The sequence below is a fragment of the Schistocerca piceifrons genome, chromosome 4 (assembly GCF_021461385.2).
Source record: "Schistocerca piceifrons isolate TAMUIC-IGC-003096 chromosome 4, iqSchPice1.1, whole genome shotgun sequence".
In the NCBI taxonomy this organism is placed as follows: domain Eukaryota; kingdom Metazoa; phylum Arthropoda; class Insecta; order Orthoptera; family Acrididae; genus Schistocerca; species Schistocerca piceifrons.
Genome location: NC_060141.1, coordinates 392,719,529 through 393,007,886, shown reverse-complemented (window position 1 = coordinate 393,007,886; position 288,358 = coordinate 392,719,529).

The window sequence follows — 288,358 nt, the reverse complement described above, 5'->3', positions numbered from 1 at the left end:
TGTTACGCCTGATATGCTACAGAGAGTGTGGAACGAGTTGGAGTATCGGGTTGATATTGCTCGTGTATCTGGAGGGGGCCATATTGAACATCTCTGAACTTGTTTTTGAGTGAAAAAAACCTTTTTAAATACTCTTTGTAATGATGTATAACAGAAGGTTATATTATGTTTCTTTCATTAAATACACATTTTTAAATTTGTGGTATTCTTTTTGAATCACACTGTATATATATATATATATATATATATATATATATCAGCGTTGACACCATGAATCCCACTATGGCACTTACATAAACCCATCGTGTAAATGTAACCACCAAAACTGTGAAGGAACACTTTACATTAACAGGGGGCCCACAAAATATATGTTTTTCAAAACAAGGGCCTTAAAACCAGTAAATAGTTATTACAGACAGTCTTGTATTATATAAAACACTTAGTTGACAAACTGCACACAGTTGATAACATCCATGCATGTCGGTGTGGAGTAAGACAGCCCCAAGTTTGCCGCCCTGCACTGTGCCACATGTGGAGTGTACAAAGCTGCAGTGTTCACGTAGAGGCGGTAGATCGTCGTTGGATGGCAGAAGTACTACGTGTCAAATGATCACTTGCTGTGGTTATAAGCAATGAGTAGCGGTGCACCAGAAACAAAGGTGAAATTTTTTTATACACTGCGGTCACGGTATACAACGCTTATTCTTGATTTCCAGCTATACAGACCGCCCCACACCATAATATATGTGTCTCATAATTGTTTTAATTCATGGTGGCACTTGCATAAACCCGTCGTCTAAACGTAACCACCAAAATTGTGAATGAACGCTTTACTTTAACTGAGGGTCCACAAAATACATCTTATACAATGTTACTTATAATCCGTCTTGATTGCAAAAATGTTTATTCACATGACCGGTTTCGGTTCCTCTAGAACCATCTTCAGATCTGCAATTCCGGTTACAGGAGTAACCCGTCCACACACAGCAACCTTCACATGCTGCATGTGAAGGCTGCTGTGTGTGGACGGGTTACTCCTGTAACCGAAATTGCAGATCTGAAGATGGTTCTAGACGAACCGAAACCGGTCATGTGAATAAAAATTTTTTCAATCAAGACGGATTATATGTAACATTGTATAACCAGTATTTTTGTAAAATACATGTTAGTCAAAACAAGGCCATAAAACCAGCAAACGATTATTACAGTCAGTCTTGCAAGATCTCATAATAATGACCATTCAGTTGACCACGCAGTTTAACGCAGAATCTCTCACTATCAATTAATAATCAATAGGAAACGTTTGTAGCAAACACAGTCAACTTTTAACTTGACTGAAGAAAAAAACCACCGAAAGTACGTAATCCAAGGTACCTTGGCACGCCACTGGTTTCTAGCGAGAAAAATCCAGTACACTTGAAAGTGAAACGGATCCGACCACGCCTCAAAACTGTATGCCGGCTGGAGCATCCGTTGTCGAGTCCCACTCCTCGTCAGGGCGAGCCACGTAGCGAACATGGTCCGCACGGCATAGGTTGTCCACCTGATGTATGCATGTTGGCCTCTCCACAGGAACTCAGACAGGACCGGAAAGCAGCACCGCCGAAGTGCTCCTCGCAGTTGCTGCCAACGTCAAAATTAATTAAATGGTGGATCACGCAGGACGTGCAGCAGCCGTTGCGTCGGTGTTCAGAGCGGCTCGCCGGCGGAAGTTGAAATGTCGCACGTTTCATAAATTAACGTCTACCGTCCCGTTTATCAGTCTCCAGCGTAGTATAATTTCTGGAAATGCTGTAGGGATTTTGATACAGTTTTCACTAATGGGTAGATTTACTCCTAATGAAGTTTTGAGCATACAATTTGTTACCCCTGCTCCATTTTATGAGATGCTTATCATTTTAATTAGTGTCTGTTGTGAGCACATACACATACAAATGTACATATACACTACATATACATACATATACACATATACAGCCAGCCGCTGTGGCCGAGCGGTTCAGTCCGAAACCACGCGGCTGCTACGGTCGCAGGTTCGAATCCTGCCTCGGGCATGGATGTGTGTGATGTCCTTGGGTTAATTAGGTTTAAGTAGTTCTAAGTTCTAGGGGACTGATGACCTCAGATGTTAAGTCCCATAGCTCTCGGAGCCATTTGAACCATTTTTGAACATGCGTACATATATAGCAGTGGTTATAATTAAAGTGCAGATACTCACAGAAATCCAGTGTGGGCTGTAATTATCATGTGGCAGCGAATCTTGGTAGATATTCTAATATGTTAATGTGGAACAGATTTACAAGATTAGTTCAATTTTGGCACTGCGAATCCAAGAATGAGCTATAAAATGTTTACAAATGCAATCAGCGGGAATATCTCTGTTACATTAATAGGATAACGAGAAACGGTTTTCACAGGTATGTGTGTAAGGGAAGGGGCTCATGAAAGTAAATATTGTGAGATATTCTGAAACGTAATAAAATATTATTTTCAATGCAAACTAATGTTTTTTACATGGACATCCCATATTATTTCTTACACAATCAGTAACATGAAATATCACAAAAAGAACGGTGCTTGTAGCATGACAATACGTCATTTCATCACAAGAAATTGCAGAGTGAAGTCGATACTTGAAATAAACAAAACGCGCAGCTGTTGCACATCCCGCGATGTAAGCGTAAATCCCACGTAATCGCCATGTGATTTACGTACTACGATGCAACAAACGCTGTACTTACTGTCATTTAGACTGTTATTAAGACATCCAGTCACACAGTTATGTACAACTACCATTTACCCTCTGGTAGATCCTTGGTCAGCCGTTCATACGTTCACCCTGTCCAGTGATATTCTGGAAAGTAAAAGTAACCGATATTGTGACATTTACGAGTTCCTAACCAGGAGCGAATTTTATTGCATCATCTATGTGCTTTAATAGTTTAGTGTCTTGAGTTTCTGCCTGTAAATTTAACATCTAATATCCACAGTTCTCACGTATTCGTTTGCGTCAGAAAGTAAACCGATTTTGTGACATATTAAAAGTTCCTAATCAGGGACAAATTATTTAGTTTCACATGAGTGCTTCGTTAGTAAGGTTTTTGAAGTTCTGCGTATTACTATACACAGTTCGTGCGTTTTAGTCAGCGTCTACAGTAGAGTTGCGCAGCACGCGCCAATAGTCCGTTTATCTGAATAGTTTAGTTTTCCACGTTCTTTAGTATGGACAGGGACTGCGATTGTTGTGTGCAGATGCGAGCCGAGTTGGTGACACTTTGCTCTTAGCTTCAGGCTATGATGGCTTCGGTCACACAGCTTGAGGCTGCAATGGATGGACGCCACTGTTGTGGGCCGGCCGTCGAGATCCAACGGATGTCCAGCACGTCAGAGTCCTCGGATCGGTCCCCATCGGTGGCAAACCCAGTTACTACTCGCACTGAGGCTGACCCCTCACCTGTGGTCGAGTGGGAGGTCGCCCCAGGGCGAAGCAGGCGGCGAAAGACTTCCCAGGCGGCCGCACGTAAGGCCTCCCCACTTTGCCTGACAAACAAGTTCCAGATGCTGTGTGTGGCTGACACCGTCGCTGAGCCAGATGCTGTCACCTGTCCTGTTTCAGAGGAAACCACTCAGACTGCAGGATCTAGGTAATCGCAGAGGGTGGGATTATTGGTAGTTGGGAGCTCCAAAGTTAGGCGCGTTATGGGGCCGCTTAGGGGACTTGGTTAGCAAGGAAGGTAATAAAACCAATGTGCATTCCGTGTGCATACCGGGTGGAGTCATTCCAGATGTGGAAAGGGTCCTCCCGGATGCCATGAAGAGCACAGGGTGAAGCCAACTGCAGGTGGTTGCTCACATCGGTACCAATGATGTGTGTCACTTTGGATCAGAAGAGATTCTCTCTGGTTTCGAGTGGCTAACAGAAGTGGTAAAGATGAAAGCAGAGATGGCCATTTGCAGCATAGTTGACAGGACCGACTGCTGACCTCTGGTGCAGAGGTAAGTGGAGGGTCTGAATCAGGGGCTCAGACGGTTCTGCGACCGTGTAGACTGCAGATTCCTCGACTTGTCCTAAAGGGTGGTTGGCTTTCGGGTTCCGATGAGTAGGTCAGGTGTCCACTATACGCAGGAGGCGGCTACACGGGTAGCAGGGGCTGTGTGGCGTGGACTGGGCGGTTTTTTAGGTTAGAGGGTCTCGGGGAAACACAAGAAGGGCGTCAGTCACAAAGGGTGCGGGATGAACACAGGAAGAACGTAGATACAGGAACAATTGCTATAACAGTTGTAAATTTTCCTAGCTGTGTTGTGAAAGTACCAGAGCTCCAAGCGCTAATAGAAAGCACCGATGCTCAATTCGTTATAGGCACTGAAAGTTGGCTAAAGCCGGATATAAGCTCAGCCGAAATTTTTTGCGAGGAACCTAACGGTGTTCCGAAAAGATAGGCTAAACACGGTTGGTGGTGGCGTGTTTGTTACCTTCAGAAGAAGTTAAAATTGTCGCGAAATTGAAGTAGATACTTCCTGTTAGTTAGTATGGGCAGAGGTCATTGTTGGCAACCGGAATAAAATATTAATTGGATCCTTTTAGCGACCTCCCAGTTCAGATGATACAGTTGCTGAAAGATTCAAAGAAAACTTGGGTTTGATTTTAAACACATCCCCGACTCATACGATAATAGTTGGTGGTGACTTTAATTTACCCTCGATATGTTGGCGAAAATACAGATAAAAATTCACTTGACGCCTTCCTGAGAGACAATATCCACTCATTCCAAATTAATACGAGGGTCACTCCAAAAGAAATGCACACAAATTTTTAAATCTATCTTTTATTCTACATATTTGAAAGTTTTACAGTGTGTAGATATATCCTTTAGGAACAATATTTTCTTTTCTCCACATAATTTCCATCCCTCTCAACTGCCTTACGCCATCTTGGAACCAGCGCCTGTATACCCGCATGGTAAAATTTTGAACCAACCTGTTGGGGTCATTGTTTGGCAGCGTGCACAAGGGAGTCATCATCTTCAAACCTTGTTCCACGAAGAGAGTCTTTCAGTTTCCCAAAGAGCTGCTAGTCACACGGAGCCACGTCAGAACTGCAAGGCGGGTGTTTCAGCGTTGTCCGTCCGAGTTTTGTGATCGCTTCCATGGTTTTTTGACTGACATGTGGCCGTGCACTGTCGTCCAACCGCAAAACATCCTGCTTTTGCCGATGTGGTTGAACACGACTCAGTCGAGCTTGACGTTTCTTCAGTGTCGTCAGATATGCATCAGAATTTATGGTGGTTCCACTTGGCATAATGTCCACAAGCAAGAGTCCTTCGGAATCGAAAAACACCGTAGCCACAGAAGGTGTGGTTTTGAATTTTTTTCTTGGGTGAACTTGCATGATGCCACTCGATTGATTGCCTCTTCGTCTCTGGTGAAAAATGACGGAGCCATGTTTCGTCACCTGTCACAATTCTTCCAAGAATTTCATCTCCACCATTCTCGTACTGTTCCAAAAGTTCGCTGCATACTGTTTTTCTTGTTTCTTTGTGAGCCACTGTCAACATCGTGGGAACCCACCTAACACAAACCTTTTTTAACGCCAACACGTTCAGCATTCTGCAAACATTTTCTTCCTCTATTCCAACGTAACGTGACAATTCGTACACTGTGATGCTTCTGTCACCTGTCACCAATTCGTTAACTCTGCACATTGTCTGGAGTGTGTGCAGTACGAGGCCTGCGAGGGCAATCCTCAATATTGCCGTGCCCGCTTTCACCATGTAACCTGCTTGCCCACCGACTAACTGTACTGCGACCGACAGCAGCGTCCCCATACATCTTTCTCAACCTCTTGTGGATGTTTCCTACTGTCTCGTTGTCACAGAATAGGAATTCGATGACAGCACGTTGCTTCTGACGAACGTCAAGTGTAGTAGCCATCTTGAAGACATGTTGTGACGGCGCCACTCACGGCAACAGGTTGAACTAAGTTTGAAAACAAGCGGGAAGGATGTATCTACACACTGTAAAACTTTCACACATGCAGACTGAAAACTGTATTTTTACAAAAATAGTGTGCATTTCTTTTGGAGTGACCCTCGTAATATAAGTGTAGACAAGACGTGGCTTAAATTCAAAGAAATAGTATCGGCAGCAATTGAGAAATTTTTGCCAAATAAATTAACAAACGACGGAACTGATCCTCCTTGGTACACAAAACTGGTTAGAACACTGTTGCAGAAATAACGAAGCAAACGAGCCAAATTTAAAAAGATGCAAAATCCCCAAGACTGGCGGTCCTTTACAGAAGCTCGAAATTTAGCCCGGAGTTCAATGCGAGTGGCCTATAACAGTTTCCACAACGAAACTTTGTCTCGAAACCTGGCAGATAATCCAAAGAGATTCTGGTCGTATGTGAAGAATGTTAGCGGCAAGAAACTATCAATGCCTTCTCTGCGCGATAGCAATGGAGATACTATCGAAGTCAGTGCTACCAAAACAGAGATACTAAACACAACCTTCCGAAATGACTTCACAAAAGAAGACGAAATAAATATTCCAGAATTCAAATCGAGGACAGCTTCCAACATGAGTAACGTGGAATATCCTCGGAGTAGTGAAGCAACTCAAATCACTTAACAAAAGCAAGTCTTCTGGTCCAGACTGTATACCAATTAGGTTCCTTTCGGAGTATGCTGATGCATTAGCTCCATACTTAACAATCATATACAACCGCTCGCTCGACGAAAGATCCATACGCAAAAACTGGAGAGTTGCACAGGTCACACCAATATTCAAGAAAGATAGTATGAGTAATTCACTAAATTACAGGCCCACATCGTTAACGTCGATATGCAGCAGGATTTTAGAACATATACTGTCTTCGAAAATTATGAATTACCTCGAAGGAAACGGTCTATTGACACACAGTCAACATGGGTTTAAAAAACATCGTTCCTGTGAAACACAACTAGCTCTTTATTCACATGAAGTGCTGAGTGCTATTGACAAGGGGTTTCAGATCGATTCCGTATTCCTGGATTTCCGGAAGGCTTTTGACGCTGTAGCACACAAACGACTCGTAGTGAAATTGCATGCTTGTGGAACATCGTCTCAGTTATGCGACTGGATTTGAGATTTCCTGTCAGAGAGGTCACAGTTCGTAGTAATTGACGGAAAGTCATCGAGTAAAACAGAAGTGATTTTAGGCGTTCCCCAAGGTAGTGTTATAGGCCCTTTGCTGTTCCTCATCTATATAAACGATTTTGGAGACACTCTGAGCAGCCATCTTCGGTTGTTTGCAGATGACGTTGTCGTTTATCGACTAATAAAGTCATCAGAAGATCAAAACAAACTGCAAAACGATTTAGAAGAAATATCTGAATGGTGCGAAAAGTGGAAGTTGACCCTAAATAACGAAAAGTGTGAGGTCATCCACATGAGTGGTAAAAGGAACTCATTAAACTTCGGTTACACGACAAATCAGTCTAATCTAAAAGCCGTAAATTCAACTAAATATCTAGGTATTACAATTACGAACAACTTAAATTAGAAAGAACACATAGAAAATGTTGTGAGGAAGGCTAACCAAAGGCTGCGTTTTATTGGCAGGACACTTAGAAAATGTAAAAGATCTGCTAAGAAGACTGCCATACACTACGCTTATCCGTCCTGTTTTAGAATACTGCTGCGCGGTGTGGGATCCTTACCGGATAGGACTGACGGAGTACATCGAAAAGTTCAAAGAAAGGCAGCACGTTTTGTATTAATGCGAAATAGGGGAGAGATTGTCACTGAAATGATACAGGATTTGGGGTGCACATCACTAAAGCAAAGGCGTTTTACTCTGCGCCAGAATCTTCTAACGAAATTTTAATCACTAACTTCCTCCTTCGAATGCGAAAATATTTTGTTGACGCCGATCTACATAGGGAGGAACGATCACCACGATAAAATAAGGGCAATCAGAGCTAGTACGGAAAGATATAGGTGTTCATTCTTTCCGCGCGCTATACGAGATTGGAATAATAGAGAATTGTGAAGGTGGTTCGATGAACCATCTGCCAGGCACTTAAATGTGATTCACAGAGTATCCATGCAGATGTAGATATTTCGTTACCATTACGCCCAGTCTAACTCCGCCATTGCTGGCCGCAAGCCCGGGGCGCCATACGAGATTGGAATAATAGAGAATTGTGAAGGTGGTTCGATGAACCATCTGCCAGGCACTTAAATGTGATTCACAGAGTATCCATGCAGATGTAGATATTTCGTTACCATTACGCCCAGTCTAACTCCGCCATTGCTGGCCGCAAGCCCGGGGCGCCATACGAGATTGGAATAATAGAGAATTGTGAAGGTGGTTCGATGAACCATCTGCCAGGCACTTAAATGTGATTCACAGAGTATCCATGCAGATGTAGATATTTCGTTACCATTACGCCCAGTCTAACTCCGCCATTGCTGGCCGCAAGCCCGGGGCGCCATCTCACAAGTGAAGAGGAAGGAGGAGCGGGAGGAGTATCAACTTCGTAAAAAAAGCCAGGGCCCTTCTGGATCCCTGTCATAGAGCCCCTTACCAGGGTAACGGCGAATACCTCAACAGCATCTGCGGCAGAGGAGATGGTCTTCGGAACGACGTCGATGGCGGAAGAGGCAAACCTCTAGCATCTGTACTCCGGAAGAGTGGCTACAGAAGGTTTCTGACTCAATGTTAGGGCGGCCTCATTTAAACAGTGCAAGGCAACGGGAAACCACCACTGTTATTTTCCCAAGACAACCTCATCGCTTTACTGAATCTTCTGTTAGATTCCGGAATAAGTCCCTCAGTCGGATCTCTGGGGGGACAGGGTTGAGAGGATGCTCGGAATACAAAGATCGATCTAAACCATCCTTTGGGAGCGTTAAAATGATAAATAAATGTCGTGGGACTAGGGCCTCCCGTCGGGTAGACCTTTCGCCGGGTGCAAGTCTTTCGATTTGACGCCACTTCGGCGACTTGCGCGTCGATGGGGATGAAATGATGATTATTAGGACAACATAACACCCAGTCGCTGAGCGGAGAAAATCTCCTACCCAGCCGGGAATCGAACCCGGGCCCTTAGGATTGACATTCTGTCGCACAGACCACTTCTTTTTTTTACCGACCCAGCCGGGAATCGAACCCGGGCCCTTAGGATTGACCGTTCGTCGCGCTGACCACTCTTTTTTTGTTTTTGTTTTTTTCGTTTTTTCTTTTTTTTATTCATTTTTTTCAAAGCCCCTTAGGAAAATGTAACTAAAAAAAACCTAAGTGCCACCGCCACTTTTCATCCTATAACAAAAAATCTGATCCACTTCAGGCGTTGGCTCCTGATTAAACCCACCCCAGAGAGCTGCCTATATGCCAGGGGAAATATGGGAAATCAAGGTTAGGGCTATCCTTTGCCACTTTTTTTTTTTTTTTTTTTTACATGATTACATTTAGGGAACGTGTACAAATGAGAATTCTGCTAACCAAGTGTTACAAGTAAGTGTTACACCAACAAAGGTGGCATAAAAGAGTAATCAAAAAATAAAAATATAAATCACTGATGTAATTCCAACTAAAATGTTCTTCAATAATGTAACTGGTTCCACTTGCAGCCTCGCCATCGTTATCTGATATCTCCAATAGCGCCTTTCAAGGGCATCTGCAACGGAGGCATTCTGCTTCGCTAGTGCCTCAAGGAAAACAGCATCCTTGCAGCAGCTTGTCTCTTCCTTCGCTCATGGCTGACAAGGCAGAACGTTCAGCCGTTAGTGTGATGCGGCACAGAACATTAACCGCAGCTTGGCACTCCCCAGCAGAGTGGGGGGTTAACGAAAACGCTGCGTAAGTAATTTGCGAAGAGCGTACAGTATTTCGGTGTGCGTTCGAGGGCATTGTGAGCGTTTTGTAGGAACCACCAGTAATCAAGCTGCTCTTTCTCTTCGTCGCTAACGATGTAGGCGACGGTAAGTCCTTTGAACCATGTAAGCGCATGATATTTTGCAGCCGGAAAGTAAGTTCCATCGGGACAGAGTAGGGTCTGAGGGTCAATCATATCAGGTGTGACCCGGAGGTAACAAGCCAATATCTTCTTTGTTAGTCGCCAAACTCCGGACGATGATGCTCAAGTAAAACGATGTTCATCGGTATCCAAAAGGTGACGATCTGGGCAATAAGGGGAGTCTGCCAGTCCAATAGTGTGAAGTCGCTGTCGTGTGGCATATTTTTTGTTGGCGACCTGATACCACTTCGAACGCACCGTGGATGACAGAAAGTTGTGGTGTATCGTTTTCCACACTCTTGGCCAGTGAACCGTAGAGTACTTGTTTTCCACCACGTTATGGGGAACAGCCCGCAGAAGGTTGGTATAAAAATCTTTCGCCTTTGGTGGACGTGTGGCGGAGAGGTTCGAGCTGACATAGCTGTAATCAAGAATGAAGGTCGACACATGGGAGAGCTGTGGTGCGACGTGCGCAGCCGACACCGGCGGGACGTTAGAGACTGGCATCAGAACCTGTAGTAAACGACCCGTGAGAGAGGTATATTGACTTTTCCATCGTTTCCTGATGTTGCTCATGTAAAGGGCAGCTGCTCTCGCCCTGACGTTGACCAATCCCAGCCCTCCTGTGTGCACTGGGTGGGTAAGAGTGTCGTATCGTACTTTAAAGATATGACCTGCGGAAACGTAGTAACTGAAGGCCGCCTGAAGCCGGCGGCCTATCTGCAGCGGTAGTGGGAGGACCTGTGCCACGTGGTTGAGTTTTGATGCCACGTAGGGGTTCAGGTATTCAACACGTTGTAGCTGATTCAAGTCCGAGAGCAGGTTCTGTGGCACCATTGCGCCTATGATCTGTAATAACCATCGGTAATTTGCTGCAGCTGTTTTACGTACATCTTTCTTGAACGTGATTCCCAAATATCGCAGATCAGAAACTAGTGGGAGGGGGGCGAGGGCTTCCGGTCCGAGACCACGCCCAATATCCAACGCCGCCGACTTGTTGATGTTCAGAAGACTGCCTGCGGCCTGTCCGTATCGCTCAATCCAGGTTAGTACGCTTTGAACTTCGTCATTGGAACGAACCAGCAGTAGCAGGTTGTCAGCGTATGTCCTATAGCGAAAGGTGACGTCCCGCAGCGTGATGCCAGATAGGCGGTGGTTAAGGCCCCCTAGGAGTGGCTCGAGTGCGATTGCATAAAGGTAGGTAGAAAGGGGACAACCCTGTCGTAGAGACCTCTGAATGGGTACTGGTCCTACCGTCCTTCCATTGAACTGGACGTGTGAGCTGGCTGCGGTCCAAAGACGCCGTAAGGTGTCGATGAGGCCCGGGGGGAATCCCCTACAGTCCATCACTCGTAGGAGGAAGTTGTGGTTCCCTCTATCAAAGGCGCGGTTGAAATCGACGGAGACGATCGCCGCTCTCAGACGGCACATAGAAGCGATCGCTATTAAGTCCGTGCAGTCACCGGTGGCCATGTGTATGTTGGCTTCTCCCTCCTGCGACGTCTGTTCTGGAGCGAGGATCATCGGCAAAGTCGTCTTAATACGGCTCGCCATAATCCTGGTGAAAATCTTGTAATCGGCGTTCAGCATTGTAAGCGGCCGATAGTCGTTAATCGACAGCCCTCCACCTGGCTTGTGTACCGGTATGAGAAGACCTTCTACAAACGCTGGCGGCACAACACAGTCTGGAGACATAAGTTCGCGGAACATTATAACCCAGCGAGGCATCATTATGTCACGGAAAGTCCGGTAGAATTCGATGGGCAATCCATCAGGTCCAGGAGACTTATTGGCCGCACCTTCGGCCACGGCGTCTTCGACTTCTTCGAGTGAGATTTCCTCTGTTAGTGCATTCACGGTAGCCTCGTCGATAGTACGTGTTACCTGCTGTAACACTTCAGTGGTGGCCTCGTCATCGACGGTTCTTTCCTTATAAAGATGACGAAAATGATCCTCCACCGCCTTACTCATGGTTGCTTGGGTCGTACATAAGTGACCGTCGTGTGTCCTGAGTTGTGTGATTAAATGTTGGCGTTGTCTGCGCTTATCCGCCACAACGTGGTGCATAGTGGGTTCCTCTGCAACCGTTCGGTCGTGCCGTCACGCGCGGACTACTGCACCTTCTAGTCGGCGCTTCGTCAATGATAGTATGTGAGCCTTGATTCTGCTTTGGTCATGTTGTCTCTCCGGGGAAGGGGGTAAGGCGTCGAGGTCCCTGAGTGCCGCGTAGTAAAAATCGAGGGTCTGTCGATGCCACGCCGTCACGTCCTTGCCATATTGCATAAGTGTCCTACGGATTGCTGGTTTGGCACAGAGGAGCCACCACTCCAGGGTCGAGGTGTATCGTGGGTGGCGGCGTTCACAGTCAGTCCACGTTGCTGCAACTTGCCGACGGCAATCCTGGTCCTGGAGATGAGTTATGTTGAGCTTCAAAAAGCCATTGCTGCGCTAGACTTGTTGGGGGCGTAGGTGTATAGTGCAGATACAGGCACTATGATCGGAATAGGCTTGAGGCCATAGTTCGGCGTCCACCACACCTTGTGTGAGATCTTGTGACACATATATGCGGTCAAGTCGGCTGGCCGAATGACTGGTAAGATGAGTGTGGCCAGAGCGGTTGCCGTGGACTTTTTCCCACGTGCCGCACAAGTGAAGTTCTTGGATCATCGCACCCAGTTCCGGACAAGGCATGTAATGTGGGATTTGGTCCTTGGGGTGAAGTACGCAATTAAAATCGCCGGCGAACACGCTGTGGTCGTATCGTCCAAGGAAAAGGGGAGCGACATCTGAAGAGTAGAATCTGGCGCGGTCGTGACGTCTTGTGGTACCCGACGGCGCGTAAACATTAATGAATCGGGTGTTGAGTGCCGTAAATGCTATTCCTCGCGCGGAGGGAAGAAACGTGACGTCGGTAACTTCAATACCTTCACGCACTAATATTGCCACTCCGCTATCTGCAGGGCTACCGGGCGTCACATGTGTGGCGTAACCGTAAAAGTGCGGGAGTGCAGTCGTTTTCACTTCTTGTAGGAAAGCAAAGTCAACCCCCATGGCTCGTATGGTTTCTTTCAAAAGTTGGATCTTGGCAGGAGAACTGATCATGTTGATATTCATTGTCGCCAGGTGGTAAGCCTGGCAACACGTTGTTTGGGCGAGGTTATCCATGTTGAAGTTGGAGAGAAGCGAACATCGGAAGTGATGTCACCCCCCGCCGAACACGGTCCTCCTTGTGCTGCTTATGCTGCATAATCCGGCGGCGCCTCAGCTGGCCGCGGATCGGGATCTTGTGTCTCGACGTCCTCGGCCCACGAATAGGCGCGGAATGTTTGATAGTAAGGGACCGGGCGACTTCGCTGCCTGCACTGGTACCTTCCCGCTGCTCACTGTTTCTGTCAATGGGCTGATGGTCGAAAGCTGCATGTTTTTCTGTCTGTTCTGCAATGTTGGAGTCAGTGGAAACAGCCTCAGCTTCGCGGCTGGCTTCTTGAGTGTCAGTTGTTCTTCCCCGGCCGAATGCGAACCGCCGTGTTCCGACATGGTCCGACGACGGCGCTTTCGGCGTTTCGGTGATCGCTGTTTCCGTACATGGCCTTCATTGTCAGAAGACGACACTGACTCACGCTCCGCCGGAACAAACGCTTCGGTCGGTACAATAAGGGAATCAATTGCCATCTTGCTGGCGTCAATGTCTGTCGCGTTCGGTAGCTCCAGAGTCGTAGTACTATTTTCCACCACTGGCCAGGTCGGCGGAGCATCCAGGTTTTTGTCCGTGGAAAGTGATTCTTGTACCGCTGAAGCGGTCGGGCGTGTCTGTTGTGTGGAGAACGTCGTGAGCGCCGCCGCGTAAGTCACGGGTAGAATAGTCTTCGCCGCTGGTGGTGCAACGTCCTTTGGTGGGAGTTGTGTGATCCGACGCTGGAGGCACTCGGAACGAAGGTGACCTTCCTTGCCGCATCCGGAACACGTCTTCGGCTGGCCGTCATAAACAACTATGGCCCGGCATCCTCCTATCTGTAGATAGGATGGCACGTGTCGTTGGAGATCTATGTGCACTTGGCGTACTCCATTGAGTACTGGATACGTATTAAACTGGGTCCATTTTTCAGCCACGTGTTCGTGTACCGTGCCGTAGGGGCGGAACGGCGCTACAACTTCTGCCGCCCGGAGTTCAAATGGAAGTTCGAATATGCGTATAGTCCGCAGTCCCATTGCGGCATGGCCGACCTCGACGTTGCCAACATTGCCATCTGCGTGGCAGAAGCGGACTTCTTGTTTCATCTCACGAAGCACCTTGTCGCATGTAGTTTCGTTTATGAGCTCTACATAGACCATGCTACTGACGATCGAAAAGTGAATGCCGACAATGTCGGCAGCCGGGATCTTGGCTTCCTCTTTTAAAAAGCGTTCGACTTCGAGCGCCTTTGGTCGGGTAAAGTCGTTCGGAAATGTGAATTTCAAGTTTGATCTTCTGTATTGGTTTGCCATGGTCTTGTAGCGCTACGGCGTCACGTTAGTGTCGGCCGAAGAAAGTAAACAAGGCGCGCGGGCCCTCTCTGACAGCGGAGAGCACACACCGCACGTCTGCTTCGCTCGGCTGCGAGAGCCGCACTGATGTAAAAATCATTGACCACTCAGCTACCGGGGGCGGCCGTTAAAAGGATAGCAACCTGGAATGTGCGAGGTCTCTTGCAGACAGGAAAGCTTGCTGTCGTGGAGAGAGAAATAGATCTTCATGAGCTAGCCATACTTGGACTCAGCGAGACACACTGGAGATGATGTGGCCACTTCATGACTCAAGCAAAGAATACAGTATATTTTTCCGGATGTGACGATATGAGTAGAAATGGCGTTGCTATAGTGATTCCTAAGAACCTCTGTAACGCTGTCATGGGCTATGAGCCCGTTTGCGACAGAATAATCTCCATTAAAATGAAAGCTACTACGTGCAATATCAACATTATTCAGGTTTATGCTCCCACAGCAGTTTCATCACACATAGAAATAGGTGAATTCTATGAGCTGCTAGAAAATACTGTCAGAAAAATACCCAAAAAGGAAATATTAGTCATCCAAGGTGACTTTAATGCAAAGATGGGTTAGACTGTAGACGATGGACACACGAGATCTGTGATTGGACTTCACAGCTTGGAAGTGAGAAATGAACGTTGGGAGCGGCTAACGGAATTTTGCGTGAATAACAACTTATCCGTCTGTAATACCCTCTTTCAACATCATCCACGGCGTCGATGCACATGGCTTTCTCCAGGGGATAGGGTTAGAAGTCAGACTGATTTCATTCTGGTGAGGCAACGCGGAGTACTTCGGTCCTACGTTGTAAGACCTATCCTGGAGCAGACCGTGGCAGTGACCATATCATGCTGTATATGAAAATGAAGATACACTACTGGCCATTAAAACTGCTACACCAAGAAGAAATCCAGATGATAAACGTGTATTCATTGGACAAATATATTATACTAGAACTGACATTTTCACGCAATAAGGTGCATAGATCCTGAGAAATCAATACCCAGAACAACCACCTCTAGCCATTATAAAGGCCTTGATACGCCTGGGCATTGAGTCAAAGCTTCGATGGCGTATACAGGTACAACTGCCCTTGCAGCTTCAACACGATACCACAGATCATCAAGAGTAGTGACTGGCGTATTGTGACGAGCCAGTTGCTCGGCCACCATTGACCAGACGTTTTCAGCTGCTGAGAGATCTGGAGAATGTGCTGGCCAGGGCAGCAACCGAACATTTTCTGTATCCAGAAAGGCCCGTACAGGACCTGCAACATGTAGTCGTGCATTATCCTGCTGAAATGTAGGGTTTCGCATGGATCGAATGAAAGGTAGAGCCACGGATAGTAACACATCTGAAATGTAACGTCCACTGTTCAAAGTTCTGTTAATGAGGACAAGAGGTGACAGAGACGTGTAACCAATGGCACTCCATACCGTCACACCAGTTGATACGCCAGTATGGCGATGACGAATACACGCTTCCAATGTGCGTTCACCGTGATGTCGCCAAACACGGATGCGAACATCATGATGCTGTACACATAATCTGGATTCACCCGAAAAAAAATGACATTTTGCAATTCGTGCACCCAGGTTGGTCGTTGAGTACACCATCGCAGGCGCTCCTGTCTGTGATGCAGAGTCAAGGGTAACCGCAACCATGGTCTCCGAGCAGATAGTCCATGCTGCTGCAAACGTCGTCGAACTGTTCGTGTAGTTGGTTGTTGTCTTGCAAACGGCCCCATCTGTTGACTCAGGGATCGAGACGTGGCTTAACGATCCGTTACAGCCATGCGGATAAGATGCCTGTCATCTCGACTACTAGTGATACGAGACCGTTGGGATCCAGCACGGCGTTCCGTATTACCCTCCTGAACCCACCGATTCCATATTGTGCTAACAGTCATTAGATATCTACCAAAGCGAGCAGCAACGTCGTGATACGATAAACCGCAATCGCGATAGGCTACAATCCGACCTTTATCAAAGTCGGAATCGTGATGGTACGCATTTCTCCTCCTTACGCGAGGCATCACAACAACGTTTCACCAGGCAAGGCCAGTCAACTGCTGTTTGTGTATGAGAAATCGATTCGAAACTTTCCTCATGTCAGCACGTTGTAGGTCCCGCCACCGGCGCCAACCTTGTGTGAATGCTCTGAAAAGCTAATCATTTTCATATCACAGCATCTTCTTCCTGTCGGTTGAATTTCGCGTCTGTAGCACGTCATCTTCGTGGTGTAGCAATTTTAATGGCCATTAGTGTAAAACTGAAAGTGACCAAAATGCAACGAGTACGGCAGATTCGTCTGGCAGATAGAACTAGTCTCAAAGAATTTGGAGAAGGAATAAGACCCAAACTCAAAAAATTAACGTAGGAAGGAGTAGCTCCCGAAATATGGGACAAACTGAATGAAATCATCAGTTCATCTCTCCCTGAACAGTTTACTAAGACCCCTCAAGCGAAGAACCCCTGGATTATGAATAATACTTTACTACTCATCGAAAGAACGTAGCACACTAAAGAAACGTGGCACACAAACCGCTCAAGATCTAGAAGCATACAAATAACTTTGCCGTAAAATACAGCGCAGCTGCCGAATTGACAAGACACAGTATCTCACCAGTATTTGTGATGACACAGAACAACATCAGAAACTAAATGAAACGCGTGACCGATTCAAGAAGATGAATAGACCACCCGAGAGTTCAATCCGCGCACACGGAACCGGATCACTGCTACCGTGCACTCTGTAACAGCAGATACGAAATGGTTCAAATGGCTCTGAGTACTATGGGACTTAACATCTGAGGTCATCAGCCCCCTAGAACTTAGAACTACTTAAACCTAACTATCCTAAAGACATCACACACATTCATGCCCGAGTCAGGATTCGAACCTGCGGCCGTAGCGGTCGCGCGGTAACAGACTGTAGCGCCTAGAACCGCTCGGTGACCTCGGCCGGCCAATAGCAGATACGCTTTTGCGTGTGTGGGACGAGTTTGGGTAACGCGTCGATGTTTGCCGTGCAGCCAACGGTGGCCACATTGAAAGTTTATAGCATTTATCGTATTTCTAATTATTAAATAATTATTAAAGACTAATTAATTACAAATTATTAAAATTATTAAATTGATATCGTACATTATGAAAAAAACTTTGAAACTTCTTATTATCATTGGTATAAAGCTTGTTCATTTTGCATATGTACTTGAATAAATACGAAGTTTTGAAAATGGGTCCATCATTGCGAATAACCCTGTCTATAAATTTTACATACAACCATATATATATAGTGGGTGGTCCATTGATAGTGACCGGGCCAAATATCTCACGAAATAAGCATAAAACGAAAAAACTACAAAGAACGTAACTCGTCTAGCTTGAAGGGGGAAACCAGATAGCGCTATGGTTGGCCCACTCGATGGCGCTGCCATAGGTCAAACGGATATCAACAGCTTTTTTTTTTTTCAATGGGAACCCCCATTTTTATTACATACTCCTGTAGTGCGTAAAGAAATATGAATGTTTTAGTTGGATCACTTTTTTCACTTTGTGATAGATGGCGCTGTAATAGTCACAAACATAAAAGTACGTGATATCACGAAACATTCCGCCAGTGCGGACGGTATTTGCTTCGTGATACATTACGCTTGTTAAAGTGGACCGATTACCAATTGCGGAAAAGGTCAATATCGTGTTGATGCATGGCTATTTTGATCAAAATGCCCAACTGGCGTGTGCCATGTGTGCTGCTCGGTATCCTGGACGACATCATCCAAGTGTCCGGACCGTTCGCCGGATAGTTACGTTATTTAAGGAAGCAGGAAGTGTTCAGCCACATGTGAAACGTCAACCAAGACCTGCGACAAATGATGATGCCCAAGTAGGTGTTTTAGCTGCTGTCGCGGCTAATCCGCACATCAGTAGCACACAAACTGAGCGGGACTCGGGAATCGCAAAAACGCCGGTGTTGAGAATGCAACATCAACATCGGTTGCACCCGTACCATATTTTTTTCCACCAGGAATGCATGGTGACGACTTTGAATGTCGTGTACAGTTCTGCCACTGGGCACATGAGAAATTACGGGACGATGACAGATTTTTTGCACGCGTTCTATTTAGCGACGAAGGGTCATTTACCAACAGCGGTAACGTAAACCGGCATAATATGCACTATTGGGCAACGGAAAATCCACGATGGCTGCGACAAGTGGAATATCAGCGACCTTGGTGGGTTAATGTATGGTGCAACATTATGGGAGGAAGGATAATTGGCTCCCATTTTATCGATGGCAATCTAAATGGTGCAATGTATGCTGATTTCCTACGTAATGTTCTACCGATGTTACTACGAGATGTTTCACTGCGTGACAGAATGGCGATGTACTTCGAACATGATGGATGTCCGGCACATAGCTCGCGTGCGGTTGAAGCGGTATTGAATAGCAGATTTCATTACCGGTGGATTGGTCGTCGAAACACCATACCATGGCCCGCACGTTCACCGGGTCTGACGTCCCCAGATTTCTTTCTGTGGGGAAAGTTGAAGGATATTTGCTATCGTGATCCACCGGCAACGCCTGACAACATGCATCAGCGCATTGTCAATGCATCTGCGAACATTACGGAAGGCGAACTACTCGCTGTTGAGAGGAATGTCGTTACACGTATTACCAAACGCATGAGGTTCACTGACATCATTTTGAGCATTTATTGCATTAATGTGGTATTTACAGCTAATCACGCTGTAACAGCATGCTTTCTCAAAAATGATAAGTTCACAAAGGTACATGTATCACATTGGAACAACCGAAATAAAATGTTCAAATGTACCTACGTTCTGTACTTTAATTTAAAACACCTACCTTTTACCAACTGTTCGTCTAAAATTGTAAGCCATATGTTTGTGACTATTACAGCGCCATCTATCACAAAGCGAAAAAAGTAGTCCAACTAAAACATTCTTTTTCTTTACGTACTACACGAATACGTAATAAAAAATGAGGGTTCCTATTTAAAGAAACGCAGTTGTTGTCCGTTTGACCTACCGCAGCGCCATCTAGCGGGCCAACCATACTAGTGCTTGTCTCCTCCACTACAAATAACTGCAAGCATCTAAGTACGATTGCATTCCGTGTTACATCCACTTTCAGTCCCTTCTAATAGTCTCATTGGCCATAGAGCACGTGATTAATAGTTCGACTGAGTAAATAAAGTAGGTGAGAGGTGGGTCGAAAGGACCAGTCGTCTTCCGGCTTCAGCTGGTTGTGGCATATCGTCGTTAACGTGAGGCGCTAGAGTCGCGCGGAGTGGCCGCGTGGTTTGAGGCGCCATATCACGGATTGCGCTACCTCTCCCTCCGGAGATTCGGGTCTTCCGTTGGGCTTGGGTGTGTGTGTTGTTCATAGCATAAGCTATTTTAAATAGTGTGAGCCTAGGGACCAATGACCTCAGCAGTTTGGTCCCTCAGGAATTCACTAATTTTTTGAGAAGCTACAGTCGGTGTTACGTGATGTAAAGGGGAGAGGGAGGGGTAGGGAGAGGGGAGAGGGACTAATTTGTCTGGCGTGCTTATTTACAGATGACGCATTTAATGGCGTGCAATTAACCTTTTAAATTATTTTATATAAGTTAATCAGATAGCAATCATGACTTTTTTTTGTAATTGCCTTGCTGTAGGAACATCACAGCCACCCAACGTAAAGGTGTAAGACATCACCCCACACGCAGCACGGCGTAGAATCCCTCGCAGTTTGCACAGATTGCTTCACACAATGCTGCAGGGACGCGAGCATTTAGCATACTACGACAACCTCCCGAGCGCGTTGCCACGTTTACGCGCAAAGGCTCACGCCCGTGTGCGTATTTACGCTGCGCGCTCACGTGTATGCGTGTGGGGCGCGCGTGCGTAGCGCCAGCGGAGCCTCTAACAAAGTTGGGGGCGGCCGGCAGCTGTGTTTGCGGAGCGCTGTAATAATCCCCTCCCCTGTTTCCACGTACACCGGGCCGAGGTCTGGCCTTTGGCTCCCACCTCGCTCTTCTCCCCAGCCACGGCCGACGGTGGAGCTGGAGGCTCGGAATTAATGGCCGGTGCGATACGGCCGCCCTCCGCCCCGCAGTAAGCACGTGTGTGCGTGATGGCCGGCTTCATCACACCCCAGCGTTTTACGTAACTTGCTCTGCGACTTTGTCACAGATGTACCAAGGGCGCTGTGGAGAAGTGTAGTCTGTCTAACATTGAAAAACGGCGCTCTCAGCTACTTATCTTCTAAAGTAGTTTCATTTTGCTCTACCGGCACATTATAATTCCAATTTATTTTATTTATTTATTTTATTTTGCGTATGGCAATACAGCGACAATATTTTATGTAAGTACAACAATATACAGGGTGTTACAAAAAGGTACGGCCAAACTTTCAGTAAACATTCCTCACACACAAATAAAGAAAAGATGTTACGTGGACATGTGTCCGGAAACGCTTAATTTCCATGTTAAAGCTCATTTTAGTTTCGTCAGTATGTACTCCAACGTGAACAAATCGTAGATTTTCACAGTCAACATGTGTGGGCTGACGAGAATCCGCACGCAATTGTGCAATCACGTCATCAACACAGATTTTCTGTGAATGTTTGGGTAGGCATTGTTGGTGATGTCTTGATTGGGCCCCATGTTCTTCCACCTACGCTCAATGGAGCACGTTATAATGATTTCATACGGGATACTCTACATGTGCTGCTAGAACATGTGCCTTTACAAGTACGACACAACATGCACGATGGAGCTCCTGCACATTTCAGTCGAAGTGTTCGTACGCTTGTCAACAACAGATTCGGTGACCGATGGATTGGTAGAGGAGGACCAATCCCATGGCCTCCACGCTCTCCTGACATCAACCCTCCTGACTTTCATTTATGGGGGCATTTGAAAGCTCTTGTCTACGCAACCCCGGCACCAAATGTAGAGACTCTTCGTGCTCGTATTGTGGACGGCTGTGATACAATACGCCATTCTCCAGGGCTGCATCAGCGCATCGGGGATTCCATGCGACTGAGGGTGGATGCATGTATCCTCGCTAACGGAGGACATTTTGAACATTTCCTGTAACAAAGTGTTTGAAGTCACGCTGGTACGTTCTGTTGCTGTGTGTTTCCATTCCATGATCAATGTGATTTGAAGAGAAGTAATAAAATGAGCTCTAACATGGAAAATAAGCGTTTCCGGACACATGTCCACATAACATATTTTCTTTCTTTGTGTGTGTGAGGAATGTTTCCTGAAAGTTTGGCCGTACCTTTATGTAACACCCAGTATAAACGAAATGTATAAAACAAAACAATGTGTAAATAGTACATGTGTAAAAAACAAGCAAGAGCACAAAAGGGTAAAGTACAAACACTCAAGACAAAATAACTACACGTTAAAAGCTTGGCAAGCCTGACTAGAAACTCATTCATATATTTAAAGCTCAATATCTAGATTGCACAGCCAATCCAAAGCACAGGGTTTCACATACATACCTCAGAGACAGGTCTGGCGTATCTTCTTAAGGGGCATTCCTCAATAATATGGCGGACGTTCTGTTCTGGTGCTCCACAGTCACAGGCTGGTGAGTCGCATAGACCCCACTTCTACTTATATGCACTGCATCTTGCATGGCCCGTCCTGATAGGATTTAATTTAGTCCAGGTACATCTCTTCAGGTCAAAGCCCGGTAATTCCTGAGTGGGATCTTGGATACCTTGTTTATTAATTCCAGAATCATTCCAAAAGTGCCGCCATTGCTCCTTCATGTCAGGTTGATGTTCCATATAGGCTTCCGTGACTTCAAGCGGATCGATGGTATTTCGTTCAAAACATCATGGATTGGTAGATTCTGTGGGTAATGAGAGTCATGAATTTTTGACCACTCTTTTGCTGCTTATCAGGAGTTTCCATTGACGGTCGGTGACCAAATACAAGTCGTCCGATGAGACGACCGACCGAACGACAAACCAACGGTCGTCTCCACTCAAGTTATGTCGGCAACGGTCGGGCGAGTCATGGCTGTGCAGAGCTCACTGCAGCTCAATCCCGACTCCCTTGATATCCGTTCGGAACTCTGTGACACGGAGACCCGGGCACACTGGCTCGGACCCAACAATGCAGAGTTAACACTTGCCCATTGGTCACCCGACATCTCTGCACAAGGAAGGAACCGACCTACATCCACAAGATGACAAACTGAAGGGGCCCAGAAACGGTCAAAAGACCAAATAAACGTGGCCCGATGAGACGACCAACCGAACGACCAACCAACGGTCGTCACCGTTTAAGTCTCCTGCCGTCGGACAGTGTATGTGCGTCGCCAGCGGTCGGCGAGTACTGGCTGACCGCGCCTCACTGGAGCTCCATCCCGACCCGACACACAACGACCCCGGAAATGCTAGCGGTCGCTCCAAAGATAGTACGACAGTGCTCTTATCGATAGCGCTGCTGCTGCTACTCGTGGGCAGGCAGGCCAGCAACTTAGTGACGCCAGCACTATGTGCTTCTTAATGAGGCTGTTCACATTGTTGAAGCAAATCTGCAGAAATATAAAATATTGTTGTTGAATTTATTCAACGTTTGGAATTCATTCTCAAACACAACTCTTTTTATTTGAAAAATAACTTTCATATATGGAAAGAGAGACTGGCTGTGGGCTCCAGTAACTCTGGAACCATGACAGACATTTTCCTAAACTGTCCAGACAAAAGAATCCTCATAAACCCCCAACACCCAGTAGATGAAATGTTATACTAATAATGCTATGTAAACGATATGCTGCATTTGCTGACTGGATGGGAAAGGGAAATTACCAAAACTGAACATAAATTTAATGACTTACATTATAAAATCAAATTCACTGTGTAATAGGAGAAAAATTGTGAACTGCGATTTCTCGATCAAAATATTAGGAATCAAGGCGGAGGGCATGCTTTCAAAGTCTTCATGAAACAGCTAAAAACAAATACTTTGATAAACAATAATTCTTGTCATTCTAATAGACCAAAACCTCCTGCGATTTCCTGTCACAGAAAACACATAGAGAATTTGAAGTTCCAATGAATAAACAAGACAGAATGACTGAGATAAGCATAATTAAACAACCAGCCAGGGTTAACCATTATCACGAAAGCACTGTGAGGAAATTAATTTGGAAGAAACAGTCCACAGAGGTAAAGGAGAACGCAGTGCAGAATACTGGGTGAGTTACAATTCCGTACTTCCGTAATAGATCTCAGAAAGTGGCTAACATTTGTCTTTTCATTTCTATGAAGAATTTAAAACCAACAATTAGCTGCAATTTAAGCTAAGGAACAACTTAGAACATGAAATTGATAACCACGAGAGAGATGATATCTACATAATTCAATGTAACCCCTACAATGTGAACTAAATCGGACAAACTGGTAGATCCTTTAAGTTAAGGTGGCAAGAATATAGGACCCTTTTGGGTCTAGCTGTTTCGACAACTCAGCCATAGTCATGTACATTCATAAGGATGGTCGCCTCATCTGGGAACTAAAGAGGAACTCGCAATTTTGCATGCATAAGGAAAAAGCAAGAAACTGGATCTTCCAGAACAACCGGAGACTACTGTACATAGTGAGGCAAATGGTAATTCATTACATAAACAGTTTACAGGTGGTACAAACAACTTCATCAGCTACTTTCCACATCCTTTTTATATCTATAATCATTTAGTAACTTTAATTAGAAAGTACGATTAGAATTTTTTGCTGCTGGGATTTGAATTTCCGGTATACGCGCCATGTTTATGCATCATGTTTATTTCTTCGTTATCTCTTTAATTTCATATTTATCATATTTACGTTCACGAAGTGCTCAGTTGCGTTGTTTCTGTGTTTATCCTTGGGATGTGGCTTTCGGGGATATACGAGTATATGGGACCTGCACGGATGTAGCTGCTATTGTGACGCCGGCAGTACACAGGACAACATATGCGAAAGCATTTTAGTCCGTTTCGTCTGTTGATGGTGATGTGGAGGTACATCTTAAGAAGACATGGCTCCAAGAGAAGTAGTCACGTTATTTTATTTTTATTGTTTACAATAGACATTACTTGGAAGTTGTATAAATAAATTAATGCATATTAGCCTATTATCGGTGCAACTGAAGTTTGTTTTTTCCCATAACCTTCGCCCATCGTACAGAAAGAAGACACATTGCAATTCACAAAACGTTTGTGGAAGAAAGCAAAGGGTACGAATTCCAGTTTTGTCTGAAAAGATCTGGGTTACACAACGTTCGAGGAGGTTTCCATACTAGCTACACTGGGGTGGATGAAGAAGAGAAACTCAAGGAAACTACCTGAACACTTGTGATTTGTGCTGTGTGGTAAAACCTTTGCACTCAGTCACAATTGAAACAGTTTAAGAAAGAGGATGTCTGAATGTGAGATGCAGTACTACCGAAATGAAAAGTATTTAATAGAAACTTATGTCAGTTCTTGGACAGTGATTTTACACTTGTGAACAGAATGAAAAGAGATTTAATTGTTCTGCAGTATTTTATTTTTGTAGTTAACTAGCTTATTACTTGCAATGCCGTAATCAGGCAAACTATGTCGTCCCCAAAGACGATACTGGTGAAAAGCTAGAGGATAGCCGGGAATGGTGTTGCAGAAAATTTGCAAAGATATTATTTTCTATGTGGGTGCAACCATAAAAACCGCAGTGATGATAAAGGGCGTGAAAATGGAGGAGGGATACTCAGGTGAGACACGTAAGATTATAGATTATTGTACTAAAACTATATTGATAACAGATAAATTAAATACTGTTATCAGAAATAATGGTACAGTTTTTTATAATCCTCAGTAGCCGGCCGCTGTGGCCTCGGGCATGGATGTGTGTGATGTCCTTAGGTTAGTTAGGTTTAAGTAGTTCTAAGTTCTAGGGGACTGATGACCTCAGATGTTAAGTCCCATAGTGCTTAGAGCCATTTGAACCATTTGAATCCTCAGTAATAGCATATAAAAGCGGAAGACATACATACGGCCAAAATTCTAGCATGTATGCAATTTAACAGCTATTTCTTAGATGGGGATAGCCAGTAGTTGTCTGATGACTAACTTTTAGAACTAAGAAAATAAAAATTGTAGAAATTCTACAGTCTTCATTTTCATTCATAATGAAAAGAAGAAAAACGTAGGTATTACTAATTAGCTACATGTTACTGAACCCATTATCGAATCCTTACTCTTAGAGTAGCAGAACAAAATGTAAAGATTAGCACCTAAAGAAAGAAGCAGAGAAAAATTAAAATTTACGAATTCTCAATCATAACCTTGCACGTAGTACTCAAAAATAAAGTAGCCTATGGATGCAAAGTTTTCTATCGAGTGAAGCTAGAGGTCGATATCAAATGTGTACTCTATCCAAAAACTGAGATGTCAAACGAGGAATGAATATCAGGGAAATGACAATTTATCGTCTCACAAACAAGGAGCACATTATAGATGGTCTACGTAAGAATTACAGGAACAGGGGAAGGATCAGTCTGCGATTTTACCTAAGGAAGGTTCCCAGTGTTTGCCTCAACTACGTAAACGGAACAACAGCATTGGAAAGAAATAAAGGGAACAATGATACCCGCAGTGCAACGTCCTACCTTTTAGAAATAAGATGAAGACAATGAAATGGATTAGAACAAAATATTTTTAAGAATGTTACTATGGCTGATATGAAATATTTGATTTAGAGACATAGCAAGACAAGCAGGCAGAAGACGGACTAAGAAAATTCTCTGCTAGATTCATTGAGATAAGGAACAATAGGCGACAACGCAACTTAACAAGTCAGTTAACTAGATATACTAACGTTCCATGTTAAAAACCAGAGGATACTAATATGTGGAAAGATTTCTACGAGGTTATTATTCAGCATATGGAGCACCAATTTATCATTATAACGATGGTAATGATTATGATGGACTATTCCTCGAAAATGCTTGAAAAGTCGTAGTATAGTATCAAAGGAGTTTACACAAATTTTCCAACTTTTGCTACCTCTCAATTGTCATGATCTTAATTTATTTACTTATTCACTTTGTCCGGCAAGATTAGTCCCTTCAGGCATTTCTGACACCTAATTACTGGAACTTAGTGAGATATCATTGCGATTTATAAAGTACATTATCAATAAAAATTAATAATAATAGTAACAATAATGATGATAAAAACAGTTTATGTATGTTAATGAATATATGAAACAAAGGAAATGTCAGTATCATAATCATTGTGTTAAGAAATAGTCCATTAATTTCTTATGAATGCGTGTAATGTCATGTAACAGAAACGTGCGGCAGCTGTACTGAAGTAATCAATGTGGAGAAAAAGCTGACTGATCAGAGGAAGAGCGAGAAATAATGGGGTAAGATTAGCAGATGAGATGGAAGAAAGAGAACAGACTACAAACGGATGAGCAAAGTATGAATGTTTTACAGTGTGACAAAGATACTGTTTCCCTGTTAGACAAATAAAAAGTATCTGAGATATACCGAGGAGGGAGTTACGCCGATGATAACAAGTAAAGCTTTCATCTCCTCTTGGAGCAGAGTGCCTTTGCCCATGAAAATAATTTTAATTATTTCTGTTTTATTTTCTTAAATAAATATAACTCGAGGCAGTTTGGTCCAAACACATCATATGACGGCACAGAATAAGTCATTTCAAAACCAGTCCCATATCTTCGGTGGTAAACCTCTTTGTAGTGTGAGGCTGTGAGACACACAAGCGGTAGTAAAATGAAAAAAAGGAAGAAAAGTAAATATACTGCTGACGATTTAAAAATTAACTGCCATCACTGTTAATAAATTTACCCTTCTTATAGCAAGACGCTTAGTGCCTTTATGGAAAAATGTTTAGGGTTTCTTAAAGAATCATGACTGTACCCAGGCGTATACCTCTTCGTTCGAAGTAAATTGACGGCCACGACCGTCTTCCTTCAGCGCTCCAAAAGTGTTGTAATAGCACGGTAAATGTAAATGTCGTGTGACTAGGGCCTGCCGTTGGGTAGACCGTTCGCCGGGTGCAAGTCTTTCGATTTGACGCTACTTTGGCGATTTGTGCGTCGATGGGGATGAAATGATGATGATTAGGACAAGACAACACCCGGTCTCTGAGCGCAGAAAATCTCCGACTCAGATTGGAATCGAACCAGGTCCCTTAGGATTGACGTTATGTCAAGCTGACCACTCAGCTACTGGGGACGGACAATAGCATGGTGAAAGATCGGAACTGCATAGAGGATGTGCTAGAGCTTCGAAACAACCTTTAGACTACGCTGTAGGAGTTTCGCTGGAAAGCCCTTACATGTTCTCCATACTGTCCCGATATCTCCCCACGCGATTTCCATATTTATGCAGACCTGAAGAGAGGCTTTCGTGGTCGTCGATTTGCTCCGGAATAAGAGATGGACGCCTGGGTATAGTCATGGCTCTGTAATCAATCGCAAAGATTTTTCCATGAAGGCACTGACCGTCTTGTTTCAAATTCGGATTTGTATAATAACTTTGGAAGTTGCTTTTGTTATAATGAACAGGTTACTTACTCTTTTTCCATCTGCCTCGTTTTCATTTGACTCTCCATTACAAATAAAATTAAATTCTTTACCACATTTTTGTATCTAGTAGATATCACATAATAAATACGCAGCGTTTATTCTCCTGCCCCTTTGTTGCTTTTGTAACTCCTACGTCGTACATTATTGTTTTCATTCCATGGTTTTGCTTTGTTTCATCCTCACTGTTAGCAGCCTTATTCACAGCAACCTTTTATTATTTGTGCAGTGTCGTTCTTTACATGGTCCTCTTTCACAGTTATATCCACACGTATCTGTATTCGTACAGGGACATATGTTCATACATAGCATTTAAAATATATCATGTGTCTTATTTTATTGCTATAACTGATCGTAAGCATATGCTTTCCAAGCTACAGAGAATAACTTTGTCTCCAGATCCTATTGTGTGACTACCGTTATTCAAATCCCGTATGTGATATCGCTTTCTTAATACGCTGACACATGTCTGTAGGTCATTTTCAGTATTCTTTTCATTTTAGATTTGAAGTGATATGTGTACTGAATATTACATCAAAATCATCCGACACATTCGTATCAATCTGTACGCTGTGAATGACCTCTCGACCGTTGAATATGAGTGATGATGCGAACCCTGTGTCAACGCCAACTCACATACTAGTAGCAGTTCTATACAACGATGGTGAGGTCATAGTAATTAGCCAGCTGCAAGTGAACTGCAGCATCAGAAAGTCACTCGTACTTTATCCACCAGATCTATACAAATCAACACTTATTAGCGTTTTGGTGAAAGTTTGGATTTTGCTGTAATATCTGAAATTTGTAAGCGACAATTAAAATTGATTTCGTTGGATAATCGTCTAATACTATCAGTACACGGTAATATACTGATGTATTCAGCGCTCCCGGAATAGCGATATGTGGCGATGTCGACAAGATGACAATTTATGTACATTTGAGGCTCATTTATTGAGAAGGAGGAGACGACGTTTATGCATGGGCATACGGAGAAATGTATGTTTGAAACTAAATTCAGGTTCTAGTCAACCACACCGGTTGCGCTGTTGCATTCGTCCACGAACGGCACATGCGCAATCTCTTCAATACGTTGAACAGTGTTCTGTGTAGTTTTGAGAGCATGAAGGAGGAGCTAAGTGATTTCTAACGTGGGCAAATTGTATGTGCTCGTATGATGGATACTTCCATAACGAGTAAAGCTGAAATGTTTGGTGTTTCAAGGGATTAAGTGTCGAAGAAACAAGCATACAGGAAAAGTGGAAAAAATCGTTCACTTGGTCACGACGAGGACAAAACTGTCTGTTAAGTGATCTTAACGAACGGTCAATAAGGCCGATTGTGTCCAAAAATAAATGACGACAGCTGCAAAAGTCACTGCAGAACTAAAAGTTTCACGCGAGAACCATGTCAGCTCCAAAACTACACGAAGGGAGCTCCATAAGCAGGGAATTATAGGGCGAGCCTTAATTCCTGTAACAGGAAAACGTGGTGCCGATGTGGACTATGGAGCAATGACAGAATGTCATCTGGAAAGAAGAATGTTATTTCACACTGTTTCCACCTTCTTGTCGAGTATCCGTCCCAAGAGTGAATCATGACGGGGGTTCAGTGGTGATTTGAGCAGATGTATCGTGATATTCCATTGGCCCCATAGTTACTCTGCAGGGTCGCATTACCGCCAACGACTGGGTGATCATGTTGGCTGATCAAGTCCAGCCTATGATACAATGTTTATTCCCAATCGATATTCCGAGATAGCACGGCCCCTGTGGACTCAGCTCCAGGACTGGTTCTGTGAGCACGAGGAAGAATTTTCGCATCTCCCTTGGCCGCTATAGAAACCAGGCCTCAATATTATTGAGCCTCTGATGTCTACTTTGGAGAGAATGGTACGGGATCGCTATCCACCTCCATCACTGTTATCTACAATTGTCACTATTTTGCAGGAAAGGTGGTTTTAGATTCTCTTGAAAACCATACAGGATCTGCATTTATCCATTCCGAGACGACTGAAAGCTGTTTGGAATGCCAATGATTTTCCTACACCGTGTTTAATTTTTGGTGTTTCCACATTTTTCTCCATCCACTGTATGCGTTGATCCACGGATGTATGTATCTGCAAGCGTTTCCAAACACAGGGCAGCGAATTCATCCAACTTTTACGTCTATTTATAGAAAGGTGTTTAGCACCACAGAATGTGGATCGAGGTAATTCGAGATTCTGTCACAATCTTGCCCAATATGCACCCATTCAAAGAAGATAAATGCAGAAGAAAACGTCACGTCGCCATAGCATGTGTCACATCTCATAGAACAATATGGAAGAAATTGGTGGGGAGTTCATGTCTTTGTGTCATTCTGAACAAATGCACTGGCTTTCGTCCACCTATCACCAACACTCACCATGGCAGCCTGCAGTTCAACTAACGGGAAACTAAAATAGAATTTAGAAAATCGATCTTCACTGTCTGGTTCACATCTAAGTATAGAACTCAGTTTGCTATGCTGATGAAATATTAGTTTTTCTAATGTCAGTTGTTTTACATGAATGATGTCTTTAATCAGTTGCGATATCTTCAACGTGGTGAAATTTAGTCATTACTACCTGCGTAATATTTTTAATGACGAGAGTAAGCCATTCTTACGCATGTCAGTGAAAAAGAGGAGGAAGTTGGCGTTATTCAGGAAAAAATGATCAAGGATCTTCAAGAAAACTGTTTGCTAATCTTTTTCACACCAATTAATATTTGCGAAATTATTTTATTCATCTCCCCAACCTCTAGATGAAGTGTCCTGGTGAAAAGTGCAAAACATAACTGCTTGAACATATGAGGCTCCAAAGTTATGGAGGATTGGAAGCTCCTAATGGTGAAGATACTTTCTCAGTTCTCTGGAAAATAGAAATAAAGACTACAGTGCTGGACATTAAAATTGCAGCACCCAAAGATAGCTTGCAGCCGCAAAGAGTACACTACATGCTTGGATATACTAATGATTACAGTTCAGAGCAAACACGCAAACTACACAGCACCAAGCCAATTACATTCTGTATCTAACAAAAGATTACTCAGCAGATTTCTCATTCAGATCTATATCAAATCTAAATTCAGATGTACTGAAACATATTTGATACTATGGTGCCAGTTATCAGCAAAGCTTTACAGGTGTGGTACATTTGTCACCTATGACAAACGATATGTTTTAATCACAATTCTCAGCTTTAAAAAATTGTCACATCATTTAGAAATGATGTTTTGCTCGTATGTGACAAATGTACCGAACACCATGTACTGGCAGTGGCTTTGCGGGCCATAAGAACAACGTTGTCTCTACCAGTCCACTGCTTTATACCGTGAAGAAGCATATAAAATTTTGCTGACATGTTTTATTACAGATACTGTCAGGTACTTTTTGGTGTATTTGATTTTAGGTTTTGTATAATAGTAATGGCGTATATCGCAATGGAGTCTACATGCTCGTTAGTTATTTTATTTGTTTACAGACCTGAGGAAGTTCACGTGAACCGAAACTGGTCATTTTAATAATGTAAATTAAAGCAATCTAGACGGTCAACAAAATCTTTTCTTCGTATATTTTTTTAGTGACAACGATCAAATAATTTTCGCTACAACATATCTAAATTTTTTTAAAACTATGTAGGTGTAATTTGTACCACTACATCATGTGGACTTTTTTTTACATTAGTCGCTTATCTCCTACATGTTCAAGCTGAAGATTGTAAGTAACTTCTAATCGTTTGTGAATTATGTTCGTTATTTCTTGAAGAGGAGTGGACATCTCTAAAAAGGGAAATCACAGATGCTGGATAGTCAAACGCAGATCTGTAACGCCAAAAAAAAACCTTGGGTATCAGAAGAAATACTTCCTTTGACCGACGAGAGGAGAACGTACAATAATTTTCATGGAAAGACGGGAACAGAGCAATAAAAATCACTTAGGAATAAAACAAATAGGAAATGCAGGGCAGCTGAGGCCAAATTGGTGCGGGAAAAATGATAAGAAATCGAAAAAGAATGATCGTCGGAAGGACTGATCGTAAAGAAAATTAAAAACAGAAAGTATACCAACATTAAGTGTGCAGTGCGGATTCCACAGTTGAACATAGCGAATATGTGGGAAGAGTTCACTGAAGGCATGATGGAAATGACTTGGCTGATGACTTGACAGAAGGAAAAACTAGAGTCCACGAGGAAGACATAGGCGATCTAGTATTAGAGTCAGAATTTAAGAGAGCTCTGGAAGACTTAAGACTAAATAATGCAGAAGAGATAGTTCGCATTCCATGAGACTTTCTATATCCGTTGGAGAACTACTATTCAAGGTGGTACATTGAAACTGTGAGACTGGTGAACAACATCAGACTTTCGGAAGAATATCCACAGAATTCTGAAGATAGAGAGGGCAGATACGTGCGAAAGATATTTCACATCAACTCATCATCTGATGCATCCAAGCTAATGACAAGATTAATATACAGAAGAATGGAAAAGAAAATTTAGGATCTGTTAGACGACAATCAGTTTGGCTTTAGCTAAGCTTAAGGCACCAGAGAGGCAAGTCTGACGCGTTTCAAAATTAAAGCAAGACCGAAGGAAAATCAAGAAACGCTCATAGCATTTATTGATGTAAAAAGAAAAATGTTCGACAGTGTGAAATGGTGAAACACGTTCGAAATTCTGACAAAACTGAGAGTAAGCTACAGGGAAAGACGGGTGATATAGAATATATAAAATAACTAAAAGGGGGCAATAAGATTGGAGACCAAGAACTAAGTGCTCGAATTAACAAATTGTAAGCCGTGCAGTCTTTAGCCCGTATTGTTCCATCTATACATCGAAGATGCAATGACTAAAATAAAAGAAAGTTTCAGAAGTGGGTTTAAAAGATAGGGTAAAATAATATCAATAAAAACATTAGCTGATGTCATTGCTGTAATCAGTGAAAGTGAAAAAGAATTCCAGTATCTTTTGAATGGAATGAACAGTCTAATGAGTACAAAGCTAGACTGATAGTAAACCAGAAAAAAGATATAAGTAGTGGGAAGCAACAGAAAAGAAAATAGTGAGAAGCTTAAAGCAAGAAGGACATAAAAAGCAGACAAGCACAGGCAAAGAGCGCTTCCTGTTCAAAATAAGTTACCGGTATCAAACATAGGTCTTAACTGGAGGATGGAATTTCTGAGAATGTACGTTTGGATCACAGAATTGTATGGTAGCGCTTCGTGGACAGAGGGAAAACAGGGACAGAAGAGAATCGAAATATTCTACAGAAGACTATTGAAAATGAGGTGGACGTATAAGGAATGAGGAGGTTTTCAGCTGAATCGACGAATGGAGAATCATACAGAAGGCACTGACAAGAAGAGGGACAGGTTGATAAGACATATGTTAAGGCATCAGGGGTTAGCTTCCATGGTACTAGAGATATTTGTACAGGGTGAAAGCTGTGCAGGAAGACAGAGACTGGAATACACTCAGAAAATAATGGAAGACGCAAGTTCTGGTATGAAACGAAGAGGTTGGCGCAGAAGAGGAATTCGTGGAGGACCGCATCAAATCAGTGAAATGAATGATCACTCAAAAAATGTGTTTATATGACCATATGTAAAATAGCATCAGTTAGACTTTTGCTGCAGTAAACATTTATGTGAATATCCTTTTATGACCATTTTCTCCCGGCTTGGCCCCATAGCCTCATTAAATTTGAAAAAGGACAATATCCCACCAAGTTGTGTTTCAAAATATTTTATTTGCTGTACTAGTTACGGGCACCGTCTACTCACAAGTGCCTCTAAGAACACCGTAATAAAAAGAAGTGAGCAACACCAAGAACGTCATATAACTACATTGGATCTACCATTAATCAAACACAGTGTTTTCCCATAGTTAGAAATGTAGATATATCGTTGTCAGTTCGTTTAAATATTGCTTGGCATGCCTACTTCTGCACAGTGCGTTTGTCAACGGTCACCTTCTGAAGTATAAGGTGCAGGCCATTATAGTGCTTTCGAGAAAAATAACATTACCCTGCTATTAAAATGTCACATCTAGCCAGTAACAACAAGAAAACGGATCTTGTAATGTTTGCTACAAATCTCACTACATACGCTTTTTCACCTAACTGTCACATATGCATGTTTTACGTTACAATTTTAACTTTCAGTTAGAGAATAGGAACACAAGTATCTTACTGTACTAACGATAATTGTCTTGAGAACTGTACTGTAAGTTCCGGTACCAGTGCGTATAAGTGACTCTAATTTTTGTATAAAATATCTATGTCTCTCGCATTACTATTAGTATTAGAGAAAGATATACCGTGGAATCAAGTCGACAGCACAGTAAGAAACTTGTATTTTTATTCTCTGATTGACAGTTAAATGTTTCCATGGAAATCAGGCACAGTTACGTGAACAAGTGTACGTGGTGTGATTATGTAGTAAGCATTACAAGGCTTCTTTGCTTGGCGTTTCTATCTAGATGTGACATTTTTCTAGTGTGGTAATATCATATATTACCGTTGGTGACCGTACTGTGAGCAGATATTCATGACTCGCGATTTATTAACCAATTGACAACGATATATCCCCATTTGACATTTTAGGTAATTACTCTGTTTGTTCAACGCTATATCCAGTGTGGTTATATGACTATCATGTTTGTACTTTCTTCATTTAATATGGTGTGTTGTGTTTTTTAGATGTACTTGAGAATGGGCACTGTCCAAATTTAGTAATTTAACTGAAATATTTAAAACAGAGCCTGTTTGAATGATATCCTTTTTTGATACATTCATATCGTTTGTCTGTCCTTAAAAAACGCAGCGTTATGGAAGTAAAGTTAATGACAACATAATATATATCAATAGTAATAACAGCATCTTTCAGGGATGTGACATTTTTTTTTTATAGGAAACTGCAAAGGCTCAGTTACAGAATGTTGTGGCAACAGCTACAGGTATGTAACGCTCGATACGCCAGATACGCTGTTCTTTTTGGGATTCAGCTAGCAGCCTTTAGAAGTTATTTCAAATGTAAGGCATCCCTTTGGCATATGAATCCACTTTCTTAACCTACTGATGGGTTTTCGCATATTTCCAGTGAAAAATCTAGTCACAGAAGCATCTACAACTATGTGAAACTCTGTGTTGATCTAGTCTAGAATTATATCCGTGACAACTTCTGCATTTACTGATGTTCTGTATTACTATAGTGCCAAAGCAAAACATTTAATTGTGTGTTGATTATTATGAGTGATAATATTACTTTCTATAATAAATCGATATTCTAAGAGCATTCAAAACTTGCAACAAAAGATGAAGAGCATAGATTGTCATTGAGCAATACCAGTGGGCTTAAGAAGTGCAAATGCATTATGAATTCCAGTGTTGGTCTCCTTATTTGTGGCATCTAAGAGACTCACCAAAACATGAAAATAAATTTGCCGAGAAATTTATATAGAAGGCATGTATACAGTCTTTTTCTCAACTTTTGTCTCTGTTACGATAGGCAGTAATCTTAACTACAACAATTTTCACTGAAAAGACTAGTATACTTACGGATCTCTGTTCAATAATGAAACGTATGTATTAAATTTGTTCATATAAACAGGAAACCAACGTATCTTTTATTGTGTTTTCGACAGCAAAATCAAAAAAAGGTGCCTCTCGGAAGCAGTTCACAGCTCTTTATAGTCAAGTTATTACCTTTCTTGCAGAATGGTTTAGAAGCTCTAACCCATATAGACGATTTCGAGAGCAAGTAACTTGTGTGTGATAAAATAGACTATATTCTTCCATGTCGGTAGACGTTGCTTTTAGTTAGTAATGAGACGAATTCGATCCACTTTAAAGGTTTACGACAAATCTAAAGTAAAGTTATGTGCAGCGTTACTGGCAGACATTGAAATAACAAAATATTTTACATATCGTCATATGATACAATGATGCATCTCTGGAGCATACACACGTTGAAGCACACAATATTTCAGAGGATACTGAACTTCCCCTAATTCGTTTATTACTTCTCTTATATTCGGATGAATACACTCAACAGAATAGTTGAACAAACTAAATTAGCTTATGTACTTAAATAACGTCTGTAGGTTCCTAACTTTCTGAAGATTTTATACGGACAGAAGGGTACATGCCAAATGTAAGAAAAATATTAATGCCTACACTTACGAAAACTGAGTTTTTTGTGATTAGTTTCGTAATCAGCTTAGTGCCGGCTTTTCCAACTAGCAAAACGCGTTGTGTTTCTAAACATACAAAGAATTTGGAAAAATATGAAGGCCTTGGAAGAGAGTTTTTAGTGAGTTATTACCATAGGACCCCCTGTAATACCACAGTTTTACTTTCAGGTTTCAAGAGCGCGCTTAAATATGTAGTGATCGTTAAAAGCTACAGCTGTATTACCAACATAATGTTTGGCTGCTTTCCTCTAGGATTAATATTCTTTGCCATATTTATGACAACGACAGTGACTACAACGGACATTGTCATTCATTAACAGAAAACAATCATGAATACGATGTATGAAAACAATATGTAAGCAGCAGCTTTATGCAAATTATTACACATGTCAAGCAAATGTAATCAATCATTAACTGTTAATTTTTATGTTTTCTGTTGTTCCTTAGCTGATTTTATGCTAGTATTGTTATTATTATTATTATTATTGCCTTCTTGGAGGTATGGTCCATCTATGCAACTAAAAATGGAATAATAAGATCAAAAATAGTAAGTAGACTCAAACTGTCATTTAACCTTCCGAAACTCACTGCCTAAATAATTTTTTTCTTAATTAAAAATAAGACAATAATGGAAAAACTGTAATACATTAACATTTCTGAAAATATTTTAGAGCACTGTTACTAGATTCATAAAACAAACATGCCCATTGCGGATGATTCGTAACTAAGGGAAGCGAAACACGTATGGCACAGACAACCATTAATTTTATTGTATACATGAACCACATCTGCAAGAACATAATAACAATGATAATAATAAGAACTTTTCCTCTCCAACAACGTGCCTATTGAATTTTCCTTTTCAAATATCGGAATGAAATAACAAGAGGTATGATACTTTACAAAATCTCTGCACATCAGTTATTTTATGAATGGTGTAGTTCGTATTTCGAGAGAATTTAATGAATTTGTTCGTGTAACTGACTTCGTTATTATTGCTTTTGGAAGAAACTAATCGCAACTGCTATCAATGCTGTAAGTACATCGCAACAGAAAATTAGTGCTTTAAGTATACCATATTACTAACGGAATTTTTGAAAAGTCGTTCTTAGATCCACGTATTGGCCGTAGAGGAAACTTTGCGTGAAGATTTTGAGGTACTGAGAGATATAACCTTCCAGGCAAACAGAAAAACGGCTACCACTGAATTACATTAGTTTCTCAGAAATCATTGATTTTCTACACATCAGTACCTTACATTGACAGTTTTACTCCTATGCTGCCTTTCCTTTTGATTTCGCTGTAAGCAAGAGAGAATGTCATGACACTGAAAATACAGGGACAATGGAAGTCGAGTCGAAATTGCCATTAATTATGGCTCTCTAGTGACATCGACACCATCTCCCGGCAGCTATATGTCCCACCATGATTTATTGGCTGCTGTCTCAAAATAAATGAATCCTGCATCGATAAAACCATAGTCCATTCCAGAGCAGCGTAGAGGCATTGTAGCCATTGGTGCCAGCCTCATGAAGAAATTGCCAGTCTTTTTCGTGCTATGCAACAACACGTTAAAAACAAAAACGCATGGGATACGGGTACTGATGACCTGAAATATCTCGCAGAGTGAATAACAGGGACTATTTTTCATCAAAGTGTGAATTACCTTAACTAAATCAGCCCAATTTTTTTATTTCTAACTTCTTTGAGGCGACCTGTTGCTTATTTGGAGCTCATTAAAAAAACAGCAAATAAATAGCGTGTTACATCATTGTCCCCAAGCTCCACTTTAGATTTCACAATAAAGTGAAATTATGTTTTTTTTTTTTTTTACATTCATACTTTCTATTTTAATGTCGTTGAAAAAACTATTCCTTACAATTTCTTATTCTTTGGCTTGTGAATTGTTCTAACGATGAAAGTATAAAAGCATACTATGTGACAATGAAATAAGCCAGTTGAGATTTATTGAGGAACTACCGGACTGTAACCCATAATTCCATAGGTGTAATTTAGATAACACATGTGTTATGTAGATCACTTTCTTCGAGTACCATGCTCACAATTCTTTCGCCTTTTCCCTTCAAACCCAGCTAATGCCACGTCTCTTGTGACACAGTTGCTTACTAATTACGGAATAGGAAGAGTACAGGTAATTTCTTTATTGCATGCAAGCTAAAAAATTAGTTTGACATTCAGGAACGTAAATATTTTAATTAGCGACATTTTTCCGATGTTAGATCACTTATTCTTAAATACTGCAGTTATTTTTATAAGGTGGTTTCAGATTATACGCAATATGACCAAGCCAACTACAACAAATACAAGTTTATCAGTTGTGTTGTTGTACTGTGTAGTTTTAGAACTGATCTGCGCCCAACATTGGCACTAAGTAATTATATGAATGTATCTTATAATTTATTGAACACAGAGGAACGATAAATACGGACAAATTTGTTAAATGGAAAAATTTTTTCTTTTCGTAGTTTGTAGTTAATTGAAAATTGATGTACTAAAGAAACTTCACAACTAAAGAATTAAAATTTAGTACTGAACTTCATAAACGTTATGACTCAGTTCACAGATGATTTGTGTAAGAAACGTGATAGTGGCCACTTATTCATAAAAGGCATGGCTGCAATTGAACTGTTGTGGCAGGAACCCACCTGTCTAGACGAGAAACGACGAAGCCACGCCTCCTTCTTCCCCACCGGAACAACTCGTCACCAGCCACTTCCGGTAAGATGGCGCCGCCCAGATTTGAGCGCGTTACAGACATGCACATCAATTATTCACTCTCCAGCATTTGTTCCGCCTGCCGTCGGACTCGCAATCACAACGCAAGCACTTCCCAACACACTACATCACAAGTAGACTTCTCATCCTCATAACTACGACGTTTATTATCAGGAAACTTGCACCATTAACAACAACACAGTCTCACGAACTAGAAATCTCTATATCGTCACTGGGTAAAGCACCATTACGTGACACTGAACGATATCCATCAGAGATTGGTTTCCTATACTGTCGCCAACGACAATACACAATGTATTCAGACGGAATATCACTAATCACTGCCTGGTTTAATTAGATGTCCCGTGAAGATTATCGCAATCGCACTGCACGTTTGACACACGCAGACTTGTGAGCATACGAGTGACTTCGCTCTCTTGCTGTTAATCGGCACAATATTTCGCCTGCCGTGTAGAGTAGCCCGCAGTACGGCTGCCACCGCCACAGCACGGCACCACGCCCAGCCGGCAGTGGACGGCGCATGCGCAAATCGCGTGACTTTCCGAAAGCGCGCCTGCTGCTGCTACGTTGGGCCTCACGACACGTCAGCCTACCGGTTCTTACAGCTCTTTCATACACGTTGTATGTTTAAAGCTCAGCTAGCTAAGGTTGTAGTACTCTACAAGCATAAAAAATCGTTGCACATCGTCACATCCCTTTTCTTTTCGTAACCGTAGTTACTTTCCTCAGCAAGCCGAGACTGTGAAAAAATACTGAACAGATTTCGTCTACTGCCTGTACAGCACTTTTTTACAGCAGTGTACTTTTCGAAGTCACACCGTCATCAACAGAGACTTCTGCTGTGTAAGTACATTCACTGAAATGTCAAAAAGTCAAAGGATTCAAAGAACAGTGTGCTGCTGTCCGTCTCAAACAAAATAATAATCCAGGAATTGTTGACCATGTGCTGACGACAAGCCAAAAAACTGTCAACAATAAAACACACTTGAAGGTGCTAAGTGTATAGCGCAAAAGTTTCAAATTGGAATTTCTGAAATCTCTAGAAATTAACAAGCTCCTCACATCACGCACCTAGTATGTTTTGATTGACAAGACAGAAAATGAATTCAAGGGAGCCATAATAAGATAACAACATACTATAAATTCCTCAAGATGTAAACACACATACACGTTATAAATCAGATGCCATTACACTTCATTCAATCCGTATTTCCCTAACCAGGTTCTTGCCTATTGTATTTCTGCGCAGTATACAAGTATTTATTTCTACATTGGGACCGAGAACCGCCACGAAGTAGAAACCGTATGACAGTTCTGTAATGTGGGCTGCATAACATCAGACGAAATCTCTCACCAGGACCTCATACTTGGCGGGAGACACTATTTTCTATGCATCTTTATGTGTTCACCATGCGCTCAGAACTGAAAAGAGCGAAGTGACGCAACCGACAGGTATATTAGAGACGCTGTCGAACACATATGTGAAAGGCTTTTTCAGATTTTCACAATGGTTTCCATTTCTTGACCGATCGGAACTTACTTTCCGAATATCCCTTGTATAATGCCATCTTTCATATTCTGTGAAACGTGCAGTGTCATCTTGCAAAAATACACTGGTGTGCAAAGCACTAGAACGAAATTAACTTTTCATAACTGGGATTCACAGTCATGTGAAATTTTTTGAAAGACATCATGTTTACGTCAGTGACGGTTCAACTTTTTATTTCCACTATAGCAAATTTCGGCCTTAGGCCACTATCAAGTGCAGCTGAAATACAAAATGTTTCGCAAAGATCCTGATTTTGCCCCACACAACCTCAGGCACTTTCTTTATCAGCAGCATGCTCCCACACAACCACCTTCGTTTAATTAAAACACAGTTGGCGTGACACTCTGCCAACTTTACACATATTTGAAACACACAGTTTGATCACCGACATCTAGACGTAAATTCAGGCACAGACATATGTCACTAAGTTCCCAATCTTATGCACCCAATTCAGAATGCAAAAAACTCTATTCTATAGATGAACATAGCCAATATCCACTGCTTAGGCTAACGTAATAAAAACATATAACGATGAAATTTCGTGAAAACGACAATGTGCACTACTTGTACGATTATTTTAGTTATGTATCGACGATTTCCTTTAATACTACATCTTATATGTGCATGAATTTATGCCTACATGTCGATGATCAATCTGAGTGCTTAAAATATGTGTAAAGTTGGCAGTTGATATCCGTTTGATGCAGCGCCATCTAGCGGGCCAACCATAGCGCCATCTGGTTTCCCCCTTCAAGCTAGACGAGTTTCGTTCTTTGTAGTTTTTTCGTTTGATGCTTATTTCGTGAGATATTTGGCCCAGTCACTATGAATGGACCATCCTGTATACACTCTAAGACACACACAAACTGATACACACAAAATGCGCAGGTCCACATCTATCCTTCCAGTCATCTCAGGATTAAGACGCTCTAAGGCTCCAATTGGACAGAATTCTATATGGTATCCTTCAGGGTATCCAGCAACTATCAGTACCAAGCAGAGTAAGTGCTTGCACAACGGCCAAATGTGGACAAACCCGTTATTGACTTGTTCAGTTTGCAAAACTCTTTCTCTTGAATAACTCATCATATGTTTTCTGAATTTGCAATCATCTGTTTGTGTATACATGTACATCACATGTTCATCACATCCCACTAGGATATCAGAGTTACTTCACTGGCATGTTAAACATAAATCGCCTCCCTCAGTTCTTCCCTTGCAAATTTCGTAAACTGCAGTTAAGAATGCACTGCGACCCCCACACATGCGTCTTTCTCATGGGTTGACATCGGAAGAAAAGTCCTTACACAAGAACAGAAAGCCCTTTTGATGAAACGATAACTTTGAAATGGATCTTAGCTTTATAAAAAGCCACATCAAAATGACTGAGTATATGTTTCAGTCCGAAAAGTGAAGTTAAGGTATGAAAACGACGTAGATGATCTGTCCAACCAATACTGTTATGCCAGCTTGGTGCACAATTAGTAATGTAGTAAGATCGTTCTGAACACACTTACAGTAGGGCACTGATTATTCGAAACAAATGGGGATGGTGGGAGGGGAATTTCTGATTTTTCAGGTAGCCGAGCATTTATGAGAAAAAGTATTTTCCTGTGAGATTAGGAAGTTGAAACAAACAGCACTGGATGAACTCCAAAACTGTGTGCATATGTATTTCGTATCTTACACCTTGTAAATAACAGAGGTCTGACTATATAGCTTAGTTTATGGACTTAAAAAACGACCTTTCAATTAGTCACTCAGTCCAGGTAAAGTTCCGAAATTCGTTTACACTTCAGGGCAGAAATGTAATTTTTTTTTTTTTTTTTTTTACTAATTCTCGTATATGTTTCAGAGGTAGCAACTGGACAGTATGACCTTGTAATTCTAACGCCCTCATAGCCGTCTGAAGTTAGTGGATGCTTCCTCACTAGATGGTCCTTTCTCAGCGTGGTCGTTGCAGCTAGGCTATTCCTCGTCGCTAAGGCCTTCACTGCCCATGACACTGCCAATTACTTCACTGCCCTTTAATAGTGGATAATCTTGAATGTTTTCCTGAAAGCAGTCATCAAATCCTGAATTTTCTTTAAATATCCCAATCAGTTAGGATACTGATTAGTTGCTTGGTGACTCGCAGGTACTGTGATACGTTCATCTACAGGAAGGAACTTACTCCGAACCTCGTTGCAGTGTCTCTATTCAGGGTTCCCGCTATTTTCATTCTTTTTCTAGTCACGCTTGGATCTCACTGTCAAGCATACTCGCAAATTTTGTAATGTTATCACAGCTTTTTTTAACACCCTACGTTGTTCCTTTTCAATTACATGTTCCCCAGCTAAGCTAGATCCACCAGTGTCTTTCTTAAAATGGCCTGTTACTTTGTGTTTGCCGGAAACACTGAGAACAACGTGTTTACACCCACTCGCTATTGTGAAAGGCACAGTAACTTCGCGGTCTGTCATTAGAGAATATTGAAGACAGCAGAGAGGGGAAACCGCCAAATTGGTCTGTCCGGTGACAGAGGAACTTCGGATCATATTAATGAGTACAATGGATGGTACTTTGGACACATTCTTTCATTCATTGATTCACTCGTTCATTCATTTTTTCTATACATTCCTTGAAGAAAATGAAGCTGGAAAAAGTTGTCACGACTGAAAATATAAATTAGCGACAGAGACCAATTATTAAAAACGTAAGGTATGCACTGTACTAACGATAAAATTTCATTATACTGCTTCATGCTACTTGTGCGATCTCAGTCTAAATTGAACCTAATATATTAGGGGGAAAGCACTACTTTCAAAAAAAAAGTTGCTGCTTTCTCAGTTACATTAACCAGCCACCCTTTGTCTCGTGGTCATAGCTTAAAAATACATAAAAACACTTGAGTGTTGTTAACGCAAACCGCTACCCAAATCTGTAGCCACAAGGGCATGTTTACAGTGTACTACTACCTTTGACGCAGCTTAAAATAAATTAGAAGGGGAAACGTGGGAACTAAGTTTCCAATTTTCTTTTAACTTGCAGGAATTTCCAATTTCGTATACAATGTTAGGTGGGCGCTTTTTGAAAACCTTTGCAACAAGATTACTTTACTCTTGTGTCAATTCTAGAAAGAAGGAAACTTTACATAAAATTTGAACTGTGATTGTGGTACCAACAGTCCATCTTAATTTTCAGTACCAACAACTAAAACCAGTAAGGATTAAATACCGTCAGAAGTTAGCACAAAGCTCCTAAAAAGTTTAAAAAGACCTCTGCAAGACGCTCGGTTATGTAATTCACGAGAAAGTACTACTGCTCGTTTCTGATGTACAGATATTTCATTCACTTTAGGTAAGGTGCACTGAAAAATAGTTCAATAACACCAGAGGGTGTGACAAAATGTAAATTTTTAACACCCGTGTCTTTAGGACAACTTCCAATTTCAAAGTATGCCGATATCTCCTCGGTTAGTTTATCTACTAACTGACTCAGTTATAACTTTCTATCGAAGTGATTCCGAAGAACACAAATTATTTCACCTGGATAATCGCTATTAAAGGCTACTGCTGCTACCAGCGGATCAGTTTTGCTCTTCTGAAATTCCTCAATGTGAGAATAAAATTTAAACCATCATTTCCATTCTATCCGAAGACGTCAACACGACATGGCCATTTCGAGAGCAGCAGGAAGTAACATGTTGCCTGGCTCTTCCTTGAACGTACACTCTCCGAATTTCGACGTAAAACTGTCCTTAATGTAGACTGCCTCTTCCCAAGTGCCTGCTACTGAAGTACGGTGAGACTGTGTGTATCATTCTCGCACCTACTACATGATCCCACGACGATACGAGTTACTCTCATTCATATTGGATATTTCTTTTCTATTAACTGTTCCTGGTAAGGGACTAGAAGACAGAAGAGCCATACCCAGAAAGTGGTCGATTTTTCCAGCTTCGTCTTTCGTGGATGGACTACGTTTTCTTATGGTTACTCTAATGAATATGAATCTAGAATTATCCTTTCTTCTAACTTGTTTTATGTGTTCGTTCTTCTTTAAATCTTTGCTGTCGCATGGCTTAAATACAGTGCCTGACCAAAAAAGGGAAGCACCCAGAAGGGAAAGAGGAAACGAACTGACATTCACTGGTTGATGTTAGTTGATTGATGGCCAAATGGAGTTAAATATGCGTATATATTGGCAGTATGAGACTACAACACGTCATTAGGACGTTGCACTTCCTCTGGATTGGATGCATGCACTGATACTATTGGGAAGAGTGTCACAAAGCTGTTGCGTCCTCTCCTGGGGCAAACTGTCCCTCAACAGGTGTAACTGATATCCTGGGTACTAGCAATCGGACGAAGTACAAGTCTGAGATGGCTCCACACATGGTATATCGGAGACAGATCTGGCGATCTAGGTGTCCATGGGAATACATCAACATCACGTAAACAGTTTCCTGTTTAAAAATGGCACCACGAAACTGTCACATGATTGGTGTCACATTAGGTCTGGTACCGAGCGCCATGGGTTTCGAATCCGTGCCAGACGGCATGGACCTCGACTACCACTAGAGCTCTCTGCAGCCCTCGAGCTGTAAGCCATGGCTGCGCGCTTTCCTGGCCTGCGTATAACGTGAGGGCGCCATGGTGGAGCACGTGGTCCCAGCAGCCAATTGCGACGTACCCTATACTGTAATTAAGTGCCTGTCTCTCGCTCGCTCCCGATGTCATCCTGGCCTCCCCTAACCTCCTTGGCCGCATAGCGGTGGATGTCCTCAACCCTATTGGCAGTGACCATCTCACTGTCCTCTTGACCGTATCAGACGGTCGTCACCCCCGTCCCAACCCTGGCATTGACCCTCTCCTGAAATCACTATTCCTGTGCCAACTGGAATGCCTACTGGAATACCCTCACCACCCAGATCGATAGCCACCCCCTCGCCTACCACCACCCTCATGAAGTTACCCTTGCCGCCTCCCTTCTCCAGCAGACCTTGTCTGAGGCCATGGAGGCCCATATCCCTATCGTTGCCATCCAACCGCACCGTCCCACTTTACCCCCAAATGCTGTCCTCCTCCGTGAATCCCGCCGTCTACGAGTATACCATGCCTTCGTTCACACGTGACCATGACACACTACAACGGCAACGACACATACAAAACTTGCTCATGGCCAAGAAACCCTGAGACTGGCGGCAGACATGTACCCATCTTAATGCTACCCTACCTATCAACTCGCCTAAGTACTGGTCAGCCTTCCCCCCCTTCTACCCTCTCCGTCATGATGACCACCCCTTTCCTGATAACCTTAGTAAGACCAACCATTTTGCTTCTTACCTCTCGAATATCTTTACCCTTCCTGATGATCCACAGTTCGATTACTCCCTCTTCCCTGATGACCACAATCGAACTGACACTTCTGCCCCTCCACTCGCTCCTGGCTTCCAGAAATTGGACAACATTACACACACCGAACTCAATGCCCTGATCACTACTCAAGATATCATATCTACATTCTGGACGAAACACAATACCACTCCCGGTCATGACCATGTTCCTGTTGTCACCTCCATGAAGCCACCACCTCCTTCCTCTCCACCCTGGCCACTCTCTATAATGTGGTCTTGCCCACTGGCTTCTATCCTGACCCGTGGAACACCTCCCAGATCCTGATGTTCCTCAAATCCGACAAACCACTGTCCGCTGTCTCCTCCTGTTGTCCCATCAGCCTCACTTCAGTCTTCAGCGAGGTCCTTGAATCCATCCTCACCCGACTGACCCACCAGCATCTCCATCAGCACCGTCTCCTTACCACTACCCAATGTGGCTTTCATCCGTCCTTCTCAGCCAATGACCTTCTCCTTCACCTCACTCACCTCTTCTCTGAACAACTCAAGTGCCGTTGCTCCACCATCTTCCTCTCCCTCGAACTTGAACGTGCCTGTGTCAGTGTATTTATTCTGGTTTCCTCTTCAAGCTCCAAACCTTTGACCTTCCTATTAACTACATCCATCTGATTTCCTCCTTTCTTTTCCACCATCCTTCCTACATCACTATCCATAACATGGATTCCAACACCTTCTACCCCTCCAACGGTGTGCCCCAAGCTTCCATCCTCTCCCCTCTTTTCTACCTTCTTTAAACTGTGGACATGCTGCCGCCTTCAACCCCCTTACACCTTCTCCAGTATGTCAACGACACTGCCTTCCTTGCCCTTACTCCCATCCTGCAATGGTCCCAGCACGTTCTCCAATCCCATCTTGTCCAGTTCACTACTGGTGTAACCAGTGGCTGCTCAAGGTCAACATTTTCGAGACCCAGGCGATCATTGTAGGCAAAACCACCCCTTCCTTCCGTCTCCTCGATTTCTATCTGACTATCTACAGTTGTCCTATCAACCTCACCACCACCCTCAAGTACCTTGGTGTCCCCCTTGACCGTCGCCTCTCCTGGACCCCCATCTATGGACAATCCAAGTCAAGGCACACTCCCGACTCCACCTCCTCAAGCTCCTTTCTGGCCGCACATGGGGTCTGGACCCCTCCACCATCCTCCACACCTATAAAATACACCCTATATTCTGTTATGCCCATCCCGCCTGGATTGGTGCCTCTCCTACCTTCTACAAATCCCTTCAAATTCTGGAACGCCATGCGCTTTGCCTCGCCTATCACATCCGCGTCCCCTTCCCCAAGCGGATCCTGTATGACTTAATTCTGTTCCCACAACTCCTCCTTTTCCTCGAACAGATAAGGATCCTTTACATCCACGCAAACTTGATTCTCCTCACCTGTTTGTCTCTCCCATCCTTTCCCACCCTCGTCCACTGCCACACCTGTACTCCCACATCCCACCTGCTCTCCATCTCTCCACACTCCATACCTTGCCCAAGGTGGCTTCCACCAACTCCCCATCCCTGGTGATGCCCTCATCGCCTCCATCTACCCCCCTACCAACTTTGATCCTCCTCTTCCTTCCCCCGCGTTTTTCCTCCAGTTTGTCTCCGGCTTTTGCCCTCCATGTATGTTTGTTTTTCTGTATTCCTGTTGTGCGGTATGTCTTTTCTATGACCGAAGAGCGGCGTAAATAGGCCGCTGCCGGCCTACCTTATTTGTAAGGTATCAAAAAATGACAATAAAGCAAAAAATATCTCAATGAGGCAGTCTGATATTCGGTGGAGTCTATCGACATCGCACCTACAGACAGCGTGTTTACTTTACTTTCTTTCCGTGTACGAGTGGTCTTTGTGGATTCGTTAGATTGTCGCTTGTAACCCCGTTGCTTCTTGCGTATTGTTGTTCGTACGGTCTTGCTCGGTCGTCCGTCGTTGTTCGTGTCCGTCGTGTCCTTTCCGGTTCATTTGTTTGTTCGCTGGCCGCTCCCATTTGGCCCTGCCGCAATTCGTTCTCGGCAACCCCGCGACTGTTCCGATCGCGGTTACATCATTAGGAGGTAGGATGCCTGCTGCTTGCCTTTGTACCATCAGAATTCCCTCAATCAATACCAGCGGTGACCTGAAGTCATATCAATTGGCTCCCCACACCATAACATCAAGGACAACACCGCTGTGTGTCTCCTTAATGACTGAAAGAATAGGACCTCTCCCCAGGTAACACCTATACGCGCCAACAGGGGTTATCCGGAGTACTGCAGAACCCCCTAGCCATAGCTGAACCTTATGCTATGCAATTCATCAGTAGTCTGTGCTTCTCCTTCAGGGCACCACTCCAAACATAGACATAGAAAAAGATACAAAAGAAGATTTTTTTTTAAAAATAAAAGAAAAACAATTCCAGCTAATACGTACCATTGTTTTAAGTAGCTTACTGTAACTACAAACCATGCTTATGTTGTAACAAAGGGTTTCATTAATTTCCCCGTTTACCGTATATCATAGGATTTTTATACTATATAGTAAAAAGCATATTGCTCATAAACTATGGGTGATACAAAAACCTAAGGCTACATTTGGATTCAGCTCATAAAAATCTATAAAGATCAGCTATCAAAGTAAAAAAAAGTTTTTCAAAAAAAGTTTTTCGTTGCCTGTGTAATCAGTGTTTCATTTACATCTGCAGTAGTTCACATTTCTTTATTTTTAAGGATAACGGGAAGTCCCTGCGATAGTAACCTACGTCTACGAGGGCCGTTCAATAAGCGACGCAACATATTTCATTCTGAATGTTTATTTTTATCCTGGATTCCAATACACAAAATACTTCCCGCTCTTTTGACTACGAACAGTTTGCCACGCTCGGGGTGGCATCCTTCATTTGGCCAAACAGATGGAAGTCGGAAGGTGCGAGATCCGGGCTGTAGGATGGACGAATAAGAACAGTTCAATGAAGTTTTGTGAAATCGTATCGGGTGCGCAAACTTGTGTGAGGCCTTTCGTTGTCATGGAGAATGAGAAGATCGTTTGCATTTTTGTGGTGACGAACACACTAAAATCGTTTTTTCAGTTTCTTGACGGTAGCACAATATCATTCACAGTGAAGACATAAAAGAGATAAGCCCTTCGGAGTCCAAGAAGACAGTCACCACGACATAAAAGAGATAACCCCTTCAGAGTCCAAGAAGACAGTCACCACGACATAAAAGAAATAACCCCTTCAGAGTCCAAGAAGACAATCACCACAACTTTAGCGACTGAGGGGTACGGCTTGCACTCCATGGTTTGCTATTTTGTTTCCTGTTCGAAGTGATGAACCTATGTTTCACCGCCTGCGACGATATTCGACAAAAAATTTTCACGGTCAGCCTCGTAACGCGCAAGCAAATCCGCACAGATGGCCCTTCATTGCTCTCTACGGTCTTCCGACAGGCGGCGAGGAACCCGGCGGACTCAGACTTTTGAGTACTCCAACTGGTGGCTGAGTGTGTCACCACTACCAACAGACATTCAGTTCTGCAGCGAGGTGTTTGACTGCAGACGTCGATCACCTCGAATGAGAGTGTCGCACGTTATAACATTGCAAGAGTCACAGCTGCTTGCGGACAGGTTTCCGCGACCTTGCTGCCATGATGACAGATGCCTCTCCCAACTGCTCACCGTGCTTCTGTTCACTGCCAGGTCTCCGTAGACATCCTGCAAGCGTCTATGAATATCCGCGATGCTCTGGTTTGCCAAAATAAACTGAGCGGTTGCTCTCTTCTTGGAACACACTTCCGTTACAGACGCCATTTCGAAGGCTACATATAGCGCCGACACCTATCGGAACTTCATGAAACTATATGTGGCTAAAATGGAAATATTCCCAGATGTCCCACAACAAATTCTACATTTTTAAATTTGGCTGAGATTAAAAATGTATTGCATTACTTGTTGGATGTCCATCGGACATCTTTGTTCCGTTAGTTACTTGACGGCGTGTGGCGGAGAGAGCTTCTGGTTTGACCATCTTTTCCTCTTTGCCGCTTCTACTCTAATTGCTCAGATTTTCTCGTCGTATTCATTTCACGAAGCGTATGTAGGAGGAAGTAAATTATTACCCAATCCACCAGTAAACCATTCCATGATACACAATGTCTCTCCTGCAGCGCGTGCCACCGGAGTTTGTTGAGATTTTCCGTGACACTCTCCTACTGACCAAACGATTCCGTCAAAACCGTACCGCTTTTCATTGGACGTTCCTAATCTCTTGTATTAATGCTATGTGATAAGAATCCCAGAGTGATGAAAAATGCTCAAGAATCGTTCTAACACGTTCTTTGTTAGTCTCTTCCTTCGCAGATTACTTATGTTCCCTTAAGAATATCCAAACGAATCTGCTTATTCTTCTACGAGGGGCGTTTGGAAAGTACGGTACATATCGAGGTCATGTTTAGTTAGTAGCGTCTTTGAAAGGAACGCACACCAAGTTTAAGCCATATTGGTATACTTCTTTGTGTTTGGCATTCGTGTGAATCAAGGAAGTCGAGTGATAGTCAAAAATTGGACGAAAAAGAATTTCGTATGGTGATTAAACATTACATTATGAAAGGCAAAACGCCTCAGGAGACTAAAGAGAAGCTTGATAAACATTACGGTGACTCTGCACCTTCGATTAGAACAGTTTAAAAGCGGTTTCAAAATTTTCGGAGTGGCCATATTGGTACAAGTGATGCTGAACGTTCTGGACGCACTGTGGAGGTTACGACTCCATAAATCATGATAAAACTCATGATACAGTGATGGATGATAGAAGTGTTAAGGTTGTGAGATTGCTAGTGCTGTAGGCATATCTAACGAAAGGGTACATAATATTTCGCATAAACATTTGGACATGAGAAAGCTATCCATAAGATGGGTTCCGCGATTACTCACGCTTGACCAATAACGGAATCGTGTGAAGTGTTGCAAGGATGGTTTGCAGTTGTTTCAGGTAGAATCCGCAGGACTTTAAGCGTCGTTTCGTCACTGTGGATGAAACATGGATACATTACTATACTCCTGAGACCATAGGACAATCTAAACTATGGGTTACGAAGGGAGAATCTGCAGCAAAAAAGGCGAAGGCCATTCCTTCGGCCGGAAAGGTTACGGCGACTGTCTTTTGCTATTCGCAAGGGATAAACCCCATCGACTATCTGGAAAAGGGTAAAGCTATTACAGGTGCATATTATTCATCGTTACTGGACCGTTTGAAAATCGAGCTGCAAGAAAGACGCTGGTGATTGGACTGCAATAAAGTCCTTTTCCTTCACGACAATGCACCAGCACCCACCTCAGCAGTTGTGGTCGCAAAATTAATGCATATAGAATTCCAACTCGTTTCACATCCCCCCTGTTCTCCAGACTTGGCTCCCTCAGAGTACAATTTGTTCCTCAATTTGAAGAAATGGCTGGCGGGACAAAGATTTTATTCAAACGAGGAGGTGATTGCAACAACTAATAGCTATTTGCAGACTTGGACAATTCCTATTATTAGGAAAGCATCGACAAATTAGAACAGCGTTGTTACTCGACACTGTTATAGTACAAAAATATCCTAATGACTGTTTAATCAACGAGAATGAATTTTAAATGTAACTATACCACCTGTGAAAATCATCATCTGTTCTATCAATATTTTTCGTTTACAATATGCCTCTCGGTAGTTAAGATCTTAGGATACGCACGCTGTGCAATATGTCAATGATATGGGTTAGTGATCATAATAAAATTATGAGTTAATTTCACATAATTAATGTCCTGTGGGGCTGTTGACGTGACATATTAGCTCGGTATCAACAGCAATAATAATAATAATAATAGTAATAATGTCCCGTCTTCTAGTTTCTTACGAGCACTTTGACCGAATAGTACCTTTATACTCTAATCCTCTTGAAGACTCATAAATCATGACTGTACTGAATCACTTGGTAACAGTGCTGCCTCTTCCAGCTTCAAGCACTGCTGCACACACAGCCACACTATGCTGGGGCCACAAACTCCTGCGTCCCCTTTCATTCACAGGTTAATCACACCCACTTCTGCTTATTAATGACTCACTACTCTCCACGCTTGTTCCAAAGCGTCTCTTTTACCTTTCGTATAATATCACAGACTTTGTAGAAAACTGCGAAGGTTACCCAGAAACTAATGCACGGCATTTTTTTTTTTTTTTTGTCAGCCGAAAGAAAACAATGCTATGAATGCAAAACGTTACGTATGTATTATTTGTAGTCTTCTGAATGAGCACTCCAAATTTCCGTCACCTCCGACAGATAGCGTAGCTGCAGGACAGTTTCTAAACGGGGTCTGTAGGTAATGTATGTTACAAGCAACGTGCCGTCATTGAATTTATCATCGCCGAGGTAGAAACTGTGGGGGATGTTCACAATCGCTTGTGCAAAGTCTATGGAGCATCTGTTGTCGACATAAGTACAGTTAGTCGCTGGCACTGAGGGTGAAGTCATCATAAGGTGGTTCGGCGGAGGTCCACGATTTGCTGCGGTCGGGGAGACCATCCACGGCTGTCACACCTAATAGTCCTGACCTAGTCCCCTCGGACTTCCACTTGTTTGGGCCATTAAAGGATGCCATTCGTGGAAGACATTTTGAGAACGATGAGGAGGTGAGTTACACAGTGAAGCATTGACTCCGCCACCAGGACAAGGATTGCTACCGACATGGCATACACGCCCTTGTTTCGCGCAGGAGGAACGGGATGGAGATTAAGTGGAAAAATGTAATGTGTAGATAAAACACGATTCTTTCGTGTGTGTAATTGTCATTATGTTCAATAAGAATAGTTGAAGATAAAAACGCCGTGCATTACTTTCTGGGCACCCTCGTATATCCCTGATGTTGCCTCTCTGTCTACCGCACAGAATGATTTATAATAAGCTATTATATCAAGATCGCTGAAAGTCACGATCACTTCTGTTTCCGGATGGCGGCCAATCAACCTTGTACAAACTATGCAGAATCCAATTAATCAGTCAGGGACTAATTGAGGGAGAACAAGCAGGCCGCAAACGATGCAGAAATTTTTTTTTATTTATTGTTCCTTGGGACCAAATTAGGGAGAAGTCTCCATGGTCATGGAACGAGTCAATACATGAAATTATAACACGATAGTAGAAACAGATAAAATGAAATACAAGAAAATCAACAATGTAACAGTGGAATTTGCTTAATTTTTCAGCTCTTCCAGGAGCTCCTCGACAGAATAGAAGGAGTGAGCCATGCGGAAACTCTTCAGTTTAGACTTAAAAGCGTTTGGGCTACTGCTAAGATTTTTGAGTTCTTGTGGTAGCTTATTGAAAATGGATGCAGCAGAATAGTGCACTCCTTTCTGCACAAGAGTCAAGGAAGTGCATTCCACATGCAGATTTGATTTCTGCCTAGTAATAAATGAGTGAAAGCTGCTAACTCTTGGGAATAAGCTAATATTGCTAACAACAAACGACATTAAAGAAAATATATACTGCGATGGCAGTGTCAGAATTCCCAGACTATTGAATAGGGGTCGACAAGAGGTTCTCGAACTTACACCACATATTGCTCGAACAGCCCGTTTTTGAGCCAAAAATACCCTTTTTGAATCAGAAGAAAATAATACCTTATGACATAAGCGTATGAAAATATGCGAAGTAGACTACTTTCCGTGTTGAACTGTCACTTATTTCAGGTACTGTTCTAATGGTAAATAAAGCAGCATTTAGTTTCTGAACAAGATCCTGAACATGGGCTTTTCACAACAGCTTACTATCTATCCGAACGCCTAGGAACTTGAACTGTTCCGTCTCACTTACAATATACCGATTCTGTCTGATCAAAATATCGGTTCTTTTTGAATTGTGAGTTAGAAACTGTAAAAACTGAGTCTTACTGTGATTTAGCATCAAATTATTTTCCACAAGCCACCAACTTATTTCATGAACTACATTATTACACACAAGATCCTTCACTACCAAGCTGGTGTCATCAGCAAACAGAAATATTTTTGAATCACCTGTAATACTAGAAGGCATATCATTTATATAAATAAGAAACAGCAGTGGCCTCAGCACCAACCCTTGGAGAACGCCCCACTTAACAGTGCCCTATTGGGACTGAACATCACTACCACTCTCAATATTGCGAAGAATTACCTTCTGCTTTCTGTTCTTAAAGTAAGAGGCGAACCCTTACTCCCCTTACTTCATAATGGTCCAACTTCTGCAGTAATATTTTGTGGTCAACACAGTCAAAAGCCTTCGTTAAATCAAAGAAAACACCTAGCGTTCGCAATCTTTTATTTAATCCCTCCAAAACCTCACAGAGAAAAGAGAATATAGCATTTTCAGTTGTTAAACCATTTCTAAAACCACACTGCACATTTGACAGCAAATTATGTGAATTTAAATGCTCCAGTAACCTTGTATATACAACCTTCTCGATAACTTTAGCAAACACCGATGACATACAAATAGGTCTATAATTGTCAACATTATCCCTCTCTCCCTTTTTTATAAAGTGGCTTCACTACCGAGTACTTTAATCGGTCAGGAAACCGACCACTCCTAATGGAAAAGTTACAGATATGGCTAAGTACTGGGCTAACATACATAGAACAATACTTCAGTATTCTGCTAGATACCCCATCATATCCATGAGAGTTCTTGGTCTTTAGTGATTTAATTATTAACTCAATCTCCCTCTTGTCAGTATCATGGAGGAGCATTTCAGGTAACAGTCTCGGAACACTTTTTTCTACGAGCGCTATATGATTCCCTGTTGGGACTAGGTTTCTATTTAGTTCACCTGCTATATTCAGAAAGTGATTGTTAAATACTGTACATATATGCGACTTATCAGTAAGACGGACATTCCCACTAAGCACTGATTCTATATCCTCGACCTGTCTCTGCGGACCAGCCACTTCCTTTGCGACTGATAATATGGTTTTAATTTTATCCTGAAATCAAGTAAGTATAGCGACGCAGGCGCTTTACAGTGATGGAAATTTACATTACAGAAGCAATATACTTTATATAACACAAAATAAACAAATTCTTATAATAAAATAAATACTACTACTAACAGATAAAGCCGGCCGCGGTGGCCGTGCGGTTCTAGGCTCCTCAGTCCGGAACCGCGAGACTGCTACGGTCGCAGGTTCGAATCCTGCCTCGTGCATGAATGTGTGTGATGTCTTTAGGTTAGTTAGGTTGAAGTAGTTATAAGTTTTAGGGGACTGATGATCATAGATGTTAAGTCCCATAGTGCCCAAAGCCATTTGAACCACTTTTTTTTTTAACTAACAGATAAATAAACAATATCTGTTGCCTCTCTACTCAGGAGCATATAACAATACCACTACTTTCATGATGTATCAAACTGTACTCTCTCATAACTTTAAAAATAAATTATACCGTGAAGCAGAACGTCACTCATGCAGCGTCTGCCACTGGAGTAGGTTGATCATCTCCGTGACGCTTCCGTGCTTGCTGATTGAACATCTAATTAAACGCGCTGCTCTCCTTTGGATCTTCTCAGTTTTCTCCCTCAATCCCATCTGGTGCATATCCCATATTGAAGAGCAGTATTCAAGTACCAGTCAAAAGAGGATTTTATAAGCTACTTTCTCTGTTGACGGATTGCACTTCCTGAGGACTGTTTCAATGAATCTAAGTCTGGCGTCTGCCTTTCCTGCGATTAGTTTTATGCGGCCGTTCCACTTTAAATCGCTTCGTACCCATACTCCTACATATTTTATGGAGGTAGCTGCTTCCAGCGATTGCCCTGCAATCGTGTAATCATACAATAATGAGCCTTTCCGTCTACGTACAGACGATAAACGACATTTGTTTATATTGAGGACCAATTGCCACTTCGTGCACCAAGGATCTATCCTCTGCAGATCTTCCTGCATTTCGCTACAATTTTCTGATGTCGCGACTTCTCTGTATACGACAGCATCATCCTGAAAAGCCTCATCGAGCTTCTAACGTTACCTACTACATCATTCATACATATTGTGCATACCATTGCCCATATAACACTCCCCTGCAACGCACCAAGTTACTTTTTTTTTTACGTCTGAAGGCTTCTCCCTCCATTCAGAATAACATGCTGTGTTTCGTTTGCCATAAACTCTTCAGTTCATCCACATTCCGCACGCTCGTATTTTGTTTACTAGGCTGCAGTATGGAACGTTATCGTATGCCTTACAGAAGTCAAGGAGAAGCATCAACATTTAATAATACTGCTGCACTGGGGAGGCGCGTCCACTTACATCACTCTGCTAACGTGTCGAAATTAGTCACATTAGTGGGATCTTCATAAGAACGGCAAGACCTGAAGTGACTGAAGTGCCTCAGCTGATAACAGCTGCAAAACAGCTACTTACATCTGTAACGCTATAAAACTGTCTGTTAGTGCATCTTTATACAGATGGTTGCCGGACATCCAACATTCAGTATAAAATGTTGTATCAAAACACCTTCAGACGTCTAAATTTCCAGTTATCTTATTTGAGCAACCAGTTTCGACACTACATTACGCCATCTTCAGGCCCTCTGACCGAGTTGTAGGGAGACTTCCACCTCCGTAGATTTCTTCTTGACACAGCCATCCCTTCGATCATCACCTGCAGACTTTTAGACAAACGTGTTTGTTTAACGTAGCGGTTCGATTGCCTACTGTGTCCTCATGCTGTTCATCTTTGCTGATTCTTTACAAAAGCGAAAAAGGTTGCCCTGAAACTCTGTCCTCCCCTTCACCCTCAGTGCCGTTGCCAGCCTCCCCTAAAGTAGGCAGTAATTGCGTGTTGTGATTTCCTGATGATGCACCGCAAGTTACAGATATCTTTCCAAGATATTTGGGTCGTAATTTCGCTTTCCACACTGTTGCTTTTAAATTATGATCCTATTCCATAGTACTTCGTACTATTACTATTGAATATATAAAAGATGGGACGGGCTGCATATGACATTAGAATGACAGACAGACCGGGATTTGATTTCATATTTTGTGTTTATCTCGAGCCAGTGCTTCAACCGTCAGGATGTCTTACATTTTCTACCTTAATCATCTGTATCCAGGCCCCCCGTCCGCCATTTGAGGTCCATCATAAGCTCACCGAAATCGTCTTCGTGCACGTCGGCACCTTCTGCACAAAATCTATACTTTCGAGTTATTTACTCATGTTCTTTAAGCCTGAAAGCGTTAATGCAACAAATTAGTTACAAAACTGAATCTTCACATACCTAGGAATCAGATGATTCTTCTCGTAAAGGAGCAAGACTATTTATTCTTAGCAACATTAAACTGATTAACTAACACTTCCCCTATTTCATAAAATAAAATTATCCGCTTTTTGTTTAGGAGTAATAAACTTTTTCTATCCTTTTTGCAATAAACGTTGTTTTCTGATATCTAAAGAACTACTTACAATGAATTTTGTTAAGGTTAACTTTTTGGTGCAACCACTCAAAATACAAAGCACTCACTTTTACTCGTTTCAGATGTACTCGTCCTCACCTTCAGAACTGCCTTAACACAAGAATATGCATTGCTTAGCAATCAACGACAAAAGTTCAAGCATGCATGAAAAACAGCACTATGTAAATGGTAAACAAAATTGTAAAAAGACGAGAATACTCAATGTCTCTTCGGTGCAAATGGATCACGCACATTTACAAAGGTAACACCATTAAAAATTTCATTTATTATGTTGAATGAAATTCGAGTTGCTTCAGTTCTAGACCTGTGTTTCTTGCACAACCAAGTCTGTTGCCTCCAACATACAGGTATTGTATACGTTGTATGTAAGTATAAGGGAAATATCTTGATGTAATACTTCTTGCAAATCGACAAATAATTTCATCTGTAACGAAATATTGATTAGATTTCAGTTTTAGCATTTCTGAGCGGACTTCAGTAACATCGTTTCACGTCACTGCATTTCACCGATTTCAGACCACGCGATTTCAATCGATTCTCTTTAGTGAATTTAATGTAACTGATGTGAGGAGTAGCAGATATATACGATTAAAACTCTGCTTGGATACTGTCGACTGCCTTCTCCTTTCAAGGATGTAATTTTTGATTCAGTTACATTAAAAGAGGTGCCACCCATTTCACCAAACAGAAACTCTCTGTTCTTCAAAACAAAGTACTGCCCTTCATTTAATATTCTTCAGTACTATCCAAACGAACACTTGGAATCAGTATCGACAAACAGGCAAGCAACTTTCAATAAGTATTACTGAGAATTTTGTGACAAACTAAAGACCCGTAAGAAACTAACAAAATAATTGTAGGGAAAACACTACGAAAGGGGTGCTAATGAAATTTCGTATATTAATAATTAGGGCTGCTTCGCTATTGTAGCGTTACGTTACTGCGGGGATGCTAATTGGTTTCGTGGTGAGCTAATACACACAGCAACACAGTAATTACAGACCCTCGCCTGGATACCAAATACAACACAAATACTAACAGAAGAGAGCTTGTAGAAAAGTGTCTCGGCAGAATATATTTTACACAAAAATAATTAAAATTTATATAACGAGAACATAACTAAATAGTGAATTTTTCAGGCACATAGTCTGACATCAACTTGACTAGAAGAAGGGATCAGTTGGTAGGACATGTTTTGAGGCATCGAGGGATCACAAATTTAGCATTGGAGGGCAGCATGGAGGGTAAAAATCGTAGAGGGAGACCAAGAGATGAATATACTAAGCAGATTCAGAAGGATGTAGGTTGCAGTAGGTACTGGGAGATGAAGAAGCTTGCACAGGATAGAGTAGCATGGAGAGCTGCATCAAACCAGTCTCAGGACTGAAGACCACAACAACAACAGTCTGACATCAGACTCTGATATCAGGATTTTAGGAGATTAAGCAGAGGTATCCTTTTGGAACACTTTTAATGCTTCCCTGTACTTTTCACTGATATATCTGTTTATTTATTTAGTGTGATTTATTACACTGTCATTTCGTAGTTGTTTAGAGTACTGGCAAATACATTTACAGTGTTTTTGTTTTCTTAATCAGGCAATATCACAACATTACGAAGCGCACCATAGCACATAAAATATACTTTGTTTTATTTTTCGGTATTATGATGTATATTCACTATCAGAAAAATTCCCTTCTAAACTGTTGCCTTTATATGCGATGTGGAAGACGCCTAACAACCAACAGGTTGAATCATCATTCCAAGAGTTCAAAATTTTAAATTCATATCTTTATGTCCAAGAATAGCGAAAAAACAAATGTGTCTAAAAGTTTTGTGTAATGTGAAAGGCAACACTATAATCAACAAATATGTAAAGAAAGAAATTTAATTTCATGTAACTGGATTTTATCTATTTCCAGGACTGATTCTGAAAAAGTAATGTGTACTGTGTTCTGGTCATATCCATTTCGTGAAACTTTTGTAAGGGAACTTAGGGGCTTAATTATTATGGGCTTAATTATGCAGAACCAAGCAGTAACAATCACATTTATATTTTTTTAGAATTGAAAGAATAACTTTGAATAGAATGTTTGCGCGCTATGTTCTAATTGTCCTTAAATTTAAATGTGATCGATGAAATAAACATTATGTTGGACGCACAAACCCAATGCACTTCATGTCGGTCATAAAATGCTCTAAAAATGTCTCGAGTGTATACATAATTTAAATTGCATTGATAATATATTATTTTAAAGTCATTTTACTAGTTTGGTCAGACACAAATAGCCGACGTTTCAAGAGTTTGGCTGTTTGAATGATTTCTAATAGCAAAATTTGTAAGAAGCAACTAAGACCGCACCTCTCTCCCCTTCGACCCCTCCATGAACCATGGACCATGCCGTCGGTGGGGAGGCTTGCGTGCCTCAGTGATACGGATAGCCGTACCGTAGGTACAACCACAACGGAGGGATATTTGCTGAGGGGAAGGACAAACGTGATGTCCTTGAAGAGGGGCAGCAGCCTCTTCAGTAGTTGCTGGGGCAAGTGAGTGACCTGGCCTTGTAACATCAATCAAAACGGCCTAGCTGCGCTGGCACTGCGAACTGCCGAAAGCAAGGGGAAACTACGACCGTAATTTTTCCCGAGGACATGCAGCTCTGCTATATGGTTAAATGATGATGGCGTTCTCTTGGGTAAAATATTCCAGAGGTAAAATAGTTCGCCATTCGGATTTCCAGGCGAGGACTACCCTGGAGGATATCGTCATCATGAGAAACAAAACTGGCATTCTACGGATCGCACCACGGAATGGTAGATCGTTTCATCGGGCATGTACATTAGAAAACTAAAAAATGAAAATGGATAGGTTGAAGTTAGATATAGTGGGAAATTGTGAAATTCAGTGTCAGGAGGAACAGAACTTCTGACCAGATGACTACAGGTATATAAATACAAATTGAAATAGGGGTAACGACGGAGTGGGTTTAATAAAGAATAAGACAATAGAAATGCGGGTAAGCAACTACGAACAGCATAGTGACTCATTATCGTAGCCAAGATAGACACGAAGCCCACCCCTACCACAGTAGTACAAGTTAAATGCCAACTAGCTCCGGAAATGACGAAGAGACTGAAGAAATGTATGATGAGAGAGGAGAAATTATTCAGATAGTGAAGGGAGACAAAAATTTAATAGTCATGGGAGACCGTAATTTGATAGTGGAAAAAGGAAGAGATGGAAAAATAGTAGTGACTATCGACTGGGGTTAAGGAATGAAAGAGGAAGCCGCCTGGTAGAATTTTGCACAGAGCATAACTTAATCATAGCTAGCACTTGGTTCAAGAATCTTGAAAGAAGGTTGTATACGTGGAAGATGCCTGGAGACACTGGAAGGTCTCAGATAGATTATATAATCGTAAAACTGAGATATAGAAACCAGATTTTAAATTGTAAGATATTTCCAGGGGCAGATGTGGACTCTGACCACAATATATTGGTTATAAACTGTAGATTAAAACTGAAGAAACTGAAAAAAGGTGTGAATTTAAGGAAATGGGACCTGTATAAACTGAAAGAAGGAGAGTTTGTAGAGAGTTTCAGACACAGCATTAGGGAACGATTGACAAGAACGGGGGAAAGAAATACAGTAGAAGACGAATGGGTTCTTTGAGAGACGAAATAGTGAAGGCAGCAGAGAATCAAGCTGGTAAAAAGACGAGGGTTTGATGAAATCCTTGGGTAACAGAAGATATATTGAATTTAAATGATGAAAGGAGGAAATATAAAAATGCAGTAAATGAAGCAGGCGAAAGGGAGTATAAACGTCTAAAAATGAGATTGACAGGAAATCCAAATTTGCTAATCTGGCTACAGGACAAATGTCAGGACTTACAAGCATATTTCACTAGGGGAAAGACAGATACCGCCTAGAAAAAATTAAAGAGACCTTGAGGAAAAGAGAAACAGCTGTGTGAATATCAAGCGCACACATGGTAAATCAGTCCTGCGCAAAGAAGGGAAAGCTGGAAGGTGAAAGGAGTATGTAGACGTTCTATACGAGGGAGATGAAATTCAAAGCAATATTATAGAAAGGGAAATGGACGTAGATGAAGATGAGATGGGAGAAATGACACTACGAGAAGAATTTTACAAAATTCTAAAAGATGTAAGATGAAACAAGGCTCTGGGAGTAAATGAAATTGTCAGAACTACTGATAGCCCTGGGAGTGCCAGCCATGACAATATTGTTCCATCTGGTGTGAAAGATGTATGAGACAGGCGAAATACGCTCAGACTTCAAGAGGAACGTGATAATTCCGATTCAAAAGAAAGCAGTTGCTGACATGTGCGAACCTTACCGAAGTATCAGCTTAATATGTCATGGTTGAAAGACACTAACACGAATTCCTTACAGAAGAATGGAAAAACTGGTAGAAGCACACCTCAAGAAAGATCAGCTTGGATTCCAGAGAAATGTAGGGACACGCGAAGCAATACTGACCCTACGACTCATCTTAGAAGATAGATTAAGGAAAGTCAAACCTACATTTATAGCCTTTGTAGACTTAGTGAAAGCTTTTGACAACCTTGACTGGAATACTCTCTTTGAAATCTTGAAGCTAGCAGGGGTAAAATACAGGGAGCGAAAGACTATTTACAACTTGTACAGAGACCAGACTGCTGTAATGAAAGTGAAGGGGCATTTAAGTGTAGCAGTGGCTGAGAAGGGAATGAAACAGAGTTGTACGCTATCCCCGATGTTATTCAATCCACACATTGCACAAACAGTAAAGGAAACAAAACAAATTGAAGCAGGAATTAAAATTCTGGGAGAAGAAATCAAAACTTCCATGTTCGTCAGTGACGTGGTAATTAGACATGGAAAAACTGTTGAACGAAATGGACATTGTCTTGAGTGGAGGGTATAAGGTGGACATCAACAAACGCAAACCAAGGATAATGGAATGTAGTCGAATTAAATCAGGTGATGCCAAGGGAATCGGATTAGTAAACGAGACACTTAAAGTAGTAGATGAGGTTTGCTATTTGTGCAGGAAAATAACTGAGGATGGCCGCACAAGAGAGGATATAAACTGTAGACTGGCAATTGCAAGGAAAGAATTTCTGAAGAAGAGAAATCTGTTAACATCTAATACAGATTTAAATGTTAGGAAGTCTTTTTTGAATGTGTTTCTCAGGGGTGTAACCATGCACGGAAGTGTAACATGGACAATAAACAGTTTAGATAAATAGAGAATAGAAGCGTTCGAAATGTGGTGCTACAGAAGAATGCTGAAGATTAGATGGGTCGATCACTTAACTAATGAGAAAGTAATGAACAGAATTGGGGAGACAAGAGGTATGTGGCACAACTTGACCAAAAGATGGAATCGGTTGGTAGAATACATTGTAAGGCATCAATGGATCACCAAGTCAGTATTTGAGGGAAGCGTGGGGGGAGTGTAAATATCGTAGAGTCAGACGAAGAGATGAATACAGTAAGCAGATTCAGAAAGATGAAGGTTGCAGTAGTTATTCAGGAACGACGATCCTCGCACAGGAGAGAGTAGCGTGGAGAGCTGCACCAACCCAGTCTTCGGATTGATGACCACAACAACATCCAAGACCGAGATTGGGGCGGAACAGTTCTTTCGAGAAAAGTTTCAGTGCTAGATGAAATAGATTCTTTTGCTCTGTTTTGAAAAAAAATCGTAGGATGTACAATTTATTACCAGAATAAGCATTTTTAATTTTCCTGTAGTTATGTCGTTGTGAGTACGTCGTTCAGTTTCTGAAAAACCATCTGAGGCTAAATAAAACAGTCGACATTATGCTTAACCTTTTTTCTTTTTAATTTTTCTTTCCATTACGTTTTGCGTCCAAGATAGTTTCACAGATTCTGACTACTGCAATTAGTTGCTTTTCGGAGTAGAATTGGTACTACGTTACTAACAGACATGTGGATTTTATAATAAGTAACTCAGAATTCTAAGAGCACCAAGAGATTTCGTTTCATAACAACCCGAGAATTTCTTTGTGGAAACAGATAAATGATGGGCGTTTTGCTTCAGAATACATTGTATTTCATTAACATAATACGTGTTAGTGGCTTTGACCAAATCATTTATGCTGGTTTACACCTCGAGCGACCAAAATATGAAACAAGGGTCTATACGATCACTTTGCTTTAAGAAGTGTGGAAGACGATGTAATTTTTATTTCGATTTTTTAAACGTATTACCAGTAAGGTAAACAGTGCTAGGCAAAGACAATAACATTGTGTATTTTTCTTTCAGTCAGTGTCTAGGTTTATTTGATAGCGAAGTCTGCTGCGTTCGGTTTCACTGGAAATTTTCTTGGGAGTGGAACTGGATTAATATACATGTGAGTGAATACTGCTCTGCCTCACATGAATTTGCGTTCGGAATTTGAGCAGAATAGATCACATGCTTGTGGAGCTCATACCTATTGCTCTATACACAAAATGTAGGGCAAGGATGTAATGCCGCGCGGCATTAGCCGAGCGGTCTTGGGCGCTACATTCATGGACTGTGCGGCTGGTCCCGGCGGAGGTTCGAGTCCTCCCTCGGGCATGGGTGTGTGCGTTTGTCCTTAGGATAATTTAGGTTAACTAGTGTCTAAGCTTAGGATTTGGATTGGATTGTTTGGGGGAAGAGACCAAACAGCGAGGTCATCGGTCTCATCGGATTAGGGAAGGACGGGGAAGGAAGTCGGCCGTGCCCTTTCAAAGGAACTATCCCGGCATTTGCCTGGAGCTATTTATGGAGATCACGGAAAACCTAAATCAGGATGGCCGGACGCGGGATTGAACCGTCGTCCTCCCGAATCCGAGTCAAGTGTGCTAACCACTGCGCCACTTCGCTCGGTCTCTAAGCTTAGGGACTGATGACCTTAGCAGTTAAGTCCCATAAGAAGTCACACACATTTGAACATTTGAAGGATGTAATATCGTCACTCTGTGATGGACAATACCTCTCTTGTAGCATCTCTCACTGTTGTTCGCTGAGCATTCCTGTAACTTTCTTGAGCTGACCAGACGGCCCCCTTCTTCATTAAGTCTTTCGTTTCTCTTCAGTAAAAAGTGATAAGGATCACAAACTGATAGGCAGTACTCAAAAATCGATGGAACGATTGTTTTGTAAATGCTAATTTCCAAATATACTCATATCTCGCCATACGTTTACCACATAATATAGCACCTACTGTACATGATATCAGTTACAAAGATTCTGAGAAACTTTACGTCACTTACATTTTTGAACTATTAACATTGCATTTTCCATCCGCGATATTTACAAGAAATTGCAATTCATATTTTTGTTTTCTCTAATACAGTGAACGTAAAGGTCTGAGACACTGAACGGCGGCTTTTTCTTGCGAACAGAGGTGTTACGTAAGTTGTGGCGATGGCAGATTCTGCTTATACGGTGGATATTGGAAAAAATACTGCCTTAGGAATGTTTTGGCACTCGTGTGCTCCCCACCATGAAGGAATGACAAATTGTAAAATATGAGTTACAAACATAGTTAAAATGTAGAGATAAAGTACTCACCAGCATAACGTATTACTATTATTGAAATATCTCACTCTTTGTGATACCAAAGCGTTGTTTTCTTCACATTTCCATTCACTTTGACAGCTCTGCACTGTATAAGCTTGTTTTAACGGTAATGTTTTCACAAAGCAGAGAAAATGTTTCTGGTAGTACGAGTACGCAATCTGTCTGAATTTTTTAACACTTAATGCTGGTACAACTGCTCTACCTGTACCGTTAGTTCGAAATTATTTCCCTCACCTTCTTGGTGTCACAATATTCACACACGTTTGTGTGTATTCATTCTTACCAAATCATCAGACCAAAATTTTCTCACACATATCACGGCATCTATCCTTAATCTGTCACATGCAGATATATAATGTCACTTCCAATCTACCTCTAACGTTTCTCCCCAAGTAATTTCTCTGCTGCCGTATCGAAATTCTCTTTCCACAGCTGTGTTGCAAATTGTTAATTGAGCTTTCCAAATGAACAACAGGTAACACCATAGCAACACAATGTCATTATGTCAGCTTGTAAGTCAGTTATTCTTTTGAGTAATAGAATTACTGGTGCAAGGAGAACAACTAGGCCTTGATTTATTGAAACTATGACATGTTTGTGTTCATCATCATGACACAACTAACCATTTTTGTAACGCTCTCTGATTTCGCTAATGAAAGGAAATTACAATAGTAGCTCACATTTACACAAATCGTGCAACTTGATGAAAGTCACCCGTAGTATGAACAATTGAACTTCAATGAATATATAAATCACTCGTAAGATCCCATCACAGTAATTAAGAGCGGTTGGGACCAACGTGTAGTCGATCACTGTGCGATGGGATTCGAGATCTGTTTCTGTAACTGAAATAGCCGAATATGACGAGTGAATAACTGCTGGTCATATATCTCAAAATCATTTGACTAAAATGTGGTTCAAAGTCATTGAAAATTAATTAATAATCTTTACTTTCTGACAGAACACGGAACAAGGACCCACGCACCTCGTCACCCAGATTTTATAAGAACAAAGTCAAACTAATATCCCTTCGTGAGTCAGAAAGAAATTCAGTTTATTACGGGTTTCCGCAACGCCGTAAATCTTACTCACGCAATTAAATTACACCATATCCTCTACACATATTCTTGATGTAGACTGGTCTATCGATTACGTAAAACTTACATGGGAATCATTATGTTGCTTCAGGTGTCCTTCTCCATTTAAAAATCCAATTTAGCGAAACCGTTTCCGTAAACACGCGAAGAGTTGAAATAGAACACCTTTTTTTTTGCGGGCAACGTGTCGTGTATTTTAGTTTCTCTTGTTTTACCAGAATGATGTAACGGTACCAGCGAAAGCTGTTTCAAATGGCCTGTCCGTAATTGGAACCGTGAAACCAATTTGAGAAGTTCATTAGCCGTGTACGCCGCTTGCTGAAAGCTGGTATTATTGTTGTTCGTTTAATTATAATTAAAGTCCCCGATACCGTCATGCTGAAACGTTATTCGTGATGCGAGGCGTAAAAATAGCAACCTCATTTACCACTTTACAACGCAGAAAGTTCTCGTAGAACCAGAGTTTCATTGATTTTTTAAGATGTTCTTGGATTTGAGGGAAGTTCTTAAGCTTTTAGACGAAATTACTATTTCTCTAAAAACACAGTATCAACATAAAACTAAACGAATATTAGAAGTGCTTTATCTAAAATTACATCATATTAGTAATTTTTATTTTCAGATCTACAACGTAACAAACTGAAAGTGTGAGCTGTTAGACATAGTGTGCATTCTATAAAGCCAAAACTTGTGCGTTTAGCTGCAGCTGTAACGTCTGCCCATCTTAGAAGACCTCTGTCGTGGATTACAACATGCAGTCACGCGATAGATGGAGCATCTACGCTGATAAGTATCTGCTTTGTCAGCATACACTCAAGACGTCGTATTTGAGAAGGTAAACAAGAAACAGGAAGTCAACGTTGAATAATGTCATATGACTGGGGGCACAAATAATGGAAACTGATTAATAATTGATACTTGAATAATGAAAAAAATTAATCGGAAAGAATAAATGAAAGAAGTTGGAAGGTACACATATCTTAGTTGAACTTTAACGGGTACTAATATCAACGCACCTTAAATGTCAATACATTCGTTTGTTTCTTTGTTCGTCTTGTATGCGTTCGTACATCATTCATCTGATTGCAATGAAATATTGGTGACTCGTAGTAGGGGCGCCCGCTATGGTGACTGACAAAGAAATTGTTTGTTTATTCGTCTTCTATCCGTCTGAAGGTATTCCTACACTCAGTGAAACAGGTCCACTCTTACTCCAGCCCATCGTAACACTTTCACTATGTCGAGAATATATGTAGGGTATAATTCGTGGCGCATATAAATAGTCTAGTTTTGTCCTTGGAGACCACGCCACTGTCGGTCATTTATTAGTTTAAAGCTAATAAATATTGCATTAGAAAATGTTAAGTGACATTGTTTGTTTAAAAACTGTTAAAACATGCTCTTCTAAATTCTAAATTAACAAACAATATTGCCACTTTGTTTGCAGTTGTTGTTGCTTCCTCCATTAACATAAACATGCCTCCTAAGAGATGAACATTTGTTAGATTGTATGAAACAAAAAGCGATTACGAGCTTCTTATACAAACGAGAAATAACAAGCCACGAATCAGGCCATTTACGCGCTACTGAATCACGTGCTCTGGAATCAGAAGAGCATCGAACACTAAGAGTAGAAGGAGAACGTTTACAACCTACTCGATCGCAACGAACCGAGCATGTTCATTACAATCTTGATATATTGTAGCACAGTGTCAATTATGACTATAGTTTGCGTTCAAGTGTGGGCACTGCGGTCAACGGAAATTCAACAGTGAAACACCAAGAACGTGCTGTGCAGATGATAAAATTTGAATCCTGTCCTTGTATCCACCACCGAACCTCTTTTGGTTTGATAAATTTTTCAAGGCCATTATATGGTAACTGTGAGCCGATAAATGTTCCAACACACTTATATACTAACATTCAAAATTCAAGGGCAAACGCACCATCGAATAGGATCACTTCTACCAGTTCCCGACACGCAACATAAACTTTTAAAAATCTATTTCACGGACGACGATGATGTACAAGCTGATGAGTGATCCAGGCACCTAACATGATGTTTATTAACTTTCCGAACACTTTTGTACCAACACGACGCCCTGATAAACATGTTGAAATATCAGTTGATGACTTTCTGACGAATAATTACGCAGTCCATCTAAGAGCTGACAGAACACCAGCCGGACAGCAACAGCAAGCCACACGCTACAACGCACCTACCATCAATGATGTGGTGACTGTTTGGAGAAGAATCAGATACTAGTAACATAATTCTTCAGTAACGGAATGACATAATTGCTACTGTCACTAAAAATATCGAATTTACGATGCGTTGCAGTATTGGACACTTTTTTTGAGTGGGGCAGGACGGATTTCACTCCACTGTTATGCAAACTAGTCCACTAGTCATTTACATATATAAAAAAATTTACATTTATCTTACAGCCTCTTTCATTTTGTTTCTTCTTACACGAGAACAACTCAATAAAAGAATATCAGCAATGAATTATTATTCAAACCGATCTCGATACCTCAAACCAGGACGAATAATCTACTATAGCGCCATCAACGGTTTCACCAATACGTGGTAGAAATGTAGGCGAAAATTGAGTCACACCGTCTTCTTTTTATCATACATTTACGATATCTGTATATAAATTATGGGAACGTCTGCAACATTGGCAGAATATTCATAGTATCACCAAGGTTTACAGGCAGACCATAATACATGCATCAATACGCACAAGATACTATGACGTACCCTGAGGAGACAAAAGTCATAGGATACCCCCTAATATTATGTTGGACCTAATTTTGCACAGCATAGTGCAGCAACTCGACGAGGCATCAACTCGACAAGTTGTTGTCTCCTGTACAGTGAGCCACACTGCCTCTATAGAAGTCCATAAAAGCGAAAATGTTGCTGGTGCAGGATGTCGCCAGCGAACTGACCTCCCGGTACGTCCCGTAAATGTTCTGTGGGATTCATGTCGGCTGATCTGGATGTTCAAATCATTCACTCAAACTATCTAGAATGTTCCTCAAACCAAATACTGACAATTGTGGATGCGTGACATGACGTCATCGTTTGGGAACATGACGTCCATGAAAGGCTCAAATGATTTTCCAGTAGCCAAACATAACAATTTTACAATCAATGATCCGTTCAGTTGGACAGTCGGACCCAGTGCATTCCACGCAAACACAGCCCACACTGTTATGGAGTAACCACCAGCTTGCAAAATGCATTGTTGACAACTTGAGTCAACTGCCTCGTAGGGTCTGAGCCACACTGTAACATCACCTTCAGCTCTTACCAACTGAAATCGGTATTGATCTGACCAGACCACGGTTTTCCAGTCTCTAGGATCCAACCGAAAAGGTCTCAAACCGAGGAGAGGCGCTGCAGACGATGCTGTGTTTTTAGCAAAAGCACTGGTTCAGTCATCTGCTGCCATAATCCATTAATGCCAAATTTTCCAGCGGTCATGTTCGTCATATGTCTCACATTGATTTCTACAGTTATTTCACACAGCGTTGCTTGTCTTTTAGCACTGATAACTCTACGCAAACACCACTGCCCTCGGTCATTAAGCGAAGGCATTCGGCCACTGCATTGTCTTTGGTGAGAGGCGATGCCTGAAAATTCTTATTCTCCGTAGCCTGTTGACACTTTGCACATCTGAATACTGCATTTGCTTACGATTTCCGAAATGAAATGTTTCATTCGTCTAGCTCCAAGTACCATTACATGTCGAAAATCTGTTAATTCAAGTCGCACAGCCATTATCACATTGGGAAGCTTTTCACATGTATCGTGAGGATTCTCATGGGCCCAAGCATGACTATGGGTAGTATATATCCTTTCGACTCTGGTGAAACAGGCTTCATGGGCGGAAAGTACATACGCAAGGAAATGGGGATCGACAGTAAGGCACTGTGAGAACCAGTGGCTGAACACGACATGAGGTCGTTCCAAGTCAGAAGGGGTCAAAGCATGCACTTTCTATGGATGGTAGGACTATAGCTGCTTTTCCTGTAATACTTGCCACAGAGTTCTGCGTAAAACATTCATTTCACTTGCAACTGATCGAGTGCTGATTGTAGGCGCCCCATTTACTCGAGAAAGCACTCCTCCTCTAACTCGGCAGTCCGTGTACTTCGTCATCCTCCTTGGACGTTTTATTGTATTACCAATTGCCTTGTTTCACTTAATAGCTGGAATAGTCTTGGTAACATTGTGTGAGTCGGATGTCTTATCCTTCTATATTCCGTCTTGCTGAACTTTTCTGCGTCTTTGCTACTTCCATTTGCTAACCCATATACGAAAATTAAGTCTGCAGGTTCCTTCACCGGGTACACCTCCATTTGGTTACTGTACTACAATATAGATCTGTACTACAGTACAGATCTGTATGCCAGCACTGCTCAGTACACAAAATGCCACCTACATTGAATTAGGTGATTTATTACCCCAACCTCTACATCTAAATGCTCTTCAGCGTTGCCTACTCCACAATCTTAGCAATAACAGTAACAATACATGTTTTCCAGTGTCAGAGGTACCAGAATGATTTTCTCATTTTCCTTTCGACTCGGTCGTTCCCACACCAGTAAGTGTTGTCTCAAATTCAGACATTTACCCTCGTCCATCATCTTGAACGTTTGCAACACCTTCAAGGAATCACCCTATGGTTGAATAGTACTAAACTAATGAAACTAAAGTAATTTGGGTTTTGCGTCCTAAGCTATAAAGGTTTTACGTGCTTATGGTGAAATTATTTACCAAATGACGTCACTTGTAAACTAACCAGACGTTTGAAGCTGTTTTATACACCAGAATGGGATTATTTAAGGAACTGGATTTGGGGGGGGGGGGGGGGGTTTCTTGGAAGATATCTTACGTGTTGTTGGGTTTTCTTATAGGCCTTGTAAGGTGTTTATTAAATGTATTGGGTACCCCTTATCTTCATTACGCTTCCCAAATTTTTCTGTATTCACTTCATCAAAGTCTTTTCTTCAGGTCAACAAACGGTAAGTGGGTCTCCCGACTACATTTTGAGTGTTTTTCAACGATCTGTTTCATCACAAATACTGCATCTGTTATCGATCTTCCCCTATGAAAACCTGTAAGTTCTCCACTTGGTAAGCACTCTAATATTACTTATAATCTGCTGTTCAGCATCCTAGCATAAGCCTCATACGCAGCGTCCAGTAATCTAAAATTCTGGCAGTACTTTCATATATAAAACAACGATATAACTTCTACTTGTGGCCATGCTCTTGGTGTGACATATTAAACAGATTTAGCAGTCTCAGGTGGAGAGATTCCACCGTGTTTCAGGAGTTCATTGTTGATGTTACCCATGCCTGTCGTTATCCTGTTTTTCAAGGCCAGCATCCTCTTCTATGCAGAAATCATCCACACATCGCAAGTCTATACATTCCATTCCCCCATTTCTTATCTTCGGCTGTATAAGTAAGGGATTTGTAGAGTTAGACTCATTTTTGCTGTTCTACGTTACCGTTACCCGTTTGCTTTGTCGAGCAGTTTCATTATGTTACCGTCTAGTGTTTGTCTTCCGTGGACATCATCTTCGGTTATATTTACAAATCGTTCAGGAGGTTCTTGGTGGACACCTTTTCCCGCTTATTTATCATTATTCCTCTTCTGTTCGTAAATCTGTCTTGTTGTTAAGAGCCGGCCGGGGTGGCCGAGCGGTTCTAGGCGCTACAGTCTGGAACCGCGCGACCGCAACGGTCGCAGGTTCGAATCCTGCCTCGGGCATGGATGTTTGTGATGTTCTTAGGTTAGTTAGGTTTATGTAGTTCTAAGTTCTAGGGGACTGATGACCTTAGCAGTCCCATAGTGCTCAAAGCCATTTGAACCATTTTTTTTTTGTTGTTGTTGTTAAGAGAATCGAGATAAGTTTTATGTCTGAGACTTATGGTCCCTTCAAGGTCTGGTGTCCAGAATTTGAAGAACCTTTATCGTGTCATCTCTTTGTCTTCTCACCCAATACTTCATCAGTAGCCTTCATTATTACTTCTCTTGTATTGTTCCATTTTAGCTCAGAGTCCTCTTTTGTTTCTCTCTGTTTCTTGTCATCATGCTTAACAAAGTCAATAGGCAGAAATTCCTCCAAAATAACTTACCTAAGATTCGATATTAGTCCCAGTGCTCTTTACCCTTTACACTGCCGATATACCAGAAATTTGGTTACAATGATGATTGGGCCATTTCAACAAGGCACACTCATTTTGAATCTTTGGAAGAACTCCTGGTGTCTGATTTGTCTATAATGGTAGAATACTTCCCAAAATGGAGACTTAGACCTAATGCTCCTAAGACGGACGTGATTTGCTTCCATCATAACAGCAGACAACTCAACAAAACTCTGGATGTCTATATTGCTGGCACACGCCTTACCACAACATATCTCAGTGTTACGAGAGATAGAACCCTATCTTTTGATTCGCACCTGACGAAACCTCCGGGTAAGCTGAGGAGAATAAACGTTATTGTTCAAAAACTTTGTGAAGCCACATGGGAGTATCAGCAACAACTTTGTGGACTTGTGTACTGAGCTTGATATACTCTGCAGTAGAGTATTGCGCACTGGCATGGCTGAATAGCCCTCATTTAAAGAAGATTGATGTCCAACTTAATAGTAATATATATATCATTTCAGGAACAGTTAAATCTACTCCCCCATCCAGCTGCCTATTCGGAGTTATATATTATATCCAGATCTATGAATGAAAAATGTCTTGATCAGACGATACGATAAGATCTTAGCAAACCCTGGGCTACCAGTCCATTGTGACAGAGTTTGTCAACAGAGTTTGTTCAAGACATCCTCCTATTGCACTTGCAAACAGCCTCACTGGGATTAAGATTATTGGAGGAGAGAACAGCTCAAAAATGCTTCTGCAACATGCCAGTTATTACGTTGTATTACTGAGACAGTCCCTGGGTTTGATCAGCCCTGCAAAATATGGTCAACTCTCAATCGACTGGGAACGGGACATGCTAGATGCACAGATTGGCTTTTTAAATGGCGAATGCTGTCCTCACCAGCCTGCAACTGCCACGCACTGGGATAGGCTACCCAACTCATTAGCGCAACGTAGCAGATAGAGCGGATTATGGGATGGAGCCCCAAATTGCATCCAACATATAGAATGACAAAATGTCTGCTCGTGATTATAATTAATTGATTAGAAGAGATGTAAGGTAATTCATCATCGAAGAGTATTTAAATGCTATATGAAAATAAAAGAATTATCAGTTCCTTTGATTATATTCTACTCTGTCTATACAGGGTGTTCCTGAAATATTTCGACAAACTTTGAGGGCTGTAGAGGGTGTCTTGATGAACAAAACGAGAATGTCCGGAAACGTCATCCAACGACGCTACAGAGAGTCGAATTTATAGGTTCCAGCGCCTACCACTAGGCAATCCCATCGTCAGCAAACGTGACTTCATAAGCCGATGGAGCATAGCCAGAACGTCTTGCAATGTACTTTGTTATACAGTGATCGCGTCTAATTGCCGCAGTTGGCAGTGGAGAAGATGGAGCTAAATGCTACGTGGACAGGTCTTGTCTCCTATGAATGGATGCTCTGTTTCCTTGGTGGATGACGGTTTTGGATATGGGTTTCCATCCACAGTTTATTTTTCTCCTAAAACCCTATAAAATTTACAGTATACAGGAGAAAAATAAACTGTGGTTGCAAACCCATGTCCAAAACCGTCATTCACCATAGCAACAGAACATCGCATTCATAGGAGACTGGGCCTGTCTATGCAGCAGCTAGGTGCATCTTCTCCACTGGTGATCGTGACAGTCAGTCGCGATCATTGAATAAAAAAACAACATTGCGAGACATTCCACCTACGGTCCATCCGTGTATAAGGTTACATTTGCTGCTGAAGGGATGGCCTTGCTGCATTCACCAGCGCCTATAACTTCGACGCTCTGTAGCATCGTTGGATGATGTTTCTGGATAGGGTTTCCTATCGAATTGTTCTTAAGGACGCCCTCCACAACCTCTCGAAGTTTGTAGCGACATTTCTGGGATACCAAGCATACTCGCACCCTTGATCTGTGGATGTGATATCTTCTGTGCCATCTACCCATCTTCTTAACGTTCTGCTTCCGCTCTACATACACACACAACACACACACACACACAAACATACAGATTAATACCAGCTACCAAGATAAATTACGCAAACACCAGATTTGCTATCCTACATAAACAGATCAAAACGAGAAAACACAAATATAGGCCCAAATCAACACAGTCGTGATAAAGTTATACAACACGGCATAAGATAAAAAGATTCATCCAGTTTCATTTTGTACCTGAATGGAAACAAAAACTTACAGTAAATATGAATTTATACGTGGAACACCCGATTTTACAAGGTGTAGCTTAAACAGGCACCGTCAAACAACCATTGGGTAGGCTTTACAAATACGATCTACGTTTTCATTTAACTTCCACAAACGCTCAGGTGTGCCCTCCGCCGAATGCACGATAAACATGTTCAAGATGTCCACACTCATCCAGTAGTTTAGCAGGCATGTCTGGAACTACTGCATTCTCTGCTGTTGCTACGTAGCGTCGTATTTCACCCACAATTGTCGGAAGAGTAGTAGTAAACTTGAATAATGGAGGCATATAGACGCAGTCTTTCAGAATCCTCACAAAAGAATTCGTACACTGTGAGACCAGGCATCCTAGGACTTCAATGCTGCAAATTTATAGCCATCGTCGAATGCTTCGAGCAGTTACAATGTGCAGAAAAATTGCACTGTTGTAACTGAACTTTTTATTGCTATGGTATTGCCATCTCAAAGCGAGGCGCACTGTGTGTGGAATGTGCGAGGGAGCCAGACATTTAGAGATCTAGTTGCACCAATGACACCCCATCAGCAGCTACGTGAACCTGAAACGTTATAACTGGTTCCAAGGTACACTTGCGTTAGTTAAAATTCACCTCAAGTTTCCCACAATTCAGATGGAAATATACACTCCTGGAAATGGAAAAAAGAACACATTGACACCGGTGTGTCAGACCCACCATACTTGCTCCGGACACTGCGAGAGGGCTGTACAAGCAATGATCACACGCACGGCACAGCGGACACACCAGAAACCGCGGTGTTGGCCGTCGAATGGCCCTAGCTGCGCAGCATTTGTGCACCGCCGCCGTCAGTGTCAGCCAGTTTGCCGTGGCATACGGAGCTCCATCGCAGTCGTTAACACTGGTAGCATGCCGCGACAGCGTGGACATGAACCGTATGTGCAGTTGACGGACTTTGAGCGAGGGCGTATAGTGGGCATGCGGGAGGCCGGGTGGACGTACCGCCGAATTGCTCAACACGTGGGGCGTGAGGTCTCCACAGTACATCGATGTTGTCCCCAGTGGTCGGCGGAAGGTGCACGTGCCCGTCGACCTGGGACCGGACCGCAGCGACGCACGGATGCACGCCAAGACCGTAAGATCCTACGCAGTGCCGTAGGGGACCGCACCGCCACTTACCAGCAAATTAGGGACACTGTTGCTCCTGGGGTATCGGCGAGGACCATTCGCACCGTCTCCATGAAGCTGGGCTACGGTCCCGCACACCGTTAGGCCTTCTTCCGCTCACGCCCCAACGTCGTAGAGCCCGCCTCCAGTGGTGTCGCGACAGGCGTGAATGGAGGGACGAATGGAGACGTGTCGTCTTCAGCGATGAGAGTCGCTTCTGCCTTGGTGTCAATGATGGTCGTATGCGTGTTTGGCGCCGCGCAGGTGAGCGCCACAATCAGGACTGCATACGAGCGAGGCACACAGGGCCAACACCCGGCATCATGGTGTGGGGAACGATCTCCTACACTGGCCGTACACCACTGGTGATCGTCGAGGGGACACTGAATAGTGCACGGTACATCCAAACCGTCATCGAACCCATCGTTCTACCATTCCTAGACCGACAAGGGAACTTGCTGTTCCAACAGGACAATGCACGTCCGTATGTATCCCGTGCCACCCAACGTGCTCTAGAAGGTGTAAGTCAACTACCCTGGCCAGCAAGATCTCCGGATCTGTCCCCCATTGAGCATGTTTGGGACTGGATGAAGCGTCGTCTCACGCAGTCTGCACGTCCAGCACGAACGCTGGTCCAACTGAGGCGCCAGGTGGAAATGGCATGGCAAGCCGTTCCACTGGACTACATCCAGCATCTCTACGATCGTCTCCATGGGATAATAGCAGCCTGCATTGCTGCGAAAGGTGGATATACACTGTACTAGTGCCGACATTGTGCATGCTCTGTTGCCTGTGTCTATGTGCCTGTGGTTCTGTCAGTGTGATCATGTGATGTATCTGACCCCACGAATGCGTCAATAAAGTTTCCCCTTCCTGGGACAATGAATTCACGGTGTTCTTATTTCAATTTCCAGGAGTGTAGTCGTAAAATCGGATGAATCTTTTTTAAACTCCCTATATTTTGGCGTAGTGATTTGTGTATTTCTGATAATAAAAAATAGTGAAGAAAAAGTGTACGGAAGTGATCATTCTAGTCAAAAACAATCTCGCTAACAACAAAACGCATGGCAAGACCGTAAATGCATGACTGCACTTCAGTAGTTTGATAAACGTATTGTACAAAGGACGATCAAAAAGTTTCCGTTAGACAGCCGTACAGTCCAGAATCGGTATTCGAATTAGGCAAAATCGCCATGAGCAGTGAGGCAATCATCCCAGCAACGCACCAAGTTCAAGATACTCGTTTAGTAAAACACCGTGTTCTTCTGCGTGAATTCATTCGTAACTGCCTGACTGCACATTCTCGTCCGACAGGAATCATCGATCCTTCAAGGCCTTTCTTAAGGGACCGAAGGCATGATAATCGCATGGGGAGAAATTAGGCCTACAGGACAGGTGCTCGAGTGGCACCCACTTGCGCTGGCGTAACTTCTGCATTATGACATTTGCAGTATGGGAACGTGCATTAACATGAATCAACAGCACAGAGCTTGGTATACCATACCACAGCGACTGTTTTCAAAAGAAGTGCTGCCCCATACACATTCTTCATCCTCTGATGAATGGCTTCCAGTGTTCGTCCTCCGGCATCTAAGGAAAGAATAACAGTACGTTGGTCCTGTTTAGAAGCACTTGGTAATAACGTTGCGCTCGTTCAGTTTCCATAGTTACAGCACTCACGTCGTAAAGACACGAATGCCGCAAAAATCCCTTTTCCATATGTCGGTGCTTGTATACACTCATCGGAATCGCGCTTTGTTGCAAATTCGCTGCAGCAACGCAGTCACTAACATCAAAAGGCTTTCTTCAGGTCATAAGTTTATGATCGCCACTTATATTTTAATCTCCAACAAAACGATATTCTGTAATAAAATAAATTTTATGTTGACACTGCTGACGGTGTTTTAATGCAATAAAAGTAAACTTGTATAGCCACAAATAAGTGCATTTAGTCGCTGCATAGACAGTAAGAGTGTAAATAAAGAATGTAATAATAAAACGGAAATTATTTTCAAGAAAGCATTAACATAAGATTGTGAATGATTCATAATAAATGCACTACTTGTTAAAACCATTAGTTATGTGGTTGACATTGTCACCATAGCAGATGAGCCACCTGTTCTTCAATGCATTACAAGCCACCTAATTCATCGTAGTGAAGAGTTCAACCTTTCTACGAGGGATGGAACTTCAATAATGGTAACTACGAACAGTACAAAATAGATACGTGTTTCAAAGGTTTACTGAACTTCAAAGTAGTCTCCAGCATTGTGTATAACCCGCTGCCAGCGATGTGGGAGTCGTACGATACTCTTAGCTGTGTCAGTTGTGTTAACAGTTCGAGCGGCGCTGTCTATTGCCCAACGAATTTGTAGCAGTTCTGAAGCGAATGCCGTGAAGTGTTTCCTCCAGTTTAGAAATCGAGTTGAACTTACGAGGGCTTAAGTCAGTGGAGTGCAGTAGGTGGTATAGCACTTAGCAGCCCCATCACTCAAACAAATCAGTAACAGCTTGCACTGTACGTGCTTGAGCATTGTCCTGCAAAATAATGGTCAGGTCCTGCAGAAAGTGTCATCACTTCTGTCTCTGAGCTGGTCGTAGGCTGTGCGGTCTTCTAGGGGTGAGAGGGGCAAAGAGGCTAGGCCAAGGTGTTCCTCATTTTTAATTTGAGTAGCGATTGATAGAAATGCGTAGAAATCAGTGATTACACTCTAAAACTAGTGTACTATAATACAGAATAGTTTTCTCACCTTTGTATTTTAAATAATTAGATTTTCACAAAGTGGCAATACGACCACTTTGCCCGACACGAACGGGAAAGTTGGCCACTTATCTTTAAACTCAAAAATAAAGGATACAAAACTATTAACAGAGAATGAATGTTCTTTATTGGGAAGCATTACACTTTTCACATACAGAAGTTAAAATGTGTTCCTTTACCTGCACACAGAGTTTGTAAACCCAGAGGGAGCACAATTGGTACTTAATCCAGTGCTCTTCTGGCCTTGAGTTTGAACATTTTTCTTTGCAGTACATTTACTATCTGTCTTCAACGTTGTCGTCAAAAAGAGTTATTCTAGGATTGGGTTTTCTGCTCTTCACAATTTTCTTTGTAGTACGTTTCTCCTGTTCGGATTCTTACTGTTTTTCCCTCCTTTTATTTTATTTTTCTTCTCTTTCTTTATTTATCTTTCGAGGTCACTCCGTTTCTAATGACCTCGATCTCGACGGGACGTAAAGCTCTAATCTTCCTTCCATTCTCTTTCGAGGTGACTCGTGTAAGGACTTGCTCTAAGTGTCATCTTCTTTCGCCTGATGCCGTTAAGTTCCCTCCTACACAGAGTGGTCAGAAGACAGCGCCGAGACGGCCATTTTGCCCGCATTGACGCCTTTACACAAAAGTTGTATACCGTCCAAAAACATGACTGAACTTCCGAAAACTGAAGTAGGAATATGGAGACATGATATGACACTTTCAACAAATTTTAATCAAAAAGACGCAAGTTGCATTCCCTCCCAATAAAAATACCAATTACCCTAAGTCTGGCTAACCAAAATCCACAAAATTATTGTAACTCCGAGGAGAAGCACAACAGACAGATTAGGCTTCACGGGATGACTAACCAACTCTAGGGACAATAAGTTTAGGCATTTCCCGCGAGATGCTGGCACCTCGTTGCTCTCGGGACTACGATGGCCACTTTGCCCTAATGAACACTTTGCCCTAATGGCTACTTTGCCCGCCTCTCCGCTACTTCTTTCAGCAAAGTTACAAATATACAGGACGTAATTGGTATAAGTGCAGATATTTTTATATGTGGTAGCATAATATGTACACAAATCAGTGTATTGGGATTTTTGCCTGAGTCAAACAGTCTTCCCACGAACACATCACAAATTTTACAACCTGATGTTTCTGCACAGTCATAACCGCATTACTAAGTGGACTACGCCTGTCTGTATGAACCATCAATTTTACGTCCACAGTCAACACCTGACCTTCAGCTGTGGCCGAGCGGTTCTAGGCGTTAGAGTCTGGAACCGCGCGACCGCTACCGTCGCAGGTTCGAATCCTGCCTATGGCATAGGTGTGCGTGATGTCCTTAGGTTAGTTAGGTTTAAGTAGATCTAAGTTCTATGGGACTGATGACCTCAGAAGTTAAGTCCCATAGTGCTCAGAGCCATTTGAGCCATTTGACCTTCAGCTCAGGGAAAAATGAATATTACAGCGTGCTCTTTAGTACATGTGCTTGGCGCTACTAACCAACCTAAAAATATACTACTTTTAATTATAATTATTAGTCCGCAAATGACCTAAATACAGTAGTAATTATTAGTCTGCAGCCGGCCGAAGTGGCCGCGCGGTTAAAGGCGCTGCAGTCTGGAATCGCGAGACCGCTACGGTCGCAGGTTCGAATCCTGCCTCGGGCATGGATGTTTGTGATGTCCTTAGGTTAGTTAGGTTTAACTAGTTCTAAGTTCTAGGGGACTAATGACCTCAGCAGTTGAGTCCCATAGTGCTCAGAGCCATTTGAACCATTTGAACCATTAGTCTGCAGATGATGTAAATACTGATGCAATGTTGTTCAACACACTGTACTCAGTCACCAATAGAGATACCTTCATTTATACCTGTTATACCCTATATATATACTTTACTGCTCAGTAATGCTCTTCTTTCTGCATAGTTTTATTTATTTCAGGATTTTAAAGTAGCAGTGTTAGAGTTTAATCTCCCGTCGACGACAAGATAATTGGAAAAAAAGCATAAGCTCTATGCTATTGATGAACACCACAGAAAACGTAATCTGGATGGCCGGAAGGGGATTTGAACTACCGAATGTGAGTCCTGCGCCGCCTCGCTCGGTTTCAGGTATTGGAAGTGGCAGTTGATTTCTTTTACCTCTCTCTATAATGTGTCTCAAACTGTTATTTTATGTCTATAAAATCAACAGTAGGACAACCTTAAATAGCGCTTTGGCGTATCGTACTAATTGTGCGAGCGAATTGGAAACGACGAATCCACTGCACATAGGTATGCTGCCGAATGGGATCTGGTTCAGTGAAATGGCTGAATCAAGCTTCCCATCTCCTCTCATTCCGCTGGATGTAATGAACTCTCCAGCAATTAAGGAAGCACTTGTTATTTCTGCTCTGCTGTGCGGAAGAGCAGCTGTTTGAATCGATCTCAATTATATACATTCACCTCGTTTCGCGTCCACTCGTGACTCACTTTTAATTTGAAATTAATTAAAAAAGGGGGCAAGAGCACAGCTTGAACCAGTCCGCCGGCGGAACGAGAGGTACCAGCTGTGGCAGCGCCGCTTCTAATGCTGCGCAGTGTTGCATAACGCCTGCCGTCCAGGCGTCGCGCTTGCCCGCCCCAGCCGAAACGAAGTTCTGAATCTCTGCCTACGTCCACGACAAGACTTCCCTCTCACATCTCGTAAGCATCAACACGTACAACACTGTATTTAAGAGAGGTTATAGGACTGTCGACTAAATGTGGATTTCACGTTTAATGTAATGATGTTTTATTATACCCTCTGGTGTGAAATCCGATCTTCGCCGAGGATGTAGAGCATATATTATTACCATCAACTTTCAAGTCGCGCAATTATCACCATTCAAGGATAAGGGAAATTAGAGCTCGTACTGAGGCGTTCAGAAAGTAGTTTTTCCCTCGCACGATCCGCGAGGCGAACAGACGGGGGGAAATATGACTTTGGCACGAACTGTGCCCTCCACCACATACCGCTTGTTGGCTAGCGGAGTATATTTGTAGACGTAGATGTAGATGAAAAGGTACGCTGATGAACCAAAACACAATGACCACCTGCTTAATAGCTCGCTTTTTCGTCTTTGGAATGAAATGCATTCTGATTCTGCGTATCAGGGATCCGACAGTTTGTTGGTAGGTTTATGGAGTTATGTGTCATTAGATGCCTACGCAAATGTCATGTAATTCGTGTAAATAACGGGCCGCTGATTTGCGTACGCGGTGGTGACGCATGATAGCGACCCAGATGGGTTCCATAAGCTTTACGTCAGGCGAATTTGGTCTCCGTGACATCAACATGAGTTTACTATAATGCTCCTCAAATCACCGTAGTGCGGTTCTGGCTCCGAGACACGGACAATTATATTGCTGAAATAGGACATTGCCGTCGGGGAAGATATCAAGCATGAAGAAATGCAGGTGGTTCGCAACTGTTGGTGTTCTTCTATTACTGCCAGAGGTTCCATGCAAGAGCAGGAGAATGTCTCCCAACCTGCGTCCGTAGCGTGCCTGCAAGTTCGAGCCGCTGTTCACTTCGATGACGATGTTTGTGCAGACGACCATCGACCTAGTAAAAATATTATTCACCTGAAGAGCCAACACGTTTCCTTTGATCGATGGTCGAATCCTGATGGTGAACGTGTGAACACGTAGGGGTTGTCGGAAGCGGAGCTACATGTTCAACAATGTACGATGAACGGTGTTTTCCGAAACACTTTTGTTTGAATTACTGTCGGTAGAGATGCCACAGATCACCATCTATTCTATTTTACAGAGCAGACAAGCCTCTGAATCCCACGTTCTGTGACGAGTCGTGGACGTCCAACCATTTAACACCTAGTGGTAGTTTCACAGTCCTTCTACCTCTTTCGCTAGATGCTTACGTCAGTTGCATGTAAACATTCAACCAGCTCCGCCGTTTTCGAGATACTCGTTCACAGTCTCTGCGTAATAATAATGTGCCCTTTGTCAAAGCCGCTTATCTTCATGGATTTTCTCATTTGCAGCCCATATCTTCCCTAGGGTGATCCCCAATCCGTCTGCTCTGCTTACATACATTTATTACCACGTCAGTGCGCACAACGCCATCAGGCGGCATCCAACGTAGCGGTGGGTAGTGGTCATAATATTTCGGCTTATCAGTTTAGATGAGACAGCAGAAAATCATCATCCGTCAAGGAAAACGTAATAGATCCAATTACAAAGAAGACAGGCGCTGGCATGCGTGAACACTGTCGAAATATCAGTTAAATAAATCATGGATACAAAGAACACGAATTATTTGTACTGGTAGAAGAATGGGAAATTTGGATGAAGCCGACCCCGGGGAAGATCAGCTTGGGTTCGGAAGGAATGTAGGAATATATGAGGCAATATTGACGTTACGACTTGCCTTACAAGGATGGTCAAAGAAATGGTTATACCTTTTGTAGATTTACAACAGTCTTTTGGCATTGTTGACCAACTGTTAGGAAATAACAGGGGTAAAAAACAGTGCTTGAAAGATTCTTTACAATTTGTAATCAGACTAAAGCTAAAACAGTCTTTGGACATGAATGGAATGCAGTAGTTAGAAGAGAGTGTACGGTAAGCAAGGAGTTAAGAAACCAAATAGAAATTTGGAGAAAGAATTAAACTACAGGCAGCAGTAATAAAAACATAAAGAATTGTCGATGACGCTGTAATTTTGTCAGTGGTGGTAAAGGACTTGCAGGACCAGTTGAACGGAATGAATAGTGCCTTGAGAATGCATTATAAAGTGAACATCGACAAACATAGAACGAGGGTACTGGAATTAATTCAAAATGTTCAAATGTGTGTGAAATCTTATGGGAATTAACTGCTAAGGTAATCAGTCCCTAAGCTTACACATTACTTAACCTAAATTAACTTAAGGACAAACACGCACACCCATGCCCGAGGGAAGACTCGTACCTCCGTCGGGACCAGCCGCACAGTCTGCAGCGCCTCAAAAATGGCTCTGAGCATTATGGGACTTAACATCTGTGGTCATCAGTCCCCTAGAACTTAGAAATAATTAAACCTAACTAACCTAAGGACATGACACACATCCAGGCCCGAGGCAGGATTCGAACCTGCGACCGTAGCGGTCACGCGGTTCCAGACTGAGCAGCGCCCCAGATCGCTCGGCTAAACCCACGCGGCTGGAATTAATTCGGGGGATGCTGAGGCATTTAGGTTAGTAAATGAGGTAATGAAAGTAGGAGCGGAATTTTGCTCTTTTGGCACCAAAATAGCAAACGGTGGACGAAATAAGTGAATGTAAAATAAAGACTGGCTACAGCAATAAAAGCTTTTATGAAAATTAGTAATTTATTAGTATCTAATACAAACTTAGAGTTAATAAGTACTTCCAATTTAGTGGAGTCTGGTGCATTGCCTTGTACAGAAGTGAAACGTGGCCTATGAACAGTTCAAACAAAAAGAGAACAGATGTTTTCGAAATGTGGCTCTATGAAAGAGCGCAGAAGCTTAGATCGGTAGCTCAAATAATCAACGAATAGGTACTGAATTAAACTGGGGAAAAGCCGGTCTACGATGCTCCTTGCCCATCATGAGGCCTCGCATGAGCTCCATTGGATCCATGGATGCCCACATAAATGTTCAATAGAACATAATGGAGCCGCCACCAGCTTGTCTCCGTCCCGTAGTACAGGTGTCAAGGAACTGTTTCCTGAAAGATGACGAATGCGAACCCTCCCTTCTGACTGAATGTGAAGTCTTTGATGACTGATCAGATATCCAATTCACCCAAAACATCTCGGTGGGCATAAAGAATAGCCAAGTTGTTCAACCGCTTCTGTCCCATTGTTGATTGGAGATATGACTTCAGACGTCTAATGGCGCTAAATGACCGTTCTTCTGTTGCTGTTGTGATTGGAACTACTTGCAGAAGCTTAATGCACTTCACTACTTCACGTAACATTTCTCCAACTGCAGGCTCTTGTGTAATGTACTTTCTTACATCACGCATGTTTTTTTAAGACCAATTGTTTTAATTAGCGATATCGGCTAACATTGAACTGCAAGCGCAGTCTCTCAATGTCTAGGTCATTTTTTAAAAACTCATTTGATTTTTCCAAATTCGTATCACCTTTGATTACTAAAAGCAAGCCCTCTTTTTCAACTGCAATGACTTGTGTGAGTGCAGTTGAAGCAAACCGCTTAGTAATGCAACACTGCACCGCTTCACAAACTTCATTGTAAATAACTGTGTAATAATCCTTTGGGATTTTGAAAGAGTGTGGTGAACTGGCTTCGTTGCTTCCATACTTCTTTCGTATACTTTGATTCCGAGGAAGTGAAGTATCATCAACTTGTGAAATTTTTTCTTTTAAACACAATTCCCAGAAGGGTTAAAAACTATCACCCCTTCCATTCAGTATACAAATGAAGACCTCAGTCCACTAGACACTTAAATCGGAACACTAAACACGTCTGCAGCATGCACTGAAAGAAACTATCCACACTGAATGATTGTGACAGCAGTGTGGGCTTTATATAGCCGCGGTGTCGTAATGTCTCAAAACGTCAAGCCGAAGCGAGGCCGAGGGTTCCAAGCGCTTCTGCTCCAGTCCTTTTGATGTCGCTGCAGCCGCAGCGCTGGCTCGCCAGTGTTAGACTTTAACCGAAGGCTCGTGCATCCGGACAAATTCTAAGCGTGCCAAAACCACTCTAACACTATTGTGATTCACACCACCCGTTTTCAAAATAGATCAAATGTGTGTCAAATCTTATGGGACTTAACTGCTAAGGTCATGAGTCCCTAAGCTTACAAACGACTTAACCTAAACTATCCTAAGAACAAACCAACACACCCACGCCCGAGGGAGGACTCGAACCTCCGCCGGGACCAGCCGCACAGTCCACGACTGCAGCGCCTTAGACCACTCGTTTTCAGTTAACCTGCTTACTACTGTAATAATTATTAGATTTAACTCATTACTGAATGTATTTTGAAAGATAACTATCGTCAAACAAGGAAAATAAAAAAATTCCAACATTCATTTTTGATTCTACAAAGCATAACACAACTAATAATTTTCTTAAATTATTGGAGGGTGGTCTACCCCCCCCCCCTCCAAAGGAATTTTTGAGGGCGCTAACGCCCCCTCAGGCCCCATGGAGTCGACGCCTGTGGTCGCAAGTACCTCACATTGCTGAAAATCGCCGTCACCAGTGGAACATTAGAGGACTACGGTTCAACGTCCCTTTCACGAAATGAATGATAAGCTACATTACTCACTACCAGTCCTTAAACACAAGTTGCGCTGACCAAATGAGAACAGAAATAGTGCGATTTTTTTCTCAGGGATATAACAGTCTGCCTGTCATAACAGTCATGGATGTGTGTGATGTCCATAAGTTAGTTAGGTTTAAGTAGTTCTAAGTCTAAGGGACTGATTACTTCAGATGTTAAGACTCATAGTTCTTAGAACCATTTGAACCATTTGATATAACAGTGATGTAGCTCTGTGCCCTGTTTTCGTTGGGCGGAGCACGTGTGTTTTCTTATGGTGGATGTAGAATAAACAACAACCAAGCATTTACTTTGCACTGGACGAAATTTACATGTTTTTCGTCTGAATTGTGGATGATAGTGTGAAACTTATATCAGAAATCAATCGTCCTCTAATGGAACACATTTACAACTGCATACTTTGCATCAATGAATATTCGTCTTACACTCTCCACAGTCTCACAAAACATAGCTTCATTCCTACTGTGAACTTTGCAACTAGGATCTGTAAATACTCTGAGACTGCTATTGATCTTTGTAGAGAAATCTATGGAAAGAAGCCATATCACAAAACCAATAGGAAATGCGCTATCTGATCACGTCATATAGAATCTTGTGTAAAATGTTGAAACTTATCAGGATTAAAAATCTATTAATCTAAATACAGGAGGGTAATAAATGTCAAAAATTGAGAAATTCAGGAAACTGCCCAAAGACATGAACTGGACAGATGTTTACAGTAAATCTGATTCAAATGGAAAATACAAATCATTCATTAAGAATGTTTCCTCCACTTTTTAAAACTGTTTTCCACTAAACGTAACTCAGATCACACAGAAGTCAAAAAATAAACCGTGGATTATATAAGGAATAAAGATATCATGTGGGACAAAAAGGAGATTGTATCTACTATCTCCGAACAGCTCGGATGTTAGAATCGTAATGCATTACAAAGAATATTGCAAAATATTGAAGCAAGTAATCCAAAAATCGGAGCACCTTTATTATGAGAAAAAGATAATTACATCAGATAACAAAATAAAAACTGTTTGGGATATAGTGAAGACAGTGATAGGTGGCGCGAGAAAGGAAAAGGAACAGATAGCTCTAAAATTAAATGAGACTTTGGTAAAAAGTGCATGCAGTCTTGCAATCTTCTCAAACTTCATTTCTGTTATTTACAGCTTAGGGTTATCAGGTTCGGTGAACAGTGCAATGGAACATCTGACACCAGTCTTCAAAAATAACTTCAGTAGAACGGAAATGACACTCAGGCCTCCAAAGTAGCAGCATCCATCAAAAAATCCTTAAAATCTAAGTATTCCAGTGGGTGTGATAACATATCAACGAAATTAATCAAAGAGTGCTCATGCGAGTTGAGTTCTAACCTGTCAGCAGAACACTTCCATATTGGCTAAAATATGCTCAAGTCAAGCCTCTTTACAAGAAAGGTGATAAAGAGATACCATCAAACTGTCGACCAGTTTCACTTTTGCCAGCTCTCTCAGAAATATTTGAAAAGTTTTTGTTCAAACATCTCCTTAAGCATCTGACTGCAAATAATATATTGTCCAAGTCACAGTTAGGTTTTCTTAAGGGTTCTGATACAGTGAAAGCTACTTACAGTGACAATGTACTTAATTCATTAGAATAATAAATTAGAGGCTACTGGCATTTTTTGCGATCTGTCAAAAGCCTTAGACTGTGTGAACCACACCATTCTCGTAAGTAATTAGAATATTGTGGTGTCGCCGGTAATGCAGCAAAATGGTTTGAGTATTATCTGTCTAAAAGACAACAAAGGGTGTCACTGAAAAATACCTGTGTAGTAAGCAGTCAGTCTTCATCTGATTGCGAATTAATTACACGTGGTGTTCCTCAAGGTTCCATCTTGGGTCCATTGCTTTTTCTTGCTTACATTACTGACTTCTCATCCGTTACATTGCCAGAAACAATGTTCAACCTGGTGGAGGCTCTGTAATGGTGTGGGGTGCGTGCAGTTGCAGTGATATGGGACCCTGATACGTCTAGTACAGCTCTGACACGTGACACATATGTCAGCATCCTGTCTAATCACCTGCATTCATTCATATCCATTGTGCATTACGACGGTCTTTGGCAATTCCAGGAGGGGACTGTGACGCCCCACACGTCTAGAATAGCTACATAGTGGCTCCAGGCACACTCTTCTCAGTTTAAACATTTCTGCAGGCCACCAAATTCCCTAGACATGAACATTATTAAGCATATCCGGGATTCCTTGCTACGTATTGTTCAGAAGAGATCTGCACCCCCTCGTAATCTTACGGATTTATGAACAGGTCTCCAGGATTCATTGTGTCAGTTTCCTCCAGCTCTCCTTCAGACATTAGTCGAGTCATGCGATGTTGTGTTGCTGCACTTCTGCATGTTCATGGGGGCCCTACATAATATTAGGCAGGTGTACCAGTTTCTTTCGCTCTTCAGTGTACATCCGCTTTGCGTACTGCGACCAAGTTACAGTGTTCCACTTTTATTTTTACTCTCCACAGTTCCGCCATCACCATATTAACCACTGCTTGATGTCTCAGTAATCACCTTATCAACTTTGTCCTAATTTTAGTCAAATTATGCCACAAAGCACTTTTCTCTTCAGTTATGCACTATCTCTTCATTAGTCAGCACGTCTACAGATCTGATCTTCACCATTCTTCTGTAAAAACATTTCAAAAGCTCCTCTTGGCTGTACTGATTTTCGTCCACATTTAAATCTCTATAAGGCTTCACTCCAGGCAATAAGTTTTAAGACTTAAATTTGTTTTAGACACTAAAAAATTTCTCTTTTGCAAGAACGAATTTCGTATTATTACCAGTCTGAATTTTACATCCTCATTATTTCTGCCTTCCTCAATTAATTTCTTGTCGGCTACTTTCAGTCTATCATTTTCAGATCTGATTAACTTAGCATAGCTCATTTATTTTGAATATTTTTCACCGTTCTTTTATTCTAGTTCCCTTTGATATTATAAACTCTTTCCAAGGAACTGCCCCTTTCGTTTAACAAATTCCTTGACATTTCTGACAGAATTACAGTGTCATCTACAAAGAGTTTTGTCTCTTCCCAGTAAACTTTTGTTTCCCTCTGAAGCTTCTCCTTAGTTTCCGTTACTGCTAGCTGCAGTATAGAGTGAATAACATGGAGGATAGGCTGTGTGCTGTCTCACTCCTTTCTTAACTATTGCCTCTCTTCTACGTACTTCAACAATTATAACTGCAGCCTCGTGTCTATGTAATTGGTGTATCCCTGACAACTTCAGATTTAAATGGCAATGAACCTATTGCTTTGGTTTACACCGTTCGTTATTTGCATACCAATCAAATATAACGCCTCATCGAACAGAGAAGCAGCTAAATTAACCTTCAGTACCTGTTTGATACTCAATTTCATTTGCATTTCTGTCGCACATAAGCTGCACCTTAGTGTGTTGAGAAGATTAAGCATTTGTGGGATGGAGGATTTTACAAAACTATGTTAAATATCTCAACGGCGTAATTTCTTAGATGCATCGTAATTATGGTTTTGATACAAAAAGCGTCGATCGCTGAGTACATTACTACCGAGGACGAACGGAGAAATGTCTTAATCTGTTATCAGTTCTGTGTTTGATAATAACTCTGTCAGTAAATTACACACATGAACTGCACCAGTTCTTCCAAATAGGTACGAAGTAAGTGAGACGACAATGACACTCAGCTAGTCCTCAACTAGGTTACGTATTTTTCTGTGTAGCCATCACAAGATGCTTTAATGCCCCAGATTTAAGCATTCTGTTGACATAAATTAGGATTACAAATCAAGGTTTACTAAGTAATCATAATTGCTAAATGTTCCTACAACTGCACCTATGTCCTCGGTCTCGTTGTCATAGTTCCCCTAACTCATTCTTGCACAAAATTCGCAGTTAGGAAATTGATGGCAGAAGATATTGCTGTTCATCTAAATACTCCTAGTACACTCCGTTGTGGTTTAAGCGATGCTTAACTTGTAACGTAAATTTACGTCTGGATCCAAGACTCATTAGAAATTTGCGTCCCCCCGGCAACTGCACTAACCCACTGCCGAGTGAACGTGAAATGAATTGCCAAATGCAACAAAATGAGATGAAGTCAATAGATGAATGCAGAGTTCACAATATGAAACGGTTGTTATGAACGTGAACGACGTCTGTCTCTAAAAGAATCAATAAAATAAACAGCAGATACGCCAGGATTATTTAAACAGAAGCTGTCTGAGAAATCTGACGAGGGTTAACAGTGTCACAGACAAACTAATCTTAGACTGTACGGGATTCCAGACGAACACAGATGAATTAGTGACATATCTTGCCAGCTTGGCATGTTGGTGACTGCACAATATCGACATAAGTGCTAGCGTGAAATGTAGGACACTAGGACCTACGAAACAGTAAAAGATTTGAAAGTTTCAGATTGAAGAATACACTCACAAGTAAGGTCTGACTATACTCGAGGATCTCATTCTGAAAGATTAAAAATGTTGAACAGTGCGATTTCTAGATCTGATGCATACAGCTGATGGACAAATAATGGCGCGATAAAAACTCATTAGCATAGCAAACGAAGCTTAACGCTTTTCTTTTACGAGCTAAAGCATATAAACTTGTGCAGCTGCTTTTCCATCTGTATGTCTTTATTTTTACATAGGTAGTATTCATTTATTAACATATCTCCGAGAAACGATTTTTTTTTGTTTATCATTAGCTTTTTTTGCCTTTCTTTACACTGCTAGTTACTGTGATACTTTAGTCTTACTTCCATTTTTATTTAGCAACTCTCCGTTATATAATTGATCTTAGTTACCATTAGGCAACTTTTGTTAATGTTACTCTTGATTGTTATTGTTTTTATCTTGAAACTTCCTCACAGATTAAAACTGTGTGCCTGACCGAGACTCGAACTTGAGACCTTTGCCTTTCGAGGGCTAGTGCTCTACCATCTGAGCAACCCACTCAAGACTCACAACTCGTCCTCACAGCTTCATTTCTGCTAGCTCTCAAGCAAACCTTGCAGAACTAGCTCTCCTGGAAGAAAGGATATTGTGGAGACATGGCTTAGCCACAGCCTGGGGGATGGTTCCAGAATGAGATTTTCACTCAGATGGTAGAGCAGTTGCCCTCGTAAAGAAAAGGTCCCGAGTTCGAGTCTCGGTCCGGCACACACTTTTAATCTGCCAGGAAGTTTCATATCAGCGCACACTCCGCTGCAAAACACTCATTCTGTTTTTATCTTCCTTTTCATACTGTTGTCGGCAATTTACTTTTGTTCTATTTATCGAGAATCGTTTTTCCACTGACCCGTCCTTCCATGACTGCTGTAAACTTAGCTGCCCTTGATATCCTTCTTCCTTCTTATCTGCACCTTTCTGAACAGCTGCCGTCTCCCACACCCCTTGTGGCTTCCCCCCTCAAGCACACTCCTAATGTTATGTGACCCTCTCACATGTTCCACAGTACTGCTACACGCTCCGTGTCGCAAACACAGATGTCCAGTCTCTTCCACTTCATTTCGACAAGTTCCGCTATACGTTTCAAGATAGATACGGGATCACCTTGAAAAGTTATGTCTTCGATTTTTTTTTTTTTTTTTTTGTGTGTGGAAACTCGTAAAGGGCTTTTTAAGAAAAACTTTATTAACATTCTGCATCTTTAATCTTCACGTCTTAATATTTATTCCTCAACATAGTCACCCTTGAAACGAACATATTTCTTCCGAGGAGAGACCAGATAGAGACCCATCACTGTGGAATGTTTAGCTTTGTTGGCAGAGTGAAGTCCTCGAACGTTACGTTTTGGAAACATATGAAAATCGGATGTTGCCAAGTGGGGACTGTGTAGAGGATGATCGACGACAGTGAACCCAGGACAGTTGCAGATATCGAAGCGTTCGTCTGTGCTCTGGCATTGCAATGCTTAAGGAATGGCGCATGAACTCTTCGGATTTGTGCTTTCTGTTTCTCAGCTGATTCCGATGCACCCATGTAGTTACGTTACGCGTCACCATGTTACACGCTACAGATCCCTCTGGCAACAGTTGGTTACAACTTGAGTCAGCTGAGAGGTAAATTCGACCGAGTAATATGCATGACACATGTCGGAATAGTTCACGGGTAAACTACCACATGGCAGTGTCCAATAGGCACAATATTTCGGCAAGTTGCCATCGTCAGGTGCGCTGATGAACTAACTAAAGAGGAGCGAACGCTACGCTTTTATCTCCTCCCCCTCTCCTGGCACCATTCCCCATCAGTCAATTAACCAACTCACCTGATTATGGCAACATCGTAGTATGCCCAAATGTAGTGCCCGTTGGACACTGACACCCGGCAGGTCACCCGTGAGCTATTTCGATATGACGTACGCCACGAGAAGCTAAGGATCTAATGCATGACACGTAGTATATCAACCAATAGTGAGAACAGAATAAAAAATTAGGAGCCCGTTGTCGTACATTCATGTAACACTTTCATCAGACATCTGGTTCAAGTCAAGCATTCCCACCACTTCCATAGATCTAGATGGTTATGAATTTTCACAACATGACAGATGTAAGAAATGTAGAGGGTGGAGTAGCGGTATACATGTGCTCTGCTTTATGATCTACCGTGTTACACACAGGCAACAGTAAAGGAAATAAGTCGAATATACCTTCATAAATACCAAGTCCCTAAACAGACAGTGCTTAATCTGCCTTCTGCAAACCTCTGAAAGTAAGCGGAAGTGCTTGTTTACAAACTGGTGTTTCAAGTCTTAATGCTAATATGAATTTCCTTACAACAATTCCTTCGCTGTTAAATTCGAGCATATCCTTTCCTCTTGAAATGTAAGGCAACTTTAGCTGCACCTTTCTTTCATAGGGTCAGCTGTCACTTTCTCATGGACAGATCTGCAACGATATCACCAAACAGAGTGATTTGTATGTCTTAGACAACTGCACCTAGCGTGTCAGCCCCCGTATATGGTTCAAATAGCCCTGAGCACTATGGGACTTAACATCTGAGGTCATCAGTCCCCTAGAACTTACAACTACCTAAACCTAACTAACCTAAGGACATCACACACATCCATGCCCGAGGCAGGATTAGAACCTTCGACCGTAGCAGCAGCGCGGTTCCGGACTGAAGCGCCTAGAACCGCTCGGCCACACCGACCGGCAGCCCCCGTATAATTTTCATGTGTATTCACTGCAATTTCCAAGCAAGAACCGAAACCAATAGCAAATACACCCTTTAAATGCATTATTGTGTCCGGACTTTCAGCCGAAAACCAATAAATTGCTTGGGAGATGACATTTCATTCCCGCAAATAAATGACAAACTCTGTGAATTTAATAATCAGCTTATTGGAATATGTAACAAGTACTCTCTTCCAAAGACTGTAAAAGCAGGAAGGGAACATTAACTTGGCTGATGGATGCGCTAAGATAGCTCAGGGATCTCACAGACGCAGCACAACAGGCTTACAAACTACGTCCTACTGCTTACCAGCAGACGCGGAACACAGTCAACCTCTAAGAAGAGGCACCAATCAACAACAGACAAGTTGGTCTATAGAGAAACTAGATGGGCCTGGTACAAACGGATTAAAAGCTACAGCTTATCCTACTTTCCCAGTCGAGGAACTAAAAATGTGCTTCAGTTTACTAGCAGCCACAGCTGAACTGCGAACGCAAAATTCTGTCACAGATGTGGAAGCTCGACCTTCACGAGCATAAGATGTATACGGCAGTTTAATAACAACTGACTACAAACGGAGTGTTTCCAATTCATTTATGAAACCTATCTCTTTTCGATAGAGTATAATTTTATTCCTTTGATATCCCTTAAATTAGTTACGCATGATGACATACGTGACAGACGAAGAACGCACGCAATAATTCTGAGATTCAGACTCTAACCTGAAACTACGGTGAAAGTTATTCTAGTTACCGTAAGCAAGTTAGAATGGATCTAGGGTGCAGCAATTACACACAAGTGAAAAAACTTGTATTAGATAGACTAGCAATAGTAGCTATAACATACCATTTTTATACTACGGACCATAACAATAACAACAATATGGCGAAATAAAATTAACCCTGCTATTCTGTTCACTTTGACTATCCAATTGCACTCTTCACTTCTCTACGGCTTCACATCAAAATACTGCAAATAGCTATTACTAACTCACATCTTTCATATCGTTGTTGGCATTTTTATAACCAATATTTTTCAGGAATTATAACGATAGTAATAATTATTATTATTACTAGCTGTTGCCCATGGCTGCACCCTTAGTTTTCTATGATGAGCGATGGTGAGTACGTTAGCTACGTGCAACAACATCAGCTGCCCTCACGTGTCTGCCTGTTTGGGTAAGCATAGCTTATGTTGTGCTCCCTGCTCTCCTCTCTCCCAAGCTGCCCCAATGCACGATGCTTCGGCGTACACAGTATCACTGCCAGGCAGTGGGCAGAGAGGGGATGGGAAGGAAAGCACATCTACGATCATGCTATTGAAGCAGCTGTGTGTTATACAACACGTACACTATGCAACAAATTCTGTCGAAGTATGGGTAAAAAATTGAAGGTTGTATAATCATTAGGTTCATTGTTTTGAATTGTACCATGTACCACATACCAAAGAATAGAAGCATTTTCACAAATGTGATACAGATCAGAAGGCAAACAGTAAATAGCTTTTCCAAAGAATAAATATTTTTTCCTAATTCATATAATATACAAATTTTTAAGCAGCTGATGTTCTTCATCAGGGTTCAAGCTATTTCCACAAATTTCACCGAAGTCAGATCATCAAGTTAGTCGTGATAACGTAACAGACAGAGTTGGTTTCGCATTTATAATATTAATCTCTCATCTTTTTTCAGTGGTCGTATTTTCATGAAATGAAGCCTACATTGTGCCATAATCTATGCTAAAGTTACCCGTGAAAATTCCATGAAATACATTAGTCTGTTCAAACAGACAAACAGATTGATACGGCCTGTTTTAGGTAAAACTTTAAATCTTGATATCATTTTTAGTGATCCAATTATTTACGAAATAAAGCCCATACTGTGCCCCACGTTACCTGTGAATACCCCACAAAAATCCGTCTAGTAGTTTTGGAGAGTAACATGTTCAAACAGACAACAAGATAGATACGACGGTTTTAGGTAAAACTTTAAATCGCGATTTTTTTTCTTTCTGTAATCTTACTCGATAAAACAGACTATTCTGTGTCCCTAGTAACACCCAAGTTACCGGCGAAAACTCTATGAAAACATGTCTCTTTTGGAGAAGAGTGTTTATTATGTCCACAACCCATTTTAATATTCACATAGGATGAATCTGGAACAACAGTTTTCAGTGAAGTATTCTTCTTAAAAACCATTACATTCTCTTTTTCTTCACACTTTTCTGTTACTTTACTGATTGGAGTTTGGACACTTCTATTTGCACATAAATAATGACAAAATCGTAGATATTAAACAATAGTTTTCAATATAAGCAATTGTTCTTGAAAGCGTTAGCACTTATTTTCTTACTTTTATTCCCAATCACTGCAGTTTGGACATAAGGGAGCGTCAGGTTCCTTACATTCTCCACTCAATATGTTTGTTTTATTGTCATTGCTCTTAGGGCACAGCCTACAGCGTATACGTTTAATATGAATCCTTGTTGTCGCTGATTCTGACAGTGTGGTCACACCTTTACCATTTTGGATGCACCTGAGCATGCTCTGAAAATCTGTTCCTGGTGAATGCTTCCTTGATGCAATGTGTTGTCCTACCAGCAGCTTTCCAAGTGTCTCCAAGAATATTCTGCCCCTCTGATATATTGTTTTGAACTGTACAAAATACTACTGCAAATAAACATTTTACGCCACTTATTCTGCTGGTTTCATTAACTCCTGGGTACTTTTGAAGATTTTTTAAAGTAATAGGCAGACATGTTGTGGAATTGCTATCCTGTTTTTTACTGGTTGTGAGCTGTCATCATTGTCATCAGAACACTAGCCTTCAGATGCTTGAGTTCCATGATATTCAAACTTGGAAAATTTTCCTTCATCTGTAGGGGAATTTACTAATTCTTTGCACTCGACATCAGTGAACGAGTTAATTGTCATGTTGGCAAAATTCAAACTGAGCGGAAACAATGAAGATCCTAGTGACTGAGAAGTGCAAAGAAGTTTCTTGGAAAAAGCGTGAGTGGTGAACTTTGTTGTAAATAAAATGGCTTTTTTCATTGTTCAAAATAAACTGGAATGCAAAAAACTGTTATTACCGTAAAGCGTAAGAGAAAACTAAAATACATTTGACGTTAGGACAATAATATTTGTGCCAGATCATTATGACCCAAATGTTACATAATTATCCATTGAAGTTTATGAACAAACTACCTAAAACATTTTAAAATATTTTTTATTCACGTATTGGTTACGCATTTTCAGACTAATTCAACTAATTTCATAAAGTGTCTTGGAATTTAGATAGTAGGAAACGAAATTTATAATCATTTCAGGTCATATAGACCCGAACAAAACTGCAGAGTTTAGTAATACAATAGGAAAAAGTAAATAGTAAAGTGAAGTACTACATTGTTGAATTTTTACTTGGACGTGTTTCTGTGTTAGTGAAAAGCAGAAATGCATTGTCCAATTGATCCACCCTTATAGTATACACACGGATACAGAGCCTTATGAAAAAGGTTACTTTTGGAGACTAGAAGATTGAAATTGTGACAATATTTATGGACAACAAACTTGCTGATTTTAGTTGGTTCCTTTAGAAAGCCTACCACGCGAAACAATCATTTCAAAAAGAAATAGGAACAGCAAGCGATACTGAGAGAGACGTCAGTTAGGCAAATTTGCTGAAACATTGCAGCAGGGTGTGTTAGAGTGTGCGACTATAATCCAACTCAACAGAATGAATTTTTTTTCTTTTTGTTTCATCCGAACGGAGACAACGAAGAGCACCCGTTGGCGCGCTCGCGGCAGTCGTTGGCGCCGCAGGCAGATCCGCAAGACAAAGACTGCGGCCAGTTTTAAGAGCGCCCCGGGGCCGGAGCGAGGCGAGCGCAGTGCTGCCAACGCGGCCACGCGACATTTACCGCCGCAGAGCGTTCATTCGCGCCACGTATTAGCATTTTAATGCGACGCGGCCGGACAGGGCCGTCGCCGCTTCACGCCTGCGCCTCTGCGCTGCGCTGCGCCGCGCCTGCCGCCTCGCCAGGGCCAGCCCGTTCCTCACCGTGGGGAATTTTAATATCAGCCGCGGCGCATTCCAGCCCGCACCGTTTCCCGCTTCCGCCGCCCCCCCCCCCCTTTCCCTCCTCGACTCCTAACCCATCCCAACCGTCTCGCCAAATAGTCTCCTTCGCTCCTCGTCTGTGAGCTCCTGCTGTCCCGCTATTGCCCGCTCCCGAGAGAACTCGCGCGCGCGCGCTTTGAGCTGCAGCCCGTACTCGGTGCCGCCGAGTCTTTGTAGACTGGACGTACTGAAGAGCAGAACTAATTTATTTTCTGCTTGTCTTTCTCAAAGCATTGTCCGCAGTCTCCTGTATTTTCTTCTCTTGCATATACCTCAGACACTACGTAGTTTCAAGCTTTCCGAGTCTCTAGCCCCATTCCGCGATTTCCAATATGCTCCTTTTCTGTACTTCAGTCGATAGGATCACTTTGTTGTTTGTCTGTCTGTCTCACTGCCCCTTTTTCGCAGGTAGAGGTAGACACATCAGGTTGAAAGTTATGTCACATACCAAGGCTCATGGCCAAAAAAATGGTTCAAATGGCTCTGAGCACTATGGGACTTAACATCAGTCCCCTAGAACGTAGAACTATTTAAACCTAACTAACCTAAGGACACCACACATATCCATGCCCGAGGCAGGATTCGAACCTGCGACCGTAGCGGTCGCGCGGATCCAGACGGAAACGCTTATAACCGCTCGGCCACACCGGCCGACGCTCATGGCCACTTAGCAGTGCAAGAAACTGAAGCTTCTAAGTCAATGTAATCAAAAGATATGGCCATTTTTGTTACACATTTTGATACATGCAAACTCATACATGAGAAACTATAGGTACTTCCCGTTGGCCTGCAGTCATGGAATTTCGCAAGTGTGGTGTCACCGCCAGACACCACACTTGCTAGGTGGTAGCCTTTAAATCGGCCGCGGTCCGTTAGTATACGTCGGACCCGCGTGTCGCCACTATCAGTGATTGCAGAGCGAGCGCCGCCACACGGCAGATCTAGAGAGACTCCCTAGCACTCGCCCCAGTTGTACAGCCGACTTTGCTAGCGATGGTTCACTGTCTACATACGCTCGCATTTGCCGAGACGACAGTTTAGCATAGCCTTCAGCTACGTCATTTGCTACGACCTAGCAAGGCGCCATATTGAGTTGCTAACAGAGAATATTGTCAATCATGTACCGTCAAGAGCGACGTTCATCATTAATGGATTAAAGTTAAGTATGAAACTAGTTACGTCCGCTTTCTGAATACTCGTTCCTTGTCATGTTCCAGACCTCACGTCAGTATAGTTCTTCCCTCCTCACGCCAGCCTGCGTGAGCTGAGACGCGTGCATTTCGGCCTCCTCTAGTAACACGGTGTTGGCTCTTCAGCCAACACAACAGCAAGAAGCAAGTTTTCACAATAAGAGTAAAGGAAAAATCCGAAAATTGTTAATCCGTAATAGTATCAAACGAAAAAGATATTGCTTTTGTCAGTTGTTATCCGACTTCAGGCTTAAAACTAAAGCATTCTTGAAAGTCTTGGGATTCTTAGGACCGACATCTTGCCGATATCAGTGTCGGTAACAGGTAGACATAGTCAAGATATTCTATTCCCGGGATGCGTGAGCTGTCTATATACGTAATTAAATTTGAACGGGATCCTCAGAGCTCGAAACTTACTCGCACCTGATTATTCCCCCCCCCCTCCCCCCCCCCGCCCCCAACCATACAGACTTTATAGTAAATGCGGGGTGCGCTTAAATAATACCGTGTTTCCTTTGTCTAGCCGAAAGTTTATTTTTCTGTGTGCGCTTCTTCATTCTCTCTCTCTCTCTCTCTCTCTCTCTCTCTCTCTCTCTCTCTCAGTCTCCCTCCCTCTCTCCCGTTAGCGCGTCGTTCTTCCATCACTCACCGTTCTCCGTCGGATGACGCCACGCAAATTCGCCACCAGAACGTCCTGTCTGGAACCGTGCGACCACTTCGGTCGCAGGTTCGAATCGTGCCTCGGGCATGGATGTGTGAGCTGTTCTTAGGTTAGTTGGGTGTAAGTAGTTCTAAGTTCTAGGGGACTGATGACCTCACCTGTTAAGTCCCATAGTGCTCGGAGCGATTTGAACCAGAACGTCCAAATCCACATGACCTGACTACTCGAGACTTTCATTCACCGGCGCATGTTTTAAGCCGCCGCAGTTCACAACTCTCCCACACATACAGTGCATTTATAGACTTCTCCATATTAGTATGGAAGATTGCAAGTGGTCAATATATCGAACGTAGCTTCACGCTCCTAAGCACTACCTCGTGTCGGAGACTTATGCTGATCAGCCAGAACATTATGGCCACCGAACTGCTATCGATATTAAACCGTCCAGACGGTAGCGGTGTCACTGCCGAGGAAAGGCTGCTAGTCAGGCACGCGGACGGTGCACGCAGTATCAGTGAGCGTGCTGTCCGTGTGTAGAATCTGGAAGGCGTGCGATCCGTCTGAGTTTCACCGAGGGCAGATTCTGAAGGCCCGGAGGCTCCACTCGAGCATTTCGGAAACTGTACAACTTTTCGGGTGTTCGAGGAGGGCCGTGGTGAGTGTCTTCAACACATGGTGAAACCAAGGTGAAACCACGTCCAGAAATCGTTGCGTTGGGCGGCAATTCCTCTCAAATATGTCGCACGTCGTAGGCAGGGGAGACTGGAAAACAGGACAGGTGGCAAACTGTGAAAATCAGACTTTAATTCTGACCAGAATACACTTGTGTCTGAACACACAATGCACCGAACTCTCCTGACAAGGGGCCCCCACTGCCGACGACCATCTACATCTACATCTACATCTACGTGATTACTCTGCTATTCACAATGAAGTATCAGCAGAGAGTTCAGTGAACCACCTTCATGCTGTCTCTCTACCGTTCCACTCTCGAACGGCAATTAGGGAAAAACGAGCACTTAAATTTTTCCGTGCGAGCCCTGATTTCTCTTATTTTATCGTGATGATCATTTTCTAACATTCTGCGTGGTGTCTGCTTGTTCTATATCGTGTTTTCCTTCCACTTTCGCACAACGCCGCTCTGAGCGTGTTTTTTGGGGAATTGGCTAGTTTGAAGCTGGGACCTGTTGCTGGTAAGGAGACGCCAGACCACACATGACATGTAGAAGTCAGAAGAGTTCAGTGAGACTAGCGATGATATAACCAAATACTTAATGATTTGCCGGCCGCGGTGGTCTAGCGGTTCTAGGCGCGCAGTCCGGAACCGCGCGACTGCTACGGTCGCAGGTTCGAATCCTGCCTCGGGCATGGATGTGTGTGATGTCCTTAGATTAGTTAGGTTTAAGTAGTTCTAAGTTCTAGGGGACTGGTGACCTCAGAAGTTAAGTCCCATAGTGCTCAGAGCCATTTGAACCATTTGAACTTAATGATTCCAGCGTCAGCTCCACTGAACTCCCTGTAAAAGAATCTTAATACTAACTAAATTTAGTGGAAGGAGTTCAAGGCTTTCCTATTTTTAGTTAGCTGATAAAATAACGTCGAAAAAGCAGTTAAGTTTAACATTGGAAGTTTTATTCTACTCACAAAACATCGTTTATAAATTGCACTATTGATAAAAGGATATGTTTTAATACAGGATGGAAAAAACCAACCGCGTTCAACAAAAATGTGAGCGAATACTCCCTGAATGGGTTTCCAAGTTGTACAATGGATCGAAGGATGACCTATGCCATATCACATCTATAATCTAGGTTTAAATTAAGTTTCACAAAAGAGAAAATTATCAAAATGGTCTACAGTGACCCTGAATTATCTTTCATTACTTATCTAACTTGTCGTAAATTACAGTGGCTGATGTGGCTTCTCAATAACTATATAACAGAAAAATCATCGCGTTTCAGATTTTTACTTCAAGTGGCAAATGTGAACACCATGAGCTTTAATTGACGATCGACACTAGTATTACACAAAAAGGGGGTGTAACAGATGAGACTTCTGCAGTTCTGAGTGAAGCTTTATGTGCTGTTATGCGGCATCGCGTGCGTTCATTACCTTATCGGTGTTCGTCAAGGGGCGGCAGACAGCACCGCTCCGCTCACCTCGCCGTCTCGCAAGCAACTCTCTCCTAACTTCTCGTTACTACAATTTACTGAAGTTGGTTAAAAAAAACTGGCTGTGTTTTCATCTGACCAATCAGGTTCTCAATGTTAACCTTAAGATCCGCGTACAAAAATTCTGTCTATCCAATGAGAAACGTTATACTATTCGTGGTGGGGCAATGTTTTTAAAGTTTGCAACGTAACAGAGACGCGAAAACGTCTCACGCTAAAACTTGCAGGTGGTGTGCTCCTAGCGGTTAGCTGGCGACGTGGGTGTCCGTCCGTCCCTTATCGTAGGGCCTTCCAGCTTAACACGGTTCTGCTCTCGGCTTCTGTTCTCGTTTCTCCCCTCGGAACTGCGTCTGTCTCACGGCGGGAAGGTATGACATGCATTTAGGCATTCTTGTGTTAGTCTGTGGTATTCCATTTGCTCACTCGTTACTCGTATTACTTTGGTTAATTTAATGTCACGATTTATTCGGAGCTATGTGACATACTACTGGATTTGCTTATCATGTCAGGGTTTTCATGGAAGGTGTTGAATTTGCCTGACACCTTACAATTTCTCCCTATATAGGTGGGAGGAGAAAACTGGCGGTTGAAATTTCATGAGAAGATCCCATCGCAACGAAAAACGCCCTTCTTTTAATGATTGCCACTGCAATTCACGTATCATATCTGTGACACTATCTCCCATATTTCGCGATAGTAAAAACGAGCTGCCCTTCTTTGTACTTTTTCGGTGTCATCTGTCAGTTCAAAATGGTTCAAATGGCTCTGAGCACAATGGGACTTAACATCTGAGGTCATCAGTCACCTAGAACTTAGAACTACTTAAACCTAACTAACCTAAGGACATCACACACATCCATGCCCGAGGCACGATTCGAACCTGCGACCGTAGCAGCAGCGCGGTTCCGGACTTAAGCGCCTAGAACCGCTCGGCCACCGCGGCCAGTCATCCATCAGTCTCACCTGATGCGGATCCCAACCGCACAGCAGTACTCCAGAATAGGGTGCACAAGCATAGTGTAAACAGTCCCTTTGGTAGACCTGTTGCAACTCCTAACTGTTCTGCCAATGAATCACAGGCTTTCGTTTGCTCTACTCACAATATGATCTATGTGATCGTTCCAATTTAGGTTATTTGTAATTGTAATCCCTAAGTATTTAGCTGAATTTACAGCCCTCAGATTTGTGTGACTTGTCGCGTAATCGAAATTTAGCTGATTTCTTTTAGTACTCATGTGAATAACTTCGCACTTTTCTTTATTCACGGTCAATTGCCACTTTTCGCGCCATACAGATGTCTTATCCAAATCATTTTGCAAGTCTTTTGATCATCTGATGACTTTACAAGACGGAAAATGACAGCATCATCTGCGAACAACAAAAGACGCTAATCAAATGGTTTCCTATATCGTTAACATATATCAGGAACAATAGATGGCCTATAACACTTCTTTGGGGAACGCCGGATATTATTTCTGTTTTACTCGATGAACTACGAACTGTGACCTTTCTGACAGGAAATCACGAATCCACTCACACAACTAAGGTGATACTCCGTAGGCACGCAGTTTGATTAGAAGACGCTTGTGAGGAACGGTATCAAAAGCCTTCCGGAAGTCCATAAATACGGAATCGATCTGAAATCCCTTGTCAATAGCACTCAGCACTTTATGTGAATAAAGAGCTAGTTGTGTTTCACAGGAACGATGTTTTCTCGTTCCGTGCTGACTATATGTCAATAAATCGTTTTCTTCGGGGTACTTCATAATGTTCGAATACAGTATATGTTCTAAAACCATACTGCAAATCGACGTTAGTGATATAGGCCTGTAATTCAGCGGATTACTCCTAATTCCCTTCTTGAGTATTCGTGTGACTTGAGCAATTTTCCAGTCTTTAGGTACGTATCTTTCTGTGAGCGAGTGGTTGTATATAATTGCTAAATATGGAGCTATTTTATCAGCATACTCTGAGAGGAACCTGACTGGCGTACAATCTGGACCGGAGGCCTTGCCTTTATTCAGTGATTTAAGGTGCTTTGTTACACCGAGGATATCTACTTCTTTGTTTCTCATCTTGGTAGTTGTTCTTGATTGGAATTCAGCAATATTTACTTCGTCTTCTTTGGTGAAGGAGTTTCGGAAAACCGTGCTTAATAACTCTGCTTTAGTGGCACTGACGTCAGTGACTTCACCGTTGTTATCGCGCAGTGAAGGTATTGATTGTGTCTTGCCAATGTTAACACCACGACGTCAGCAACTGCGACTGAAATGGGCACGTGACCATCTGCACTGGACATTGCATGGTCCAATGAATCCCGATATCTTCTTCATCATGCCGATGGGAGGGCGCGAATCCGTCCTCTTCCAAGGGAACAGCTCCTTTACACCTGTACTGCGGGAGAAGACAAGCTGGCGGCGACTCCATTTTGCTCTGGGGGACATTCAGCTTAGCATCCATCCACGGGTCCATTGACGTTCAGACCACGTACACTCATTCAAGATGATCATTTTTCCCGACGACAGCGGCATTTTTCAACAAGATAATGTTCCATGTCATAAGGCTAGGAGTGTGATGGAGTTCTTCGAGGGACACAATGGCGAGTTCCAGTTGATGTACTGGCCCCGCAATTCGCCAGCAATACACCCATGCACCCAAACGAACACATCCGTGATGTGATTGAACACCCCTCCGCAGAATTTACAGGAATTATGTGAATTGTGTGTGCAGATGTGGTGCCAAATCCCTCCAGCGAACTACCAAGGCCTCATTGTTTCCATACCACGACCCATTTCCGCGGGTATCCGAGCCAAAGGTGGTCACAGCGGGTGTTAGGTAGGTTGTCATAACGTTCTGGCTGAACAGTGTGTGTGTGTGTGTGTGTGTGTGTGTGTGTGTGTGTTTGTGTGTGTCAGCATTACAAATTATTTGTTCCAGTCAAGAACATTTTCCTCATTTGTATATAACTCAGTACCAGAGAAGGATTTAGAACATTCAAAACTGTGTATAACTCAGTTATTAAGGGGAGACAGAAGGCAAGTGGGCTTCAAAAATTCAATTTTTAGATTTTACCATATCTGATATGCCTAGCCTTGCCTGCGTGAAACAGGTTTTGTTTTGTATAAATACGACAATTTTTTCGTGAGATATGTTGGTTTTCCTGACGCTCTGTGGAATCTGGGAACGGTGACAGCAAGGCTTATGACCGAGTATGTGCAGGACAGTCCTATGGTCCTAATATCACAATTTCTAAAGTAGAGTGCATTGGGCATGTTCAGAACGGAATGGGGTCCAGGTTGAGAAGATTGTTGAAAGAGAAGTCAAAACTAGTATTGGAAGATGGTAAGAAGATAGATGATAAAGGTCGCCTGACAAATGTTGAAATAGATTACAGAATTATTGTGCCTTGGCGATAAGAAGAAATATAGGGAATTTAGAAAACATGAAAAAAACTGTACGGGCTATATTCTCCCTTAAGCTTTCGACAAATGAAAATCCAGTGCACGGTCTTTGCCCAAATGATCCTGAGACTTGCTGCACGTACAGGAGAAGTGGCAGATATGACCACAAACATTCTTTACCTGCATCAGTAATGAATGAAATTAAGCCCATATTTAGAGACCTTTGTAAAGATACCTTGTTGAAGAAATGTCATCGGAAAACCCAAAATTTAAATGAAAGCGTGAATTCTGTCATTTGGAACCGGTTACCGAAAACTGTATTTGTTCAGCTTACAACGCTCAGATTTGGTGTTCATGATGCTATTTTATGCTTCAGTGATGGTGTAATTAGAAAACTGGATATTTTGGAATTATTTGTCATAAAATCTAGTAGTCATGTTGCAAAATCCTCTGTGCAAATAGATAAAGAAAGAATCCGCAAAGCAGACATTGTTAATTTAAAATGGCCAAAAGAAGCCAGACAGAAAAGAAGAGGGACCAAGAGAAGAAAAGATCACTGTGTTTCAGATGATGCTCAGTATGATGCAGGAAAATATTAGTGTAAGTAATTCTCATCAACAACTATACTAGAATTGCAATATTAAACTTTAAATGAATTTTCCACTAAACTACTTTTTTTTACTTTCAGGTACCTTTATTTAATAAACTAATGTAGTTAGAAACATGAAATTTGGTCAATTTGTACTACAGATGGTAATACATTATTACAAGTGAATTGAGAACCACCAAACAATCAGAAACTGTTTTATAAAAATTGATGTACAAAAAAATGTTAAATTTTACTAGTGAAGGAATAAATTTTTTTTCTTCAAAACCATAAGAAGTATTATGTTCATTTTAGTTGTAAATTGAGGCATATATGTTATACATATGCAGTAAAAAATTCATTGTTTTATCACTTATAGTCTTTTTGAAAAGTGTACCTATTCAGAGGGTAAAATAGCATTGGCGGAAATGGGATAAAAATTGCCTTCCGCCTCCCCTTAAGTGTACACATGGTAAAAAAAAAATTATTAATGTATTACTTTTTTGTAAATGTCTGATTGTATTTAGGGGCCACTTCAACTCCAATACAACCCTCTCTATCTCTGCTCTGTTTCTCTCCCCCCCCCCTCCCCACCCTCACTCGCCCTCTTTCATTCTCTCTCTCTCGCGACTGCTACGGTCGCAGGTTCGAATCCTGCCTCGGGCATGGATGTGTGTGATGTCCTTAGGTTAGTTAGGTTTAAGTAGTTCTAAGTTCTAGGGGACTGATGACCACAGCTGTTAAGTCCCATAGTGCTCAGAGCCATTTGAACCATTCTCTCTCTCTCTCTCTCTCTCTCTCTCTCTCTCTCTTCACTTCGCGAGGTGATGCAGAGCTTAAGACATCGCACTCGAATTCTACATTTTCTTACGTACTCCGCAAGCCACGGTACAGTGCATGGCGGAGGGTATCTATTACCGCTGCTGCATATTTCCTTTCTCACTGCATTCTTAAATGCAGCATGGGAAACCGAGTGTATATGTGCTTTCATACAAGCGTTCATTTCTCTTACATCTTTTCACGATCGTTACGCAAAATGTGGCAATATCATTCAGCAGTCTATCTCAAGTGGCGGTTCTCTAAGCTTTCTATTAGCGTTCCGTCAAGAGCGTTTTCTTCCTTCAAGAGTTTCCCATTTGAGTTCATCGAACTACCAGTAACAAATCTAGCAGCATGCCCATTCGGGAATCAGAAACATCCGAGGAGTTCTCAAAAATGCGTCGTCCAAATATTCTCGACGTGGTCTCCTTAGCAGACGAGCTTCACTTCCCTAGCATTATTGCAATAAATAGTACTCGACGATTCATCTTCCCTCAAACCGAGCGCATGTGGTATTTCCATTTCATATCGCTTTGCAACGTTACGCGTCAATATCTAACGATCCTGACTGTCCAGCCGCACACCACAGATGCTGTTTTGGTGCATTACAGAATTGTTTCTCCTATCTGTATTAGCTTACATTTTTCTACATTCAGAGCAAACTATCATTCGCCACACAAAATAGACATTCTGTCTAACTCAACCTGTATGCTATTACAGTCACTTAAATACGACGCTTTCCAAACAAAACAGCAGCATCATCACACAGTCGCAAACTGTTAATCACCCTGTTGGACAGATCATTTATGTATATAGAGAAAAAGAGTTGTCCTATAGTACTATTATCGATGTCGCTCTCTGTCATTAACACTCGCTCTCCAGGAGAGCGTATCCCTGGAGCCATTGATATTCCACCTTACATTTATTCGGAATATTTGCTTTCTTCAGTATCATCAACTCACCGCTGCAACAGGTGTCTGTCGAAGAGTCCGTAATTTCCAAATTAAATATCTCGAGAACTGAGATCGATAGACGAGTGCAACAAATGGTGTGTTTACTGTATTTTATGTGAACGTAATACAGAAGTTCCGAAATAGTTCGATAAGCTGCTAACATGTAATGCTGTTCGCTATGCCGCTTGTACAGTATCAGCGAGCATAATTAAACTCGTCTTCTCCATACAGTCTTTGCAATCACATCCCAATCTGTTCGAAATGTCGACCATTAGCATAATGGAGGGGAGCAAATGAACGATGAAATCTGCCATCACAGGCTATAGTGTCTCAACGCACATGGATCCAGATACCACGCAGATCGCCAACTCAAGCTCGACCAAAGGGGTAGGATTATTCCGGTAGACAGCGACTTTGATTGTGGTCTACAAAAAATAGTCTCAAGGAGTCAGATGGAATGAACCATACCTGCCCCAGTAAATTTGCAATAATCCAAAGCAATGTGTCTGTTCCAGAAGCATTCATAGGGAAAGCAGAACGCCTTTTCGTTGCGGTGTCGTCTGGCACCATCTTGTACGAACCACATTCACTACTAATCGTTTCTCACATGGAAAGAACTCTAACAGTTCCTCTGCTGCGCCCCGCAGCTAAAACAATAACTTTAGAAGAATACAGTGGTTTCGTTTCACACAAATGGAGATTTCCGGCGACCCAGAAATTGCCAGTTTTGTTTACTCACGCCTCCATTCACATGTAAGTGTGCTTCATCTGTTAATCAGATGCAGCCAACATGAAATCCTTCATTAGCAATGGTTCGCAAAGTCAGCCCGCTGTTGCACAGCTCGTTCAGGGATGACCTCGGGGATTTGGATATTTAATTGGAATTTCTAAGCTCTGTCTCATTATTTTCTGCTCACTGAAACGCTTTGATTTTGCTGAATAATTGCAGAAACAATGGCGACATTTTCAGGGATAACTACAGTTTGCCTCAGGCCGACATTCCGCGCTAGATCATCAGTCACGCTGCATGTCCGTTGGAAGTTGGCGAAGAACTAGCAAATAGTTTGAAGAGCTAGTGATTGCTTTCCGCATGCCTCCTTTTAGAACATTAAATCGTGTTTGAATAGTGCACCTTGTTGCCGTAGGACTGTCCTCTAACCTAAGATGTTCCGGCACCAGGTCAAAGGGATATATGATTCAACCTCTTCCTAGGGTACACTAACTTTTCGAATTTCAAAGATGAAACTGAACGCTCTGAGCTATGGCGCATTATTTATAGGCACCACGTATTGCGATTACAGCGCCGTCTGTCAGCAACTGTTTAGAAACTTCTGTACAAAATTTTTACAGCCTTCACAGTAAACATTTCATTTGTTGCACTCGGCTGTTCATCTTAGTTTTCAAGATATTTAATTTGTGAATCAGAGACTCCTTCGCTGGACACCCTGTGTAGTAGTTAAACGTATTGTATGTTATTTGACGCCACAGCAAGAACTTTGTCTTATAGGTTGTTATAAATAATTTTTTTGATACCTGAAGACGATCAGACAATGCAAACTAATGATATAATTAAAATTTCCCCGAGACATTTTATGGAAGATAATGATGGAAGCTGAAGAAATAGATTAAATTTAGTGCCACCGTCGTGACGCGAACACGGGTTTCTTGCTTACTAGGCATTTCTGCCTATTAAGCAAGAAGACCTGGGATCGAGTCCCAGCCATGGCACAAATTTTAATTCATTTCTTCAGTTTCCATCATTACCAAACTACACTCATGCTCATAAATTAAGGATAATTGCAGAATGTGGTGCCACACAACGTGGCACTACACAAAACTGGCGCTAATAGCATAGGCACATAGGGAACACACATGACACTGATCTGTAAGTCCACGGTATTGGTGATAAGTTGAGAAAACCGTCCCGAAACACATGTGCTACAAAACGCCACTCTTTCTCGCGCGTGTATCCCGACATCAATATGGGATATGATCACCATGTACACGTACACAAGTCGCACAACGGATTGGCATACTCTGGATCAGGCGGTCTAGCAGCTGCTGGGGTATAGCCCCACATTCTTGCACCAGTGACTGTCGGAGCTCCTGAAGTGTCCAAGGGGTTTGAAGGCGTGCAGCGATACGTCGACCGAGAGCATTCTAGACGTGTTGGGTGGAGTTTAGGTGTGGAGAACAGGCAGGCCATTCCATTCGCCTGATATCTTCTGTTTCAAGGTACTGCTCCACGATGGCAGCTCGGTGGGGCCATGCGTTATCATCCACCAGGACGAAGGTGGGACCCACTGCACCCCTCAAAAGGCGGACATACTTGTGCAAAATGACGTCCCGATACGCCTGACCTGTTACAGTTCCTATGTCAAAGAGATGCAGTGGAGTTCGTGTACCAATCATAACCCCACCCTACACCATCAAACCACGACCTCCATACAGGTCCCTTTCAAGGACATGAAGGGGTTGGTATCTGGTTCCTGGTTCACGCCAGATGAAAACCCTGCGAGAATCACGGTTGCGACTGTACCTGGACTCGTCGGTGAACATAACCTGGGACATCTGTTCCAATGACCACGTACTGTGTTCTTGACACCAGGCTTTACGGGCTCCCCTGTGACCAGGTGTCAGTGGAATGCACCTTGCAGGTGTCCGAGTGAATAAACCATGTCTGTTCAGTCGTCTGTAGACTGTGACTCTGGAGACAACTGTTCCAGTGGCTGCGGTAAGGTCCCGAGCAAGGCCACTTGCAGTACTCCTTGGCCGTCTGCGGGCACTGATAATGAGACACCGGTCTTCTTGTGGTGTTGTACACTGTGGACGTCCCATACTGTAGCGCCTGGACACGTTTCCTATCTGCTGGAATCGTTGCCATAATCTCAAGATCACACTTTGTGGCACACGGAGGGCCCGTGCTACGACCTGTTGTGTTTGGCCAGTCTCTAGTCGCCCTAGTATTCTACCCCTCATAACGTCATCAATATGTGTTTTTTGACCCATTTTCAACACCCAGTCACCAGAGCACGTCTGAAAACAGCTGCACACTTACTCGCTGCACCATACTCTGACATGCACCAACACACCTCTGCGTATGTGGACTGCTGCCAGCGTCACCGTGCGACGACTATAGGTCATATGCACCGCACGGTCATACCACGAGGTGATTTAAACCCGCAAACCATCCACCAGAGCGTTGTTTCACCATGTATCAGCATTATCCTTAATTTATGAGAGTGAGTGTAGTAGTTAATAAACAATTATTTCATCAGTAGCACTTCACGGTTCAGAAATAATTCTCAGATGTAGTTAACTTTATGCAGGAATGAGTAGTGCAGAGGAAGAGTTTAAGACCACAATATGTTGAACCGACTGTAAACAATGCTTGCTGTTAAGATCACTTGGAGTTGGAAAGGTCCACACAAATCACTGAAAATTGTAGAGCAATCTAAAGCCAGATAATATCAAAAATCGACAATATGGATATGATTCTGTAAGTATTTATTGACACTGAATATCCCCACAGAAAATGAGAGAAATACCTCTGAGAGGATTGGCGACGCTGCGTTCCGCGAACTATCCCTGGTGTGGAGGCGTGCCAAGCCGCCAATTGCCCGCCAGATAGCTCCCCAGCCAGCAGCCATCGGCCGTCGGCCGGCGCCAGAATGTGAATGGAGACGAATCGGCGGCCAGAGTGGGCCCGTGTGGCCAGCAGGGCAGAGAATCACCGCGCAGGGAAAAGGACGCGCTCTTACGAGTGGGAAATCACACTGGGACGTGCGATTCGAGTGGTAGTCGAACCGCTAGTGTTGCCGTCTGCTGGGAAAAACAAGCAGTGGGAGTACTTCTCTGGTACAGTTAAAGGAATTAAACATAGCAGCGATATCAATACTCTGGAAGAGTTCGGTCGTAGCCTTGTTGAAATCAGCTTTCCACCATTCTGATAAACTGATAATTTCCTATATATGGATCACAGATGTGACACCTCTGGCTCTTGCAGCCATGCTTAGTTTAATGTTAATCAAAGCATCTTATGTACGTCATTAAAAATTGTTGGTTGGTTTATGCGACCATGAAAACCTAAACGTGTCGTTTTGTTCGTGGAACCATAGTTCGTTGGGATCTGTTATTTAACTGACGCGGTACCGGCGGAGGGATACTGCGTCATGATTTCCTGTCGGGGTGCTGAATGCGTGCCAAAACTCGTAACTTCGTTACTTATTATTTGTTATCAAAGACGTCAGACAAGATTTTCCTAAGTGTAACGGGTCTCTCAGCAATATAGTCAATAGCACTAATGCAAATTATCTGACAATAATATGTGAAACATGGGAAGAGTTACGAATAGCCCGAATTACTTCATGAGTTTTTGTGCTCTCGAGAATGACGCCCCAGGAGACTGATTAGCGGCGTTTCATGACATGAGTCTCCGAGCAACACAAACCATTTACATGTTAGGAAAGTAACATGTATTGTTCATTTATTATGAAAAATAGATTAATTACGTGTGTGGATTATTCTGCTTGCGGATTTGTAAATCATCTATCGATCTGAGCACACAACTTGATGGCAACAGTGGCTTCATTATTTTAACCAACGATAACTGGCATTACTTTTGAAATCTGTCAACAGACACCTTGCAGGAATATCTGAGTCGCATACAGTAGCAACCCACGCTATGTGATCAAAAGTATCCGGACACCTGGCTGAAAATGACTTACAAGGTTCGTGGCGCATTCCTTCGGTAACACTGGAATTCAGTATGTTGCTGGTCCACCCTTAGCCTTGATGACAGCTTCCACTCTCGCAAGTATACGTTCAGAGACGTACTGGAACGTTCTTGGAGCGTGGCAGTCCATTATTCACGGAGTGCTGCACTGAGGAGACGTATCGACGTCGGTCGGTGAGGCCTGTGCACGAAGTCGGCGTTCCAAAACACCCCAAAGGTGTTCTGTAGGATTCTGGTCAGGACACCGTGCAAGCCATTCCATTACAGGGATGTTATTGTCGTGTAACCATTCCGCCACAAACCGTGCATTATGAACAGATGCTCGATCGTGTTGCAAAATGCGATCGCCATCCCCGAATTGCTCTTCAACAGTGGGATGCAAGAAGTTGCTTAAAACATCAATGTGGCCTGTGCTGTAATAGTACCACGCAAAACAGCAAGGGGGGGAAGCCCTCGCCGTGAAAAACACGACCACACCTTAACGCCACCGTCTCCGAATTCTACTGTTGGCACCACACACGCTGACATATGACGTTCACCGGGCATTCGCGATACCCACATCCTGCCATATCGTATCGCCACATTGTGTACGCGTGATTCGTCACTCCACACAACGTTTTTCCACTGTTCAATCGTCCAATGTTTACGCTCCTTACACCAAGTCATGCGTCGTTCGGCATTTACCGGCGTGATGTGTGGCTTACGAGCAGCCGCTCGACCATGAAATCCAAGTTTTCCCACCTCCCACCTGACTGGCTTAGTACTTGAAGTGGATCCTGATGCGGTTTGGAATTCCTGTGTAATGGTCTGGATAGATGTCTGCGTATTACATATTACGACCCTCTTCAACTGTCGACGGTCTCTGTCAGTCAACAGACGACGTCGGCCTGTACGTTTTGCGCTGTACGTGTCCGTTCACGTTTCCACTTTAAAATCACATCGGAAACAGTGGACCTAGGGATGTTTAGAAGTGTGGAAATCTCCCGCACAGACGTATGACAGAAGTGACACCCAATCACCTGACCACGTTCGAAGTCCGTGAGTTCCGCGGAGCGCCCCATTCTTTTCTGTCACGGTGTCTAATGACTACTGAGGTCGCTGATATGGACTACCTGGCAGTAGGTGGCAGCACAATTCACTTAGTATGAAAAATGTATGTTTTTTGGGGTCTCCGGATAATTTTGATTACATAGTGTACTTCAGCCAACAGTACCTGATAAAGACCTATCTACAAATATATCTGTATTATTACAGTGCAATTCACAGTTAAGTGTCTGGCAGAGGGTTCTCAGAACTACCTTCAAGCTACTTCTCTATCGTTCCACTCTCGAATACTGCGCGGGAAAAAGCAACACTTAAACATTTACGTACTAGCTCCTATTTCCCTTATTTTGTTATGATTAATCATTTCTCCCTATATAGATGGGTGTCAGCTAAATACTTTCAAAATCTGTGGAGAATGTTAGTGACTGAAATTTCATGAGATCGTGCCGCAACGAAAAATGTCCCTGTTTTCATGAATGTCATCCCAATCTGCGTATCATATCAGTGACACTCACTCTCTTACTTAGCTTATTTGAACTTTTTCGATGTCCTTCGTCTCTTCCGTCTGATGCAAATTCTACACCGCACAGCAATACTCCAGAAGATGGTGGGCAAGCATAGTGCAAACAGTCTCTTTGGAAGACCCGTTGCATTTTATGTTTACATACAATAAATCTCAGTTTTTGGTTTTCTTTCCGCGTAACACTATCTACATGATTGTTCCAATTCAAGTTATTCGTAATTATAACCCCTAAGTATTAATTTCTTTAGATTTGTGTGATTCATATTTTTGGGAGTCATGTGGATCACATTTTACATTATTTACATTCACTAGCTACAGAAGAGGGACAACTACACTACTGGCCATTAAAATTGCTACACCAAGAAGAAACGCAGACGACAAACGGGTATTCATTGGACAAATATATTATACTAGAACTGACATGTGCTTACGTTTGCACGCAATTTGGGTGCATAGATCCTGAGAAATCGGTACCCAGTAGAACCACCTCTGGCCGTAATAACGGCCTTGATACGCCTGGGCGAGTCAAATAGAGCTTGGATGGTGTGTACAGCTACAGCTGCCCATGCAGCTTCAACACGAAACCACAGTTCATCAAGAGTAGTGACTGGCGAATTGTGACGAGCCAGTTGCTCGGCCACCATTGACCAGACGTTTTGAATTCGTGAGAGATCTGGAGAATGTGCTAGCCAGGGCGGCAGTCGAACATTTTCTGTATCCAGAAAGGCCCGTACAGGACCTGCAACATGCGGTAGTGCATTATCCTGCTGGAATGTAGGGTTTCGCAGGGATCGAATCAAGGGTAGAGCCACGGGTAGCAACACATCTGAAATGTAACGTCCACTGATTCAAAGTGCCGTCAGTGCGAACAAGAGGTGACCGAGACGTGTAACCAATGGCACCCTATACCATCACGCCGGGTGATACGCCAGTATGGCGATGACGAATGCACGCTCCCAATGTGCGTTCACCGCGATGTCGCCAAACACGGATGTTATCATCATGATGCTGTAAACAGAAGCTGGATTCATCCGAAAAAATGACGTTTTGCCATTCTTGCACCCAAGTTCGTCTTTGAGTACACCATCACAGGCGCTCCTGGCTGTGATGCAGCGTCAAGGGTAACCGCAGCCATGGTCTCCGAGCTGATAGTCCATGCTGCTGCAAACGTCGTCGAACTGTTCGTGCAGATGGTTGTTGTCTTGCAAACGTCCCCATCTGTTGACTCAGGGAACGAGACGTGGCTGCACGATCCGTTAGAGCCATGGGGATAAGATGCCTGCCATCTCGACTGCTAGTGATACGAGGCCGTTGGGATCCAGCACGGCGTTCCGTATTACCCTCCTGAACCCACCGATTCCATATTCTGCTAACAGTGATTGGATCTCGACCAACGGGAGCAGCACTGTCGCGATACGATAAACCGCAATCGCGATAGACTACAATCCCACCTTTATCAAAGTCGGAAACGTGACGGTACGCATTTTTCCTCCTTACACGAGGCATCACAACAACGTTTCACCAAGCAACACTGGTCAAATGCTGTTTTTGTATGAGAAATCGGTTGGAATCTTTCCTCGTGTCAGCACGTTGTAGTTGTCGCCACCGGCGCCAACCTTGTGTGAATGCTCTGAAAATCTAATCATTTGCCTATGACAGCATCTTCTTCGTGTCGGTTAAATTTCGCGTCTGTAGCAGGTCATCTTCGTGGTGTAGTAATTTTTAATGTCCAGTAGTGTACTTGTAGTGAATATTTTAGAGAAATTCGCTATCTACTCATGTACCTTAAAAATCAATTATGGACCTCGCACTGATGGCAGTTTGAGTGTAAATGAGGCCAGTACTTTGTTCACAGTGGTAACATTTGCTGAGGGCAGGATATACCCAAAGAAAACAAACTAAGAAATTCGTGCATGGGATCTACCTTAACCGGAAACTGAATCCCCCCTGAAACACATGGTGCTAGGAACACAATACAAAGCAGTCTTGATCTTGTTGAACACAGCAGCCAACTGACAATAATGTCAATGGTTAATGATAACCACCACAGTTGTATTACTGTATTAGGCAACGAGTGATCCCTTCGTCTGGCATCGTGCAGTCTTTTACAACTATCCTCTGCAATGCTCGATGTATACTGACCGTCAGTAGACGGGGCCTACCAGGTTTTGGTTCAGCTGTGTTTCTTACTGCGTGTTTCCGCTTCACACTCACATCAACAGTCGATTGCACTCTACTAACAATAAAACATTCCCTGCCTTCCTTTTATGCAGTCGTGTCCGCCTCTCGTGAGATCTAGTGATCATTTCTGCAATACGTAGAGGTGTCCAGATACTTTTCATCAGGAAGTGTAGTTTCTGAAAAACAGAGTGCTAAAATCAAAAAAATTTCGTCCAGCTCCTATTTCAGATAACTTACCTCGCTTCCACATAAAGTAAGGAAGCTCAGTTCGGGACGAAGGTTCAGGAATAATGCCAACTAAAATCGAAGTTTGAACGTAACGCAGATTCTGATAATAGATTTAGAAAAAGCTTTCCTTCGATTTCATCGATAAACTTGTATCGTACTTATTATTTACTGAAGCTACTGTCCATCAGTTTTCAACGAGAGACATTATTGGAATAATCAACATATTTTCATCTTCATTGAGCCGTGGCGGGACTGGCGCTAGGGATATCTTTGGCTTAGGCACTATCGATTCCCTCTGGCAGAAGTTTGTCTTTGGAGCCTGGGACGGCTCAGGATATAGCGGGCAGTTCCGTGTGGAAGGGGTGGAGGGGGGGGGGGGGAAACAACGTTGGGCACGGCGCGCGAAAGTGCGCGTATTAGCGAGACGTTGGATAGACGACAGAGAGCACGGTGTGCCTGAGTACGGGCGGCAGTCGGCGCTTGATCGTACTGGGGTCAGTAAAAGAGAGTGCCGGCTCTGTGGGTTTCTTGGCAACCTCGTGAAGCTATGCATGTGCTCGCTTCCGTGAAGGAACACGCTGTTACTATCGAACTAAGCAGCGTCTGGTGTCTTCGCCACATCGATCCAGCAGCTGGTATCAAATTAAGTAATTCAAGTCCTACCAACGATTAGTGAAATATAATGATGATTGCTCTTGAGGCAGCAAAGCGTTGCAGGGACTGTGATGTGATATTTCATGCCTCTTATTAAGTATGTGCTTCGCTCCTTAACAGTATTGTTGTTACTTCAGCTTGCAAGTGTCTAAAACATTGATAAGTGTACGCAGCCTTACCGAGAAGTCTATATTCTGTCTAAAGATTGCCGTGTGGTACCTTGCAGGCCCACATAAGGTGCTCCATGTGATGCTTGGGTTTTAATGAGCCAGTTTCGATTGCATCATTAGTGTACGTGGTTCTGGTTAAAGGAATGAAATTAGTTTTATTATTTTCAGTTTTATCGAAGTAGTTTTCTGTATAAGTTTGAGTATTAAGGTGAAGGAAGGTTTGTTTGGTTCCCTGTTGTCGCTTCTGATTTATGTTCCAGAGATCAGAAGCAGTGGGCCACCGAAATGCAGAGCCTCCCCTTTTAAATTACTAGCGGGTCTACGGGCAGTTATTGTACAAGCTGATGTTTTCTAAAACTTGCGGCGGCTCTGCAAGGTTACTCAGGTTAAATGTTTTAAAGATTTGTCTTAAGAATTTTGAGGGATTTCTAGAAGAATGTGTCTTCATTGAAACCGTTTTCTAAAATTGCGGTGCAATTCAGCCTTAGTGGCGTATGTCAGTTTTGATGGGAAAATAACTGGGTTATTATTGATACAACTGTCTATAACCTTGTAAAGTTGTTCGGTTATATCTCGCCCGGGAGGGGCGGTTTTCTATCTACGTGGAAATAATAATTGATTTCCTGGTTATTTGATGTAAAGTTTATTTTAAATGATTTATTTGGCCCGAGTGGCGGTTTTTTAAATGTTTGCAAAGAGATTAATTCGCTTGTGGTTTCATATAACAAGCAGATTGTAAAATTGGCCTGAGTGGCGGTTTTTAAATGTTTTTAAAGAGATTAATTCATTTGTGGTTTTATATAACAAGCTGTTTGTAAAGTTTGCCTGACTGGCGTTTCTTAAAGAAATTATTATCTGATTTATGATTGTAATTCCCTTAATGATTTACCTATGATGCAAATAAATGTGTTGAAATGAAATGCTCACTGTATGGGTCAAGTCCTTCCACTCCCTTTATAGTAAAGGTTAAGGACATTGCAGTTCACAACAGAAATAACGTAACATTCACTTTTTCTTGCAGTCTAGTTTCGAGAAATTTGCTTCACTATTTTCAAGTCGTAAGAGAACGACTAGGGAGCTGTATTTGAGAGAACGTATGTTATTAATACCGTTTTTAATTCCAGAAAGTGTCTGAAAGTAATAACTTCCTGTGAGCTTTACGTTCAGTGACAAACAGAGGGATGTGAAGAGCTACCCATATGACACATCTTAAACAATATAATTAATTCCACTAATCAGTCACAAAACAACTTCACAAAGTGAGTGTAGTTATAGAGGAAAATAATTCGGTTCTAGGGATAAGCTTAACGAACGAAAGGCGTGATTATTTTATATACCAGGATTCTGGTGAGCAAGACGGAGAAAAATTCAAATATCAAAATATTATAATGATGAAATAACGTATTCATTAAAAGCATGCTTATCATACGTGCAGTGATTCACTATCGCACTTCGCCGATCTTTCTTTCGATACAAGCATGTTAGAGTCGTCTCGCTCATGACTCTTGTAGTGGGGCCACGGGTTTCTTGCTATTCTACTCCAGAGTAGTAAAGTCACGTGTAAGAAGCAAGCTTGATGCGCTTTTTGACCGCCTCTCCAGTCCGATCATCATGTTGTCACCTTCGCTTGCGTCAGACAGGGTTCGTAACAAGATGTGAAAGATCGGGGCACTTACAGAGGCTTACAGACACTGATATCTCCCTCTCTCAGTACGTGAATAAAATGGGGCGAAAATCGTTAATATTGGTACGATGTACCCTCCGCAATGCACTGCGCAGTGGCTTGCTGAGTACACTGAGATATGCACACATGCACATGTACGGATGTTAGTAGTATCGCGTACCGACGTGGTTATGGCCGCATGATGTGAATTAACACATTTTGAACGCGGTATTATAGTTGGTGCTGGACGCATGGGACATTCCATACCGGATATCATTAGGAAATTCAATAGCCCGAGATCCACAGTGTCAACAGTGTGCCAAGAGTACCAGATTTCAAGCATTACCTCTCACCACGGACCTCATCGTGGCCGACGGCCTTCACTTAGCGATAGAGAGCAGCGGCGTTTGCGTAGAATTGTCAGCTGCAACAAACAAGCAACACTGAGTGAAACAATGGCAGAAATCAATGTGAGAGGTACGACGAACGTATCCATTAGGACAGTGCGGCGAAATTCGGCTTTAATGGGCTATGGCAGCAGACGACCGCCGCGAGTGCCTTTGCTAACAGCATGACACCACGAAGCCATAGACCCAAGTTTTCAATAAGGCACTGTGCAAGCGGGTGGGGCTCCATAATGGTATGGGCTGTGTTTACATGAAATGGTCTGGGTCCTCTGGCCGAACTGAACGGATCATTGACTGGAAATGGTTTGCGGCCATTTATGGACATGTACCCAAACAACGATGCCACTTTTTGTGGATGACAATGTACCATGTCATCGGGCCACAGTTGCTCGCGATTGGTATGATTTACATTCTGGACAGTTCGAGGGAATGATTTGGCCACATGGATCTCCCGATATGAATCCCATCGAACATTTGTGGGACATTATCGAGAGATAAGTTCGTCCACAAAATCTTGCCCTTGCAACACTTTCGAAACTCTAATCGGTTATTGGGGCAGCATGGCTCATTATTTCCGGGGGGAACTCCCAACGATTTGTTGAGTGCATGCCACGTCGAGTTGCTGCACTAGACTGGGCAAGAGGTATCCCATAACTTTTTGTATCTCGTTACATGTATGTAGATGTAGACCTTCTAACTCTTAACTGAGTGACACCAGCAGTACTCATCACGTATTTCCACTTACTGGTGAAGAATCAAGAAGGACAGGAGATAGGCGTTCAATGTATCGTACACAACGTTATTAGTGGCGGCGCACGTATCATATTGGTGAAGGATGGAGAAGGAAATCAAGTATGTACTTTTCAAAGAAACAATAACGCCTCAGTCGATTTAGCAAAGCCTCCTAATACCTACATCTAAACGAACAGCCGAGGATCTGAACCCCTCTCCTCCCGAAGACTAGTCCAGCCTCGCTCAGTTGTTGGTTAGGTTGTTTTTGGGGGAGGAGACTAGACAGCGAGGTCATCGTTCTCATCGGATTAGGGAAGGACGAGAAAGGAAGTCGACCGTGCCCTTTCAAAGGAACAATCCCGGCATTGGCCTGGAGCGAATTAGGGAAATCACGGAAAACCTAAATCAGGATGGCCGAACGCGGGATTGAACCGTCGTCCTCCCGAATGCGAGTCCTGTGTGCTAACTACCGCGCCACCTCGCTCGGTGTCTCGCTCAGTGATTTCATTCGATGACTGCTGGTGACGAGCGCTAATGTCCTACTCTAACTCGTTGTAAATGTGATGCATAAATAACGGGGGATATGGTTTTAAAATGTATTCATGAACAAGGTAATTTGCAGGGCAATCGTATAATGAATTTCAACTATTTATATCTAAAACACTCAGAATTAATATTAAATATCAGTAATTCCTAGTTATTAAATGATATTTAACTGCTTTCCAATTAATAATGGAATACATTTAGCATAATATATGTTGCAGATTAACTTTGGAAATTAAATCCGATTTATCCGAGGAAAATATGTTGAACTTATATTTCCACAAAAAATATTCTCATGTAAGTGTTCACACGAGATACACTTCATTAACGGTGTCCTAGTCAACTATCTTCCTGATAATTATTTCTAAATTATTTAAAGTGATCACGTAACAAAGTAAAGACATTAGTTGTCTAAAAATAATAAGCTATTTCGGCCTAACATTCTTGGCGCGGGTGAATATTCGACAACGTACTAACATGTGTTAAACTACTTTCTTTAACCAGACGCTACTTATCCCAAAGTCCAAAATAACTGCTTTTTCTCAGATTCATGTCTTTGTATTGCTCTACGTATGACTTAACTCATTGTAATACCAAAAGGGTCTTGACTTCAGCAACCAGATTACATGCTTCAGTAACTACTAACATCAAAGCACCAGGTTCCACATATCTTACGTACGTGGAAAATATGCTACAATTGTTGCTGTAATAAGTTGAGTCGAACGGTCACAGTCACGGAAAAGCTTTAACTGGCTTGGTGATTCACTTGCGACAACGCATGTGATACACAAAACGCGTGTGATACACAAAACGCGTACCTTGTTGTCGCTAAACTTGTGAAACTCTATCTTAGTGTTCGGCATCAAATGATCTCTCTAAACAGTGATCCTATAATGTGAATGTTGGCTTCTGACTAAAGAACGCCATATAACAAGATTTTGTTTAAGTTGTTTCTGATGCAGTATGTGTCAAAACACTATGTAAACACAATTTTGCATGCGTGAAATTAATTGTTTTTATGGAAATTGCATCGATGTTCTTAGCTTATCTGGAACAGTTAATGCTAGTTTACATGCACCCATGAAACGAAACTAAAGAAACTCTTAAATAAAACGTTTGAAAACTGTAAATGCAGTAAATATATATATCAAAAGTGTTAAAGTATGAAAATGATTACATATCATGCACAGTGTGCTTAAAAATGTGTTTCCTTCCTACGTTTCCTCTTGTAAGTTACATTACTCTCTCTGATCAGCTCCCAGATGTAAATATGAAGCATTCGCTCACTATACCGTCACTGATATCTTCTTTCAAACAATTGTAAGTCCTAATGAAACCTTTAGCCCTGTTTCTCTGAATATGCTCCCGTAAGAGACTTGAAAAAATTGACATGCGAGTGGAGTGCATGCAGTTTAGAGACTTCGGCACCCCATTGCTTTGTAGGTCTTCAAACGACCCTCTACCACTTCCCTGTAATTTTCCACCCTTTGATTCCCTAGGCAACCATTCACTACATCACGGGAGCTCTTCTAGGTCTTTCTTTGAAGTGGGAGAAGCTTGCTGATGAATGTTTTCACTTGGGCACTCAAAAAAATTCCAGCCTTCATCTTAGCCTCCGTTAGTTTGGGAAACACATTCTTGGAGGTACTTCATTGCGTCTGATGTTGTAGCTAATACCTTTACACATTGCTTGATGAGTGCAAACTTAATATGGAGGGGAGGCATTACAAATTTTTCTTGCTTTATGTTTTTATGTCCAACCACAAACTCCGTTTTCAGTGGATACTCAACAGTCCCAAATTGTATGTGCGTATCCCTGATAGCCTATAGACAGAGAAAGCAGGGGTTCTTTGTGTTTCCTCCACGTAATCCCATCAAAAATTGCAATCATTTCCACATCACCAATCATATCCACTGATGTTGAACATACTTTATCACTTGAATGAGGTGTCGAACACTTGAGTATCTTCCTTTAAGTGAGTCGAATGAGTGACGAATTGAGAGATACTTGTTCTCATTATGGAGGCGAGCAACATGGTCCTTTGGATCATAGTTAAAACCTATTTCTTTGAAAAGGTCTAGCACATTATGACAATAGCATAGTTTTATTGTCAGAGTGAAGTATTGTAAGAAAGCTTCTTGGTGTTTCCTCTGATTGGATACCTCGCAACTCCTTCCCATCAAGTTCCACTGCTTTAGTCTCGATGTTAGAATTTCTGCATCCCTGGTCAAGTCATTTTACTCATTTTGTGTGGGGTAGTGAAGTTTAGTATCTTCATCCTCTGAGAAGCCTTCTCTGTGGTCGATTTTTAATTCACTACTGCTGTCTTCACACTCCTGCAGTACCGCAGAAGGAGGGATGAGAAGCTCCTCACTATGTGGATTGGGCAAGTCTAGATATGCAAAAAAATTGCTTTTCTTGCCTCTCTCCTGATGAGACAAGTCAGTAACACAGAAATAGTAATTGGAGAGATGATCTGTTGGTTCCTGCCAAATTCTGGGTACACCAGATTTCATTTATCTGTCTTCTCCTTTATACAAGGCCTCAAGAGTAGCTCTGCAACGTCCACAAACCACATGTTTGTGTTAGATAATGTAATTTTAATCAATTAATTTCATTTAATTGGGCACAAAAACCAAGAAACGATTATATGAAACGAGGATTACTCAATGCAGTATATTGTGACCTTATTCGTCCAAAAAAACATAAAATTCACTTGAACAAACAAAACGTTTTGTTCTGTTACATAGTATTATAGCTGCGGCAGTATACTGCTACAGTTTCAGTACTGAAAACTGCTTTCCATTTTCTCTGTGGTAGTACCTAAAATATCGTAATAGGCTTAGTCAAACTGGAACTTCCAGATAATTTCCGTTTATCTTATAAATGAGAAGCACTCTGAACGAAACAACTGTAATTCCTTTCATACTAGAATGCTAGCAGTTTTTTTTTACATTTACTTTCTTTCTTTATCAACCTCCAATTTTAATTTTATTATGTTGTTTTGATCTTCAGTCAAGAGACTGGTTTCATGCAACTCTCCGAGTGACTATTGCAACCTAGATCCTTCTGAATCTGCTTAGTGTATTCAACTCTTGTTCTCCCTCTACAATTATTACTTTCCACACTTCCCTCCAATACTAAATTGGTGATACCTTGATGCCTCAGAGCGTGTCCTACCAACTATTTCCTTCTTTTAGTCAGGCTGCGTCACAAAGTCCTCTTCTCCCCAATTCTAATCAGTACCACCTCATTAGTTACGTGATCTATTCATTTAATCTTCAGCATTCTTCTGTAGCATCACATTCCGAAAGCTTCTATTTTCTTCCTGTCTAAACTATTTATCGTCCATGGTTCACTCCATACATGGCTACACTCAACACAAACATTTTTAGAAAAGACTTCCTGACACTTAAATCTATGCTCGGTGTTAACAGTTCCTCTCCATCAGAAACGCTTTCCTTGCCATTGCAAGCCCACATTTCATATCCTCTCTACTTCAACCATCATCATTTATTTTTCTCCCCAAGTAGCAAGACTCATCTACTACTTTAAGTGTCTCATTTCCCAATCTAATTCCCTCAGCATCACCTGATTTCATTCGACTACATTCCATTATTCCCGTTTTGCTTTTGTTGATGTTCATCTTATATCCTCCTTTCAAGACACTGTCCATTCCGTTCAGCTACTTTTCCAGGTCCTTTGCTGTCTCAGACAGAACTACAATCTCATAGGCAAAACTCAAAGTTTTATTTCTTCTCCATGGGTTTTAATTCCTACTCGGAATTTTTCTTTTGTTTCCTGTACTGCTTGCTCAATACACAGATTGAATAACATCGGAAATAGGCTATAACCCAGTCTTACTCCCTTCTCAACCACTGCTTCCCTTTCATGTACCTCGACTCTTATAACTGGTTTCTGTATAAATTATAATTGCCTTTCACTCACTGTATTTTACCGCTACAACCTTCAGATTTTGAAAGAGATTATTCCAGTCAGCAATGTCAAAATCTTTCTCTTAGTCTACAAACGCTAGAAACGGAAGTTTGCCTTTCCTTAATCTATCTTCTAGGATATAGGGTCAGCATTGTCTCACGTGTTCCAGCATTTCTACGGAAATCAAACTGATACTCCCCGAGGTAAGCTTCTTCCAGTATCTTGATTCGTCTGTAAGGAAATCGTGTTAGTGTTTTGCAGCCTTGACTTATTAAACTGATAGTCCGATAATTTTCACACCTGTCGACACCTGCTTTCTTTTAGGTTGGAATTATTGTATTCTTCTTTAAGTTTGAGGATATTTCGCGTGTTTCATACATCTTGTTTACAAGATGGTAGAGTTTTGTCATGGCTGGCACTCCCAAGGCTATCAGTAGTTCTAATGGAATGTTGTCTATTCCACGAGCTTTGTTTCGAGTTAGGTCTTTCAGTGCTCTGTCAAATTCTACACGCAGTATCATATTTCCTATTTCATCTTCATCTACGTCCTCTTCTATTCTCATAATATTGCCCTCAAGTACATCGCCCTTGTGTAGACCCTCTTTATACTCCTTCCACCTTTCTGCTTTCCCTTCTTTGCTTACAACTGGTTTTCCAGCTGAGCTCTTGATAATCGTACAGGTGGTTCTCTTTTCTGCAAAGGTTTCTTTAATTTTCCTGTAGGCAGTATCTATCTTACCCCTAGTGATATATGCCTCTACATCCTTACATTTGTCTTCTAGCCAGCCTTGCGTAGCCATTTTTCACTTACCGTCGATCTCATTTTTGAGACGTTTGTATACCTTTTCGCCTGCTACGTTCACTGATTTTTTTTTTGTTTTTTTTTGTTTTCTCCTTTCATCAGTGAAATTCAATATCTCTTCTGTTACCCAAGGATTTCTACCAGCCCTCGTCTTTTTACCTACTTGATCCTCTGCTGCCTTCACTATTTCATCTCTCAAAGTTACCCATTCTTCTTCTACTGTATTTATTTCCCCTGTAATTGTCAATCGTTCCCTAATGCTCTCTACAATCTCTGGTTCTTTGAGTTTATCCAGGTCACATGTCCTTAAATTTCTATCTTTTTGCAGTTTCATCGGTTTTAATCTGCAGTTCACAACGAATAAATTGTAGCCAGACTCCGCATCTGCCTCTGGACATGTCTTACAACTTAACACCTGGTTCCAAAATCTCTGTCTAACCATTTTTTTTTTTTTGTCATCAGTCTACTGACTGGTTTGATGCGGCCCGCCACGAATTCCTTTCCTGTGCTAACCTCTTCATCTCAGAGTAGCACTTGCAACCTACGTCCTCAATCATTTGCTTGACGTATTCCAATCTCTGTCTTCCTCTACAGTTTATGCCCTCTACAGCTCCATCTAGTACCATGGAAGTCATTCCCTCATGTCTTAGCAGATGTCCTATCACCCTGTCCCTACTCCTTATCAGTGTTTTCCACATATTCCTTTCCTCTCCGATTCTGCGTAGAACCTCCTCATTCCTTACCTTATCAGTCCACCGAATTTCAACATTCGTCTATAGCACCACATCTCAAATGCTTCGATTCTCTTCTGTTCCGGTTTTCCCACAGGCCATGTTTCACTACCATACAATGCTGTACTCCAGACGTACATCCTCGGAAATTTCTTCCTCAAATTAAGGCCGGTATTTGACATTAGTAGACTTCTCTTAGCCAGAAATGCCTTTTTTGCCATAGCGAGTCTGCTTTTGATGTCCTCCTTGCTCCGTCCGTCATTGGTTATTTTACTGCCTAGGTAGCAGAATTCCTTAACTTCATTGACTTCGTGACCATCAATCCTGATGTTAAGTTTCTCGCTGTTCTCATTTCTACTACTTCTCATTACCTTCGTCTTTCTCCGATTTACTCTCAAACCATACTGTGTACTCATTAGACTGTTCATTCCGTTCAGCAGATCATTTAATTCTTCTTCACTTTCACTCAGGATAGCAATGTCATCAGCGAATCGTATCATTGATATCCTTTCACCTTGTATTTTAACTCCACTCCTGAACCTTTCTATTATTTCCATCATTGCTTCCTCGATGTACAGATTGAAGAGTAGGGGCGAAAGGTTACAGCCTTGTCTTACACCCTTCTTAATACGAGCACTTCGTTCTTGATCGTCCACTCTTATTATTCCCTCTTGGTTGTTGTACATATTGTATATGACCCGTCTCTACCTACAGCTTACCCCTACTTTTTTCAGAATCTCGAACAGCTTGCACCATTTTATATTGTCGAATGCTTTTTCCAGGTCGACAAATCCTATGGAAGTGTCTTGATTTTTCTTTAGCCTTGCTTCCATTATTAGCCGTAACGTCAGAATTGCCTCTCTCGTCCCTTTACTTTTCCTAAAGCCAAACCGATCGTCACCTAGCGCATTCTCAATTTTCTTTTCCATTCTTCTGTACATTATTCTTGTAAGCAGCTTCGATGCATGAGCTGTTAAGCTGATTGTGCGATAATTCTCGCACTTGTCAGCTCTTGCCGTCTTCGGAATTGTGTGGATGATGCTTTTCCGAAAGTCAGATGGTATATCGCCAGACTCATATATTCTACACACCAACGTGAATAGTCGTTTTGTTGCCATCTCCCCCAATGATTTTAGAAATTCTGATGGAATGTTATCTATCCCTTCTGCCTTATTTGACCGTAAGTCCTCCAAAGCTCTTTTAAATTCCGATTCTAATACTGGATCCCCTATCTCTTCTAAATCGACTCCTGTTTCTTCTTCTATCACATCAGACAAACCTTCACCCTCATAGAGGCTTTCAATGTATTCTTTCAATCCTATCTGTTCTCTCCTCTGCATTTATCAGTGGAATTCTCGTTGCACTCTTAATGTTACCACCGTTGCTTTTAATGTCACCAAAGGTGGTTGCTTTGACTTTCCTGTATGCTGAGTCTGTCCTTCCGACATTCATATCTTTTTCGATGTCTTCACATTTTTCCTGCAGCCATGTCGTCTTAGCTTCCCTGCACTTCCTATTTATTTCATTCCTAAGCGACTTGTATTTCTGTATTCCTGATTTTCCCGGAACGTGTTTGTACTTCCTCCTTTCATCAATCAACTGAAGTATTTCTTCTGTTAACCATGGTTTCTTCGCAGCTACCTTCTTTGTACCTATGTTTTCCTTCCCAACTTCTGTGATGGCCCTTTTTAGAGATGTCCATTCCTCTTCAACTGTACTGCCTACTGCGCTATTCCTTATTGCTGTATTTATAGCGTTAGAGAACTTCAAACGTATCTCGTCATTCCTTAGTACTTCCGTATCCCACTTCTTTGCGTATTGATTCTTCCTGACTAATGTCTTGAACTTCAACATACTCTTCATCACCACTATATTGTGATCTGAGTCTATATCTGCTCCTGGGTACGCCTTACAATCCAGTATCTGATTTCGGAATTTCTGTCTGACCGTGATGTAATCTAATTGAAATCTTCCCGTATCTCCCGGCCTTTTCCAAGGATACCTCCTCCTCTTGTGATTCTTGAACATGGTATTCGCTATTACTAGCTGAAACTTGTTACAGAACTCATTTAGTCTTTCTCCTCTTTCATTCCTTGTCCCAAGCCCATATTCTCCTGTAACCTTTTCTTTTACTCCTTCCCCTACAACTGCATTACAGTCCCCCTTTACATACTGCATTACCCTTTCAACATCCTCATACACTTTCTCTATCTGTTCATCTTCAGCTTGCGAAGTCGGCGTGTATACCTGAACTATCGTTGTCGGTGTTGCTCTGCTGTCGATTCTGATTAGAACAACCCGGTCACTGACCTGTTCATAGTAACACACCCTCTGCCTTACCTTCCTTTTCATAACGAATCCTACACCTGTTATACCATTTTCTGCTGCTGTTGATATTACCCGATACTCATCTGACCAGAAATCCTTGTCTTCCTTCCACTTCACTTCACTGACCCCTACTATATCCAGATTGAGCCTTTGCATTTCCCTTTCCAGATTTTCTAGTTTCCCTACCACGTTCAAGCTTCTGACATTCCACGCCCCGACTCGTAGAACGTTATCCTTTCGTTGATTATTCAATCTTTTTCTCATGATAACCTTCCCCTTGGCAGTCCCCTCCCGGAGATCCGAATGGAGGACTATTCCGGAATCTTTTGCCAATGGAGAGATCATCATGACACTTCTTCAAATACAGGCCACATGTCCTGTGGATACACGTTACGTGTCTTTAATGCAGTGGTTTCCATTGCCTTCTGCATCCTCATGTCGTTGATCATTGCTGATTCTTCCGCCTTTAGGGGCAATTTCCCACCCCTAGGACAAGAGAGTGCCCTGAACCTCTATCCGCTCCTCCGCCCTCTTTGACAAGGCCGTTGGCAGAATGAGGCTGACTTCTTATGCCGGAAGTCTTCGGCCGCCAATGAGAATTATTTATCAAAATTTAGGCAGTGGCGGGGAGCGAACCCGGGACCGAAGATGTTTTGATTATTGATCAAAGACGCTACCCCTGGACCACGCAGATCCGAATAATGAATTTTTTTTACGGCTGGAGTATTTTACACAAGAGGACATCATCATCATCATTTAACCATACAGTAAAGCTGCATGCCCTCGGGAAAAATTACGGTTGTCGTTTCCCCTTACTTTCAGCCGTTCGCAGTACCAGCACAGCCAGGCCGCTTTGGTTAATGTTACAATGCCAGATCATTCGACCATCCAGACTGTTTACATGACAAAATTATATTGTTTTTTTCTATTGTAAAACAAACACATGTTATTCCATATTTATGGAAACTAGTGGGGTAAAGCCAATCACATATTTTTTATCATACAAAACAAAGATTTCGTATCTCATATGCTAGGTGCTCCATCAGTGGCTGCACATTGTGATGACGTATGTGACGTGTCACAGCAGGGGAAGGTTCATGTGACCACTGGAATTGCCATAGGTTAGTCCAAAGTCATAACATAACAGATACGTCTCTCATTAATACTTGATGTTAGAGGTTTAAACCTTCGAAGCAGATAGAGTAAACAAATGGATAGTGACTATTAACAGTAAACTTGTTGTTTAATTCGATGTCAATGAAGTGACGGTACAGTCTAATCAAAAATGTTCGCATTTTAACTATAAATGTAGTTCTGACTTTATATTGGGTTGGTAGTAAGTTCGTAGCGTTTTTTTTTTTTTTTTTTTTTTTTTTTTTTTTTTTTTTTTGTTTTTTTTTGTTCAATAGAGGGGTCACTGCAGCGGAGGTATCCAGAAACATATGCGCCGTGTCACTGGACAGAGAATGCAATGAAAATCGTTTAAACGCGTTAATCCACGCTAGTGTATTCAAGACTTGGCACATGTGATGAACTGTTATTATCCTATCATCGTGCGAAATTTGCTTACAATGGGGAAGGTTAAAAAACCGGGAAGTCAAAATCACAAAAATAAGCAAGTGGCCTATATATGCATCTCTCCGCGCTCACCATCACTTGGCTCGTGAACATCACCCGCCAATCCTATCCTGTATCGTTACTGGTGACGAGAAGTGGTGTCTTTATGCTAACATAAGGAAAAGAAAGGAATGGTTGAGCCCAAACAAAGCAGCGATATCCCGTACAAAGACCTGCGCGTATCCAAAAACATATCGTCATGCGTCTGGTGGAACAGTCACGGTATGGTGTACAATGAACTGTTTCCCTCAGGTGTAACCAGCCCTGCTGACATTTATCGTGAACAGCTGAGACGTCTTACAGACGCAATCCAAGAACAACGACCGGGAAGACTGCATGAAGTGATGCTATCCCACGATAACGCTCCCCCTTCCCCACATTCTGTTAGACTGACAAAATTTCCCACTGACAAAATACAAGATTTGTGTTGGGAAGTCATTCCGCACTCACCTTATTCGCCTGGTCTTGCCCCGTCAGATTTTCACCTTTTCCGCTCCTGATCGAACAACCTACAAAGGAACTTCCTTTCTAGATGAAAATGCGCTCTGATAATGGCTCACCGAGCCCTTTCTCACAAAACCACGTGATTTCTACAGCCGCGAAATCGAAAAGTTACCCCAACGTTGGCAGACTGTTTTAAATAGTAAAGGAAAATACATTGTTGGTGACTAAAATCTCTGTTATCTGCATCCGTTGTGTTTATTAAACGTTGTATAAACGCTACGAACGTATGTATCAACCAAATATTTATGGATTCTTCCCACAGCTCTTGACGTGCCAATCTGATATTTATGGTTGGACAGTAAGCAAACTGCCTCTTTCTTCTAATAATATTTTATAATTTAGAAATGGTTTTTTGTCTTATTGGGCCATCGTCAAGAAACAACTGACTAGCGTCCAAACACTAGTACCTCTTGGTGGCGTTAGTCAACCGTTTCCAGACGATGACCAAACAAGCCGAAAATCGGTCTGACGTATACAAAAATTGCTAGAACAGAACTTAGTTGAGCAAGTACAGAGTTCCCGTTTTTCAGCCATAATTATTCGTGACTTATTCTATCAACCTCTTTCAGTAAGTCAATTGACAATATGGCTGTATTCGATTTGTGGTGCACGTTGTCCTTCACAAGTTTTATAAACAGTTACGGTCTGTACTGTAGATCTGCCTGGAAAAATACTATAATATATTGTCAAATGGCGGTGATTCATTTAAAAAGGCGCACAGTAACTGATGATGATCATCAGCGATACTAATTATTTACTATAAATTATCGTTATTAGTGCGCACTTTTTATTACAACATGTTTTTTGTTTATTTTTTATTTATTTATGGTTCGTCTCCGTTCGTTTTTTTAAAGATCAGATATGAAATCCCAAACTCCTGAGGAGCTCGAAGAAAACTCATGCCACTTAACGTGCTCCATTGCTAACCGAAGGCTTCCTGCACTGCTCTGGCCTCTGATAGTGGTTGTTACGTAATTCCTAGGTATCTTCCGCAAATAAATAAACATAACGACGTCCATCTTGAAAATATGTGCGCCCTTCTCAGGGGGTGAGAAGCAATTTGAAACACGTGTTCCAATATGGCGCCAAATGTACAGTAACTTGACGGACACATTCTTCAAGATACAGAGTATATGGTAAATACACCTTTAGAAATGGTAAAAAAGTAAATAAATCACTATTATTGTTTTCAAATACATCTGAGGTTATTTTACAGCGTAAATTTTATGACTAATTGTTGTAAAAGTTTCTTTAGGAAAAATTAAATTTTGAAACTGCAGAAACGCCTGTGGTTGTTAAGCTCCCACCCAAACCTCCAGATGTCAGACAATCAGATCTGTTCCAACCATTGTATGTCTATAGATTATCATCCAAAACTCCGATTTAGTTCGTAATATGTGCCGTCGTCGAGCAGGAAAGGCGTAAACGTTAATTAAAAGTAACACCAGAACTACCAGAGCACAGGAAAAGCGTATCTGTGAGTATTTAAAACATATGGTATCGCTGTATCAAAGCGTAGTCGTTGAATCGTCACGTGTTGGACTGTGAATGAGAAGATCCGTGTTCAAATCTCCTTCGTGCCCAATTTTTAGAGTTGATCCCCGCCTCTTCCACACTTAGAACCGATATATTCCCTGGTCATTGGAATGTGCTTCTCGGAAACACTACACGTCATTAGTCTCAATGAGCCTGACGTCTTGCAGCGCCTTCCTCCTAGCGACACCGTTTTCTGCTATTTTGGTGGAATTTGTTTTTTTTTTGTTTTTTTTTTTTCTTTTGTATGGCGACCGCTCGCGATAAGTAAAAAAAGGATGAAAAAGGAATGGGTGAGTTGGTAGAGCGTTAGTTTGTCGTACTCAGGATCCTCTTGGGAGAATGGCAATTTTTTTACTACATTAGGCGAGAAAGTGTTATATGGGGCAACAAGTTTATGACATGGAAGAGAGCTGTTTGCTGTTTGAAGTTTACAGCAATGATTTCTTGGAAGTCTGCTTTCACTTTGATTCTTTGAGAGCAGTAAACCTGTAGAGAACAATTGTAGATTCATAGAAAATACACTACTGGCCATGAAGGAAAGTTTCCAACCGATTTCTCACACACAAACAGCAGTTGACCGGCTTTGCCTGTTGAAATGTTGTTGTGATGCCTCGTGTAAGGAGGAGAAATGCGTACCATCACGTTTCCGACTTTATAAAGGTCGGATTGTAGCCTATCGCAATTGCAGTTTACCGTATCGTGACATTGCTGCTCGCGTTGGTCGAGATCCAATATAAATGGAATCGGTGGGTTCAGGAGGGTAATACGGAACGCCGTGCTGGATCCCAACGGCCTCGTATCACTAGCAGTCGAGATGACAGGCATTTTATCCGCATGGCTGTAACTGATCGAGCAGCCACGTCTCGATCCCTGAGTCAACAGATGGGAACGTTTGCAAGACAACAGCCATCTGCACGAACAGTTCGACGACGCTTGCAGCAGCATGGACTATCAGCTCGGAGACCATGGCTGCGATTACCCTTGACGCTGCATCACAGACAGGAGCGCCTGCGTAGGTGTACTCAACGACGAACCTGAGTGCACGAATGGCAAAACGTCATTTTTTTCGGATGAATCCAGGTTCTGTTTACAGCATCATGATGGTCTCATCCGTGTTTGGAGACATCGCGGTGAACGCACATTGGAAGCGCGTATTCGTCATCGCCATGGTGGCGTATCAACCGGCCTGATGGTATGGGGTGCCATTGGTTACACGTCTCGGTCAGCTCTTGTTTCCATTGACGGCACTTTGAACAATGGACTTTACATTTCAGATGTGTTACGACCCGTGGCTCTACCCTTCATTCGATACCTGCGAAACCCTACATTTCAGCAGGATAATGCACGACCACATGTTGCAGGTCTTGTAAGGGCCTTTCTGGATACAGAAAATGTTCGACTGCTGCCCCGGCCAGCACATTCTCCAGATCTCTCACCAATTGAAAACGTCTGGTCAATGGTGGCCGAGCAACTGGCTCATCACAATACGCCAGTCACTACTCTTGATTAACTGTGGTATCGTGTTGAAGCTGCATGGGCAGCTGTACCTGTACACGCCATCCAAGTCTGTTTGACTCAATGCCCATGCCTATCAAGGCCGTTATTACGGCCAGAGGTGGTTGTTTTGGGTACTAGTTTCTCAGGACCTATGCACCCAAATTGCGTGAAAATGGAATCACATGTCAGTTCTAGTATAATATATTTGTCCAATGAATACCAGTTTATCATCTGTATTTCTTCTTGGTGTAGCAATTTTAATGGCCAGTAGTCTATTTTCATAGAAGACACCAACAGGACAGTAAAACAAAGAAATAGTTGCGTCATACGTGCTTAAGTAATAGTAATAATAACAATACATATAATAAAGCTAATACTAGTAATAATAAACAAAATAATAAGATTAATAATAAGTATATAACGTTCAAAAGTCAATGCCAATACGATACCCACCCCCCCCCCCCCACGCACATACACACATACACACACACACACACACACACACACACACACACACACACACACACACACACGCACACACGCACACACACACGTGTCACACATTCAAGCTCTACAATCATGGTTACGTACGAAGAAGTGTGTGAAGCACAACTGATGAATCCCACATATCCGCACCCACCCTGTAGACTGCAGAATGAAAGCTTGTGTGTGAAACAGAAATTTGTCGAAGTTTCAAAAGGTCTAGGTTGATCAACGGGTTTCACCATTATCTACCCGTGACGATGAGAATTGTAGAAACGTGGAGAACACAACTGATTGTATGTAAGGCACAGCAGCTTAAGAAGATTATGCCGTTATTGCAGTCTAATCACTTTCGAAGAATCTCGAGCAGCATCGGATATTTTACGTATCATAAGCTTGTACATTCTGAAGAAATGAAGAACAAACTGTTGACAAATGGAGCTTGTGTTTGCTGAAATTATGTGAATTGTGATTTTGTTTTCAAGTACGTTATTTTTTACGTGCAGGTCACGAAGAACACCAGCATCTCTGCGTATTAGCAGAAGTTTTTCGTAGAGATGTCCTGAACAGTTCTTTTGTCAGTTTGACGGACGAGTAAGAGTGGTCGATTAAATTTGGTGCTGGGAACATGGACTGACGTGTATGAGTACTCATAGAATGAGACTCTTGGAGGACAAGCCGTGTGTGAAAGAAATGCAGTAACCGTTCACGTATGGGTTGCCGCGTGAACGGACTGCACATCTCCTACAATATCTTCAGAACCTTTAGTTGCCAGAGAGTGGCCCGCAGACATCTTTTGTCGGCGTTGTAGATATTTGCGTCTGCGTAGGTTGTCATGAGAGCACGAGTTGCTTCTTGCCAGTACTCTGCCGTTTTCTGGAAATCGTTTCTGTTGTGTTAAATTTTCACTGTAACAAAACATTTGATTTCACGGCTTACAGTATGGTTTTTACGCTTCCAGCCCACCTGTACTGCCGTCAAATCTTGGAAAATTTAACTGTCTCGCTTTTGTTTTCGCCCACAATTTTGTGTCTGCATAGTGAAGACATCGACCTTCCTAGAATCGGTATTTGAAAGTCTCCATTACATGCGTTGTAGAATGCTTGCACTTTTCCTTGACGGACGTTAACTCTCCACTTTCCCACAGCCGTTTTCATTCGTGCAACGTACACAGTGCAGGACATCAATTATGAAATCTGTTTCCGTTGCAGACAACGTGCGAGGTTCATATGTTTGGGATGGATTCGGGTGCTTTTTGACGTTATGCTAGTATTTGAGCATTTCAATTTTCTCGTTTCTTGAGTAGAAACCTTCGGTTTTCTCCTTCTGTGGTGCTACGGTCGCAGGTTCGTTTCCTGCCTCGGGCATGGACGTGTATGATGTCCTTAGGTTAGTTAGGTTTAAGTAATTCTAAGTCTAGGGGACTGATACCCTCAAATGTTAAGTCCCATAGTGCTTAGCACCATTTGAACCATATGAGCCTTCTATGGTATTTCATTATTTCCATCGCTTGAGGACTCCATCACAAACGAACGATTCCACTCCAGCTGGTATGCGCTCGTTGATATCTAATGTTTCCTCTTCTGTGACGTTCGATGCATTCCATTGATCAGTTATGTCCAGTGTGAGTGCTGCACACTTTCTCCCACCTTCCATTATTTCTGTTGTCATCGGTACGCAACAGTCTCTCTGCAAAAATTCGACGAAAATGTCAATAACGTTCAACGGATTCATGTCGTACAACAGCAGTATCTGTAGTATGCAGACTGGATAGCAACTGCAGAACAATTCGTCTGTGTGTAAACAAACACGACACTCTAGCCACAACACTCGCATCTAATGTACGCGGCGCTGCCATCTGCAGTCAATTATTGTTATTATTATTATTATTATTGTTATTACTACTCCCGCAAGTGTGATGCAATTGTTTCTTTATTTTACTGTCTCATTGTTTATGTTCATTCTGTGAAACAACAAATGCGCTAGCTGCTTCATCACGAGCGGTGGCAGTTTTGTAGCACATGTCCGGCAGTACACCACGCCTGTCAATACAAATGTACTCTATAGGTTGGCTACTTTCAACTAACGAAGAGAATGCACACTGTGAAAGGAACATTTCTACGAACTCCGAAAAGTCTTTCTGCATGTCAGTAAAATGTTCTCCCATGTAACAGCTCCAAGCGTTAACAGTGTAAAGTTGATATCAGTGTAGTTTGAACCCTCCACGCTTCGTATGACGACCAAATGCTTTCCCAACTAATCCACGGAAGCCACTCGTGTTAATATCCTTTTATTCTGCTCTAGTAGTTTTGGTGTTACTTTCAATTAACATTTACGCCAGTTCTGGTGGACGACGGCACATAGTACGGAATAAATCGGAATTTTGGTTGACACACTATCGACATATAACGTTTGGTACCTACTGAGTGTCTGACATCTAGAGGTTTGACTGTCAGTTCAGTTCGTGTTGTTCACTAACAGTTGTGAGGTCTAAGCAATTTATAGACTGATTTGTTTCACGTTCTGTTGCAGACAATATTCAATTCCATTCATGTCCACGGTGAACAAGGCATACGCATTATCATTAAAAACTGAAGCTCTAACTACAAGAAAATAACAATATCAAAAAGGTTGCAATGAACAGTGGCTACTTAGCTACATCAATCTACAAAATAACCAACAAAATTTAGGTGAACATCAGTAATAGAAACGCTACAAGGAAAACAACTGACAGAACACAGAGCTTCACAGGTATCCCTTAATTTGGCACAACATGAAAATAAATAAATTGCCTACTTGTTTAGGAACACCGGTATAAAAATTTTTTTCTACATAAATATGAATCTTGGCTACCGCCTGGTGCCACAATGAGCATAAAACCCCATAACAGACCATATTAGAAATTACAGTGCAACAGTTGCCATGTGTTCTAAATAGGCAAAACGAGAAAATCTCTCAACGCACGGGTGCATTGAACTCACTGTTGTCACTATGACAAATCCAAAATAGCTAGCCATATTCTCCTCAACACATTAAATGACATACACATAAGCCTAACTGTCCTCTACAAAGAAAATAATGAAAGAAAATTGGATCTGATAACACAAGTAGAACTGCTGTTACGCAAAGAAAAAGTTTCTGATAACATGTTTAAAAAACTGAGTTTAACAGTCACACTTTTGAGAAAATTTCATTTATTTTTCTAAAGAAGTCATATTTAACAGCTATAACCATTTTACGATAACCACAGTCATTTGATATCTATAGAAAAAAATCGTTTTGCAAATAACATATGTGTATAACAGAAACGTAACATCTTTATATCATCTTAGAAATAAGAAATCTGCGATTGCAGGAGCGCCCAGGGGATGTAATTTCTACAGAGAGAAGCTACAAGTGCTGTAGCTTGTTTGCTGATGAAACGATTGACTGCTAATACTGTTTTCTGTGAACCAGTCTAATGATAACCCATCGTCTCAGGTCAACTCTGCCACTGAAGAGGCCAACCACCCTGGGAATTTACAGTATATAAAATGTAACAACTTCACTTTAAGATACTCTTTGTCGTGTTTAAATTTTGTATAAATCGACTGTGAGACTATGGTTGCTATGCATATAGCTGTAATATGTTTACAAATGCTCCACCTAAAAACTACGTGACCTCATACGAAAATAGTCACTAATTCTCTTAATGGTCTTAGTTTTGTAAAATAAAATTGTAGCTGTATTGCAATAAAGATCACCCTGTTATATGCCAATGTACATTTCACAGGATCAGTAGTAATCTGTTTTCAGACTATGGCGTCAATGATGCCAAGCACTGAAGAAGAGCTAACATGGTTCCAAATAGGTGGGCTGAAATAAAACCACGATTAGTGACTGAAGCGTTTTGTATTCTTCCCGTTTTTGTGAAAGTAACACAGTCATGCGACAGTACTGTCAAGAGTGGACAAAGTTTAATATCAATCGTACATTTAAATCTTGTAATCAGGGTTCAGAAGGGAGGTGGATCTGAACTTAGATAAACGTTTCGCCTCTGTCCCTAATGATATTAACGTGTCTAGACCTTCTTTCAAATCTCGTGAAGTATCGTCGTTCATGAAAACAGGGTTCTTGAGACCCGTGATATGTTGTTTTATCGTTTCCGAAAATTTCGTACAAAACTTTATACGTGTTCCAATTGAACTCAACGACTTCTCTTTAGTTTGTGATTCAAGAATCTCTTCCGTCATGAAAGGGCTACATAGTCAGCGAATATCATCTGGGTCGAGTTGTTTCAAAATGGTTCAAAGGGTTCTGTGTACTATGGGACTTAACATCTGAGGTCATCAGTCTCCTAGAACTTAGAACTGCTTAAACCTAACTAACCTAAGGACATCACACACATCCATGCCCGAGGCAGGATTCGAACATGCGACTGCAGCGGCCACGCGGTTCTAGACTGAAGCGCCTAGAACGGCTCGGCCACTCGCGCCGGCTCGAACTTGTTTGTTAAACGTCCCAAAAGAATGTGAGTTTTCTTATAATCGGTAATATTCTCTCCATAGGATAAGAAAATAGTTACACACTTCTCTTATACACTGAAAAGCCAAAGAAACTGATACACCTGCCTAATATCATGTGGGGCCACGGCGAGCAAGCAAAAGTGCCGCAACACGACGTGGTATGGACTCGACTAATGTCTGAAGTAGTGCTGGAGGGAACTGACACCATGAATCCTGCAGGGCTGTCCATAAATCCGACAGAGTTGCACATTGCAAGGCACACAACAAATGCTCAATAATGTTCATGTCTGGGGAGTCTGGTGGCCAGTGGAAGTCTTTAAAATCAGAAGAGTTCTCTGTAGGAATTATGGACGTGTGGGGTGTCGCATTGCCCTCCTGGAATTGCCTAAGACCGTCGGGAGGTACAATGGATATGAATGGATGTAGATGATTAGACAGGATGCTTACGTACGTGTCACCTGTCAGAGCCGTATCTAGACGTGTCAGGGGTCCCATATCACTTGAACTGCACACTTCCCACACCATTACAGAGCCTCCACTAGCTTGAACATTCCTCTGCTGACATGCAGGGCCCATGGATTCATGTGGCTGCCTCCATACCAGTACACGTCCATCCGCTCGATACATTTTGAAACGCGACTCGTCCGACACGGTAACATGTTTCCAGTCATCGACAATCCAATGTCGATGTTGACGGGCCCAGGCGAGGCGTAAAGCTTTGTGTCGTGCAGTCATCAAGGGTACAAGAGTGGACCTTCGGCTCCGAAAGCCCATATCGACGATGTTTCGTTGCATGGTTCGCAGACTGACACTTGTTGATGCCGAGCATTGAAATCAACAGCAATTTGCGGAAGGGTTGCACTTCTGTCACTTTGAACGATTCTCTTCAGTCTTCGTTGGCCCGTTCTTGCAGGATCTTTTCTGGCTGCATCGATGTCGTAGATTTGATGTTTTACCGCATTCCTGATATTGATGGTACACCGGTGAAATCGTCGTAAGGGTAAATCCCGACTTCATCACTATTTCGGAGATGTTGTGTCCCATCGCTCATGTGTCGTCTATAACACCACGTGCAAACTCTCTTATATCTTGATAACCTGCAGTTGTTTTAGCATTAACCGATCTAACAATTGCGCCAGAGACTTGTCTCACATAGGCGTTGCCGACCGCAGAGCCGTATTCTGCCTGTTTACATATCTCTGTGTATGTATATGCATGCCTACACCAGTTTCTTTGGCACTTCAGTGTAATATTTTTCTGCTCTCGTGCTACATTCCCTTCCTCCGTCTGTATTTCTTTTACTATCTGTGGATTCCTCCTTATGGTGTGTATTAGAAGAGGGTACAAATATGTTTGCTATTGCTCGACAACGTTTACTGCTTTGTCTGTTACTTTCAGACCATCCTGCTGTTGCGATTTGTTGTGTAAAATCTTAGTCTTAACGTAATTAATCTTTGTGTATTACACACATTGTGTGTAAGTAATTTACCGACATATGAATATTATAAGTTTACGCCGTATCTTCTGTTCATTTTTCTGTGCTCCTTGAAAAGCGTATTAATATCTTTCTAAACCTCAATTTTAAAAGTTTAATCCATCCGCATTACCCGCTGATGCATTCATTATGAACGTGTACTTCGGTACTGATGGGTTGCTTAGTTCCCATTAGTCATGGAGGCCAAGGCTTCCAAGAAGTGTCTTCAGTGATGCTGAATTCTTGAAGTTTTGATATTGGTCGGTAACTTTTAAAACGCATTCGAAACCACTGACAAAAACAGTTTTCTGTAGATTCTCATCAAACAAGTATGCATGTTATGACAGAAAAAAAATTGATCTCTGTTTAATCACCTGAACTAGAAGGCACAGATTGTCCTATTTATGTCGATCACACCAAATATAATTTTTATGCAGAAGTACAGTAATAAATGTATCAAACACATGTTTAGCCACCAGGGAGATAAAACAAGCATTATTACACCAACCAAAGAAGGTAAAATGATACTCATCTACGGTGAACGTAAGTTACAAGGAGAATAATTACAATGATGTCCTCTTATTTGCATTACGAGTACATGTAGTGTACTATTGCAGTACTTTTAAAATACATGTTTTGAACAGATAAATCAGTCCTTGATTAAAAACAACATCATTGTTCTCCTTCTTTTACTTTACTTAGAACACTAACTTCGGCAGCTTTGTCTGTGGGAGTTCTACGACGATTGCGTTGCCTTGGGTTGAAACTTCCCGTTTCCTGAAGCGACACAACACGAGAAAACATTAGTCGGAAAGGTGAGCACTTGTCAGCATATCGCTCTGTGTAGAGTTCCTCTCCCTGAGTAGCAAAATAGAAGTGTTGAAAATGCAATTTATAGTCTAGGACAGACTTTTCTGTACACAACAAATCGTTTACTGCTGTATTGTATATGCCAGGAACAGACTGACCACTTTAGAATGAAATGTTCATTGCTATTGGTTTTCTTTCTATTATTTCCCAACAAACATAGATGGTTCCTCAATCTGGAATAGATCCACCAGAGGGTAGAATATGTTGGAGAAGCGTGGCTTCTTCACATTCCAAGAAGATACTAATAAAAAATTACATCCCCCACATCTATGTTCACCACGACAAAAATAAACCGATCTGAGGCCGCAAGGAGTTATCAACAATCCTACATCCAGCGCACTGCTCATGAATCAAACAGCCTAAGGGCGCAATACTTACCGTACGTGATGAGACCTTCGCTACACACCGTGAAATGGCTTGCGGAGTGCAGATGTAGATGTACAAAATAGTTCTGTACGCAGAAATGAAACTGAGAATGAGGTTAGAGTGCGTGCTTCAGCGAACTTCGTAGGAGGAAAGTTACGTGTGGCTCGTTCTAATGGACCAAATGCGCTTTACATGCTACTGGCTACATTTTCCATTGCCTAACTGTGATAATAACGCTCTGGACTTCACAATTTGCAGTCAACAAACAAAAATCAGCGCAATAATTTTAACGAATATCAGTATTTTGAATGCTAAGTAGCAACAACCAGAAACGAAAAAGCTGATAGTGTTACAGCACAAATAAAACATATTTGGATAAACATAGAATAATTTCTTACGGTTCCGTACCTCAGATGATAAAAATAGAGCCCTGTAACGATCACTTTGTTGTCCATCTGTCTATCTGTCCGCCTGTTTAAGACCTGTTTTTCCCATGAATGGGTAGAAGTATTAAGTTGAAATTTGTGCTATAATACTAAGCCGTAAAGGAGCAAAAAATGTAAGTTTCTAAATCAATGCAGTCAAAATATACGGCCATAAACGCACATATTTTGATACTTGCAAACTCACTTATCAAAACCTGTAGATAAACAATCTACAAACATACGTAAGTTTTTACGGAGCTTTCAGAGCCCAAGTCTTACTCGCACTTGCCCAGGTTCCTTCTATTCTTTATGCAAATACGAGTTCACGTTTTAAGAGTATACTGCTCAAAAAATTTTTCTCCATCTGCAGACTCTGGTAACAGCTACGGGGGCAGAAAACAGAAGAATAAGCTTTATGAAACTAATAATAATACACTACTGGCCACTAAAATTGCTACACCTAGAAGAAATGTAGATAATAAACTGGTATTCATTGGACAAATATATTATACTAGATCTGACATGTGATTACATTTTCACGCAATTTGAGTGCATAGCTCCTGAGAAATCAGTACCCAGAACAACCAACCCTGGCCCTAATAACGGCCTTGATACGCACAGAGCTTGGATGGCGTGTACAGGTACAGCTGCCTATGCAGCTTCAACAGGATACCACAGTTAATCAAGAGTAGTGACTCGCGTATTGTGACGAGCCAGTTGCTCGGCCACCATTGATCAGACGTTTACAGTTGGTGAGAGATCTGGAGAATGTGCTGGCCAGGGCCGCACTCGAACATTTTCTGTATCCAGAAAGGCACTGCAACATGTGGTCGTCCATTATCCTGCTGAAATGTAGGGTTTCGCAGGGATCGAATGAAGGGTAGAGCCACGGGTCGTAGCATATCTGAAATGTAACGCCCACTGTTCAAAGTGCCGTCAATGCGAACAGGAGGTGAACGAGACGTGTAACCAATGACACCCCATACCATCGCGCCGGGTGATACGCCAGTATGGCGAAGACGAATACACGCTTCCAATGTGCGTTCACCGCGATGTCGCCAAACACGGGTGCGACCGTCATGATGCTGTAAACAGAACCTGGATTCATCCGAAAAAATGTTTTGCCATTCGTGCACCCAGGTTCGTCGTTGAGTACACCTACGCAGGCGCTTCTGTCTGTGATGCAGCGTCAAGGGTAACCGCAGCCATGGTCTCCGAGCTGATTGCTCATGCTGCTGCAAACGTCGTCGAACTGTTCGTGAAGATGGTTGTTGTCTTGCAAACGTCCCCATCTGTTGACTCAGGGATCGAGACGTGGCTGCACGATCCGTTACAGCCATGCGGATAAGATGCCTGTCATCTCGACTGCTAGTGATACGATGTCGGTGGGATCCAGCACGGCGTTCCGTATTACCCTTCTGAACCCACCGGTTCCATATTCTGCTTAGTCATTGGATTTCGACCAACGCGAGCAGCAATGTCGCGATAGGATAAACTGCAATCGCGATAGGCTACAATCCGACCTTTATCAAAGTCGGAAACGTGATGGTACGCATTTCTTCTCCTTACACGAGGCATCACAACAACGTTTCACCAGGCAACGCAGGTCAACTGCTGTTTGTGTATGAGAAATCGGTTGGAAACTTTTCTCATGTCAGCACGTTGTAGGTGTCGCCACCGACGCCAACCTTGTGTGAACGCTCTGAAAAGCTAATCATTTGCATATCACAGCTTCTTCTTCCTGTCGGTAAATTTCGCGTCTGTAGCACGTCATCTTCATGGTGTAGCAATTTTAATGTCCAGTAGTGTAATACCTTTAATATGAAATCACATAGTAAAATAAAAATAGTTGTTGTGGGACAGTTTTTTTTTTTTTTCAAAACTGCTCTGTAACCGAATTGATAACCCGGTATTAAAATTTCACTACCAAATCAATTAAAATCGCTAGCATAAAACTGTGGCTGTAACTGAAGCAAACACCAGTGACTGCGAATCTAACAAGTACTTCTCAACTTCCCTCCTTCTTGGTGAAGGTTATGTGTAATGGTTTTCTGTTAGCTGTGTCCGCTGGGTGAATGTTGGCGAGTGAGGACCATAGAGGTACAACTACAAGCAAATCATGAAACTACTCCGCACTGTTAGGCAAGGTCCCGGGCCAGGTATACGCTGGACGGATGGCCATTGTCAGGGACGGCGTCCACTTTCCGATAAGAACCTCGCAGCGGACTGGAGAGGGCATTTGGCAGGCTGTAAACTTCCAGTGTGAAAAGCAATCTAAAGTATGCTTTCTAAAAAGATAAACATCCGAAAGGGGACGGGGAAACTTTACGCACTCAGAGCGAGAAGTCTCTGTTGGACTCTACACGAGGCCAGCAGTAGTTGATGTTTAAATATCGTAGAGGAGTTCCAGATTGGTTCATTGAAAGTATTCTTGTAGCAGGGAGGAAAACTCATGAGTGCGTATGTGTCACCACTATCATTGGCTGAAATGTGAAACCACTCTCATAGTGGGAGATAATTTCTGATTTCTGTCCCACTGTAAGAGAGAAATGAGTATTGGTGGTTAATCACAGCGGGGACATTTTTGCTGTTGTTACTCGTATGAATTTTTCATTGGCCGCAACTCGGAAAGTCTATAGTTATTGGTTAATGACTAATTCATCACTCATTGGGAGTTTCATAGACCTAGCTAATTATAACATTTCATTTCCAATTTCACCCACTGGGCAAAGGTATTATCATATATGTTCGGTAATTTATTTGAAACTTGTCCATTTTATAATTATTTAGTTTGCACTGGAATCAAGTCAGTCATCTTAGTAATCTTCTATGTGACGTCCGGTACCCATATTTCATGTTTAATTGGGCCACCCCTATTTAAATTCAGATTTTCATTAGTTTCCGTTATGCGACTTTCTCCCCAGAACATTACACACGGACATAATGGGAAGCAGTCTGTGCACTGTATAGGTCACAGAGTTCAAATCCCGTTAGCAGCTCAGCGGTGGGCTAAATGCTCAGTCGTAGTCTGATACAGTCATTTCGAAAGAGAACATCTTTATACATCTGGGAAATCGGAATCTACTGATGGGTAACATTCAGTACCGTGTTGCTCGACCCATACATTGTAACGTGCTTGGAGCCTCCAGGGCATTGCTCTTGCCGAGACGGTGCTGCCCAAGCCTGGTTCACTCATGGACAGAGACCTCCTGAGTAAGGAAGGTCCCAGTCACTAATCCCAGACGTCTTCAATGATGTTCGTAACAGCAAATCTCGAATGGCATTCCAATAGGTAGATTCCTACCTACTGTTGGAGGTGGTTGCAATGCTCTCTTACCTCGCCTTGAGGGACGATCCACCAGCTGTAATTTTGACAGCAGTGCTAGACAGTAGCTGGTAGGGCCCTCTCTCAGCACTGCACAGTCCTTAAATTAACTTCGACTGCGGTTAAACCCACCCCATGTTGATCTTATGGGACTCCAATCATAAGAAGTGCGTAAGTACCTGACTGTCTCCACGCTCTTCTACGACGATCATCATGCTCCAGGTAAATCCTGTGCACTGCACAGGAGATAACCCGATGTCACTGGCCCAATATCCATTCCTGGTGTTCCCCTGCCTACGTAGCAAGGGGCTGGGCCTACAAGGCAGTTTTATCTCGTGAAGATGCTTGGGTATTGTATGGGATGACATAGCCCTCCCAGTTAATTCCAAAAGGAAGCGTACCATTGTACTGCATTCTGCTTAGGATACCTAGGAGCCATAATTTATAGTCATTTGTCATCAGCGAGCGTCGTTAACCGCGAGCGAACTCTACGAGGCAGATCTTCACTGACTGTTTTTCACAACAGCGGCTGCATTTTCGAATGGTAGCGTTTTGACAGATGCCAATTCAACGCACAGCATCACATTTTGACAACCCTTATTGATGTAACATGACAACGCGAGCACGGACTGCGCCTGGAATGATCCTTCGAGATATAGTCAACAGCGAACATAAGCTGCAGTGCCCTGTTCAGAATTAGAGACACAGGGCGCACTATTGGATTATATTACACAGGTGCCTGAATGTTGCGATTTTTTTTTTTTTTTTTGTGGCCCCACGATAAATGAGACAGCATTTTCCGGTCAAAAAACCACACACCTGAGCATGTTGCAAATCCTTTTGAGCTGTTTGCTATGCAACTACTGTACAATTTAAAACTTTGAACATAGCTGCTAAGGTCAGTGACTCTTGTTGCAACCCTTGTTCACAGTACGAGCAGCCCTCAGCAGCTCGCCATCTCACAAGTGTTCATGACGTTGGCTTTCCGGCTTAGATCTGTTTTAATACGTCACTTGTAAGTACTGCATCTTTTCGAGTCAGTACAAACTTAATTTTATTAATGTACTATATACCTAATGTTTTAGCACAGTTAGTCTAATTCTGAAGACGACGCTCATAGTAGCGTCGAAACCAGGTCAATTTTGAGTTAATATGTGTGACCGAGGGCTTATTTGTTACAATATAATACTGTATAATTAAATGAATGTGTGGAGTCACCACGCGGAATACGCACTGTGATCCGTATTACATAAACTGTAGATGGAGGAGGGAGTGGAAATAAAAGGGAAGAAATTTAAGATATCAGCTGTATCGGGACTTCATGTGGAATCAGCAGGGACATCTACATCTACATGATTACTCTGCAATTCACATTTAAGTGCTTGGCAGAGGGTTCATCGAACCACAATCATACTATCTACCATTCCACTCCCGAACAGCGAGCGGGAAAAACCAACACCTAAACCTTTCTGGTCGAGCTCTGATTTCTCTTATTTTATTTTGATGATCATTCCTACCTATGTGGGTTGGGCTCAACAAAATATTTTCGCATTCGGAAGAGAAAGTTGGTGACTGACATTTCGTAAATAGATCTCGCGGCGACGAAAAACGTCTTTCTTTTAATGACTTCCATTCCAACTCGCGTATCATATCTGCCACACTCTCTCCCCTATTACGTGATAATACAAAAAGAGTTGCTCTTTTTTGCACCCTTTCGATGTCCTCCGTCAATCCACCTGGTAAGGATCCCACACCGTGCAGCAATATTCTAACAGAGGACGAACGAGTGTAGTGTAAGCTGTCTCTTTAGTGGACTTGTTGCATCTTCTAAGTGTCCTCCCAATGAAACGCAACCTTTGGCTCGCCTTCCCCACAATATTATCTATGTGGTCTTTCCAGCTGAAGCTGTTCGTAATTTTAACACCCAGGTACTTAGTTGAATTGACAGCCTTAAGAATTGTACTATTTATCGAGTAATCGAATTCCAACGGATCTCTTTTGGAACTCATGTGGATCACCTCACACTTTTCATTATTTAGCGTCAACTGCCACCTGCCACACCGTATAGAAATCTTTTCTAAATCGCTTTGCAGCTGATACAGGTCTTCGGATGACCTTACTAGACGGTAAATTACAGCATCATCTGCGAACAACCTAAGAGAACTGCTCAGATTGTCACCCAGGTCATTTATATAGATCAGGAACAGCAGAGTTCCCAGGACGCTTCCCTGGGCAACACCTGATATCACTTCAGTTTTACTCTTTGATTTGCCGTCTATTACTAAGAACTGCGACCTTCCTGACAGGAAATCACGAATCCAGTCGCACAACTGAGACGATACCCCATAGGCCCGTAGCTTGATTAGAAATCGCTTGTGAGGAACGGTGTCAAAAGCTTTCCGGAAATCTAGAAATACGGAATCAACTTGAGATCCCCTGTCGATAGCGGGCATTACTTCGTGCGTATAAAGAGCTAGCTGCGTTGCACAAGAACGATGTTTTCTGAAACCATGCTGATTACGTATCAATAGATCGTTCCCTTCGAGGTGATTCATAATGTTTGAATACAGTATATGCTCCAAAACCTTACTGCAAACCGACGTCAATGATACAGGTCTGTAGTTCGATGGATTACTCCTACTACCCTTCTCAAAACTGGTGGGACCTGCGCAATTTTCCAATCTGTAGGTACAGATCTATCGGTGAGCGAGCGGTTATATATGATTCCTAAGTGGAGAGCTATTGTATCAGCGTAATCTGATAGGAAACTAATCGGTATACAATCTGGACTTGAAGACTTGCCCGTATCAAGCGATTTGAGTTGCTTCGCAAGCCCTAAGGTATCTACTTCTAAGAAACTCATGCTAGTAGCTGTTCGTGTTTCAAATTCTGGAATATTCCATTCGTCTTCCCTGGTGAAGAAATTTCGGAAAACTGCGTTCAATAACTCCGCTTTAGCGGCACAGTCATCGGTAACAGTACCATCGGCACTGCGCAGCGAAGGTATTGACTGCGTCTTGCCGCTTGTGTACTTTACATACGACCAGAATTTCTTCGGATTTTCTACCAAATTTCGAGACAATGTTTCGTTGTGGAACCTATTAAAGGCATCTCACATTGAAGTCCGTGCCAAATTTCGCGCGTCTGTAAATTTTAGCCAATCTTCGGGATTTCGCGTTCTTCTGAACTTCGCATGCTTTTTCCGTTGCCTCTGCAACAGCGTTCGGACCTGTTTTGCATACCATGGGGAATCAGTTCCATCTCTTACCAATTTATGAGCTATGAATCTCTCAATTTCTGTTGCTACAATATCTTTGAATTTGAGCCACATCTCGTCTACATTTGCATAGTCAGTTCGGAAGGAATGGAGATTGTCTCTTAGGAAGGCTTCTAGTGACACTTTATCCGCTTTTTTAAATAAAATTATTTTGCGTTTGTTTCTGGTGGATTTGGAAGAAACGGTATTGTGCCTAGCTACAACGACCTTGTGATCACTAATCCCTGTATCAGTCATGATGCTCTCTATTTGCTCTGGATTGTTTGTGGCTAAGAAGTCAAGTGTGTTTTCGCAACCATTTACAAATAATTTTCGGAGAAAGCATTTAGGACAATCTCGGAAGATGTTTTCTGCCTACCACCGGTTTTGAACAAGTATTTTTGCCAATATATCGAAGGAAGATTGAAGTCCCCACCAACTATAACCGTATGTGTGGGGTATTTATTTGTTACGAGACTCAAATTTTCTCTGAACTGTTCAGCAACTATATCATTGGAGTCTGGGGGTCGGTAGAAGGAGCCAATTATTAACTTAGTTCGGCTGTTAAGTATAACCTCCACCCATACCAGTTCGCACGGAGTACCTACTTCGACTTCACTACAAGATAAACCATTACTGACAGACACGAACACTCCACCACCAATTCTGCCTAATCTATCTTTCCTGAACAACGTCTGAGACTTCTTAAAAATTTCTGCAGAACTTATTTCAGGCTTTAGCCTGCTTTCTGCACCTATAACGATTTCAGCTTCTGTGCTTTCTATTAGCGCTTGAAGCTCAGGGCCTTTCCCAGCACAGCTACAACAATTTGCAACTACAATTCCGACTGCTCCTTGAACCAAGTACTTTCTGTATTTGCCTTTGAGATTGCAGCCCACCCCGTACTTTCCCGAGGCCTTCTAACCTAAAAAAACGCCCAGTCCACGCCACACAGCCTTCGCTACCCGTGTAGCCGCCAGCTGAGTGTAGTGAACTCCTGACCTATTCAGCGGAACCCGAAACCCCACCACCCTATGGCGCAAGTCAAGGAATCTGCAGCCAACACGGTCGCAAAACCATCTGAGCCTCTGATTCAGACCCTCCACCTGGCTCTGCACCACAGTCGGTTCTGTCAACGATGCTGCAGATGGTGAGCTCTGCCTTCATCTTGTAAGCAAGACCGGCAGCCTTCACCAAATCTGATAGCCGCTGGAATCCAGAGAGAATTCCCTCAGACCCAAACCGACACACGTCATTAGTGCCGACATGTGCCACCACCTGCAGCTGGCTGCACCCTGTGCTCTTCATGACATACGGAAGGACCCTTTCCACATCAGGAATGACTCCACCCGGAATGCACACGGAGTGCACACTGGATTTCTTCCCCTCCTTAGCCACCATATCCCTAAGGAGCCCCATTATGCGCCTAACATTGGAGCTCGCAACTACCAATAAGCCCACCCTCTGCGATTGCCCTGACCTTGAAGGCTGAGAATCATCCTCTGAAACAGGGCAGGCAGCTGCATTTGGCTCAGCCAGAGACAGTACCTGAAACCTGTTTGTCAGACGCACCAGGGAGGCTTTCTGATCAGCCTCCAGGGATGTCTTTCACTGCCTGCCACGCCTTGGAACGAACTCCCAATCAACCACAGGCGAGGGCTCAGCCCCACTGCGGGCAGCAACCGGGGCAACCACAGCGGCAGACCGATCTGGGGACAGAGGGGACGAGGTTGACATCCCCGGTATCCCCACAGTGGTGCCCATTGGCAACAGCCTCAAGCTGCGCGACCGAAGTCAGCGCTGCCTGCAGCTGTGAGCGAAGGGATGCCAACTCAGCCCTCATCCGAACACAGCAATCACAGTCCCTGTCCATTCTAATCTATGTTGAACAACAGTTACTGAAACACGAGTCCGTGCCTAGATAACACAAGGGAAACACGCAAAGAATGTTTGAATTAACTTGTACACATGCCTAACGACTGCGCTACAATCTGCCTGAATTTACGATTACAGTAACTAAAACTCGAAATTACACCTCCTATACGAAACTCACACGCGACTGAAGTAAGAATCTACGAAGTAAACACAGAAAAGAAGCTATATACGTATCTTTCTGCGCTGTCGATGTGCACCAACTGGGAGCTCAGGCACAAGTGAAAATATGTGCCCAACCAGGACTCGTACACGTGATCTCCTGCTTACTCGGCAGTTGTATAACTACTCCGCCACCAGGCAAAGTGTGCGATTAACACTGTGTCCGGGTGGCGCAGTGATTAACACATCTGCAGGAGGTCCCAGGTTTTTCACTCGTCACCACAGATTTGATGCAGGTGATATCATCAATTCCTCCCCATCCCTTTCCTTTCGCTCCCTTCCACCTTCAGCGTACTAGTGTGTAAGCTGTAAGCATAAATTTCGTTACTGTAGATGCAAAAAATCAAACAACTGCAAGACATTGTATATTATATTTTAAGCAGGCGTCGCCACTTAAGTTCCTCGGCAGCTAAGGAAATTACTAGCACTAACCGCACGGTCACATACCTGCATTTTTGCTTATTATTGTTTGTGGCACTCGACTGATTGGAAGTACGTGCCGGAAACAAACTGTCGGTGTGCGTGTCGATGGTCGCTTGTCAGAAGAAGTATCGATTATGAAAGAAGTTCGGCAGGGCTGTTTTCTCTCCCCACTAGTTTTTAACGTCTGTTTTGAATACATTTCCCCAGATGCTCGTGGTGGAAACTGTCAAAGAGTGGTGGTTAACGGCGTTACCGTCAATAACATCAGATTCGCTGATGACACTGTCTTTCTTGAATAAGTGCTGGAAGATCTGGAAAGAAATAATAAACGCAGTTACTAAAGGGAGCAATACCATGAGCTTGCGTTCAAACGCCAAGAAGACAAAACTGGTGATTGCCGGCAAAAAAACCGTGATGAATTTCAGGACATTCTCGCACTCGGTAATCGTAAGCTCGAAAGGGTTTCATCATACATGCATTTAGGAAGACAAATCAAAGATAGCTGGGACTTGTCCCAAGAAATTCGTTGCAGAGTTGAACAGCCCATTAGTTCCTTCCAGATTGTGATGAAAGGTGTGTCTTTCAGCAAGTATTAGACTTAGGACTCTACTGCTTTGATTATATGTGTTCAGTACCTTACTCTACGGAGCTGAGTCGTGGGTACGTAACGCAGTAATACGTAAGAAATCAGAGGCGTTTTAATTATGAGCCTAGCGAAGGATATTAGAGATGCCGTGGGAAAATGTGGTAGTACTACTGCATATGAACAAATATTTTGAAATTATCAGTGCTATTAAGAGAAGAAAACTCGAATGGCTTTGGCCATATAATGAGCAAAAACAAGAACAACCTGCTGCATCTAATACATTAAGGAAATATTGATGCCAGACGTGGTTTAAGATGTAGAAAATTCTGGCTAAAGAACTTACGCCAGTGGTTTCGACTGAGCACAGAATCGCTGTTCAGAAAAGCCATGGACAAATAAGAGATCATGCTACTGATTGCCTATGTTCTTGAAGGACGGGGCACATAAAGAAGAGGAAGAAGAAGAGGAAGAAGAAACTCGGCTTCTACAGTTTATATGGAACTGTTATTATATAAAACTGGAGACATCCACACGTCATATAGAAGAAAATAGTTAGAAGACTCTGAAGGATCATTAGGAAGGTCTCAAAAAATGTGAAATTATGCATAGCGTGAAAACTTACTGTGTACTACAGAGCAGGTCTGCGTTTGCTTGAAACTTCAGAATGGCAAATAAAGGGCAGTAAGCAAATGTATCAAAAGGAGACCTTTATTATCTGTGTAAAGCTTTCAAAATTGTGGTTGTTGAACAAATGTAACTGATAGTTTTGAAATTTATACTTAACACGGTAACTTTCTGACTTCTACAAATTAGGTCTGATTTTTCTCATTGTTGTATCCAACAAACTTTATTAATTTTATTATTACTGTCACTGATATTAAATACGCATTTATCGACAAGTGCCTCTCCAGTTGTAATTTTCAGGAACAATAATTATGCCGCAGCTATTCAGGAATTCGAATCGAATGCGATAAATGTATGCTGTGCGAACAGTACTATTGGAAAAAAGCTGATAACTGCAGTATCAGCTGATGTGATGATGTGCTGCGGTACGACTCTGCACTTCATGAACGTGAGTGGCATTAATGTATTCGCACTGATTGCCACTCCATTCACAAATTATTCAGCAGTTTTCATATTGTCACGTACTAACACACAGTAACACGAAGAGAAAGACAAACAGATGTTGCAAAGGAATAACAGAATATGTAATGATATCAAAAATATTAATAGTTTCCTTCGGCATCTCTTAGAGCTGTAGTAAAAGAATGCAGACTTTTACTTTGTGTATGTCCACATACTGGAATGCTTAAGAATTCTGCTTGTGTGTTATATTTTTAAGTTATCTGTTTTTATATGATTGATGCAGTCCCCCCACTACGGTTAACCTTTCACTACCCCCAAAAGCACATGACAATTCCTTTACCCGCGCCTTAAGGGGACATTGTACGCGAAATTCGTTGAAATTTGATGTTTTCTGTTTTCTCCTCCATAATGTACTTTGGACTTTCCTGATCATTTTGGTATATAATACATTAAAATCAGACAATTGTGAGACCTTCAAATAATATTTTAAATACTGACATGTGACTGTCAAATTTCGTTGCTATGCATATACTGCAAAAGTTGATCACAGTCTATAAGGCTGTGAATTGCTTTGTTTTGTGCCTACTGCTACGTCTTAGAAGTTGGCATTACGAATACACAAATCAGTCCTTTGTTTCTGATACTAGTTTTCGTTGAAATTAGTGTGATTATCAGCTATTTTTGTAGTAAGCTAGATTTGGCAAATCCTGAGCTACTAAAGAAGTGTTTACATGGGAAGACCCAGAATGTGAACGAGTCCTCAAGAATGTTGTGTGGTGCCATGTGCCTAAAAATGTATTTGTTGGCTTTATGACTCTAAAGTTGGCAGTGTCTGATGCTGTACTAACTTTTAATGGTGGGAACTATGAAAGACTTGAGGTTCTGGAGAGGTTAGGGGTAAGACTTGGCCGGCCGCGGTGGCCGTGCTGTTCTGGCGCTGCAGTCCGGAACCGCGAGGCTGCTACGGTCGCAGGTTCGAATCCTGCCTCGGGCATGGGTGTGATGTCCTTAGGTTAGTTAGGTTTAAGCAGTTCTAAGTTCTAGGGGACTTATGACCTAAGATGTTGAGTCCCATAGTGCTCAGAGCCATTTGAACCATTTTTTGTAAGACTTGGATACAACATGCCTAAAGGACTGCAAAAACTGGATGAGCTTCGTGTACGTGAAGCAGAGTTAGCTGTTCAGTGAATGACAAAAGAAGCAAGAAAGAAAAGGAGGAGGCAAGCACTGGGCTGTTGTGACACTGAAGAAAATACAGACTATGGGCCAGGGCAATTCTAGTGCATAAAAGACGCAGAAATGTTAGTCTGTATAAGAATTTGTAACAAAAAAGCTTTAAACCTCAATATCTCTGAACTACATTTTTTGCAATAAATGACCAATTTTCTAAAAAAGTACTGATGGTTGAGACATGAAATATTCACAGCATGCCAAGTGTGAGATTAAATACGTATAGAACTAGACTATTTAAATATCCTGAGTTGTTTTGTTTTTATGTTCTTTTACTTACAAAATTCTGTCAAAAAATTGAGTGTTCGAAAAAAAAACATGTCCCACAATACAATTTTAGTAATGATTCTAGCTGAGTGTATCTAGAAAGCTGCATTCAATAATTATGGAAAATTGTAAGTTCGTGTCCTAAAAAGTTTCCACGATAATGGGTCACAAAATTCGATAATTTAACATTGGCGGCATAGGACATACAATGTCCCCTTAAATATTTCTTGTATCCTACTCCCTCCAGCACTGAGTTTATTAACGGACGCCAGAGCATGTCTCACAGTCCCGTTGTTCCTCTGGTAGGACTTCTTTCTTCAGCTATTGTTTCCGTTCTCTGTGGCTAGCCTCATCTGTCCGTTTGGTTTTCAGAGTCGTTTTACAGAATTGCTTTTCAAATGTTTTGAATTTTTTACCCAGTATTCCTACAATTTACGTTTCATTTCCTCCTAATGCTGTGCTTCAGACGATCACTTTCAAAAACTTCTTCGTATTTGATACAAGAGAAGGAATAAAATTTACTTTAAATACTCGGCGACCACAAGAGGTTATTAGAAACGTAGCAAACTCTCTGATTGTATGAGGTTGTAAAAGTACATAGACCATATTTTTTTCTTTAACAATGGGAGATTTGAATGTGGATGATTGATGAGTAACTGAATTCTTGGTCTTTCGTAACATGAAACCGGATGACTCGACGAGTATCTGAACACATGGTCTTTCCGAAATGAGTCTTTTTTTTTTTTGTAAAAGAAAAGGGTCTGATCTTATCTCACATTTAGGTCTCCCGGTATTGTATCTTCCCCAAATTTTCTCTGCTTTTCTTCACCAACCTGCCTACGTTTATCTTCATTTCATAATCTGTGTCGCTTATGTAACATATCCTATTCGACATACTGTAAGGACATAATATAATATATCAGCCATTTTTTTATTTGTTATGAGACTGTGCAGCTGCTTTGTGGGCAAGTATTTTGAACTTCAAGGGCATGTGATACTAATGTATTAAATACGTGCATATGGACGGGGGTGTCAGAAACAGTCTGATAAGGTTTAGCAGACGTTGCAGGATAGTTTCTCTGGAGATATAATTGTTAAGAAAAAGTCGGTAGGTTGCGCCGTTCCCGAGTTAATTAGCATTTAAGTTAGCCAATCAGGCCGTTGTGTTCGAGCAGCCCGCCACATAAAATTAGTGTCAATTATTCTCTTAGCGTAGATGATAGCGCACGAGACTGTTAGCCTTTGGCTTGGGTTCGATCCTTACTACCATGCCATGTCCAATTTTTGTACCAGTTTCTTCTTCGGTTTTAGGAAACCGAATGAAGAACATGTATGGTGACACCGTCTCTGATCGTCCAATTTTGCGAGCGCAACACACTGCCTGGCTAACTTCGATGCTAGTTAACTCGAAAATTGTACAACGTACCGAATATTTTTCTTAACAATTATTTCCCAGTACAACCTACCCTGCAACGCCCTTACAAGCTTTTCGGACTGTTCCTGACCACGCTGCATATTAGTGACTTCATAACATCAACATAGAATTATTTCTTTCAAAAGGAAAAATTTGTCTACTATAGTGTGCCGTAGCTTTCAGCTAGTGGGAAGACTTTATCATCTACAACCTTTTACCCACTGCCACTGGGCAAATGGCGATTTTTTCCCCTTGGCCCTACGTATAGCACTCCAGTTGTGTTTGCGTATGTGGTATAAGTGCGTATGTTTTGACGTATGTGTATTCTGATACAAATTTATAAACTGAATTGCAATTTTTGGTTCACTTTACTGGTATGTGATGAAGATACGTCATAGCAAACGTGGTTTATGAAGAAAGACTTTATTCATTGTCGTCTTGAGCTACGAGTGAACTGTATGTAATATTTTGTGTTGTTGATCAAATGCTTAACTAGGGGACATACAGCTAGGTCTCATTTGCTTCGTTGTCCTACTACTGATCTCGGCCATCAAACGCCAATTGCAGTTGAATTGATGTTTTAGGCTTACCTTCATGGTAAAACCTATGTGGAAACTTGCCTCTGCACTGCAGATTCTATCCAACAAACATGTTAAATGATGGAGACCGTTCATAGTAGGTCGAACATACGACGGGGATCGTACTGCATATAAGCCTGTGACTCTAGTTATTTAAATTAATGATAGTCTCATCGCAATATATACTGAAAAGGTAAACCTGCCTATTTAAGGTACGGATCTGGGTGAAATGCTTCACAGATTCCATCTTGAAACAAAAACCAAAGCAACTCTTGGCAGTTTTTGAGTGAATCGAAGAAAACGTATACTGTGTTGCGTAAGTACTAATCATAGTAAATGTGCCTACCAATTGTGACTGCATATCGTCCAGTGTAAAATAAGCATTTTGTGCAAAACATCTCCGTTCTAATGCTACAAATTATTTTACTCATTTCGTATTAGATAATTCATGAGTACATTCAAAGGTCATAACGTCATTTCGTAAACAATCTAAGATCAATGTTTCGCACACCATAAATGAAACCTACTTTCTTCCAAACATTGGATGAACTGCACTGACTTTTAAGGGGAATAGTAATTTTGATATTTAAGAAACACAGTCTCTCACAGCCAGGCAGAGAAATTTGCCTCGTATGTTCTTTAAAAAATCTTTAACAGACTATATCTGATGTCATGTCACTGTTTGAATCTGTATGAACAACATAGAACCTTAAAATTATTTCTCTAAGATTTTGCTGTCATTTGGAGACATAAAACCTTGTGGAGCATCTTTCATTAATGTGATGAACTACATATCAATGGCTGCATTCATTATAATATAGATGTGTTTTACATTTTACAATTACATCTACGCAGTATTACAGTTGTGATAACAAAGAATTTTCGATTTACAGACGCTTACTGATGTGTCATCAGTTGAGCCACAGTCGATCTCAATAAACATTCTGATCTCCTGGAGAGTTATTTTATGTGGTTTTTGTATAACTGTCGGATAATTTAGTACTTCAAGCATTTCAACCATTTTATAATAAAATGCAGCAGTACACTCAGAAGGATTTTAATAAGATGATTTAAACGTGTCTGAATACAGTTCTAAAAAATTCCATTACTATTGTGTGTACTTTTTTCCTTTTGAAATGATCATATGTTAGTTCTGCAGTTAAGCCTGGATACTGGTTCGAGGTTAGTAATCTCTGATCGAAAAAATCTCGGTAATCCAAATACTCACTATCAGGATTAAAATGATCTACCTGTGAGGCTGGAAGCAACGAACAAGCACGTGATAGCGACCGTAGCTCTGGATGCTCGCAGCTGATTATGGTGGGTGTTCACAACTACTTCTTCTTTACTATGTTTGTTTTAAATCTTGTCCAGCAAGTGTTCTTAATGACGTATATTTACTAGCTGCGTGTTTACGGTATATGACACCCCCCCATGTAATTTGTAACACTTTGTTTCCAAAGCGGGTGCGAGAGACGGTAGTTGGTCTCCTCTCTTTAAAAAGACATGACGTAAATACAGAAGTTAATAGGGTATAACCAACTGGATGAATGAATAGGTGGCCTTTAGCGAATCCATTCATGTGAAATCCGAACATATTATAAAAACAGATGTACACATATACGTATGTATGAATGTTCCACATCTCCTTCTAAACCACTAGACCGATTCAAAATTGGTTCAAATGGCTCTGAGCACTATGGGACTCAACTGCTGGGGTCATTAGTCCCCTAGAACTTAGAACTAGTTAAACCTAACTAACCTAAGGACATCACAAACATCCATGCCCGAGGCAGGATTCGAACCTGCGACCGTAGCGGTCTTGCGGTTCCAGACTGCAGCGCCTTTAACCGCACGGCCACTTCGGCCGGCTAGACCGATTCAACTAAACTCGGTACACATATCACTTTCTGTCTGGAAAGAACACCTGCGGGTGTAAGACTTACCTACCTATCAAACAGGTAATGGTGGGGGTGAAAAAGAACACGACACACGAATACCCACATTTTATTCACCCAGTATTTGAGAACTTAGTGACTTGCAACAAACATTATAAATAATTTCAAACCTTTACGAAACATTTTCTCACCTTCCCCCTTCCCCCCTCCCCAATCCATACAGAGATGGAACAAAAACTTTTTTCTCTTACTAAATTTTCGCTGTTCATTCAGTAGAGCTGCCGCATGAAGCATGACGTTTTAATTTATTACTTTTTTACTACTTACCGTATTCGCGACACATTTTGCATACAGTATTCGCATATACCACTGAACGTACCTGCAATATTATATCATTGTTCGATGCATGGTTCAGGATATACGACGTCACAAAGACTCATACGCGTAAAAAGCTGTCGCTTCATACATCACGTATAAATTTATTACTTCTTTGCTACTTAATATTCGCAACACTTTTCGCAAACAGTATCCACACATGCTGCCGATCGTACATCCAACAATATATTATTGTACGACACATTATTCAGGAGATATGACGTCAAATGTTGAGATACGTGAACAACTGACGAATCATGCACATTTTAAGTTATTACTTCTTTACTAATAACCGTATTCACAAAACATTTCGCAGAGAAGTAGCCACGTATACCACTGGATGTACTTGAAAAATTATATCACTGTACGACACACCGTTCAGGAGATATGACGTTATAAACTTTGAGCTGCGTGAAAATTAAACAGCAGCGCTAAATTCACTAAAGTTACAAGTAAAACATGTTTACAGATACGTGTGAAATATGTTAACTGTGTGTGAAACGTATTTGACATGTAGGCACACGGGCAAAGCCACAAGTGAAGCCGGCCGGTGTGGCCGAGCGGTTCTAGGCGCTTCAGTCTGGAGCCGCGCGACCGCTACGGTCGCAGGTTCGAATCCTGCCTCGGGCATGGATGTGTGTGATGTCCTTAGGTTAGTTAGGTTTAAGTATTTCTAAGTTCTAGGGGACTGATGACCTCAGATGTTAAGGCCCATAGTGCTCAGAGCATATTTGATTTGAACCACAAGGGAAAAGCTCATTCTACACTCGTGAAACTATTTCAATGAAAATAAATACACATGTTAGATATAATCTTTAAAGAAATACTGTGAGGATAAGAACGACCAGTCACCTATTTGTGAGGGGGGAGGGGGGAGGGGAGGAGCAGGAAATGAAAAGCGAAAGTGTTAGGGGGAGAGGGACAGCGAGAGGGTGAAGAGGGATGCACAGTTAGAGGGTGGAGGATGAGATGGATAGAGAGAGTGGGAGGAGAAGATAGACATAGGGGGCGATGAGCAGATGGACGGAGAGGGATGGAGCAGATGAAATAGAGAGGGGGTGGGATTTTGGATTTGGATTGTTTGGGGGAGGAGACCAAACAGCGAGGTCATCGATCTCGTCGGATTGGGGAAGGACGAGGAAGGAAGTCGGCCGTGCCCTTTCAAAGGAACCATCCCAGCATTTGCCCGGAGCGATTTAGGGAAATCACGGAAAACCTAAATCAGGATGGCCGGACGCGGGACTGAACCGTCGTCCTTCCGAATGTGCTAACCACTGCACCACCTCGCTCGGTTTGGGTTGTGGGGCGCTCAACCGCGAAGTCATCAGCGCCCTTACGAAGTCCCAATTTTTACACAGTCCAGTTTTTACACAATCAAATATAACCATTGCCATGAATGATGATGATGATGATGAAATGATGAGGACAACACAAATACGCAGTCCCCGGGCAGAGAAAAGGTAATGAACACAGTTCTGATAGATCAATATCAGCTATTCTCTCACTGCCACAGGCAACAGTAAATTCCTTTATTTGTTTACTCTCCAAATCTAACTTCTTATTGTGCTGAGTAACGACGGTAAGATGGGTTCACATCATCCCTTACAAATTACAGCAAACACTGTCAACAAAATTATAGGACACAAACTACTCCTGCTAACAGACGAAGAAGTACAAATCACATGAGCAAGGTATCACTCTTGTTGCATGTGAATTAATGTCGCACAGACGGCAACATCTCCCGAAAAGACAATTACTCACCCCCTTCAAACCCCCCTCCACCCCCCCCCCTGCTACCAACATCTGCTCTTACCCTCATCCCAGTATCAACGCTGCATCTCAATATTAAATATCCAGTCCGTCGTCGCTAATTCTACAAAAGAAGGAACGAAGATTATCTTTAAACCTCCATTCTACAAAGAGATCATTAGAGATGGGGCAATGTCTAGGATTAGGGGAGGATGGGGAAGGAGATCGGCAATGCCCATTCAAAGGAGTCATTCTGGCATTTAGGGAATCACGAAAAATATAGAACTGGATGGCCAGACGACGCTTTACACCCCCATCCTGCTGAATACAAGTATAATGTATGACCCATGCCCAACTCACTCGGTACTAAAACTGGAGTAGTATACAATCATGTACTCTACTTGGCAAAGAAGTAATGAAAGAAGACATGGTTGGATGGCAATGTAACTTCGTACACATACACACCACTAGCTGGTATGTAAATGATTAGAGTTACAGTTATCAGTGACAGGTAGAATGGCCACCAGAGTGTATCAGCATTGGTTGTGTTTCTTGTAGTTAGCAGGCCTAAAAGATGGATGTACAGTGAAGGGCCAAAGAAACTGGTACAGGCATGCGTATTCAAATACAGAGGTATGTGAAGACGCATAATTCGGCGCTGCTGTCGGCAAGGCCTGTATAAGACAACAAGTGTCTGACGCAGTTGTTACATCGGTTATTGCTGCTACAATGGCAGGTTATCAAGATTTAGGTAAGTTTGAAAGTGGTGTTATAGACGGCACACGAACGATTGGACACACAGCATCTCCGAAGTAGCGATGACCTTGGGATTTTCCCGTACGACCATTTCACAAGTGTATGGTGAATATCAAAAATCCGTTACAATGTCAAGTCTCCAATAAGACCCTGCAAGAATGGGATCAACGACGACAGAAGAGAATCGATCAACGTGATAGAAGTGCAACCCCTCTGCAGATTGCTGCAGATTTCAATTATGAGCCATCAACAAGTGTCAGCGTACGAACCATTCAATAAAACATCATCGATATGGGCTTTCGGAGCCGAAGGTTCACTCGTGTACCCTTGATGACTGCACGACACAAAGCTTTATGCTTCTCCTAGGCCCGTCAACACTGACACTGGACTGTTGATGAGTGGAAACATGTTGCCTGGTCGGACCAGTCTCGTTTAAAATTGTATCAAGCAGATAGACGTGTACGGTTATGGAAACAACCTCATAAATCCATGGACCCTGCTTATCGGCAGGGGCAGCTCAAGCTGGTGGAGGCTCTGTAATGATCTGGACTATGTGCAGGACCCTTGCGGGACCCTTGATACGTCTAGACATGTCTCTGATTGGAGGCACGTACGTAAGCATCCTGTCTGATGATCACCTGCATCCATTCATGTCCATTGTGCATCCCAACAGTCTTGGGCAATTCCATCATGACAATGCGACACTCCACACGTCCAGAATTTCTACAGAGTGGCTCCAGGAATAGTCCTCTGAGTTTAATTCCTCTGGCCACCAAACTGCCCAGACATGAACATTATTGAGCATACAGGATTCATGATGTCAGTTCCCTCCAGTACTACTTCAGACATTAGTCGAGTTCATGCCACGTCGTGTTGAGGCACATCTGTATGCTCGTGGGGGCCTTACGCGTTATGAGGCAGATGTACTAGTTTCTTCGGCTCTTCAGTGTAAATGCACCACTGTGACATCAACACCATCTGGCTTCCTTCCTTCCCGCATTAGTTCCGCTAATGTGTGGAATGTGAGAATTGTGGCAGTGCAGTCGTTACTTATTCGTCAACTCGTTCTCTCTTAGTGGTACACACAGGAGTGTAAAAATAGTCGTGAATTATTGATAGTACGCAAGACGAGTACATGATCTTGCTGCTGTAAAGTAGCACTGACAAGGTGAAATGACCGATTGACGGTTTCAAAGGATTAGGTTAGACTAGATTAGATTCAATTTTCGTTCCATAGACCCAAAAAATGAAATGATTCTCGTGGGTGTGGAACGTGTCAGAAAGTATAACATAAAAACATAAAACGATATTAGGCAGATATACCAGTTTCTTTGGCTCTTCAGTGTATAAGGCACGTGGAAAGCTTCAGACGATGAGAAACCGCCGGCCAGTGTGGCCGAGCGGTTCTAGGCGCTTCACTCTGGAACCGCGCGTTCGCTACGGTCACAGGTTCGAATCCTGCCTCGGGCATGGATGTGTGTGACGTCCTTAGGTTAGTTAGGTTTAAGTAGTTCTAAACTCTTTTTTTTTTTTTTTTTTTTTTTTTTTGAACGATAAGGAACCACTGTGGAAGACACAGAGAGGCCTTATACCCATGTGAGACAGTGTCATCGGCACTTGACAAAGTTTGAAAGGCGCCTCATTGTGGGACAGTATCCAGATTTGTGAAGCATTCAAATGTGACAGTGAGCCTTCATTAGACCGCATGTAAACGTGAGGGCAGGCATGCTCTTTGTCGAGGTTCCAGTCGACAACATCCGATTATCACAAGGTTGGATCGCCATATAGAGCACCAAGCACATGGTAGAGCCTTCACATAAGCATCTGCCATCCGAGAACAAGAAATGGATTTCCTACAATGCTCTAGGTCATCCTGCACCACATCAACATAACAGCATCCGGACTGGGGAATTACCGCCCCATCAGTGAGCTGCCGTCAACACCACAATACAAACGGCCACATTTGGAGTGTTATACCTGGCGTCATGGAGCGGGGAACCATCTCGTATGATAGTAGGTCACAGCTAGTAGTAATTGAGGCAACCCTGACGGCGCAACGGTATGTCACGTACGTCTTGCGTCCTCGCCAATCGAAAATGTGTGGGATATGATGAAATGTAGGTGAAGAGCTGTGATCCAATGCCTGCCACCACAGATGAGGTTTGGAACCCAAGTGAATGCATCATGGATGGCTGTAACACATGACTTATTCGCGCCTTATAGGCGACAATGCCATCACACGTGGAACAAGTTATCAGGGCTCATGGCGGACTCTGTGCCTACTAGGCAACAGGACACAATGCTGACAGAGGTATCTCTGGTCGTTCAAGGTGTTCTGTCTTTGCTCAACATAAGTGTTTGAAGTTGTATGAGGCCAACTGTATGTCTCTCCTCCCATATAACACATAAAAATATGTATAAGGCAGTCGGACGTTTACCTTGGGTGATTTAGAAGTGCAGGCACATTTTTTCATTTGTCCACAAGGGAGATACGTTCCCTGTGATATCTGAAACGTGGCCATTGACGCTAGCTGAGTGTTAACCTCTGAAAGGCCTCTTTCGCGCTCTCGTACGCTCCTGCCAGCGACATACCCTTCGCTGTGACCCAACCCCTTCCAATGCGTTCTCCTTCCCTTCCACCGCTCCCACCCCCACCTCACCCAACCAGTCAGTTCCTCCCCACCCCGCCGACGCTTTGCTCTCGCTCGCAGGCGGTGCCGACGCTTTTAATTTCGCGAGTGCTGAAAGCGAGTGGAGTATTCTTGTCGGAGAATATTAGCAGTCACTTAGCGACTCCGGCGCGAGGCGACGCCGGCGCGACAGAAGTAAGGACCGTGCAAAAGACATCCGTGGCGCTAGTACTCGCTGCTGCAGAATAAGTTGCGACATACGATGTAGGAACTGACGTTGTATAGATGCCCTGGCCGGAAAGAGTGTATTGTATTATACTATCTAGAAAATAGCCCTCTAACTACGCTGTATCACACGTAGCTGCTGCAAATTTTAATTTTCGCTGTGTCAAATCTGATGGAAACGGTACAGAAAAATCAATCTTACTAATAAAGCTCTCGCTAACAAGAATTTGAGCAACGTAACTGTACATTGCTATGATATTCGCTTCCATCTCAGGTGATAAATGAAGAATAATGTCACAATTATTCGATCTTCGAGGGACAGAAGAACCAAAACGTAAATCCTGCTCGTTGTAAACCTGACACAAGGTGACAGTTACATGCTCCATTTAATTGTTGTCAGGTGGAATATCGATAAAAATATCTCTGAGCATTGTAGTAGAAGACACTAAATAAATAATGGCTTGTGTGATAGTGTTGCACATTGCATAAAAGTTCAAAACGAAGTAGGTCAACAGTAGCACTTCAGTTCGTTCAGTTTCCTTACCCATATAGTATGTTCTGTGGTAATGTATTTAACTCACAATCGATCTTTTTCAGTATAGCAACATTCAGACTCCTCAAACAGCTCTGAAGTGTACGGTGGAAGGTACTACCCACTGTAATAGGTGGTAGAGCTTCTTCCTGTGCCGTGTACGGCATTTGATCTAGGTGGAAACAGCCGAACCAGGTTAGCGCTACTTCCTTCTCCCGGTGTAGCGGAACCTTTCTGCTTCAGACTGGTTTATCTGGACGAACGAATTAGCTTTAGGGGAAGAAGGGAGTTGGCGGCAGAGTATGTGTCAGTTTTGTCGACGGACACTGAAGAACGGTACGATGGTTGTCGTAAGCGGGGCACAGGTTTGGAGCGCCGCTGTTTGTTTGCTAGAGAGTACGCTGGACAGAGAGATTAGATGCTCGCATCCTGTACATGGGAGATACAGTGATTTGCAGCAGACGGCTTGCGGTGGAAGGTACTACCCACTGTAATAGGTGGTAGAGCTTCTTCCTGTGCCGTGTACGGCATTTGATCTAGGTGGAAACAGCCGAACCAGGTTAGCGCTACTTCCTTCTCCCGGTGTAGCGGAACCTTTCTGCTTCAGACTGGTTTATCTGGACGAACGAATTAGCTTTAGGGGAAGAAGGGAGTTGGCGGCAGAGTATGTGTCAGTTTTGTCGACGGACACTGAAGAACGGTACGATGGTTGTCGTAAGCGGGGCACAGGTTTGGAGCGCCGCTGTTTGTTTGCTAGAGAGTACGCTGGACAGAGAGATTAGATGCTCGCATCCTGTACATGGGAGATACAGTGATTTGCAGCAGACGGCTTGCACGGAAGTGTCTCTGGAGGACAGATGCATGATGTGAAATGCAGCTGTTGTTTTGATGAAATATTTGCTACAGGTACTGGCACTTGGCGATATTACTGTCGTGTTTTTAGCGCTACAGTATTAGATTGAGCATCCATTTGTTAATCTTGGTCATTAAAAATGGTTCAAAAGGCTCTGAGCACTATGGGACTTAACATCTGAGGTCATCAGTCCCCTAGACTTAGAACTACTTAAACCTAACTAACCTAAGGACATCACACACATCCATGCCCGAGGCAGGATTCGAACCTGCGACCGTAGTAGTCGCGCGGTTCCGGACTGAAGCGCCTAGAACCGCTCGGCCACTGCGGCCGGCTAAGACAGTGTGTCAGAGCCAGTTATTTGCTATTTGCGTAAAGTAAACATGGTTGAAGTTTACTGTACGATAAAGTTTAGGTTGGTGTATTAAATTGTAAAGTTTATTGATGTAACTGACAATTTGTTGGTTACATTCTAAGATTTGTTTCAGAACTATAGTATTGTTTTTAAATATTTGCTTCTAAAAGGAGTTGTTGTTTCAATGTTTCAGTGCTTAATACTATTACAGTAATTGTGGACCAATCTCAAGAGAAATTTTTGTGCGGTCTTCAGTGACTGAAATATTGTGAAAATTTTGTTTTTAATAAATATTTTTAAAAATGCAAATGTAATTCAGACTCAATCAATCGGCTATCTGTAACATTACCTTTCTATACGCTTATTGAGCACTGTAAGAATGTCTGCTTAAATTCCTGTTTAGGGGTTGTAGATAATGTACTCTTGCTTTCAACTTCACTACAGAAGCGATACGTAGGCAGCTCCAGTTTCTTCCTACATTCCACACTTAATATCGTTTCCTGAAACTTTGTAGGCAGGCTTTCGCAGACAAATGTCGAAAGGCAAGGGCGTGCCGTTTCAGAACATCATATAGCCTCTTACGTTTCTTTATCTTAGCGACCGGGAAGATTACCTAATTACATAGTGTACAGAGACATTTAAGCAGTCATTGTCCCTGTACTCAAATACAAATGAAAAGAAATCCTAGTACGTAGTACAATGGGAAGTAGACTGGTCCATGCACTTGACAGGGGTTTGCAGAGTATGGATACAGATGTTCAGGTACTTCAGCATTTCTGTACACTGCCCCAAAGTCAGACAAACGTGTGACCTTTCGGGCTGTACACACTCGAGCAATACTCTAGGACTAGGTGTTACCCGTGGCTGTGCACTTCGTATCAGTATTACTGTTATGATTAGTGATGGTGGTTCAGTAAGCTACACTACATGCATTAACATGAGCTATCGTCAGGGGCCTGCTTGTTTTGGGTAAGCATAGCCCGTGATATGCTCCCCCCCCCCCCCTTTCCAGTCTTTCTTAAGCTGCCCCAACGCACGATGAGTCGTCGTACAGTGATACAATTTTGCCGCCCGGGATTAGCCGAGCGGTCTAGGGCGCTGCAGTCATGGACTGTGCGGCTGGTCCCGGCGGAGGTTCGAGTCCTCCCTCGGGCATGGGTGTGTGTGTTTGTGATTAGGATAATTTAGGTTAAGTAGTGTGTAAGCTTAAGGACTGATGACCTTAGCAGTTAAGTCCTATAAGATTTCACACACATTTGAACATTTTTTTATATAATTTTGCAAGTACAATCGGTGGTACAAGTGAACCTCGTCCGTAAAATGTGTTGCGAATTCAGTTAGTAGTAAAGAAGCAGTAAACTGAAATGCCAGAAAGTTTTACTGGATGAACAGCGAAATTGTAGTGACCGATAAACTTATTTCTCTTTATCATTTTGTGGGGATTGTAAGCGATGAGCCGGCCGAAGTGGCCGTGCGGTTCTAGGCGCTGCAGTCTGGAACCGAGCGACCGCTACGGTCGCAGGTTCGAATCCTGCCTCGGGCATGGATGTGTGTGATGTCCTTAGGTTAGTTAGGTTTAATTAGTTCTAAGTTCTAGGCGACTGATGACCTCAGAAGTTAAGTCGCATAGTGCTCAGAGCCATTTTTTGTAAGCGATGAAAATTTTCTTAAAGGTTTGAACTTACGTGTTAAGTTTGTTGAAGTCTGCTCTTGTTCTCAAATACTGGATGATTAAAATCTGAGCATCCGCGATTCGTGGGCTACAATTCTCTTTCACCTGCTCCCTGACCACTTTGATACATACGTGGCTCTTACCCCACAGCAATTCTTTCCAGGCAGTAAGAGATATGTGGATCAAGTTTCGTTGAAATCAGTCCAGTAGTTTCGGAGAAGATGTGGAACATATATGCTTTTTTACAATAATTATGAATATCTTTTTCGTGATGAAATTTGGTCTACACGGTGCACTAGCTACGCTGAAGTTAACAGTAAGAACTCCATGAAAATCACTATATTGTTATTGGAGAATAGCGTATTCAAAGACAAACGGACAGAAATGACGATTCTGCACAGTTGTTATTAATGTAGACAGATGTGTCGAACGAGTGTTTTATAAATAATCTCCTGTACAGTACTGCACTTTCAAGTGTCCTGTGAATTAACCGAAGTCTACCATCTGCTTTACCTACTATTGAATCATAGTGTTCATTCCGTCTTCTGGTAGTGTCTTTAGTCGAAAGAGGGACCTGAAGCAGCTCTACATGTCAGAGCATGCTGTGGAAATCCCTTCTTCTCTACATAATCCACTTGAACCTGTTTATTTTATTTCCCCCTGATCACCTGTCAAAAGCCTGAATAATCACCTTTTCTCGGCGCGGAATCCTGAGGACGTGCAGGAAGAGAGTCAGTAAGGTTCAGGAAGCTACCGATAGGTATGTAGAGCCATGCCGACTGCAGTGCCCTGGTCAGCTGTGGTAGTTTGTCGCTTGAGGATTCATGGCGCGTCCAGACCGATCGAGGTGGTCCCACGTATTCTCGACTGGGTTTTTATCCTGGGAGACTGACTCCAGCTGCTCTTTGAACCACGCAAATACACTGCAAGGTGTGTGAAAATTTCATTGTCCTGTTGGTAGATACCGTAAAGCCGAGGAGAAATAAATACCATTTAGAGGTGGACATGGTCCCCAATGATAGATGCATACTTAAGTTGATCCACTGTGACTTCCACAAGCACCAGGTCACCCAGGAATGCTACAAAAACATTCCCCAGACCATACCTCTCCCTCCTCCAGCCTGGACCCTTCAGACAATCCAAGAGCCGTGAGACGCTATGATGGAGCATGGAACGTGATTCATCTGAAGAGATCACCTGTGAACCGTCAGTGGCTGTCCAGTTGCGGTACTGGTGTGCAAACTCCAGCCTTGGTCGCCAGTGAACAGCGGTCAGCATGGGTACATGAACCAGAAACCAGATGCAGAGGCCCACACTCAACAGTGTTCGCTGATCGGTCGTTGAGGAGACACTTTAGGTATCCCCTTGGTTCATCTGGGTGATCAGTTACCCAACAGCTTCACGTCTATTCGCCTGTACGCGTCCCTGCAGCCGACTTTTCGCCCTTGTCATCCAATGGCCTGTAATGGACCATAGTTGCCGGAGCGCCAGTTCTGCGTATTGTCAATTTTCCATGCATAGTACACTTTAACCACAGCAGCACACCAACAGTTTGTAGACTTGGCCACTCGAAAATGCTTCCACCCTTAGCCCGAAAGCCAATGATCATGCCCTTTTCGGCGCTGCAAATGTACCTAGGGGTTACTGCTGCTGAGTTGCTCTTCCTAACAGAATCCCATACGAGCGAAACAGTTGCGTTTATACCTGTGGTTAGTCGTAGTTCAGGTACTGTGGCTGTGTGTGGCTCTGTTTAAAAAGAGCAGCTCGATGTAGTGATAGGATCGAGTCGAGCAGGTCTGCTTTCATGGCCTGCAACTAATTCGGTGCAAATAATATGTAGCTGTGATATTGCAGTGAAATAGTCTATGCATTGGTAGAATTGCGAGTTAATATAATACACAAAATATAAAATAAAAATTACATGAATAATTTAATAACAAGGGTTTCATTCTAAAGTCTGTAACTGATGTATATGATTGAGAAATATGTTGAATAATGTTTATTCAAGAAAGGACATCTCAAATAAATGAAAAGTAGTCCTATGATATTCATTTAAAATACAGACAGAAAATACCCTTTTCAAATGCATTACAGCTAAATTGTAAGCGTTATGAGAATAGTAGCAAAATTCCCAAAGTAATAGTCATCAAAGATAAGCAAAAACTAAGTCCATTTCGCAGTCATAACACACGAAGTATTCAGCAACTCAAAACAGATATCAGTTCACCATGATGATACACAAATTAACGCACACAATACAAAGAACAGTAATTTGTACTCTGTCTACCCTCAGGTCTTCAATACACACATAAAAAATTAGAGTCCTGCTCTGGAGCACGTTGAGATCTCTCAAGACATAAAGTCCCTTCAAAAGCATAGTCATGGCCGTTCATTGCCCAGAATGAATCACTCGTGTTACTATAGGTAGATCTGTATTCTTCCAGCAATTGACATAAAGTGTGCAGAACCGCTGCCTTGAACTCTTCCACCCAGAAGTTCCATTCTCCACTTGACTCCCGTAGTGTTCTGCTACTCTCTGCTTTTCCGTTGGCTGAAGGCCATTCCCACGAAAATACGTCATTCTTACACGCCACATATGTGATTTGGCTCATCTTGACCACTTTCTCACACTGAACTAATATATTACAGCAATACTTAAAGAAAATCAGTTACTTGTACATTCTTGACAAAAGCGTCTTTTCATTCTCTTTTCAATTGTGCTACATATACAACTGGCCACTTTTAAATTAGAAGTTTTTTTAATACCACTTCCAGTCAATATTTAAATAAAACAGTAAACTATTCACTAAATAAAAACACGAGTACGACAAAATATGAGGTATTCATGCTGTGTTCATTTACTGTTTAAATGTGACGAATAAGATGCTCTGACAAATATTTGCATAATGAAAAAGATATAAAAATGTCGTAAATCAATAAATAAAACAGGTACAGATGCCCATCTTTCACGGATGATAGCTATAGTGTAATGCTATCATCTGAGACACCGTTTGTTGAAACCGCATGAAGTGATTAAAAGTTGTTAATTCAGAGTTTAATTGATCATATGTTTATTTACTGTGAAACATTAACTTCTGAATGTTTTTGTGTCATTGGACGTGCTTCATTCTTCTGAGATCGTACATCTATTCAGATTCGCTGTTGTTTGTAATTGTGGCTTATTGTCGAAGTTCAGAGAGCTCTAACTTACCATCTTTAAGATAGTCTGACACTGCGCCGTTTCCTGGAGCATTATCTGCACCACACAGACCATGCGAACGACAAGAGTCTAAATTTCCAGCGTTAGGATTTACCAATTTCCGGTGATGCTGCTCGTCTCTTCACGTGGCTGGCGCAATACCAGATGTAGGCGGACGAATAACTCGCCTGCATACTAATCCATTACAATGCCAGATAAATCATTTCGTTCCTGGATTACGACAACGACTGCACTGTCCCCTCAACACACTTTATATACTCTCCACTGTCAGTGCTGCACTTGCGTCTGTGAGTGGTTATTGCAAGTTGATGTCGATCATAGGTGGTGGTCACATTAATATGACTGGACTGTGTATTTTAGCCTTATATTAATTAAATGTAGTGTCTTCCGTGTCGGGCATGGATGTGTGTGATGTCCTTAGGTTAGTTAGGTTTAAGTAGTTCTAAGTTCTAGGGGACTGATGACCTTAGAAGTTAAGTCCCATAGTGCTCAGAGCCATTTGAACCATTTTTTTGTCTTCCGTGTCATTCATTGGTTTCTGCTGCGCTTTGACATTTTTCATTTTGATCCTCTGTTGCCTTCACTGTTTCATCTCTCAAAGCTACCGATTAATCCTCTATTGTTTTCCATCCCCTTATTTTATGCAATCATTGCCTAATGTTGTTCCTGAAACTCTTAACACCTCCGTTTCTTTCCATTTCTCCGGGTCCCATCTCCTTAATGTCCTACTTTCGTGCAATTTTCCAGTTTTAATCTTGAGTTCGTAATAAATTAATTGCGAATTGACGCTGTAAATGATTTGTAGTTTAAAATTTGGTTTATAAATGTCCATCTTATCACTGTGTAATCCATACAAAACCTCCCACTGACTCCAGATCACTCTCAAGTATATATCCTTCCTCACTAATTCTTAAGTTAAGTTTCAGTAATGATTAAACTGAGCTCTGTGCAAATTGCTACTACGCGGCTTCCCATTTCATTCTTCTCCTCTGAGTCAATGTTCTCCTACTACTTTTACTTCCCGTCATTTCCTACTTCTGAATAGTTTCCCATTACGTTTAATTCTAAGTTCCTGTAACTATCTAAATAATTTATTTTATGTCATCGTACATTCTTTTACTCTCTTTACAGTCTGCGGAGCTAGATAACACATAAATTTATACTACTGTAGTTGATGTTGCCCTTCTATATATCTCGGACACGATAACGCTTTCGCTACGATGTTCATAGTAGCTTACCAGTACCCAAAATCGTTTATTCATCATGAAACCTATTTCTGTGGTATTTCTATTTGAATTTGTGTTGAGAAGCCCATACTGACATCACAAGGCTGATTCGTTCTACCAAGGCACTTCATTAGTTTCTACTACATCCAACATCAATTTATCCATCTCTCTTTTTAAATACTTTAACCAGTATTCCAGCGTAAGAGGCCTAACAGTTCACGCTCCGACCCGTCGTACGCCAGATTAGTTTCTGCTGATGGCAACATCCTCACGAGTAGCCACAGCCCAAATAGCCGAATGTTGGACTATTCTACTTCTGGAATATTTTATCCAATATGATGCCACCATCAATGAGCAAGACAGCAGTGCTGTATGTTTTGGGAAAATGCAAAATCGGTAATTTCTCCTTACTTTCATCGGTACACAGGAAGAAAACAGCAAAGTCATGTTGGCTAATGTTACGAGGGGACTTCAAAAAATTACATACTATTATGTCAGGCTTCAAATGGTTCAAATGGCTCTAAGTACTATGGGACTTAACATCTAAGATCATCAGTCCCCTAGACCTAGAACTACTTAAACCTAACTAACTTAAGGACATCACACACATCCATGCCCGAGGCAGGATTCGAAACTGCGAAACTGCGACCGCAGCAACAGCGTGGTTCCAGACTGAAGCTCCTAGAACCGCTCGGCCACAGTGGCCGGCTGTGTCAGGGGGGTGGGTGGTTAGTGTTTAACATCCCGTCGACAACAAGGTCATTAGAGACGGAGCGCAAGCTCGGGTTAGGGAAGGATTGGGAAGGAAATCGGCCGTGCCCTTTCAAAGGAACCATCTCGGCATTTGCCTGAAACGATTTAGGGAAATCACGGAAAACCTAAATCAGGATGGCCGGAGACGGGATTGAACCGTCGTCCTCCCGAATGCGAGTCCAGTATGCTAACCACTGCGCCACCTCGCTCGGTCCGGCTGTGTCAGGCCAAGTTAACTATTGAATGCTGCACTACATTTCAAAGTGGCACAGATGCGTGATATTACTTTTCAACACGATTAGGAAATCGCTCAAAACAACGGTTGGAATGTTTTAGTAATAGTTCAGTTTCTGCACGACAGTAATCTGCTGTCTGCTCCTTAGTCACGGACCAATTTAAAACCGCAACGACTGCATGGTTGGGAAGCCGCACCCCCCCCCCCCCCCACCCCCCTCTCCCCTATATTCTTTGAACTTACCGGAAAAGATGTTGCGAGATCTGGACTTCCTGAGCAGCATCGCCCGCGTCTTTCCGGCCTTGGCCAAATTGTTGTCGACATTTCACTTCGGTTGGAGGCGACACTGTATTTCGTCCATATATCGCCAGAATTTCACGGTGAATCTGTCTACAGTGTTGATATTTTGCACACGAGAATCGTTCTATACCACGTACTTCAACTTCTGAGCACATTTGTAGTTACCGCACCCTTTCACTCCCACAACGTGTTGCACTTATTCGTACCTCAGCATAACTGTGTCCGCAGGAAATCCAGAACATGCACTCACTTCTGGAAATGAGCTGTTCTTGTTGCGCAGGGGTACTGCAATGGGACGACGTGTGTAACTTACTTTCTGGAGGCCCTACGAACAAGTCCAGATAATCCAGACTGTTTCCCCTGTAACTTATGAAAAGACCTCTTTTCCGGAACCATATCTGGGCATTCCACAGAAAGAGGCAAGGTCCTTGGTTGTTGGTGAGCTCCATGTCGTATCTACTAAAATTTTTATACGTAGGCACTAGTATTTATAATGACCTATTAGTAATTTTTTTTCTTTTTTGTGTTTTAATAAAACTTTTATTTTTAGAGCAAATGTAATAGTCTGATGATAAATGTGTTATTTGTGATGAATAAGAGACTCGTGGATACTAAATATAAAGCTATAATGTATAATGTCTGGAGAAGTCATTTTCGAAAATGTGTTATCGTGTAAAGCCATGTTCGTCTTTTGTCTGACATACTTGACTTGTTAGTTTCCTCTTCATATTTCCTTTTCGTAGACGCGATTTGTAGATACGAATGTATCAATATAAGTTTCTTCAAGCTACAATAATCACTCCTTGTTCCAACATTGTGTAATATTCTGCTTTTGTGTCACTGATACCCTTTGGTATGTTACTGACATGTTGTACAGTGGAAGTGCAGATGAGTCTGATTGTACAAAGGTGAACAACTCACCATTCTAGCCACTGCTTCGGATCTCAAACCAACTGCTCCCCACCGATCTCAGAACAGTCTTTGTCTACCACTCTCCGAAATCGAATGTTCTCTGCACTTTCTCGTTTCTGTAACTATGGTGTCTCAGCACAATAACTCCACCAAAGGAACACATCAGCCATCACGGGCTCGTGCTTATTTTTTTCAGCTGTCGGAAGAGAGAAAATTTTCGGCACGAAACCCCTCCTCTGGTCTATGAGTGTCAGATAGATCCACGCCACATCTAGCAGCCAGTGAGAGCTCTAGTCTTGGCGTTAGGCTATGAGATATGATCAAATACTCTCAGCCCCTACCATCCTGCTTATTTTTCTAAAGTGTGTTAACTCTTCCCCGCCGGCCGGAGTGGCCGAGCGGTTCTAGGCGGTACAGTCTGGAACCGAGCGACCGCTACGGTCGCAGATTGAATCCTGCCTCGGGCATGGATGTGCGTGATGTCCTTAGGTTAGTTAGGTTTAAGTAGTTCTAAGTTCTAGGCGACTGATGACCTCAGCAGTTAAGTCCCATAGTGCTCAGAGCCATTTGAGCCAACTCTTCCCCAGTTTTGACAGACACCTTTGGCGTCGATATATCTTTTGGGGGCGTAACTCTCTACTTAATCAGCGGGTGTCAACCTTCAATTCGCCAGTATGTTGCCTGAGGGCATAAACAGGTGTTATTTCCTGAACTATCTATTGGGAGGCTGGAGTAATCGAGTCTTCAAGATGCGCGTCTCTGCCATTATTCAGGGCCGTATCCAGTTCGGTACATACCAGCGAGCACATATCATGACGAATCCATGCTGGGCCTGTAAAGCGACGGTCCTGGGCAGCGTCTGCTCTGAACACATTACGCGAAGGCACTGCATTATCTAAGACACAGAAAGATGGCCGCCTTACTGCAAAGAGTACACTACCTGCATGTGAAACTCACTCATCCAAATACTACCTCAAGCGAACGAAAAAACTATTATTTAAATAATATCTACCTTGCTTGTTCCTCAATCTGTTAAGAGGAGAATCAGACTGTCTATCTAGGTTCTATTAAAAGGAGCTAAATACGAGGGTGGCTGCAATTGTTTCTTCTCTGTCGACAATGAAATTACTGGTGGAAAAAAAGTTAAGTGACTTTTAATTACAGCAGGTGGATGTTGCGGTCAAAGTGCAAGTAGTGAGATACACGCCAGTATCTTCCCATATTATTCTTCTTAATCTACATATTTGTCGCCTATTATCATTTCGGATGCCCGCATTTTTTGGCTCAGGACCAAGGTAATAAACATGTAAACCTAAAGAAAACATTGACACACTTCTTTTCCAGAGATTGGTTATATTTGGAAACATTTAGCGAATGGCTAAAACCAATGCACAGTTTAGAAAAGGTATGGGAGAGATGTGACAAATCTCTCTCAAAATCCCAACGTTCACTGCATGAGCTTCAGATTTTCGGTCATCAAACGGGTAATAAATGCCCCCGAACCTGGATGCATGTCCAGTTTTTCGACTAAAATACGATCAACGTTCCAACGTGTTCTCCAAGTTCTCATACAGGCGGTCAGTGGTTAGAGTGGACATGGTTCTTGATTTTCTGAGTGTGGTTGAAACCAGTTTAGTTTGAAGTCCTACCTGGTCGAAGGTCAACAACTATAAATTCATAGAATACCACTTCTGTGTCGGCAGGTCCAAAGATAACACTGTGTACAACTTAGACAATCATCTCTGCAGCCTTGATTCGCAATTTTCGAACGCTTTCGTCAGAGGTTTCCAAATTTTCTTTCAAAATTTCAAATGGCATCGCTGCCCGTGTAAATCAGACATTGCAAAACTCGCCAATAACACTGTCATACCTTTAGCTCGAATAACAACAGATCGGGAAGTACATTAAGTGAGTTATAAATAACGCTAAATGGTGTGGTTACTCGAGAGACATCGCTGTCAATGGCAAGTCGGTAAGACTCTTCGCTACCACGTGAGAAATATACGGTCCTTGTTTTATGTATTAAATACCGGTTGCTTCACTTCCTAGCGCTCACTGTTGTAGCACAAAAGGAGACCCTTACGATTTTCTAGAGACTGTACCAGGTTGTATTCTAGTGCCTGTGGAAGCGATTTTCGCAGTGTGCTGCAGTTTCTTAATGCGCTTGCGCATACTGTGTTAATATTAGGGAGCAGCGTTCGCCCCTTGCGCTTGTGATTCGACGCCGCTTGCTGCTAAAGGAGACAATTACCGCCACGATATTAGCAGCACGGTACCAACAGCCCTCACCCCACGACTATCGTGGCAGTAAAGGCTATGTGCTCTTGCGCATGCGCAGTACATAACAAGCGCCACGCGGGTGTCTAAGCTTTTGCCCGCCACCAGTAGGGCGTGTCTTCGATTTTGCAGAAAACGCAATACGTGTTGCAGTTGCCAGAAAATCCACGCGAAATTTGTACGTCTATGCAGCCCTTAAAGAAGAACTCTTGTTGTTCATTCCTTTATCTTGACCTCGTCTTGTGTAACTGGAAGAACAAGTCAGTTTCATTCATATAGTTGTTAGCCTCTTTTTCACACTTTTCTGAGGTATTTCACTGCTTTTAAAATCATGTTTTCAAGAAGTTCCATACCCTTATATCCAGACATTTGTTTTTGAAGGATCGATTATTCTCATTTACAATGGACAGTAATGACAGCACCTTGATACTTTTTTCTATTTGTATACTAAGTCACATCGTTTCATCAAATTTACATGAAATGAAAATGGCTACATCATCGTACCTTGCGATGTGGTGCTGTGGTACACTGGACTCTCATTCGGGTGGATGCACATTCAAATACCCTTTCGGCTATCTTGATTTTTTTTCTTGTTTTCATAAATCGGTTGAGGCAAATGTTTGGATGGATCATTTGAAAGAACATGGCTGAGTTCCCTCCACAACCCGAGTGGATGCGTTCCGTCTCCAACAAGAACGTCGTAGACGAGACATTAAATCCTAATATACCTGCTGCTAATCTCCTCTTAAACCCTTGGAAGAACACCAGAAAAAGTGTGAAACTGGTTAACGTAATCCTCCATAATATCAGAACAGCATTAACAGTCTTCTACTAAGCCGCTGCAAGCTACACTACCAACTTTTGTAAATCAGTTCATCCGAAAAGGATACGTTGTACTGGTTTCTGCAGCTTGGTCACCCTGTGCGTACAATATGTGATCAAAAGTATACCGAGACGTACCTACTAGTATTAGTGGATATCAATACGGAATGTGTTTACATTTCGCCTTTATGACGACTTGAACTCTGCTGGGGAAACTTTCAAAGAGATTTCCGTGAAGTTAGAGCAGTCCATTCTTCCTAAAGAGCCGAGATTGCAGAAGGAAGTAATGTTGGAACGCTGGGGTACCCAGCGATGTCGACGTTCTAACACATCCCAAAGTTGTTCCTTGGGTTCAGGCCGGGTATCTGGGCAGGCAAGTCCATTTAAGGAACTTTACTGTCCACATACCATGGCCTCACAGAACAGTTTCATGGCATGGTCCGGCGTGCTGATACATTCATCATCGTATCCGAACTCTTCCTTTACTGTAGCCACCTTACAACCTGTAAACAGTGATCATATCCTTCCACATGTAGCGTTTTCTTAAGCGCAGTAAGCGAAACACACCCTACACACAGAAAAAAATCTCATACCGTAACATCTGCTACTTCGTACTTCACTGTTGTCACTGCACGTGAGTACAGGTAGCGTTCTCCAGGCATTTGCCAAACCCAAAAGTTTACGTCGGATTTCTACAGGATGTGGCGTGATTCGTCAGTCCAAATTATTCGTCTTCACTCACTGTCCAGTGGCGTCTGTATATCTCCTCAAGCGACAGATATACACTCCTGGAAATTGAAATAAGAACACCGTGAATTCATTGTCCCAGGAACGGGAAACTTTATTGACACATTCCTGGGGTCAGATACATCACATGATCACACTGACAGGACCACAGGCACATAGACACAGGCAACAGAGCATGCTCAATGTCGGCACTAGTACAGTGTATATCCACCTTTCGCAGCAATGCAGGCTGCTATTCTCCCATGGAGACGATCGTAGAGATGCTGGATGTAGTCCTGTGGAACGGCTTGCCATGCCATTTCCACCTGGCGCCTCAGTTGGACCAGCATTCGTGCTGGACGTGCAGACCGCGTGAGACGACGCTTCATCCAGTCCCAAACATGCTCAATGGGGGACAGATCCGGAGATCTTGCTGGCCAGGGTAGTTGACTTACACCTTCTAGAGCACGTTGGGTGGCACGGGATACATGCGGACGTGCATTGTCCTGTTGGAACAGCAAGTTCCCTTGCCGGTCTAGGAATGGTAGAACGATGGGTTCGATGACGGTTTGGATGTACCGTGCACTATTCAGTGTCCCCTCGACGATCACCAGTGGTGTACGGCCAATGTAGGAGATCGCTCCCCACACCATGATGCCGGGTGTTGGCCCTGTGTGCCTCGGTCGTATGCAGTCCTGATTGTGGCGCTCACCTGCACGGCGCCAAACACGCATACGACCATCATTGGCACCAAGGCAGAAGCGACTCTCACCGCTGAAGACGACACGTCTCCATTCGTCCCTCCATTCACGCCTGTCGCGACACCACTGGAGGCGGGCTGCACGATGTTGGGGCGTGAGCAGAAGACGGCCTCACGGTGTGCGGGACCGTAGCCCAGCTTCATGGAGACGGTTGCGAATGGTCCTCGCCGATACCCCAGGAGCAACAGTGTCCCTAATTTGCTGGGAAGTGGCGGTGCGGTCCCCTACGGCACTGCGTAGGATCCTACGGTCTTGGCGTGCATCCGAGCGTCGCTGCGGTCCGGTCCCAGGTCGACGGGCACGTGCACCTTCCGCCGACCACTGGCGACAACATCGATGTACTGTGGAGACCTCACGCCCCACGTGTTGAGCAATTCGGCGGTACGTCCACCCGGCCTCCCGCATGCCCACATACGCCCTCGCTCAAAGTCCGTCAACTGCACATACGGTTCACGTCCACGCTGTCGCGGCATGCTACCAGTGTTAAAGACTGCGATGGAGCTCCGTATGCCACGGCAAACTGGCTGACACTGACGGCGGCGGTGCACAAATGCTGCGCAGCTAGCGCCATTCGACGGCCAACACCGCGGTTCCTGGTGTGTCTGCTGTGCCGTGCGTGTGATCATTGCTTGTACAGCCCTCTCGCAGTGTCCGGAGCAAGTATGGTGGGTCTGACACACCGGTGTCAATGTGTTCTTTTTTCCATTTCCAGGAGTGTATGTTGATTGTGAAGAGCAGCTTAACATTTATACCAAATTCTTTTTAACTCCTTACGCACAGTCACTTTGCCAGCTGGACCGTGGCAGCACTTCGGAACTCGTCGGTTTCGTACGATTTTTTACAACTATCCTTCGCAATGCTCGGCGATCCCAGTCCGTCAGTGCATGATGTCTGCCTGTTACTTCACGTTTCCGCTTCTCAGTCACATCAAGTCGACTTTGGCAGCTTTAGAAGGGTTGAAACGCCCTTGACGGATTTGTTACTCAATTGGCATCCGGTGACTTGTCCACATTCGAAGTCACTGAGTTCTCCCGAACGACCCTTTCTGCTGTTTCTGCTTCTCTACTGACAACACACTACCCCATCTTCCTTTCATAACGGAGGGTTCACCTCTCTTGACATCTAGTGCCCAGTTCCGAATTACGTAGAGGTGTCACGAATCCTTGATCAAATGTTCAAATTTGTGTGGATTTCTAAGAGACCAAACTGCTGAGGTCATCGGTCCTTAGACTTACACACTACTTAAACTAACTTATGCTAATAACCACACGCCCATGCCCCAGGGATGACTCGAACCTCCGGCGGGAGGGGCCGCGCAGTCCGTGGCATGGCGCCTCAAACCACGCGGCCGCTCAGCGCGGCACAGTATACGTTTCTCGACATGTCGGGCGTGGGTGTGTTGTGGTAAGGATGCCAGACTTGCGTTTAGGAGGAGTAGGTTTCAGCTCCTCAATTGCCCATGTAGTTTTAGGTGTCCTGTGGTTTTCCTGAACAGCTTAAAGCGACGGTTTCTTTGAAGGCACATCGAATATTCTATCTCTATGTTACGAATTTCTTTTATATCTTTTATACTCACAAAGATTCAGTTTATATTATATTTATCTTTCGGTCTTAGTTTTAAGCGTGGATCATTGTCAGATGGTACTTACATGAAATCATGGGGTCAGAGATCATAACATCACATCGCATAAGGTCATCTGAGAAATGTCACATACCTCGAATGTACAAGTAAGGTACCTTAATTACGTAAGCGATGGTGGAATTGTAATAATGCTATTCACCGTCATCTTAGAGCTTGTGCTCTGCGTATAATGACCTCACCGTCAATGGACCGGTAAATAATAATCTTTCTTCTTTCCTTTTTCGTCAATACTGAGTGCCAGAACTCACTGATAATTGAGTTACCAAGTTGAGTCCAGGTGTCCTATGTTTGGGGCAATGGAACAGAATCTGACCGAATTTATGGTGGTAATTTGGTGCAGCAGGATTGGAGATTTTACTTATGGTAGTCTTGGATCAAACAAATGTCCAAAGGTAGGGAGTTGGAAGAAAGTAAAAGGGGAGTGGTTCTCGGAGAATATGGCAGTGGCATTCGCACGAAATAGAAATCAAGCAAATATTATTAAATCTTGAAGGATATGGGATCGTCCAAGGGGGGCTATATTTGGACAGCAATCGCGACAAGTACGATTCTAATTTCAATGGTAGTTGTGTGGATGGTGAGGTGTGTCGATGAGCAGGTAGGAAACATTTATTCCAGATTTTGTAGAAGTGGACCCTGATCACAGTAGTAAGGATCGCCGGACAGAGTCGAGACCGGAATGCTATGGATTTGAAGGCCCAAAGACAGCAAGAAAATGCGAGGGACCGAAGGCTATAGAGGCGAGGAGCCTAACACTGCAATGGGGAAATCAGGGACGGGATAATTACAGGGATGTTGCATGGTATAAGTTGGGTGATTTCCTTTCTTCCATGCTGATGCAAGGAGGAGCAACGGCAGCTGCTGGATATTCACTAAGACTAATAATATTCGCTGCATTTACTGGTGTCAGTTTCACATGCTATTTCGAAGCTATATGAGGTCTGCCTGATCTTGGTGGTTGTTCCTTCGCATATCCGCTTCACAGTTACCAATCCAGCAGTCCACCTACGCAGCTTTAGAAAGACTGAAACGTCCCTGATGGATACATTGCTCATGTGATATCCAGTGACTAGTCCACGTTCGAAATCATTAATTTCTCCAGGCCGACCATTCTGGTGTTATTGGTTATGAACTTTCAATACATTACACCCCGCCTCTTTTTATACCATGGGTTCACGTCTCGTGACATCTAGTGGTCAAATCACCACTACAAACATTACACTGGGAGGTCATATATTTTTATTCGATAGTATATGTGCAAGGCGTAACTTGTTCTTTAGTGGGAGCAGAGTTTAAAAAGCGTTATAATGTCTAATGCTCGTAGGAAAGGAAGACATTCCATTGTTCTTGAGTAAGTCAGTGGTCGGCCTTTTGAGACTATCATTGGGCTGATACATGGTAGGACGACAGTAATGTCTAGTCTAGCTCTTTGGAATAGCAGCCAATTACGTTCTGCCTATCAAACGTTCAAAGTGGCTGGTTTAAGCTTTAGTACTACTTGTGTAATTTGTGAACTGAAAAGACGAAAATCCGGATCTAGATGGAGCCACACTGTGCTCTAATTGGTGAGATATTTCGCGTTGTGAATGGATTAACGTATAACATTTCATCCTACTTCAGTTGTTTCTTTCACACGTAGTAAATGCACTCATCTCCTTAAAGGACTGCATGAATTGGAAATAGGTGATTTATGAATGGATTTGAGCTTCGTTCTCATGTGCGCTAGGATATCCACCCAATCAATCATCATACATTCTTGTATAATGATTACATAGCCTCCGTCTCCTGGAAACAAATCAGTTAAATTTGTGAATTTTCAACATGCTGATGGAGGATATGGCCAGAAACTTCTACTAATAAATCTTAATTGTCCTTCAAAGTCCGTCACGTTTGGGATAATATTCACTTGTTTGTGGTGCATAGTTTCGGACCATCACGTCTGTTTTTAAACTCTGGCCTTAGATGTAAGTGTAACTTGTCGTTGTGGTCTTCAGTCCAGAGACTGGTTTGATGCAGCTCTCCATGCTACTCTATCCTGTGCAAGCTTTTTAATCTCCCAGTACCTACTGCAACTACATCCTTCTGAATCTGCTTAGTGAATTCATCTCCTGGTCCCCTCTACAATTTTAACCCTCCACGCTGCCCTCCAGTACTAAATTGGTGATCCCTTGATGCCTCAGAACATGTCCTACCAACCGATCCCTTCTTCTAGTCAAGTTGTGCCACAAATTTCTCTTCTCCCCAGTTCTATTTAATACCTCCTCATTAGTTATGTGATCTACCCATCTAATCTTCAACATTCTTCTGTAGCACCACATTTCAAAAGCTCCTATTCTCTTCTTGCCCAAACTATTTATTGTCCACTTTTCACTTCCATACATGGCTACACTCCATACAGATACTTTCAGAAATGACTTCCTGACTTACAGTTACCATTAATGTACGTGTGAGCGAAAAATATTGATTATTCCTTCCCATTAATTGTTACTTAGACACAACTTCATAAACTTCATATGAATATATAATCTGAGTTGTTTCCAAATACTTTCGCTCATATCCAGATACCATAGGAATGATTAAGGCCTCAGTTACACAACACTACAGTAGGTATTATAAAATATTATACTATAAAAATTGAGTAACGAAAACAGACCAGAAGCAAGAGCACCCAACAAGAAGCCCAGTAACAGTAATCAGGCAGTTAGAAAACCATGTCACAGAAAGGGGGCCAGTCAAAGTTGGATAGTATATAGTAATGCCTTAACTCCACCTCACTATGAAGGATATGCTGCGGGTATACCTTTAGACTCCACGTAATTTCAATTTATTCTAGATCTGCTCCTTATCTCTTCTGAGTAAAACTATTAAATTATTAGCTACACATGTTAGAGAGTTTCCAAAATCATGAAGTGGTTACTTAAAGCAGACTCAGAATTACTCAAACTTCGGTGTTCCCTAAACCTTGTGCTGGCGTACACCTTCGCCGGCACACCTGTCGGCACTAGGACACATTCTACAGCAGGCGCTGAACTAAGCGCGCCTATGACAAGTGAAGATCAAGACACCCCTCCAGGCTACGCGCCGCTAACGCCCCCTGGGCAGCGTGCATATATAGGCCGCCACAGCCGACCGAGCTGTCTCAATCTCTCAGGCGCAGTGCCACAGTACGTCGCATCAAGACTCAGTTTGCATTGCACATCAGTACGTCGTACTGTGCTCTAGTCTTCCACAGCGATAATCGTCGCTTCGCACCTTAGCCAACTGTGAGGGAACGTTAGTCATTGTATATAGTTGTGATATGGACATGGACATGATTCAAGAATTACCACATGTTATTTGATTCCTTTTAACCACTGAATTTCAGATTGGACATAAAGTTAAGTACTCAGCTGGTTCTTGTAATAAAGAGTATTTTAACCACGTGTGCAGTTTGTGTTGTAGTAAGAGGAAACTGGCCACCCACCCCGTAGCGAATGATGCAATATACTCCATTACTGTCGCACTTTTCACAAGCAACCTTCTCTCTATGTACAAGTCTTTGGTCAATATTGCGAGGGATAAAGAACGCCAGCCTTATCTTTTCTCCTTATCTTTTTGCCTACTTTTTGTGAAATCTTTTCGAGTATGGCATCCTATCGTAAACAATGAACTCATCCTTCCACACGTCCAATCTCCATTGTGTTATTTTATCTTCATTTGACCTCTGCCCGATTCGCTTTTAAGCAGTATACACTTATGAGTGTTCATTGCGTGACTGAAGTCGTATCCATTGACATTTGAGATATACAGAAGGCGCTGAAATTCTCGATCGCGCGCCTCCTTAGACAAGGGTACACTGTGAAGACAGTAAAAGATTGATCCAAAAGCTGCGTTCCTTATCCCTCGAAAACTTCACCAAAGACTTGCACACAGAAGGCCGCGTGCGAAAAGTTAGACGATACTGGTGTACATTGCCTCAGTTGAAACAGATGTCCTGCAAGCTATGCGGGGCAGATTGGTAGAGGTCTTGGCATAAGGTTTAGGGAACATCAAAGTGGTTCAAACTTTCATTATAGGAAGAACTATAAACATATGCAGAAGTGTGGGCTCTGTTGTACCTTACTAAGTTTAAAATTATTCTCAGACTCTTCAACAGTCAAGGTAAGAGTCGGGTCCATCCTTGACTTGGGTGTTGGTACTTCTACACCTACATCTATATCTACATCTAGACGATACTCTGCATATCACATTTGAGTGCCTGGAAGAGGCTTCATCAGACCACCTTCACAATTAAAAAAAAATGTTTCAAATGGCTCTAAGCACTATGAGACTTAACATCTGAGGTCATTAGTCAGCCTAGAACTACTTAAATCTAACTGACCTAAGGAGATCACACACATCCAAGCCCAAGGCAGGATTCGAACCTGCGACCGTAGCAGCAGCGCGGTTGCGGACTGAAGCGCCTAGAACCGCTCGGTCACAGCGGCCGGCCTTTCACAATTCTCTATTATTCCAATCTCGTATGGCGCGCTGAAAAAACGAAGACCTATATATTTCTTTGCGAGCTCTGATTTCCCTTACTTTATTATGATGATCGTTTCTCCCTCTGTAGATCGGCGCCAACAAAATATTTTCGCATTCGGAGGAGAAAGTTAGTGATTAAAATTTCGTTAGAAGATTCTGGCGCAGAGGAAAACGCCTTTGTTTTAGTGATGTCCACCCCAAATCCTGTATTATTTCAGTGACACTCTCTCCCCTATTTCGCGATAATACAAAACGTGCTGCCCTTCGTTGAACTTTTTCGATGTACTCCGTCAGTCCTATCTGGTAAGGATCCCATATCGCGCAGCAGTATTCTAAAAGAGAACGGACAAGCGTAGTGTAGGCAGTCTCCTTAGTATATCTGTTACATTTTCTAAGTGTCCTGCCAGTAAAACTCAGTCTTTTTTTAGCCTCCCCCACGACATTTTCTATGTCTTCTTTCCAATTTAAGTTGTTAGTAATTGTAATTGCTAGGTATTTAGTTGAATTTACCGCCTTTATATTTAACTCATTTATCGTGTAATCGAAGTTTAACGAATTCCTTTTATCACTCATGTGGATGACCTCACACTTTTCCTTGTTTAGGGTCAATTGCCAATTTTCGCACCATACAGATACCTTTTCTAAATCGTTTTGCAATCTGTTTTTATTCTCTGATGACTTTTCTGGTCAATAAATGACAGCGTCATCTGCAAACAACCTAAGACGGCTGTTCAGATTGTCTCCCAGATCGTTTCTATAGATAAGGAACAGCAAAGGCCTATAACACAACCTTGGGGAACACTATATATCACTTCTGTTTTACTCGATGACTTTCCGTCAATTAGTACGAACTGTAACCTCTCTGACAGGAAATCGCAAATCCAGTCACATAACTGAGACGATTTCCGTAAGCATGCAATTTCACTTCAAGTTACTTGTGTGGTACGGTATCAAAAGCCTTCGGGAAATCCAGAAATTCGGAATCAGTTTGAAATCAACAGTTCGTGGGAGTAAAGAGCTAGTTGTTTTCAAAAGAACGATGTTGTCTAAATCCGTGTTGACCGTTTTCTTTAGAGATAATTCATAATGTTCGAACCAAATATATGTTCCAAAATCCTGCTGGATGTAGACGTTAATGACATGGGCTTGTAATTTAGTGGATTGCTCCTACTACCTTTCTTGATTATTTTTGTGAGCTGTGCAACTTGACAAACACCTGGTGTTACAAGATCATTAACCGCAAGGATCCCAAAATGTGTCGAACATCACGGACGATTTGTAAAAATTGCTTTAATGGGAAAACAAGCAATGGTTTGGCGTGCTGATGCGATGAACCCGAACAGCAAATAACTTGAACGCCTGACACACCATAGGGAGCCGCCGCCAAATAGCAAGTGTAGGCTCCCCAGTTCAAGGACAGACGCTAGGTAAAGAACTGGTAGACACCAGAAAAATACCCTCATGTGGACATCGACGACAATCTTGAGATAACTACATCTTTCTGATCCACAAACATCCATAACCTGATGGGGATCGTACAAAACCTTTATAAAACTGGAGCAGATGTCCCCTGTTTGCTCCCCAAGATCTGTGAGTAAGGAACATCAGAATGTTTGGTGGGTAGACGAATTCCGTGTTACGTCTCTTGAGTGTGGTATTCACCACAAGTTCGAATCTGGTAAGGGAGCCTCGTTTTAAGTTTTTAACCCATTTATTACGCGCCCTACTTCACTTAATCGTATATATCCATCTTTCGCAAAGAAGAACCACGAAACACCCTTTTCATCCATCTAACTCACTATATGATGAGAGAGATAAAGTAGAAACAGAGCAAGCTGGAATTTTTCCTTCTGCTCCTATTAAACTCCTACTAATACACGTAATGTTTTTTCTTGATTTCCATATAAATCTAACCACACACATTGTTGTGTATGGAGTATGTGTCAAAAATTCGTTTCCAGCTGTATATGATTCTTCATTTATAGGAATGCGATCGGTTTCATGATATCAATCCACATCCTCAGGTTTCGACTTAATATCTGAACTGCATTTTTGTTCTGAAGAGAACTTCTCACGTTTGAAAATGGTTCAGGTGCGCAATAGGTTTTTGCGAAAGAAACGCATTTGCGCTGGCAGAGAGTGGCTGGCAGCTCTCCGGGTGACGGCTCGGCCCCTCCCCTCCTGGGAGGGTTGTTTTCTTTAGGCGGCGCGAGCCCCTAATGCTCTTTCTCTGTCGCGGCCGCCCCTCGCCCTCCACCCTGCAGCACAGCCGCTGAGCTGAGTGGCCTCCGCAGTTTCGCCTCGAGCCGCCAAAGACAGAGAAACGCGCCTCTCCTCTTCCACACTCCAGTCTGACCTGTGGCAGCCGACACGTGTTGCACAGGTGGACCGCACGTGGCCACTGCTGACGAACAGCGAGCTGCAAGCCTCTCTCCTAGTAATACTTCATTACATAGAGTGGAGAAAACAACCTAATCGGAAGTTCATAGTAGGGTAGGGTAAGTCGAATCAAGTGACTACAGAGCGGAAATGCTACGGAAATAAAGGATGCCCAGTCAATCTAAGGCAGACTGCTGGGTGAGCTTCAGTCCGAAGGCTGGTTTGCTCTACCTCTCCACGCTACACTACCCTGTGTAAGCCTCTTCTGCTGTGAACAACTACTGCAACCCACATTCATTTGAGGCTGCTTACCATACTCATCTGTTGTTGTGCTGTGCAACTTCTACCTCCCCCTCCCCCCCCCCCTTCCCATCAACACATCCCACCAATACTAAATTGATGACTCGTTGTTTCAGAATGTCTCGTAGCAACCGGTCCCTCCATTTAGTCAAGTTAAGCCGCGAGCTTCTCTTCTCCCCAATTCTATTCAGTCATTTCTCATTATTTACACTATCAATGCATCTGCTCTTCAGCATTCTTCTATAACATCTCTACTGTTTTAATGTCTAATCTCCTCATTGTATACGTTTCAGCTCCGTACAAGGATATACGCTGAACACATACCTTCAAAAAACACTTCCTGGCACACTTATACACTAGTCAGAACATTATGAGCACCTGCCTAATAGCCCGTATGTCCAACTTTGGGACGGATTACAGCGCGCGACGCGTCGTGGCATGGAAGGAAAGAGGCCTTAGTGTGTCGCTGGAGGGAGCTGCTACCACATCTGCACACACCGTAAAATTCTGGGGGATGGGCGATGAACGCTGACGCTAGATTCAGTAACATCCCAAATGTGCTTCACCGGGTTCATACCTGGCGAGTTGGAGGTGGGGGGGGAGCAGCACTTGTGATTTGGCACCTTAGCTTTCTGAAAAGTGGCACTGTCAGTAAACATGATCGTCAAGTGGTCTGCAAAAAATGTACGATACACCTTCGCCGTTATGGTGCCTTGCATGAGCTCCACTGAACCCATGAATGGCAACGTGAGTGCTCCCCAGGGCATAATGGATCCGCCGCCAGCTTGTCTCCGTCCTCCAGTACAGTTGTCAAGGAGCTCAAAAAAGTGGTTCAAATGGTTCTGAGCACTATGGGACTTAACATCTTAGGTCATCAGCCCCTAGACTTAGAACTACTTAAACCTGACTAACTCAAAGACATCACACACACCCATGCCCGAGGCAGGATTCGAACCTGCGACCGTAGCAGCAGCGTGGTTCCGGACTGAAGTGCCTAGAACCGCTCTGTCAAGGAGCTGTTCCTCTGGAAGACGACTGATCCGCGTCCTCTCGTCAACATGATCAATACGGTATCGGAGTTCATCAGACCATACAACGCTCTGCCGCTGCGCCAACGTCCAGTGCCTTTGGTGACTTGCCCTTTTCCGCCGTAGTTGCCGATGTCGAGGTCGTAACATCAGTATATGGCTGAGTCGTGCCTGCGGAGGTCCTCGTTAGGAGTGCTCGGTGCACTGTGTGTTCAGACTCACTTGTACTCTCCCCAGCATTAGAGTCTGATGTTAGTTCCCCCACAGTTCCCGTGTGTCCTGTTTTACCAGTCTCCCAGCTTACAACGTCCGACATCTGTAATGAGGGGTGGTCACCCAGTCCCAAGACGTCCTGGCGTGGTTTCACCTTGGTTTCGACACGTGTTGAAGACACTCACCACAGCACTCCTCGAAGATGCGACAGGTCGTGCAGTTTCTGAGATACTCGTCCCGAGTTCATTGGCCGTCATAATTTGCCCTCGGTGAAACCCAGACAGATCGCGGACCTTCCCCATTCTATGGACACCACAGTCACTGATACTAAATGCACCGTGCTTGTGTCTGATTAGTAGTCATTCCTCACCATGTGATCCTCTTATCGCTTGGAGGGGTTTATATCGATAACAGGTAGGTGGTCATAATGGTCTGGCAGATCAGTGTATTCGATGTAAACATATTTCTCTTCTTCAGAAATTCTTTTCTTGCCACCACCGTTCTACATTTTAAATCCTGTCTATTTCGGCTATTAGAAATTATTTTATTGCTCAACTACCATAACTTATTTAATACTTTTAGTGTCTCATTTCCTAATCTATTTCCCTCAACTTCAACTACATTCTATTATCCTTGTTTTGCTTTCGTCAGTGTTGATCTTGTAGTCCCCTTCCAAGCTTTTTCCACTTTACCTGTAAACCTTGTGGTGAAGGTGAGATAATAAACTTGACCTGGTGTTTCAGTTGGGACGTGATGAGCCTCAAGCAGATGTAAGTGTAGACGGGGCACAATAAATTTTCAGCAGTAAATTGAAAAGTAAGCTTGTACGGAAGTCAATAAAGAAAAGAAAGTTTTTATGTTAGGTGCATCTCACGTTAGAGTTGTAGGCCAACTTTTGCGGGATTAACCATTTTTTAAACCTATTGCTAGTCTGGATTAGGTGACAGATAGTCTAGGATCACTTTGCAAAGACTTCAACAAGAAAGACAACGCGGTAACGATGGACTGCCCGAGCTCTTTTATTGGTAGAGGTTCTGGAGTACATGTACTTCCAAGTCCTTTGCTGTCTCTGATAAAATCACAATGTCATTGCAAACTGTAAATTTTTTGTGTTTCCCTGAGTTTCAATTCTGTTTGCAAATTTTTCCTTGCTTTCCTTCACAGCTCGGTCAGTGTGCAGACAGAATATCACTGGGGATAGGTTACAATTCCATCTCATTTCCTTTTCGACCACTGCTTCCCTTCCATGCCCTTTGACTCTTATCTGCCGTCTGATTTTATACAAGTGCCAAACAGTGTAACTGCTAGGTTGAAGTACCTAATTCGCTTCTTCGAATAGTTTCTTCTTTCAATAAGGAAACAAATATTAGCAAATGTACCACAAAACAAATATTTTTGTGAGGCTGACCACATATGTACAAATTAATTTTTCAGATTTAGTCACTTTTACTTAACAATATTTATTGGCGAGCCGTGTTTCGTTAGCACGCGTCTATCACCAGGTGCTTAACACCTATATCCACATAAGTTTTCACTTTTAGATTCGTTTGAAGTTGATGAAGTCTATTAACTTGATGTACGAGTATCAGCGAGGTTGTGTACCGAAATTGTTTGCTGTGTAGAAAAATACATTTTAGTTAGCGCCATTATATATCTTGTATGTTTTAAATAATGTCAGCAATGCCTTCACTCACATTTTTGTAGAAAGTATCTTATTTAGCACACTGAACACAAAGACAAACTCGACTCGATCATTTTATCCTTTCACATACAGTTTTCTATGTTCTAAAGGTTCTTAAATACTAAAATAAAAACTATTTCAAGTGCTAAAAAGGTAATAATGTAAATTTCTTCAAACATTGCTGCAATGAGCAACGCTTGTTTAATTATTGTTAAGGAAATTTAGCTTAGGTAACAATATTAATGGTAAGTAATGCTGCATACTCCTCAGTATCTAAAAACAGAGTTGATAATACTGAATAAACCAATAAATACTAAATAGTTATACTGCACAACATGCGCCGTGACATAAATATGATTATACAAAAAGTGTCTGTAGTCTTGGCAGCTGAAATAAGTTTTATCTTGTCAGTTAAGAATCTTTATATTGTAAACAACTATGTGTAAAAGTGTGAAATGATAGAGATGCGCTTGTTCTTGTGTTCTCTAAGCCATATCAGGATATATTCAGCCGAAATGTATACCAAGCAAATACGTCTCATTACACTTCCAAGGAACCTATAAGTAATGATTTACGTACATTTAGCTGCAAAGCGTGCAATGGCTGCAGCATGTTGCCGAAACTTGTTTGTCAGTAAATATTGTTACATGAAAGCGACTGAAGGTGAAAATTTGTTTTACAAGGTTAGTGTACAGTCGCAGACCTCAACAAACTCTCTACGACAAGAATAAAATTGAGTAGACCTGTATCAGGCGATAGGCGCGGATTTTTGTGATTTCGGAAAGATAAGCTTCTCACAAAATTCCCAGTAGGAGGAAAGATCGTAACTTAGGAATGTAGTCAAATTTTTGTTAACGTTTCGCCACAGTGCACTTAGAGAATCTCTTTTAATTGTTCGCTTTTCTTTCCAACAATTAAAGTAGAGAGTGTCCCTCCATTATTTATTTCATATTTCTGGTAATTAGCGTAAATTTTAAGTTGTTTTATTCAGACAATTTGGACTAGTAGTTTGTTTTCCTACAATTGTGCATAGCCAAATTTTTGTGGACGTGTTTTCTTCTTTATCGGTAATTAAAGTAACGTATTCTTACTAAACTATGATTCTTATCATCAGCGAAAAGTAACTGAAATGCAGTATAATTGCCAGTTTCGGGTTTTGGAGTAAAGCGTGCTGTAGTTTTTTTACACTGGGTTAACTGTAGTGGCGTGAGAATTGGGAAAGTAAATGAGGCTTCTCAGTGGTTGTGTAGGACGTAGAGCAAAGATAGAAACAAGTGGAACAGTTGGAGAAAATAGCCACCCTTTAGGCTGAGTAAGACAAGGCTACGTAAGATCTGGACCTGCTAAGGAGGTAGAAGGGTAACAAGACATGGAAGTGGCAACAGGCAACAGAAGGAACAGGTTCAGAAGTTCCTCTGAAAAACTTGTGGTGAAGGTGAGATAATAAACTTGACCTGGTATTTTAGTCAGGAGTTGATGAGCCTCAAGCAGATGTAAGTGTAAACAGGGCACAGCAAATTTTCAGCAGTAAATTGAAAAGTAGGCTTGTAAGGAAGTCAATAAAGGAAAGAAAGTTTTTATGTTAGGTACGTCTCATGCTAGAGGTGTAGGCATCACCTTCGAGATGGAGATGTACTAATATTGAGTTTGTATCTGTCTTGAGATGCCTTGATTCAGGTACTACAATGTGTTATTTAGTTATAGAATCGTCTAATTCCTATTTTTTAAATGTTAGCAACACTAGGAAAGTGAGAAAGGGTCGCTTGAATTTCATTACTTTTTCAAATTCTGTGTGCAGAGTGTAGTCTGATGGTCATACTGCTTTGCTAGTTCGGGCCACCGATACCTGCCTATCCCAAGTGCATTTTTTTTTTTTTTTGGACGTCCCTTCGTGCCTTCGTGATTAGTGTGGCCAGCTTTGTCCTCCAGGTGTTTTCAGTTTTCATGATTGCGAGGTGCGTTATCATCTGTGGTAAAGTGTTAAATTCCATGTCAGTTTCTTCTGAGACGATTTAAGTGATGGTTTCTTTAACATTAGTTCTCCAGCTCCCCACGTGGTCATAATCCTATAGGTAGTACGTCACAGTATCTTCCATCATGTCGTGTATTGAATTTCATGTACAACGAATGTCTACGAATATCGTGTGGTATGTCCACCTGTCTCCATGTTATTTCTGTATTCCTTGGGATCGTTGTTCTTGATTGTGTATGCTTAAACTAGGCTTCACTTGCATACACACCTGGCCTCTCTCTGGAACTGGCCTATGGTAATTGACTATATGCTCACCGTATCATCTTTCGTTGCCACCACGTTCCGGAGATTTTTTTGAGTTTCCATATACGTAAGTTTGACATGTGGGTTGTTCATTATCCACTTAATGGGGCCACAGCAGAAGCGTCCACGTCGCGGCCCTGGGAGGACTACTTGTAGTCCTGCTGATTCTGCTACCACCAAGCCATTACAAGAAAGAAGAAAATGCATGACGACTCTCATAATCGGTCCTTCTTAAGACCACGTTCGACTATCATCTCCATAAATGTGGAGGGATTATCACCTGCTAAACAGGATATACTGGCTGATTTGTGCAGATCGAACGAATGTCACGTCCTATGCCTACAGGAAACGCACCGAGGCCCAAATAGCAATAGACCTAAAATTGCGGGCATGAAACTGGCAATAGAAAGGCCTGACGATCAATACGGAAGTGCAATTTTCATACGAGAGGGAGTAGCCTACGACGGGTTTCAACTTTCAGAAAAAAACAACATTGAACTTCCCAGAGTTGAGACTAATCATGTGACAATAACATCAATATATAGCCTCCAAATACGCCATTCGCATATGACCTGCCGCGCAATATTCCCCTTCCCACGGGCAGTATTGTAATGGGTGACTTCAATAGTCACCACTCAAGGTGGAGACATGGGCAGATGCTGAATCACTCTGTCTCACACACGACGCCAAACTCCCCCCATCTTTTAACAGCGGCAGGTGCCAAAGGGGATACAACCCTGACCTCGTCTTCGTCAGCCAGAACTTAGTAACTGAGTGCGTGAAAGATGTCCTGGATCCTATTCCACACTCCCAACATAGACCCATCAAACTCACAGTTACTTCAGCAGTGGTGCCAGTGCGGATTCCATTTCGACGAAGATTTAATTTCAAGAGGGCAAACTGGGAAGGTTTCGCAATTGGAATCGACGAAAAGCAGCAAACTCTAGAACCAACACCCAGCAACTACGATAAGTTCATAGAAATCGTCCAGAATGTATCAAGAAAGTCTATCCCTAGGGGCTGCAGAACGGAGTTTGTACCGGGCCTAACGAAAGACAGCCGGCAACTATACGGTGCTTATAAGGAAAAGTATGAGGAGAACCCATTCTCTGAAGAAACTCTTGAACTTGCAAATGCACTTACCGACCAGCTAATCGAGAAGCGCCGAGAAGAATGGCAACATCTAATTGAAAGTTCAGACATGAAACATTCTAGCCGGATTGCCTGGAAGACAATTAAGAAGCTAAATAATGACCCTAAGCAGCAAACGGAAGCACCAAGAGTAACAGCCAACCAAATAACGCACCAACTCGCTCTTAATGGGAAAACGAAGACTCCAGCAAAAACCATCCCAATAAGAAGTGGCGAAATTGACACGAACTACTACAGCCGTCCATTTACCATCGAAGAGCTAGAGTCCGCACTTAAATCTCTGAAACCTGGCAAAGCAGCAGGGCTAGACGACCTTAGGAATGAACAGATCCTTAAATTTGGCGAGTACACGAAAAACTGGCTGCTCCTACTTTTCAATATCTGTATCCGGCTAAACAACATCCCGAAAATCTGGAGAAAGGGCAAGATCATAGCCATTCCAAAACCCGGCAAACCATGGGACGAGCCAAAAAATTTCAGACCGGTGACATTACTTTGCTGCTTGTACAAGGTGTTCGAGCGCATGCTGCTGAATCGACTTGTGCCTAATATTGATCATCAGATAATTCCGGAACAGGCGGAGTTTCGCCCTGGGAAAACTTGCACTGAACAGGTCTTGAATCTTACCCAGTTTATAGAGCATGGGTACGAGAACCGTCTAATTACTGGAGCCGTACTTGTCGACCTCTCATCCGCATTCGACACTGTAAATCACAAACTGCTGCTCACTAAAATATACGCTATGACTAATGATTTAGGGCTGATACAAATTATATCAACTCTTCTCAGCAACAGACGGTTCACCGTAAACCTAGGAGGGAAGCGAAGCCGATGGTGTATCCAGAAAAATGGACTACCCCAAGGCAGTGTCCTCGCACCCACTCTTTTCAACATATATGTGAATGATCAACCAGTTGCACCAGGGACTAGGAGCTTTGCTTACGCGGATGATCTTGCAATAGCCGTGCAGGGTCGGAACTTTAACGACATAGAAATTAGCCTTACGAATGCCCTCAACAGTCTAACGCCATACTACGAAGCCAACTGCCTACGCCCGAACGCAGCAAAAACATTATCCTGCCTATTCCAACCGAGACGCCAAACATACTCTGAACATTACGTGGAACAACCAACGGATAGCGTTCAGCAGCACTCCTTGTTATTTAGGCGTCACCCTTGATCGCACACTTAGTTACAGAAATCATGTAGACAAGGTCAGGGGAAAACTATCAACAAGAAACAACCTCCTGAGTAAGCTCACCTCCACAAAATGGGGTGCCGACCCACATACTTTACGTACGTCGGCACTTGCTCTCTGCTACTCGATTGCTGAATACGCTGCCCCAGTTTGGGAAAGATCAGCGCATGCGAAACGAGTGGATCCTCTGCTGAACGATGCCTGTCGCGTAATCACGGGATGCCAAAGACCCACCCGGGTTAGCCAACTTTATTTGCTTAATGGCATAGCTCCACCCAATTTCAGACGAGCTATAGCAAGCGAAGCAGAGCGCCTCAAGGAGCTGCGCGACCAGCGCCATCCTCTCTTCGGACAAAACCCTCCACACACACGTCTAAAATCAACCTCAGTTCAACCGCTCGAAACCTCAAAACAAAAGGCCAGATTGTCAAAATGGAAAGCAACACTGCCTACGGGAGACCAGGCACCTCTAATCTCACCCAACGAACAATTGGCCTCTGGAAATGAACTAAAATGGCCATTATGGAGAACCCTCAACCGCCTACGAACTGGGGTGGGCAGATGTAACGTAAACATGTGTAAATGGGGATAACGAGACGGGACGGACACGTGCCAGTGCGGACAGACCCAAACAATGGACCACCTCCTGGAATGCAGCAACATGAGGGAAGTGTGCAGGAAAGAAGATCTGGCAAATGCTACGGCAGTGGCAGTTAAATGCGCTGAATTTTGGCGGGACGTGATATGATGTATATACTATGTTTGTCTTTCTATTGTAATGTGACTCCCCATTTTGGGTTTGTTTTACTTATACATATGTGTATTGTATTTGTATTTGTGTGTATATGTAATATCTGGGTTGTCTATGGCTTGGACACGATTAAATAAATAATCCACTTTATCCGCGTCCTGCTCATCTTGCCCGTCATAAGTAGTTCGTCATGTGGTTGCGCACCCTATTATTTAGCGCATGAGTATTTACGTGATTCAACGATGCGGGTCAGGTGCTGGACTGTTGTTTTATCCAATCTTTCCCGCTCACCGCCTGTTTACCTAAGTAATCTAATTACAAGACTGATTACTGTAGTATGATCCTGATGCAGTGGCTGTTGTCCCAGCCATATCATGTTCCTCCTAAGAGGTTAGTAAGCGTGTAATATGAAGGTAAATTATGTGCAAAGTTCCAGTTAAAGATAGCAATAAACTGAGTAGGGAAACTTAACGGTGCTCACGAAATGTTCTCTTCCCTGACTGCTCGCATCAACGTGCGTTACCTTTGTGCTGTTGACTTTAATTTAATAAAATATTGCGCTAGAAGACGCGTTGCTATTAAATGGTGTCCTATAAGATGCAATAACTCAATTTTTGCATAATAAGACGAGAATTTAATGGTACGTGTTCGGAAGCACATGGCTGTTTCCCACCAAAAGAGAAGTAAAACGAATAACAAGCATACCTTTCGGTGTGAACTCAAGAACATCTGCAGCGGCCTGTTTAGGGATCTAGGAAGTCTAACTAACGCATTTGTCATTAAAATATATATCTTTTTAAACCAACATCTCTGGAACAAATACTGCAACTAAGAATAATCTTCACAACGATTTAAAATCATTCACTTTGGTCCGGAAATGCGTCCACGATACAGGAACGCACATCGCAGTAGCTTTCCTGCAGCCATAAAGTTTAACTGCTAATAACGTTCAGCTTAAGAAGAGCCTCTCTCTACTCCATTAATGAATTTCTAAGTAGAACCAAATAACGTGTATATGTTATTAATAATATCAAACAATGCAAGTATTAGTACAATCTAACTTCTTTTCAAATTCAATGCAGTAATATCATTGCTGTAATTAAGTGCTGTGAAACGATTTTTCTATTTGATGATTCATGGCAGCATATAGTCTAAGCATTAATATAGACACCTCAGTGTACTGAAAATTTACATGTTTAGTGGCAAATAACTCATTACGATTTGAATGAAAATATGTTTAAGATTTTTTGACTTATTCCTCGTCCATGAGGACCATTTCACTTGAGATCTGCGAAAGATACATTTGCACTTTTTTTTTTACTCTAGAAATATTTATTGTGTTTTGTCATTTCCTGACATGTTCTACATACCGGAGGACAATCTCACTAAGGCTCTAAAATCACATGTACTCTAATCTGATGACATTCTCTTCGCGTTTGCCGTGAAAGCAGATGAAATACCGCGTGATCAAAAAGTCAGTATAAATTTGAAAACTGAATAAATCACGGAATAATGTAGATAGAGAAGTACACATCGACACACATGCTTGGAATGACATGGGGTATTATTAGAACCAAAAAATGCGAAAGTTAAAAAATGTCCCGACAGATGGCGCTTCATCTGATCAAAATAGCAATAATTAGCATAACAAAGTAAGACAAAGCAAAGATGATGTTCTTTACAGGAAATGCTCAATATGTCCACCATCACTCCTAAACAATAGCTGTAGTCCAGGAATAATGTTGTGAACAGCACTGTAAAGCATGTCCGGAGTTTTGGTGAGGCACTGGCGTCGGATGTTATCTTTCAGCATCCCTAGAGATGTCGGTCGATCACAATACACTTGCGAATTCAGGTAACCCCAAAGACAATAATCGCACGGACTGAGGTCTGGGGACCTGGCAGGCCAAGCATGACGAAAGTGGCGGCTGAGCACAAGATCATCACCAAACGACGAGCGCAAGATATCTTTCACGCGTCTAGCAATATGGGGTGGAGCGCCATCCTGCATAAACATCGTACGTTCCAGCAGGTGTTTATCAGCCAGGCTGGGGATGATGCGATTCTGTAACGTATCGGCGTACCTCTCACCCGTCACGGTAGCAGTTACAAAACCAGAATCACGCATTACCTAGAAGAAAAAAGGCCCAATAACGGTAGATGTGGTAAATCCAACCTATACCGTGACTTTCTCGTCCTGCAATTGAGTTTCCACGACAGTTCTAGGATTTTCGGTAGCCCAAATTCTGCAGTTGTGGGCATTGACAGACCCTCGGAGCCTGAAATGAGCTTTGTCGGTCCACAGCACGTTACTCAATCAATCGTCATCTTCGGCCATATTTTGAAACGCCCACATCGCAAATGTCCTCCGCTTCACTAAATAGCCAGGTAACAGTTCATGACGCCGATGGATTTTGTACGGATAGCATCGGAGGGTACACCTAAGTGCCAATCAAACAGTAGTGTATGGAATGCCGGTGCGACGTGCGACTGCACGAGCGCTGACTTCCCCGTGCGTAGATGAACCCGCTACAGTCCCCATTTCTTCCTGAACTGTCTCAGCAGCATTACGCCTTGCGCTCGGTCGGCCACTACGGGGTCTATCGTCTATACAACCCGTGGCTTCGAACTTCGTAATCATTCTCGCCACAGCTGTATTTGGCAACGGACCGTAACCGTTCGAATCCCCTTCCTATGGTGATAGGATCATAACGCTCAACTAGCATATTCCCCATTCTGATAATGCAGCTTCACTAAAAGCGCCTTTTCAGATAACGTCAACATGCTGCGACTGCTGGCGCATGTGATTCTCTCTCTTATTACAGCTCCTTTTATACACGATTGTCATGCGCAGTCACTGACGTTTTGCTGTCCAGCGCCATCTGTCGGACTTTTGTGAACTTTGTTTTATTTTTTGTTCTAATAAAATAAAGGGACGAGAGAGGCAATTCTGACGTTACGGCTAATAATGGAAGCAAGGCTAAAGAAAAATCAAGACACTTTCATAGGATTTGTCGGCCTGGAAAAAGCGTTCGACAATATAAAATGGTGCAAGCTGTTCGAGATTCTGAAAAAAGTAGGGGTAAGCTATAGGGAGAGACGGGTCATATACAATATGTACAACAACCAAGAGGGAATAATAAGAGTGGACGATCAAGAACGAAGTGCTCGTATTAAGAAGGGTGTAAGACAAGGCTGTAGCCTTTCACTCCTACTCTTCAATCTGTACATCGAGGAAGCAATGATGGAAATAAAAGAAAGGTTCAGGAGTGGAATTAAAATACAAGGTGAAAGGATATCAATGATACGATTCGCTGATGACATTGCTATCCTGAGTGAAAGTGAAGAAGAATTAAATGATCTGCTGAACGGAATGAACAGTCTAATGAGTACACAGTATGGTTTGAGAGTAAATCGGAGAAAGACGAAGGTAATGAGAAGTAGTAGAAATGAGAACAGCGAGAAACTTAACATCAGGATTGATGGTCACGACGTCAATGAAGTTAAGGAATTCTGCTACCTAGGCAGTAAAATAACCAATGACGGACGGAGCAAGGAGGGCATCAAAAGCAGACTCGCTATGGCAAAAAAGGCATTTCTGGCCAAGAGAAGTCTACTAATATCAAATACCGGCCTTAATTTGAGGAAGAAATTTCTAAGGATGTACGTCTGGAGTACAGCATTGTATGGTAGTGAAACATGGCCTGTGGGAAAACCGGAACAGAAGAGAATCGAAGCATTTGAGATGTGGTGCTATAGACGAATGTTGAAAATTAGGTGGACTGATAAGGTAAGGAATGAGGAGGTTCTACGCACAATCGGAGACGAAAGGAATATGTGGAAAACACTGATAAGGACAAGGGACAGGATGATAGGACATCTGCTAAGACATGAGGGAATGACTTCCATGGTACTAGAGGGAGCTGTAGAGGGCAAAAACTGTAGAGGAAGACAGAGATTGGAATACGTCAAGCAAATAATTGAGCACGTAGGTTGCAAGTGCTACTCTGAGATGAAGAGGTTAGCACAGGAAAGGAATTCGTGGCGGGCCGCATCAAACCAGTCAGTAGACTGATGACCAAAAAAAAAAAAAAATAAAATAAAACCCCATGTCATTCCAAGCTTGTGTGTCAATTTTTACCTCTCTATCTACATTATGCCGTGATTTATTAAGTTTCCTAATTTATACTGACTTTTTGATCACCCGGTATATAGTACCGGCACTATGACCAGCAGTGATCCACAAATTTTGTTTACAACTAAGTAGCAAACTAACGGTAGACAACATTCACGTGTTTAACTTACACAACAAATTTGTAGTGGGACTGTAAAACTGAAATCGTCAGTTTCAGAAATAGTAAGCGTGCCTGTTGAACCTTTTATTTCTTCTTCAACGGAGTCGTGGAATTAAAATTTATGGATGATCTCTGAGTGAACAAATAGTATAAATATATTTCTCACATATGGAATTTATCAAGGTCAGAATCGATCAACCATGTTTGCCAAGCTTACAATACGGTATATTACGGCTAATATGCATATGAACTATTGTCATCACATAGCAAATTGAATACTGACATGAGCACAGCTCTTCAGCCTACCACCAATGCAATCTGCTTCAAATTCTTTTGCATACTCTTATACAATGAAAATTAATTTTCTAGGCAAATTTACCTTCTCGATTTTGTACTGCATGCATATTGGATAGTTTGTTTTTTCTTAAGAATATAGGACAGGAAAAATGTCACCACATAGAACCAGTGCACATACCTAGTTTGAAGCGAGGTTTGTGTTTATTCAGTGGAATCGTGCAGACGGAGGTCCGGGCTGAAAATGTAAACGCTGTCCCACGGGAGCAGGGCACTATCGCGCTGAAATTACATTCCACGCGTAGGCCGCCAGAGGACTCTGCCAACACCCCGGTTGTTGGCGGCTAACCAGATTCCATCTGTGTGGCGAACATCTATAGGAACGAGAAATGAAGGACCCGTTATTTTTGTCAGTGTTGTTTTAAGGCGATGACAACACAAAAATTTCCAAGAAGTACTACACAAAGGATTGTTGATTCGTTTTTGATTGGGCGAAAATAGTTGGAAGTATGTTCATCTTCATAAGCGTAACAGACATTTTTCTGCCTCCCAGACTGCAGATGTCCAATAGTATCAGTAAGAAAATAAAAAATGAACGAAAGAAACCGTGGTGTAAGTTCGTAAACCAATGGATGACCCGTCGAACGTATTCCGGAGTGGATTATAGGTTAGAAACGGAAGAGGACAGAACAGTATTTGGCCATCAGTGATGAAATGCTATAAAATTGCTAAAGAATGTGAAAATCATCATATTCTATGGCAACATTAAGAAAACACTTACAGGATATAAATGTTAATCAACAGCTGCTCCGTTGTGTAATTTTTTGCGTTTTGTAGAGTAAAATACACAATCTTCTTACGTCACCGGCATGCTGATCATGTTATCGTCTGCGAAGAAGTCGACAGAATATTTGATCATGGAGTTTGCAACACCTTTGCTTGTCACACAGTGAGTCATTTACTATATAATAAGGCAACGTATCTACTCTTATGAGTATATTCAGCGCTATTTTTGCGTTTTAGAATAATTTCACCATGTCCGTTTCGTCACCTATTTAGTAAACTGAAAACATCCACAAGAAAGAGCATGATATAAATGCTCATAATGAAGTATTACAGGCGCATGGTATTGCCTCAGTTAAATACTGTTCAATTAAGACAGGAAAGTGCAAGCAAACGAACTACTTTTCTTTGTTTATGTTATAAATTTGATTCAGAAAAATCATCGCTTATGATAGACAAACTAACACACGACTGTTCGTGATTTGTAAATACATACGAAAGCGTGAACAGTATTCTGCCTAAAAGTTCTTTGAACTAATTTTCACTGAGATTGATTGTTATAGCTTCTCTCAATGCTGGAAAGCTTCCTGTTACTAGAGTTTATGTATTGAAAGAAAACAGTAACTCCCACAGTTCAGTTTGCTGCTCCTTTCAGAAAATCAGTATTCCACAGGAGCATTGAAATGAACCTGCATATAGTATCTCTTTGTTATTCAACAGTAAAAAATTAAACGAAGGAGCATTAAGTTTACTTACTAAAGGAAATTCTACTGCTGCTACTACCACTACTACAACTACTATTACCAAAATTAATTCTTCAGTTATTAATAAAGAAAAGCAATAATAGCATAGCGATGTATCATTTACACACAATCTTTACTTCGTAGTCTAGTAACCGAGCGAGGTGGCGCAGTGGTGAACACACTGGACTCGCATTCGGGAAGACGACGGTTCAAATCCGCGTCTGGCCATCGTGATTTAGGCTTTCCGCGATTTCCCTAAATCGCTCTAGGCAAATGGCGGGATGGTTCCTTTGAAACGGCACGGCCGACTTCCTTCTCCGTCCTTCCCTAATCTGATGAGACCGATGACCTCGCTGTCTGGTCTCCTCCCCCAAAAACAACCCAACTCGTAGACTAGTTCAAACATCTACAGTTTCGTCAAACCAAAGCAAAGACGTTTTAGCATGTTGTTGTTGTTGTTGTGGTCTTCAGTCCTGAGACTGGTTTGATGCAGCTCTCCATGCTACTCTATCCTGTGCAAGCTTCTTCATCTCCCAGTACCTACTGCAACCTACATCCTTCTGAATCTGCTTAGTGTATTCTTCTCTTGGTCTCCCCCTATGATTTTTACCCTCCACGCTGCCCTCCAATACTAAATTGGTGATCCCTTGATGCCTCAGAACATGTCCTACCAACCGATCCCTTCTTCTGGTCAAGTTGTGCCACAAACTTCTCTTCTCCCCAATCCTATTCAATACTTCCTCATTAGTTATGTGATCTACCCATGTAATCTTCAGCATTCTTCTGTAGCACCACATTTCAAAAGCTTCTATTCTCTTCTTGTCCAAACTATTTACCGTCCATGTTTCACTTCCATACATGGCTATGGTTTTAGCATATGCTATGCAAAATATGCTTCGTACAATTAAATTCTACTACATTATACAGATTAAAGATCCAAGAGATAAAATTATTACTCCACTTTTTCACACTCACCCATGTGAGTGGCGGAGGGGCGTAAGGCAACGGGCCGAGCCTCGCATCAATAACGTCTCTGTACTCGTCTGCTGTTTTACCCATTTCGATCGATTAGGCTGCCCAGTTGAGTCACCTATCAGAGAAAATCAGAGAAAATGCCTCTATGCGCTCTCGAATCTCTCTAATTTTACATTCGTGATCTCCTCGGGAGGTATAAGTAGGGGGAAACAATATTCGATACCTCATCCAGAAACGCACCCTCTCGAAACCTGGACAGCAAGCTACACCGCGATGCAGAGCGCCTCTCTTGCAGAGTCTGCCACTTGAGTTTGCTAAACATCTCCGTAACGCCATCACGCTTACCAAATAATCCTGTGACGAAACGCGCCGCTCTTCTTTGGATCTTCTCCATCTCCTCTGTCAACCCGATCTGGTACGGATCCCACACTGATGAGCAATATTCAAGTATAAGTCGAACGAGTGTTCTGTAAGCCACCTCCTTTGTTGATGGATTACATTTTCTAAGGACTCTCCCAATGAATCTCAACCTGGCACCCGCCTTACCAACAATTAATTATATATGATCATTCCACTTCAAATCGTTCCGCACGCATACTCCCAGGTATTTTACAGAAGTAACTGCTACAAGTGTTTGTTCTGCTATCATATAATCATACAATAAAGGATACTTCTTTCTACGTATTCGCAATACATCACATTTGTTTATGTTAAGGATCAGTTGCCACTCCCTGCACCAAGTGTCTATCAGCTGCAGATCTACCTGCATTTCGCTGCTATTTTCTAATGCTGCAACTTCTCTGTATACTACAGCATCATCCGCGAAAAGCCGCCTGGAACTTCCGATACTATCTACAAGGTCATTTATATACATTGTGAAAAGCAATGGTCCCATAACACTCCCCTGTGGCACGCCAGAGGTTACTTTAACGTCTGTAGACGTCTCTCCATTTAGAACAACATGCTGTGTTCTGTTTGCTAAAAACTCTTCAATCCAGCCACACAGTTGGTCTGATATTCCGTAGGCTTTTACTTTGTTTATCAGGCGACAGTGCGGAACTGTATCAAACGCCTTCCGGAAGTAAAGGAAAATGGCATCTACCTGGGAGTTGTATCTAATATTTTCTGGGTCTCATGAACAAACAAAGCGAGTTGGGTCTCACACGATCGCTGTTTCCGGAATCCATGTTGATTCCTACATAGTAGATTCTGGGTTTCCAGAAATGACATGATACGCGAGCAAACAAACATTTTCTAAAATTCTACGGCAGATCGATGTCAGAGATATAGGCCTACAGTTTTGCGCATTTGCTCGACGACAGTACACTAGAATTATCTGGCGACTGGTTCCTAGTAGTTAGAATAAACTTTGACAAGTAAAGTGAAATTAATATTAAATCTCAGATCAGTTTTTTTAAGACAACAGTCAGAAAAGCATTTTACAATGCTGAAGTTTTGGATAGGCTGTGGTCATCATCAGATTACCGACAAATTAAAAGGAGGAAACAAAGAAACGTTACAAAGTCTATGAAATCTGCGTAAATAACAATTTACTTCGTGATGAGCGAGAACCAACTTATACCAAAAAGCTCATGCTGCAAGTGGTGACGTAACGTTCAGGTCACGGCGTCAGGTTTTATATATTGCGTAAGTATTCTTTGATTCCTCTTTCTTTTCTGTTGATAGTCTGTTGATGACTACCAGCTGGCCCAAAACGGCTATAAAGTTGTAAAATGCTTTTGCAATTGTTGTCATGAGAAAATAAAAGAAGAGAATGCACAATTACAAGTTTTCATTGACTATATCACTTTTTCCAAACAGTTCTTAAAACCGAGGAGAGTGCTGCTGTTGTTGTTGTTGTTGCCTTCAAGTCTAACACTGATTTAAAGCAGCTCTCTTGAACTTGCTTGTGTACTTCTATAATTTTTTCTTCCTCCCTGATGTGCTGGTAGTTGAGGTGGCCAATGAAGACAGATATACAGGGTGTCCCATTTACCTTCCCAACCTATATAACTGTTTTTCCAGATCCAAATTACAAAATGTTTCAAGCAAATGTTCTTTAGCCGTCAGGGGATATGAATCAGCATGATTGCCTTCGTTGTAACATTGTTTTTTACAAAGATATGAACAGCGGTATGACTTCTTTTAAATGGTATCCTGTATTTTTTATTCGGTAATTCATTTCCTCTCCTAAAGGCCTATTCAAAAATGTATCACAGTGTACCATTCACTGAAACACAACGTTATTAATTACATAACATAACACTGGCTTTGACGCTCTCAGCGCTTAGTGCAGGTACTCGGGGTAATGGAACACATCCACGTGTTTATGTTGACAGAGGACAAATGTAATCATAAGTTAAATATGCACCTGTCATTCCGTCAACCATGGTCAGTTGATGAGTTGTGTGAGTAAAGTATACAGCAACGAAGAGAAGGTAGAAATACTACTCATTTATGGGGAATGTAAGTTATCAGAACAGTAATTGCAATACTGTTTTCTTACGTACGGGTACATTTAGTACAGTAGTTTAGTCCTTGTAAATACTGTTGTGTAGAGTAGGCATACAGTAAAAGCTGTCCTTCCTACAAACCGCATCGACGTAACGTTTCTTTTATTGTTGATCTTGTTGTTGTTGGTGGAAGGCGAAATGCAGGGCAGGCAGCGGAACTGTACAGGGAACGATATCCTGACATGAACCCACCATCCCGACTGATGTTTTCTCGTCTTTTTACGACGCTTCAGGAAACGTGAGGTTTCAACCCACGACAAAGCAATCGTCGTAGCACTTGCACAGACAAAGTTGTCGAAGTTACTATTCTCGCTTCCGTTGCTATGAATCCACATGTGAGCACACGACACCTTGAACACGAGATTGTCGTTCCTAAAACCAGTGTACATCGTATTCTTACACGTCACCAGTTCCATACTTACCATGTACACCTACATCAAGAAGTGCATGGGAATGATTTACAGAATCGTGTACAGTTCTGTCAGTGGGCGCAGCAGCAAATCCTCGCCAACCCGAACTTCTTCCCCAAAATTCTATTTACCGATGAATGTTCCTTCTCAAACAAATGACAGGTAAATACAAGGAACATGCATTATTGGTCCAGCGACAACCCACGATGGCTTAGACAGGTGGAACATCAGCGTCAATGGAGAGTTTACGTCTGGTGTGGAATGCTTGATACTACAGTTATTGCCCCTTATTTCATCAATGGTAGTCGAAACGGTACAGCATATGCCAACTTCCTCCGTTTTCACTTGATTTTCATTTGTTTTCTGACAACTCCAGCAAGTGGACGAGTTTGTGCTCACAATTTTGTGTTATGTAATTAATAACGTTGTGTGTCAGTGAATGGTACACTGTGATTAATTTTTGAATAGGTCTTTAGGAGAGGAAATGAATTACCGAATAAAAAATACAGGGTGGCATTTAAAAAAGTCATATCACTGTTCACATCTTAGTAAAAAACAAAGCTGCAATGAAGGCAATCATGCTGATTGATGTCCATCTGACGGCTAAAGAACATATGCTTGAAACATTTTGTTATTTGCATCTGGACAAACAGTTATTTAGGGTGGGAAGGTAAATGGGACACCCTGTATATTGCATTCTTAGAATAGGATAAAATAATTGTATCATGCAGATATGGAGACATTGAAACGAATCCGATCAAAGCGATTTGGCTGAATTTGCCGCCCCTATGGGCGTGCCGCCCGTGTCCGCGGCGCGCCTTGCACGCCCGCTCCTAGCGGGCCTGGGCGGTAGGTGAGAAAACTTGGATTTCATGGTCGAGCGGCTTCTCATAAGGCACACATCACGCCGGTAAGTAGCAAACGGCGCCTCGCTTGGAGTAAGGAGCGTAAACAATGCACAATTGAACAGTGGGAAAACGTTGTGTGGAGTGACGAATCACGGTACACAATGTGACGATGCGATGGCAGGGTGTGAACGTCATCTGCCAGCGTGTGGTCGTGTTTTTCTTGGAGGGGGCTTGCTCGCATTGTTTTTTTTTTTTGAGTTGCACTATCACAGCATAGGCCTGTATTGACGTTTTAAGAACCTTCTTGCTTCCCACTGTTGAAGAGCAATTCGAGGATGGCAAATCCATTGTTCTACACGATAGAGCATAATGCACGGCCTGTGTCGGAGTGGTTACACGACAATAACAACCGTGAAATGGACTGGCCTGCACAGAGTCCAAGTTACTGGTCATAGCCTCCATAAGCGTGTTGAAAATTCATAAATTTAACTAATATGTTTCCAGGAGAGAGAGACAACGTAATCATCATAAAAGAATGAATTGTAATAGATTGGGTGGATATCCTAGTGCATAAGGGCATGAAGCTCAAATTCATTCATAAATCACCGATTTCCAACTCAGGCAGACCTTTAACGAAATGAAAGCATTTACTAGGTGTGAAAGAAACAACTGAAGTAGAAAGAATTGTTGTACGTTAATGCAGAAAATTATAACGGCAATCCATTCCCAATCCGAAAGATCTCACCAATTATTGCACCATGTGGCTCCCTCTAGATGTAGATCTTCGTGTGCCAAATTACACCAGTAGTGCTAAAGCTTAAACCCGCCAGTTTAAACGTTCCATAGCCAAAACATAATTAGCTGCCATTCCAAAGAGCTAGACCAGTCATTACTCTCGCGCTACCAGGTATTAGCCCAATGAAAGTCTCAAAAGGCCAACCGCTGACATACTGAAGAACAATGGAATGTCTTTCTTTCCTACGAACTTTAGACTTTACAGGACTTTTTTAATTCTACTCCCATTAAAAAAAAGTTATGCCTGACACATAAACTATTTGACCAAAACTATCGGACAGCCCAGTGTAATGTGATGATTTGACCACTAAATGTCACGAGGCGTGAACCAATAGTATAAAAAGAGGCGGGGAGTAATGTGTTGCAAGTACAGAACCAATAACACCAGAATGGGTCGGCCGGAAGAAATTAGTGATTTAGAATGTGGACTAGTCACTGGATATCACGTGAGCAACGTATCCATCAGGACGTTTCAGTCTTTCTCAAGCTGCCCAGGTCGAGTGTTGGATTGGTGACTGTGAAGCGGATATGTGAAGGAACAACTACAGTTAAACTAAGATCAGGCAGACCTCACATGGCTTCGAAACAGCATGTGAAACTAACGTCAGTAAACGCAGCGAATATTAGTCTTCAATGAATGTTCATTAGCTGCCGCTGCTTCACCTTGCATCAACATGGAACAAAGGTCACCCAACTTATACCAAGCAATATCTCTATAATTATACCGTCCCTGATTTCCGCACTGCCCTGTTAGGCTCCTCCCATGTGTAATGTTTCGTCCCATGCATTTTTTGCTCCCTTTAGGCCTCCACATCCGTAGCAATCCAACCTCAACAATGTCCGCCGATCCTCACTACTGTGATCAGGGTCCACTTCTCCAAAATCTTGAATAAATGTTTCCTTCACACTCATCGACACACCTCACCATCGACACAACTTGAGACGTTCTGCCACACCACTGAAGTTAGAATCGTACTTGTCACAATTGCCGTCCAATTATAGCCCCCCTTTGACGATCCCATATCCTTCACAAATAATAATTTTGGCTTGATTCTTATTTCAAGCGAATGCCACCGTCACATTCTCCCAGAACCACTACCCTTTCACTTTCTTCTAACTGCATACCTTTGGACATTTGTTTGATAAAAGACTACCATACTTAAAATCTCCAATTCTGCTGCACCAAATAACCACCATAAACAAGGTCAGATTCTGTTCCATTGCCCCAAATCTAGGGCACTCAATTTGCTAACTAAATTATCAGTGACTTCTGGCACTCGGTATGGACGAAAAAGTAAAGAAGAAATATTATTATTTACCAGTCCGTTGACGGTGAGGTCATTACACGCAGAGCACACGCTCTAAGATGATACTGAATAATATTATCACAAATCCACCATCGCTTGGTTAATTAAACTACCTTTACATATACAATCGAGGTATGTGACATCTCTCAGGTGACCTTATGCAATGTAATATTATTATTTCTGACAGCATAAATGCACATAAGTGCCATCTGACAAAGATCCACGGTTGAAAGTAAGAGATAGAATATTCGATACGCCTTCAAAGAAACCATCGCTTTAAGCTATCGGGGAAAACCACAAGACACCCAAACCTGCATGGGCGATTGAGTTATTGAAACCTACTCCTCCTAAAAGTGTAGTAGCCATACCACAACACACCCACGCCCGACATGTCGAGAAACGCATACTGTCTGATCAAGAATTCGGGAACCCCTATGTGATGTCGAACTGAGCACTAGACGTCAAGAGAGGCGAAACCTCCGGTATGGGAGGAAGAGGGGAGCAGTGTTTGTCAGTAGAAAAGCAGTAACAGCGGAAAGGATCGATCGGGAGAACTCAGTGACTTCGAATGTGGACAAGTCATTCGATGCCAACTGAGTAACAAATCCGTCAAGGACGTTTCAACCCTTCTAAAGCTGCCCACATCGATTTTATGTGATGCGACTGTCAAGCAAAAACGTGGAGGAACAACCACAGCTAAACCAAGAACAGGCAGACATCAAGCACTGACGGATTGGGACCGTCGAGCATTGCGGAGGATAGTTGTAAAAACTCATAACGAAACCGACGAGTTCCGAAGTGCTTCCATAGTCCAGCTAGCAAACTTTCTGTGTGTTGGAAGTTAAAAATAATGTGGTAAAACTGTCGAGCAGCTCGTCGCAATCAACATACACTACGTGATCAAAAGTATCCGGACACTCCAGAAACATATGTTTTTCATATTAGGTGCATTTTGCTGCCACTTACTGCCCATCAGCGACCTCAGTAGTCATTAGACATCGTGAGAAAGCAGAGTGGGGCGCTCCGCGGAACTCTTGGACTTCGAATGTGGTCAGGTGATTTGTGTCATTTGTGTCATACGTCTGTTTGTGAGATTTCCACACTCTTAAACATCCCTAGGGGCGCTGTTTGCAGCGTGATAGTGAAGTGGAAACGTGAAGGGACACGTACAGCACGAAAGCGTTCAGGTCGACCTCGTCTGTTGACTGACAGAGGCGGCCGACAGTTAAAGAGGGTCGTAATGTGTAATAGGCAGACATCTATCCAGACCATCACACAGGAATTCCAAACTGCATTAGGATCCACTGGAAGTACTATGACAGTTATGCGGGAGGTGAGAACACTTGTGTTTCATCGTGTAGTGGCTGCTCATAAGCCACACATCACACCGGTAAATGCCAAAAGACGCTTCGCTTGGTGTAAGGAGCGTAAAATTGGACGATTGAACAGTGGAAAAACGTTTTATGGAGTGAGGAATCACGGTACACAATGTGGCGATCCTATGTCAGGGTATGAGTATGGTGAATGTCCGGTGAACGTCATCTGCCAGCGTGTGCAGTGCCAACAGTAAAATTCGGAGGCGGTGGTGTTATGGTGTGGTAGTGTTTTTCATGGAGGGGGGCTTGCACCCGTTGTTGTTTTGCGTGGCACTATCACAGCACAGTCCTACATTGACGTTTTAAGCACTTTCTTGCTTCCCACGCTTTAAGAGCAATTCGGGGATGGCGACTGCATCTTTCAATACGATCGAGCATCTGTGGCGGAGTGGTTACACGACAATAACATCCCTGATATGGACTGGCCTGCACAGAGTCCTGACTTGAATCCTATTCAGCACTTCTGGGATGTTTTGATACGCCGACTTAGTGCCAGGCCTCAGCGACCGACATCGATACCTCTCCTCAATGTAGCACTCCTTGAACTATGGAATGCCATTCCCCAAGAAAGCTTCCAGCACCTGATTGAAAGCATGCCTGCGAGACTGAAAGCTGTCATCAAGGCTAAGGGTGGGCCAACACCATACTGAGTTCCAGCATTACCGATGCAGGGCGCCACGAACCTGTAAGTCATTTTCAGCCAGGTGTCCGGATACTTTTGATCACATAGTGTAATAATGACCTTTGAAAGAAGTACACAAGTCGTGCAGTGTCAGTTCTACGACAGTTAGAGCAGTACTAAGGCTGCCTGTTCAGACAGTCGGCTACTGTGACAGAGGAGGTCTATCGGAGGACAGTTCGGCTGTTTCTGGTGAGCAGGTAGTTTACAGCAATTACGACTGCCCGGGCGCAGGTAAGCCGTGATAGAAAGGGAGCAGGTATTGAACGCAGATTTCACAGATTTTTGGTTGGACGCAAATTGCACTTGGCACAGTTTTCATGGCTTCTCTGAAACTACCTCTCTTTTTAGATTTTTTTTCCAGGCCAGTTTTTGCGCCTCGTCTGTGCGCGCGTGCTTGGTGGGAGCCTAACTCGCCACCCCCTCGGTAACGGCCCTGCAGTCGAGTGTGTGGACGGCATTTCAGCGGCAGGGGTGTACAGAGCTGTAGGCTGCGAACTGCGACAGTGCGGTCCAGACTGAAGCCCGCGGTAGCAGGCCTCGTGTGCAGGCGTGCGTGCGGTGACACGGCGCGCCACATTCGGCCGCCTGTCTGGACAGCGCCAGCTGCCGCGCGCTTTCCGAGCCGCTGCGCCTGCCCGCCGCATGTAGGCAGCCGCGTTGTAATTCGCCGGCCGCTAATGCTACTGGCTCAGGTACAGCCCCGACAACCTAGGCCTCGGTGGCACCTCCTGGAGCGTAAACACCAGCTGTCTGCTAACCTCTTTAAGTCACGGCTGCGCATTCATGATTAACCTGAAGTCTGGAATTGGTGATAAATACAATAGCTTTTAAAGATGAGTGGCCAATGGCCAGTATTTTACTCAGGATAAAATTGCAAAACCAGCAAAATATTATAAATATTTAGATATTATCTTTTTTAATAAGAAGAATAACAACTTGAATGAAAAACTGAGATAATTAAAATTTTGGATATTAACAATCGCTTCAGCTGTATTTATTCCTTTATTGTTGGATCACTACCGGTTTCGTGGCACTAAAAGCCACATCTTCAGGAGAACATCTGTATAACAATAAATCCAGAAGGATTAATGACCCTGAGACAGGTCTGATAAATTATTAATCTTTAAAATTTATTTTTATATATTAAAATCATTCACATGAGAATGTCAAAATATTAGAGCGGGAAGGCTAGGCACTTTCTTACCCAACATTCATTGCACGTCAGAGCGAAACACGGAATAAACAGAATAAAACAGCCGGATTCCAATATAGTGGATCTATCCTAAACAAATCGTACCATAGTGATCCATTGGTAAGGAGAAAATTAACGAAACTTATTAAGACCTAACTCTGGGCCGGACAAAATCGTCAATTAAATAGCTATTAGCGGAAAAGCAGAACCTTAAAACCGCACTTACCGCTTCACCGAACTACACTACTGGCCATTAAAAATGCTACACTACGAAGATGACGTGCTACAGACGCGAAATTTAACCGACAGGAAGAAGATGCTCCGATATGCAATTGATTGGCTTTTGAGAGCATTCACACAAGGTTGGCGCCGGTGGTGACACCTACAAGGTGCTGACATGCGGAAAGTTTCCAACCGATTTCTCATACACAAACAGCAGTTGACCCGCGTAGACGGGTGAAACAATGTTGTGATGCCTCGTGTAAGGAGGAGATATGCGTACCATCACGTTTCGGACTTTGATAAAGGTCGGATTGTAGCCTATCGCGATTGCAGTTTATCGTATCGCGACATTGCTGCTCGCATTGGTCGAGATCCAATGACTGTTAGTAGAATATGGAATTGGTGGGTCCATGACGGTTATACGAACGCCGTGCTGGATCCCAACGGCCTCGTACACTAACAATCGAGATGACAAACATCTTATCCGCATGGCTGTAACGGATCGTGCAGCCACGTCTCGATACCTGAGTCAACAGATGGGGACGTTTGAAAGACAAAAACCATCTGCACGAACAGTTCGACGACGTTTGCAGCAGCATGGACTATCAGCTCGGAGACCATGGCTGCGGTTCCCCTTGACGCTGCATGAAAGACAGGAGCGCCGGTGATAGTGTACTCAATGACGAACCTAGGTCCACGAATGGCAAAACGTCATTTTTTCGGATGAATCCAGGTTCTGCTTACAGCATCATGATGGCCGCATTCGTGTTTGGCGACATCGTGGTGGACGCAATTGGAAGCGTGTATTCGTCATCGCCATACTGGCGTATTACCCGGCGTGATGGTATGGGGTGCCATTGGTTACACGTCACGGTCACCTCGTGTTCGCATACGGCACTTTGCAAAGTGGACGTTACATTTCAGATGTGTTGCGACCCGTGGCTCTACCCTTCATTCGATCCCTGCGAAACCTTACATTTCAGCAGGATAATGCACGACCGCATGTTGCAGGTCCTGTACGGGCCTTTCTGGATAGAGAAAATATTCGTCTGTTGCCCTGGCCAGCACATTCTCCACATCTCATACCAATTGAAAACGTCTTGTCAATGGTGGCCGAGCAACTGGCTCGTCACAATACGCCAGTCACTACTGTTGATGAACTGTGGTATCGTGTTGAAGCTGCATGGGCAGCTGTACCTGTACACGCCATCCAAGCTCTGTTTGACTCAATGCTCAGGCCTATCAAGGCCGTTATTATGGCCAGAGGTGGTTGTTCTGGGTACTGATTTCTCAGGATCTATGCACCCAAATTGCGTGAAAATGTAATCACATGTCTGTTCTAGTACAATATATTTGTCCAATGAATACCCGTTTATCATCTGCATTTCTTCTTGGTGTAGCAATTTTAATGGCCAGTAGTGTATACTGAATCGCAGCCAGAGGATGCAGCCGCGTGCTCTGTCACACTGCAAAAAAGTAAACATATATGAAGATGGTGATCTTTCAGCTCTCGAAGAATGAAATTACAATGAAATCCAGACCTTGAGCTCCTTACAGGCGTTGATAAATGTCAACGGGGACAGTTGTAAATGTGTGCCCTGACCGGGACTCGAAATCGGGATATCCTGCTTACATGGCAGACGCTCTCTCTGTCGGAGCCACCGAGGACACAGAGGTTAGTGCGACCGCAGGGACTTATCTCTGGCACGCTCCCCGTGAGACCTACACTAACAACACACTCTGAAGGAGAACAACCTTCGATGCAGGACAATAACTTAAAGAGTTTTGCAACCACCACAGAGCAGCCTCCAGCTGCCATTGGTAATTCTGAGCATTAGAAGCAATAGCAGTGACCATAGACTGAGTTGTATTGGGCACATGAAGACTTCAGCTAAATTTTAGTACTTTCATTTTCAAATCTAAAATGCACTTATTAGCGATCACAGGTTCAACATGTGCTCAATCAAAGTAGTAGCTGCATTTATGATTCTTCTGTTGTTCTCTCACTCCTTCTTGATTAAGTACTGGCAACCACTGTGCAGCTTCTACAAACGTAGTTGGTTCACCAAATGTTGTGCTGAAATTAACTTATTCATTCCACATCCATTATCTGACCTCTGCCAAAGGTTGATACTTCAGTTTGGTTGTACCCTCTGTTTATATATCATGAACGTAGCTGTTCTTTGTCGTTTGTGCACTTTGTGTTGAATTTGAAGTCTACAGTGACTTGTAATGAATAGGATTTTATGGTGAATTTTATGGTGACCATTTGTTACGTTCAGTAGCTCGATGAATTCTCTATTTTTATCATCTACGTGAGTTACAGCACCCATGTCTCATGTATGCTAGGGCCACCACTGTTTAATTAATTAAATTCGTTAAGATATACATTGCATAATACCCGCAATTAAATTCAAATGATCCTATGGGGAGTGATCCGTTTATCGGTAAGGTGATCCAGCACTGGTCATTCAGATATTGATATGTCGATTGCTCAGCTGTAACCTCGCCATAGGCGTATTCCTATCAGGTATGGTATGCCCATATCTACAACCGATCTTTGAACTGACTTATAAAACGAATTGAAGGGAGAATTGCATCTTAACTTCCACTCTTATAGATGAGGTAGTTTGCTATTTCCACATTTATATATAATAGCTAGAGGTGAAAGAAACGATAAGTGACATTAAATGTCCTAGGAACGGCTAGAGATTGAACACTGGATCTTTACACTGATGTTCTGGCATGTACTGCATTACATAATATACATGAATTTAGAAAGAAAACGACTACTTCTATAAACAAAATAAACAACTCAAGATAGTGTAAGAGCATGAGAAGGTTGTCTAGGTATAGGCACAGGCAACCATGAACCGCACTACCTAATGAATAAAGGTGCCATCAGCCTAAAGGTTGGTTTAAACAGCCCAATTCTTTATTAGGCATGGATCTATGGTGCTACTGGAGGTGGTATGACGTTGTCTTCTCTGGCTTTTCTACTGATTTATCCAACCAGTTATAGGGATAACTACAGTTTATTGTGGACCCTGAACCATGGTCCAACTTACTGTATTTTACATTAACAAATATTGTTAAATGGGAAAAAAGTGAAAACGATAGATAAAAATCCTAGGAATGACCGTGGAACTTAGGATAAGCATGAAAGAAATGCCAACTGAGGTGATGCAGCGGTAAAACATGGTTCATATTCGGGAAGACATCGGTTCAAATTCGCATTTTACCATCCAGTCTTAGATTTTCCGCTGTTTTCCTAAAGCGCTCATGACAAATGTAAGGATGGTTCTTTTCAAAAAGACATAGTCGATTTTCTTCATCATTTTTCTTCAATCAGAACTTATGCTCCACATTCAATTCCCTCCTCGCTTCTGTGACGCTAAATCCGAATCTCCTTTTCTTTCTCCCAATATTGAACGAATTCGGGTTAAAATCACTTCTTCGTAAAATGAAAATAATGAACTCAAGTTATATAAAAGTTTTCAAAGGATGTCTCGGTGTATAAAAAGTCATAAATATTCATTATCCTTTCAGGAAAAGGGAAAAGTTATAAAAGAAAGCAGAGGACGAAACGAGCTCCAAAATTGATTTTGTCGTCCCGTCATCGTCGTTTAGAAGAAGAAGAAAAAGTAACAGGAAAATTCTTGGGATTTCAGAGTAAAAAATAGAATTTTCTGAATAATTTGACGGCTCTCAGAACCAGAGGTGCTTTATCGATACATCAAACGTGGCACAAGCTTTATACGGACACAGCTGTGGCAGGAGACTCGCAGACTCACTGCCCAGTTTTCCATGGGAAAATTAGCCATTAGTAGTTTCAAATTGAAAATAATGATGCTTTTTAGGAAAATGTACAGGTAGTTTGCAGTATTTTTGAAGCACTGATAATGATACAACACTGATGTAAAACAGTTTCTTTCACGTTTGCAAAATATATTCGTCGTATCACATTTTACATGTCAAGAATTAGCTTAGGAGATTTATTTACATCTTCCATTCCACTTTTCATTATGAATATAGGGAGCTTGTATCACAGTCTTGTCCGCAGAGAGTGTTTGCTTGTATTGCTCTCTGGTGTCCAGTCATGTGTGATATTTCGACAGCGTACCTTGCAGTCGTCTCCTGTAAAATGTTTGTCTTTGTCACATCGTGTTTCCTTTATGCTTTTACCACTCTGTGTTTCTGCTAAGATAGATCTGTTCGTTTTGGGACTGTGTTCTAAAGGAGACTACTGAAATGTAAGTCGCCGACGGCCTGATCAAGAGAGACAGTAGAGAGACAGTGACTTCGCTCTCAGTAAAACGTGAGCTCAAGCGTTCAGAGCCAACTGAAGTCACGATGTCAGCCAAGAGCGACTTACGGACCCGACGGGGACAGCAAAAGCATAGAGGGTCCCGAGTTCGCAGCCAGCATTCGTTGATCACGTCCCCCCACCACTGCATTCGACGCAACGGGGCAGTGAGGGAAGGGCTGGGGAGCGAAAAGAGTTTAAAGGAGGTGCGAGGCAGAGAAAACGTTCATTCCGTTCCATCACCCGAAGATGACCGAAAGTATGCTGCCGAAATACCGTGTTACGTAAAAGACTGCACTCGGCTTGAAACACGAGAGCAATATAAGTAACTGATTCGCCGGGAGTGCGTTATGTTCATACAGAGAGTGTTTGCTCCGAACTACTGTCAACAAAGATCGCCTAAAAGCAGTCAGTTGATATGTTCCAATACAAGGCGTCATAGATACGTAAGAAAAACAGTCTGGCAACCAAAACACTACCAAAGCCTGACAGCTATTCGTCCGAATTAGGTATAGAGAACCTAGTGCTCTTTTGTACTCTTTTTTACATTACTTTCAAAGTATTTCTCTAAAGTTTTCATAGATGTTTCAATGTTAGTCTGTCGTCTGAGACGCTCTTATAATGTTTCGCTTGGTCGTAAGAATGATGTGGAGTGTTCAATGGATTTAAAGCTCTGAATGTGCTTGTTTTCTCTAAGCTATACGAGAACATTTTTTAATCTAGAAGCGAATGTATCTGTCTTGAAATCCATCTGCGTAGTATTGTTCTGATGAAGCGGTTTTTCGTATTCTTCGTAATTGTGTAAATGGTTCAAATGGCTCTGAGTACTATGGGACTCAACTTATGAGGTCATTAGTCCCATAGAACTTAGAACTAGTTAAACCTAACTAACCTAAGGACATTACACACATCCATGCCCGAGGCAGGATTCGAACCTGCGACCGTAGCGGTCTCGCGGTTCCAGACTGCAGCGCCTAGAACCGCACGGCCACTTCGGCCGGCGTAATTGTGTAAAGTGTGACTTAGACTCATATGGTTATCATGCTCACCAGTGTCCAGATGGGCATGAGGTCGAATCGTGCCAGCACTTGCTTCCATCATCTGACAGTGTTGACATGTTACTGCCTAGCTGCTTCCGGAGGTCAACAGTTTTGTCATTGGTTGAGATACTCAAAACGTAGGCTGATTTTTAACTGTAGTGGCTTGCAAAACTGAAGCGTAAAAGTAACATCCGCATGAAATGTCACTGCCGAGTGACATAGCTCACTGAAACTTGGACCATACATAGAAAGAACTGCTACGCTATAGTACAGAAGGCAACTGAAATAAGCAATGAGACGAATAGAAATAACACTTATATTCAAAAACAATAATTAAACTGAAGTAACCGTAATTTATGATGGTCCATGGACATTACAAAAGGCGGGTCAGGGTCCTTTTTAGGATTTGTCCCCCCACAAAGTGCTCTCATGCTGGCAACAAGGTTGGTAACGAATTCTACTGGTAGCGTGCTCCAATCTCCCACCAGCGTGGTTCAGAAGTGCTGGATGATCGTTGGTGTATGTGGAGGGGTGGCAACATGTCTCTCCAATGTAGTCCGCCCCGATAGCTGAGTGGTCAGGTTGACGGATTGCCGTCCTACTGGCTCGGGTTCGATTCCCAGCTTGGTCGGAGATTTTCTCCGCTCAGGGACTGGACGTTGTGCTGTCTTCATCGTCATTTCATTGGGTCGCCCAATGTGGTGCCAATGACGCCAAACACTCATTTCCATTTCTCCAATGTATGCGACATCTGCTTGAGGGCAATAAAGTCGGACGAAAGGGGAGGCCAGTCCATTCACCGAATCTAATCTTGTTCCGAGAGCTCCTCCACTTGCGCTGTTCGATGCAGTCGTGCATTGTCATCCGTAAAAATATAAAAATGATTCAAATGGCTCTGAGCACTACGGGACTTAACATCTGTGGTCATCAGTCCCCTAGAACTTAGAACTAATTAAACCTAACTAACCTAAGAACATCACACACATCCATGCCCGAGGCAGGATTCGAACCTGCGACCGTAGCGGTCACGCGGTTCCAGACTGAAGCGCCTAGAACCCCACGGCCACACCGGCCGGCACAAAAATATAAAGTCAGAGCAGAATGCACTCCTGAAAAGACGCTCATGGGGTAGGAGCACATTGTCTCAATCATGGTGACAGATGACTGTGCCGTGTTCAAATACAACGACGGAAAAATATCACAACTCTAAAAAACAACTACAGTAGAGAATAAAATTTCAGGGATACATTTGTCTAGGTAGCATATTTAAGTAACTAACATTGCAAGATCAGAGCTTAATGTAAGAACGAGATAAGCAACTGTAAATGTGAAATGCTGTTAAGTTAATAACCGCTGCAGCAGCCAGAATGCTGAATGGAAGCATGCAAACATGCATGCACTGTGTTCAGCAGGTGCCAAATGTCAGTCTGTGGGATGGAGTTCCATGTCTGCTGCACTTGGCCGGCCGACACGGGGACAGTTAGTGTAGTTTGTGGATGGTGCGGAGTTGTCATCCGATGACGTCCTATATGTGCTCGACTGGAGAAAGATATGATGATCGACTGGACCTAGGCAACATGTCGACACTCTGTACAGCATGATGGGTTACAACAGTGGTATGTCGGCGGGCGTTATCCTGCTGGAAAACAGCCCTGGAATGCTGTAAATAAATGGCAGCACAACTTATCGAATCACCAGGCGGATGTATAAATTTACTATCAGTATACGTGGGAAAACCACGAGAATGCTCCTGCTGTCACACGAGATCGCATCCCAGAGCGCAAATCCAGATTTAGATCTAGTTTGTCTTGTACGAAGGCAGGTTGGTTGAAGGTCCTCAACTGATCTCCTTCTAACCAACACACTTTAAAACCAGCTTTCATCAGAAAACATAACAGACCTCCATTCTGCTCTCAAATAAACTTTCCCTTGACAAAAGTGAAGCCGCAAAAGGGGTCAGTTGAAAGCAAGCCACAGGGCATCTGGCTCGGAGCTATCATTGAAGTAACCGATTTTTAACAGTTCGTTGTGTCACTGTGGTGTCAACTGCTGCTCAAATTGCTGCTACAGATTCAGTACGATGCGCCAGAGCCGTACGCCGTACACGATGTTCTTCCCTCTCGGTAGTGCCACTCGGCCGTCCGGAGCCCGGCCTTCGTGCGACTGTACATTCTAGTAATCACCGCTGCCAGCAACCAAGCACAGTGGCTATGTTCCTGCCATGTCTTTCTGTAGTATCGCAGAAGGAGCATCCAGCTTCTCGTAGCCCTACTGCACGGAACCATTAAAACTCACTGAGGTCTCCATAATCGCGCCTTTGTGGCCTTAAAGGCATTGTTGACTAACATCAACTCACTACGTCCAGTCTCAAAGGTAATTAACGCAGCGTGTATTTAAAGCAAATCTGGTTTGGTTCCTCATAGTGGCGCTACTAGTGCAACTCTTAAGAGCCTGGTGAGAAATGTGGATACGTGTCATGCTTCAGATTGAGAAACACGCATACTAGCTTTTGTTTATGTCGCACAACTACTTTTGGTGTTGCGATTTTTTTTCCGGTAGAATATATGGAGGCCAGTACGCTCGCGCAGCATTGTGCCTTCCTACAATGCAGGATGAGTCACTAACTGTTGCCACCAGGAATAACTCCGAAAGTGTGATAGGAGCTGAAAAGTTTGTAGGACAAAAGTTGCGTGGTACAATGGGGGCCATAATATGACGCTGGTTATTTGTTGCTAGGTGGGGTCGTTTCAGAGATATGAAGATCAACTTCGTTTTTTTAAATGGGCTGCTATAGTTTGGTACTTGTTTTCTGATACGGGCAATCAAGACGAATCCAGTGATGTGTAACAGTAAGGTCTTTGAAGGTCAACGAAGGTCACAAAGGTGGCGTGAACGTCCATTTACAGAAAGTGTTCGAAGTGATGACCATTGGTATCAATGCAGTGCTGCAATCTTCTTATCATGGATTGAGTGGTATTCCTTATCACATCGGCACTTATCGAAGAACATGCTTTGACAATTATCTCTCGCACATCTTCAGGTGTAGTTGGAACGTATTTGTAAACAATGTCTTTTACTAATTCCCACAAGAAAAAATCGAGAGGCGTCAAGTCTGGCGAATGACCCGGCCATGGCACATCTATTCCGTGTCCAATCCAACTATGTGGAAATTGTCTCTGCAACTCACTTCTAGGCATCAGCGAAAAATGTGCTGGAGTCCCATCGTGTTGATACCACATTCTGATCCTTCTTCCTAAAGATATTTCTTCCAATAACAGACCTCATGTTTCTTGCAGGACTGTGATCTACTTCCTACCATTAAGATTTCCTTCGATGAAATGGGGACCAATAATTCTGTCCTCCAGAATCCCATACCATACATTCACGGACCACGGTTTTTGGTGTGCAACTTGCCGCAGCCAACATGGATTTTCAGTTGCCCGATAATGCACGTTACGCAAACTAAGATTTCCATCGTTCTTGAATGTAGCCTCTTCAGTAAATAAAATAAAATTAATAAATGTGTTTTCCCCTGAATCTTAAGTTGAGCCCATCGACAGAATTCAATGTGACGAATACAATCCGTACCATTTAATTCTTGACGGAGACTGATATGGTAAGGATGATATTTATGGCGATGCAGAACACGAACAACACTACTCTGTCTCATTTCAGACGCGAACTAACACAAGGGTCTCGAACCACAGTAGCAAGAATACCAATTTCCGTTTCCTCGTTAGTAACTTTGTCTTTAACGGATATGTTTCCGGTGTGTTGAAGATCTAGTTGTTCTCGATTTATCATATACATATTTAAATGTACTTCTTGTAGAGCGAGGATATCTTTCAGCGTATAAGCTCTAGCTCTGACTGAATTTCGTTGGCATTCTCCGTAAATGAGAATCATATCGACTTGTTAATCGAAGGAATACATCATTCAAATACGCTTGATCCGACGATACTAGTCTCACCGTTACTATCAGTGTTGTATCGCAAAACAGTTGAATGTCGTTTACATGTCAATGGCACCTTAGATGGATTCGCCGTATCCGTCGAGTATTTACTATTTGCACGATATACGGGAGTGAATTGTCAGAGCATGTGCTTCAATAAGTGCCGAAATGATAAGCACTGCACTGCATTGACGCCAATGGTCATCACTTCGAACACGTTCTGTAAATGGACGTTCATACCACCTTTGTGACCTTCGTTGACTTTCAAAGACCTTACTGTTACACATCATTGGATTCGTCCAGATAGCCGTCATCAGAAAATAAGTACTGAACTAGAGCATCCCATTTATAAAGCAAAGTTGGCTTTCGTATCTCCGAAGCGACCCAACCTAGCAACAAAAACTCAACGTGGCCCCATGCAACTTTTATCCCACAAACTTTTCAGCTCCTATTATACTTTCGGAGTTATTTTTCGTGGCGATAGTCAAACCAGAACCATCAAAACGAACATGCTCGACAATGCTGGACATACTTTCGTATGGCGAGAGCTGGGAACACGTAATGCACCCAGAAACGTTGTCGAACAAGATCGTATTGTTGATACAGATGTTGTGGTGTTGGGAGGCATATCGCTGCATAGGCGTCCTGCTCTCCAACTCTTTGAACACGGTACACTCAGCGGTCAACGTTAATGTGTCACTGTACTGTTTCTCCATTCCATCTTTTCAAAGGTGCATTCGGCCCTGACTTCAGTTTTGTGGATGACGTTACTCGACCGCATCGAACAGCGCAGGTGGAGGAGGTCTCGGAACAAGAATACATTCGGTAAATGGGCTGGCCTGCCCATTTCCCGACTTACTCCCATCGCGTGCGTGTGGGATGTAACGGGGAGGTGTACTGCAAAACATCCACATACGCCAATGACCATCGAGCAATTAATCGCACTGGTAGAGAAACCAATGTTGTGGCCAGCATGGGAGCAGGTTGAAATGCATACATTGCCATCTGCGGTGATCACGCATCCTATTAAAAACCATGTTCCGCTATTTTTAATACTCAATACACTATCGTGAATCGTGGTGACTTCAGTATAGTTATGGTTTTTGAATAATTGTGTTGGCAACGGCGTTGCCGCAGTGGTAACACCGGTCGGCGTCAGATCACCGAAGTTAAGCACTGTCGGGCTGGGCTAGCACGTGGATGGTGACAATCCGGTCTGCCGAACGCTGTTGGCGAGCGGGCTGCGAACTTGTGTGGCAAAATGAGGAGCTAGTAGATTGAGAAGTAGCGGCTCCGGTCTCGTGAACTTATGTGCCTCAGGGAGAGCGGTGTGCTGACCGCACGTGCTTCCACATCCGCATCCAGTGTCACCTGTTGGCTAAGGATGACACGGTGGCCGGTCGGTTCCGTTGGGCGTTCCAAGGCTGTTCGGACAGAGTAAAGTAGTAGTAATAATTGTGTTATGTCTTTTAGATTGATTGGGTATATCTTTCAGTTACCTTCTATACTGTACTGTAGTACTTATTTCTCAGAATGGTCCAAGTATCAACTAGCTATGTTACTTGGCGGTGACACATATTGCCAATGTTACTTTCGCCCTTAAGTTTTTCACGCCAGTGTATATAACGATCAACTCATAATTGCAGTGTGTTCAGGCCAAAATGGAGGTTCTTGCTTGTCGTATTCTTTCTTCAGAGCCTCTTATGCTCTCTCACACTGTTGTTTGAGTAACGCAGTCTAGATCACAGTTTTTTTTTTTTTTTTTTTTTTTTTTTTTTTTTATATAGAGTAGAGCCTCCATGGACTGCGTGGCAATAACCACTTTCATTTTTCAGTGTCTGGGTCTTCTTCTTGTTCCAGCTTTGACTTCCTGCCAGTATCTTCCGAGCCCACAAAGAAGAGCTTGTTTATGCTCTCCGCACACAGGTCCTCTCCGTCTTTTGGACGTTGATGCCATTTTAAAACCTTGGTAGTTGTTCCCTAATCTCCTAAATTTGTTCCTGTCAGGAATTTCTCTCTCTGAGATACCAATCTGCCTAAGGTGTTTTTCACATTCTTCGAACCATTTCGGCACTGTTTTCTTAGATTGGATGAAACTCCATATTCTTTTTGTTAGTCGGTCATCGTCCACCTTCATGAGACGACCGTAACATAACAATCGTTCTTCTTAATGGATGCTGTGATGGGTTCTGTCTTGCTGTAAAAGTCCTCATTTGCTCTCATTCGCAATTGTCCATCAACCCATCTATTTACCTAGGATTTTCCTTAATATCTTACGCTCCCGCTTTTCCAGCCGCTCAGCTTGACCTTGTCTATTTTTGGTCAAACTTTCGGACACATATAAGCCCTCAGGTTTTACAACTGTGTTATAATGTCGGAACGTGGCCTCTATACTCGTAGACTTTTTGTTATAGGTATTCTTTGTCAGTTGGTATGCCTGGTCTGACTTCCTCATCCTGACATTAATGGCTTCTTCTTCTAATCCATTCTCCTGAATGACTTCACCGAGATACCTGAAATTCTTAGCTTTTCCGATTTTTTGCAGATTGGTGATCATCCATTCAGGACCGTCACAGATGTTCGTCATATATATTTTCCTCCGGACACAGATCTGGAGTCCACCTTTTCCAGCAATTTCTGACAGCCTGTTGATCTTGTTGACTGCTGACTCTACGTTGTTAGCAAAAATGTCCAGGTCACCCACAAAGGCCAAGCAGTTAGTGTACACCCCTTTGTTCTTAGGACCAAAGCTGAACCGCTTTTCATTTGTTTCTTCTTGGGCTAACAACTTTCTCCGCTCTCGAATGACTTTTTCCAAGACGCAGTTGAAAAAGAGTGGGGTTAGTCCATCTCCTTGTCTTACGTTCGTTCTAATTGTAAAGGGTTCTGAAATCTCACCCATAAATTTTATTTTTGACACTGTATTATTTATTTTTAATGACCCATTTCAGCCAGTAAACACTTTATTCAAACGTGGCCACCTAAAAATCTCGACGCTGAATTTTTCTAATTGTAGTTGATGTATGATTTCGTGAGGCCTGTACTTTCAGGAAACGTGGCCACGCATAGTGTACCTTCAGTATTTATTAGTGTTTACATCAACACTTTCTAAAACTGGATTCCTATTTTTTTTTACAATTTAGGCTAATTCATAATATAGTGATTTAACGCGTATCTGTTTCGTTAAATTAAGACAAATATTTTCGGAATCTTTCCTCTCATGGCTCCCCAAAACTGTCAGTACCCATGTTTGAGATGTGTAACGCTATGGACGCTCCGAGCCGAATTGTGTGCTCCATTTTATTGTAGCAACGAAGTTCGTCGCCTACATGTGTATGATATGCACGAGAGACAGAGCACAGACAATGTCCGTTGCGTATAATCGTAGATCCACCATGAAAGCGCTTACAGTTTAAAAACGCCATTCTGCCGTTAACTCACGTTAAAGTTGAATACTGTCAAAAATGACTTCACTGCATTCAGGTAATGTCGAATCCAAGTCATGTTAGACCTAAAATTAGATGAATTTCAGAAATTTCCCTGTAAGGGTCAGAGGGCAGTAGCTAACCTAAATGTAGGTTTCAGTTGTTCACTTTTGTTGTGCAGTAAGCTACAAGCATTCTCATGAGAACAAGTAGCAGGTGGCACTGCACTTTCATTTGTCTTAAATCAAAGTACTAGCAAAGTCAGAGCCAAAAAAAAGTTTTCTCATGCGTGATTAGTCCTATTTTCAAGAATACTTTACTTTAATCAATCTAATCCTTTTCGGTTTTGATCTTCCAACAATGATTATTCCCGTTATAACACTACTGGCCCTTACCAAACTGGAAATCCTCGACGATGTTAACCTTCTGTAAAGGTGACCGATGACACTGTAATTTTGCCAGATACAGCAAAGACCTGGGAAGTTCCGCTGAGCGGGATGGACAGTGGCTTGAAAGGAGGTTATAAGATGAACATTACTAAAAGCAAAACAAATCTAATGTAATGTAATCAAATTAAATCTGGTGTAATCAAATTAAATCTGGTGCTGGTGAGGGAATTTGATAGGAAATAAGTCCCAAAAAGTAGAAGATGGGTTTTTTCTATCTGGGCAGTAAAATAACTGATGATGGCTGAGGTAGAGGGGATATAAAATGTAGACTGACAACGGCAGGAACACCGTTTATAAAGAAGAGAAATTTGTTAACATCAAATATAAACTTAAGTTGAAGAAATATATTCACAAACTGCGAATGTGATTGTACATCGGCTGTACAAATAACAGTGGGAAATGAAAATTTCTGTCGGATTGGGACTCGAGCACGGATTCCCTGTTTAACGCGAGCGGTCACCTTAACGACTCTCGCTATCTCTACGCGCCTTGTAGAGCGACCCAAACCTCCAGATTTCACGGAGCCACGCTTTGCTCGTGATTCCCGCACAGGAGAAGGCAATGCCATTGTCGTATTTGCCTTGCTCGGTATGTAATACAGGTTTACAATGTCTCGAATGTTGCCTTGTGCTGAAGTGAAATGTGGACGATAACAAGTTCAGACAAGAAGAGAATAGAAGTACGTTGGATGATATACTTAAAGCTTTACTTGTAAACAAAGAAGTGGTCATGTAACCTGTTTTATAAAAATACCGTAACAAGGTCCTTTCAGAGAACGTTCAGTGGTGAACAGGAAATAATATTGTACGTCGAAGGAGACCAGATATAGTGCCACATTTTTTGATAACAATTATGCCCTTATAGAGCTAAACAGTCTTCACCGCATGCGTGGTAAATGTTTTACTAAAGGTTAAGCTACTATTATGATTTATGCCCTGTCTGTTCAAAACTTTAACTTAATATCTTTATTATGAATTTTTGCTTATTGAGTCAACTTACTCCCAACGTGGAATCTTAATACTGAGGCTTAACTTCTACTTACTTAACTTTAAGGTTTGCAGCCATTTACGCTCCAATTCAAACGTTTTTGTAACAACTATGATTTTCTGATTACAGTTTCACGTACAATATAGCCTTTTTAAAATTTAAACGACCAAACTGCAGAGGATGGAAAAGTATTTAAAAAAGCAACGAACATACTTTCTTGTGACACGAAGTTTTATAGTTCTAAAAAGCAACGTACCATACTAGTGTTTAGTATGAAGAACATTCCAATAAAACCTGTAGAAAAATTTATTTTTAAAAAGCAGTACGAATCCGATACTAACCGAGTTCCCCAAACAAAATTACTCCTCCTGTACTGTTTTCAGTGATCGTTTCAGCGAACTGTAGAATCTCTGCTCACGTGCACAATTCTTGCGTGCTCTTTCATGACATAAAGTGTCGAACTCTTCAAGGCAAAACTCCATAGACCGAAATGGTGCTGCTCCGTTACAGAAGTAATTTCGACAAAGCCATTAGGATAATTACCTAATTCATTAGGACAGCGGGATAATACAAGCGTGGCTGTCAGGCACTTCATCAATCACGGAAGCATTAGCATGACCGGTCCAAATTCAATAACCGGCCTAGGAGTAGTACGACAAATTCAGAAATGACAGAATTATTCATTTGTTTAACGGGGCGTATAATGTGTGTTTTGATGAAATTAATCTAGCACTTTTCCGGTAATAATTAAAGCGTACACGTCGATTATCGCGTTGTAAAACATCCGCTCGCAGTGCTTCTCTCGCGCCTCGCCCCCCCCCCCCCCCCCCCTCCCTTTCGCTCATCCAATAGCTACCGGTGCTCGCGATGCTCGTGAATTACTGAACACACACACAAAGTGTGCCGTTGGCTACCTGCCGATATTGAAATAGTTGCAGCAACTCATTTTCCGCCGTGCAGAGCGCGCACAAGCCCAATCAAATTGTTTGTAGCGTTGCGAATGCGGTCCGCGTGTTCATTTTCCGGCGTATTGGCTGTCGCAGTGGCGCGGCGCAGCGGCGCAGGCCGGAATCACGTCCCATTTGACGCCGAACACACTGGCGTGCCACTCTTCGGACCTGGGACCACAGCAAACGCGCGGCCGCGGTCGTACACCTGTGACCGGATCCATGTCCAAAGCGCCTCGCTCACTCGCCACTGTAATCGAATTGCTTGCCAAGCTGCAGCTCAAAAGCGCGTTAGGACGAAGCTGCGCCATCAGAGAAACGCTAAAAAGAGGCCACAGCTATTTGCGTGTTGCAGGAATGCTCACAGCTTGCACACTCGTCGAATGAGATCGTTGTAGTACTATTAGCGTTTTTGACCTCAAATAACGGTGCTCGTGAAAAGTGGCTTTAACAGGCAGATGGAGTTGAGTGTACGTGTCGTTAATATGGTGTCAACATTTGTAGAAACCATATCTGACAGTGTAGCTGTGCTCACAAAATTTTTAGAAAGACGGTAGATGTTGAGAGAATTTAAATTACTTGAATGGTAAGATTGCACCTACCGGGACACTTTGTGACAGGTCCAAGTCATTAGATTGTGCAAATCACAATTTCCTTTTGGAGAAGCTGGAGGTTTATGACTGTCGAGATGCAATGAGGAAGCCGTTGCTTCGTAATTAGTGATAGGAAGCAGAGATTCGCTTAGATAGCTCATCTACCACTCATAACAGATGTTCGGGACTGCTTCTGTTCCTGCTCTATGTAAATAATTTTCCACATCACACTGACAAAGTAGAAACTTAGCTTTTTCCTGGTGATTCAGGAGTCATAATCAAGCCTAACAGCAAATAAAATATTCAAAATTATTAATGATCTGTCTTTAGTAAATGACCTACCAGTTAACATCGAAAAAACGCAGTCCATCCAGTTCTCCACAATGCGAGATATATCATCACCGATAACAGTACATGTAAGAAATAATATCCAACACTGGTGTTCAAATTTCGTGGGCGTGCACATTGAGCAGAAACTGAATTAAAAATCAAATGTTATAGACCTCTTACAACATCTTAATAGAGCAACTTTTATTTATTTATTTATTTATTTATTAACGTATAACTGCTGAGTCTGGTGTTGAAACTAAACCAGCTTACTTTGCATGCATCATTCGTTGAAGTCTTAAGTATTCACTGTCTAGAAACGTCCTTTTAAGATAATATCTGATGTCCATCTTTGAGCTTCATGTACCAACTGTTTGATAAATTAAGCATTCTAGAAACAGCCCTACAACAGATTTACCTTCTTACGTACTTTGTTTTGAAGGATCAGGCATTACCTGAAAATGAAGGAGAATTCCTAAATTAAACACTAAAACTAAAAATAATCTCCGTTGTTCACATATTTCCCTTCCTCTTGCATATAATGGAACCAACTATGCAAACGTAAAAATAATTGGCCACCTATCATCTGAATTAAAGGTGTTAATGCATAATGAAACTTCAACAAAAAAAGTTATTACGTCTTGACAAGTCAATCTCAACTCCTTCCACTCCATATATGAATTTCTGAGCAGATAGTATGCATGTGCTTCGATTTGTAACGAAACAAGAGCGTTCCTAATATTGTCTCTATCAGAAATTATAACATTCATACAAAAAATTAATAGCAAAATAATCGATCTTTCATACTATTTGCTGCTATGAGCACGCCATGCCCTTTCTCACGGATAGGAATAAGCAGTCTCTATTTCTCTCCAGATTCCTTTCTTAACGCTTTGCTTAGCTATGTATCGATACCTGTAAAGCTAGCTATCTCGTAAAATATTATGTTATTTACAATTTAACATTAATACACAATTTTATGCACTCATATTTAACAATATGTTAATAAATGTGTAAACACACGACATCAGAAAATGAAAAATAACAATTCCATATATGACAGTTACAGTACATGTATAGAAAGAGACACGAAACCTGCATTTTTTCAAATCTCTTTGATGATAATAGTAAAGAAAACAGAAAGAAAAAGAATTAATCGTAAGTTGTCTTGTCGATGTCAACTACAAGATTTCATCTACATCACATACTATAAGGTGAGAAAATCATGGGATAAAGATAGGCACATACACAGTTGGCGATAGTATCGTGTACACAGGGTATTAAAGTGCAGCTCACTGGTGAAGATGCCATTTGTTCTCAAGTGATTCAAGTAAAAAGGTGCCTGACTTGATTAGGCCGCACGACGGGGATTGACAGATTTTGATTTCGGGTCGGTAGTTGGAGCTAGACGCATGGGACACTGCATTTCGGATATCGTTAGCGAATTTAATATTCAAGCATCCACAGTGCTGAGAACACCAGATTTCAGGTGTTAACTCTCACAACGGAAAACGCAGTGGCGGGTGGCCTTCACTTAAGGACCCAGAGCAGCGGCGTTTGCTTAGAGTTGTCAGTGCTAACGGACAACAAACACATTGTGAAATAACAGCAGAAATAAATGTTGGACGTACGATGAACGTATCCACTAGGACAGTGCCGCGAAATCTGGCGTTAATGGGCTACGGAAACAGACGACCAACACGAATGTCTTTGCTAACTGCACGACATCACCTGCAGCGCTTTTCCTGGACTCGTGACCCTATCCGCTGGATCATAGACGACTGGTAAGCCTTAGTCTGGTCAGATAGTCTCGATTTCAGTTGGTAAGAGTTGATGGTAGGGTTCGAATGTGGCGCAGATCCGACGAAGCCATGGACCCAACTTGTCAACCTGGCACTGTGCAGACGGGTGGTGGCTCCATAACTGTGCCAGCTCTGTTTACATGGAATGAACGGGTCCTCTGGTGCAACTGAACTGATCATTTCCGGGAAATGGTTATGTTAGACTATTTGGAGACCATTTTTAGCCATCCATACACTTCATATTCCCAAACAACTGCGTAATTTTTGTGTATGACTGTATGGCATGTCACTGGGCCACAACTGTTCATGATTGGTTTGAAGAACATTCTGGACAATTCGAGCGAGTGACTTGGCTACCCAGATCTACCGAAATGGATTCCATATAATATTTATGGGACATAAACGAGACGTCCGTTCGTGCAAAAAATCCTGCACCGTGAACACTTTCGCCATTCTGGACGGCTGTGTATGCTGCATGGCTCAATATTTCTGCAGGGGACTTCCAACAAGTAGTTGAGTCCATGCCACCTCGCACTTGGCAAAGGTTGTCCGACACGATATTAGGTGGTGTCCCACGACGTTTATCACCTCAGTATAAGTACTGCATCACGAAAATATTTGTGCTTGTTGAACTCCTCAATTTTAAAAACCATACTCGTGGTAAATACATGTATGATCGTAGATGGGAAGCGTTCGCATGTTACAACAAAGACACCATCACACCTTACACGTGTATATGAAAAAATCGCGTTTTCGAACTCGTAGAACAATTTGGTTCAGTCACATTTACATTTCGAATCATTGCGAATGTGGGGAGAGAAAAATCAGTAAATTGACATATTTTTTGATCAGTAATGTCACAAAAAATTAATTATGTTCTGGTGTAACTTATTTTCAGAAAGGAGATTTTCATTTCTCAGGCGCGCACTGTAGGAATCATATGTGGTGCTCACACACGATTAGATTGTAAATATCTGCTTGTGAAGTAAGGCAGTTTGACTACTGCTTTGCTCTATATTTGTTCTCCCATGAAGTGTACGTAAATAAACGACTGCGTCTCAAAAGGAACAACGATGTACATGATTGCAACACCAGAAAAAAATGACATTCATTACAACGAAGTACTGTCCCTAGCACAAAGAGGAATACAAAACATTAGCGCCATAATTTACCCAGAGATATAAAATGTTGAACAGAGAGCAAGGTTCAGTTTCCAAACAATATGAAACAATTTCTCCTTGAAAACTCGTTCAGTTCTGTAGAAGAACTCGTATTTTTTATGTGTGTGTGTTAAAGTTTGTGGATTGGAATAACACACACATATATTTCCTCTAAAATGGGACTATCTTTCTAATACTTAGGATGTAGGCAGAGATATGAGTGTATAATGTGAATATGAGACTCGTTTCACACTTTATCATAAATTATATAAATGATCCATAAAGCATGAAACCAACAAACTAATTAGCAAACTAATTTCAAAGGGCACAGCTAATACAAACTGAAACAGTGGCAAACTGTAACTTTTGTGGCTATCCTTTTTTGTTTTAATATACCTCAATGATATGGGAATCATTTTCAGGGACAACGAAATGTCGTAAAATGATTTATTATTCTTATAAGCTCACGTCTATTTATTTTTACTGGTCAATCACATAAAATGAAGAGGAACAATATTTTATATAGTAAAAATATAACCATGCTTAATAGTTATAATGTCTACCCATAGTGGAATTTCTTAGTTGTTAAAGCGCAGGCAACACACGTGTATAGCTACACACTTTATATAATATATCGCGCAAGTCATACCCTTTACTCTCCTACATATATAAACAGATACTCAAGAATGTCTGAGGCTTCCAAAATTTTGTCTAAATTTTGGTTGTACCCGAAGCTTTTTTAGGCTTCTTTAAGTTGTAAGACAAATTTCGAAACAGGAAATCCCCTGCCAAATATTCCCAAATGGGAATCTCTCTGCCCCCCCCCCCCCCCCAAGCTCGTCCGATGTTTGGCTGAAAAGGTCTCGAACAATACAATCTAAACTGTTGGATAAGGAAAGAAACCTATAAAAAAAGTCAAAAGAAATTGATCAGTGTGTGAAATTAGCCTACACTTTGTTTCATGTATGATGTCTAGCACTTTGTAAAATGCACGCCTGCAAATGTGATGGAACATTACCAAGATGCGCTCAAAATGTAGAATCAAAGTTTCTTGGAGAACAAATCTAATGCTTTCGCGAATGATAGAGGGGTTCTTCGAAGGGAATTCGAAAACTTTGTAGTCGGCACTGCTGTTGGTCAACCTTCCTGTGGTTCTGCCTAGTCTTAGTTACTAACTCTGGAGAACACATGCACTGGGAAAAGTTAAGGTCTCTGTCCTTGCCTTCGTGGCAGGAAATGAGTACAGCAGATGTGAAGCTTGCCAGACACTCAGCCACACTTCATAAAAGACGTATTGCCAATTCGTAAGCTATGTAGCTTTTGCATCGCTCGTTATCGACACACCTTGTAACTTCATAAATTATGACTGATGGAAAGAAGAAAGGCAGGTCGATGTCACGATTATTAATGTCACAGCACTAACTGGAATTGGGAAAGGAATCCGGCACTATCGACAGCGACTTAAATTTCTGTTTCCGTCTGCTTCCGCCTCCGCAAGCGCTGAGGCGGTTGCTGCCCTCTGGAGCGATTTTCGCGGGGGGCCGCGCGCGCTCGGCTCGGCAGTCGGATTCGCACCGAGCTGGTGGTATTTTGCTTTCCGTCCCGGCACGGAGGTGTGGTCTCGTTGTTGGCGGGCCTCGTTGATTTGGCCGTTGGGTGGTGTGGCGGATTGGTGATGTGCTGTAGTGGACAACTGATGGATCCCCGCACGCGATCGTTGGGCTTTGCCGTACACATATTTATTATTTGAGTTAGCGATGTACGTGTTGTTGTGTTAAGGGTTTTAGGGCATTTTTAATTGAGATACCTTTTGGAAATTTTATCACTCTTTTAAAGAAGGTATAGGAAGGAGTAACTTCGACTGATAATTTAATTGTAAATTATACATTTGTGCTTCACATTATAAAATTTAACTGTATTAGGTGAAAGTATGTAGTTTAATGCACAATGATTATTTGTTAATGTATCACATTGCAAACAATTTTATTTGGCAGTAACTCAAACGATACAAATAAGTTTCTTTGTTCACCTGTGGCATATAACATTTTTATTACTCCATATTGTAAGCAGCTTGATTTGTTTGTGTCACTGTAATTTGTAAGCCACAGTGTAATTTATTACAATTAATTAATTGTTTTGGGGAATTAAACCTTGAATTTTATTTCCCCTTATCATTAACCGAATCCCATCCAAATCGGCCGCTCAGGAATCTTCACCGAATTCATCTTGAACAATTTCCAAAAATCACAATAAAACCAAATCTGTAAGACCTGGATATGCGCCACCGTTTTCCAGAAAATGCAATAGTAGTCATTTGTTTCATAATAGTCATTTGTTTCATAATATCACTTTGTTCTTTCATTGACATCAACACTTGGAAATGGGGCATTTCTAAACGTGTTGTTGTTCACTGCGTCCTACCATGTGCATTTCAAGCCACCCAGGCCCATTTGTCACAAATTTCTGAGGGCGTTTGACAGGAAAATGATTGGTTTGGATCGACAACAGATACTCTGTTACGATCGCATGACCTTTAAGTTGGCTATACAGGCCAACACAAAAATCGGTGACTAGACTCTAAATTAGTGAGATGTGGTTGATTGGCCAGAGAAGTTACATGACGAGGGTACAAAACTGTACAGATGTGCTCTTTCAACAGATATTTGTAATTTGTTTTCTGCAGTGTGTAGACTGAGGTAGTACACACAAGTGTACCTCAACCTTTGTTTCACTGACTCCCAGTGTCAATGATAAAACGATGGTTGATTCCTTGTCACAAACAAATTGCTTTCTAAACCGAAGTTTTATGTGTTCAACTGACAGAGTGATCCCAAATCAATGAATTGCGATATTCGGTTTAATGATACTGATCAACAAGTGAAGTAAAACACGGTAAATAATAAAAACTACTAAATCTGTCAGTGATTGTTTAGCACTGGTGCTTAACAGACAAGTTGTGGCAAGTTGGGCAAAGAAGACAGGGCGATGTTAGCCAGTATTTCAGTATCTGTTGAAATGATATTGCCTGAGAGTGTGCTTGAGACTAAGCTGTGTGGCTCAACATTGATCCAGCCCAGTACAGTACCACTTACGGTACGTTTTCACAGATGGCCTGGTCTTTCAGTTTCCATCTGGCCATTGGCCTAGTGTTCTGCGCAGGCCAAAGCCGCAGTAAGTGTCTGCTACCACCATGCAGCGATGCGACTGAGTTTGTAATAAGAAACAAAATTAACTTTTCCATTGATGCTGAACATCTCATGAAATATGTCATGATCAGAATTTGCGTCTACTAACCGTAACAATAAAATTGAGTTTATTTCCCAGAGCATTAGAGAAAAGTACTCAATGAACTATTCATTCATTTAATATAGAGTAAAAAGAATTAAATTTCATTTAGAGTTAATTTATTCAACATAAATTTAACAGTTTAAGCCTACTGCCTTCCTTTAAAAAGCTGTATACATATTTGCTTTTGGGTTTATTGTTTAAAGGGCATGATGATTCTAAATTGATAAAAATTATTGTAATTTTAAATTTAGGTTTATTTGTTACCATATAAACAAGTTTTGCAATATTACATGCCAACAGTCTCAACAATGATGTGAACCCTGGCCCTCAATGAACTGTTTGTTGCATAAGTGTTTTACTTATCCTATAAACTGTCAATCTCTGGAAAAATTAACATAGAATTCCACAGTTTTGGCAGCAAGATCTAATGTGAGATTTACAAAAATGTTTATTGCAATTTAAACATTTCATTGGTGTCTTTTTATCACAACTTGATGGGCAGAATTGCATCTAGCACATCAGCTATTTAGGCAGCCACTGCTGGAGCTTGGTGTTGATGGACTTCTTGCTAGTGTTCTTCTAACAACATTTTTCTAGCTTCAAAGTAAGGTGTAGCTAGAAGTCTTTCCAATTCATTGAAAAATACTCTTCTTTTGTAATGAACATTTTTCTTCATCCTGGATTTATTTCTCCCCATAGAAGAAAAGCATTGTAGGCAGAAGTACCAATAATGTTGTAGAAGACAGTCATTGGCAAGTGGTTGGTTTTCCTCTTGCATGTGTAGGTGCCAACGAGGTGATCCAATGTGCCCCCTTACTTGGATTCTAGTCCTATATCAGTTTTGGTTTCTTGCCTTCTCTGTTTCTTATTTCCTCCTTGTTTTGCATCATGCTCACTGTGACAACTTGTTTGTTCTTCCTGAGATTATAGGATACGACAGTGGTATCCTCAGTAAAAACGAACTTTGAAGTGCGAACATCTTCTTTGCGTGATATATTATTAGAGAGCTTTTTCTCTCCTTCTCCAGCATTGTAAGACGTCTTTTGAGAAGTCCTTGGCCTAATGCAAATGATGTGAAGAAACTGTTACACATGATATTTTGTCCTTTAGGCTCAGATCTATAGTAACACCCATATCTTGATTTTTCCGAGGTGTGTGTTGGGTAATTTTCCTGCGTAGATTTGTGTCTTCTAAACATAACAAGTAGCACTACCACATAATGTCAATAGTTTTAGCCCATATTTTGAGGGTTCGCCCGATATATATTGTTTGAATGGACAACGTTCTTGGAAAATCACTAGTTGTTCATCCATGGTTATATTTGTGCCAGTGTTGCATAATTTTGAAAGTATTTCCACCCACTAATCCCACAAAACTCTTATAGATGCTAACTTGTCATTTACTGTTCATGTTCTTTGATCTGACTTTCCATCAAAATGTAACAAATGTGAGATGCAAGAGAACTGTTCCAGGAACATTATGGTTGGAAAGAAGACTCCACCTGGCAGTAATGACAGGTCATTATAGGCTTCAAGTGTAATTTCATTTAATGCTTCCCAGCTGTCTCAATAAACACCTTCAGCTTCAATATTAGTCATTTGTATGACAATACTCTGAATATTATCATTCATCATAACTTGCAAAGATGATTTCAATCAGGCACTCTGGTGATAGCTTATCTTGTGAGACCAGGAGTCAGTTTGATAATGTTTATACTTGATGCTCTTCCAGTTTTCAGGAATGGTTCTAAACTCTGATCTTTTAATCTTTAGACTGAATCAGTTGAATAGCATGTGCATTGTTATTTGAGGTATCAACATCTAAAATGTCTTCTGAATCAGATGAAGGATGATTGTTGTCATCACTATTGCGATTTTATTCCTTAGAAGTATGTTCCCCACTCTCAGATGTATTTACTAGTTCTTGTAATTTCTCACCAGAAAGAACTCATTTTGTCATGATAGCCACACAGAAATTACTGCTGTAGGTACATGAAGTGCATATGTACACAACAGTTGAAAAAATGCAACTCTATGTGCTATAATAATTTGAACTTGCATTGTGGTGTTGACTTCACACATTTGAACACTATGGGATCAAATATTTACTTTGTCATTAAAAACCATTATGCATATACCTCAGACTCATAGAAACAAAACTAAGCTATGATATTTGTACATTCTTTGAATTTTTAAACCCTCATACTAACCTGAGGAACAGTGGTGCACCAAACTAAGTTTTAGCAAGGAAGAGAAAAGATTTTTTTTAAATTTTGAGCTTTAAGGTATTTAGAATACTTAGATAAACAAAGTCATTAAGTTTGGATCAATACCATTTAAATATCAAAAAGTTATCGAAGAAGAAATTCCTTTTTGGGTCATGCTGACCTGAAGAAAACAGCAGGGTTAAGCTAAAAACAATATTCGAGTTAGTACAGGAATAATGATAATATTTTTAACAGTAGAAGTTAATTAAGCATAAATGTTACTATTTTAAATTAAATTAATCAATTTTAAGGTAAATACTCTATTTGGGTCTATACGGAGATATAGACAATATCTTTATTTATAAAAGCTTCTAAAGAATAAACGTTACTTTTTTAATGGAAGTTAATCGATTTTAAATTAAAAAACTGTATTTTATAAATTAATCCTTACATAAATATAGTATATAGTTCATAGAGTGAAAAGTTGCTCTTAATGCAATCAAGAAAAATGTGAAAAGAAGTTTGGTAAAAATCAGAAAAAGTAAAATCTGCTTGCAAAAAATGTATAAAGATGGATCCTAAAAGGTGGTACAATCAAATGCAGGACATAAAACAAAGTGTGATGGTTTAAAGGCTTGTAGTAAATGTAAAGAAACAAAAAGCATAGAGGACTACGCAAGAAAATTAAGAAATGCCTAGAATAAAAAGCATTACAAATACAGAATGTTACATTTGAAAGAACAAGAAATTAAGCAAGATGATTTTAAAACTTGTAGTAAATGTAAAGAAAGAAAAAGACAAGAGGAAATAGGAAGGAAAATAGAAAAATTAAGATATTCTTGTAAGAAATGTATAAACATATATGCTAAAAAGCAAAGGTCACAAGATGAAATGAAAACTTGAACTTAATGTAAAGAAACAAAAATTTTGAAATATAGATTTCTGAAATTTTCTAGAGAATGTGTAAATGCAAAAAGACATGCACAAAAGTATGATGAATCTTATGATGAACTGATGAATTGAAAGGGGAGGCAGAAAGTAAGTTTGACAAATCTGAATATTCAGAAAACCTGAATAATAATTAGAACAGTATGAAAATTGTGGAGGACTTATTAAAATAGAAGAAGGATATTAAAACTGTAATCCTGCTTAACACCAATATAACTATAATATAAACAGAATATTTTGATAAATGACTGAATAAATTAAACAGGTTTTCTGATAATGATATGAAGAAAACTGAAAGTGTATAAAATTATGTGACTAAAATTACAGATGTTCTAATCATAATGTTTAGTAACATAATTAAATAATCAAGAAAATGTACTAAAATCTCGAAACTCTTAGAGACATGAAACCATTAGACTCTTTACAAACACAGAAGGAAATTAACGAAAATTTAATGAAACAACATATTCACCAAAGATTCCAACAATAAAAATCGCTTTATCAGAAAATATTTTTGTCTTCTTAAGAAATTCTAACTTTTCCATGTATAAATGGATTAACTGCTGACAAAGCTAAATAACATATCTGAGTTTACTGAACTGCTTGAGGGTGAGATTAATAGGAAGCATAAGGTTTACAATATTGAGGTTGTTGAAACAAATTATGTTAAACAGTTCTTGTACTCTGTATGACGTATGTAAAATTACTTTACCATACAAATATGTTAAAAAGATTGACAAAAGTGCTTTGAAGGTGATCGATGGTAAACCTCTTTTCATGAGACAAGGACAATAGCGATATTGAGTATGGATAAAAGTGCTTTGAAGGTGATTGATGCTAAACCTCTTTTCATGAGACAAGGACAACAGCGATATTGAATATGATATTGTTTGCATTTAAAGATTTTTAAATATGCTATTATTTCAAAATTCAGAACATTTTACCTCAAGTTGAATGTATTACACAAATGTACAAACAATGTGGTCTCAGAAAAGGTGGTTAAAGTACACATAAAAGAAAGGGTTGGATTACTTTTGAGTGATACCAAGTAAAACTCTGGTACAAAGCTATAATCCCAAGTTTATGAGTTTACACGCAAGCTTAACTTTGAAAAGTCAACGAATTTCAGGGAACAGTTACACATATAAAAGGAAATACATCTTTCCTTATCTATTGTTGTTTATTTGGAAATGATTCAATAAATTTTATAATTTTATGTCACTGTCAGGATGTAATTTTGTATTAGTGGACCAGTATGCTTATTTGTGAATATTAAAAGGAAAAGAATAACTGTTAATAAAAGAAATTAACTTTCAATAAACTGCCCATAATAGCCATGTTTCTAATGATTAGTTTGCTGAGCTACAGAACTACTATCTGACTTTGAAGAAATCACCTCACTAGGAGGAAGTAGTTGCTTCAGTGTATGTCCATAATCCTTCGCACTTTGTTTCAGAATGGATACTGTGAATGTAATTTTATTACAGGAATACTGTCGGCATAATTGCATTGACAAAGCTTACTCCTTCATGAACATGACACACCCTCATATAGTAGGCTCAAACGAGATGACATTGTGGTTAATGAATTGTTCTTACATTCAGGAGGAGCAGAAGTGGCACAGTCGATTTTCTTGCATATCATTGTCTAATTTCTATCTTGTCATCAACAGGATGCTGTGACCTCACTTTCTTCTGTTGCAATGGACAGAAAGAGTTCCACAGATGAATATGAAGGATTCGATAGTGTTATCTGGTCATAAAAATTACTTTCCCATATTTAAGTCAAACGTGGATGGCGTCCTGTTCCCATAGACTTCCAGGATTGGATGTGCACAAGGGGCAATGGAAACTGGACAATGCTCTGTGGCGCTCTGGGGCGGTTTTGATAGCTCAGAAATGGGTCTTTTAGTTGATTTGACGATTGATGTGAAACATAATCAGTATGTTATCATCTTAGTGACTATTGTAACATGACTACACATACATCACAGATGATACTTTCTACTTTTACCAAAACTTTCAGAAGCTGTAATACCTCATAATTAACTTCTAAAATATTTCTATGAGTGTTTAAAACACCATGCCAAACCGACACACTGGCTGAACTACTGGCTTTACCTTACTTATAAGGTGTCCGCTAAGTGTTCTGTTGATGAGGTACACATTACAGACCAATGTGTTATTACTCTGGTCACTTCAAGCCACACCTGTTATCGTGGCTTGTGGTAGAGTAGGTGCTGTTAGGAAGAATATGACTTGACTGTTTAGTCTTGTGCTGTACACACTGGTTGCAAGGAGATTTAGATCGTCTGTAACTTAAACTGTACTGAACATAGTTGTCATATCCCATAGGTTTTCTGCTATCTAAATATCGAAAACCTGCCTTAGTTCAGTGACTTGTGAATGAACATTTATTTGCCTCACCATTTACCGGTGGAACTTGAAAGACAGGGGATCTTACCATACTGCCAGGGTCTAACAAATGCGAGAGGGAATCAATCTAATTTCAGCAATGGTAAAGAGGTAAAAGCCGAAGGGTAGAAGGCCAAAGATTAATTCAGAATTCTGGGATCAGACTAAATGGGTGTCAACTTGGTATATACATGACACTTAGTAACAGTTTACAATGAAATGGGACGTATAGAGAGAAACAACGTGTATCTGGGATCAGGGACAAACAGAGTGAATAACAGTTTGTCAATATAACAGAAATTAAATATTGTCAGGTGTGATCTCACAAGCTAATTCTCTGTAGCACACATCCAGCAGACTCAGTGTAAGAACAGTAAGCATACCTCCACGTCCCAGCACTGCTGGCAGTGTTCATTCTGTGAGGAAAGGTTTCAATAATAGCATTTGCTAAGAAGGTCCTCAAAACAGAACAGAATACACTGGCATGCGACCATGAGCTGAATTTGACTAATTCCATGTACTCCAATTCTCCATAAAACAAGAACTTCTATACTGCTATACCACAAGCCTCAAACTACCAGACTGTCGGTCAATTTAAGGTAGGGCCCCCTTGCATATGGATAGCATGTTTTGTCCATAGGTGAACGGGGTGGCATAGATACTTCAGCATTTATTAAATGGCTAAAACATGAGCACATTTATTTTACTATTTATATGTTTATACATTTACAATATGTACAAATGGTTCAAATGGCTCTGAGCACTATGGAACTTAACTTCTGAGGTCATCAGTCCCCTAGAACTTAGAACTACTTAAACCTAACTTACCTAAGGACATCACACATATCCATGCCCAAGGCAGGATTCGAACCTGCGACCGTAGCGGTCGCGTGGTTCCAGACTGTAGCGCCTAGAGCCGCTCGGTCACTGTGGCCGGCTACAATATGTGCAGCTGAATGAGATAAATACATAAATTGTATGTCCTTCAATGTAACTTCCATATTCTGACGGTTCGACAGCGCTGTGCGTCACTGGCTATCAGTGCAATGTTCAGCCACTTGTTGATTAGTGTCAGGTTAGCAGCGACTTGCTCGGTCCATCCGTTCTCGCCGTGAGTCTTCCGAAATCTGAGTCCAAAGCCCAGAGAGTAGCTGCTTAAAAAGATGCACAGAGGGCTACATTTGGTAGCAGTCAGTCAAAGAGGTGATATCGTCCACTGGTGGAGAACGTGGCGCCACCTATGGGAAGACGGTAAGCTCTAGAGAGAGTATGGCCCCTGAAGCGCACTGGCGGGCTGTTTGAAGTCTCATCTTCTGTGACGATATGTACTGTCGACCAAGACAACATGGATGTCACACAACATAATATGAGGCCGCCAATCTTAAGTCTTACGTGTGACATCTAGATCATCTCATACCCTTGTTACTCACACTCTCCTTGCTGGCTGAACATGGCAGTGCGTTATCTGTTAAGATTGCTCGTTTCCTTATGCCGTTGTTTAAGGCTTTGTGTTCCCTTTAGTTGTTTATCAGTCGCCTCTCTTCCTCCTTGTACAACGACAGACTTTTGAGCTGAAAAACTGCTTCATCGGAAATTTATATACATGAAGATACCGTAACACCTCGGCCCATGATGCTATACACATTTCTTATGACAACATAGTACACTACATACTTACGACATGACCTACCCATAGTTCTAGAATGTTATGTTGACTACATTCTGGCCATTAAAATTGCAACACCAGGAAGGATAGAAAAGAATAAAACTTTATGTACTGTGGATATATAGTACTATAAGAAGAATAATTAATTAAATTTGTAGGTAGTTCAAGGTATACAGGACGGAAAATCTGAATTTCTAAAGCTCATCATGAGAATCAGTTCCAACCAAATTCAGATGACAGACACAGATACATCATACCATTCCTCTTTAGCCCCATGGTAGTGTTCCGTCATAGGGTCAAGCAACTGAATGTGTGCCAATGAATTCGCAACCAATTATCAGATATTTTCAGTGGGTGAGATATATGTATAATATGCTAACCTCTTTATCGAGGTAGGTCAGGACAGCATGGACAACATGAAGTCTTACATTATGTTGTTGAAAGATACTGTCACAGATACTTCGAAGATGAGGCACAGCGACTGGTTTTAACAAGTCAGAAATATGTTTCCCTCTGGCCATATTACAACGGCACATCATACCATCACGTGATGTGTTGGGCCCATGCATTCCAGCAATGTTCATTCTCATCAGAGCTTCCACGTGTGGATATGTACGTCATGATGCTGCACACAAAAGAACCACTTGTCTATGAAGACAGTGTGGGGCCCTCCTTGTGTCCAGTAGATTACTGTCTTGCGGTGCTCTCTGCTGTTGTGTCAAAGGAACCTATGCTAACATTCTGTGCTATTCCAAAGAAGTGTCAGTGTCAGTGGGCATACATGTCTTGCTACAAACAACCCATTTCCTGAATCGAGGTATGTGATGTAGCTGTAAGATCCTGCACAGCGAAGGGAACAAATGTCTGTCCTCTCGAGCGCTAGTCGGATGGGGCTGATTAGGTCATACATAGCGCTGAGTGCTGTGCTCCTGAACCTGTCGATCCCACTTATGCCTGAGCACAGTGGGGTCCCGACCAATGCAGCTGTATAGCAAAACGACAAGTCTCTAACAGCCAGAATCTTGCCGATGCCAAACTCTGATACTTACCGGTCTTACATCAGGCATAAGAGAATCCCCATACACGCAGCCAACGTTCTAATGCGACGTCGGGATGAGAAACCAGGTGAAAAACCTTTTCTCATGGCCAAGAATGTACATGGCGTTACTTCTACTTTATGTGGTTGACCGGAAGTGCTTATCATTTCATGTCCCAATGGGTATTGCACGTCTTGCCAGACGACGTTTTTCGATGCCGCTTTCATGATATTCATGGACAGAAATGTAGCTGGAGATTTGTCTAGTGGTCCTGCATAGACGTCGTCTCTCTATCTTCAGTTTCTAAGGATTTCTGATTTCATTTTGGCCACAAGTCGTAATTAATTTCACAGGATAGGCTAGGGTACAAACCAAGGCGCCCGTTAAGTACTGTTCTGTGAGCAATGGAAGCAAGGAGCAAACCTGCGCGCGCTGAAGTAGGCTGCCGCGGAGAGCTGCAGCTGAAACAACAGCCTCTCGGCGGGCGGTGGCGCTGCGCCGGCTGACAGAGCACCTAGCGACCGGGAGCCCGTCTGTTGTTAGACGCGCCGCTGCAGCAGCGCACTAACCTGCCGGTGCTGGCCGCTGCCAACTGCTCTCTAATGAAACCACGTCCTCCGAGCCAGTGCAAACAGGAGGCGCTCCGAGGACGTTCCGGCGGGCGAAGTTGGCAGGCGGCGGCGGCGGAGGAGGCTGCAGCGGTCGCACCGCTTGCGGCGAGTGGACTCCGTCATGCGCAAAGGATGTCAAACACGGCTCGAGAGGAAGAGAGAGAGAGAGGCAGAGGGGCGGGAGAGGAGACAGGGGGGGAGAGCGGCTGCGGAGACAGAGAGCGGAGAGGCTGGTCTCGTTAGTCGGTGCTGTTTGTCGGCTCCCGGTCCCTCGTGCGGAGCTCAATTAGCGGTGCGCGCGCAGACCCCGAATACAGAGCGAGCCGTGTAATTAGGGTTGGCTGGTTGCCGGCTTGGCTGCGCGTCTCCGCCGCCTTATCCCTTTGTGAGCGGGACAGGCCGCGCCTTGTTACGTGCTTCTGTGGCGACTAAGATAAACTTGGGCACTAGTTATAATTCTTTGCGTGTCTCAAGTTTATGGGACGAGTTTCTCGCGAAAAGTGCCTCTAGTTCCTCACTCTATCTCTTTCTCTCCCTCTCATACTCTCACTCACTCTCGGCGCCTTGTGTTAGTTAATGACGATATGGCCTCGTCACGGCTGCGCTACGCGAACCTACTTCCTAACGAGATTTCATAGCGTAATCTTCTACACAAATTTGTACCTTCTCACAATGTGAACTTGCCAGCGCACTGAGTCAGTAACGAGGAGTGTACGAGTATGTGACGAATAGATGAGAAAGGAAATCTATGACAAAACTACACTGACGTAAAGAAACTGCAACACCAAAAAAACAGTGAATGTAGAGCAGTGAAATTTCTGGAATATATTTATCAAGGCAACACACACTGAAGAGCCAGAGAAACTGGTACGCCTGCCTAATTTTGTGTAGGACCCCAACGAGCACGCAGAAGTGCCGCAACACGACGTGAGGTCAGCTCGACTAATGTCTGAAGTAGTGCTGGAGGGAACTGACACCATGAATCCTGCAGGACTGTCCATAAATCCGTAAGAGTAAGACGCGGTGAAGATCTCTTCTGAACTGCACGTTGCAAGGCAACACAGATATGCTCAATAATGTTCGTGTCTGTGTGGTTTGGTGGCCAGCAGAAGTGTGTTCCTGGAGCCACTCTGTAGAAATTCCGAACGTGTGGGGTGTCGCATTGTCCTGGTTGAATTGCCCAAGTCGGTCGGAATGCCGAATGGACATGAATGAATGCAGGTGATCAGACAGGATGCACATGTACGTCTCACCTGTCAGTCATATCTAGACGTACCGGGGGACCTATATCACTCCTAATGCAAACGCCCCACATCATTACAGAGCCTCCATGGCCTGAATAGTCTCCTGCTAACATGCAGAGTCCATGGATGCATGAGCTTGTCTCCATACCCGTACACGTCCGGTCCACTCCATACAATTTGAAACGAGACTCGTCCGACCAGGCACCAGGTTTAAGCTCATCAACAGTCCAATGTCGGTGTTGACTGACCCAGGCTAGGCGTAAAGCTTTGTTTCGTGGAGTCATCAAGGGTACACGAGTGGGCGTTCGGCTCCGGAAGCATGTATCAGTGATGTTTCGTTGAATGGTTTGCACGCTGAAACTTGTTGATGGCCCAGCATTGAAAGCTGCAGCAAGTTGCGGAAGGGCTGCACTTCTGTCACGTTGAACGATTATCTTCAGTCGTTGTTGGTCCCGTTCTTGCATGATCTTTTTCCGGCCGCAGCAATATCGGAGATTTAATTTTTTACCTGATTCCTGTTATTCACGGTACTCTCGTGAAATGGTCGTACGGGAAAGTCGTCACGCCATCGCTACCTCAGACATGCTGTGTCCCATCGCTCGTGCGCCGACTATAACATCACGTTAAAACTGACTTAAATCTTTAGATCCTCCCATTGTAGCAGCAGGAATCGATCTAACAACTGCGCTAGACACTTGTCTTATATAGGCGTTCCCGACCGCAGTGCCGAATTGTGCCTGTTTACATATCTCTGTATTTGAATACGCATTCCTGTACCAGTTCCTTTGGCGCTTCAGTGTATTGAAGTAAGATCACAGTTTAATGTAAGCACTAGATATGTCATTGCAAATATGAAATGCTGGTACATTAATAACTGTTGTAGCCGTCAGAATATATAACGCAAGCATACAACATTGCATGAATTGTTTGCACAGGTGCCAGATGGTAGTTTGTGGGGCGGAGTTCCATGGCTGTTGTATTGGGTAGGTCAATACAAGCACAGTTAATGTTGTTTGTAGATGACGCTGTAGCTGTCGTCTGACGGTGTCCCTTATGTGTTCGATTGAATACGGATCTGGTGATCGAGCAGGCCAAGGCAACATATCGACGCTCTATAGAGCTCGATGGGTTGCAACAGCGACAAATGGGAGAGCGTTGTCTTGTTGACAGACGCCCGCTGGAAGGCTGTTCATGAATGGCAGCATAACAGGTCCAGCAATCAGACCGACGTACAGTTTTGCAGTCAGGGTGCGTGGGATCACCATGAGAGTGCTCCTGCTGTCATACGAAATCGCACCATGGACCGTAACTCGATATGTAGACCCAGTGCGTCTAGGACTGAGCACCACACGCCTATCACTGACACTGAGGCAGAATCACCTTTCATCAGAATACACGACAGTCCTCAATACTGCCTTCTGTGAGATCTCGCTTGACTCGACTGAAGCAGCAGACAGTGCTGGTTTGGTGTCAATGGAATCCACGCTGCAAGGAGTCTGGCTCGTAGCTGTCCTTGAAGTAACCAATTTGTAACAGTACGTTGTGTCACTGTAATCACTGTGATGCCAACTACCGCTCAAATTGCTGCTGCAGATGCAGTACGATGCGCCAGAACCATATGCTGAAGACATTGTCTTTCCTCTCCGTAATGCCACGTGGCCGTCCAGAGTCCGGTCATCTTGCTGCCGTACCTTCCAGTGACCACTGCTGCCAGCAATCACGTACAGTGGCTACACTCCTGCCAGATCTTTCAATAATATCGTAGAATGAATACACAGCTTCTCGCAGACCTTTCGCATGACCTCGTTCAAACTCAGTGAGATCTACATCTACATCTACATCCATACTCGGCAAGCCACCTGACGGCGTGTCCCGAAGGATACCTTGAGTACCTCTATCGGTTCTCCCTTCTGTTCCAGTCTCGTATTGTTCGTGGAAAAAAAGATTGTCGGTATGCCTCTGTGTGGGCTCTAATCTCTCTGATTTTAATCTCATGGTCTCTTCGCGAGGTATACGTAGGAGGGAGCAATATACTGCTTGACTCCTCTGTGAAGGTATGTTCTCGAAATTTCAACGAAAGCCCGAACCGAGTTACTGAGCGTCTCTCTTGCAGAGTCTTCCACTGGAGTTTATCTATCATCTCCGTATCTATCATCTCCGTATCTATCATCTCCGTACCGCTTTCGCGATTACTAAATGATCCTGTAACGAAGCGCGCTGCTCTCCGTTGGATCTCCTCTATCTCTTGTATCAACCCTATCTGGTACGGATCCCACACCGGTGAGCAGTATTGAAGCAGTGGCCCAACAAGTGTACTGTAACCTACTTCCTTTATTCTTGACTAACATCAACTGATCACGTCCAGTCTCAAAGGTAACTAACGCTTACGACCGTTACAGCGTGTATTTAAAGCAAACCTGTATTTGCACTCTCATTGTGGTGCTACTAGCCCCACTCTTATGCGACTGTCGCGAAAATTGAATAGACATTATCCTTCAGATGTAGAAACTCGCCTACCAACTTCCATTTAAGTCGCACAACTCCTTCTTCTCGTTACGATTTTTTTACTTCAGTGTATAACAGTGAACGATTAAAAGTGACAATGCGCTGACGCATGCTGTCAGGCGTTGTCGGTGGATCACGATAGCAAATATCATTCAACTTTCCCCACAGAAAGAAATCCGGGGACGTCATATCCGGTGAATGTGCGGTCCATGGTATGGTGCATCGACGACCAATCCAGCTGTCATGAAATATGCTATTAAATACCGCTTCAACCGCACGCGAGCTATGTGCCGGACATCCATCATGTTGGAAGTACATCGCCGTTCTGTCATGCAGTGAAACATCTTGTATTAACCTCGGTAGAACGTTACGTAGGAAATCAGCATACATTGCACCATTTAGATTGCCATCGATAAAGTGGGGGCCAATTATCCTTCCTCCCATAATGCCGCACCATAAATTAACTCTCCAAGGTCGCTGATATTCCACTTGTCGCAGCCATCGTGGATTTTCCGTTGCCCAATAGTGCATATTATGCCGGTTTACGTTACCGCTGTTGGCGAATGACGCTTCGTCGCTAAATAGAACGCGTGCAATTTCTCTTGTGCCCAGTGGCAGAACTGTACACTACGTTCAAAGTCGTCGACATGCAATTCCTGGTGCATAGAAATATGGTACGGTTCCAGTCGATGTTGTTGTAGCATTTTCAACATCGACGTTTTTTGAGATTCCCGATTCTCGCGCAAATTGTCTGCTACTGATGTGCGTATTAGCGGCGACAGCAGCTAAAACACCTTCTTGGGCATCATCATTTGTTGCAGGTCGTAGTTGGCGTTTCACATGTGACTGAACACTTCCTGTTTCCTTAAATAACGTAACTATCCGGCGAACGGTCCTGACACTTGGATGACGTCGTCCAGGATATCGAGCAGCATACACAGCACACGCCCGTTGGACATTTTGATCACAATAGCCATACATCAACACGATATCGACCTTTTCCGCAGTTGTTAAACGGTCCATTTTAACACGGGTAATGTATCACGAAGCTAATAGCGACCGCACTGGCGGAATGTTAGGTGATACCACGTACTTATACGTTTGTGACTATTAGAGCGCCATCTATCACAAAGAGAAAAAAGTGGTCCAACTAAAACATTCGTATTTCTTTACGTACTACACGAATATGTATTACAAAATGGGGGTTCCTATTTTTTAAAAAAACGCAGTTGATGTCCGTTTGACCTATGGCAGCGCCATCTAGCGGGCCAACCATAGCGCCAGCTGGTTTATCCCTTCAAGCTAGACGAGTTTCGTTCTTTGTAGTTTTTTCGTTTGATGCTTATTTCGTGAGATATTTGGCCCTGTCACTATCAATGGACCACCCTGTATTTCGTGCTGTCTATGCTCGTCCAAAGAGGCACCATCTATGTTGTGCTCTAAATGACAACGGGAAGCAGTCTGAATGTGCGAGACAGACACGCAGCGAACAGAAAATGAGAGAGCGCAGTTTTGTAGCGCCCTGACCTCGGCAGGAAGTCAACATTCCGGGAAATGCTAGACCCCAAGAAATACGAAAGTAGAAATGTCTGAAGTGGAATGAGGCAGGCCGGTCACGAAAACTGACAACGGCCAGGAGAGCAGTGCCCTGATCGCATACACCTCCGCATGCTCATCCGGTGGTGCCTAAGGGCTGAGGATGACACGGCGGCCGATCGGTACCGTTGGCCCTTCAAGGACTGGACTTTATTTTTAATGAGGCAGGAACTCATCCAACACTTTTCTGTTTAAAAGCACGAGAGCCGCAGCCATCAGGCTCTCACGAAATTAATTGGTTTATTGTTCATTCTGTTAATAAATAGTAAGAGCTGCTGCCACTGGATGACGTGAATAAAATCTGGAGTTGGGAAGAGCAATCGCTCTTTGTACGTACATCAGATCTGATTGGCTTAAACTGTGAGGAACACTAGATGGTGGGAGTCAGGAAGGGCTTCTTTCTTCAATCCAACACTAAAACCTTCAGACTGAATATTGAAGGAGATTGTTACAGTGTTAGTACGGACCAGATTGGTCAGCCTCAGAAGAATCACTTCATCGGTGCTCAGAATCAAGCACAAGTAAAAATTCTGCTTCTTTCTGGGAGCACTCTGTGGAACTTACTTCCATGTGAGGTTCTCCACGCCGGCTACGCGCATGCACCAGCAACGTTAAGTATGGTGACTCACTGCACTGTTCACAAATAAAGTGATAAAATGTATGCAGGATTTTCAGCTTGACATTAGGGCTTTTACATTTCTAATCTAGGTACATTTATTGCAGTCTCGAACTCAACATGTGCTCTAGCAATATAGTTGGGGCATACGTGATTCTTTCTGTAGTTCTCGTTTTCTTTCTTGATTAACAATCACTGTACAATTTCCGCGAACATAACTGTTCCGCCCAGTTCCGACTGACTTTAATGCATTCACCTTCACTTGTTTACCTAATCTTTGCGAAGGTGCTGTTACTTTAATTCTGTTGTAATTTTGTATTGTAAGGTGCTTAAAAAAGTTATTAGGAAGGCAAAAAGTATGTGGTATGCAGATAGAATAGCTAAGTCTCAGGATAAAATTAAAACCATATGGTCAGTCGTAAAGGAAGTGGCTGGTCTGCAGAGACAGGTCGAGGATATAGAATCAGTGCGTAGTGGGGATGTCCGTGTTGCTGATAAGTCGCATATATGTACAGTACTTAATAATCACTTTCTGAATATAGCAGGTGAACTAAATAGAAACCTAGTCCCAACAGGGAATCATATAGCGCTCTTAGAAAAAAGTGTTCCGAGACTGTTACCTGAAATGCTCCTCCATGATACTGACAAGAGGGAGATTGAGTTAATAATTAAATCACTAAAGACCAAGAACTCTCATGGATATGACGGGGTATCTAGCAGAATACTGAAGTATTGTTCCACGTATATTAGCTCAGTACTTAGCCATATCTGTAACTTTTCCTTTAGCAGTGGTCGGTTTCCTGACCGATTAAAGTACTCGGTAGTGAAGCCACTTTATAAAAAGGGAGACAGGGATAATGTTGACAATTATAGACCTATTTCTATGCCATCGGTGTTTGCTAAAGTTATCGAGAGGCTTGTATATACAAGGTTACTGCAGCATTTAAATTCACATAATTTGCTGTCAAATGTACAGTTTGGTTTTAGAAATGGCTTAACAACTGAAAATGCTATATTCTCTTTTCTCTGTGAGGTTTTGGACGGAGTAAATAAAAGGTTGAGAACGTTAGGTGTTTTCTTTGATTTAACGAAGGCTTTTGACTGTGTTGACCACAAAATATTACTGCAGAAGTTGGAACATTATGGAGTAAGGGGAGTAGCTTACAATTGGTTCGCCTCCTACTTTAAGAACAGAAAGCAGAAGGTAATCCTCAGCAATATTGAGAGTGGTAATGATGTTCAGTCCCAATGGGGCACTGTTAAATGGGGCGTTCCCCAAGGGTCGGTGCTGGGGCCACTGCTGTTCCTTATTTATGTAAATGATATGCCTTCTAGTATTACAGGTGATTCAAAAATATTTCTGTTTGCTGATGACACCACCTTGGTAGTGAAGGATCTTGTGTGTAATATTGAAACATTATCAAATAATGTAGTTCATGAAGTAAGTTCGTGGCTTGTGGAAAATAATTTGATGCTAAATCACAGTAAGACTCAGTTTTTACAGTTTCTAACCCACAATTCAACAAGAACTGACATTTTAATCAGACAGAATGGGCATGTTATAAGCGAGACGGAACAGTTCAAGTTCCTAGGCGTACGGATAGATAGTAAGCTGTTGTGGAAAGCCCATGTTCAGGATCTTGTTCAGAAACTAAATGCCGCTTTATTTACCATTAGAACAGTATCTGAAATAAGTGACATTTCAACACGAAAAGTAGTATACTTCGCATATTTTCATACGCTTATGTCATATGGTATTATTTTTTGGGGTAATTCTTCTGATTCAAAAAGGGTATTTTTGGCTCAAAAACGGGCTGTTCGAGCTATGTATGGTGTAAGTTCGAAAACCTCTTGTCGACCCCTATTCAATAGTCTGGGAATTTTGACATTGCCCTCACAGTATGTATTTTCTTTAATGTCGTTTGTTGTTAGCAATATTAGCTTATTCCCAAGAGTTAGCAGCTTTCACTCAGTTAATACTAGGCAGAAATCAAATCTGCATGTGGAATGCACTTCCTTGACTCTTGTGCAGAAAGGAGTGCAGTATTCTGCTGCATCCATTTTCAATAAGCTACCACAAGAACTCAAAAATCTTAGCAGTAGCCCAAACACTTTTAAGTCTAAACTGAAGAGTTTCCTCATGGCTCACTCCTTCTATTCTGTCGAGGAGCTCCTGGAAGAGATAAAAAATTAAGCAAATTCCAGTGTTACATTCTTGATTTTCTTTATTTAAACTAACGACTTGTTTCATTTTATGTGTTTCTACAATCGTGTTATAATTTCATGTATTGACTCGTTCCATGACCATGGAGACTTTTCCTAAATGTGGTCCCACGGAACAATAAATAAATAAATAAATAAATAAATAAAATAAATACTCATTGACCGTAATGACTTCATATTCTTCTGTAGTTGTGCTTAACTTAAATCTTAGCAGATTGTAGTAAATAGAGTTTTACAGTGACCATTGTTTGATTCAGTCCCTATTTTATCATCAAATGGCTCTAAGCACTATGGGAGTTAACATCTGAGGTCATCAGTCCCCTAGACTTAGAACTACTTAAACCTAACTAAGCTAAGGACATCACACACATCCATGCCCGAGGCAGAGTTCGAACCTGCGACCGTAGCAACAGCGCGGTTCCAGACTAAAGCACCTAGAATCGCTCGGCCACAGCAGCCGGCTATTTTATCATGTAGTCAGTTACCACACCCATGTGTCAAGTATGCAAGGGACACCCCTGTTTAATAAATTAAATTCATTAAGCAAACCACTGCACGAAATGATAATTAAATTCATGTGATTATCGGTAACGTCGCCCAGAACAGCTGTTTCTGACATCCACAACTGGTAACTGTTCCAACAAGGCAGGAATCGAGTAAGCAGACAAGTAAATAATACCAACCGTTGCACAGGAACTGCTGTGCACTCAAAACACTTTAAATTTCAGTCAACGAACGAACGGCCAAACGTGGAGAGTAAATTATGTTACAGAATGTTATACTTTTATGGCACTCATATACACTTTCAATTATTTATTGTGTAGCATTTTTAAATGGGCCGCGTATTTTATCTTTTTTGAGCTTATAATAACACAAATTTGTTTATATTATACACACATAGTGCTCTTAGCAAAAAAATTTTTTGCAAACTAAGCAAATAAAAGAAATTTTTATGAACTGGTACGAATATTCAGCAATTTATGAACTATGAATTAGTTAGAGGAGATGGAACGTGTTAATCGTAAACATTTCAGGGCAAGGCTGGAATAGTACGACAGGAAACTAGATTATCTCATGCACGGATGCCAACAAGGGATGGAGACCTCAGAGTGGATCACTGACCTCAAACTTATTCGGTTGGCAACCTCTTACTCCAGTTTAGCAGTCGTCCACAGTGGTGGTTTTGCCGATGACCAAGGTTCCCATCCTTCCCGCAATGTGCCGGTAGCATCGTTTATGCGCTATTCCTACGTAACAGACAATTCCAGCTAGTCACATAGTCGTATAGTTGTGCTTATTCGGTGTTAGTGTGTACCATTTAGACTTCTAGCATGACTGTATCGTTACAATGGAAAATGGAAATGAGCGTTTGGCGTCATTGGCCGGGAGGCCCCTTACGGTGCGGGTCCGGCCCCCTTGGTGCAGGTCTTATTACATTCGACACCACATTGGGCGACCTGCGCACAGATTGGAGATGAAATGACGGTGAAGACAACACAACACCCAGTCCCTGAGCGGAGAAAATCCCCGACGCTGCCGGAAATTGAGCCCGGGCCCCTTAGGACGGCAGCCCGTCTCGCTGACCATTCAGCTATCGGGGTGGACGTATCGTTACAATAACTAGTTGTAACGTTACGCGTATGTAGGCGAGGTATTCGACCGCACTGTATTGGTACGAGTTAAGGTAAATTTGTAGTATAGCTGAACGCCAACGGGCCCGGGGCTAAGGGTTGGCCGGATCGGACGCTGCACGTCAGTCGGGAAGAGGCAACGACCAACGTGCCGCGCGGGGTAGCTGTACGGTCAGGGGCGTCTTGTCACGATTCGCGCGGCTCTCCCCGTCTGAGGTTCGAGTCCTCCCTCGGGCATGGGTGTGTGTGTGTGTGTGTGTGTGTGTGTGTGTGTGTGTGTGTGTGTGTGTGTGTGTGTGTGTTGTCCTTAGTTTAGTTCGATTAAGTTAGTTTAATTTAGATTAAGAAGTGTGTAACCCTGAGGCCCGACGGCCTCAGCAGTTTGGTCCCATAGGAACTTACCACAAATTTCCAAAAAAATTTTCCAACCAGCAGCGTCACCGGTTCAAAATGGCTCTGAGCACTAAGGGACTTAACTTCCGAGGTCATCAGTCCCCTAGAACTTAGAACTACTTAAACCTATCCTATGGACATCACACATCCACGCCCGAGGCAGGATTCGAACCTGCGACCGCAGCGGTCGCGCGGTTCCAGACTGTAGCGCCTAGAACCGCTCGGCCACCCCGGCCGGCAGCGTCACCGGAAACGGGGAAAAAAGGCTTCATTCACAGTGGCATCGGCAACGATTGTTAGACACCGTCGCTAGGGATGGCCTGATAATATCGGCCGACAACGTGGTAATAGTAGGTCCGATCTCCTTCGTCAGCTTTCGCAGGGTCAAGGAGGTTGAGTTACGTTGGTGAGGTTAGAATCTATTCTATGTATGAAGTAGGTCAGCTTTTAAACCTCTTAGGGTGGGATGGATACCACGACGCCTCTGTGCTTGGATACGAGTGCTACATAGCAGCTTCTGCTATTAAAGTGACGCCGAATGCGTGTGAAATAGCTTTCCTGTCTCGTAAAGAAAGTTTTGAGTACTGTAAACTCTGTCCACAGTTATCGGAATAACCAGACAAGTTTTAGGACTACATGAGACGATGGGAGCAGAATTCTGTTACATACTCAAGAATAATTCGTGGTGACCTCGAAAGGCAAGTTATAAACACTCTGTTTCCCTGTATTTATTTAAAGTTATGCAGACGTACGTCAATTAACCTTCAATGACATTCATTTAGTACAAGAGAGAAATAGAAGCATAAAATGTAGCGTAAGATACTCTGAAAACCTAAAGTACTTGAAAGTGGAAGTTCTAGGCACTTCAGTCCGGAACCGCGCTCCTGCTGCGGTCGCAGGTTCGAATGCTGCATCGGGCATGGATGTGTCTGATGTCCTTAGGTTAATTAGGTTCAAGTAGTTCTAAGTCTAGGGGACTGATGACCTCAGATGTTAAGTCCCATAGTGCTTAGAACCATATGAACAATGTTTGAAAGTGGAAGTACATTCCGTACACCACACCTGCAAACCACTTCATATTAACCGAATCACTACCTTATTGGCATAAAACACCAGTAACCAGTAATAATAGTTTGTAGAAAACTAATCATAACCTACCAAAAAAAAGATTCAGTACATTATTTATAAGCATGTAAGACACACCGCCCTTTTCACTTTAACAATTTATTTTTAGAGGTGTAATCTATGCCTAAAATTTACAATAAAGATTTAGCTTGTTTGAGGTTTCAAATAAACCTGCGTTTTCAGTCCATAGATTTCGAACTATAGCCTGATTACGATATTTTCATCTTCAAGATGCCACGAACTCACTCATTCTTGGACTAAATTTATCAGTTTCTCACGCTACATATTTCGTGTGCGAGAACGTCCGTCGATTTGACCGAAGAAATCAAACTGATTTGAATTTCAGCGATTGTCGTCCAAATTCTGTACGTTCCGGAGATAAGATCGAATATATCGTGACCGCGCACATAGTGGCGTACTGATTTGAAAAGATGGGCCATCTTCGGCCGATGTCAGTAGTCGGCGGAATCCACCGATATCGGAGCCACTGTGACCGCAGCATAAGCTGGGACTTTGGACGGTTGTTACGCGCATGGTCTTTCTGCAAGAGATGCTCGAAGACAAGGCGTTCCCTTTTTAAATTTTCTAACCTACCTGCCCGATTAACGAATCTGACATTCCACGCTCCGACCCGTAGAACGCCAGTTTTCTTTCTCCTGATAACAACGTCCTCCTGAGTAGTCCCCGCCCGGAGATCCGAATGGGGGACTATTTTACCTCCGGAATGTTTTGCCCAAGAGGACGCCATCATCATTTAACCATACAGTAAAGCTGCATGCCCTCTGGAAAAATTACGGCTGTAGTTTCCCCTTGCATTCAGCCGTTCGCAGTACCAGCACAACAAGGACGTTTTCGTTAGTGTTACAAGGTCAGATCAGTCAATCATCCAAACTGTTGCCCCTGCAACTACTGAAAAGGCTGTTGCCCCTCTTCAGGAACCACACGTTTGTCTGGCCTCTCAACAAATACCCCTCCGTTGTGGTTGCACGAACGGTGCGGCTATCTGTATCGCTGACGCACGCAAGCCTCCCCACCAACGGCAAGGTCCATGGTTCATGGGGGGGAGGGGGGGGGGCTTCCTGCTTCTATGTAATTTAAAATATGAAGTTGGTGTAAAACTTTTTTTAAATAGTTTGTAATAGTTTCCAAGAGTTCCTTACGAAATCTAGAACAACTGCAAGACGGTATTCCTAAACAGGCTACTCAAACACTGCCACACATCCCTGAGGAACACCTGCCCATGGTTCGTAACGGATGCTTGAAATACAAAGTATCGTGAGAATATGTTGTGATCTGTATAGGTATTCGATTTACGTACGACTTCATCATAGGCTGAACGATTAAGAATTGGTTTGTATTGGAGTAATGGAGGAAAATTGTAGTTTAAATGAAACAGTTATGTGAAAAACTGGATACGTTTGTCTGTTTTGTTGATAGGCATATATCATAGCCGATTTTTCACTCTATAACGGTGTGTGCTGATATGAAACTCCCTGGTAGATTAAGACTGCCTGGCAAGTGCTGTACGGACTTGTTTGCTCTATAAAAATTTAGGCACCGAGTGGTTTCGAACGATAGACGTTGGACTTAGATACCCAAGCACAACTCATGATCCTTCCTCACAGCATTACTTCCACCAGTTTGGAAGGCAGGACATCAGATACACAGTTTTAATCAGTTTTAATAATGTCCTTCCAAATGAAAACTTTTGGTGCATACAGTATAATCCACTCGTTTCTCCAGATTTAACATCATATTGGTTCCCTTCTGTGCAATCGTGAATAGCATCAAAGCTTTCCTCAGTTGTATTTAGCCCGTAATCATGACATTGAAATTAATATATGTTGCCATAACATTCCTGGTGTTCCTCGAGAACCAGTTGTAAGTTTACAACGGTCGCATCATGAATACATTCACATAATTAGCTCTCTCAAAACGGCCATTTTGTCTTATATACAGGGTGTAAATTTTAAGTTGACAAACCAGAATAAATCGAAAATAAGCTTCACACGAGAAAATGTGTGGAATCCAAAGTTGATTATTTTCGAGGGGGACATCTGCTGCCACCCCAGCCCCCTGGGGTGGGGCGCGAAGCAACTTTAAAATTTCAAATGGGAATCCCCATTTTTATTGCAGAATCTGATTTTTCATAAAAAGTACGTACATTTAGTCTTAAACATTTGTTTTGATTCTTGGTAGTTGGAACTGTAATTCAAGAAATTCCATGTTCTCATTCTTGCGTGGAAAACGGTTACGGATAACTAAAAAATACTTATTTACTTCGTAAATTTTGATTCACTAAAACTAAAACTCTCCCTCTCTCCCCATAGGGTGGGGTTGGAGAGAGAGAAATTAGAGTTTTACAGATGTTGACCCACATATTAATTTTTTTCCGCAGACTCGGATAAGTTTTGTTTGTTTCGTGGTCATGAGACCACACAACTTTTAATTATCAAACCATTCATCTGACTAGCTAACTAACTAACCAAACATCCTACTGACTAACGAGTGAACTCGTTAACTAACAGACTAAACAAAGTAAAAGATTTTCTTGAATTACAGCCCCAACTACCAAGAATCAAAACAAATGTTTAAGACGAAATCTACATAGTTTTTTATGTAGATTCTGATTCTGCAATAAAAATGGTGGTTCCCATTTGAAATCTTAAAGTTGCCTCCCGCCCCAACCCCAGGGGGCTCGGGTGGCGGGCAAATATTAGCGCCAGTAGATGTCCCCCTCGAAAATAATCAACGTTGGATTCTACACATTTTTTTCGTGTGAAGCTTATTTGTCAGCTCAAAATTTACACCCTTTATATGTTGGCCATGCAATATACTTATGTATCATGCATGAAACTATGAGTACTTATAAAAATTAAACTAACGTTATATCAACGAAACTACGTAAGTAGTGTAATATCATATGGATTTCTATTCTGTTTTACTTGTGAAACACTTTACGTTATTAAAAGAAAAATAAAAGCTGAGGCCAAAGTCTCATGCCACCAGGCAAAGCTTCTAGAAGTGAAAAGAATTCAGAGTAGCTTTTTGTTAGAAACATATGAAATATTGTGCTCTACTCTTTCTCGTCATACTTATCGCCTTTTCCCTTCCTGTTCTCGTAACGTAAGCATCTATGTTTCTATGTAATCTCGTTTTCGAATAGAGCACATTCTAATAACAATGTATGTGGAACTCATTTCGTATAACTTGACCTCATGAATTGACATGTTTATAAATATAATTTTGTATATAATTCGGTATTGTTTTCAGAGGCCGGAAAGAGAGGTGGCGCAGCGACATGAAACATTACGTGTTATTTCGCTATTCGTGCATTATCGTTGAGCAGGGCCTCCCAGAAGTCGTTTGCCGAACATTTCTTTCAGTTTTTTGCGTATATTTTTTACGTAAGAATTATGTTAAGTTGATCGGTCAATTGCAATCAAACAACGGCGTCAGCAGTCACTTCACTGGCTTGAGGTCTACAGTTTCAGCAAAAGAACGCGCCTGAACTGAAATATTACCCCACTGCGCAATCATACGATTTATCGGAAACTATTACTTTCTTTTATCTAAAGTTTTGCATCAGCTTCACCGTCATTGGATAGTTTCCCTCTCTCGTCGTGGCATTATATATATGTATATATATATATATATATATATATATATATATATATATATATAGAGAGAGAGAGAGAGAGAGAGAGAGAGAGAGAGAGAGAGAGAGAGAGAGAGACAGAGTGTAACGTCTCAATGCGGCTTCATCACTTTGGAGACTGTGGGACGTACAATGCATCCATAATCTTTACAACTTAACACTTTAATACCTTTAAAACTATACAAGGTATTAACAAATGGTACTCAGCGTGTTATTTTCGTTTCGTCGTTCATTCTCATGAATGTGTGAACTCTTAGTGGCACCGATAATGTCTAGTCAGAATAAATACCAGAAGGAACTTTCTAGTGCCCTCATTCATACGTGGATACCTTCGAAATAAATAAATAAATGGTATTTCTTGGTGTATAGCCTCACCCCTCCAATTTCGTTGGAAAATGAGACATAAATCCACCAGCCAACGGTTCTGAGATTGCGGAATAAATACTTTTACACATTAGTCCTGAAGCAGATTTCAGTAGTTTAATCGTGTTTGGGGGACAAGCATTTTAATGATGTTCACCACTAAATGCCCTGCTGCTAATTTCTGTTTCCCGAAAAGTTATTTCTGAAAAATGAGTGCAGAATGAACATGTTGGTAGATTTTTGTAAAAAAATCTGATAACTGATCGTGATTGAAACTGCAGCGCGCGCCACTGTGACGTGTAATATTCCTCCGCTATGAGTGATGCTTCTTTTTTTAACGACTCGCTCCCGCGCACAGCTCAGAAATGAAATCCGTCAGTTCTCGTTTGCCCAATTTAATGAACTCATATTCGGAGGAAATCAATTGCTCGTCGATGCAGCACACACCGAATAAAATTCTTCCCCGCTCTGCACTGGTATGCGTATCAGGACGTGCCCACTGACGCTCGGCAGAGGATTTGCGTGGATACGGGCGGGGGGCGAAATAAAAAATCTTCTTCGTTATTACTATTATTAAGGAGGAACCAGCAGCGCTCCGGCGGTGATGGCTGCGCCGGGCGGCCATATTGTGCCGGCTCAGCCCTGATAAATCACCAAAATATAATCCCCGCGCGCCGCGCAATTGTGTTCAACAATAGCCTGTTGCCCTGCAACGGCTATAGAGCGCGTGCGGAAGGCGGTGGGGTATGGGAGCCGGCTAATTATCGTAGCGATGACCGTCCGGCCCACAAAAGAGCCCTCTTATTTATTGGAACACTGTGCTTGCCGGCCACGGCCGTGCCAGCTGGGTGGGTGTCCCCAGCTAGTGGAAAAGCCAGCAGAAGATGACGGGCTGATCTGCCGGCTCATAGTAAGCATCACACGGGGATGCATTTCTGAAAATAGCAATGTCTTTCTCGGATAAGTCAGAAACAGGAAGGAAAACCTACCACTTCTCTCTTAAAAGAAAGGAAGTGAATGAAAAACTTCCTTCCGATCGAGGGAGCTATACACTACCTGTCGGGACATGGTCCGTATCCCAGCTACTCACTAAAAATACGTCAGCGCACCACAGACACTAGAGAATGTGGAGCAATCGGCACCCCGGTTCACATCACCGGCGAATTTGCCATTAGACCAGATGTTACAGACCAGGAAAGGAAGGCATTTAGAAATGCAACAGCGTAATGCAGGGTGCATCAAAAAGAATAATCAGATTTTAAAAAATCATAACTATTACGTTATTTGAGATATGTGCGTGAAAAAACTTTCGAGTTACACGTGATTCTCACCAGGTACCAGCAGCGTGTGCCCAGTTCATTTCTTGTAAAAATAGTCCCAGGACAACAGAAATCGTTTTTTGTTCTACGTTTTGCGCAGTGCGGGTCAGTAATAACTGTTCAGCGTGACTTCCGTACTAGGTATGGTTTGGATCCACCTACAGCACAGAGCATTAGACGATGGCATGAAGTATTCCGAGAAACTGGTTTTTTGTGTAAAGGCAAATCGCCGAGCCGTCCGCTAGAGTCTGACTCAGACATCGAACGCATCCGCCATAGTTTCACAAGGAGTCCGCAGAAAAACCGTTCGCCGTGCAGCTCGACAGCTCAACATCACCCCGATGTCCGTCTGGCGTGTGTTACGTCGACATTTACACATGAGACCATACAAAATTCAGCTACTGCAAGCTCTTCGTGAAGGTGACGAACAACAACGTGTGGAGTTCGGCAACTTCGTTCATGGCAACATGAAGGATGAGGTTTTCTTCTAAGACACGAGGCAACATTCCATTTAAATGGAAAGGTGAACCACCATAATGTGAGAACATGGGGTACGGACAAACCACATGAAGTTCTATAACATGAGAGGGACTCTCCAAAATTTAATGTGTTTTGTAAAGTTTCAAGGGGAAACGTGTATGGTCCATTTTTCTTTGCCGAGAACATTGTTCCAAAAAGCACAGATCTCGATAGGCTTGAAAACTTTCTTTTCCCATAATTGGAGGCTGATTCAAACGACTTCATTTACCAACAGGATGGAGCACCGACACACTGCCATCTGGAAGCGCAGGAATTTTTAAATTAAAGGATTAATGAACTACAAATCGGTCGCACTGGACCAAATGATTCAGCTTTACATTACTGGCCTCCAAGGTCACAGGACTGTATGTGATATTTCTTGTTGACGTTTATAAAACACTCTGTTTATGTGCCTTCGTTACCAACAACAGTGAATGAACTGAGACATCGCATAACAGCAAATGTGGAAGCTGTAACTCAAGACGACATGCCCGCTACAGTGTGGGAATACCGCATTGACGTGCCGTGCACCTCAAGAGGCACCTATGAAAAGGAACGAAAAAAAAACTTTTTTAGTTTCCCATACATCAAAAAACAAAATTCATTGCATGTGTTTATTAATTTTAAAAATATAGATATGCCAAACCGGATGATTCTTTTTGATACACTCTGTATAATAAGGAATCAGGAACTGTGGAGTAAGCCGGCCGGAGTGTCCGTAAGGTTCTAGGCGCTGCAGTCTGGAACCGCGTGACCGCTACGGTCGCAGGTTCGAATCCTGCCTCGGGCATGGATGTGTGTGATATCCCTAGGTTAGTTAGGTTTAAGTAGTTCTAAGTTCTAGGGGACTGATGACCTCAGATGTTAAGTCCCATAGTGCTTAGAGCCATTTGAACCATTTTTGATAATCAAATGCTCCGGCAATGTCAATCATTATTGCCATGACGTATTTTTGTTTTGTGCTGTTAACTATGTGCCGGGCCTGATTGATGGCATCATCTATTGATCTGCCAGTTCTGAAGCCGAACTGGTGTTGGCTCATACCTATGAGATCTCTGTGTGTTTGCAGGCGCTTACACAGTAGCTTCTACTGAATCTTTGCTAGAGTGTTTATTAGGCATATTGCCCTGTAAGTCTTTGGATCTGAAGGAATCCTGTAAGGCTGACTTCTTAATAATGACTGCTTTTGAGGTTTTCCGTACTGTAGGTTCCCTGTCCAGCCGTAAGGCATCGTTTAATAACGTTGTTAGGAACGGGGGGATCTGCGGTGCTAGTTTTTTCAGTGTTTCCTAGCGGATACCATCTGATCCTGGTGCTTTCTTGTTTTTGAGCTCTCGCAGCCTCTTCTTGCGCGAAAGGACAGATGCAGTTGCAGTGTTGTGTGGTGTGTGTAGGTTTTCTCTTAGTGTTGCATGATACTGTGTGTCTGTATCGATAAGGTCGTCAGGGATCAGTTTATACAGCAGAAATTCCTCTGTATTCCTCCATCCCCTCGTCATCGTGCCGTCATCCTGCCTTAGCGTTCCCAGAACTAGTGGGGTTTTTATCTTCTCTGTCAGTATTTTGTATGTTTCCCCCCCACATATTTTGCTTTGTTTGTGTTGTTACAAATAGCTCCCATTGTTGTCTACGCGTGTTGTATAGGGGCTGTCTGTATAAGTCTTGTGCATGCCTATATGTTTCAAGTCTTATTCGCCTGACCCTATCTGCTATCGCCCTTTGATACAATTTCCTTTTGCGTCTTGCATCTTGTTTGAGTCTCCTGAGTTCGTTGGTCCGTGGTACTGGTGAGCGTTTTATGTTCTTTGCAGTCGGCATTGATGTGTTTTGTGCATGTTGTATTACCTGTGTTAACGTGTGTGCTCTATAATCGATACTTCCATTGATGTTTTCTAGATCGTGTTGTTGGATAATTTCCGTTAATTTGTTCCAGTCTGCTTTGTGCAACAACAAGTGCCTGGTGTGTGATTTGGTCGTTGTGTTCTGAGTGTGAGTTAGTGTGTATGTTACGCATTCATTACGTGTAATTGTGTTTCTCGTATTAGGTAGGTGATTATGCGTCCTCCGTCATCTGTTCTGTCTGAGTATCAAAGGGTCGATCTGGAATTAATGTCAGCACTTATAACTAATTTTTTGCCTCTGACATACGTTACTAGGTCTCTGATGTAGTCTGCGTACGGCTGTATTTGATGGCTGTATTGGGCGTACATGGATGCAATAACCCATGTGACGTTCCCATTAGTTATCTCTATGGTAACTAAGTTTTGATTGCATAACTGTGTTACCTTAATTATGTTATAAGTTCTATTTAGAATTACTATTGCAGCCTTACAGTCATTGCTACCGGTTAATGTGGTAGCATGTTTTGGTAGACATATCAGTTGCCCATTTCTGTTATTAGGTTCTTGTAAGCACATGATGTCTACCTGCAAGTCTTGTGCTATTTTAGGGATTTCCGCGCTGACTGTCGTATTGTTTTTTGTATTATATTGTAAGATATTCATTTTTTGTCTGTGTTCTGGGTGTTTCTCGTGTACAAAACATTTACTGCCAGTCTGTGAGTAATTGAAATATGTTCGTCCGTGTGCTCTTACATGATCTATGTATATTTTGACGAAGTCGAATGATTCTGACCTGCGCAGACAGACCTGGAGTATGAGGTCGAGTAGTGGCTCTGCTGATGTAGGGATATTTTCTGTCTTTAGGATGATTCTGTCTGCTTGTTCAGTTACTGGAAAACAGAGAGAATCTTCCTTTGGATGACACAATCTATGTAACATCCGATGCACTGTTTGCAGTGTCTCTTTTTTTCTCTAGCCTACTTAAAAGTAAGTTAAATTCTAAATTATCACAATTAGGAGTAGCTAGCTTGCTGTTGGTGCTGGTTTCTGTTGCAGTCTCTGAGGTGGTACTAGACGTATTGTTGCTTGGTGTTGGCCGCTGAATGGGAGACATTTTAAGACCTCTTTGGGATGTCACACGGCTACATTTCGTTTTGTCACACGCTTCTTCAATGCTTTTTGCCTTCACACGTTTTTCACTGATGTTGGTGGTGCTTGCTGGTGTGGTGTCGGCGATGGTGGTGATTTGTGTGGGACTGACTGAATGTGTTATGTTGTCTTTGTTGGTGTTTGTAGTGCAGGATGTTTCTAGACGCACGTTGACATCGTTGCAAATGTCACATGTGTCTCCCTTACATTTGTGCTCATCTAATTTGTCTACCTTTACAAGTAAAGGTCCGGTAGTTCTGAATTTTGTATTGGTCTGTGGCCTGATTGTTTCGATGTGTATTGATTCAGGGTATACGTGCCTGTCTGTTCTTTGTTAGTTTTTCGCGGGGTGAACAGTGCCTCCCAGAGACAAACTTGACTCGTTTGATGTACTCTTCACATTTATGTGTGTCGTTGGGTTTTCCATGAGATGATGATTCTGGTTTGTGTTCATCTTGTATATGTATGATGTGAAGTACTTCCGTTGGGAGGAATTGTGAAGGAGTATGTCGGTTTTGTTTGTACATTTTCTTGTGCACAGTGTATGAAAGCTCATCTTCCAGCTCATCTATCCTCTGCATTAATGTTATTTGGAAGTTTATCCAGTCGAGTAAACGTCTTTTACGTGCTTAGCCACCTCGTAGTGGACGGAGCCACCGATTGTCATGTCCTCTATATATTCTATCGTACAAATGAAGCTATACTGTAACGTCGTTGTGTGTGTTAGGGGCGGGATGGGTTCATTATAGTCGTAATTCTCCGGCAGAAGATTCATTTGTCTTCTTCAGGAAATTGCTCTTTGGTAGCTTCTCTGTAATGTTGACGGTGATTTGTACTTATGTGTTTTGGGTGATTGGCTTTGGGCGTTCGTGTTTCTTGTGTGTGTGCTGATTTTAGCTGCCATAGTCTATACTGTCCAGGAGCCGGTCATGCAATTGTTCATAGGTCTGACAATCACTTCCTTTTGTTTTATTGCAGACGCGGGCTCTGTATTTGCAGGGAATGCAGACGCCAACCGCGGACGTGCACTAACTGCGCTTGTGTCCTCGGTTGCCGCACTTGGCACACGTAACATCGGCCTTTCTGCAGGTTTTAGTCGTATGTCCTAGGACACAACCTTAAAACACTGGTTTACTACTGTATAGTCTATCACAGAGAATGTGTCGAAGTCTATGTAGACTCTTTGTCTTCGTGTAAAGACTATGCACAGGTGTGGGCTGACCTCCAGTATCTAGTGACTGAAATCCCTCCCCTTAGGCCCTGTTTTAAACGCCCTTTTGAGTTCTCTGTCGAAGTCTTCTTTCGTGGTGTCACCGCTTAGATTCTGCTCGTAAAGACTTTCTCGAAACTCCTCGTCGGTAAGTGTATCTGGCACGTGACATACTGCCACGAGTGGCTTGCGCTTTCGCGGTCCTTCACAGACAATGATGTGCAGGTCTTTAGTCTTTTTTATTATTTTTAGACAATCCTCCTGTGTTTCCGTTTCTACTACAACTGCAGTCTGAGTGGTTCTGATTGATTTGATATGTATGTTCTCTTTCCCGGGATTTATGTTCTTGGTGATTGTCTGTCGAACAGCTTTGACGTCTTGATTTGCTGTCAGTTTGATACATAGGGTTGTGGCCTGTTATCTTTTACCCTGTTCTATTCTTCGAGCCTCTTTGGTTTTGGGCTCTATTCTCAAGGCGGCAGCACATGTCAGTGTCTGTGCTTCTGTTTGCGCTTGTTGTGTGACCTTATTAGTTAATTCTCTAATTTGTTGTTGCAAGTCTTGGTTCGCTACACTCAGTTCCCTATTTTCGTCCTCTAATTTCTCAGCCTTCTCTTGCTAAGTTTGTATTTGTAAGTCTTTGACTGGATTCGAGGCTCTCTGTAGTTCAAGTCTTAGTCGCCCATTTTCATCGTTTAGGCAGGACAGTTTAGCTTCAAGGCTACTTATTTGGAAAGCTGAGGGAAACACTTTGTCTCTAATGACGGTTAACAGAGCAGATGAAGCATGCTTAGCTTTTAACTCTGTTCCTATTTCGCTCAATATTTTGCCTATGGCTGCTATCTGTTGACTGGGGGACATAGGCACAAGTTCTTCCTCCGTGTGTTCCATTCCGGGTGTGACGTTGATGGCTCGAGCTAGCGTCTTACGCCATGCTTTCCTTCTTCTTCTTCCGTCGGCCTCTGGTGTGGTGGTGTCGCTGCTTCGTCGGCTGGAATCCAGGGCCGAAGGTAGGCAGGCGGTTGTTTACCAACAGCAGGGAGCACAGCTGGTGGCCGCTACTGCTGACGTCGACGGCGGGGCGCGGGGCAGCCGGTGGCCGCTGCTGACGCGTCGGATTCCACTGCGGCTGGTGAGTTGTCGCAGCGCGCGGTGCGGAGTGCTGACACGCGAGAACCGACGCGGCTAACTGGCGAAAGCAACACGGGATCGGCCAGCGGGAGGGCGAAGGCCGCTCCGTTGACGCGTTGCACACGACGAACGCACTAGAAGCACTTTAATCACTCCCCTGTTTAATTTACAGTACTTAATGAGTAAACGAGAACGGACTATGTAAGATAACACTCCCGGTACCCAAGAATTAAATATCAGTGTCCACAATCAAATTTTTACCGAGAAAAACTGCATCTGAATGCGGAGCCGCATCACTTTAGTGCAGAATTATCCTATGCACAAGTAGTTGATAAAACATGGACGTACAGCTAAAAGAGATTCCATGTACATGTAAACTACAGAAACTCTATCACGACTTTCTGCCAGATTAGGGTAGTGGAGGGAAATGGGGTTTGCTGGGCTCTAAGCTCTAGATCCCTTCCTTTTCTTGATAAATCAGCAAATTTCCGATTCTTTAAAAAAATCAAACTCCCATGTACGAAACTGCTTCAGTCGTCTGATTATTAATGAGTTAATGTTCTGTATAGTGTGTACCGGGTGTAAGTGCAGATATTTCTAATAGTAACGGAGGACAGTGTACTGAACAATATTACATCGGGATTTAGGACAGTTTCAGAGTAATAATTCTAGCCGTTAGAGGTCATTTGCCTGTAGGTTGTTTAGTAGATCCAAGTACATGTGCCAAGAGCAAGCCATTAATGTTTACTTTCCCCCAGGCAGCATGTCAGATAAAAAATGGCTCTGAGCACTATAGGACTTAACATCTGTGGTCATCAGTCCCCTAGAACTTAGAACTACTTAAACCTAACTAATCTAAGGACATCACACACATCCATGCCCGAGGCAGGATTCGAACCTGCGACCGTAGCGGTCACGCGGTTCCAGACTGAAGCGCCTAGAACCGCACGGCCACACCGGCCGGCCAGGTCAGATACTGAAATATGGACGCAGGGACGGTTGAAGACTGTTCGACACAAATAAAAAGCAATCATCACATTGTTGTGTGTATATGTTAAGGTACCACATACAAAAATATCTCCGCTTATACAAATTATACACTGTATTCTTGGTATGAAACATGTAAGCATGGAGCACGCAACAGTGGCTGGAAGACTGGAAACGACCAGTATTCTTCCCGATCCCAATGAAGGGAATTTCTAAGGAATGCTCAGATCAGCGAACAATAGCACTTATCTCACATGCTAGTAAAGTAGTGCTGAAAATCTTACAAAATAGACTTCGGCAGTATCTAGAGCGAGAATTACCGAAAGAACAAGCTGGATTTCGTAAAGGAAGAGGAACCAGAGATCAAATTGCGAACATTCGATGGATTATGGAAAAGGGAAGAGAATTCCAGAAAGACGTGTGTGTCTGCTTTACTAATTATGCCAACGTCTTCCACTATGTCGATCATAATAAATTATGAGAAGTACTCAAAAATGTGAGGGTACTAGATCACCCCAAAGATCTCATACGGAGAAGTCACGGCGAGAACAGTTATCCCAGAGCCAAGGTAGCCTCTGAGGGCTGGCAACCCATATTACACTACAGAGGACGAGATTGTCTTAAAGCGGATGTTGAACTCTGCGGTATGTCTCATGCCATATAACCCCTCTCTTCCTCTCCTCTTGGCTATGGACGCCTCAGACCATGGTGTTGGGGCTGTCCTTTCGCACCATCTCCTAGATGGATCAGAACGCCTGGTGGCGTACGTATCTAAATCCCTCACAGAGGCTCAATGCAAATATTCCCAAACTGAGAAAGAGGCCCTAGCCATCGTGTTTGCCTGTACCAAATTCTTCCCGTACCTTTATGGTACGTCTTTTCGCTTAGTCACTGCCTATAAGTCCCTCGTGGCCTTATTTCCCTCGTCAGCCCAGTTACCCACGAAGACTTCCCACCGCCTGCAGCAATGGGCCCTAATGCTTTCACGTTTTAGGTACACCATCCATTTCCAGCCCACCTCCCAGCATGACAATGCCGATGCCTTCTCTTGGCTCCCCTCCAGCCAGGATTCGGGACTTGATTCGTCGGACCTCAGGTCGATGACGACATACAGGATGTGTTAGCTGCCTTCCCAACCACAGCTACGAAGATAGCCACAGTGACGACAGCCGATCCGCTACTCCAGCTGGTGCACTGCTATGTTCTCCGCGGCTGGCCGACGCTTCCTCTGCCTTGCGCCCAGGCTGAGCTCCTTCTTCTCCATCCGCCATCAACTGCTGGCCATCAACAGGGTGCTCCTCCTTGAGGAAAATGATACCAATCCACCAATCATCGTACCAACTTCCCTGCGGTCCTGGATTCTCCAAGTCCTACATCATGGTTACTGGGTTATTACCTGGACGAAAACCTTCGCACGTCGCCGTGTTTTCTGGGCAGGCATGTCAGTGGAAATGGAGCACATGGTCCGGGGTTGTCAGCACTGTACCCAGGCCCTTCCCACACCACGCCAGTCCTTGCAATCCTGGCCGGCCGCTTCCTTCCCATGGGAACGCATCCATGTGGATTTTGCGGGACCCTTCCTCGGTGCTTACTGATTACTCATCACGGATGCCTACTCCCACTTCCCTTTCATTATCTGATGCTCCTCTATCACCACAGAGAATACCATCATGGCCCTTTCAAAGATATTTTCTATTGAAGGTCTTCCTGTCACCTTGGTATCAAACAATGGCCCTCAATTTTGCAGTCAAGAGTTCGCCAAATTTTACCACAATAATGGTATTCGCCACGTCTTTACCTCTCCTTTCCATCCCCAATCCGATGGAGAGGTGGAGCGCCATGTTCGCACTTTCAAAACTCAGATGAAGAAGTACACACAGAACCATTCTCTGGAAGGAGCTCTTACATTATTTCTCAGTACTACAGGGCCATACTGGTGGGTGACAAGAGTCCAGCCGAACTGCTCCATGGTCGCCAGCCTCGGACCCTACTCCATCTCCTCCTGCTGCAGGTTGGACCTCGTGCCCTGACCCGAATATTCATCTGGCTCCAAGGTCTGGGCTCACAGTTTCAGGCCCCAGCAAAGCTGACTTCCAGGGGTCGTTATCCAGCCCCGTGGTCGACAACCGTTCGACGTACGCCTGTACGACAGGGTGGTTTCGCGTCACTGCAACCAACTTCGTCCTTGTTTCCTTGAGCAGTTACAGCCCCAAATGCTGTCTCCTCTCTCTCTCTCTCTCTCCCATCGCCAGTCCCTTCCTCGGGGCATATTTTGATGCCCTCAGTTGGTGGATGATCTTCCCGCAGATAGGCAGCAGACGCCAGCTGCTAGCCCCATGCTGCCGCATACTCTGGACCTAGGACAACTCCTAGACCTTACCCTGAACACACTTTCCGGCCCCTCTTCGGCGCCGCGTCGGCTGGGCGACGGGGACGCCCACATGCCGCTTGCCCAGCCCGATGTCACCTCACAACCGCCACTGCTGTGGCGTTCCAGCCATCTCGCACTGAAGGCGGTGTCCTACTCTCCGGCATCTGGGTTCCATCACCTCCTTCAGGAGGACTTAGCTGCAGATCAGCCTATGGCACCGGTCTATACTGGCACTTTCTCCCCTACGGTCGCCCGTGCTACACCAGTTTTTCCAAGGGGGGAGGGATGTTATGCTGAAGGTAGCCCCTGAGGGCTGGCAACCCATATTACACCACGGAGGAAGAGGTTGTCTATGTCCAAGGTGTACCAAAAGCACAATGGTAAACACCAGCTACACTCCTGGAAATTGAAATAAGAACACCGTGAATTCATTGCCCCAGGAAGGAGAAACTTTATTGACACATTCCTGGGGTCAGATACATCACATGATAACACTGGCAGAACCACAGGCACATAGACACAGGCAACAGAGCATGCACAATGTCGGCACTAGTACAGTGTATATCCACCTTTCGCAGCAATGCAGGCTGCTATTCTCCCATGGAGACGATCGTAGAGATGCTGGATGTAGTCCTGTGGAACGGCTTGCCATGCCATTTCCACCTGGCGCCTCAGTTGGACCAGCGTTCGTGCTGGACGTGCAGACCGCGTGAGACGACGCTTCATCCAGTCCCAAACATGCTCAATGGGGGACAGATCCGGAGATCTTGCTGGCCAGGGTAGTTGACTTACACCTTCTAGAGCACGTTGGGTGGCACGGGATACATGCGGACGTGCATTGTCCTGTTGGAACAGCAAGTTCCCTTGCCGGTCTAGGAATGGTAGAACGATGGGTTCGATGACGGTTTGGATGTACCGTGCACTATTCAGTGTCCCCTCGACGATCACCAGTGGTGTACGGCCAGTGTAGGAGATCGCTCCCCACACCATGATGCCGGGTGTTGGCCCTGTGTGCCTCGGTCGTATGCAGTCCTGATTGTGGCGCTCACCTGCACGGCGCCAAACACGCATACGACCATCATTGGCACCAAGGCAGAAGCGACTCTCATCGCTGAAGACGACACATCTCCATTCGTCCCTCCATTCACGCCTGTCGCGACACCACTGGAGGCGGGCTGCAAGATGTTGGGGCGTGAGCGGAAGACGGCCTAGCGGTGTGCGGGACCGTAGCCCAGCTTCATGGAGACGGTTGCGAGTGGTCCTCGCCGATACCCCAGGAGCAACAGTGTCCCTAATTTGCTGGTAAGTGGCGGTGCGGTCCCCTACGGCACTGCGTAGGATCCTACGGTCTTGGCGTGCATCCGTGCGTCGCTGCGGTCCGGTCCCAGGTCGACGGGCACGTGCACCTTCCGCCGACCACTGGCAACAACATCGATGTACTGTGGAGACCTCACGCCCCACGTGTTGAGCAATTCGGTGGTACGTCCACCCGGCCTCCCGCATGCCCACTATACGCCCTCGCTCAAAGTCCAACTGCACATACGGTTCACGTCCACGCTGTCGCGGCATGCTACCAGTGTTAAAGACTGCGATGGAGCTCCGTATGCCACGGCAAACTGGCTGACACTGACGGCGGCGGTGCACAAATGCTGCGCAGCTAGCGCCATTCGACGGCCAACACCGCGGTTCGTGGTGTGTCCGCTGTGCCGTGCGTGTGATCATTGCTTGTACAGCCCTCTCGCACTGTCCGGAGCAAGTATGGTGGGTCTGACACACCGGTGTCAATGTGTTCTTTTTTCCATTTCCAGGAGTGTATTTACATACATGATAATGGAAACAGATACTCCAAGCACTACTTCCTGCAGGGGGAGCTCGATCCACGGCCTGCAGGATGTATCACCACGCTAAAATCTGAATGGCTGGAGACAGCTATTTAGGGGCTAAAACGAGCCCCAAAGTTCAATTCACTCCGGATGCCAATCTTGTGTACTTCGACCGCTGAAGATTACATCTTTGTCTCTGAATTGGGCTCTTACTAGTGTGCGTGTGTGTTACAAAGAACATTTGTGGAAAATTAGAAGTGAACTTTTGTTTGCCTTAATTAGGAGACTTTTACTGGCTTCGTTATTGTTACCTTTAGTTTGTTGTTCAGTCATCAACCTTGTGCACTTATATCAATAAAAGATGTGTTTGTAAAAATCTGCGAATTGTCAGTCACAACAAGAATTATGTATGGAAATGCTAAATAGATCAATATTCAGAAAGGGGTACGGCAAGGTTGCGTATTATCACCTTACTTATTCAATCTGTAAGCAGTGCACATTACGAGAAATGTCGAGCTAGATGAAGAAGAAACCTGAATTAAAGCAGCTGGGATAAATATAAACAACCATAGATAGGCAGATGATGCTGTAAAGTTGGCAGGAAGTGCAGAAGAGTTGAAGACACTCTTGTTGGAGTTGAAAGAAGGAAGTGAAAAAGCTGGTCTTAGACTGAACGTTAAGAAAACGAAAATTATGGCCACTACATCTACTATATCATGGCATATAGGAGGAGAAACAATGGAAGTAGTGTCTACGTTCAATTATCTCGGTTCCCAGATTTCCGGTGATGGTGGCTGCAGCCATGAAACTAGAAGACTCTCACTTCTTGGTAGAGAGGCAATAACAAGCCTGGATAACGTTTTAAAGACTAGAGATATAACTTCAGCAACAAAGTTCCATATTGTAAGGGCTATGGTCTTTCCAATTGTGATGTGTGGATGTAAGACCTGGTCCATTAGTAAGGTGGAACGGTGAAGAATAGACTCCTTCGTATCGTGGTGTTGGAGGAAACTTCTTAGAGTCCCGTGGACTGCGAACTAATTGGTCAATATTAGAGCAAATAAAACCAGAGTGATCCCAGGAAGATCTGATACTACTGATTCCAGTATTGCCAGTGCAGGATTTTGTGCATGAACTAAACTTTCGATTAAACCCTGTGAATGTTCGGTGGGATTAATGTTCGGAGACCTGGGTGACCAAATAGATCGCTCGAAATGTGAACAATTGTGCCTCGATCTCATGGCGCATTTTCATCCATAAAAATTCCGTCATTGTTTGGAAACATGAATCCATGAATAGCTGCAAATAATCTCCAAATATCCGAAAGAAACCGTTTCCTGTTGATTGGTTCACTTGGACAAAGTACCCAGTCAGTTCCATGTAAATACAGTCCATATCATTATGGAGCCACCACCAGCTTGCACAGTGCCTTGTTGACAACTTGGGTAGATGGCTTCGTGGGGTCTGCACCACACTCGGACCCTGTCATTATCTCCTACTAACTGAAATCTGTACTCATCTTACTAGGCCAAGGTTATCCAGTCGTCTGGGGTGCAACCGATATGGTCACGAGCCCAGGAAAGACGCGCTGCAGCGGATAGGCACTTGGTGCAGGGAGTGTCAACTGACCCTTAACATTGACAAATGTAATGTATAGCGAATACATAGAAAGAAGGATCCTTTATTGTATGATTATATGATAACGGAACAAACACTTGTAGCAGTTACTTCTGAAAATATCTGGGAGTATGCGTGCGGAACGATATGAAGTGGAATGATCATATAAAATTAATTGTTGGTAAGGCGGGTACCAGGTTGAGATTCATTGGGAGAGTCCTTAGAAAATATAATCCATCAACAAAGGAGGTGGCTTACAAAACACTCGTTCGACCTACACTTGAGTATTGCTCATCATTGTGGAATCCGTACCAGATCGGGTTGACAGTGGAGCTAGAGAAGATCCAAAGAACAGCGGTGCGTTTAGTCACAGGGTTATTTGGTAAGCGTGATAGCGTTACAGAGATGTTTAGCAAACTCAAGTGGCAGACTCTGCAAGAGAGGCGCACTGCATCGCGGTGTAGCTTGCTGTCCAGGTATCGAGAGGGTGCGTTTCTGGATGAGGTATCGAATATGTTGCTTCCCCCTACTTATATCTCCCGAGGAGATCACGAATGTAAAGTTAGAGAGATTCGAGCGCGCACGGAGGCTTTCCGGCAGTCGTTCTTCCCGCGAACCATACGCGACTGGAACAGAAAAGGGAGGTAATGACAGTGGCACCGTTGGGTGGGTTGCGGAGTATAAATGTAGATGTAGATGTAGGTGCCGCGCTGTCAGCAAAGGCACTCGTGTCGGTCGTCGGCTGCCACAGCTCATTATCGCCAAATTTCGTCTCACTTTCCTAACAGATACATTCCTCGTGCATCCCACATTGATTTCTCCGGTTACTTCACGTAGTGTTGCTTTTGTATTAGCACTGACGACTATACGCAAATGACGCTGCTCCCGTTTGTTAAGTGAATGCCGTGGCTAATACGTTGTCCGGGGTGAAAGATAAGCTTTATATACTTTGTAAAGCTACAGTGAGGTGACAAAAGTCGTGAGATACACCCTTATATCATGTCGGACATCCTTTCTTCCAGACGTAGTGCAGCAACTCGACTTACACTCCTGGAAATGGAAAAAAGAACACATTGACACCGGTGTGTCAGACCCACCATACTTGCTCCGGACACTGCGAGAGGGCTGTACAAGCAATGATCACACGCACGGCACAGCGGACACACCAGGAACCGCGGTGTTGGCCGTCGAATGGCGCTAGCTGCGCAGCATTTGTGCACCGCTGCCGTCAGTGTCAGCCAGTTTGCCGTGGCATACGGAGCTCCATCGCAGTCTTTTAACACTGGTAGCATGCCGCGACAGCGTGGACGTGAACCGTATGTGCAGTTGACGGACTTTGAGCGAGGGGGTACAGTGGGCATGCGGGAGGCCGGGTGGACGTACCGCCGAATTGCTCAACACGTGGGGCGTGAGGTCTCCACAGTACATCGATGTTGTCGCCAGTGGTCGGCGGAAGGTGCACGTGCCCGTCGACCTGGGACCGGACCGCAGCGACGCACGGATGCACGCCAAGACCGTAGGATCCTACGCAGTGCCGTAGGGGACCGCACCGCCACTTACCAGCAAATTAGGGACACTGTTGCTCCTGGGGTATCGGCGAGGACCACTCGCAACCGTTTCCATGTAGCTGGGCTACGGTCCCGCACACCGTTAGGCCGTCTTCCGCTCACGCCCCAACATCGTGCAGCCCGCCTCCAGTGGTGTCGCGACAGGCGTGAATGGAAGGACGACTGGAGACGTGTCGTCTTCAGCGATAAGAGTCGCTTCTGCCTTGGTGCCAATGATGGTCGTATGCGTGTTTGGCGCCGTGCAGGTGAGCGCCACAATCACGACTGTATACGACCGAGGCACACAGGGCCAACACCCGGCCTCATGGTGTGGGGAGCGATCTCCTACACTGGCCGTACACCACTGGTGATCGTCGAGGGGACACTGAATAGAGCACGGTACATCCAAACCGTCATCGAACCCATCGTTCTACCATTCCTAGACCGGCAAGGGAACTTGCTGTTCCAACAGGACAATGCACGTCCGCATGTATCCCGTGCCACCCAACGTGCTCTAGAAGGTGTAAGTCAACTACCCTGGCCAGCAAGATCTCCGGATCTGTCCCCCATTGAGCATGTTTGGGACTGGATGAAGCGTCGTCTCACGCGGTCTGCACGTCCAGCACGAACGCTGGTCCAACTGAGGCGCCAGGTGGAAATGGCATGGCAAGCCGTTCCACAGGACTACATCCAGCATCTCTACGATCGTCTCCATGGGAGAATAGCAGCCTGCATTGCTGCGAAAGGTGGATATACACTGTACTAGTGCCGACATTGTGCATGCTCTGTTGCCTGTGTCTATGTGCCTGTGGTTCTGTCAGTGTGATCATGTGACGTATCTGACCCCAGGAATGTGTCAATAAAGTTTCCCCTTCCTGGGACAATGAATTCATGGTGTTCTTATTTCAATTTCCAGGAGGGTAGTATGGACTCAACAATTTGTCGGACGTCCCCTGCAGAAACATTGAACCATGCTGCCTTTATAGCCGTCCATAGTTGCGAAAGTGTTGCATAGAAGGATCTTGTGCACGAACCGATCTCTCGATTATTTCTTTTAAGTGTTTGATGGGATTCATGTCGGGCGATCTGGGTTCCAAATTATACGCTCGTATTTTCCAGAATGTCCTCCAAACAAAATGCGAACAAGTTTTGCCCAGAGGCGTGGCGCATTGTCGTCCATAAAATTTCCATCGGTGTTTGGGAACGTGTAAATGGTCCCTAAGTAGCCGAACATAACCATTTTCAGTCAATGAGGGGTTCTACTGGACTAGAGGATCCAGTCCGTAGCATGTAAACACAGCCCACACCATTATGGAGCCTCAACAAGCTTGCACAGTGCCTTGAACCACACCCGGACTCTACCCTCAGCTGTCACCAACTGAACGCGGGTTTCATCTGACCATTCCGCCGTGTTCCAGTGGTCTAGGAGAGGCGCTGCAGGCGATGTCGTGCTGTTAGCAAAGGCACTCGCGTTGGTCCTCTGCTGCCATAACCCATTAAGGCCAGATTTCGCCGCACTGCCATAACGTATGCGTTCAGCGTATGTCACACATTGATTTCTGCGGTTATTTCACACAGTGTTGCTTGTCTCTTAGCACTGACAACTCAATGCAAACGCTGCTGCTCTCGGTCATTAAGTGAAGGCCGTCCATGGTTAGAGGTAATGCCTGAAAACCTGTATTCTCGGTGATCTATTAAGACTGAAGGTTTCGGAATATTGAATTACTTAACGATTTCAGAAATGGGATGTCCCATCTGTCTAGCTCCAACTACCATACCGCGTTCAGAGTCTGTTAATTCCCGTAGAGCGGTCATGATCACATGGGAAACCTTTCCACAAGAATCACCTGAGTACAAATGACAGCCCCTCCAATGCATTGGCGTTTTCTACCTTGTGTGCGCGATACTGCCGTCATCTGCGTATTTGGATATCGCTATCCCATAATATGTCACCTCAGAGTAATCGCGAGTAGTGCAGATGTCAGACTGAGATTCATTGGAAGAATCCTCGGGAAATGTAGTCCATCAACACCTGAAGTAGGTTAGAAGACACTCGTTCGACCAGTACTTGAAAGCTGCTCGTCAGTTTGCGATCCGTACAAGGGAGGACTGGTAGAGAAAGTAGAGAAGACGCAAAGAAGAGCGGTATGTTTCTTTATAGGTTCACTTAGTGATCACGAAAGCGTCTCGGAGATCCTCAGCTAACTCTAGTGACAGACGCCGCAACAAAGGCATTCTGCATCACGTTATGGTCTACTAATAAAGTTCCAGGAGCGTACATTCTTAGAAGAGTCCACCACTGTGCTGCTTCCTTCTACTTGTATCTCGCGAAAAGATCAGAAAAATAAAATAACGGAGATTCGAGCCCACACAGAGGTTAACCAGTAATCTTTCTTCCCGCGAACCATACGCGACTGGAATAGGAAAGGGGGAAATGACACTGGTACATAAAGTACCCTCCACCATGTAGAAAGGTGGCCTGCGGAGATGTAGGTGAATGGTGTAGCTAAGAGGGTAGATATTAACATCAGCCCGTGGCTTTCAGAAAGCAGATTAATGCTTTACTGCAAGAAAACGCTATGCGTACAGTTTCTGACACGAAACTCTTGTGAAATCGAAATTTTACTGTCTCAAGGTTGTCAAAAGTCAGTAAAATCGATCATTTTGCATTTTTAGGACTGAGGGTAGGCAGGTGAAGGACTTTATTGGAAGCTTCAAGTTGACAATCTTGTCAACAAAGTGAATGCTCCTATCTTCACTGTAGAAACGATATCCAATGTCTCTGACGTTTTAACAAGAAGATTTGTTTACCTTCCTTACTTTTAGTCTATCGTCTTGAATGGTGGTGTATTTTGTGGCAATTCTGTGCATTCATCAACCATATTCACAGGCGACAAAAATGCGATGAGACTAACCGGTGGCGTCAGTTCGCGAACTTAGTGTGTCTCGGAATTCTAACTTTGCCGAATATTAGCAAAGAATTTTCTGCTACCACAAACAACTCTAAATATGTAATAACATCGTTGACTTAGCTGTCAAATGAAGTTATCAAACATACGGAAAATATTAAATGCGTATTAGCGAACGTTGCTCAGCAACAAATTCCACGCCAAGTGGTTCTAGGCACTTCAGTCTGGAACCGCGCGACCGCTACGGTCGCAGGTTCGAATCCTGCCTCGGGCATGGATGTGTGTGATGTCCTTAGGTTAGTTAGGTTTAAGTAGTTCTAAGTTCTAGGGGACTGATGACCTCCGATGTTGGGTCCCATAGTGCTCAGAGCCACTTTTTTGAACAAATTCCACTGCTGAGACATTAGATATCTAGAAAATAACAATTTTTATCCGCGCTACACTACGAGTCGCAGCAATACAATGTATTAGACAGTGACAGCGTTAACGATGTGTTGTAGCAGTAAGTACTGTACTATGACAAATATACAGGGTGAGCCATAAATGAGGAAAAACATGTCGTGCAAATTGTCACAATCCGAATGTTCCTATATCAACAAATGACAATGCAATTGAATGGTAAAAATCTGGAAATATGAAGTGGACTTTCAGGTGTTACTGTGCGCTGACGTTGGCCAAGGGGAGAGATCGGCAACACGGCACAACACGCGAGTGTTGTAGGTAGTTTAACCGCTCACTAGACGGCGAGGCATGCGGTGTCAAGCGACGGTCTGCATGACACTGCGAGCTATGACAGCGCCCACATCTATCTCACACCGGTTACGCTGGCCGGTATTTTGTATCGTGACTAGTTGGCATAGGGAAAGGAATGTGAGGAGGGGCTGCACTATTGTAAATGCATGTTTTATAATTTGGTTTTTGTGTCCCAGGCTTCGTTTTAAGAAACGAGTACATAGATGCACAATACAAAATACAACTACACAGGTATGTGGCAGCTAATATTAACGAATACAATACAGCTGTACAAATCGAAACTAACGAAGAAACACATGACCAGAAGCTGCAGTGGCGGTTTATAAGTACTGTGTGAAATGGCGGTCACGATGTGTGTGGCCCGCAGGAAGGATTGCTGAACACGATCCAACATGTCTGTATCTCTTTGCGTAAAATCACAAGCGTGTTGTATTCTGGGTTGAAGGGTTTTGACATCAACAACCTCTTCTTCATAAATCACAGATTTCAGATGTCCCCCCCCCCCCCCCAAAAAGAAATCCAGTGGATTTAGCTCTGGCGATCTTGCTGGTCATGCTACAGGTCCTCCACAACCTATCCATTTCGAAGGGAAGGCATTGTCCAGGTGGCGTCGCACTGTGCCGCTGAAGTGAGCGGGAGCACCATCATGCATGTACCACAGGTTCATACGAGAGGCCAAACTAACGTCTTCCAACAATTCCGGTAATGAAGCATCTAGGAAACGCAGATACCGCTCTCCAGTAAGCTTTTGTGGTAGCACATGTGGCCCTACGAGATGGCGATCAATAATACCCCACCGGATACTGACACCGCATCGTTGTTGGTACTCTCGTATCACTGTGCTGTGGGGGTTTTCTTCCGCCCACTCGTAACAATTATGCGAATTCACTATACCCTCCTTCGTGAAATAGGCTTCGTCGATGAACAGTATTGTTCGTGAGAAATGCTGGTCGTGCGTCTGACGCTGTAGGATAAAGTTGCAGAAGTCCAGCCTCCTCTGGTAGTCTTCCGGCAATAATGCCTGTACCTTCTGCATGTGAAAGGGATGGTACTGGTTTCTATGGAGTACTCGCATAACAGTAGATTGTGACGTTCCGACCGCAGTGGCGAAAGACCTGGAGCTTATTGTTCGGTCCTCCGCAACAGTTTGTAACACTTTTTCTTCGTCATCCGCACTGTACGTCGACGGTCGGCCACGACCGCTAAATCCTGGAGGTGCTACACATGCACCATACTCCCTCAAGCGCCTGTCCACAGGGTAAAACCTTTTTCGGTTGGAAGACGCCGGCTAGGAAACCTCTCGTGATACAGTTGCCTTGCAACGTCAGCTATTCCATCTGCAAACCCGTAGGTGAGGTGGATGTCGTCGTATTCCTCGTTTGCGGAACTTGGCATGGTACTGTAGTAACACTGCGACGCGGCCTTTAGCAGCTGTCGACACGGCGAGTACCGGGCAGAGTTAGCAGCGCACAAGAAGTTACTTCCGCCGTTGACCACTCTTTCCGCTTACAGGACACACATTCACTAACATGGGACTGTACACTCCGTTAACGCCGGCAACGTGTGATTCATAAGTTTTGATACAATATCACATACTTTACTACGGGATTTGTTCTTTCTCGTATCTTTCAAACGCTGGCAAATACACATCAGCTCATTGGTGTGTCATGTGTTGTATCTATGGGTGAATGACATATCGTGATCGTGAGGATCGTCGGTATCTCGTTCAATGGTTAAGAGGTGTTTTTGTTTTACGTACACAGTACACCGAGGAGAACGAAATTAACAACGGTGCGTCACATGTTACGCATAGCAGCATGCGGTCCTCGACATATTTTTCCTCATTTATGACTCACCCTGTATTTAAAATTGTTATTACAAACAGACACAAATACACACACAGAAGACTCCGTATGTTTGCAGACAGCTCGATAATGGCCATGGATCAGAAACAATCTTATAGCACAGGAAAACAACATCTTAATAAAATGTCTTTGAGTGTAGCAGCGTTTCTGCTTCCTATACATATAATGTTCTTACAAGACATCTTATAACGCTACAGGCCCAGATAAATTCAAAATGAAAAAAATGCTGAAAAATTGCAGTTTTTCAAATCGAAATTGAGTGGTTTCCTCGTGGCACACTCCTTCAATTTGGTACGGGAGTACCTCACAGTAGCGAAATTTTCTGTTTGTTACTTACTCGAATAAACTCTCACAATGTCTTTCGTGTTTTATTAATTCATTAATTCTTTTGTTTATAAGATTTCTAATCAACATTCTGTAAACTATGTACTGGCTCATAAGTCTTACATGATCCCGCGGACCCTGATACATAAATAAACAAAAAGTGGCATGATAATAACACCTGCTGATTTTCTAATCTTCAGTCCCAAGACCTACTTAATACCACTTTCCTTTAGTTTGCGGATAAAGCTCCTTCTCTTTCACCATTTATACTGTCTACCCACCTAACCTTCAACATTCTTCTTCGGTAAAAAAATTCAGAAGCTTCTAATCTATTCTTGCCTATACTGTTTACGGGGCAAAGTGAGCGACGCTGTTCTGTGATTAGCACACTGAGTTCGCATTCGGAAAGTGACAGTTCATTCCCTGTTTGGCAGTCGAGGTTTACATTTTGTAATAGTTAAGTTTATAGTAGTTTAAGGCAGTGCCTTATTTGCTAAAGAAGAGGTTCCGGTGTTGTGAATTTCTGGAGCGTGTATATTTGAAATTTAGAAGTCTTAAAACTTTACTCCAATACTTTTTTTTCGTCAGAGGCGCAGGTACTGCTTACCGCCGTGTACCGTCACAAAGCAAGAACTGGTTTGAGGCAAATGCCAGGATGGTTCCTCCGTAAAAACAACAATGCTGAATTTTTTTATTCGCAGTCCTTCCACCAGTCCGGACTTGTGATCATCTGTATTGACATCTACGTCGATGAGTTGTTAAGGCATAATGTCGCCCCCCCCCCCCTCCTTAGTTTATCGTTCGCGTTTCATTGCAATATAAGGCTTCACTCGAGGCAAAACTTTATTTTACCTTGTGAGAAAAGTATCCTCGTGGTCTATGTATCAAACTACCGTAATTAGACCCCAAATTTTGTTTCATTTTATTAGGAAGCACGCTTTCAGTAGCTCGGACTTTTAAATTAATGACACGATGTGGTCCTTATTCATTTCCAACAGGAGTGCACTTGAAACAGAAATTCAAGTAGCGCAACTGTCATTATACTTCCTGTGACACATATGAAATATCACGTTTTCTACTTTTTTCAAAAATTTGTCCATGCAGCCATAAAAACGCAAATCGCATTAAACAAACGACAATTAAAAAGATCTGCGTTGGACCAAACTAACATTCAGACTGAATGTACTGAACAGAAAAACAAATGAGTCGCGCAGTATAACTCGACTGCTAGACACCACGTTCCCATATCAACAACCCTTGCTTTCCGGTCGGCTACATATCACTGCTAACACACACGTTGCTTCTTTACTTTGAAAGCAAGCGAAGCAAATTATTGTTTTTATGAAATCACCGCGACGCCTCTACTGTAAGGCCGAGATGTCCTTGGAAGTCACTACGCACCGTGATGCCGAATGACGCCCCGTGCTGTTGGGAGCGTATGACTGGGTAACGAAAGTAAGAATTTGTAAACAGAGCACAGACAAGTAGGGAGTCATTCTAGCAACAGTACAGGCCACAAATTGGGAAACCCACTGACATTATATCGACTTGACAAAGGAAAGATTGCCGTCGCCATGTGTTTGATAGCGAGCAACTCGGGAACGGCGAAGCCGGTTGGTTCTTGGCGAGCTGCTGTCGTGAGCGTCTACTGTAAGTGGCTGAAGAACAGTGAAACACGGATAGAAGACAAGATGTTGGACGTCCATGCTTCAGCACACAACGAGGAGGTCGGAGGCTCGACCGCTCTGTAAGGTAGGGTAGGTGTCGACCTTTGCAGATTTTACGAAAGAGTACAATGCTGGTGTGGGTACAAGGCTTTCGAATCACACTGTTCACAGCAGCAGATGACCCTTACTTGTTTACAGGTAGACCCAATGACAACGTCAGTTACGATTGCAGTGGCCATGGAATCATCGAGCTTGGATCGTTGGTCGGTGGAAAGATGTCGCACGGTCGGATGAATCACGTTTCTTTTAACAGCAGGTCTATGGTCGTATTGAGATACGCCGTCTTCCAGGGGAACGTCTCCTTGAAATATGCACCGAACCACCACAGACATAGGCCAGTGGGGACTCCCACCTCGTCTTTCATGGGACCTGTGGTAGTAATCGAAGGCGTCAAGACAACCCACCTCGTCTTTCATGGGACCTGTGGTAGTAATCGAAGGCGTCAAGACAACTGTGGATTACATGAACATTATTGTGGGCCATTCCTGCAACCAAAACGAGAGCTATTTCTGTATTATTTTCGTCATGTCAACATGTGTTTATGCGCTAACAGCGAGACGTGTGGCTTATCATTGATTTATATAACTATTTCGAAGACTGTTGTAAATTTATTTCAACAGTTAATCACAACTTAGACAATGCACTTCACATCTACTTGTATTGTTGTCACAAACTCAGTAACTTTCCGACAGTGTGCGTATGTCAACGTGATTTTCATACGTTCTCTGAATAGGTATTAGATATAATGGTACAAAGCGGAAACGTATAATAAACAAACGTAGAATTTTCTCAAAGTTCTCTTCAGGCAGCACCAAGGTAAGACACGCCAGGCCAAACGCCCTATGTCACAATCAGAACGACACACAGGCAGAAATCCGACATTGAGAATAGCACAGCAAACCGGGAAGATATTGCTTCATCTCACTTAAACGAGAGGCCTGAATCGTAATCTCGTCGACATGACTTCAGCGAGAAGAAGACCTAACGTCATTCCAACAGCTCAGCTCGATTTTGCAAGAGGGAGTAAAAGTTGCACAAGAACACCAATAAGCCTGCTGATACGGCATAAAAGCAACAATCTGAAGCCCTGAAAGCAGCTCTTGCGAAACATAGAGGTGGTGAAAACCGGTGATGAGCGCGGAAAAGCAGGTGACATTCGGTCATCGCCGCCCAGGCATAAAGTCATTGCATCGGACTTGCAGTAGCAAATTCTCAGGCTTCAGAGCCCCGCCATGAACTACACTGCAGTACGCCGGCTACGTGGGCAAACCTGTGATATGTGCTACTGCTCGCCAAGGTGACTTCTGCCTTCGAAACTGCTGCCTGTGTGGTCTGCTGTACTCAGTAGCTGTGAGCCTAATGAGAAGGCTTGGAGACTTCTACCTCCGGCTTGCTGAGCCGAACTGATGCTCTTTCGTGCAGTGTCCACCTGTCATAGTATTCACGAGGCAAGCTAACTGATGCTGCCTCCGACTAGTATCAGTAGTCGGTAATCGACATCGCCGCCTTCCTTGGTAGAAGAGCTATGCTGTTGTCCCTCTCCACATCGTGCAGAGCTGTTGAGAGATTACCCAGTCACACCCCTTTGATGTCTAAGAGAGTGCTCTGGTAATATCCTGGGCAGCAACGCCTGCTGTGTGGGCTACGCCACCCGCCAGCGAGACCTGCCGTCTGCTCGGCACCGTGTTAACGCAAATACTGAGGCAGTGTTACCACGTTCGGAGCCGTGTGGTGCACTTCCGACGACCTGGACGCCACCAAAAGGAAGAATACACAGTTGTAAAGCTTAAAGTGATAAATGTGTTTCGCTAATATACATCATTGGCACCCAGTGCATCACCGGCCTGCTCCATCGCACTCCACGCTCCGTCATCCCGACAACAGGAGGTGTCACATCCAATAGAACATAAATAGACGTGCAAATACAGGATAAATAACCTAAAACGTGCACCGCAAATATTGTGGAAATGGAAAGTCCTATTTATGTGCGGTCTTCACAGAATGAATGGGTAGTCAGGGGTTCGTACTGTTAGCCATAAACAGATTGTAATAATGCTTAGAAAGTGTATTTTTTGTGCGACATACGCTTTTTTCAATGGAACAATACCTACTGACATTAACAAACTAAAAGTAGGGTAAATTAGAATATCAGTGGAGTTTGTGACAGGGTACTAGTGCGAGATGTTTGTGAGATGCCGTATTTTGGAACGTTTCCACGCCGACACTTCTTTGTATCATTCCTGCGCATTTCCTAGGTACGATATTGCTTACAGTGTGCTTATCTGTTCCTTGGGTGTATTTCAACTTGCATGTCAGTTGCTGTGTGACAGTCCAAGCAGCAGCGATAGAATCTACCAATGCAGAAAAAGCCGACATGCTCATGGTGCACAGAGAGTGCAGGAAGAATACAGTTCGTTGTTCTGTGATGTACGTGGCAAGATATCTCAATGGACGTCAACTATCTCAGTAATTATTTATCAACCTCTTCAGCCATTTACGTGAAAGTGGTAGAGTAACACCTAGATGTCCTTGCTGCTGTTGCAGTTGATCATCACGTTAGCTTCCGCGCAATCGCACGAGGAAGTGACGTGAGTCAGGCGCGTGGCCTATGCATTCTCCGTCGACATAGATTCCACCCATATTACATCTCTCTCCATCAAGAACAGCGTACGCCAGGAGCATCATGTATCTTGTTTAGTACTGAAATCACATTTACCAATCATGGCCACATAAACCGCCGAAACATGCATTAATAGACTGTTGACAGTCGCCATTACCTTCGTCGGGTGGAGAGGTGGAGTGTCAGCATCTACGGAGCGTAAAAGTGTGGTGTGGGATAGTGAACCACCAACTCGTAGGGCCGTTTTCCGTAGACGGAACGCTGAAAGTGCACAAGTATCGCAGACTTCCTACAGACCTCCTTCCACGGATGCTATAAGATGTTCCTCCGCTGACTAGAAGGAGCCTTCCAAGATCCTACTCCAGGCGGCTGTAAAAATGCATGTGCGCAACAGAAAATAATAAACGCTAAAATGATGATTTGCCCCTTTATAACTACCCCCTAATGCAGATCTTAGGATCTCTTAATGGTCTTTTTCACATATAAATTACAATCTAAACATAAATGAATGATGAAGGCAACTAATACTACTAAATGATAAACATTATTGTTCAATATCTATTTATTATAGATTAAAATCAACCCTTTAAGGACAGTTGTCTCTATTTCCTAACGGAAATTATTAATCTATTGCCCAACTCTGCCCCTTATTATGACTGCACGGTCTAAAATCACTAACGCAAAATGACTGACATCATCTACGCACCAAAAACTAGAAGACCCTACTTTCGAAGATGATCTACAGTGGCGTGGAAATAAACTAACGGGATCACAGCTGTTTAGCTTTATAACCCTAATAAGCCGAAGCAATTTGCGGTCCACCGTATGTACTGCATGCGGTGCGTAGAAGTGATGGTTCTAGTGCTCGTCTGTGGCGATGGAAGAACTCCAGCCACAAACAAACTCAAACACCAGGATGGCAGAAGGTGGTCCTCTGACTAATATACTCTAATACTATGTTCTCCTCCCTGTGTTTTACAGACGAGAAACGCGAACGCCCAGCCACTAGGATAGAATTCAGATAACATCGCAACGTGTGTAGAGGCAGAAGAAGTGCTCTCAATTGCTTGAACGCTGCGTACTCAACGACGACTTCCAACCCGGAGGTGAGGTCCACAATCGTATAGGTTCGCATCAGTACAGTGCCTAACTGTTATGACTATAAACTCTCCTGAGAGCAAAGACAGCAAGTCCATCTATACCAATAAAGCTGATGCCGAGCGACCGTCACATACGGGCCCTCACAAGGGAAGACCACGTCTCTCCACCACTGACTTCCCAGCAAGGCTCGGCTCCCCACCTTCGTAATTCCGAAAACGAATCATATTCCCGACACTACGGAATATTCTCCCTCTCTACAGATTCTTCCGAACGCCGACCAACCATATTTTTGTCTTTTGTCGTCCAGTGCGGGAAGTTGGCCAGGAAAAACCTATACTCGTACAATGGTATGCTTCTGAGTAAAAATCCTTGGAAACAACCCAGCCTGCGTGGTCACCGAGTTGCCGCTTCTTCGTTCCTCTCACCTGCATCCAAGATTTGAAGAGTTCCCGGTTATCCTTCCGATCCCGCTACAATAGCGGCCGGCCTTCACCCTATTGTGCTCCAGAGCTCAGGTGCCACGACGTCCGTCTGGCTACTTCCTGTGTCTAAGCAAGGCTAACACTTGTGCAGGCCTTCTACCCAAAGCTCGAGTTCTGCCTGCCGTTTCATCTCCACTGGCGTTCCAACCGCTATTAGTATAGGCAATCATTCATTCGCTGTTCTGATAATAAAGACAACCCGTCGCCTTTCACGCAATAAGCGTTAACAGTTATTTACAAAGCGTACGTGACAATGTCAGTCTCCTTTAAATATTCATACATACCATGTACAACCTATCAAATGATACCTGATTGTGGTTGTAGTTCATGACAAAGATTGTGGATGAGTGCTTGTAAGGTGCGAATTATAGTCACCTTACAGCCTTTGGTACCAACACTATGGATGTCCAGCCAGTAGTGCTCGAAGTACTACAGCACGTCTTCACAAACTGTTTCCAAATCGTTGAACTGGACGCAGAGGACCTGTACCTTGGTCGACCCGTTCCGTAGACTTTTATTCTTTGAGGAAAGCTGAATTACACTGACTGTCTACAAGGACGCACCAACTACACCCGATGATATGTAACGATGTATCACTGTAGCCTGCTCGGACATATTCGTTGAAACGCTGGCATGTGTACAGCAGTCGTTCCGTATCAGACTGGAAGCTTCTATGGCCACTGCCGGTGGTCATTCTGAACACAACCTGTGATGGTCAGTTGTCTCGTTACTGGTCAGAATCCACATAACTAGTGTACACACTTGTGATGTTTTTAGTATCTGCTGCCACAGGTATTACGCAGGTGTTAATGTGGGAACTTTTCAAAATACGATATCTAGTAAACGACGGGCAGTAGAATCCTGCACCACATACCACAGATATTCTAAATTACCCTACTTTTCGTTTTTTAAATGCCATTAGGCATAATTCCATTTAAAAATATATATGTTTGCACAAAAATTCTCTTTCTAAGTACCATTAGAATCTGTTGATTGGCTAACAATACGAGCTCTGACTATCAACCAACTACCGCTCATCAGTAGATCAATAGAACTTTCCATTTCCGCAACGTATGCAGTGGAAGTTTTAGGTGCAAATACTTTTATCGGTGACTGAGGACAGCCTGCTGAACAAAATTACATCAGTATTCAGTTCATTAGCAGATTGATAATTATAGCTATTAGTGGTAGTATGCTTTTTATATTTTTAGTAATTCCAAGTACATGTGGCAACAAGTCATTAGTGTTTATTTTCCCTCTGTGAAACAAAACGGTTAGAAGGACAAAGTAAAATTCGCACAGCCTGTTACGCTGCTACGGGTTATCATTTTTCTTTATTATTATCTGAACTGTAGGTCTATTTCAGCTATACAGCCATCATATGATTATATGTAATAGAACATTTTAGAAATTTGTACGTTTGTTGTATGATATGTGTGTTACTTATGGATAATATGATTTTACATACATTTTGAAGTCCTGACTTCCATGCAATATCGTCGATTCTGTTGCTATCTGTTTGTTTACTGACTATATCGTTTTGTAGTTTTGAATGGAGTGTTCCGGTTTTTTAGCACTTCAATAATAATAATCAGAAATAAATTTAGTTTCTAGATGAAATTTCTTGATAGCAAGTATGTCAAATGATCAGGGATATTGAACGTTTACATCTGCTTGTTGAAAACTCTGTCAACGACGTATTACATTGTATTGAATGGATATCTGTGGTGTTATGTTACTTAAATTTTGTCTCTTGAAGTGTTATGATTTAGTCAGGATCTTGGTCGATAACGTCAATAAAGTTTTCGATGAAGTGTTTATATTTTGGATCAACTTTTTTGTTGAAGATAAAATGTGAATAATTTCTAGCGTGTAAATATATTTCTATTTCTTCCAACATATTCAGCGACGGTCCTTTTGGTGTTATGTGTAAAATATCGACCTCACTTTCCAATCGATCTGTCATTTTTACGAGTAATATGGTGTAAAGAAGTGAATGGATCGTTGCCACTTAGTCTAACATGCTCTCGATATCTAGTGGTCAGTCCACTTAATGGTGTAGTCACAACGGTCCAGAAAACAACAGGCAGTAAATTATGCGACTTGTTCGTGGGAAGACTGTTAGGCGCAGAGTAAAAACAACTAACACACGGAGGTAGATACATACTAAGGTATCAGTATTCACAATATCTGCACTTATACCCCTAACATCCTGTATTTTTCAGTTTGCTAGTTGTTTTTTCCTCTCTGTCTGTCTTCCCGCAAACATGTCACGTAATTTACTACCTGACATTTTCTACACGGTTATAACAGCACGACCAAGTGGACTGCGCCTGTCAGTATAGAGTAATCGTCTTGTGTCCACTCATACACACTTCAACATCTTACCTACTTTCTAGGGGAAAATAAGTATTAATAGCTTGCTGTGGCCACTTATACTTGGAGATACTAACTCAACTAAAAAAGATACTACTAATAGCCATAATCGTTAATTTGCAAATGAAGTAAATACTGACGTAATGTTCTTCAGTACACTGTCCTCAGTCACCAGTAACAGTATCTGCACTTATAACCCTAACACTCTATATATTAACAGAACAATATTCACTGCTAATCGATCAGTCGTTTTACTTGTATATACTCATAATAATCGTCATGCGAACGGATGGGTTTGTAGCGGCAGTGCTGCGAGTCCGCGGGTGTACTTGTGAACTCGTGTTTTTGCTCTCTTTTATACAAAGGACGAATCTACTTGTAACCGACAACAGACTTAAATGAGGAGTTTTCATTTAAATGAGCGGAGAAGGAGACGCCCGAATCGAGTCTCGAGTGCAAGTAGGGGACAAGTTTGGAGATGATGTCATCGGACTCGTTGGTGAGTTTAAAGCTAAGTTCTGATTTCTAATTGTCACTGATGAAATATGGTAGCACGTCTGGCACCAAATTATAAGTCGGTAGACAATAACTTCTTTAATGCTTTGAAAGGTAATTGGTGCTATAAATCTATTAGAGTGGGCACAACAACTTTAATTCGAATAGGACCTTACCCGTCAGTAAACATTCACAGACTAATGCCAATGCCTCTGAGACCCATTTTAGGTGGACACTAGAAGACTGCTTGAAGACTGTGCATGACGTTTGTGGAGATTCTGTAAATACACAGCTCACAAACGGTGCCCTACCTTTTCTTTGCCGAGCAATCTCCTTCTTCAAAATAGGGAGGCGACGACTCGTAGTTTTTACAGGAGAATATTGACTGCACGAAGGCGTTCGCTTGCAGCCTACCGCCTAGTCACCAGCTAATTCGGCTTTCGTTTTTACCGAAGCGCACTCCATGCCAATTTCAAGACTCGTGAGCCAACTCAACTGGGCCGTGCAAATGGTCCTACAGCGGGCGACAGCGCGAACAGGAAGCTCTTCCTTTGTTTCCGTTTTATTGAAATTAGTGGCGAAATAAAATAGGCGAGTGACGGACCGCGGGCGCAAACCGGTTACGTGCTCGGCGGCGAGCGGCCCAGTGGAGCAGACGGGTGCGCAGCCGGGCGGATGCTGGTACTCGCCGGAATGGGCGGGTGGCGTTAAGCGCGCGCAGTCGTGAAAA